Below are 285597 nucleotides of genomic sequence, written 5' to 3'. Positions count from 1 at the left end.
CGATTTCCAGCTGGAGATAAGGGAGACGGTGACCACAGGTACAAAAGACCTTTGTGTTTCCCTCTGACCCCTGAACCATTACAGGAACCCCCCACATGTTAACAGAAGATCTCAGTATCTCCTCTGCTCCAGTGGCCGTGCGAGTCACTGAACCAGATGTGCTTCAGTGAAGTGAGCTCTGAGTGCATCACATGGTTTTCCAGGGAACGTCACCAGGCTCCTTTTTGCCTTCTGTGTGGTGATCGATGGTGTGCAGTACAGGACTGGCATGGGGGAGACCAAAAAAGAAGCTCGTCTCCAGGCAGCTGAGCTTGCGCTGCTGGACTTGATTCCCATGTGGGAAAACATGGTCACTGTGACGACTGCTTCCTCAGGTCAGTGACCGGATGGGACAAGCCAACACACACAACTATCGATAAAGATGTGTGTTGCACTGTGAGAGTCAGTTGCAGATTCGGAAAGCAACGTCACATGGATTGTTATTGTTGAGTGTTTTATCAGTTGAACTGTACATTCTACAACAACTATTCCAGAAGAACTCATTGAACAATCTTGTCTATCTCAGAGGTTCAGACACCTCAGCTGGCCACAGTGGAGACTCCGGTTCCAGAGATCCCGGCACAGAGGCCAGGTAACTCTTTTGTCCTACTTATTTAGATTCTATTCTTACATTTTTGACTATTGTGGGGAACAGTTTTTCATATGGGTTGTTAGTGAGACTAGTCGCCAGAGTTAGCAGGGTGAAATCTTAGCATGTCAGGAGCCGCTGCACTCAAGGTCAAGGAGCTTCTCTGATCTCTGGTCCTGGACCTGACCTTTGATGTTAGAATCTGTCTGTCATCTCCCTCTGGAGCTGCTGTCCTTCATGTGGAGACATGTTGGATGAATCATGGTGTGAACTCCACCAACATATGGACTAAGGAGGAGAGAACATCTCGGTCGTGTTTCCAGATCACCAGCTGAAGCATCTGAGACTCTTGACTCAGATTCGTTTGAGCTGTCCTGAATGATGATTGATATTAAGGCTCAGTTGAAACCAAAACAGAGTCGTAGCCACTGAGCCCCATTTTTGTTGTTCTTATCTCCTTTATGTTTCAGCAGTCATTTTAGCTCGATAAAACGTCTCTGAGTGTGTGAGATTAAGAATAGAATGAGTATCCGATAAGTATCCGTTTGTCGTTTTCATCAGAGTTGGACTTCAAGTGGTCCAAAAGGCCCACGAGGATGAGTTCCGTAAATTCAGGGGTCTTCTTCACCCCCGGGTGGACTTCTCTGATTATAATGTGGAAGCCTGAGATAGAAATATTCCATCTTCACTCTGAAATTGTGGTCTTCCCTTGGCTGGTGAAGAGAGAAGTGTGGAGATGATTACATTATTTTCTTGTCAGAGAGAAAAAGCGGTTCAAACTTGAAGATTCCAAACGCAGTCCAGGATCACCTGAACACGCTGTTGAGCAGCTACCCGGCTCAGTCCGCTGGTGCTGGCACCGCTGCAGCCTTCATCATCCAGACGGGTGAGCTGCTGTGTGGCACGGAGCCTCACTCAAACGTTCAAACAGAGAAGTGAAGCAAGTTGTGCTCTGGTTTGTTCTGCCATACGGCCCCTCTCTGCTCAGCGGCTGGATGTAATGTCGTCGCCCTGGGCAGCGGGAATTTCAACACCAACAAGCTGGCGACGTCGTGCGGACGTCTCATTCACGACTCTCACGGCGTGGTCTCGGCGAGGCGCTCGCTGATGAGGTCGGTTGTGGCGTCTTGTTGTTTTTAAACTTCCAAAGCACTTTTAAATTCACATTACGACTCTGTCAGGTTCCTCTACCGCCACCTGCAGATGTTCTACAGTAAAACGGCCAATCTGAGCGAGAGGTCCGTGTTCCAGCAGAGCGGCAGCAGTGGCCTCCTCACCCTGAAGAGCGGCATCACTCTGCACCTCTATATGAACCAGCTGCCCAAGGGAACTGCCCGCATCCCCTCCAGACTGTGAGTGACAGCTATCAGTTGACACACAGCAAAATCATGTAATTACACAAGTAAACTGCAAAGCATGTACTTTGAACCTGGGTTTTGGGGCCTTGTGCGTTTGTTCCCTCCTCAGACGTTTGAACCCTCTGTCCATCAATGCGTGGCAGGTCAACAATGAGATGAGCCTGCACCTGGCAGTGGAGGGAAAGGTGCGGGACCCATGTATCTGAATGCGTCTCATCTTCAGCGGCTGTCTGATCCTTGTCCTCCTTCCAGGTGTTCTCGGTTTTCTCCTCTACTTCAGGGCAGTCGGCCGACAAGGTCATCAGCATGTCGGCCACTGACAAGCTCATGCAGTGGCAGGTGCTGGGCTACCAGGGCGCTCTGCTCAGCCACTTCATCGAGCCCATCTACGTGGAGAGCATCCTGGTCGGTAGGTGCTAAGGTAGATGAGAGAACAATGATGAGGTGGCCCTGGCTGACTGTGCTGCTGCTGGAGTTAGGCAGGCTCCTCCCCCTTGGTTGGCTGCCTGTTAGATTGACAGGCTACTTGTTGTTTTCAGACACAAAGCAGAGGAAAGGTGAAATCTGCCCAGGACCATTTGTCTAAAACTTTAACCTTTTGACCTGTTGAACTTTCCCATGCCCAAACTTTTCCATGCCATTCAGGATCTCAGTTTTCCAAATCTTCCAGGTGACGAAGGCGTTTGTGATATCCGGGGGATGGAGATATCGGTGTGCCAGCGAGTGGAAGGCATCACTCCTCTGCTCCCCACTGACTATTGCATGATGAGGCCTCACATCAGCCTGGTGCCTCCAGTTGTCTCCTGCAGTGAACACCAGGTCACTCACGCCTTCAACTGGAGCGAAGGAGATGGCCCCCTGGAGGTAGTGGATGGCCTGATGGGAAAGACCATTGAAGAGTGAGCATGATTGGCGTCTGTTGTCTCCGTGTGTGTGTCGCTCATGTGTACGCTTCCTCCAGCTCTCCTTTCAGGAGTGGCCCCGCGATGGCCAGCCGCCTCTGCAAGGCTGCCATGCTGTATCGATTCAAGCTGCTGGCCAAAGAAGCTGGGAGGACGGACCTGCTGGACCTACGTTCTTACCGGCAGGCGAAGGTATTGCAGCCGCTGCTCCCGATTCTCACAGGGTTAAATTGATACAGCAGACGTCTGTCTGCTGTATCAGCTGGAGAGTGTGGCACGCCGTTGCGGTCTCGTCATGTTCACGTGTGCAAGTCTAATGCAGCAAGTGTGTCATGTGTTTATGAAATTTATCGTGAGATGCTGAATTGTCATTGTGGAGATTGTGCTTGGCGGTATATCGTGTACGATAAATTATCACCCATCCCTACTGCATGCATCACATTGCAACACAATTCCAGTTCAAGCTTCTCGTACTGTCATATAAACATAAACAGCTAACCATAAACAATCTTAAACATAGCTTTTAATGTGCGCTAGTGCTGCTTATTTAATGAAATAAAAATGGCTATCTAATCTTTAAAATATCATTATGATATAAGTTACTGTTTGTCAAATAATAAAACTATAATTTCTTCACATAACTTTCTAAACAGGAAGTTGCATGGTTGCAGTTGCTACTGCATGAATCCATAGAACACATTTGTTCAGATTTCTTACTGGTCTATAAGATATGCTCTACGCTGTAGAAAGGTCAGTGATCTCCATGCACCAGCTTGTAATTTAATGTTGTGACAGGGCTCTATCCTGGCGACATAAAGCTTGTTCGCCGTAATGCCACAGTAGATCGCTTTATCTTTACCTGTATTTTCCCCCGACAATTTCTTCGATTCAAAATATTGACATACAGTACAAACAAATACAATCCTAAAACATTTTCTTCTGCCTGGAGTGGAGCACACTTCACTTGGATCCTCAGAATCTACTGGAGAAGAAGCCAAACTTTTATCCCCTGCAACGATGGCACACCTACTGACTAAGGAAGCTGGAGTCCTCCCCTGGAACGTCTTGTTGCTTGTTGAGTCTGAGGTGCTGCATGTGGCTGACCCTGCTCTCTCTGTCTGCAGAGGATGGCTAAGCCGTACCAGGAGGCCAAGAGCGTGCTGAGGGCGTACCTGTCGCAGCAGGGCTTCGGCTGCTGGCTGGCCAAGCTTCCGGTCAGTGACAATTTCAACATGTGAGCACCACTGGTCACAGTGGGACCGTAGAAGCAGTTCATGTGCAACTATCGTTGACTGTTTCAGTTTGACTCCGTTTGAAGTGCTTCCACTTAAGACTTAAGTGTCCATGTTAAAAGAAAGGGCTATGTTGAGAACACCAACATGCACACCTTTGTTCCTCATGTTTGATCTTGCCACTTTTGAGTTGTGTTGCATTAAACACATTAAAGAGCAGAGCATTAAACTGTGTGGTCTGACACTGGTCGTGGAAGATTGTGGTAGCTGTCTTAACAGAACATTATGACCATCTGTGGAACACTGCTCAGAGCAGCCGTCAGTGTTCTAGTGAGAGAGCATTAGTGGTAGACGCCCCGCAGCTGTAATGAAAGGACCAAAGCATGTTGAAAATTTTGAATTAAAAGGGTCCCCTTTAATAGCACGGGATTGAAAGATGAATTGTGGCTTGTGATGGAAGTTGCAGCGTACTGCTTTCCACTTGTCTGATCTTTTTCCGGTGTCTATAGGAGAAAAGTCAGCCTCCTACAGAAAGCTGATTTCCTCTCTCCCACATGCACAGCAACACTTTATTAGGGGTATTTGCCGACTTTCCATCACCACACAGACGTCAGCTCTTGCATTAATCGATTTATTAATTTAAGGAAGCAAAGCACTTACAAATCACATACAAAATAAATAAAATAAATATTCATTCAGTGCTTGACGTGGGTCCTCGCAGGACTTGAGAACTTGATGTATCATTGAAACAGTTCATCAGAAGAAATAATTTAAACAGAATCCGACGCAATTAAATACATTCACTCCGGCTCAGTGTTTCTTGTTGTAGCGTCAGCCAAGGTGTGCCTGAGGTCATCAACGACGGCTGGGGTTGGCAGCGTTGTCCTGCTGGATCAGTGATTCCAGCTTGTTGAGGAAGTCTTTGAAGTTGGTCTTGGGCCATTTGTTGCAGGGGCACTGGGTGGAGTTGGTCTTGGGCTGCTGTGGGAAAAGAAACCGACAGACTTGGTTCGCATGGGTGTTGAACTGTTGTGGTACTGCTGCTGGATAGTGTTCTCAGATGTCAGATCAGTTAAGTCTCAAGACGCACTTTGCTCTGAGCGGCGCACAGATGGTGTCGTCACGTGGAGCAGGAAGGACTGCTGCTGGCTAGTACGGCGTGTTCCAGTGTTTGGGTGAGGAGCAATCGCTTAAGGCGAGCTTCGAACTGAAGTATGATGTGGCACATGAACTGAAACCAGGAGGCCAGTGGTTGCTGTTTTAGAAGTTCATTGAAATAAGATCTGCTCTGATCTGACCATTTCAAACCAACTCCGAGGTAAAGTCTGTGATGTTGTCACTGCAGCAGTCGTTCCTAAAGCTGGCTCTCAGTTACATTGTGCACATCATGTTTGAAAAACCAACTTGTTGCACTAGATCCGCCGTGGCTGCGATTCGCCAACCTGCCTGTCACTAAGTGACTGCTCAAATGTTGGAAACTAGAACCCCACACTTACCTCTGGCCGGCGCGACAGTGTGTAGTTGATGAAGTCTGCTGAGTCCACTATGAAGCCTTTCGGATCGGCGCACTCTTTGCTAGCCACCAACAGTTCCTTCTCGGCGCACTCCAGCGCCGCAATGATGCATTCATTCTGTTGAGCAGCAGAATGAAAAATGTCTTGAGTGTCTTCCAGCTGCTGTCAAGCGTCAACACCACAACAAAGAAAAGCCATTGTAGATGTGTGCAACACCTGCAGGCTACACTTCCTTTCTGAGAAAGTCACACTGCGGTTTAGAGAGGTTCGGTCTTATGTGGCGAACCAGACGTGACCTGCATACGCTTGGTGTACATACAGAGCAGCAGCGTATTCTTACCTTCACGTTTTCTGGAGCTCCAAAAGTTAATGATGACTGCTGGACACAAAAGAGAAGTTTAAGAGCGGTGCATTTTAAAGTGATAGGAATCTAGCTGTCGTGCAACTTACACAGTTCACATCTTGTCTCATTTCCTCGATCAAGTAGTCATCGATGGGGTAGGAGTTTGCATAGAGGAAAACGCAGAGTGAGACGAAGCAAAATGCCGTGTTGAAGATGCTGGCCATCGTTGCTTGCTGAGCAGGTTCAGTGGTCTTGAGAGGGTGGAGGTCTGCTGCTGTATACCTGGACCTCCATGAGCTCACTTTATATAGCTGAGTGGTGGAAAAGAGTGGGCTGAGTTTGTCATGTACCACCTAATACTTATACAGTTTTTCCTTTTGACATTGGGATTTTTCGACTCAACCAAAAAATAAAAAACCCAAGCTGTTTCTGTAACTTTCTAACCGTGCCTTTTGAAACTGACTTTCTAGGTTGTGGTTTTTGGGACCGCTTCTGCCCACAGTAAATATTTACTCATTTAATGTCTCATCAGTTGGGAAATACTACGATGTTGTTGAGCAGTGTCCAACAAGATTCAGCTTTCTACTGAATGCACATTGATCCCCAGAGAAGGTGTGAAGTTGCGTCAGGTTCACACACATGGAGCCACAACACGTTAAGATTGATGTATCCATGTCACTCGTGGAGGGAACGATGGCGGTGAAAGAGAGGGATGTTTAACCCTTTTGTCCCAACTGCTTTAATTCACCACGTCCTCCAAAGTTTATCCTGTCGATTAGGACTGCAACTAACGATTATTTTGGTTGTTGACTAGTCACAACAGGTGTATTGGTTGACCAACATGCCTACATGTCCGATTCTAGTGTTGAAAATACAGTAGAATATAAATAAAAAAATGTATTTACAATGAGGTAAAATCTTCAGCAGTGTTAAATTTCAGTTTTAGCTGCTCAAAATGTGTTGTGAAAGTCATGTGTCCTTTGATGTGTCCTTCGTGAAGTGGTCCCATACGTTTAACGGTCGTCGTAGTTCCAGAGCTTCAGGAATTTCTCCTTTCATGGGGGATTGTGCTAAAAGAACAATGGCATCACAACTAGTCAAGTAATGTAACCTGTCAGCAACTAATTTAAGTCGCCCTCATCGATGGATAGTTGAGCAATATTTGTTTGGAATTACAGAGATTTGTTGTGATGACTTGTTGAACGATTCTTGTTTCCGGTTCCTGATGAGTTTTGGGGCAGGATCGGATATGTTGAGCAGCTCTCTCACCAAGTGTTTTGTTCTCCATGAATTTCATCAGTACTTTCGTTAGAAAGTAGACCCTAACCATCCAAAACCCATGGCCAACCTTAACCAGGAACCAATCTGATGACCCGGTTAGTTTGACGTTTTCATCGTCAAATTGAATCTTAACATTGTGGGTTCCAGCAAAAGGGCCCCACAAAGGCTTAAGGAGGCATGTTTCGTGGCATGGTCATTATAGTTGACACAACAACACTATAGTGAAATGCTCCCTGGTCTTGGACTGCAGCGGACAAAGAAAACACCTGCTGGAAACAAGTGTCCTGTTGTACCTGTTTGGTGGTGAAGTGGGAATAAATTGTATCATTGTTCTCCAGATGAAGGTCTGTCTGAGCTGGTGGGTGAAGCAGATCCAGAAGAGAAAGTGTTGCTGCATGTGTTGCTTGGCGCTGGCTGATTCATGTTGTTACATTTGGTTGAATGTGTTGTTTCATGTGAAAATGTGGAGGTAAGATGGAGCGCAGATGACAAGTTTGACCTGTCAAGGTGGACGGATGGAAATTTCTGGTTTGAGTGGAGTTTTGAAGGAACTGCACATGACCACACTTGTGAGAAGTCATGGCTTGGGGGGCTTTTTGGGACCCTCTCACGTCATGACATCACTGTGATGTCTCACCTCTTGACATCGCAGCAGTGATGGTGAAGTGTCTCATCTTTGCCAGTTGGTTGAAGGGTTTTTGAGGTTTTCTGCACTTGTGTCTTGTAGAACTTATAGAACTGTGAAGTCCTGTTGTTGCGATTCTTGGTCGCGCCACTAGATGTCGCATGATGCTCGTCCTCTTCACCCTCTAGAAGGGGTCACTTCAGGACACCTCGGTGTCAGAGATGATTGTGGCCAAACCTTGTGCTGAAATCCCCTTGGTGGTGTGGACACTGAGTGTGGTTGTGCTGCCCTTCCCTGGTGGGGGACAAGTGTCTCATTGTGAGAGCTGTCGGGGTTTCCTGTTTTTTTTTTATTGTTTTCAATTGTAAGCTCGGGACTTCGGTACGAGAGAAAAGTACAAAAACGCACTGTACTGCCATCTAGTGGTGATGCAGAGGTCCTACGTGATGTTGGTGTGTTGTTCTTGGCGAAGGTGAAATATGATGTATCAGACAGAACGTGTGTGTTGTGTCAAGGGAGGGATCTCTGACTGTGTGTGTGTGTGTGTGTGTGTGTGTGTGTGTGTGTGTGTGTGTGTGTGTGTGTGTGTGTGTGTGTGTGTGTGTGTGTGTGTGTGTGTGTGTGTGTGTGTGTGTGTGTGTGTGTGTGTGTGTGTGTGTGTGTGTGTGTGTGTGTGTGTGTGTGTGTGTGTGTGTGTGTGCTGTTCTGAGCTCAGCGTCAGACACGACACTCGTTTCGCTGCTGTCGCTGAACCCCCGGAAATTGAGGGGATCTCCGTCAAAGTTTGCCACATTTTCTGGGACAAAATTTCTTCAGACTTTCCACACGCAGAGGAAGAATCCTCCTGTGGTGATGTCATCGCCTCACAGTTCTCCTGCATGTTTTTACTTGGTCGGAAGAACCTGTCCTGTCCTGGGCGAGTACGAGAGGATGAGTCGGTGGTTTTACTCAAATCATGACTCGACGTTTCACTGATTTACTCATCGCAGTTTCCAAGTGCCGCTCGACCTTTGATCTGTCGGAGTCATCTGAGGTAAGAAGCCTGCTGTCAGCATTCGCGTTCGAGTCCTCCAACTCTCACACGAGTCTGACTGAAATGTGTTGCTCTATAACCAGCAATGCATTAACACAAGGAGATATTTCTATATATTTCTAAAATAATTTCTCGATATATTTTCTGTCTCTATATTTTGAAAAATGCAGTTGCTCATTCTTTCTGATGAATCGGTCAATGTCTTATTAGTTATTTAGATGTTAAGTTAAATCAATTCCATGATTCTGTGCTGCATACCAGATTTTCATGCGTCATGCTAGGCCACCCCAAAATAAGGTTTTCCACCCCATAAAAGTCATGCAGCTGAAGATCTATAGCAATTTATTTTCATTGCAGCATTTTGTTTTCTGCCTCCAAATGTTCTGTTTTACAAGAAATTATTTAAAAAATAAATGCTTAAATCCTTGTCAAGATATTTCCACATGTAACCGGTGTTTTCATGCTGATTATTTTATTTGAATGGTATTACTTTTGAAAAACAAAGAATAACCGTTAAAAGAAACATGATCAACACACTGTAGCGCATCACGGTCAACCCTTGAACTAAAACAGGTGCGTAAATGCTGCAGGTTGTGGCACATTTGCATTTTTTCTTTGGAGAGTTGATGTCTCTTAAATGACAAACTCAGTACATGTAAGACTAAAATAATATCACGCAATTCATTAGTACTTAAATGCATTTTTGCTTTTGGGAAATATTGGGATGCAACACATAGTTCAACAGGACTAGAAAACAGTTTATTTCATCAGTCAAAAGCTTAGTGTCTGTACAGTGAAACAGTTCAGTTAAGAAAGGTTAGAGAAGCCAAGCAGGAGGTCAGTAGAGGTTGGTCTTCTTCATGATCCTGAAGAACTCTTGCTCGTCCACCTCTCCGTCTCCATCCCGGTCGGCCTCGTCGATCATCTCCTGCAGGACAGGAACACAAGAACGTCAAACGGAGGAGAAAGTTGGTGTGGGAGTGACGACAAATGGATCTCTGACAGCATTTAGGTGAGATGACATTTTTGTGCTTCAGAATTCAATTGTCATGTGAAAGCTGACATTTAAAACGGTTGTTTTTCATGTTAAATGTCCTGTAACTTGTGACATTTGATGAGTTGAAGAAAACGGCATGAAATTTTCGATGAGTCAATTCAGTTTTGATTTGTCATATTCAACTTAAAGCTGAGTCCACTTAATATTTTCTTTCTTGAATATCTAAACTTTATTTTTCTTTTCATTTAATTGCTATAATTAAATGCTATTATATTAAATTTAATGCAGATCTTTGAAATCAACAGGTTCTAGAATTTTTATTTTATTTTTATGTTAAAAATGTTTTCCATTCTTTTTATTGTTTCAGTATTTTTTTTTCTTTTATCATAAATTAACAAACACCTTTTTTATCGAATGGTGGTGTCACTTATGAAATTATGAATCAACTTTTTAATTCAAGTTTTTGTTGTTTTCAGATCTGTGGCACATTTTATGACTCTTTGTTTCTTAATTTTCTGTGCTCTAATCTTCTCAGATAATTTTACATCATTGACTCGTTTTCTTTCATGTATGAATTGCATTTGGCTTGAATTCACTCTGCTACATCAACAAATACTTCAAACATATAAACACACGTCAGAACGCAGCAAAGTGTGAGGTGTTTGCTCCAAGTGATATGTGCAACACATCTTCCTGTCGGCGAATGACCTGCAGCTCCTCGTCAGTCAGGTTCTCGCCCAGCTCTTTGGCAACACGCTTCAGGTTTTTGAAGGAGATTTTTCCTGTTCTGTCGTCATCGAAGAGCCGGAAGGCTTTCAGGATTTCCTCTTTGGAATCTTTTTCACTCTGCAAAACAAGCCATTCAGCTCATCCCTGCGTGTTCATGACTGAGGTTGCCAGTTTGGAAAACAATATTTTACAATAAAGGACCTGGTGAAAGGGAGGCAGGGGGGAGAGCAGGGGTCGTGATGACCAAACCTGGGGTCAATCATCCAGGGAAGACCAGAGGTGAAGACAGGGCGGATGTCTGTGTTCCAGCTCACCATTTTCACAGTCATCATGCTGAGAAAGTCGCTGAAGTCGATGGAGCCGGAACCTTCTTTGTCAATATCTGCAATCATCTTCTTGATTTCTTCTTTCTTGGGTTCGAAGCCCAGCGCTCGCATAGCAACCTGGAGAACCAATAATGTGACTTAGAAAAGTGAAGGGCGTCTGGCTGATCATCGAACACCTTCAGCTCCTTCACGTCGATGCTGCCTGTCCCGTCGGTGTCGAACAGGTCAAACGCTTCTTTGATTTCTTGCTTTTGCTCCTCCGTTAGTTCGATCTTAGGTCCAGGCTTTTTCCGCTGGCTGGTCGCAGGAGTCGATTTTCGGAAACCTGACGCCTTTTGAAAACAAAACACGTGTTGTTTTATACTTGACGAATTCGAAAAGTAGAATAGAAAGTTAATAATCTTGACTCAACAACCTTTAACGGGCTAGTAAAGTTAGCTCACACCACATATTTTAACACCGATGGCGCTGAACTTAGAAGTAAACATTCTGTAGATTACCATTTCACAGTTGAACTGGGAAGCTCGCGCAGCGTGTTCCAGACCGGATGTCAACAGAGCAAACGCCAACAGCAAACGTCGTCGGCTTGAGTGACAAGAGCAGCAACCAATAGAGAAAGAAAAAAGAGTTTGTCAACTGCGTGACAACCAATCGTTAATCGAATTGGGTGGGCCTAAACTGAGCCCGCCAATTACCGAGAACCTGCGTTGTCGCTTAGCAACTAAGAAACAACGCATGCGCATCGATGCCCACAGAGTCCTGAGCAGATGGATGACTTATATAGCGAGGTAGCTTCATTGAGATCATGTTTGCACGCCTTTTCTGCACGTATTTGTTTTTATACAACACTGTAAATGGTTTTCATTAGCACTCACGTTGTTGTTAAGATAGAAAAATGCGTTTGTTGTCTAATTTTACCATCTTAGCTATCGTTAGCTTCACGAGTGCCAACCTTTTCATGCGGAAACTGTTAATTCAAACGTTAAGTTTAGTCGCGTGTTCCACTAAACCTGCGTACATAACCCGTAGCTTTGAAGGTGAACTCCACATTCGCTATTGTTTTACGCTTCAAAGATGCGAGTCGCTACGCCCACAGTCTGAAGCATCTTGGTTTCACATTTTAACCAGAACCTATCAACAGGTTACATTGAGAACGAAATAGAGTTCATGATTTTAATTGGAATTGGTGTCCTTGTTCTTCATGTAACAAATAAGGACAAATGTTGTTCTTAGTCTTACTTAACGACATTAATCTTCATCTACAGCTCATCATCACGCCGAACTATGAAATCCTGTTTGATCCTGAAAGTAGTTGACTACGATACTAACCACTAAATATCGTTGGCATCAAAATTTGCTTTTTAAATATATATATATATATATATATATATATATATATATATATATATATATATATATATATATATATATATATATATATATATATATATATATCGCGTTTAATCATGTCATAATATTGCAATCATAAAATTATTTTCTCATCTCTATTTGCATGAACCTGTTGACTCCTAGTGTGAAGTTGTGTAGAATGCAAGTCCCTATTTTGTACTTTTTGTCTTTATTGTTTGGTTGTTTGGCTGATACTTAATCCAATGATCCTCAGAATGCAAGGCTGTACCATCATCAACCAGCGGCGGCACGTTGGCCTGCAGAAACTGGCTGCCCTGTCGCAGATTGCCAGTTCGTCTCTGGGCCCTCATAAGTCCTACAAGTTTGTGCAGGACGACTCCAGCGGTGAGTCGGCTCTCGTGACCTCATGCGTGCGCGTTCTGGACAACCTGGAGTTGACATGTGCCGTGGGTCAGTTGGTGCACGAGACCGTTCAAACCCATCACAAGGTTTACCACACAGGCTCCGGAAGCCTGTTGTTTCTGGCGGGAGCGTGGAGTTGTGCTGCTCTGGAGTGTCTGCAGAGGGGGGTTTTGGTGTCCCACATTGTGTCGGGTATGTCGGAGGCCCTGGAAGTCTGCTCGGATGTGTGCAGGAGAAACAGAATCCTACTTGACAGCCTAGATCGGAGCTGCTTGCCTCATCATCTCAGGTCCACTCAGAACGTCACCACCAGCAGGCAACTGAACTTGAAGCTGAGTCGACATTTTTGTGGGACACGGTCTGCAAATGTGCCTGTAGATGTCGCTCACGTTGCTGAAGGACTGAGTCACGGCTGCCCTGAAGGTATGAAGTTAGTCATGGAAGCCAGCCGCACTCAGAAGAAGCATGACCAAGAGAAGGTGTTTGATGTGTCCAAAGTTTTGACTTGTGTCCTCTCTGCTTCACCTGAGGAACAGTCTTGCGTCACACCTGGATGTGTGGTTCCTTTACACCCCGATCTGACCGCTCTGGCTCATTGTCTGAGGGGAAGAAGGTTAAAAGTTGCACTTATTGATGGAGATTTATCTCACAATTATCGCCACCTAGGATTTCACCAATTAAAAGGAGTTGAACGTGTGTGTGACAAGTCTGCGATGCTCAGTGAGGAGGAGCAGTGGATGGAGAGGCTGGTGAAACGTCTGCTGGAGCTGGGGGTGGGCGTGGTGCTGGTCAGCGGGATGGTCAGTGATGCTGTGGTCCAGCACCTGAGCCGACATCAAATCCTGGCTGTTGGAAAAGTCAAAGTTTTGGAGGAATTTGGCAGCGCCACTGGAGCGGTTGCCGTGTCTTACATCCGCCAGCTGAGTCAGAGGTGTGTTGGGGATGGAGTTCAACTGGACCTGTGGAGGGACGTGAGGAGCGACGAGAGGACACTTGTGAACATCTACACCTGCAGAAGGACGGCGCTTGTCTCTGTGGTCATCACGGGCCTCCTGCCTGGGAAGCTGCAGAGTTTAGAGGACCGCTTCTGGGCATGTGGGTATCGTCTTCATCACGCTCTGATGGATGCAGCTGTCCTCCCCGGCGCCGGCGTCCCTGAGCTGCTTTGTGTTCATGAGCTGCACCAGCTGGCGGACCAACACAACAAAGCCAACATGGCAAACAATCCCTACAGAGGAGTCGTGTTTCACTGCACAGCTGACGCTCTGCTGGACTACACCTCTACAGTGATGCAGAACGCCGGAGGAGTCTCTAAAGTCCTCGCCAGAACGACGCTCAACCAAAAGCTGCTGGACTATCAGAGGAGTCTGGATGTGTCGCTGCTTTCTGTTGATCTTGGTGATAAGAATCCTCCCACGAAGGTCTATGATAATCTGAGCGTGAAGCTGGAGGTCTGGAGGAGAGCGTTGGACCTGGTTCTACTGGTCCTCCAGACGGACACTGAGATCATCACATGTGTGGAGCAGAGTGCTGTCAAAGACCTGATCATTCTCTGACGTGCTTCCTACTACATGTGTGTGAAACAGCTGAATAAACGCTACTTGATATGTGGTTTTCTCTAAGTATTTGTTCACTGTCAAAGTGTATGGGAATACCCTCTAATATCCATGCCTTAATTTGTACATTTATTTACCGGTAAAAATCCTGGCGGATTTTTTCGGCTTAATTTATTTACTTCCACGCGATAAGAGCACTAACAGCATTGCTGATGTCGGTAATAATTCGCCACCAGAGGGAGACAAAACATGTGTTTTCTCGTGTATATATATATATATATATATATAAAAAACTAGAAGCAATCTGATCCAATGATTTAATAAAAAAATAGCAATGAAAGTTATGAAATGTACGTCCTAAAATAAAAACAAAACCTGCTGTATTTATATGTTTAATTTAATATGAATTTATGTTATAAGTAAAATGTGAACTGAAGTTTTGAAATAAGACCATTCATAGTACATTGAAGTATTTATTTTTTATTATAAATATTACTGCATGGAAATAGAAATAAACATAATAGGATTTCTTCTGTCTGTGGTGAGACACTGACCTGACACGACTCCCTGTGTTCCTCCATCTGTTTGGGGCGTGTGACACTCGTTTTCAGACACTTCCTCCACTTGAGTGTGGGCTTGGGATCATTCTCCATCTGAAACAGTTTCATGGAACCCACTCTTCTCTGGCCTCAGTTGGAGGTTTGCTGGGCAGGTTCTGACCAGGCGGTGACCGATGACGGGATCATGGCTGGTTGGAGCTCAGTGACTGTGAGGATCAAAGGCTGACTTGTGTGGGCAGGTCCAGATCGCTGAAGCACTGTTTTTTCCTTCTTTGGTCACTTTCAATGATGACCTCTGCAGTGCAGGGTCTGGGTTAGTTTTGCGAAAGTTACATTTGTCCTGTCCTTTCCATCCTAACCTAGCTGTCTGGTTTCCCTGCACACATGAATCCAAGCCCCTCTCTCACGGGGCACAAAAGGAATTCCAGTGTCCTCCCTTCGAGGCTCTGGACGTACTGTGTGTCCAGCTGACATTGTTGCTCATGAGCAGTGTTTCCTTGGCAGCCAGGCATGTTTCATTAGTGGCAGAGCGTCAGTGGGAGTGAAGGAGGCCAGTGCTGGTCATTTTGTGAGAGCAATTACTTTGGAGATAACAAGTGACCATGTCAGGAACCATCTATAGTCCTCTTGAATGTTCCTGCAACCCTCAGTAGTAGTCAATCCTACATCAAACATACAACTCTGTAATCAATCAATGCGGTTTTCAATTCGAAATCTCCAGCAAACTTTGCACCTTCTGCCCGGACCAACGTGAACCCTTCAGTGCTGCCATTGTTGTTTCAACAACACGGTGGAGTAGAGAACAAGCCATGACCCCCTCCCTGTAGGAAGCAAACCAGTGCTGCCTATGATGCAACAAAATTCACTTTAGATCATTACACTTATGTGAACAATAAATCTACATCTGCACTGTCCGGAATATTTTCCTGAAGTTTGTGGTGTCGGGTTAAAGAGAAGACTCAACTGGTGCTGTCGATACCAGCGTGCTATTTTTAGCAGCACTTGGTGAAAGTAAAAGTCGAGGGCATCAAACCATAAATCTGTGTTAATATTCCAGGCAGCTCTTATCCCGACTCCAGGATCAACCTGTTTTCTACTGCTTAGCGAGTCATGACTGACTTGTCATGACTGTTGCCCGGTTGAAGAGTTTGTCATCGGTCATCGGGTCAGACTTTACGGCTGTTTCCTTCTCCATATAAGTGGTTCCTCGTCCAGGCCATAAACATTCACTGGGCAGCAAAGTCTGTAAAGCTTCCTCTGAGCATGTGTCCTGCTTCTGTTGAAACATTGGTGTGGGTTGGTTCATGTAGGAGTCACCTTTTATTTGGCTTTCGGTCTTCAACATACGCAACTACTAGGTCAAATACCGTGATGTGTCAAGTGTTTGGAAAATTACGAGCGGAAGCCCCCTTCCAACGTTCTCCATTGCTTGAGAAACCTCAGCTGTCGTGCCCTATTCCTTCAAGATTAGTCATCCCTGTGGTGATGGCAGGAGACCACTTATAAGAGCCCAAGTTTTAACTGAAGAGTTTGAGGATGAAGGGTGGGGCACGGTGTCTCCCTCTTTTTGCCTCTCAAGATACATCTCAGGAGTGTTAGTGTGATGACAAGGTTAGTTTGCCGCAGTGCAAAAAGGCATCTGCTTTCATGTTATGCCTCAAGAGTGCTCGGCCATTGGGTGTCTCCATACCCTGTGGCAGGCTGAATGGATGGTGTTTAGAAGGGGGCGAGGCCATTTGTCTTGCTGGCACAGAGGGCACTTTTGTGGGCATAGCGTTGTGCTTGAGAGTCAAGGCTTTCCCAAGTAAGAATGTTCTGCATCAACTCAGAGTCAAACTAGAATCCTTCGCTGTGTAGTCTCTGCTTTTTTTTTGCCTTCAGTCGACACTTAGATTAGTGCAGGACAGTGATGTGAAGATTCTGTCTCCTGAGTTGGAAGGTTTTTCTCTCTCTCAGCGTTGAAACTGAAGTTGACCTTTTTGTTGGAGGACTTTTTGATTGCTTGCTACAGGGTTTGCACAAACTTTCTTGTGGCGCATTCTACTTTTCTCTTGCTCGAGTTGGCTCTGTGACCTTCAGTCGGAGTCCTAGCCCGCCAATTTGTCCATCACTACTCGAGCCTTTCATGTGGTGGGTGTCTTCCCTGTCACTCAGACGGTCTGCCTCAATAACACTCAGTTCTGGTTCTTCCATGTCCGGCTGGTGCACAGCGAGTTTCAGATGTGGTTTTGTTTCCTCACAGGCTGGGGCCAGAGAAGTCGCCAACAATTGTTGTGAGGCGAACTAAGGACATTAGGGTCAATCATGGAAGAATGACAGCCTTGATCTGGTGGATTTGTGGGCTGAAACAGTTGATTGCATTATTTAATTTGACATTTCTCTTACTCACTGAGCGGCGAGTGAGTCATCAATCAGAACCTGGCTGCAGTTTGGGGCCTTCTCTTGCTGTGCGGTGAATGAAAACCTTGTTCATGTGACTCCTTCTGGTCCTGCCCGTCCCCTTCCCTTGCTCTGCTCTCCTTGACGTCTGCTCGGTCGGTTGGCCCAACAGAGGAACATTTGTGGGCGTGTCGCTGCTCAAGAGGGCGCATGCGAACTGAGGCCCGAAGGGGAAGACTTCCACACAGATCTAAGCCAGCTGCCTCGATTCAAACACTTCAGTGCAGGAGGAGAGCAGCACGGGGACGACACACACACATGCATCTACCACCGACGCTTGCTGGCAGAGCCATGCCACTTCCACAAACAAACCTGTAGAAAGGCACCATTTTGGCACCGGCTGCTCATTGGGAGTTGAACTTCCAGACCTGTGGCGCTGAAAGAAGACCGTTCTCACACACTGACCTCTGAGGTTAAGCAGTTTGTGTGGAGGAGGGGAGGAGAATCGTGGGAGGCCGCGGCGGGGCCCCTACACTTCTCAAGAAGAGTCTCAGCAGTTGCTGGGAAGCCAGCCGAACAGGAGGACATGGCTACCGGAGAAATCACTACTCTTCCCGCAACACCTGAGGACGGCGGCAGCGGCGGTTTCCCCCCCGGATCCTTCAAGGATCCGAAGAGACTGTACTGTAAAAACGGAGGCTTCTTCCTGAGGATCCGGTCGGACGGTGGAGTGGATGGAATCCGAGAGAAGAGCGACCCTCACAGTGAGTACTAATGTTTTCTACTCCTGAATATGCTTCTGGATGAGAAGATACAAAACTAATACCAACGGAATGATGCAAGTTTTCCAACATGTCTGGAAATATCCAGCGAGTAGCTGTATTTACTTATTTTTTTGGTCAATAGTATTTGGAGGACCGTGACTTCGGGGGGAGTATTTAAAGGTATGCTGCGTTTGTGTGGTGTCATGGTTAGAACTCACACACGTCTATCATTATCAACGTGGAACACTTTCAGTCTTGTGTTGTGTCGTCCGGACAACTGCTCCTGTGTATCAGCGGTGTGTGTCTGTGGTTACATCAGTAAATACGCAGGGAGGAGGTCAGCTGAGGCGCAAGTCATGAATAAATGGAAAAGTCTGTCCCAAGATCCGCTCTGACATTTCCAAGTCGGTACAACCAAACATCCGAGTCGGAGGGAAGCTATTTTGAGGAGACTCGAGTTGGCTGTCCGTCTCTTCAGCTGGGATGCACTTTTCTCTCCACACTTGAGATGGCGTCATTTGTGAACGCCGTCATTGTTCCGCAGGGTTGAGGTCACTTCATGCATGTCGTGTTCCCTCCACCATGGCAGGTGTCTACCCACCGTGATGACCTCTGATGGTTCATCATGCTGGTGGTCACTCACTGGCGCTTCAGGTCCTCCACATCTGTCCATCATCTTGTCCATCAACCTGAATAAGGGAATTGCACCTCAAACTGACCTTGTTGACGTCTGTGGCCCCAAATAGGTTTAAGACAAGCTTCATATTCTTGTTTCAAAACGACTGATGTTGTGTGGTATTATGATACGGTCTACACACAATTTCAAGCTGTTATAGTAGAATTTGCCCCTTATAGCATTCTTATTCCACAAACATAAGATCCTGTTTTTTGTTTATTTCTTATTAGATCACCTTTATAAAATTGGGTTTCACAAACAATGGACAAAACGGTGCATTTACAACCTTGGAACAACATTCAAGTTGAAACCACTTTGAGGCCGAAGTCTTGGTTTGCTCTTTAAGACTGAACTCCACTCAACTTGTGAAGGATGACTTGTTGAAACACTCACCTAGGTGTTAAATTGTGTCTGCACTCCGTGGAGCCCTCGGGTCAGAGATTCTTTGGGGTTCTGAGCCGCATCCCAAAGTTTAACTCCACACTGCGCCTCAGTCATCCAAAGGGGTTGTGAGGCATGAGGAGCACTGCAGTGTAATTCAGCTTTCTCGATAGATATGGAGCTTTCAAGAGTCTCTGACTTTCCTCTTCTCTTTGCTGTTCGTGAGCACTGAGTGAACCGCTGTTGACAGTAGCTGCATGGATAATGATGCTCCTGTGCCCCTCCTGTGCACTGTGTTCCGGAGAAAGTCAACAGCGACGGTCATTTCCCACCAGGGCTTTCCAAAGCAAGTCCTTCTGTCCCGATCGTGCTCCTTCATTGGTTGTCCCACCTCTCTTTCCTGGTGTCACCTTCACTGACATTTCAGCACCATTTGTCCGGTAAGTCCTTCCTTCCCTCAGAGTCTTACACAACTGCTACCAAAGAACAGGAGGGGGAGAAGGAGCAGAGGAAGTCTGGAGTCAGAATGAATGTGTCGAGTTGAACCTTTTCCTGCGAGAGACTGGCCTCCTGCATGCACAGTCTCATCAGTGGTCTCCGCCCCTGTGAGGACCCTTCAGGTTTGATGGAACTCCGAGGCTGCGTGATCTGACCGCTGCCTCATCAATGGTCCTTTTGTTTCAGGCCACAACAGACCTGCCAACTCGGCGGTCGTACCTGCCAGTTCGGTGCAGGCGCCGTAACCCGATACAATCAAGGCCTGGCTAAGACTCACGTCATCATAAATGACTCTCAATTGGAGTGAAGAGCTCTGCAGAACGCTCTTTACACATGCTGTTGGTTCACATCTTCTCCAGAATCCACCTCTTTTGATGGGGCACTTGCAGGCTGGCCTTAACTACCTACAGATGTCTCAATCTAAAGTCTAATTTTGGAGGGATTCCCACTCTAGCTGTGGGGCTTCTGATCTGCTGTGGATTTGCTGCTCATTTGTTTGTGTTTAAGATCAGTGTGTCTGAATACTGACTCAACCTTTAGGATTTGACTGAATCTGGACTAGAAAAGTGGGAGACAGTTGGATGAAATTGAAATGAGATCGTACGTGCGCTCTCCAGTCTCCGTGGTATCTCCTCATCAGGTGTGGAATGTCCACCACCCACTGACTGTGGTGAATTCTGCCTCTTGGTTAGGCCGTGGGATGTCTGAGGAAACCCTGGAAAATATTTGAAGCTGTCTGTGAGGGCGAGGTCTGAATTCCCATGGGACAAACACAACGTGAGATAGTCCAAACCCCCCTGGCCTAGCTTGATCCTCACCCTTGAACTGGAGGAAACACAGGAGCTGCTCGGTCTATCTGAAGACCCCGATGATGCCAAATGTGGTGAAAGCTAGGGTGTTAGCGACTGGCTAAGGTTTAAGATGGAGGCCTCCCGATGCTTCACAAGAACAATAATAGAAGGATGAACCTAATCCTGAGGTTGTGGATTTCCTCCCACTGTCCTCCACCTCTCACGCAGCGCAGACTCTTGTTTGTCTCTGTGTGTGGTCTGAGGCTGGCACCGACACCAGGCAAACCTCAGGACTGCCGCAGCACAATTAAAGCTTTCCCAGCTTCTTTACTAAACAGTTGAGGAAAATAATACAACTCCAACCTGGTGACAAACATCCGATCACTGCACACAACTGTTTAATCGTGTCACGCTGTTGGACTGAATCAGACGAACCACCACTAACACCTTGGAGGAGGGTTCAGTTGAGTTGGAGACCTGAGCTGTTGAATGCAACACACCTACATCTGGCTCCACAAGATCCACAAGCTTGTAAGTTGAAGCTGCTTCTAAGACAAAAGAAGTTCCAGACTTCCTTATCAGAAACAATTCTGAGGTGCTCCAGGGCAACAGAGAGCTCCTCCGAGTTGAACACCTCACTTTTCCAGGAGACATCTTGACTCTCCTACTGGAGGAGTGGAGGTTCTCCACTGACCCTCTTATGGATGGCCTTCTCTCAATTGAGAGCTTTGCCTTCTGGCTCAGCTCTTTCTTCACCAGAGTTCTGAGGACTGAAGACTGATCTTGCTTGAACCTATGTCAACTCCCTAAAATATCATTGAAACACTGAAGAGGATTGAGTCCGGCAGCTGGACTCGGGTTTGGATCTTGGTAACACTCTCATGTTGGGTGGAGCAGAAGTGCTCTGATGGATCAGTCCTCTCAGTGAGAACAAGAGGTGTAGTGTTGAGTCATGGGTCGGACCATAAATAGACCTCTCAGTTCACTGAAGAGTTGAGAAGGTGCCTTCAGCCATGGAGTCAACAGCCTGTTCACCATCACATGTAAACAAGTTACGTTTCTTTACACACTTGTTCTGTTTTTCCACAGTAAAGCTGCAGCTCCAGGCCACATCGGTGGGAGAGGTCGTCATCAAGGGCATCTGTGCCAACCGCTACCTGGCCATGAACCGAGACGGCCGGCTGTTTGGCGCGGTGAGTCAGCAAGTCTTTCTCTCAGCTAATTATTACTGTCATGAAAAGGTCCAAAAGTCCAGTGGCACGAGGAGGCAAGACTGTCCGGACGGGCCAACTAGGACGGAGGTCGACACGTCGAATACAAAAAATCTTCCATCACTTAAAGATATTTATGATATTGGAGTCAAGAAATGGACTTTCACTAAAAAATTGATGACAAAGTCAGAATTAAACATCATTATTGCAACAGGAAACTGTGGAAATCCATAATGATCCGAGTCAGAAATAGATTTGATGCTTGATAACCATTTTAATCTCCAGTTTTATTCCATTTATTTTTCTGCATGTATTCCTGCTTTTGTTACTGAGAAAGACCAAAATATGCAGTAAAACTGAAGCGTTTCACAGGGGATATCAGGTCCCCTAAGGTCAACAAGAGAAGCCTGAGAGGCTCAGCAGGTGGTCATAATGTTAGCGTGCTGGCTGAGGTCGACAGACACGCCCTGACCCTCTCAAACACGAGTCGAGCTGTCTTCCAGTGCTGATGTGACAAGTCGTCCTCTCATGAGGTTTAGTGGCGTTCAACTCTTAGGACTTGGAGCTGCAGCTTGTCCACAAGTCAGGCCGACACTCAGAGGCTCTTCTCTGTGGTGTCTCGTGTCCCCGGCTGCAGTCGCAGAAAGAGGTTCTTTAATCAGTCCAAATGGCTGCCTTAGTCTCAGGGACTGGAGACGTGGGACAGATGCAGTCCTGCTGTGACCTGTGTATGTGAAGCAGCCTGGGTGACTCGCTTCCTTGTTTCCTCCAGAGGCGAGCGACGGACGAGTGCTACTTCCTGGAGCGGCTGGAGAGCAACAACTACAACACCTACTCCTCCAGGAAGTACCCCAACATGTACGTGGCACTGAAGCGGACCGGCCAGTACAAGTCGGGCAGCAAAACCGGGCCAGGCCAGAAGGCCATTCTCTTCCTGCCCATGTCTGCCAAGTACTGACAGACCGACGGCGGGACTCGGCGGTGGTGCCTTGCTCAGGAGTGAACAGACCAGGTTGGCGTGTCGGTTTATTTTGGGCTCCGACTCACATGAGTGGCTCCAGGTTGGACCTGAAGGGGCGAAGGTGAAACTCGACTCTGACAACAGACCTGCTGAGTATCTGCGAATGGCACTGACTTGAATGACTCGGTGACATGGAACGACGCGCTTCTGTGGGGAAGACAAACAATAACCAGTATTCGTGACCAAGAGAGAAACTCAACTTCAAATATAGTTTAATAACACTGGCTCGCTCAGTGCCAGACAATGGTCAAGTTTTACTCTTCAGATTTTAATCCATCTGATCATTCAGGTGATCAGATTTTTCCTGTTGACTCATTGGCTTGTTTCGTTCAATCATACATCACTATACAGAATCTATAACTTAATCTCTCAACAAGAGAGGCCAGATGCTAGCTGTTTGCATGGCTAGCAATGTAACAGTAAAAATCTCACACTGGAGGTTGAACACCAAAGACAAAAGTCCGTCTTGTAAAAGGCTCACCATAGTCTGGAATATGAAACCTGTTTTGCTCCGATGTGACGGAGGTTCTTCCTCGTTCCTTCATCATAAACACACTGCAATACCATTGGTTAGCCGCGGACCTAGCTATGGCGAGGTGACCGTCCGGTGGTACAGCTGGTAGAACATCCCCGAGTAGACAGCAGGAAGCTCCTCCATGCCCAGGTCCACGTGGTGGAAGCCGTGCTCCAGCCCGTGCAGCAGGACCCGGGCCACGCGGGAGGTGATGGGCGTGGTGTGCTGGGTCCGGGCCAACTCGGCCAGGTCCAGCCACTCGCAGCGCAGACACTCCTGCGTGCAGAAGTCGATGTGGTAGCTGAGCGGATGCAGCCGACAAATGATGTACATGTCCGACATGCCGAAGGCCCCGGGGTGGTTGTGCTGCTGCCGGAGGCTGAGGAGGGAGCGGAACTCTGAGCGGACGCCGGTTTCCTCCAAGACCTCACGCACTGCCGTGTCGCCTGGAAGCACCAGAGTTGTGAGATGAAGGATGTCAAGGGTTTTTGTTTTTCTCTTGCTGCTTTTGTTGTCGAGTGAGGATGATGATGAAGCTGCTGTTGATCGTACCGATGCTGCTTTTCCTGTCTTTGTTAGTGGATGTAAATGTTCAATAAAACAGATGTCTTACAGTCTCATTTCAGAGTCATGACTGAGTGCGCTTCAGTACCGAAGAGAGTTTTCTGTGCGGAGGTGTAGGACTCCACTGAAACTCACCAATATTTTCTCCTGGATCCGACAGACCTCCCGGAAACTTCCACGCATTTTTCGTCTGAAACAAAAGAGAGAGTCAAACCTTCAATCTGACGCCTCCATGATAGAGTGGACAAATCTCAGAGTGTGACCAAGTATAAGTGACCTGATCAAGTGACTCATTTTTGGACCCCGATTCTCTGATTCCACTCATCACTGTGATTCAGGACAGAGTGATGTGAGTCACTTAGGGAGCTGTCGAGGCTTGACCTCCACAGTTAAGGTCAGTCTGAGTCTGACCCCCGATCTTTAACACTTCTTCTGAGTCACAGCAACAGGAAGTGACAGACGTGTGAGATTATTTGAGTTATGACTCATGGGTTAATGCACTGATACGCCTCTGTTCACATGACAACTTGCCTTGTTCCTGTCTTGCACGACCAGAACTTTACCGTTGCACTCGTCCACAACTGCACCTGTGGACAAACATGGTCAGAACGTCCTCCACCCTTGGAGGAGCAACTGTCATACCAGACGTCACGTGGAGCTCTGACAGGCTGAGGTCAGGTCGACCTCGGAGTCTTACTCAGTCTCGTTTAAAAGCCCCCTTTGGTTTCATTGTCTTCTGACTTTTACAACAACTCTTCCTCTCATGCTGTTAAATCAAAACTCTGCGTTTCTCTTAACAGAGCAGAAGTCCAGGTTCGTGACTGACCCAGGCCAGCAGACCACTGTACCTCTTTGGCTCTCTGAACCTGCTCGGTGGTCCGGCAACGATGGACCGACGCTGTCAGAGGCAGCTGGTCATAATGTTTTGGCTTGTCTTCATTGGTTTGTACGATATAAACCCAAACACATCTCTGGGGGATGACTGGATCTCACGGAAATTCCGAAGTTCAATTACTGCGGCTGCTAGTTTCTGATGACAATCAGAGCTGCACTGACGTTTGTCTGGGGGTCACCAGATTTTTTCTGGACCGGAGTCAGAGGAGAAACGTTCAGACATGTTCTGAAGCCAGTGAGAGCAGTGCAGCTCATACTCTGCCCCCTGCTGGGCGGTCAGAACAGTCACAGACTTCTCTGTCTTCTTCCTTTCTCTGGAGTAGACCTGGACGTTTAACGTGTATAATCCAACATATGTATCTGTCATTTTATCTGGCACGGATTCATTTAAGGGAAGCATAAACAGGTTATTATTTTTGAAATGTTTCCCGTCTCATTGAATGCAGAAAAGACTTTAGTGTGTGAGTACCTGCCACACCGATCTGGTGCGTGGCGAACCTCGGCAGCCGACTGTCGCCGTCTCCCATCCACAGACACATGACTGCGTGGTCGTCTCTGGCGTGGTGGAAGGTGAAGCCGTGAGTGAAGGCGGCAGCAGCGAAGCGACTCAGGGCGACAGGAACATGAAGCCACACAGCGATGCGACCTTCTGACTTCCACCGGGCCAGAGAGTCTGGAGGTCACACATAGCACCGCCTCATTAGAAGTACTGTCTTCAACTGAACTAAATACCACATTGACATATAGTTAATATATACTGTGTAAATATACACATTATGGCTGGAACCCTATAAGCAAAATACCAAATAAGTAGTAATTTATATATATCTCCTATTATTGCTAAAAAAAAAAAAAACATAAGAAAATGCAATATATATGTAATGTATTGAATATAAATGTATATATATATATATAGATATAGATATTCTTATATATTTTTTTATATTTTATTATTTATATTTATTTAAATAAACATTGCAGAAATAATATAGAATATATATTATTACATTTATATAAATTAATTCAACAACTAATTTAAATGAATACATTTTTAATGGTGTTTGTTTACATGGTTTAAGCAAAATAAAACAATGTGAAAAAATCCCATAAAAAATTGTTTTGTTTGCTGATATATTGGAATAACTGTCATAAAAATAAGCAATAGCAATAATTATTATTATTACAATAATAAGGGCCGTTTATAAACCAAATAAAATCTCAAGTGAAATACACTAAAATGTTAACATTGTGTCAGCATTTATCATTTAAATAGTGGCAGCATTTATATTAAAACACATAAATCTATTGCCATATATGAATATGAGAAGTGATCTCAAATACTTTTGTCACCGTGAGAGTTTCGCTTCTGAAAGGGTCTTCTGTACACTGAACTATTGATCATAACATTGACGAGAACACACGTGAGCGCCGTCATGAACCCGTCAATTCTGACAACCGAGCCGGCCGGTTCGGACGGGACTGTACCGCCGTTCCGGTCCACGAACCTTTCAATAGCCCACTGAAGGCACTTTCGCACAGGTCAGCTGTGAAGCCGGTCTCAGCCAAGTTAACGGTCACTCCCCCGAACCGGTCCACTTTCCCCGTCAGCCCGGCGACCCCTTCAGCCCCGGGGAGCTGGAGCCGACCCGCGGTGCCGCAGAAGCTCCGAACCGCCGCGAGCCCGGGACACGTCTTGCACAGCCTCCCGCTCATCGCCGACACGAGTTTGGAAACGACGCTCGCTGCCGCCATGCTGAACCGTTATGAGGCGGCTGACACAGGCTCGGTTCCGCCCGGCGTGGACCCGCTCCGCAGTTGTGTAAACGACCTCCCTCTGAGTTGCGTAATTACCGTAACACAACAGCTCGCGAGCACGACGCGTCACCAGACTTCGTTTACAAATCCCACCGTTACCGAGTCATAGAGATTATTTGCTCTTTGAAACTCTTGCATTTGGCAAGATTCGGCATTTTAGAATCAATAATATTAAAGCATAAATTCGGCTAGTGATTGACTGATATGTTTTAAATTTGAAAGCATTTCTACCGTTACACGATTATGCTAGTCTAGCTAGATGCTAATATTTTTTGTTATTATAATGACTGTCATATGATTTTGTATATTATAAATTAGCTCGGAATGTTTAACAATTTTAAACTTCAGCTTCTTATGCAATTCAGCGACAATTAGCCAAACAGCATATATCTTTCTGTGATAGACTTTACAGATTGACATACCAATAAGTATATTGAATTGTCTCAGCCAATAATTAATATAATTTAAGTATTACATACTACATTGAACATAACTCATGGACTCCATGCTTTGTTGATTAAGAGCGAGATTTATTGTTATATCTCATTTTTGATGAGGCTTTGCTCTGCGCACGTCCCTCAGCAGTTACGGTAAAATAGGCGTGTCTTCGACGTCAACCCGGAACTACTCTGCAGCCCGTGTTTACACATGTCGCTGTTTTCACGTGGAGTCAAAGTTCGTGATTTTAAATGTCTTCAAAGAAAAATAAGAACAAGTCCAAACGCGGGAGCGAGGAAGACGGCCCGGTCGACCCCAATGAAGCTTGTAACGATTCCGGTAATCTGCAGACTTCTGCTCAGGACGGAACCAGCAGAAGAAGCAGTAACTCGTTTACTGTCATCGACTTCATTGAGAAAGGTGCAGAATATATCCAAGAAAACTGCGCTGCACTACATGAATGACGCGTGAATGACCATCATTTATTCAATAATTAATTTCGCTGTCCATGTTCTCTCCGCAGCGGAGGACAAAACTCCTAAAAGTTGCAGATCAACGTTGTGTCAGCTGAGTCTCAACTCCATGAAGTTGGCCAATGTTTCTATCGGAAGGCCGGTTTTGTTGACGAGCCAGTCCGGAAGACAGGAGGTCTGGATCCGTTCCTCCTAAGCATCTCTCTATCTTCTGGTTTTAGCTTCATACTAAGCTTCCTCAGCGAATCCTTATTCCTCTCCTTCCAATCATTTATTTGTCGTTTTCTCCTTCAACTTGTCCACTTCCATAATCTTTCAGTTAACTTCCTTCCTTTGTTCCTGCTTTCCTTAATTTGTGCTATTTGGTTCCCCCCCTTCTTTCTTCCCTTCTATCTCCGCTGTATGATGTCCCTCTTTTATTTTTTTTTCTTACTCTCAATCTCCATACTCATTCCTTTTCCTTCTCTCAATTTTTCTGCATTCTGCCATTTGACATCTAGTTATTTTTGTCTTCCTTTCCTGTTATGTCGTAAACACGAAGACGAACATTCAACTAGCCACTTGAGTCTGTTCTATCAAGTTTTCTGAGATTTTACCAGGAAGAACAAGAGTAGCCACATGTCTGTAGGAAGCATGAGTCTCTGCTTCAGTCGCCCACTGACTGTCTCCGCCTCAGGTGTGCTCAGGATGGCCCGCTGCCCAGTTTCCGGGCGGAAAAGTTGGACTCCCGAGAAGCATCCAAACAACTCTGAAAGTGAAGACAGGAGATGAAGTGACTCTGCAGCCGCTGACGGGCCCGCTGCTGCAGGCTGCGGAGGTGGTTCTGACCGGCAGGTGAGTTGCCTTCACCGTCTTCCTCAGCACCTTTAAAATGCTTCGTTGCTTCTTTGTTGTGTTTTTTGTTTATTGAAATGCCCCCATCTGCTGGTGAGTGTGTGTAACTGCAGAAAGCTGGTGAACTTGATAAAATTGTAAATGAAATCAGTGAAGAGTGTTTCTACTCCGAGTGCAGGTCCAGTGAAGAGGCGTTGGACACACCAGAGTTCAAGAACTTCCTGCTCCGATCTCTCGGTGAGTGGACGGATCTGAAGGCACTGAGAGGAGTCACTGTGCTCAAACTCACCTCCCCCTCTTCTCCCTGTTCTCTCTGCAGACGGCCACGTGGTCCTGCCGGGAAGCCTGCTCTCGCTGTCGTACTTCGGCCGTTCCTGCAGTCTCCGCGTGGAGTCGGTGACCGGCCAGGACGACGTCTTCGTCCAGGGGCCGGCCCTTCCAGACGTCCAGGACTCATCTGTGTTGGACAGCATCTCCGCTGACCTCTTCCTGCAGCTGAGCCACCTGACGGTGGAAGATGACTGCGTCCCCCTGACCCCAGGGATCCTCTCACCTGCCGCCAGCACCCCCTGCAGACCCACCTCGCTGCCCTCCCCTGCCTCCTCTCCTGCTGTCAGTCTGGAGAGCTCAGTCACCTCGCAGCCGCTCCCTGCAGCCGTCCGTGGAGCCTGTCTGAGCTCCGATCCCTTCTACTTCCTCTCCTGCCTCACCAAGGTCACCTTCAGGGGGGGGGACCGCCCAAAAGACTGTGATGCTGAACCACAGAGGGTCACCTACAGTATGATCGGAGGACTCGGCAGTCAGCTGGACGTCATCAGAGAGACGATTGAGCTGCCTCTCAAACACCCCGAACTCTTCTCCAACTACGGTGAGTCACTCACTGAGATGATCTGGGTCTGTTTGTGATGTTAATGTGTGACTCCTAGAGCTGCTGGGTTCATTATGTTCATGATGAGGTTTTGTAAATGTGGTGGGGTAGGTGTCCAGCAGAGGACTCCCTGGTGCACAAAGTGGTTTACCTTCAAGTCTACTCCCCCTCTTGGGGTCACTCTCCTCTTTGGTCTTCCTCTCCATCATCTGCCTGGCAGTTCCAACCTCACCATCTTCCTAGCAATGTACTGGCTACCTCTCCTCTGTACACGTCCAAACCATCTCAATCTAACCTCTCTGACTTTGTCTCCTAAACACCTCAGCACATGTGCTGTCCCTCTGATCTACTGCTTCCTGATCCTATCCATCCTGCTCACTCCCAGAGAGAAGCTCAGCATCTTCATCTCTGCTACCTCCAGCTCTGCCTCCTGTCTTTCCCTGAATGCCACTGTTTCCAGACCATAAAACATTGCTGGCCTCACCACCCATTTGTACACCTTCCCTTTCATCCTTGCTGACACCCTTTTGTCACACATCACACCAGACACTTTTCTCCAATGGTTCCATCCTGCCTGCACCTGCTTCTTCACCTCTTTCTCACACTCTCCATCGCCCTGGACAGTTAAGCCTAAGTACTTAAAATCCACCACCTTCTTTATCTCTCCATCCTGTAACTTCACCTGTCCATTTGGCTCCCTCTCATTCACACACATGTATTCTGGCTAACCTTCATTCCTCTCCTTTCTAAGGAAAACCTCCACCTCTCTAGCTTATCTTCCACTTGCTCCCTGCTCTCACCACAGATCACAATGTCATCTGCAAACATCATCGTCCAAGGGGCTTCTTGTCTAAGCTCATCTGTCAACCTGTCCATCACCATGGCAAAGAGAAAGCTGCTGAGCTGAGCCTTGGTGCAGTCCCACATCCACCTTGAAGTCCTCTGTTACACTGTAACAGAGGACTGTTCACTTCACGGTGTCCACTCTCACACCTGAAAATTCTATGTCATTTGCAACAGGAATCCCGCCCCCTAGAGGTGTCTTGCTGTACGGCCCACCTGGGACAGGGAAGACCATGATCGCACGGGCCATCGCCACGGAGGTGGGAGCTCACATGACGGTGATCAACGGGCCGGAGGTCATGAGCAAGTGGGTGGTGTTCTGGTGTTGAGTTGGTGACGTCAGGGAGCCAGCTGTTGAGACCTTTGGTTTTTAGGTTCTATGGTGAAACGGAGGAGAGACTGAGGCGCATCTTCACTGAAGCTGCTCAGAGGTATGCACCCTGCTGAAACCCTCCCGCGAGCGCCCCCTAGAGGTCAGCCAGTCGGCTTGCTAACTAGCTAGGAAAAATCAAAGAATGTGTTTGAAAATAAAACAGTACAGCTTGATATATTTGTTCAAATGTTGCAGTAAATGGTACATAAAATTGAAAAGCAATAATAATAAGAAGAATAAAACAAATTAACTAAATTATTATACATTAATCACTGAAGATAATTTGAAATAAACTGAGAACCTATTTTATATATTATAAACAAAAAACTGTTTCCGTGTGTATTCAAATATATAAGCAACCTTTGAGTTTAAAATGGTGACATTTAATTCAGAGTTAATGATGATGGAAAAAAACAGCGAAGCTCACCGTGTGGTCACGCGAGAGGTTAAAAATGTGACCTCTTCATAGGGCGAGAAACTCCTGTGCGGAAGCAGCATGCGGCCATCTGCTGGCCTAAACTAAGTACTGCACTTTACTGTCGCCAGCGGGCGGATCTAACTTACTCTTTATTTCCTCAGGACACCTGCGATCATTTTCATCGACGAGCTGGACGCCTTGTGTCCGAAGCGCGAGGGTGCCCAGAACGAGGTGGAGAAACGGGTTGTGGCGTCGCTGCTGACCCTGATGGATGGGATGGGATCGGTACGGCTGCTTTTGACAGCTCTCCTCACACACTGATACAAAGTGGTTCTATGTTTTCTAGTGTGGTGGTTCTGCACCACAGTGAGTCTCTGTGGAACCAATTGGTTCTGAAAGATGCTGCTTAGTGTCTCCACTCTTCTTAATAACGTTAGGAAATTAGTAAGACTATTTAATTATTTACATTAAGTATTTAATTAATCTTTTAGTCTGTTTAGTTTTTATTAAAAATAAATAAATACTAGTGGACGTGGAAAGCTAAGTGAAAGATGTTATTTGAAACACTTATTGATCTGGAGCTGAGGTGTCAGTGGAGCAGCAGTGAGCATCCACAAAGCCAAGGAAGGTCTTTCTGTTGAAGCACAGAAGTCCCATTTGTCCACAAATACTGGTGAAGAGAAGCTTCCTCAGCGTCAGTCTCACTCTGCTTCGGCACTCTCAGCCCGACATGAGTGTGAAACGTTTACTGTAATGTGCAGACTCTCACTTCAGTTTCTGCTGGTGTTCCTCTCCAGGAGGGTCACTCGGGTCAGCTGCTGGTTCTGGGGGCCACGAACAGACCTCACGCTCTGGACCCGGCCCTTCGGCGCCCCGGGAGGTTCGACAAGGAGCTGGAGGTTTGTCAACACTCACACAGAATTTTTAGGCGAAGTTCAGCAGTTCCGACTGCGGGAGGCGCTGTGGGAGAGACCTGCTGCTTTTGGCAGGAGGACTGAGGGTCTGAAATTAAACTTCATCAAAATGTGGAGTGCCTGACGGCTCCTCAGAGTTAGAGCTGTTGCTGAAGAGCTAGGGCAAGGGTGGGCAATCCAGTCCTCAAAGGGCCGTGGTGGTGCAGGTTTTTCTTCCAACCAAACAAGCTCACACAGTTTGACCAATGAAGTGGAGGTGACTGACTGAGTGATTGTACCCCCAAGACACCTGCTGGTGAAAAAGTGTCCTCTTGATTGGTTGGAACAAAAACCTGCACCCACTGCGGCCCTTTGTGGAACAGTTTGCCCACCCCTGAGCTAGGGTCTCCTCAGACATCCAGGCTGGTCCCATCGTTCAGGGACAGTCAGTAGCAGTACCTTCTGTAATGCCCACGGAAGTCCTTTTATTTTTGGTTATTTTGCTCTGGTCTCTATGTGTCCATTTTGAGTACATTAGTGACCTTGTGTCCTGGGTCTGTTCCGGGTCTTCCTCACAGCTCAACACCTCAATAGTCTAGATCCTAGATTCCTCTCCGAGTCTCTTCTGAATGACTGAGGTTCTCTCTCTCAGTCAGTCCGGGCAGAGAAGCTGTTGTTCTCTGGATCACTCCTAAGCTGGAGACCACAGGTGAGAGGAGAAACCCAGCAGTCAGTGGAGAGCTCTGTCTCCTGGCTCAGCTCTTTCTCCCCCTGTGAACATACCTCCTCCTAGAGAAGAGATCTTCTCCTGCCCAGACAGTTCTCTCGTCTGATGGAGCCCCTTAGTCTTGTCCTGGAGGAGCAGTGTGTGGAGGCTGTTGGATCAAGGGGGGGCTGACTCTCTGTGTCCAAAGGTTGGGGTACCTGGAGCTGCTGAGCGTGCTGACATTTTGAAGAAGCAGTTGAAGTCAGTTCCGTGCAGCGCCTCAGCAGAGGAAGTGACGCAATTGGCCGACCTCGCTCACGGATACGTGGGAGCCGACCTCGCCGCCGTCTGTAAGGAAGCAGGTGAGTTCTCCTCAACGTGGGGCTGCGTGGGCACCCAAGCCCTGAGGGGGGCGCTAGACTGAGACCTGAATGACGAGTGTTTCCCAGCCAGTCGGGACTTCCTGCCGACGTGCAACCTCACTAATTAACTGGCCTCCGATTCAGGGGTGCCCTCTAATTGAGTACTTGGCAAACAGGAAGTGTGTGGGGGGCACTGGTGAGACCCCAAAACCACAGGAGCATGTTGAAGCTCTGACTCCAAACAGCCTACCAGCGCGTGTGAAGCCGGTATGTGTGTGTGTGAGCGAGACCCCTGCTTGCCTCCTGGGTGGTCCACGATGGTGTTTCCAGCTGAGGCTCGGCGGAAGCTCTCAGGAGGAGTGAGATTTACTGCTGGACTGGAGTCCAAACCACAGCCGACTCTGATCTGTGACACCGACGTGTGAACACGCTGCTCTGGGACGGAAGCTTCCGGAGGTGGTTGGAGACTTGGAGCGTCCTTGGCTGACTGGACTCCAGTTGAGCTCTGACCTTTGACCTCTCAGGGCGAATCGCGGTGTCTGTACACCTCAACATTCTTCTTCTTCCTCTCCAGCTCGCTCTGCTCGTTTTTATCCTCTGTCTCTCATTCTCTCCACTCATCTATTCCTTTCACTCATTCTTACTCAGCTTGCTGTTCTACTCAGAGAACTCATTCTCTCCCATAATGTTCCTTTTTTCACTTTTTCTTCCTCATCTCTCCTCATCTTCCCCCTTTCATTGTCATCATTTCGACTTTTCTTGTGCCTCTTTCTGTCTCCTATTCTCATTCCCTCGTCTCCTCTCCCTCACCTTTCTTCATCTTTTCCCCCTCCTCAGGTGTTTCTCTTTTCCTTCCTTATTTTTCTTCTCTTTTTCTTCTTCTCGTCCTCCTTCAACTCTCCTTTTCTTTCTCCACTTAAATCTTTTTATCCTCCTTTTATTCTTACCGTCTTCCCCTCATTGTCCTCCTCTTCCTCCTTGTCATCGTTTCTTCATTCTTGATCTAGTTTTTCTTCCCTCTCACTGTCAGACATGTTGGACTGGTTCTGTTGGAAGCCGCTCCCAACACGATCACGTGGGTTCCCGACTTCTTGATTTGGGATTGTACCTGACCCCCGTGGGTCCTGATGAATGCGTAGTTCACATCGGTAGCTCCAGAAAAATGACTCCCACAGTGGCTTCCTTTGCCGTCCAGGTGAGACTGCCGACAGGCGAGCGCTCAGACGCTGCTTCCTACTGACTGGACCAACATGTCACCGCTCCGCAGCCGCACTGCAGTCTGTCCTATTTTGGGGTCACTGCCTGCCTGGACACAATACCACCATGTTGTGGAAGGTCAGGCTGCTGTGGAAAGTGTTTGGTTGTCCAGTAAAGTCTCTACAACAGATGTCTCGTCTCATCACGCCTCCATCCGTGGGACAGCTCCGACATCAAGGCCGGATCTGAGCCCCCCGTTATTAGCCACCACAGAGCCGCTGATTATCCCACCATCGTGCCGTGCAATGAGGAGCCTTAAATGAAAGGGAGGATTTGTGGCAGCCGGGGAGAATTAGTGCCGTTAAATGCTCTAGCATCACGAGAGGTTGTTGTGTGCTTGTTTGTTCTTAGATGGAAACACTGAGTCATGAACTCATGTGGAGAAAACAGTTGGCAGCTCAGTTTTGTTGAACCAATCTGCTGTAGAAGCCTCCACAGAACCAGACTAGGGTTGTGTAAATCATCTTCATTTTCCATTTGTGTTGTCGAGTTATGTCCTGGTAACTGGATAAACAGACTTTGCTGTCGAACTAAGAGGTCAGTGGAGAAGTCTGTCTCCTGGCTCAGTTCTTTCCTCACCACAGATACAGGTCAGACATGATACACGTGTTAATCCAGGTTGAGGTATTTTTTGCGCAGTTGCTTCTGTGAGTGAGTTCGACTCCCGTGGCCAGTACCCCGTCACCTCCAGGTTTTGGATCCGTCCTGACAACGCGGTGCCTCTCTGTCATCCTGCTGTCGTCCCTCGTCTCCTGTCGCCCACACTGACTCACTTCCCCAGTCTAAACAACTCAAGTGTTTGTTTGCCTCGCGACACATCCGGCGACGGGAAGCCCCCGCTGGAACAAAGCACCGCGCTTTGATCGATTAGTGGCCAAAACAAACAGAGGCTTGTCATCTGTCAGGTTGAGGTCAAACTCTGTGTCGGACTTTACCTCTTGAAAGATTGACTGAGGTGGTCAGACGGTTGGTTCAAATCCCCCAAAAGCCCTAAGGTTGATCTTCCTGGCAGCTGCAGGAAGTTGAAGGGGAAGAAAAGCCCCCAAATACAAGTCTTGTTTGTTTGACATGAATTCTGCAGTCGGGGACTCGCTGTCCTAACATGCCGGTGTTTACAGAGACACTTCCTTATAAAGACATCGTCTGAACCAAGTCCTTTTAGAGACTCGCATGAACCCAAAACATGAGCAGAGGACGTCACGATTGAACTGCCTGCTTGTGTTTGTGTTCCATATGTCTTTTATCAGTGTGTATTCCTAGTGACGTGTGTTTCAGTCTGTTTTGTTGAGAGTTATTCAAGTGCATCCAGTGCTGTCATCAGCCAATCATGCAGGGTTCTCCAAGACCGAATCCGGTGTAGCTCAGGATGATGGCTCTGGACTGAACGCGGACAGTACCCTACTGGACCGGGCCAGGCCGACATTGATTCAGCCCATCGGCCCTGAGCGGAGACTCGTCCTCCATGACCAACTCTTGCTGGATGACTCGAGGACAAAGCTCCATCTGACCCCTTGGACCTCACCCTGGGAGGTCACATGTTCACAACTGCCCCACCGGATGTGCTATGAGGTGACCTCTGGAACATGTATGGCAACAGGGCACACAAGTCATGGTTGGTGGCGCCAGAAGTTCTGATGTCAAGTGAAGCCTGTTTCAATACCCCAGAGAAGGTCCTGAGAGGACTCTTTCTGAAACAAGTCCAAGTTTGGGTGCAAAGAACTCCTAGGGTGGAGGTGTTCCGATTCTGGGGGCAAATCCACTGAATCATTTATTTGTTTTGTGCTTCACATTGGTTTCTTTGCGCTCTGTCCTCTGGGCAGTTTTCAGGCTGAAGGGGTTGGTCCACGGTTCAAGTTGTCGAAGGTGGTTTGTCCTGGCCACACCAGAGTAGAACACAACCTTCTACTTTGGCAGCAACTCTTCCTCTGCTTAGTTTGCAACATGTTTGCGAACCTGCATTCTTCCACCTCTCGCCGGCCTCTGCCTCCTCGCTCCCACTAGATCTCTTGCATTCTGGAAATGAGGAGCACATAAGGTTCAGATTAAGGAGTGTTGTGTTGCCGCTCCCCCCTCTTTCCCCTCTTCCCGTCGGATGTTTTCATAACTAAACTAAATCTGTGCTGGAGTGAGCCAAGAGCGGTCGGAGAGAGAGAGAGAGAATCCCTGAAGCCCCTGAGTTTCAGAGTCACATTGTTGAGACGGGCTTCCGCTGCCCTCCAGGCGGCTGCTTATGAAACCTGCCCCTCGATGCTGGCCTTCACCCATCAGGCCTGCCCCCAGTTGTTTTGACTCTTAGATATCATGTGTGCAGAGCAGGTTCAGGTTCTGAAGTTATTCAGATTAAAATCAACTTTCAGTCATTCTTCTCCATTGTTGTTCTCCTTCATGTCAGGGAGGTGTTGACTTCTGACTCCTCCTACCAGATATACCATTGTCATAGGGTTGTAGGATGACTGGGAACAGATGGTCCACCTGGGGTCCTTGAAGCCCTGACTAGCTTCTATTGTCGCTTTTAGGAATCCAGTAGATCTCACGCCTCGGCCCCTTCCCCGTGACCAGCTCAGCTCAGAGAACATCTCGGGTCTGGATTGTGTCTCTGGTTGTAGTTTAAGTGAAGGAATCAATCTGCCTCCATGTGTCCAATGTGTTGGTTCTGGATGGTCATCCACAGAGGATCGAAACGATGTAGAACATTGAGGCATTTTGTGGGGCGTTTTTGGCTCCCGAACTTGTCCAGACGCTTGAAATCCTTTTGAATCCTCTCAGTAGGAAAACCTCAGGCTATAAGCCACTTTTTCATTCACTTACATTTTTTTTGGTTCAGCCTTTACATGAAGAGGAAGCCTGTGTCCAGGACCTCCACAGGTTAGACCGCTTGGCCATGGAACTGTGCGGGACAATGAGGTGAAACTGTCGCATGATGCTCTCCAGAAATATCTGTTTACAAGTCCTTGATGTTCAGTGATGCTGTGAAGGCGCCTGGAAAAGTGAATCCAGATGTGGGAACACTTTGTTGCACTGAACCTCCAGAGTGAAAGAAACTGAGGGTCGCTCGAGGGACCGAATCGGAGTGTCACACTTCTATCAGTTCGCGGTGGGCGGTGGCCTCCTCCGTCACATGGTTTGGGGTTTAGGCATCTGGTCTTGTGGCCGGTCTCCACATCTCCTCACTCACCCCGACTTCCTTCCACATCCTGTCCTGCCTCGCTGGGTCGCCTCGACTGGCTCCAGATGTTTTTGTGCAGTTTCAGCAGCTGCATTAACGCAGATGAAGAGCTCAAGTGTCAGCCGGGTTTGAATGGTGGTCCGTCTGGTCCTCTGAGGGTCCGTCAGGGTGGGAGGACTTGGACGGCGAGGAGAAGAGCTGGGGAACACATTGACCCGCAGAAGACAAAGCTGTGCTCAGTCATTGTGTGCATTTCACGCCCCTCAGGTGGGCCTGAGGCTTATAAACAGGATGTCTCGACCCCCCCCCCGTCCCGGTCAGCCCCATCTCCTCTCTGCCGAGGACGCTAGCTGGTGCGTTTTCTCTCCTTCATTGTTGACGTGGAAACATGGTTCCGGTCCGCTTGTGTGGCTAGCATTCATTACCCAGCAGCTCAAACCGTCCCCCGCCACCTGTAGCCCCCACATCTGCTGTCGTCCCCCACTTTTATTCCTTCCTCGCACGTTCTTCTCCGCTGAGCGGTTTTGTAAACACGTCCACCTGCTCGCGCTCAGACGCCCGATCGCAGGAAATTACAAGCAGCAGAAGTAATGAGACTTCCTGTGTACAGTACTTGGCGTGGCGCAGCATCTGTGCAGATGTTTGCGAGCGCTCTGCCACCGAGCCACCCCCTCCCCCGCTGGACCCTCACACCAGGAGCATCGACACATCTGCGGCTCACCCTAGTCGCTCACGCTTGGAGTCAATATCTCGCTCAGGATTCCACGTCTAATAAATCACATCAACTTTCATGATCTCATTACGTTTTCAATGCTGAAGAACGTCCACCATGTAAAACTAAAATTGATCCCAACAAATACATAAACTGTCTCTTAACAAAGAAAATGTGGATCTTTAAAAGTGAGAAATGGTCAATAATATGTTTTTAAATAGTAATGGATTCATCTGAAACAGAATGAAATGGGAAGAATGAAGAATATTTCCAGACTGTTCTCCCACGTGTTCTGCAGAACCAAACTGTTTTTCTTTTTTTACGCTCCTCTGCTTCGTCCTTCATGTTCTGGAGTGCAAGCCAGCGCCAGGGAGTCGACCCTCGCCTCGTCCACAAACCTCCATCGTGGTGCTTCATCACTCAGCAGACCTGCCGGTCATGTGATCGCGTGTCGTTCTTCTATTAATCAACAGCAGCGCAACACTTTCGCTCGTGTGGATGCGTGACGTGAGCGACAGGTTGCTCTTTGTGCTCCCCTGCTGAAGCACAAACATTCGTGTCAACAAAAACAGCCTTCAATGCTCCATCAGCGCCGACTTTTCTCCTCACCGGCGCTTTTCTTCGTCCCCAAATCTCCATCCATCCTCTTTCTCCGGGCGAACAAAGAGGAGGTTTTTGATTCTGTCACGTCCGTGTGAGTGTGCGCTCGTCTTTTTGTTCCGTCGCCGCGGTCGGGAGAGTCGAGGGCTTTCAGGCTCTTAAGCGCTTCAATTACACTTCCCTCGCCCTCGGCCTCGTCGCTCCTCGCACCGGTAATGCCGGCCTAATTATTTTAGCTGTGAAAAGAGGAATTAGTGTTCAGTTGGTTCGGTTCTGTGTGAAAGAACTTGGGCGACGTGTTCAGACCTGATTGTTGTGAGCCTGGAAAACACCAGTGTGGATTCTGGCACAACAAACTTCACTTTGTGGTGAAACGGAGGAGCAAAATGATCCTCCTGGTTTTATCTTGTCTTCTGTAGAGCTTTTGCTGCAGTGTCTTGACCTCAACAAACCACCGTGATGAACCCACCGTCCAGACAACACCCATCCTTACATTCCATCCCGAGCATACCTGACCAACGTGCCACACTTCACTCATGCCTCGTCTTCTCTGAGCCTCGCTGCCCTTATCTCAGTCTACTAGGCCGAACCAACATTCTTCTCTGTACTGTACACCGCCTTTTCTCCGTACTTTGCTGTTCACACTGAGGCCAAGCTTCCTCTCACACCCCTGCTCTCCATACCGGACCTTTGTGTCCCAGCATCGCAACACGCCCTTTAAAGCAGCGCTGTTGAACTCATCCGCTGGGCCGTAGTAGGTGCAGGTTTTTAATCCAACCGAAGAAGCACACACTGGTTAACCAGTCAGGTGAACCAGCTGAAACAAACAACACCAGGGCGGGGACTTCCCCAGTGTGATGGAGCCCCTATGCCACCATGGTAGCCCCTCACCATGCTGAGGTCTAGAACAAGGGTTCCGAACCTTTCTGATCCTGGGCCCCACCATTCCCAAAACAAATGGGCCCGGAGCCCATTCGAGTAATAGAACTGATTCATTCCTCTTGATTTCATTTGCGTTCAATAACCATATTAAACTACTTACATGTAAACAAACCAAAAACTTATGAAATGACGTGAAACAATGGGTGATCATTGCAAATATATTTGTCATTGAAAAGTCCAACCAGCAGCAGAAGCAGGTGCAAGTCATGTTCATCGCATTTACTAAAGAAAAAAATACACTTGATGCAAACTGTTGAGAAAATTGGAAAAACTGAATAAAATAAATATAATAAAATCTGGTCTAAATATCATCAAATAAAAGTAGTATATTTTATTTAAACTCCAAAGAATATATAAATGAAGTTATATATCATTAATGTAATAGCCACCACGTGTGGCTTATGTATTAAAACTGAGCATCTAGTGGCCCTCTCATGGGTCCCGTCCTATGGTTAAGAACCACTGGTCTAGAATACACTCACAAAATACATAAAACACAGTTATTAATTGCAAACAATCCATTGCATAATTAAGTGTAGTTTGTCGGAAACGGAGCAGATAAGTTCGGTTACCAAACGGGCACAGTCACGAACCTCAGCACCTTGTTTCTGAATCTTTCCCCACCACCCTCACCATTGTTTCTGTCTTTAGAGCTAGCTTGCTTCATGCAACTAATGTTAGAATACTGCTACAATGTACTTTATTCTTCATTATAATAACACATACGTGATATGGTGAGAGTATCTCGCTTCTGCTGGCTGTTTAATAGCCTCACTGCCTGGGGGTGGAAGCTAGAGGTTCTCTCCTGGAGGACAGCAGGTGTAAGAGGGCAGTCGGTGGTGCTGATCTCTGCCAGACTGGTTCCGATGACACTGCCCTCTGCTTGTCTTTGGTGCCACTTGAGAACCACACCTGGAGGGCACACATCCAGTCCAGTGGCACAGTGGTAGAAGTTGAGCATGAGCTGCAGAGAGATTCGAGAACTCCTGAGTTTCCTCTAGTAGAGGAGGGACTGCTGGCCATTTCCTACCGCGGCAGTGATGTTAGTGCTCCAGGTCAGGTCCTCTGACAGTCACACTCAGGAGCCTGAACTGTCTGAGTCTCTCCACAAACTCATTCAGCATGGATGGTTCGACAGGACCTAAGAAAATCAAGTCATCTCTCTTCTTGATGTCAGGGCCAAGTTGTAGTTCTGTCACTGCACTGTCACTCAACAAGCCTTGCACCTCCTTGCAGCCCTGCACGCGCTCAAGCGAGTTCTGAGTTCAACCCACCAGCCGTCGGACCTACGACTCCAAGGAGAGGTGACGGTCACCCTGCTGGACCTGCAGTGGGCCATGACCATGGTGAAGCCCAGTGCCATGAGGGAGGTGGCGATAGACGTGCCCAAGGTAAACCCTCCTTCTAGCCTCCAAATATTTTAATTTAAATTTTTCTTTGTTTTGAAAGACTTATGTTGCATATTTATTCATGATTTACTTTTATAATCTGCATGTTTTTCCTCATTCACCTGCACTTCATTATTAGTCTACTCAGATTTTAATCCTTTTAATTTTTGAAATGTTTGCAGAGAGTTTAAATGATGGAATATTTGGTTTCACTTGACTGAAAGGTCTCATCTGTTGTGTGTCATTTATTCATTAGTTTTTATTGAACCAATGTGGCCGATTTCAGAACGTTTCATTTTTATCATCGAGACTTCTGGCTCTTCTGGCTATCTTCTGGCTCAGCTCTTTAAATGAAAGGTATTTCTCCTCTCGATGACGACAAGGTCAATAAAGTGTAGAGCAACAGGGCCGGTGGGGGGAGGAGGGGCAAGGATGAGGATGTTTTGGAGTTTGCATGTGTAAGACATAACGGGCAGGAAGACGGCTAACATCATCCTCCGCCGGTAATTGAAAGCAGACCGCTGATGCTGCTGCCAGAAAGAGAAGAACGCTCCCCCTCCCCACTGAAGTCTCCACTGAGTGCGCTCAGAAACCCTTGGTCCTTGTGGCGGGTTCCTGGAAGAGAGTTTTTTTTTTTCCTTCCTTCCTGGGCTCAGCGGCCGCAGAGCTCCGGCCCTGATTGCATCCACATGACTGCAGACATTTGGTTCCAATCCCGTTCGTATCGGCCCAGCCGGATGGAAACACGAGTCCAGATCTTTGACTCATGATGTTCCCCCTGTGCTTTAGTTCCCTTGGTCCTGTGACGAGACTCCATCATGTCTTCACTCTTTTGTCGACCGAGCCGCATCAGCGTGACTGCATCAGTCCAGTGTCTGACTCTGAAATGAGTCATGCCGGGTTTCCACTCTGGCACAGTGGAGTAGGTTAAACCCGGGAAACGTTCTGAGTGACTCAGGTCCGTTTCACACAGAGGGGGCTCCGGTTCAATGTTCCACTGCCTGAATTCTAACTTTCCTTTCATGATGCCTCGGTATCTAGTCACTTATTTTGCCTGCTCAGGTTTCATATTTTATTATTGAGATTTTTTTGTCGTGGTTAACTTCCATCCAACATCCAGCAGATGCATGTGATTGGACCTCGACCAGCCGAGTTTTACGCTCAACAGAAGGATGGTGGAGACGTTGGACAAACAAGTAGACAGGACCATGACATCACTATTGTGCTCTTCATTTCCTGTTGTCCCCCCTTCCGGCCCCATCAAAGTGCCCTCCCCCCTCAGGGGCCCCTCGTAAACCCCAGAAACTATCATAAAAGATAATAGCTGGAAGAAAGAGAGTGGAGAGGAAGGAGCGAGTCCTGAACTTCCTGGTTTCCCCCCATCCCCGACTCTGACTCCTGACTCTATAAACATCCATCATGACCTCTACTGTTCTGTAAAGCTGTGACTCACAATCGTCCCCATCCTGATGCACTCTCCTCTTCGCCTCCCTCACCTGTGTCAATTACATTTGTTTTCTTTCATATTGCACCTAATTTATAGATTTCTTTCATCCATTCATGGACATTTATTTGAATTTCAGTATTTGACATTTTTACACCATAAAAAGAAATGTATCTTCTAAATTAAATTGTCTGTCAAAGTTTAAGTCACTTAACTGTCTTCTACAAGTCGTGAATGTTGATTGACCCTGAAGTTTTCATCTCACTGTTTTTGCATCTCTGGACACATGATTCTGTCAAATAACAACTTATGATTCACGACCCTGATGTCCCAGGTCAGTGCAACAGCAAGCAGACGGCCATAATGTTTTGGCTGCTTGACTGGTGATGGACTTCTTTTCACGGTTTCATCCCTGTATTTTGGTTTGTCTCGTCGACCGTTCCTGCAGCTGCTCGGCTGCTCCTCTCTCACTGACTCCTCCATAAATTTCCGGGTATTTACAGTTGGTGGCCCGGCGCCAGGTTTCCATTAGGTGCTTGATTCCCCGGAGACGGCGCCGGTGGCCTGGGATGTGTTAACACGGGAGAGGGTGGGGGGGCAGGAAGGAGGGGAACAGCAGTAATTAAGGAGGAGGTGGAGAGATGGACTGATAGTGAGAGCTGACTTGTGCACGTCAAGTGTGTCAGACTCGTTCAGACTCTCCGTCCAGAGTCGGCTCTGTGTGTCAACTTGTGATGTGGTCATAATGTTATTGTTCGCACGGCTGCCTTCAGGTCATGCTGGTTTCGGGAGCTGTGAGTTCTGGATCAGGAAGTGGGTCTTGGCCGGGCGTCTAGGAGTCTTTTGAGAGACTGACTCCAATACTGGATTCTGCACCCAATCCAGGACTCTGAGACTCTGAGGTGACCGCTGGATCTGAAACTCCTGCCCGATGTGATGTCTCATCCCAGACTCAGTTGGGAGTTTTTTGTGATCAGGTGTTTACCGAAGTTCGCCTCTCTCAGCGGTTGAGGGTTACGGATAGTTTGATCTGCCCAAAAGCAAGTTTCCCCATCTGTTTTTTGGGGTGTGTTTGTTCAGAACCTTCGCCCTCAGTCAGAAAACTACTTCTGGTAGCTCAAGCTTTGGTTCTGGGTGTTTAGGAGGTGTCGGTGGAGTCTAGGTCAGAATGAAGTCTCGAGGCCGTCAGAAAGTGTGGGTCCACATCCTAGCGTTGTTGTGTCGGGAATGTTCTGCAGGGGTGTCTCCTATTCTGTTCCAGTGGACTCCTCTTGAGTTTTGAGGACAGTCTTGATGTTCTTGTGTTTGGCCCCAAGAACTGAACATTGTTGAATGATCTGGGGCCTGGCCTCCCTGGTGTGGCGTGGGTTCAGCAGCTCGGAGGCCTGTGGCCAATGAAGGGTCATTCCTGCCCTCTGATGGCTGGGACTTCACATCATGGTCCAGCTCGGTGGCCCCCCACTGTCCTGGCCTGGTCCCTCAAAGCCTCGTACTCCCCCTGGCTCGTAGCCAAAAGGAATCAAGAGTTATGTGGAAGAACCTGCTGACTCAGGAGGCCTGGGTCAGCTCAGATCAAATCACTTCTGATGTGCTTCATCTGCTGGACTCTTTAGCGCCTCCATCTGTGCGGCAGATATGGTCCGCTCGCTGGTCTCAGGCCTCCAGAGTTCCTTGCTCCTCCGGCTCCAGTGGCCGACTCCCGTCTCCACTCTGGATGAACTCTGGCTGGAAGTTTCTCGACGGCTTTTATTTCCGAGCAACACGAGAAGGTTGGACGTCGGCACCTGCAATCAGTCTGCGCTTTCGCTGCTGGCGCGGCGCTCGCCCTCAGCTGCTACAGATTTCAGTCTGGAGCTTCAAACGCCGCCATCATTTATTCGACCGCTTCAGCTCGCCTGCGTCCAGCGCCCGAACCTTTGATGCGCCTGAGTTTCTGGACGTCAGGAGTTCAATCACTCCGCACGCAGAGATCTTTTCACCACTTGTGTTGCTACCAAGCCGAGCTTCATATCCGCAGCGTCCAAGTCTTGATGAGGCGTCACCGGGGCGTCTCGTTCATCTGAGCCCCCACGTCTGCAATCAGGGGATCTGATCATGGGACGCCCCAAAGAATCACCAGTGACCCGTTCATGCCCGGCTGAGAGCTCCGGGTCTTGATGCATTGTGAGGCGTTTATCGACACCACTGCCTCAACCAAAGAAGAGTGCTGCTGTGACCGATGTATGCTGAGGTGCACGGTGTGTGTCAAGGCGCCCTGGTGTCAAGAGCTCAGGACCAGAGAAGGTCCTAGTTTCTCATTTGTGGTCGTGAAGGTTTAAAGGATCATGAGTGACACAGTCACTCTTCTCGACAACAGGATCATGATCATGTGTGTGTCGACCTTGAACCTGCAATGTGACCTGTGTCCAGGTTCGCTGGTCGGACGTGGGCGGGATGGAGGAGGTGAAGCTGAAGCTGAAGCAGGCCGTGGAGTGGCCCCTGAGGCACCCTGAGGCCTTCACCCGCATGGGGATCCAGCCCCCAAAAGGAGTCCTGCTGTACGGCCCGCCGGGCTGCTCCAAGACCATGATCGCCAAAGCTCTGGCCAACGAGAGCGGACTCAACTTCCTGTCTGTCAAAGTGAGTTTGTGCAGATGTTTCCCAGAGTGTGTGTGTGGACAGCAGGTTCTCGGCGCCGCTGCGGCGCAGGTGTTTCTTCACCTGGCACTTTTATCACACCAGACACATCAGACATGATGGTCCAGTCAGACCTGACTCATCCCGTGCCATCCGGCCCGTGATTGATGAGTCGGCGTCTGTTCAGAACCGCCATTCTGAAGTGGATTCATATGAGCAACATTTTTAGTTCTCGGTCCGAACACGTCTGCGTGCAAGAAGGCACAGAAGAGTGGAGAGTGTTGTTCAGATCAAAGGGGATCTGACTCAATTATTAAGACTCCTCAAGGTCCAGAGAGACGTTTGTCGTCCGGTTCTGAGTGGTATTCTCACTGAGTTACAGCCACTGACGGTCATCATTGTTCTTGAAAAATGTATTTAATAACCAGATATGAGGTGGTAAAAACAAATTTCCCAGTATAACAGTAAATGGAACGTGGGTGTGAATGTTATTAATGAATATTTACATTTAAAGTGTGATGACAAGTAAATGGAAAATATGAGAAGTCAATGTTTTGATAGACATGAAATGATGTCAAAAAAAACTTTTAGTGTAGTTTAGAAACATAATTTCTGAAAAATATGTGAGCATTCAGTTGTCAAACTTATTAATTGATTAAAATCAAGTAAAAAATACAAGAATGAGAAATGGTTAATGACAATGTGGGAACAAATACGACTGAAATGGAAATATTGTTCATGTTAATGAATCTTATGTTTTTCAAGAAAAGTGTAGATGGAAAGCTGAGTTCACATGAATGGAGACAGGGCGGATTAAAAAATGGAAACCTTGTCAAACAAAGATATATGAAATATGAAAAAACAAAGCACAACAGCTGTAGATATGAAATGTTGAGCCGAGCCGTGACCCGGTCCTGACCCACCAGCGCCGGTCTCATGTCCCGCTCTAATAGTGGAAGTGTTCCCAGTGACCCCGGGGCGGTCTTCCTGCCCCACTTCCTCTGCAAAGAGCTTCCTCATTTGACCTCTGACCCCACCAGTGTCCCTTCTCATCCATCAGCCCCCCAGGCGGTGATGGATGAAGCGACCCGGTTATTGAAGTCCTCGGCCCAACTTCTCCGTATTGAACATCCGTTTTCACTTTGACTGTTGAATTTTCGTCCATCAATCATGGGGCCGCTCATCTGTCATTTCCCTGTGTTTGATAATGGATCGTCTTCTGTCAATGAGCTGAGCCAGGAGACACAGCTCTCCACTGAGTGCGGGGTTTCTCCTGTCTCACCTGTGGTCAACAGCTCTGGAGTGACCCTCAGAACAAGAGTTCCTCTGTCTGGACTCTCTGAATGAGAGAGAGAGAAGCTCAGAGATCCTCTGCAGCTGCAGGAGGAGGCCCCGGGGCCGACCATGGACCAGAGATGATCACTTTGTGTATCTATTTATTATGATCATTCCTTTTTCTTTCTATATTTTCCCTATTCATTTAGTTTCCTTTATTCATTTCTTTAGTTTTAAATCCAAGAGAAATGAATATTGTTTTTGTTTCGTCCAAAACTATATTATATTATTTTGCTTCTTTTCTTTACATTTATATTCAGCTATGTTTTTTAGGCGCATTTAATGCACACTTTATTTATAATAGGTAATTTTTTTAATGTTTAATGTTCATGGCTTGATCATGTGACACCCCACTGGCCCCTTCCATCTTGTGATCATCCTGTGTGACATCATCGATCAGAACGTTTCGTCTGTTGTGATAGGCTTTGACTGACGCACTGGCAGACTGATTGGTGGACGTCAGTAGCAGCTCCGTCTCCGAGTAGCCATCAGCTGTGACTCGGATAAGAGAGCCAGATTTAAACATTGCAGCTTTGAAGAGGGTTTCCTGTTTGTGGAGGGAGACCTGTTATCATGGTGTCAGCCTGTTTCCTGGAGGTTGCATCTCTCACACACATACACACACACAGACTTCACTCGACTCGACGAGTGAAGGGCCGTGTCCTGCGTCGCTCAGATCTGCTGAAAGAGTCGACTGCCAAGGAGGAGGTTGTTTATCTGCTGCTGAGTTGGGGGGTCACAAAGGTCAATGATAAAGAGAGCCTTCAGTGATGGAGTCGGGTTTTACCGTCTGAGTTGGTGTCTGTCTCCTTGATGTTGCTGATAAAAGCATCAGGTCTCACGCGTCGTCATCTGTGACTGAGTGAGTCACTGCTGTAAGGCTTTCTGGTTGCCGGTTCAGTGAGTTAACCCATGAGCCATGCACTTCAAATTTGGATGTGTGACAATATGTGTCCTCCACAGAGCGTCACGTAAACTCAATAACAAACACGATGTGTGAAGCCGTGAGTCTGACTCATGAGTCGACTTTAGAAACCAGAGAAACGCGGGTGTTTTGTCTATGATCGGGTGATCGTGTAGCATATATGCTAACATCAGCGAGAGATGACCAGAACTGATGGCTTTAACCGAATGCCAGTGAGTCTTTGTGTGGTTTGAATGCAGTGCCTTCCTTTCTCTTTCTCTGTAGACATCGTGTGCTGGCACTCTGTTTTCCTCCAACAGAAGCGTCCAGTAGTCTCTCTGTGACCTCCTGCCCCAGGTAGCTGGGACAGACTGCTGAATCTGGATGCCATGTTCACTCTTTCCATTCTCTTCAGGGTCCAGAGCTGTTGAGCAAGTTTGTGGGTGAGTCGGAGCGGGCCGTCAGAGAGGTGCGTTTAGTCGCTCAGTCGGTCCACTCTCGTGTCGCTGGTCCTCATGTCTTCTCCTCCACAGGTGTTTCGGAAGGCGAGAGCCGTGGCACCATCCATCGTCTTCTTCGACGAGATTGACGCACTGGCCTCAGAGAGAGGAAGGTGAGGGCGAGGTGGAGGCCCAGGCCGTGGCCCTAGTCTCGCTGTAGCCATAGATCAATTCAGCTACAGCACTCACGGCACTCCTCCAGCTCCTCAGGTTCGGGCGGTGTGGGCGACCGTGTGCTGGCGCAGCTGCTGACAGAGATGGACGGCGTGGAGCGGCTCGGGAACGTGACGGTGCTCGCCGCCACCAACAGACCCGACATGATGGATCAGGTGAGTTGCCGCCACTCTGTGTCGTCTCTCCTCCGAGGCCGGTGACGGACGAGGGCAAAGGTCACACGCTCCTTTCTTTCCTCCACTCTCTCTTCAGAAGCTGTCATCTCACTGATGAAAGTGTAATTCTGTTGTCATGTTGTCCAACAAGCGATAAACAATTAATTAAACAAACACTTATTTACTTTTAATCTGTTTCTGGTGGGTCCTGCCTGGTTTGTTTCCGACCGTGAGTCATTTTGGGTTTTTTTCATCCTATTTATGGTGTTTCTTTTCACACCATATGGCAGGAATATTTTTGCTTTCATTGAATTCGTTCTGACTGTAAACACTATACATGTTTTCCAGAATTATTCAAGTTATTAATAGACAACTTTATTGATCATTTCCGAGGTTGGAGTGAGAACTGAAAAACTGGATCAAACTAGAAAACCTGGGCTATGAAACTAAGCTCAATAAGTCTCAGATAGTTTTCATTTTATTAAGTTAATTTGATCAAAAATTATCTTTCAGAAATGACAGCAAAAATCCCTTTTTAGCCCGCATTATGTAAAGACCTGCTGAACATGACATCAAAAGAGCCAGTCCTTATTTAGGCGAACACGATTTGATTCATTTTCATGCTTATTTTATTGTTTAGCATTTATTTATCCAAGTTTATTTACGAGTGTTTGACTTCTGTGACGTCACGGATCCATGTGGATCTCCTGGTGTGTGAGACTGACTGACTCCTCCAAAGTGGGTCAGTCCAGTGTTCTGCTCCGTGACACGTCGGTAAACAAACACCGCCTCCACAAACTCCACCACTTCCTCTTTGCTTTGTGTGGTGCCGATCCCCAGAGCCGACCTCTGACCTCCAGAGAAGCAGCTGCTGATTGATTGGTGACTCTGGGAAGATTGATCCGTCCGTTTGTGTCACTCGTGTAAACAAGCCGCCGTCTTCAGCCGGCCTGAGACTCGGCACGGGTCCGAGCCGTCCGGTGATGAAAAGCTTGCTGTAATCAGATGGAAACAGGAAGCTGAGTGAGTCTAGACCTGATCTGGTGCGAGGTCTCATCAGGAGGCACTGAGTCCAGATCCTCTTGTGGGTAGAATCCAGTCCGGAGCTTGCAGGAGACCGCCTTCTCCTGGCGACTCTCTGAAGCCTCAAGCATCTCCAGAACATGTCAGTTGGTTCTGATCCAGCTTCACACCAGCCCACTGTCACTGCAGGTGGAGATAAAGTTGTACCACATGGTATAATATGTATATGTCCTAAATTCTGCCACTTCTGATACTTCTATTGATATTACTGTCACATCATCTGCTACTATGACTAGAAGCCTGGTGATACTGCCAAGACACTGCTGCTACTTATACTTTCGATACTAGTTTTACTCCGTAACTATTGCACTACTGCTTCCAGTACAACTGCTAATGTTGATTCTTCACTACTGCTTGTGTTACTCCAAGTATTAATACTACTAGTACATCAGCTACTGCCATCACATTAAGCGCTACATTCTCTTTGAACGACAGTAAAATTATTTATCGAAGTATTACAGCCTAGTTTACTGGAATATTGTGGAGCTATCACTGGTGTTGTTGCTTAAAGTGTACACGTTTACCGCCACATGATAATTTAAGCAGAACTACTTTGACTTCTTGTAGTGCGGTGGCATTAAATCTCCAGCAACACAATTGCTGTCAGTACAACTGTACACTGACAATAGTACTAGTACAAACAATGTACTGCAAAGACATGTTAACATGTAAAACCTAATGTAGAATGAGGCTTTTTTGAGTAGTCGTTTTTCTCATCGTCATGTGAAGTTTTAGTTTTTTCTTTTTTGCTTTTACATCTTTATTCAGGATTTGTAGTTCGTTGTAGTGTGGCATCCGACCAGCAGATGGCGCCAAACATGGCTCTGTTCTCAGTTGAAATCTGGTAGCAAACGTCTCACGTGCTGCCTATTTCTTCAGATGCGTGGAAGAGTGCAGGTATGACTAGGGGTGAGTCTTGGGGGGCCGAGTCACAGTTGCGTGTTTGGGTGCGGTTGAGTCACAGTTCAGGCTCGAGAGCAGCGGTCGGTGCTGCGTCATGATGTACGAGCCTGAAACACGAGACTGAAGCCTGAGGTCTTGTGAGAACTTTTTATGGGCCTTCATGGTCTTGTGGTCTGGTGTCCCCACGCATATTTCTCCCAACACAAACCGGCCTTGTAATTGAGCAACACTTCACAGTCACTGCGTCTAATTTTAGCTGGTGTTTTTCCTCACCGTCCTTCAGCATCAATTCAGCAGAATTCCTCAATTTACTACTCCTAAGTGAGCCTTTTCCTTTCTCCATAAATCTGCAGCACGCGGCTGGGCCGCATCTGGACCTGTGCAGGCTTTCAAACCTGCGCGCCGCTGTTGTTACTGCCGCTGCATTCATTCCTGAAGGCCGGCGGAGGCCTACTGGGCTTCAGCGGGAGTCGGTGTAAATGCAGACTTCAGAGCCGCCGGAACATCTGCCAGCGCTTTCCCAGCCAGTCTGGACCCTGCTAATTGTAATCACAGTCGAATTCCAGCAGACTGTAATTAGTGGGCCACTTGGTAAATATTCGGGCATTAGTTAAGTGTAGCTTTGATTCTGCCCTCCCCCCCGCACCCCTCTGTTTCCCTTCTGGAAGTGGTGCCAGCGTTTGTGCCTCTGTGTGTGTGTACGGCTTCAGTGCTGCAGGCCTACTACGCTAGTCTTTCACCCTCACTTTGGAAGTAAACTCTGTGCCCTGGACAAGTATGGAGGTCAGCGGGGGAATCTAGCAGCTACGGCTCTGCGACTCTCACACTGACCGTCCGGTGTCGCCCCCATGGCCGAGTGTGTTGTCCATTCATCGTGGTTCCAGATGAGTTGCGGATCCATGTACTTTTACTAGTCTGCCCGTAGCAGCGTGTCAAGCAGCACCCCTTTTCAGTGGTCCTGTTGGTACACTTCACTAGCGTCTTAAGAGGTCCATCAAAGGACAAGCAGGCTCGTCGTCCAGCTGTGACGCTCAGGTCTCTTTGGAGGTCCCTGGTGTGGAAAAGCTCTTCCCCAAGAGGGCTTATGAGATCAGCAATAAACCGCCAAAGGTTGGTCCACGGTATCCTTAGAAACCAGCGTAATTTATAGTTTGGTTCATAGCTTTACCCTTAAGAAATGCACAACTCTATTGCCCCCTGTCCCTCTCAGTCATTGGTGATTAAAATGCTACCATTTTTACATAAAAAAAAAGGTCACTAAATCGACATCTGGAGAAGGAAGGTACTTGCAAAGTGGTGCCAACGACCCAGGTTGGCCGTCGATGTTGACCCTCGTCCACATCCTCCTGGTTACTGTTGATTCCTCGGCAGGTTCATTGCTGAATCTTGTTCGCTGCTGTGTCTGTGTGACACAGAACTGTGACACAGTGGAGTCTTCAGCCTGCATGAGAATGTTGACTTAGTTGGTGGTTGGCTGTGGGTGAGCTTGTGTGGTCGTCACTTGGTTAAGGCTTCACTATTCCTGACTTTAGTTCGCCTCAGCAAACTCAGTTCTGTAGGTGACTGGGAATCTTGATGGGAGGTTTTACGCCAAAGTTAACTCCGTCTACCCGATACGTCTTCTTACACTGACCTTCAAGGGGCCTCGTTCTGCGGCTGGTCGGCTCCAGGCCTTTTGTTTGGCAGCGGCCCTGCACCTGAGCCGCCCTCCCCAGGAAACAACCTTTGGCTCCCAGAGCGGCTGTCAGCCCGCCAGTCCAAACAAGCAGCGTTTTATTTTGTGTTGTGCTGACGTTATCACCTCCCAAGTTCCGCTCTCGTGACGAGCCAAGCATGATGGAATTTCTATTGGTGCTGTCTCAAAGGATTAGAGCGGGCTCACTTTCTTTTCTCTGACTGCTCAGTTCTGAATGGAGTGGTGGGCCAGCAGAGGTTCCAAGTTTGAGAGTGTCCTCTGTAGGTTCGGGAAACCTGGTTGGTGTGGTCGGCTGGTGGTGAGGTGGTGCGTGCCGGACTCACTGCTGTGAGACCCTGGTTTGGTCCTGAGTGGAGGGTTTGTCTCCAGCTGATGAGGATGGGATTATTGGATCTTGTGGGCCATGTGCTTGCAAACTGGACCTGCAGCTCAGACACAACCTATGTTGTGATAATGCCTCTTGTGCTTTGGCTCTCAAGAGTTTCTGTTTTGAGAGTATTCAAACCATTTCCTGCCTCGCTTGTGTTCTGAGATGCAGTAATGAGAAGGCAGAGCGAGGGCTGCGGCTTGTGGCCCAGTTCGGCTGCAGTGGCGGGAGAAAACAAAGTGTGTGCGCGCGCGAGCCAGTTTATGTGGGTGTGTGTTTGCATGGGAGCGTGTGTGTGTGTGTTTGCGGGGAAGTAACGGGACACCAGTCGGGATGGATGAGCTCTGGGAAGCTGCATGTATGTTTGCGAGCTTTTGGGGGGAAGCAGGATCCCCAGGCTAGTATCAGACTTCAAGGGCTGTATTAGGATCGCCTTACACATGTGCGTCCAAGAATACCACCACAAACCCAGCCGGACTCTGCAACCAGGCTCACTACAGTCGCTACAGTTGTTTTCCAGTAAAGGATGCGTCACAAGTATCAGAGAAACGTCTCGACAGTGGACTCGATGGACGTGTGCGATTCATTGTCTGTTTGATTTATGACTGACTGTTGTCGTTTTAAAGTTTAAATGACACAATTCTCATCGCAGCCTGCTGTCGAGTCCCATGACTTGCACTCAGTCTGGACTTGGTCATTCTTGAAAACGTTCCCTAAATGCACGTCTTGTCACTGGACGAGTCACAAGTCATGAAGACACTAGATACAGGGCACACTTGGGTCATGGGTTCCATTGGCTTCAACAGGAAGACTGATGTGTGTGATGTCATATCCTGTAGCTCAGCTCAACGCTAGCTTGATGCCTCGTCCCCTGGAGTGCTGTAGTTTTCTGTCTCAGTTTAGCTTGGACCGTCTTGGCTGCTACCTCAAGATATCCCGTCGGCTTCACCATGAGTGCAACAAAAAGCAGTGTGCGACACCAGCAGTTATGTCTTTATTGAGATTCCATTGTAGGAAAGACAATTTCCATCGTGTTGATTCGTGATCCCTCAGCTACTCTCCATTTCTATATCGCCATCATGGTCGTCTTCTTTGATCTAATTCTCCTGACCGCAGGCATCTCGAGTAGGAAGAGTGAGCTAACAAAAGAAGCGGCGAGCAATAAGGACAGCGGGGAATATTCCAGTGCCCCGGCAGCTGGGGGGTTCAGAGAAGCATTTATGAGAATAAACGAGATTTCCTGAGCGGCGAGCATTCCAAGGGCGCCGGTGGTCTCAGCCTGCCAAGAGGCAAGACGACACATGCTGGAGATGTCTGCCAGGTAGCTGAGCACAAAGAGCCCTCATTTCCTCCCTAAACCTCCCTCCACACGCACCCCCTCCCCCCGCCGCCCTTACACACCTTCCCCACGCGAGTTTTCCTCGGGTTCAGGCTGACAAGTGCAGAGCAACTTGAGAGTTCTGCACAACTCTTCCTCCCACAGAATATTAGGTCTGCGTGTTTTAGCGTTGCATGTTTCACTCGATTATCACCAATGGGACGTCTCTACTGTAGCGCTCATCTCTGCTGCCTACATTCGTGATGACATTTAACGCTGCCAGTTAGCATTCTAGCTAATATTGGCGGTTAAAGTCGACTCAGGTGGTGGCCACCCCAAGAGATGTTAGGATTGCTGAGGCTTTAAAAGTCTTTGGACGTCCATTGTGTTTTTAGCTAGCTACAGAGTCTCATTGACCAAAAGTGGGAGCGTAAACCCATGAAATGCTAACATACATTATATGCTGCTGTGTTTCACTTGTCCACTTCAGGATTTATTTTCCAACTTCAGGTGATTGAGTCACTGTCAAATACAACAAAAACACGAAACAACGATGTTGCTAACTGACTGACCCAGCCAAGATTTGGTTTGCACCGACTCTAAAGGCGAGTACACTCGGTTTCTGAGGTCCAAAAGACCCCGGGCCCCAGAAATGAAGCCCAGAACTCCAGTGATGTGAAGCACAATTTGACGCAGAGTTATTGTTGTGTGCTGAAAGTGTCGACCAAGTTTCAACCGCTCAGCACCGGACCTTCACCGCGCAGAGCAGGCAGAACTATTACTACTACTAATCGAGCTAGCTAGAACGCTAGCTAGTGCAGAATCATCACAACAGGCCTACAAGCGAACAGCTCCTGCTAGGAAGCCAGCTGGAGACCTGGACCCTGGAAGACGGACTTCAGTCGGCGCCAACATTTTATTTTAACTAAATCATCCTGTCTCTTAATCTGGGCTCTCGCTTCCTTGTCCTTTTGTTTCCATGGTGGGACACAGTAAAACACAGTCACTGTCAAACACTACCAACCACCAGAACACTGTATCTCCCCCTCCTGTAGTCTTTATTAGGAAGGTCGAGTGCAGCTACCTTTTTCTGGTCAAATCAATTTTAAGAGTATAAATAGGCCAATGCGGTTCAACCCTCGAAATGATCATTGCTTCCTGGTTCCGCCCCACACTCTGATGTCTTTTGGTGTCAAAGCCTCGTCCTAAATCCCTGAGACCCTGAAGAATGCCGGGGCTGGCCTGGACCACCGGACTCCAGAGCTAATCTCTTTCATCTCCTCCTGTTGCTGGTGGCCGCAGTGGTGAGATGCTGAGAAGCCACTTCCCTCCCCCTCTCGTGTTGAGCTCATCCCCTGGGGGAGCAGTGGCGTCTTCTCTATCACCGCCCCCCTCCCCCTCATCGGGCCTCTGAGCTCTTCGCCTTCCCATTTTGGCTTTCCCTTCTTCCTTCCTCTGCTAATAGCTCCCTTGTTCCTGACTAGCCGGGGCTGCCAGTAGAGCGGTCATTCGTGGAAGATTCATTCGCAGCACGGTAATTGTAAACAGGCCGGTGGAGGAAGAATCGAGGGGGGAGGCGGAGCAGGACCAGTGCAGGATCGGACAGAAAGCAGAGCACTCTTTTTCTGAATCTTTCTCTTCATCATCTTTACGACTGATTCGGCTGCTCTCCCTCCTCACTCTTCAACTTTCTCCGCCATCGTACACTCCACTCTCTGCACTTCCTGCCTCAGATAGTCCTCAGCCTTTCTGGGAGTCATGGAGCGTTGAGAGAGTGAGAATATTCTTCTGTCCTGGCTCAGTGATTCACAAGGCTCCACAAGTGACAGCGGGTCATTGTCACTGTTCTGATGCTCCTTTGACCGACAGACTGACCCCTTACAGTAAGAGTTCTGACTCAAGGGTGTTTCAGGTTTCTTTTGGTGAGGTTGGAGAGAATCACAGGGACTCGACCTTTTAAGACTGATGTGTCTGTGGGGAAACTGCTTCCTGTAGAGCCATTTGAGTCACGAGCATTTATGAGTCTGTAACTCCCTACACACATTCAGGGAAGTTCCTAGCTCTTCCCTGCACCTGGGAGCCCTCTAGTGGACGCTAACGTCGCTGCCCGCACCAGACTGTATAACGCCATGTCACCACACTTGAGTCAAACTGGTTCATGACTTAAGGGGTCTGAGTGAGGGAGTCTTTTGTTACCACCGTCTGCCATTATAGACCTCGCCTCGGATTTGTTTTGTGAGAGTCCTCGATTAGATGTGCGGGTCTGTCAAGACTCCCCCCGACTCGCTTTTTCCCGGCCAGTTCAGATTCTCTCAAAGGAGACAGGAAGCTCTCTACTGGACACCAAGATGAACACGCCAGTCCTACTGCTGTAGGAAATAAGAGTCACTGAAGAAGAAAATTCACGTCCAGTCTTGATCCCGCACCTCTGGAGATGCCGTGGTTTTTCCTAAAGTTGTCAAAAAGCCTCGGGCGACTCCACCTGGCTGCATGACAATCGATCAGAAGCCGAGGGCCGTCACAGTCCGCGTCCCTGTTCCCGGTCGACTGGGAACCGTCACCGGTGTTAATCCCACCACACAAGAGATGCAGCCATTTGCTTGAAAACATGAATTTTGCGCCTTTATTGCAGAGCTTGGTTTCGCTCAAGACAAACGGGGCTCTCTTAAAACGCTGCATGGTCAATTGGTCCAATCCTGAAGCAAAGCAGGGAGGTAAACCAATTAGCAGACGGAAGCCACTAATTAAAAGCCGCACGCTCGACAGATTGCATCAATTTTATTTTCTCTGGAGGCAGCCGGGGCCGTAATTTCCGTGCTGGTTGGCCGGCGCACATTCCTCTTAGCATTCGCAGGGCGCACAGAGGCACCACTGTTGGCCCGTTTGGAATGAGCAAAACAAAAAAGGCACAAACAGGGAAATTTGGAAAATCCAGCCGACTGGACCCGGTTCAGAACAGAAGAGGAACCATTCATTAGACGGCTTCAACAGGAGTCTGTTTCAGGATCCCTCCACCTCCTCCGGGATGGTGGAGGGCTGCCAGCACGGTTTGCGTGGAGCGGATGGGAGATTGCATTCTGCTGGAGTGGTTTGTGGTGGTTAAGCCGGCCTGGGACCATGGCTGGGAGGCGGCGAGCACCTGAGGCTGAAGAGCACAAGAGAGGTCACCTCGGGATGGTCTTTTATTTTGGTGACTCCTCCACAGCCAGCAGCGTCAGGGTGGCGCTGTGGTGGTGGTCTCGATCTGCAGTCGGTCTGGCCCACAGGCAGAAGCTGTTTGTGACGACATCTGTCGTGTTTTGGTTGGTTTCAACGATGACTTTCCAGTCCTGTGGGGTGCATCACCAGAGTGGCTCGAGATTGAGTCACTTTGAGTGCTGGTCATTTGCTGCTTTGTCAGTAGGAAGGTGTGTGAGGTATCAGCTGATGCTGCTCCACTAGTTCAGATCAATGTGGGTCGGACAAACCCTTTTGTTGACCTCTGAGTCACAGGTGGCATAAAAAGCTCCAACCAAGCCACACTGAGTCGGGAGAACCCCCGAGTCACGAATGTTCATTGTTTCACTGGTGAATATAAACGAACCAAGACAGTCATTGTGCTTGTTGTTACGATGATACAGACAGACTTGTGTCACCCCACGACCCCTGACTCGTCGCCTCTCTTGCGTAGCCAGATCTGACGTCCTCCCGTTGTCAGAAGCTATTTGGGTTCAGAGTTTTCTGAGGTCAAGACTGACACACCACGTTTGAACCACAGTTTTCCTCCCACTCAGAGGAGACCCGAGACTCTTTCCTCAGCAGCATGGTGCGTTGGTGTTTCCAGACCTCCGGCGCCCGCCGGTGACCTTTACCTCGCAGCGCCACTTTCTGTATCACCTTGACTCTCAGGAAATGGTCAAAACAGGAAAGTCCTACCCGACGATTTCTCAGCAAACTTTTCCAAGGGAATAACACCCGAGAGAACGGCGAGATTTGTTTGTGAATGTTTACGCTCTGATGACTGATTAATTTCGGAATGTAGGTGGACTCTTTTTCCCGACTCACGCTTGTCCAGCATCCACTGTGAGGAGAGACCAAGTCTTGTAAAGTGTACCAGCTGAAAGTGAAACCATTTTCTGCTCACTCGTTCTCATTTCTCAGGATCCGTTGCAATATATCTCTCCAACTCACACAAAATCACACAAGTCAGTGCGTGACTCGTGTTGGAGTCTTAACATTCTCGAGTTTGAATTTCACTCGATTTGTAGTGTACTGAAGTTCACTTCCTGCTTGAGTATTAGTATAGTGGATATAAATGGAGAAATCAAACATTCTCGCTCTCAGAGAATGATTTTTCATCTCAAGGACTCGTACTTGTTGAACAAACGCTTCCTGTTGGGTGGTCGAAGGACACTTCCTTACCACGTACATGATATTTCTTGGGTACTTGTGTCCCATGAACTTCCTTTGGCACATCAGTGTGTGAATCCTCTCAGCGTCCTCTGTTGTTAAGCACTTCCTCAGTTGTGTGTGCTGCTTCGGAAGCCTAGCGATTGTCTGAGTGATCGTAGTCTGCTTTACTCGAGTGAGTCACAGGGACTAGCTAAGATGTGAACAATGTAGTGACTCCATGAGTCCCACTAGCATGTGTTAACCTTTTTGTTGCAGTGACTCACTCGGATGTGGACCTCTAGTGAGTCAAGCTCACTTCCTGACGGAGAGCCTAAGAGACATCTGGAATATCTGAGTCACTCGCAGTAATTCCGCCTCGAGTCAGAGCTTCTGCAGCAACTTCCTGCTCCGACCCTGAACACAGGTTTTTCTTCGGGTGTATATTTAGTCGCTGCACCTGCCTCCAGACGCAGTGTTTGCTTTTCCCGATGTTTTCCGTCTCCACAATCAAGGAGAGAATTATCTGTCTTCCGGAAAGAGAGAGGCAGCCACTAATTTTAGCCGGACTTGATTGAGCCTGCGGGCCAGCCAGATCAGGCCCACATCCGCCGACGCCCGCGGATGCTAATTCTAACCAAAACACGGCCGACATGTGTTTTTTCCCTCCGCCCCAGCAGAGGTCCACTCCGTCCTGCGGCATGTGTTGTGGGTCTTGGCCCACCGGCTGTATATTTTTGGAGGCCGGGTCACGACACGCGCACATTGGCTGCTTGTTCGCTCCCAGTGTTTGTCTAAGCTGAGTGTCGACATGCGTGTTGACGTTTTTGCAGTAATTCATTTTGGGGTGTTGAAGCAGACAGTTGTTTTACTGAATTAAAAAGTGCACTGTCGAGTGTTTGACAAGGAACCTGCTCCCTCCTGTCTGGAGCTCACCGCTGCCCCATTCCAGCTGGGGAGGCGTGGGACTCAGTGGTGCTTCTCATGTGACTCAAGTGAGTGAGTCCGTCCTTTGAGCCAGTGTGATTACGATGGCGCATGAATTTCGTTGACTCGACTCAGTTCTTCACGGGTTTGACTGACCCCAGTAGCATTTTACAACATAAGACACAAGAAGATTCTTGTGTCATTTCTGCCGCATGTTTGGAGGATGTAAAACCTGGTCCTATCTCTGCAAGACTCGGGCCTGCTTTGTACTAGAGCAGTGACTTCCGCACGTATGTGGACACTTTGATCCCTTTCGTGAGTCAATCCTTGGAGTCTATGACAAATGCTGGAACACTGGAACTGTGTCGTCCAGACTCATGATTCACTGGTTTGTGAAAAGATCTTGTTTATATCTAGTGGAAGGGACTCACTCAGACGTCTCCCACACATCCATGACTCCTCCTCCTTTCCTGTGGAGTTCAGTGACTCCAGGTGTGAGAAGGACTTGCTGAATCATTTAGCTTCCCTGAGTCACAGATAGAAATGATCAGCTCCAGAGGGTGAGACTTTAAGGGAATCACTCTCTGGAGTTTATGGTTCTGACTGTCTAATTCTCTTTCTGTGAGACGACGCTGCCCATACAAACACAGGTCACGAGGAAGCGCTTGTTTCCATATGGAAGCTGAGTCCCGTCGTCCAAACTTGCCCCGTGTCCGAATCCATCCGTCACGCACCCGAAATCATCACGGGCCGTTTGTCGCCAGGAGCAGCAGCGGACTTCCCCAAAAGTGAGATAATGAGCGTAACAAATGGTCCAAGTCCAGATTTGGCGTCTTCAAAAGAAAGATAATGACACGGCTGCTGGCGCTTCGGCCCTCGGGGTCTGAAGTTTGGAACCGCAGTGAGGAGACTTCAGACGCCGGCGGAACGAATCGCCTCTTGCACCTGAAACCTCTGTAAATCCTGGTCCTCAAGCCTCTGACAGAGCCATGAATAGGACCCGGAGTAGACAAAGGAGACAAGACAAGCGGGCGTTTCACCCTCTGGAGGCGCCTGTTCTTTATTATTTGCTGAAGCTCCATGAAACAATGCTTGTTTGTGGATTGGCAGTCTGAGCGAGTCCTCTCTGGGAAGCACACACTGCAGAGTCACTTCATTAGTCTTCTGGAGCCCTATGAGAGGGATTTAGCACAATCATATCAAGGGAAGTGAACGCGCTCCCTGGCGACTCGGCCATCCATCATCCGCCCGACATTGTTGCCAAGTCAAGGAAACCTCGGCTGCCGTCGTCCTCCCTTCAAGTCATCGGGGATGCACTTGCCCTCGCAGGCCTTGGGTGAATGTTGAGGGTCGACAAAAAAGGACTACGAATCAACCACATGTCAAAATGTCTAAAAAAAATAGTTGAGCCTAGAAAAGGCTCCCAGGCCACCCCCAAATTCAGAAAGAAAGCTGACTGTAGAAAAAGAAAATGTTTTTTTTAAGTATACAAAAGTTCTGAATATCAAATGCAGAAAGTATACCATTCAGTTTTATTTGAATAAATCTGTCAAAAAACACTAAAAAAAACAGAACATTTAATTGAGAGATAAAAAAGACATTCAGAAAAATGAGATTATTTCAAGATGATAATAGACCTCCACATTAAAACACAGAAATCAACTGCAGAAAAACACGTCACAAGAAGTCCAGATGACAAAAGTACTTCATCTTAGGAAAACGACAGAAACACCTTCCAAAAGCAAGACATGGGAGTCACAAAGACCAGCGCGAGTGTCCTGACTGGTCCAGCTGCAGAGGGTTACTCTCCATTGGAAAATAAGTGGCTGGGATAGTATCAACTAAGAGGAAAGAAACTAGTCAAAACTAGACCATCACATTTATGCACTGTGAATGCATTATGAAAAACAAAATGATTTACAAAAAAATTTTAAACCCTAAATAATCCACGTGCCAAAGGTCATGTCTCTGAGACTTGACTGCCACAGTACCGCTGACTTGACCAAAGCTGGGAAAAGCACTCCAGCTAATCCTCTCACGCTGAAGCGTTACTGTCCATCCAGGAGACAAGATGGTCGCCAGGTGTCTTCAAAGTGTCCCCCCTCCCATGCGCCCGGCTCGAACGTCCCTCTTGGTTTCTGTCACCCAGCTGCACTTCCTGCTGGGTTTATGTTCCGTTCGGGCCCAAGTGGAACCACTTTGGCGGAAAAAAGAGTGTACCATCTTAATGACACCGCCGTTTGAACTGTGGGTGGCACTGAAGGCGAGGATCTGTGAGCTAGGAGGGCTGCAAACGTTCACCCCATGGTCCACAGTGACGTAGGTGCCGTTGTTCCCGTCTGTCACACTTTCAAAGGTGTATTTATCTTTATCTTTCATGAACCTTCGCTAATGGCAGCTCAAAGTGTGTGTGTGGGGGGCGCGCAGCTGCAGGGGGAGTGGGGAAAGTACTTGCAGACCACTGTAGAAGTGAGTGAGCTGTGATTCGTATCTAACTAGTGCCAGGTGTTGACGACCTGCCCTCACCTTCAGGTGATAAACAGGAAGTTGTTATGGCGATGACCAAATGGTAATGATGCCGCTTTGAACTCTGATGTCGTCTGAAGTCTCCATCCCTGTCGTGTGTGAGTGTCTCAGCTGACGATTCTCCTGTGGGTTCAGCTGCACAGGGTGGGACGGTGATGGATCTGTGGAGCACTGGCTATATCACCCTTTACTTATATCGACTTGGTTTGTCACCTGATGGGTTCAAATGATGTCCCTCAAACTTTACTTGATAGGATCTCCTGAACATCAAGACTTTCAGGACCCAACCTGCGGTGCTGTTGCCCCTGATGGTTGTGAGGTCTTGGTGTCTTCACCATGTTTCATGCACAACCCAACTATCTAGCCATTGAGGCTGAGCTTTGGCTTCACCAATCTCTGTGCAGATTCTTCAGGAGTAACTTGAAGAATGAATTCTCATGCAGAATGGAAATCCAGCTCTCCTTTGACCTGTCCCTGAACCAGAACCTTTTACACCTGAATTGCCCGAGTGGACTGTGCCCTGTCACACCTAGGTGGTAGTGGAGCTGGTAAGACATTGTGCTGAGAATCACCTTCAGGACGACCTGTAGTGGGCAAACTAGTATGTCCCCTATAGGATTGTTCTTAGGTCGACTAGTTTTCAGTTCGGTCGTTCATCGTCCTGGACTCTTGTGTACCTAAGGGTCCAATCCTTGTAGCTGGGGGGTGGTTCCCTGTTGACCCTGACATGGCTCCTCAAGTCCAGCTCAGGTATTGTTTTTCTCTTCAGCATGTCCTCGCTGCAACGCATGTCTGGTTTATGTTTCTTTTTATTTTGGAAAGTCGGAGTTAATTTGGTGTCTTGGCCTCCGCGGCCCGTTTTCATAAACGGCGCTAACATGCACTCCCGATGCCCCCGCTGACGCACAACTCAGTGAGAAGGGAACAGAGCTCTTTCCTCTGGAAGAGCACCAGGGGGACTATATCTGTACTTTCAGATTGTTAAGGAGAAGATTGGCTTGAGGAAGAGGAAGGGGCGGGGGCGAGGGCTCGAGGTGTTCAGTGGAGAGCTGCAGACTGTTTCATGTGCCAGATCTGTAATGTGTTCCTTGGGGCTGGGAGCTGGCTGAACTCTGTGCTGTGGCGCTCCGGGAGAGGAAGTTCCAAAACTGGGAGTCTCAAACATCCTGTTTTCAAGTGGCAGTGGACGCGCCGCCGCTGGCTACCTGTGGAAGATAACACAGTTGGTCACCTCCCTCAGTAAATGACCTGAGCCTGACCCCTACTCCCCCTCCAATCCACACGCACATCCCTGTCGCTTTAATAGCTCCTCTATCAGACCGGGGTTTCTGTTTTTCTTCGCAGAACTGATATCATTTCTCAGGAATGTGGCGTAGAAATGGGCCGGAATCAGGCCTTAAAAAGAGCTCGAGTAGCTGCCACCACAGATTACGTCCTTGTTGTGATTCCACCTCAAGGCTTCATGTCTGGGGAACAGTGGTGAGTCGGGTGTCTCCTGAACATGCGTGCTGTCTGAGCACCTCCCACCACCTGCCCACGGGTCCATCCCGGGTCTCCCGGAAGGCTCTTCTTGATCTGCTCTGGGAGAAGCTTCGAGATAACTTATCTCAGATTTTGAAGACGGAGTGAAGTGTTATCCTTCCTGTTTATCATGAAAGTGGCCCCAGCTTCGTCTCGTCACCCACAATCTTTGATCCACCTCAAGTACCTGCCCGTCAGGTTTTCCTTCTTTGCCTGATAGCAACCAGACCACAGGGAAAAGGTCAGATGGTGGACAGTGAGGACTGGATTGCGGTCTGAATACGCAGAAGAGAGCCTCATTAGTGGGCGGTGGGAGAGACTCCAGAACAAGGCATCAAGGGTCAGCAACGCGGCTGTCACTGGAGCTTCTGTGGTGCTGGCCCTGGTCACCCATTCAAACCTCGGTGCTTGATGACCCAGATAACTGAGCTTTCTCACAAACATTCTGACTGGAATTTAAAGCGTTAATATGATGCCCAGTGTCCTGGGTCTCCTTGTCTCTCAGTGAGTCCAGACAGACAAACTTTTGGTCCGCCAATGCTGGTGACCTTGTAGTTACTGTGCAATGTGTTGTCATTTCAGTGGCATTAAAGGCCTGACAGCAGAGATGAAATTGGCCTGTTTCAGTCACCTTCCAAGCGTTGTTGCTTCATCCCAGAGTTTCAGGGATCCTCATCTGGTAACCCTTAGCTGCCCTGCGGAGCTGTAAATGCTGTGGGGCTCAACTTGTAACCCCAGGAAAACACCAATAGACCCTGTAGGCTCACTTCAAAGGGCCCCACTTCAAACGGGACCCGTTGCATAGATGGTCAGCTGGGATAAAGAAACAACCCTCCCGGTACCGTCGCAGACTGATGCACACGTTCCGACGATAACAGCACGTTCCTTCCGGAGCTGCCGGGACACTCGAGGGTCTTGTGCTGTTATGTCATAGACAGGGAGAGATTAATGCACACATCTGTCTGCGTGCTTTTGTCTGATGTGTCTCCCCCTCCGCACCCCCATCAGCGCCCCCCTCTAACCCTGACGCTAGCTTGTCTGAGTGGCCTTTTGCCATGCATTCCTCGCTTCCCTGTTTGGCCTCTGTCTCAGGAAGTGGCCCAATTAGTGGATAAACACCACGGAGGGGGAAGGTGGGGAGTGGGCTGCAGGAGGGGGGCTCCAATTAGATATGAGCTCCGAGACCCCGCTCTGCTGCAGTCGTACAGTAAATCACGGTCCGTCGTCCAGAGACACAACAGCAGTACTTTGTGCTGTCGTGAGGCGCAGTGGTGAGATTACGGCTCAAGAACGGAGACTTGACAGAAGAACTCTGTGGCTCCAGGGTATGCGCAAGCATGGCGTGTACGCTTAGCTTGATAACGTTGTCATACGAATGGATACATTTAAGAAACCTGTTTCTTTCTGATTCACATTTCTCTGATCATAACATACATGCAGATGTTTAGGTGCGGTGAGCGGATGATTTCTCTGGTGTCAGTGTGGATTTAGCCCGCTGCAGGGTTAGCATCCTCAGTGAGCCAGTTGCACTGACGGTACTCTCTTTAACAAACCATCTCGCCTGGCAGCTGGGATACTCAAACATCTTTCCATTGAATACGATTTTTTGTGAAGGCTGTGACTGCTATTTTTCTTCATTTAGATCAACATACTCTTCCTTCCTAAAAATGTGCCTGCTATTTGAAAAAAAAAAAAAATAGTGCAAAGCCAAATCCGTTCCTGTGAGTGCTGTTGTGGTTTGACAGCGTTGTCTTCACCTGGGTGGCGTGATTGACTGCAGCCGACCGTCACTGCCGACGCCTCGGGACAAGAAATCAAGATCGCACACAAAACTTAATTAGTTTACGAACAATTCCAGCACATATTTGTCGCTTAATTTCCTCCCGACATTTGTGCGGACGCTTTTAACAACATAATCACAGAGTTTTACGAAGCGAGTCACACGTCTATTTTTGTCTGCTGTGATTGATGCTGCGAGAACATTCTTTGTTCTGGTGTGTGCAAATCTGGTTTGTCGTGTTTGTGGAGCGCGGCGGGAGAGGCCGCGAGCATCTCCTGGTTTGCTTCAGCTGCTCCTCCCTCGGATTGAGCTGGAATGTGTGCTGGCGTTTGGTGAGGAGTGATTTACAGGTGACATCGGCTCGGCGTGCGAGCGCGGCCAACTCGGGGAGCTCTTAGCTTGACGTGCAGCGCCACATGACTCCTGTGAACTCGCATGTGAGCAACAGCAGAGTCAGAAGTTTATGAGCAGAAGAAACATGAGACGGGAACTGGTACGAGCTTGAAGAGCTGAAATGAGAGGAAAACTTCTTGAACTCTTCACACACACTACAAGTCCTCTTGACTCGTCTGACCCGCCACAGTTAAACCTGGTCTGCATTCAGAGCAACCTAGAGCGGTCACTGAAGAGTCCAACTGATTCCATCGGAGTTATGTTTTGCCTCTTTGAGTCGGCAACAGGAACATTGGTCGCCCCAGAATCGGTGTTGGATGTGGTCTGCACCCTGAGGGCCTGAATCCCCCAGATCTGTGGCTCGTGGGTCTCTTCTCCCTTGCTGGAGTCAAACTTTCCTTCCATCTCTAATCTTCCCCAAAACCAAACTTCTCTCATTTGCGTGCCGCAGTTTCCCTCCGAGGCGACATTCCATCCATTTTTTGGAGCCGTCTGTTCTTCCGCTTCGACGGGGTCATTTTGATCGAGTCCCCCCCCCCAACCCCCCCAACGTAGTATTACAGTCATTTCAGCTGGCGGATCAGTTCTGCAGCTCCTGGAACACTGATTCCCTGAAACCGTCACCGTGAGGTGAAATTACCGACCTGGAGCGCCCGAACACGCCGCCGACCGTTGGATAAACAAGTTACTCGATAGCTACAAATTAGAGACGCTCGGGCCAAGTACAGTTAGAGAGGAAGTTGATTTGATTAGGACTCAGAAAAAAGTGGTGCAGAAAGAGGCCCCCGTGACGCCCCCCTCCCGTCCCGGAGCAGAGCAGTATTCCATATGGCTGTCGGCTGGATGACTTACCGCCAGCGGTTCCTCTGAGAAGCAGCAAGATGCGAACGATAACTGGAAAAGTAGTTGCTCCAGTTTGACCGCCGCGCATCACAGACCAGAAGTCATTTGTTACCTCGCTCTGGGAAATTGGGAGGAAAACCTCAAATCTGCTACTTAGATATCTGGAAGAGGAGGTTCAACAGGCAGCCGGGTGGTGGGTCGGTTCTGACCTGCCTGTGGATGTTTGTTGGGAAATAAGATCCTGGTCTGCTTCACCCACTGACCCCGACCCAACCTGACCCTGACTTCACCCCTCACCTCACATGCAGTGACCTGAAGCCTTGAATAGGTCGAAAGTAATCTGTATTGACTGATATTTAAAACAAGTGAAAACAATATTTATTTCACTCTTGTCTTAACACACTGCTTCTCACTACTTCCACTTTGAGTCTCTCCTGGAAGCCTGGGCTTCTAATTTCAGCCTCATGTGTCTGTGACCTTGGGGAGTTTGAGGTTGCAGTGATATTGTTGTGGTCATGTGGCTGCGACGAGCGTGCGGCCGCCATGCTAGCCGCTTAGCCCTCACTGACACCATGCAGCTGCAGGATCCAGCCGTGCCAGCGTTATATTATCTGAATTGCAGCGACACGCGGCTTGAAACCAGATCACCCAAATTACACATTGTGGTGTTTGCTACATAAATAGTCATTTCCTCGGCAAAAACTAGCCAAAGAGTCGCGAGCTGTGAAACTGCGGCTATTTATGGCATGTGCCACTTTTCTCCTTGGACGTTAGCGAGCCACCTCCAGCCCAACCGCCAGCCCAGATTAAGTTTGACAGGCAAATAGCTGCTCTTAAGACTCATCTGTTGTCATAGTCGGACACACACCCGCACACACACACACACTCGCTCTCTGAGAGATTTACTGGAGCTAAAATATTGCAGAGCTACAGCGCAGAGGGGCCCAGGAGAAGAGCTGTGACTCGGGTTTGGGGCTCTAAAAAAGGTTGTAGGTTATAAATACTTGACTGCGCAGTAAAACTGTCACACTCTTCCTGTAACACACTCAAACACACACACACACACACATCCCATCTTCAGGGCGTCGTGTGTTTGCCTACCTTTTTTTTCCCCAAGTGGCCGTTTGCTTCCTGTGTAAACAGGAAGTTTTTGGCACAGAGGATCTCTTGCCGGCTGGAATTGTCCCAACTTTTACTACATTTGCTGTGTGTGTGTGTGTGGGCATGTTTTGCCATACTTGTGAGTACCATGTCTTGACAAACCTCCTTCTTATGGGGACATTTTGGCCTGTCCTCTCAAGGTTAAGAGGGTTTAAACCTCAGTGAAAGTAGTTTCAGTTTGCTTCCGTGTCCTGGTTGAAGTTAGCCATGTGTTTTGGATGTGAGTGAGAGAGAGAGAGAGAGAGGGATTTGTATTGTGGTATCATGTTTCTGCATCCTGAAAGACTCAAAAATGAACCCGGGAAATCTTGTGCATGCGATCATGACTCTGTTCGGTCTGTAGGACTGAAGTCGGGGCAGATCCAGCCGGGCCGCTCGTGAGTAGTTTGACGAGGAGATCTTCTCATCGAAGGTGGTGAGTGAGAAGTTGAGACCTACATACTTGTGTAGCGGCGCGGCTAAAGCTCAGCTAAGCTCCGGGTTTGTCGTGGAGGCTGTTACACGTCTGCAGATGCCTCGCGGGTCATCAGTGTGACGGATTCCAACACATGTCTCCCGAAATGTGTTCATGGACGTTATGTTCCACAGACGTTTGTGCACGGACCCGCGCTCTCTGTTCATGAACCTGTGAGTCACAGATGCTTGTCTCCTCACTCAATTGGATTTCGAGTCCCACAGCTGCAGTGGAGTCATATATTTATGGGCTGTTTTATAAGCCTGAATGATGCAGTCCAAGAGTCTCACGGTTGGAAATGAGTCCTTGTGAGAGTCTTGCTGAGACACACTTTTGAAGCAGCCTCAGAATGCCACTGTCCTTCAACTCCAGCTCAGACCAAGAGTGCGTGAGACACGACTTGTTTCAAGAGCGGGTCGGGAAATCAGAGTGCAGTGAAGTCGTCGTGTTGTCGTTCCCGAGTCTGCGGCTGACAGAACATGTACATGCAGCTCCTGCTCTCAATAGAACTTCCTGGCGTGTGAAAGGCGAGCGGGGGGAGGGAGGGGACTGGATGAAGGCGCACCTCCTCCTCTTCCTCCCTCTCAAAAGCTTGTTTGCCATTCTTGCTGGCTGCGCTCTGAAAGAAGGGGGGGGCGGAGGGGGGCCTGTGACAATGAGACGAGCGAGCACATCCGTGTTTGCCAGGTGTTCTTTTGTGCTGCTCACCTTGCGCTCGGGCACGACCAGCCGAAAACACGGGCGGGCAGGAAGATGTGTGGCGGGGGCGAGGCGGGACACGCCGGGGTGGGAGACAAAGGTTCGATTGATCTCTCTCTCTCCGCTGAGTTCCTCACGCTGGTTCGGGCAGAGACGCAGAAACTGTTGTGCAGACGTGACCCGTGAGTTCGTACGGCAGCTCCACCTCCTGCCAAACCCGGGTCACAGGACGTGAATGCAGATGAGATGAGTACACTAGAGTGGAGACCCTCATCTGAGAGTTCGACCCGGCTCAGCCGTGTCTGGAATCACAAGGAACGAAGCTGGCGCTCCAGTGTTTGGCCTCCATCCATGTTGACTTGTTCGAACCTTCATGTTGTCTCCTTCTGGTTATCAAACACTATCGTCATCATCTTCATTTTCCTCATGCTCATCTTCCTCCCTGTCCTCAATATAACCCTCATCTTCATCCTCCTCATCATCATAGTTGTCGCAGTGTTGCCGTCAACACCATCAACGTCGCCTTTGTCAGTGTTGTGTCTGACGTGGTTGTCGCACAGTCGTCACCACTGATGTCATAGTTGTCAGCCTCCCTTTGAGCTTCGTGTCACCAGTTGGTTCACCTCCAAGTCAGTGTTGGGTTTGTCAGGTCCTGCTATTGTCACTTACAGAGGTGCTGCCAGTCAACCAAGTCTGTGACTCGACCAGTTTTTCTATCTTTAGACTCGGAGGTTTCCGTGCCAGAGGGAATCACCTGCGCTGAGTCATCGCGGCACTCCAGGCGTTCCCTCCAACCTTAGCCACTGCACCCTCGGCTTTCCTCCGTTTTCATGTTTGATGTTGTGCATTTTGAGTTGCTCCTCTGTCCCTCATGGTGTGTGTGAGGTCAGGTGGTCATTTGCTGTAAAAGGGTTTTTGAGGAAAGCCACTTTAGAAAATATAATTGATCGTAAGATGCACATTAAGGTTACATTTTTAGATTCATATTTCTCACAGAAAACAAAGTTATTGTGGACAGAAATCAACGATAAGTGATTTCAGTAATGGACATCAGATTACAGATGTCACAATGTGAAACTGGAAAATAAAAATGAGTTTCCCTCCCCCACACGCTTCCACTCCCAGCTTCATTAACCGACATGTTTTCTGGCCCGCTTCGATTCCTGGCTGCTTCCTGTCAGACAAACACAGAAATAGACGAGTGGGCGGTTTCGTGTTTCACGTTGTGTACTCAAGGTCACTGACTGTAAAGTAATCCTCCCCGCCCGTGAAGTCAGGACGGATGTCCCGGCTGGCAGGGCGTTGCTGACTGGACTGAAAAAGAGAGCCAGCGACACTTCAGAGATCCACTTCCTGAAACTCATCCGTCTTCATCTGCAGCGTCCTCTGAGTGACTCGCTCGAGTGACTCTGGCTCGTCGGACACAGAGCAACCCAGAGCGGTCACTGAAGAGTCCAACCAGGTCAGGGACGATCAGCTTCATCATTGTTATCTATCAAGCACTTGTTCCTGTTTTTTGGAATAAGAGTGCATCAAGTATGTTTTGATCTTTTGCCATCATAAGAGGCTTTTATTGTGGCGAGCTGCTGCTGTGTGTGGACGAGGTTAAAGCTAGGACTCGGTCTGACTTGGTACTGGGCCTTCGCCCATGTGAGGGATGTGAATCCTGTCAGTCGGGCTCTATTAAGTCGTCGGTTCCAAGGTGGAGTGGAGTCTCAGGGACTCACTTCCTGTCAGGTCGGATGTGGCCACCATTATGACCAGGAGAGATGTGACCTTTGGCCCCTGGGATGGGATCTCCACGCCAAGGCGGCGCTTCAGTCCAGTGGCCTTGCGACCGCTGCCTGTCGTACGGCTGGCGGTGCTGACCCGTCAGTCCAGATCCATTTCTAACATCCAATCTCGCCCCGCCACTTCCCCCCCCTCAGGCCGTCGCCATAGAGACAGCCAGTCTGACCCAGAATGTTGCTGTTCAGCACTTTTGAGGGTTTCACTGCTCATTCGGAAGAGCCGGGAAGTATCAATTAAGCCCCCCCACACCCTCCCCGTCTCCCTCCCCCTCTGGTCAGAATCTGGAGAGGACACCAATTTGACTGGATTCCACTTTCTCAAATTGCAGGAAAACACTTAACTGATGGGCCCCTCCCGCCTTAAGAAGGGCCATTGTTGCACCTTGAACTCCCCTGTTCCCCCCCTCACCTTCCTGTGGCGCGTCTCCCCTCCGTGTCGCATAACAAGCCAAGTGCACACCTTTCTCCTGCGACAGCGGGTCTTTGACGGGCGCCGGGGCCTCTGTGGGCGCCTCCTGAGTCAGGGGCCACGGGGGGCCGGGTGATGGGGGGTGTGGGGAGCATGCACATGATACCGGATGGCATGTTAAAGGATCAGACAAAAAGCTGCCAGCACTGCCGGCCCAGAACCACTTCAGGGCCCGTCACTGTTCATTTCATTTGTTTGCTTTAGTTGTATTTGCTTCATGCATAGTTATTCATTATCCAATATATTTTATTGTTCTTTAAAAGAAAAAGAAATATCTTCAATTGGAGTTCAGATACCTAAAGAAAGATAATACTCTGGAAGAATTTTGCTATAAATATTTATTAATAATTTCTGCCATTACTCTCACCACGTCTGTACTTTTGTTGTTTTAATGTATCTGTGCTTCTTTTATTCTAACATTCAAATCATTTTTGATTTTTTTTCACTGTATAATAAGAAATATGTACCATTTATTTATTATTTTACAGATTTTGTACTGAATATTTTCATTATTGTAGTTATTCGGGGATACTTAGTTTTTTCATATTTTCACAGTTTTTATGGTGGCTCTCCCAGTTGTTGTTTTTTTTGTTTCCCACTGATATAATCTTATTTTACTGGGACTCTGAATGTCAGCTGCTGCCCCCTCAACCCGACCAGATGACATAGGCTATTTGTTGCAGAAAATGGGAGTTATTTTTCGGTGTTACCGTGCAAAAAGTGCCGTGATCTCCTGAGAGTCTGGACCTGTTTGAGCGACAGGAGAAGCCAAACACATCCTGGAGTCATCCTTTCATGTGTTTGTTGTCGGCCGCCGCCGCTGCCATGTCAACTTCCACACTTCTTTATCTATTTTCGACAAACTTTGAACAGCTGAACCCCGCAATTACTTGCTCCCGTCTGCGTGTATTTACCTGAGCGGGTCGCTGTGAGTTGGTGCCAGCGGTGTTTGAGGTGTGCCGTTACAAGATCACTCTGGTTTCCTATCTCCGCATTGTTGCCCGGAGGCGTTCCTCAACACGCCGAGGAGGAAGTGCAGGTTGTAATTTGTGCCGTCTGAGGGAATCGCTCAGAAGTTTCTAAAAGGAGATCAGTGGTTCGGTCCGAGGAGGTCGGTGAGGACTGCATGAACTTCCCGGCTGCAGATGTGACTTGGACACACCGTATTCCAACAACCCTCTCGGTCTCTCGGCAGGCCTCCCTCGTCCTCTGTCTCAACACATCCCTCTCTCCACTTCCTTCCTGCCCCACCCTTAGAATTTTAATACCTGCCTGTCATGCCCCCCACACCTCCACACACACACACACACCCATCCCTCCCCCTCCACAGACCCTCGCTGCGTATCTAGTAATTACCCCACTCCTGAGAAAACCCTTTCATTTGAGGATCAGCAATTATCTCGGTGGAACACAATAAAGCAGCTTCCCCTCCTGAGGAAGTCGGAGCAGCGGTTAGTCGCCGCCTGTCACGCCGGACGCTGCGGTGGACGTCCGGGTTCGTCGACCGGGTCAGTTGTTCTCTGGGCAGATGTCCCTCCCAACCCAGTCAGGAACCGGGATTCAGCGCCATGATTACAGCAGAAGGATCATCTGTTAGCATCAGCTGCAGCCAAGGCTCTCAGGAAGTGTGGGGGCGGAGCTAGTTGCAGGATTTACGGCGAGCGTTAATGCGTTGTGAAGTGCGTACGAATTATAGAGGCTCCGCCAGCAAAGGCGCCACAGGACAACCTCCGTTCCACCAGCTGAGAGGGAGTGAGGCTCACCTGGCTGGGTGCATTGAATGGAAAAGGTGAAGTTGGAGTTGAAGTCAGGAGGTCACAGTGGATGTCGCAGACGCAAGTCAGTGGGAAGTCTAGTTGTCGGTCTGTAGAGTGTGTGTGATGGGTTCTGGTCCCTACAGAGGCCTCTTCAAGGATCGCTACCTGGTCGACTGTACCTGAGGAACCGGTGAGCATAAAACCAGGTGTAACCCAGGACCTGAAGACCTGACGCTGAGATAATCTTCCTGCTCTGGTTCAGGAACATCATAGACTTCAGTGCTGGAAGCTGCACGAGAACTTGACCAGAGTGCTACAACTTGTGGTTGAAATGAGAAGCTCGTGATGTCCGAACAAGTGCTGGTGGAGTCACAGCGCAGTCTTCCTGATGTCCACCATAGAACTAGGTGTAGGTCTTTAGGTTGCTGCGTCCAAAACAGACTTTTTTGGTTCCCAAAATCTTCCCTGAAGTGGCCCTTTACAGAACAGAAAGTGCCCCCATAAGGTCATGGCTCATGAGGCGCGCATGTTAATTGGAGCTGGCGGTTGCCGCGCTGGAGGCCACGAGGTAACGAGCGAGCTCTTGATAAAGAGGTGGTGACTCAGGCAGTTGTCGACAGAACCGTGGGCTCAACCTGGCAGACGTAGCGGCTGGCACTCAGTGCTGCAGCGGGAACACGTCCAACACCCTCCCCAGTCCACTCGTGCCCAGATATCTCACAACCAAGGCCGACTTTGGCAAAGTTTGGCGGCTTTAACGAGCAGATTTGTTCCCTCCTGTTGTTAAGTCGCCACTTTTAAAGCGTAATTGAAAAAGTGGCAGCTGTGATTTAGAGCGCCGGCCTCCCGTTCACCTCTCAGGGAATCTATAAAGTTGTTCGGGACGTTGTAAATAAGACTTTATGGTTCTGCGGGGAGAGTTTGATCCTCACACCTCATGGAGCACGCCGTCGTGCTCAAACCTTTGTTTTTAGAGCGCGAGAGAGAGAACCCGTGGCCGACAGGAAAGTTGCTGCTGGAGGCTGTGGAAGTGTCTGAGTCAGTGACGACCTGGAGTCGCAACAGTAGCAGACTGCTTAGTCGCCCGCCAGGAAGTCCTCAAGGTTCTGACCCGTTCAACTGGTTTCTTCAGAATTCAAACAAAACCGTCCTGGCCACAGCAGCATCTGCGTCATGATGGATTTGGTCCCACTACTAAGGGACCCGGTGTTGGTCTTGGTCCTGATTCAGCATTACCCACCGGCTGCTGTTCCCCCACTAAATTGACTTTTTCTGGAGGGCCACTTGGCTCATTGAGGTTCTGAACTTGGTTTTTCGTTCCTGTTGTTCTACCTCGTCCACTGAGATGGTCGTTTAAATGAAGCTGAATTTGCATCACTAGGCGTGTCCTAATCTGGATTACTGTGCTCACGATTCCAGTTTCTTGAATTGTTTTGCTGCAAGACAGAGAAAGGCAGGGAACCGGTACCTGATCCCTGAGGGACACCCCACACTGACTGTGCCAATAGAAGACGTGGCTGTCTTTCTTAAGGAAGGACGGCTCCTAACACGCCCCACCCCACTTGCCCTCTCTCACACTCGTCTCCATGGTAACACAAAGGTTGCAGATGGAGATACTGGTGGAAGAGTGTGGTCTCTCCCTCTGCATCGCCTCTCGGCCCCACCTGTTGCTCCCCCATGCGGAGGGATGCAAGGTTTGGCGGAACAGCTGGTTGTCCGGGCTACACTTTGTGCCAGCGCGGCAGATTGGAACAGGAACTGGCCTATTCATGTCAATCTGCGGGCGGGATCTGGGCCGAGCCTTGTGTTAACAGACGATCTAATTCCCATTCAGGCGGCTCAGGTGTCGGCCCCGCTCCTCCGCCGCCCTGTCCAGCCCTCTGTCTGAATGCCCCCAGAGCCGTCCTTGCTTCTCCCGTTTCCTGTCTAAATTACTCACCCCTTTGTGCTGTTGTTGTTTGTCTCCCTCCTCCTCTTTTCTCCTCCCCCCTCACCTGTTTTCATGTGAAGAGATGATGATCACGGTTTTCAAGTCCCTTTCGAGGAGCGTCCTTGACCCCCCCCCAGGTCCCGCCTCCCCTTCCGTCGTCCCTCCACCTGAAAGGCAACACCGTGTTTTCGATGCATAAAAGGATCGCTGCTGTCAACGGGACGACCCGCCAGAGCCCAGGCTACAGTTACTCTGAGGGGGAGGCAGGAGGGAAGGGGTGAGTGAGGGAGGCAGCTGGAAGGGATTACTGTGCTGTTTGGTAGGGAGCACAATCACTAACATGCCAAGTGTAAACTTGGCTCGGCAGCACAACAACAGAGATGGAGATTTGGCTGGGAAATTTGGAAATCCCTTTTTCTGTTGTGCTTGGAGAAGTGTGAGAGAGAGACCGAGAGATGCACATATGTGTGTGTGTCTCCTCATTTTCAATACCAAAATCAGCGCTTGTGAAATCCCTTCCTCCTTCTGAGCAGATAATTGGACACTTCTGAACAGGAAGTCGTCATCTGGCACTTCCTCTTCCTCTAGTTGTGCAGAACAGAGCGGGTGTTTGTCCCGCCGAGGCTCCTGAGGGGCCCGGATGATGTAGACTCACAACACATTTCCAACTGAGATGGTCGTCTGCTGTGACAGCTGAGGCTGCGGGAGAGGAAGGGTAACTTGTCAGTAGTTTTGTCTTTGTCACCTAACCTGGAAGTCATGGAGTCCTTTTCCAGCTCCATATTTTCAAATATGTCCGACCTCTGTGCTAGAATTCCTGAGCAAAGATGCTTCTCACGCGTCCTCACAGTCGTGTGTTGCAGAGTTCACACAAACGAGTGTTTTTAAAATAGAACCCGTTGCCCCAGGAGGCGGTGGGATTGAGAGTTTAACCCAGATGAGACTCTTCGGATCGAGTTTTCGGACACACAATGGCGTTGTAAACCTAGCGAGCCTCTGCTGTGACAGAAAACAGGTTTTGTCGCCGTGCCGGATTCAGATCCGGTTACAGGGCCCGGGCTTTGAGGCGAGACCGAGAGAGCGCCGACCTTGTCTGTGGCGACACCTGACACCGCGTGCTGGGTGGGGAGTTTTCTCTCCTGCCATCTCCTCCCTGCGTGGCTACCTGCCGCGCTTGCTGGCTAATTGCTGCGTGTTGTAGATTACATCGGGAGAGAGCTGGTATCGTTTGGGGAGATCTGCGAGCTGATAAGTGGATTCCAGGAGTGTTGAAGGAAACACTTTACTTAATCGACTCAGGAGACGTTTTCCACTCAAACCAGACTTGTGACTGTGGCGTCTCCAAAGGTTCGGTCGAAACCTTTTTGTTTGTCAGAGAGATGATTTTTCCTGCAGACGGTCAGACAGCAGGAGGATGTGTCGGCATTCGTGCACTTCACTGTTTGACCAGAGGGGCAGCGCTGAGCCAAACGCCACAAACACCCAGTCTGTTCTATTAGATGTAACTGGGCCTCCTAGACTGCAGAAGTTGGAGGGAAGTGTGACCCAAAATAGATTGTTTGTCTCCAGCCCCACGTCCTCTAAAAATGGTTGACGTCCCCCAAACCTTTTGTCCTGAAAATTGACCAACCAAATATGAAGTAAAACTTTGAGACACAGATGTCAAAGAGGAACCTTAGAACAAACATTGCCAAGTAGATTTGCATAAATTTACATGAAGTTGGGTTTGGAAAAAAATCCTCAAAATCTGAGCTTCTGCTTGGACGAGAATACCTGATAGAAGCCTGATAGAAAACTAGAAACAGTCTGCAGAGGAGAACGAAAGTGTTTAACCAGCGAGAATGAGCTAAGTACAAACGCAGGTGCAGACACAGCTGCATGGTGATCGGACCATAATTTGACCCAGTGACTCTGGAAAAGAAAAAGGTGGACGACTTTCCTGTCTTTTTTAACATCCTGACTCAAGTGCTCTTAAAGGAGGCCAGAAAGAAAAGGGAAAAAAATCCCCAAAAACAGTGACGAAAGCGAGTGTCACCAAATATCGCTGTCACATCCTGTCAAGCAGAATCGGGTCGGCGCCCGCTCTCCTCCAGTCCACCCCGACACCACGACCAGAGTGCTCTGTGGAACAAAGCCCTCTGGGTTGCGTGTTTGTAGCCGCCTGAATGGCACCGGGCCTAACGAGAGCCCGGCGGGGACCCCGAGGTGGACCTGGCACCTGCAGTCTGTCTCTGGGAGGAAGTGGAGAGGGGGGGGGGTGTGTCTGTCTGTCTGTGTGTGTGTGTGTGTGTGTGTGTGTGTGTGTGTGTGTGTGTGTGTGTGTGTGTGTGTGTGTTCCACTCCCAACTGATGGCGTAGTCAGCACATGCCGCCGCCCTCCGACCGGCTTCTCGGGCGCCTGTGAGTGAACGGAACCATTCAATCATGCGGCCGATTGAAAGGACGCATTGAAGCGCTGAGCTATTAAAATGAATCAAACGCCGAGCAATTAGCGAGCGGATGCACACGCCAAGAAGATGTCGTCAAACACAGATAATGAGCCATCTGTGGCCGAAAACAAACACTGCGTTGTGTCGCCGGAGACTGGAGAGCGATCCAGACTGGAATGCGTTCATTTGGTTGTGGCCTCAGCGTCACGGTGCTGTCATGCTAGCCGCTAGCAGCATGGTCGGCTGCTCCACGACTGCTGGGGCTGGTGAGTGGAGGCCTCAGTGGTAGTTTCAAACAACTCCTCACCACAGCTGTCTTCTCCTGCTCTCACCCCTTCATACATCATGTCAGTTGAACCGTAGGTGTGCTCCTCCTTCCTTCTGAATCAGAACCTGATCTCCGTGTGACCTTGACCACCCTACACACGACTAGTTGTGCTTAGGAAATCAATCCGTCCCTGTTTCTTTCCTCTCCTCTCTTGTTCTCCAGTCGTGCTGTGTTCCCAGACCAGGTCCAGGTCTCGGGCAGCAGGGGGTTAACTGCAGCAGAGCTGGGCTGCTTGGACACGGTGGCCTCGTCTGCCGGATGTGAGTTTGACTCCGGGGCAGAATCCAGAGTGAAAGCCTCTCATGTTTTTGTCCCGTTGCCAACTTACCCCTCCCCCTGGGCCCCACTGATCCATTCCCACATCAAGACCCAGCCTGACAGGAAGCAGGTCCGGTGTCATCCACAGCTCCAGCTCGCAGCAGCGAGGTGCAGTTGCACGTTTAAATCTGCGACGGTTACATGCGTGGGAGTCAGAGAGGTGACGTGAGGTGATGGACCGCTCCAGTCATAATCCATGGTCAGATAGCTGCTAGGTCCGGGTTTTCCTGGGTCAAGTAGTGAGCCAACATACACTGGTCAGGTTTGAAAAAGCTGCTAGTGTTTTAAAGGCCGGTGGTGTTGGAAAAGGTGACACTTATTTTACTGACGTTAAAACTTTATTACTCTTTTAAGCATAACTTTATTCTTAAAGACATGTAGAATATAATTGACATGGGAAGGAACACAATTTTTTTAAAGACATTTTTGTTATTTTTATTTGTATCATGCTTTTTTATATGTATACAAAAATGTTTGTATGAAATTGGATTCAAAATCAAATATTTATGTATTATTATTATTATTATTATATAGAAAACAATGTTTTTTATTTGAATATTTACTACTTTATTTAAGTAAAAGTTAACACAATGCTACTTTTGATTTCTTCATTTTTCCGGCATGGAATGGTCGACGCTAGCTTCGTGCAGTAGGCGCCTCTCATCAGTGCGTACCTGGAATACCTTGTAGCTGAAAAATGTAAAGACTTGAAGCTAGCTTAGTTTGCTATGCAGCTGCAGCGAGGACTCGGGTTTCCCACAGCCCGAGCTGCAAACCTGTTGTGTAGTTCCTGTCGAGGTGCTGTGTGTTGCGTGCGATTGCATAAGTCCAGGATGTCCCGTCTTCCGAGTGACTCACCGAGGCCTCCGCGGATTGTGGGCCGACCGGTTGGGAAAACACACGGCAGCGAACGCCTTCGGGCGGGGAACCGACTCTGCCGTGTCTCCGACAGCGAGAGTGACGCGAGTGTCGTCTAAATATACGAGAAGAGTGTGACAGAGGTTTACACAAAGCCAGACGGCCGTGGCTCCAGTGTCCTGGACCAAGTCTCACTCACCAGGTCACATGGTACAACGCATGTCTGGACCCAAACAGATGAAACTTGGGAATGAATCTGACCTGGAGAACACGTCGCTTGCTTGTGACATCACTCTCTGGTTCAGTCAGCAGTGTGGCCACTCGTGCAGTCACCGTAAAGTCATGGTCCGCCTGCTCCTAGCAAGAGTAGGAGAGTCGGGTTGTTTGGTCCTGTTCTGATGTCACCACGGAGACAGAATAGGGGCAGATTCAGCACCGGTGAAGGTCTGAAGTGGCCCGTTCTGGACATTGGTTCTGTTCATGTGTTACTTCAGTGGAACGTCTGGGCCAACAGATGCCCTAAACAACAAGTCTTGAGAGCAGCGGTGAGGTCTTTCCCACCCTGCTCTGAGGACGTCTGAGGCTGCAGGTGGTGTTTCCTGGCCTTCTAAGAATATCACTCGGAGAGCCGCGTGGGCGTCCGACTGTAAACACAGCAGGTCAGAGTGAAGGTGCCCTGGAATGCTGAGAGATTCCCGGCGTTCCTGAGAGTGCAGGGAGGTGGCGGCCTCGCGGAGAGGAAGTGGTCTGTCATGAGGGGGAGATGGCTGCTGCAGCCGGGCTGGAATGATGAGTGTTGTTATCGCCACGGAGAGGAAGAGTTTTTTTTATCTCCCTGTTTTGATCTGCCCGACTGACTAGGGCCTTCTTCTTCTCACAGTTTTCTGTCCCTCGGATCACGTTTTCCAGAGTTCTGGGTTTCTGTAAAGGACTGTCTAAATGTCCTTCTCAGCAGTTTCTTCCTGCAGCTGAGGGCTAGCTGTTAGCATCACTAGCATCAATGTGCAAGGTCTGACGACTGAATGTGGAGAGTGAAGTTCCACCTAGTGCAGAAAAAACGTTGACGAAAAAAAAATACGCCAAAAATATTTTTCTTGAAAAAGAAAACATTTTTATATATAATTATTATTTATAATAATAAAGAATAGCATGTGCCAAACAGCTGAATGCAAAATTATAAGTTTTGTAGTGAGGTAATGTGCATGTAAAAATGATCCTATTAAAATGTATTTTTTATTATTATTACATTTCTATTTTTACTTATGATGTTCATTATGTTTGTGTTTTTGTAGTGAAAATACCAAGATAAACAACAGTAATTAAAGTTGTGTGTTCACTTATCTATTGATCTGTTTCTGCTATGTATTATTAAAAATGAGGAAAACTATTTTGACATTCATTTCTCTTCAGTTACTTAAATTACTTTCTATTTACGGCAAACAAAATTTGTTTTTCTTGTTTTAAATACAGTATTTTACGTTTTCTAGAACAAAACTGTTTCTTTCTGTTCGAATGGTTTGAGTTCTTCTTCTGTGATTTATTTTTGCGCCAACAAAACAAAAACTTTTATTCTTCAGTTCTTCAAAAACCAAATGAGCTCTGTTTTGTTCCCCCAGGCTCTGATGCGTCCGGGTCGCCTTGACCGTATCGTCTACGTTCCACTTCCCGACCCTCCGACTCGACGCGAAATCTTCTGTCTCCAGTTCCGGAAGATGCCTGTGGCCTGTGACGTGTCGGTGGACGACCTGGTGACTCGGACTGAGAAATATTCGGGAGCTGAGGTGAGAAAGCTCTCGATGTTGTAGGAACGAACCTCCCGTTAGGCTGCGAGTGACTGGACAGTGGAGAGGACGGATGGTGAAAGAGAAGGATGGGTGGAGGAGTTTAGAAACAGTGGGAGCATGAATGACTCCAGATGGTGATGATGGATGGGCGAGCCGTCATAGTCACGGTCTGATGGTGGAACTGTGGACGGACGGTGGTTGAACTCGTACAGATGGAGCAAGGAGGAGTGGTGGAAGAACTGATGCTCTCTCTCTCTCTGTTTCTTTCTGTCTCACTCGTAAACCATGTGCGAGTTTTAACACGATTGTTGTTGGATTGTTCTGCCTTTGACACTCAGCTGAAGTCACACTCTTGTATTTGACTTGGCGAGCCGACCGGCAACAGAGTTTGGCTGAGCCAAGGGCTGGATGGGGGGCACCTAAACAGTGACCTCGGGTACTGAGCTCACTCAGCGTCAGTTTCATGTCAGGTTTTATGAGTCCAAGTGAAAGGTCAGAAATGTATATTGGAGTCCTGGCTCTGCTGTTGTTTGACATCTGGAATCAGGCTGCATATACGGCGACATCACTTCCCGTCCCCTGGCCTTGTGTGGTCTGTGTTATTTCACCCGAGCAACACTTGCTGCTTGTATCACAAGGACTCATTTAGATGTGTGGGACTCCAAGATTTGAGTCCATGAGTCGTCTGGCATGTTGGACTCGTCATCTTGCAAAGACTCAAGGCTTTACTGAGCTGCTCCACACCAATCTAAAACTTTAGAAGTTAGCTGTTCACACACACACATTGTCTATCCTTGTGAGGACCTCTCATTGCCATCACCCTTTCCCCAGCCTCTCCCTCTAAACCCAACCACCCAAAACACATGGCTCACCTGAACCAGGACTCTGAACCACACTGAAGCCGAAGTTATATTGAAGTTTGAATCCTCAAAAACATATGAGAACCAGCTGAAATGTCCGCACCAGAATATTACTACTCATGCACACACACACGCCACCTCACTGCACCGTCAAACAACAGGCGTGTTCTCAAAACAAAGTGGTCCCTGAGAAGACAAATGTGGTGGTCCATCGCCGCCTCACTTCCTCTCTGCGCGCTGACGCAGATTTACGAGCAGATTATTTGTTGTTGCTCCGTTTTATCACCCTGAGAAATGCAGCGACAGATGTTCACCCGCTCGACAGCGCTCCTCCGACCTGAGTGTGTGTGTGTGAGCAAGCGAGTTCACGAGTGTGCGCTTTTATGTGTTATGAAAGGCGTCTGAAGAGAAAAAAGAACATTTCAGTGAAGCACATCACGCAGGTGGAGTTTAACCTACCTTGACATGAACACACACCAACAGTCTATCGCACGCACACACACTGTGAAGTCTCCAGGTCACTCTGGCGTGGGTGTGTTTGGTAAATATGCCATCCCTGAATTCCCTGCTCCGAAGAGAATGTGGAGCTTTCATTCGTCTGATTAAGGGGCGAGGACAAATATGCCCTCAGAGGCGAGGCCCAGAGAGAGACCTGCACTCACACACACACAGCCTCAACATTGTGTAGCCCTCAACACAGGTGCGATCCCACATGCTTCTTTCCAAAACATCATCTGAGGCCGTCTCCAGAGTAGTTGTCGCGCAGTTGCACTCCGCTTTGTTCTCACACTCCCGACTGCCGACCCAGTCGCGACTCCACAGGTGAGGAAGGTGCTAAGAAGCTATCGGTAGCATCGCTAGCTTCGGCTTTGTTGCGGAATGTGCTCTGAAATTGTGAGTTAAAAAAGAAACTTCAGCATCACAGAACTCTCACTGGAGAAGCTAATGGCTAACAGTTAGCATTTGAGCCAGTAACTGAAGAGGGTCTTTAGTGAGGAACCTCATAATGAAGCCAGTATTGAATTTATTTCGGCTCCTATCTAGTGCCATCTTTGCAGCTGTTGACAGAACAACAACACAGCAGACCCAAATATTTGAGCAGAACTAAAAGAGAGAGAGCAGAAAACACCTCTTCAAATCCATTTTCAGGGATTCACTAGCCTCTCTTTACGACTAGAAACCCAGAAATAGCTGAACTTTCATCATGGGCAGCTTTCTGAGATCTGAATTCCTCCGCTTGCGCACACGCGCTTCTTCTGATCATGTGCCATGTTTCCGCTCCCCCCTCGAGGCCACGTGACCCCACCACCCTCTCCCCCTCCAGACCTCAGCTCGCTCTCTTCGCCTGTGATCTGAAATAGACTTCACATGGACTTGTGGTCTGGACTTGTTTCTCTTGGCAGGGACTCGCCGCTGCGGAAGCTTCCTCCCGACTGGAGCGCTGAACCCACCGCCACTCTCTCGCTCAGATACTGGTTCATTTCCTCTCGCCGGAGCGCAGGCCGCGTGTTTTCGTCCAGCGGTTGTCGCGGTACTTCCAAACCAGATGATTTTCAAATGTTGTTGCTCGGTCTGATACAGAAGCGGGGCGGCACCGATGGACGGGTGCGCAGGTGTAACCTCGCCTGCTCGCCTCCTCAGCAAAGAAAGGTGCCGTCGTGTTCGGCGACTCCAGTTTCAACACAGTGAAGTGAAGTTGTACTTGGCTTAATCAACGCTCACCTGGGTCACATGAATTTGACTCTTTGTTTTCAACTTTCACTGGGCATGTTGCGCGTCGACTATTCTTCAACGCTCCCAACTTATGTCTGCTGTAGCTTTTACCGTTAAAACATCTCCTAACCACGAAGGAAATTGCGCGACTTTGTCCAGCATCGTAAATTTACCGCACAATTGGCGTCAGCCCCGACACAAAGCTGATCATGTTCCGAACAACGCTGCTCTGTAAACTTTGGCCCAAGTTACACCTGAATTCTGTCCACTGAGATTATATTAGCGGCCATGTTCCAAGCTTTGTCGTTCCAAGTTGTGGTCAGTCCGTCTCCGAGACAGGAAGTGATGCGGCCTGGTCGTATGTCGGTGTCGGACTGGACATGAATCCAACAAATGTTCATGAAAAAGATGTCAGTGATAGAGATTCAAGGATCTGAGTCTTTTAAAGGAGCCAAAAGTTCAATCACTGAGAGAATCAAGATGGTGGGGAAAAATAATCGTTGAGTCTGAATGAATCCTTACAGCTTCCTGAGATACAGGAAGCATGGATCCTGAGTCCCCCACATCTGAGAGAGTCCTGCAGTTGTTCAAAGCTGACATGAGTGTGTCTCCTGAGGTGAATCAGATGGTGTGATTATTTGGACTAAAGGAAGCGTTGAATCCCACATTTCTACTTGAAATAGATTTTCCAAACACTAGTCAAAACTGAATTCATGTGCGCCGCTAGCAGAGCTAAAACCACGCGTGGTCTGCTCGCAGGATATTTCGGACTCTTGGACTTCCAGAAACCCTACCTGGTGTGTGCGGCCACAGCGGCTCTCTAAAATTAGCCTTCCTGGTGTTGAGTCTGAGCGGACGACCGCGAAGCCGCTGGAAAAGAAAACAGAGCAACTGGATGGAGCGGCGCTCAGCGGCAGGTGTGTGCGGTCGCCGCGGGTCCCGGCTCTCCGGACGCTGCAGCAGATGTCACGCTGAAACCGCCACGGCGTCCCAGAGATCTGCAGCCATGTGGGGAGACTTTATGAGCGGCAGGGAGGGAGGAGCTCTGCGTCCCCCCTGGGTCGTCCCCCCGCGTCCTGTAAATGTGGCCGATTGTGTGTGTGTGTGAGTAGGGGGAGGCAGGACGCGGACACAAGGCTGAATTGATGCCGACGGCACACTCGGCCTCTGGTGGATCTGTGGCGCTAACAAGCGCTTCATTAAGCGCCCGGGCCGCCGCACTGAGCGCCTTTGTGGACGCGGGAAGCGACGCACAACAGGCGGCTTCACCCCGCGATGTTGCACCGCTCCAGGTTTATTTCTCTCGAGTCGATTCACCTTCACACTGACTCGCTTGTTTTGAGTCACAAATGCAGAAGAAATCTTCAAAGTTTATTTGCTTGGACTCATCTTGAAATACAAGCAACTTGAAATAGTTGCCTCGAAATGAGCCCGACTCTCTGTTGGCATTGAGTCACTGTGACTCAGTTTGATTGCGAGGCTTTTGGCCTGACTCGTGAGCTTGCCTCAGCATGACTCGAGTTGTAACGGCCGCCTGTTTTCAAGTGAATCCTTGTAATCCTGCTTGAACTCATTCGGCTCTGATTGGCCCCACCAGTCCGAGTGCTTGCTGTCAGGTGAGTGGAAGTCACACGCTATTTTACTGACTCGAGTCACACATGCTGGGGACCATAGAGACTCCCGGACGTGTCACTAGAGCAGCAGAATATTGTTGTTTCTTCAGTATTTTTCCACAGGCTTCTCATCTTCTAAGTCCAAATCACTGGACACTGGTCTTGACTCCTTCGTCAGTCCATTTTTTGGTGAATTGAATCTGGTTTAAGCTCATTTCGACTGTGTGTCGCACCAACCACCGGAGGCAGGTGGTGGAATATCATTTTTATCCTTATTTCTCATTCAATTCCTGTTTCACATGTGAAGATAAAATAGCAGTTATTCAAGCCTTATTGTATTTCAATAAGATCAAACTTTTGCATTATGATTTCATTTTTCATCAGCTTTTAATGTCACAACTATGAGAACGATTTATTTGATGATTCAGTATCGGATATTTTTATTATCCTCTGGTTTGGTTATAACTTGACGTGCTCATGTTCCTCACTCGTGGAGCTCGAGGCAAAGCACTTTCATGTGCGACAGACAGACACTCCTCTAGGGCAGGAACCTTGGGAGAACTGGACTCGTGTCCGGCAGAGGAACCTTCTGGTGGCAACGCTGCACTTGGGTTCTGACTTGTCGAGTCAAGCCTCAGTCGTGTCAGCAGAGTCTTGCTAGCTTGGCGCCAATTGTTGTAAAGCTTTCCAAGTGTGAAGTTTATTTTGTGACTCATGGGTTAATTGAGTTACTGAGTTTCTCAACCGAGGAGCCGCTCAGTGGGTTTGAGTTTACAATCCAGTCTGTCGATCAGCCAAACCGTGAACCAGGTCTCTCATCCACCTTCGAATCCCACAAAGTCCAAAGAGCAGTCCGAAGGAAAGAGCTGACAGAGCACATCGCAGACTCAGCAATAATAAATTCTCCAGCTTTATTGCGATGCAGCCTCCGTTTCTCATTCCCGTCATGAATCACGTCGCTGATCGGCCGATGTATGGGAGCGTGAGCCGCCTCTGAGTCCAGCTCCAGGAACCTGATCTGGGGTCCACTGTGTTCCACCTGCTGGAGAACCTAACTCACATCACAGGGAGTGGTTTCAAAATGAAAGACACGTGGCTGGTGTGGAGGGGGAAGGAGAGAGGTGGGGGGTTTCGGTCCGGTGAGCAATTCCACTGGTCGATACGGTCACATGACCACTGTCCCACTGACCTCACGCACTGTCAGGCGACATCAGCAGAAAGAACCGAATGACCCAGGTCTCCCCCCAACACATACATCACATAGTTTTTTTTGTTTTGTTTTTTTTACATTTGAGAGTTTCAGAGTTTATCTTTTTTTTATTTAAATATAGTGTGGTTTCCTGAATATTTTTTCCCCTCTGATGACCTTTCCGGGTCAGATCCACTTGGTGCTGCTTGTTCTGGGGGTTCAGGAGGTTCTGTTCTATGTGCCTTTGGTTTTTCTGTCCGAGTTCAAAATCGTTTGGATGAAATGTCCAGGAACTATGGGACATGAAACAAGAGGCATCACTGTCTGGATCCCGGAGAAGCAAGGAGCTCCTTCAGTTATTCTTCAGTTTGAACACCAGCTGAGGCAAAGCTGGAACAAACAGGTCAGATTTGTGTCCAGGTCCTCCTCCCCTGCCACCCTGTGTAGCTGGGACAGACTCCTGTGACGGTTTCTCCTACAGAGAACGAATGGTTTGGTTGGTCCAGTAGCACTAATGGGTCCTTCTCAAGTCGGGTCGGCGAGCATCATGTTGAGTCGCTCCATGTGTGCCGCCACAGATGACGAATGCTAACCGTTAGCCTCTCTAGCATGCTGGATCGTCTCTCGAATCGGTCTGGTCTCATGACTACAGCTGAGTTTCTGCTCTGTTTCCTAGGTAACGGCGGTCTGCAGAGAAGCCGCTCTGCTGGCCCTGCAGGAGGACATCAAAGCGCAGGAGGTCCAGACCCGCCACCTGGAGGCCGCCCTGGTTCTGGTGAAGCCCCGAATCCCAGAGTCCCTGATCCAGTTGTACCGGGACTACCAGCAGCAGCACGGCGGGCCCAAAGTCTTCTGACCCGGGAACATCCGTGTGGACAGATGAACCCGCTCCAGTCCAGCCAGACCCAGTCTCCCATCCTCACAACTCACCAAGAGTTACGCTGCTTGACCGGCTTCTCACAACCTTCTGACTCGGACCTGTGACGTGTCCCAGGCATAGGCCCTCCACACAGAGGCTTGACCTGTGACACCTCAGTGCCACTCCTGTCCAGTCACTTCTGAATGAATAACACCTCAAGTCACTGAAGATGGTACATTACTGATCATGGATGATCAATGAGGAGCACGACTGACTGACTGAGAGTTCCACCTTCAGAAACCCTCTGAAGTCATAAGGAATGGACCAACACAGTCAAAAAGATTCATGATTCACTCCCATGTTAAAGTTTACTCACAGGAATCAAGATAAGAGACACTTCAGCCAGTCCAGGAAGAGAAAATACCCTTCTTCTCTCTGCTCCTTTTCAACCTTCGGCTCAAGTTGATGATGAAAGAGGTGCCGTTGTCTATGTGATGTGGGATTGAAATAAACATGTCTTCAATTCATGCCGTTTCCGTTCAGAACCCAGTTTTTCCTCTCCTCATTGGCTGGACTCGTCCGGGATTTCTTTTACTATATTTTCATACCTTTCATGATTTACATCCGCTTTTTCTACATGTAATTGTATATAGTTTTGTTCGCCTTTTACATGTGAATTGTTTAACCCATAGCTTTTCTCACTTTTTTAGATGAACTTGATGAAATATATAGAGATATATGTTCGATATATGTTGTTTTTGTAGTTGTTTTCCCTCCTCTTTCGTTGTAGTTGAAATGATTTCCTCCTGTTTCGCCACCGTTTTTTTTTTTTTTTGCTTCACTTCAACAGATTGTTGCGCGTGTCCCGCGCTCTTGGGTCGAGTGAGATCCACTGGCCACCAGCTGCGGACGTGTTCGTCAGTCTCCAGACTTCGGTGTGTTCGGGTTTGAAGCCGAGCTCTGACTTGTGTCGAGCTGCTCAGGCTGATTCCACTTCTCACCCTCCACCGTGGGAGTTGCTTTCCGCGCGGCTGACACCTCGTCCATGGATGTTTCCATCTGAAAGAGATGAATTGACTTTGTATTGAACTTCCTTTTCTCATGGATCCGGATGTGGCGCATCCGCGACACCAATCAAACCAGACAGTCAGGAAGAGTGGAGGAGGGGGGCAGGGGGAGACGGGCCGCGCTCTTCTTAAGGTGGTCCGGCCTCGATCCCACCAGCGAGAGTGTGTGTTACACTGGCGGGGCGACACAGATTCACGCGCTCAGATACGTGTCAGCGACCAACGCCACATTCACGAGAGCTCGAGTCATTATAGAAGCTCAGTTACCCACGAGTTTCGTCTCCTATATATATATATATATATATATATATATATATATATATATATATATATATATATATATATATATATATATATATATATATATATCTCACATAAAACTCCCAGCTGCTTCATTTAACTGCTGAACATATGATGCCGTCAAAAATAAAAACTTGACACTAATATATAATATCAGAAACCAATCTATATCATGACACAATGAAGTAAATAACAATAGCAGTTGAGCTATTGCCATTGTCGTTATGTGTGTGTAGAGCGCAGTGGAACACGGCAGCAGTGCTGTGTACTGGACTGTGGTACTTTCATCCTACTAAGTCTGTTTCCTGCAGTAGAGTGGTACAGTATGGGATCGCAGTTCTGAGTGGGGGAGTGCTGCATTGTTTATGAGGTGGTACTGTTCACTGTTGTGTGGCGGGACAGTGCGAGTCCGAAGTCCAAACGAACCTGGAACCGAGCGCGCGCGCACGTCCACGCCATGTTCTTTTTCCGCTCGCGCTGCCAAAACAAAGCGACGCGAAGCATGAATGAGTGATTCATGCGTTGCGTCACGTGCGTGGCTGTTCTCAGACCGCAGGAGCGGAAGTTGTTTTTGTCCCGTCCCGTCTCCGCCGTTCCACCTTAACTCGCGCTCGCCCCGTCCCAAACATCTGCCCAATGAATCAGGAGCGGATGCGCTGTATCCTTTTCCAGCGGGCTCGTGAATGGCCAGTGGGAGTGGGCTCGTGCAGCCAACAGCGCAGCTCCAGCGTCTCATTCATTCAGTGCGCAGCAGACGTGGAGCGGAGCGCGAGGCCTGCGTGGATTTCTCCCTCTCTCTCTCTCTCTCTCTCTCTCGCTCGCTCGCTCTCCCCCCTCGCCACCTCCTTCCCTCCTCCAGATTCCACGCGAGAACTTTCCACCCGCTGCGTCGACGACCGGACTGGATTTACGGCGATTTTTCACTTGTGATTTCTGGACTTTCCTCGGGCCGCGAGCGCGCGGTGGATTAATGTGCGTGCGGGAATAACCGGGAAGCGCCGCTCGTGGATTACCGGACTGCGAATGTTGTGACTGGATCTCCCGGGTTCGGATGGAGTTTCCCCTCTGCCTGGTGGATCCGAGGCTATGGACGCTCGCATAGAGGTGCGTATCCCCGCGTGCACGCGTCCTTCCCTGGGTCCGCTGGAACAAACACCCCTCCCCCTCCGCGGCGGTTGTTTTCATTCATAACTTTTATTAATCATTCACGTCACTCGAACCCGCAGCCCCAGAGAATGGATCGAAATCTGGGTTGACTCTCGCTTCAGACTGAAGTCGGAGCGATCCGCTCTCGCGTCGCCTCTTGGCTGCGTGACGCGCGGAGTGGCGAGAAAACCTGCTGGAAGAATCCACCGAAGCGGCTTCGGCTCGCGCGTAAACAGAGCTGTCTTCCGAACCGGTCCCCCGGAACCGGTCCTCCATCGTCCGTGGGGCTCTGGGACGCGCAGAATAGCGAGGTTATCTTCCTCTTCATCGTCCCTCTCCTGTCAGGCGAAGCGACTTTGAAAGTGGAAGGAAGTGGGTTTTATTGGCGCACGCGTGTCGCATTTCTAGACCAAGTGCGATCGGAACCTCGAGGATAACGAACCCATTAAGCCACGAGTAAAAACAGCGCAATCTGGTGAGAAAAGTTTGCGTGGAGTTGATGGAAATGCGCTTCATTTGCGCTTTTGTTCCACACATTATTGGGAGGCAGATTATTGAGATTATCAACCCACATCGTCCAGTACCTCATCAAAGACAGGGTTCCGTCTGGACCAGAACCAGGCTCCAGCAAACAAAAAAAAAGAAGAAAAGAAAGATTTCCTGGGCTGGATGTCAGTAGTGTTTATATTCACACTCTGCCAGAAACCAAACCAATGTAATCCGTAATCTCGCTGGAGGAAATCATTCAGGGTCAGAAATCAACTCGGGAGTCCAGAGGAAACTCGCATCTGGCTTTATTGGCGTGACGTGTACACAATGCCGATGGTTTTATTAGAAGAATATCGATATTAATCCATAATTTTACTGAGGAATTTGAAGTGAGTGGAAGTCAGTGGGGCTTGTTCACACAACACTGCGTCTGAAGATCAAAAGTCAAAACAACCTGGATAACCTTCACTTGTAAATATCATAATCTGAGTCCTGAAATGAAACAGGGCAGATTATTGATGCACAGGATGGGTTGTGCTGAAACATGAGTCTAGTGAGCGACATTTGCCTCTGAAGTAGAGTCAGATGAGGAGCAGCTTGTGGAGAAGCTCCTCTGACCTGCTCAGTCTTCAAATACATCCCACCTCCACATAGAGTTCACTGAATCCAGGTTTAGGATGTTTAATTCGGACCGACTTGATCGAGTCTTGATCGAGTCACAGCCAGAATGATTCCCAGAAGCTGTTTCTTAAATCGAGATCTGAAATAATCTGGATTAGTTGTGGAAACCCTGTCAGAAAAAGTCTGATGATGTGGGAGAACCCTGCTTTGGGTTCAGTCGACTCTGATCTGCATCTGAAGTTTTACCCTCAGAGATCTATGTAACTTTAGTGAATTTTGAAGCTTCAAACTTGTAACAGAGTCAGTGGCAATAACAAAATCCTGGCTTGGATTCCCGTCCTGGAGGCTGAGGTTTGACCTTTCCAAACCACGGTGAAGAGCAGGGACGTCACTGAAGAGCAGTTGTCTGCCTCAGTCGCACCATGAACCCCCTTCAGAATAAACCCCAGGGTCGGCGTCGGAAGCGTCTTCCTGAACCAGGACTGGATTTATCATGACAAGTTTTCACTCTCCAAACTTCGAGATGAAATGGCTCACAGCAGCTCCAGGATTCTGTTTTCAGTTCAGAAAACCTGCTTTAGATTTCAGTTCTGTCAGGTCAGTTTGGCGTCTGTGACGTTCCGAGGGGAAGAAACGCGACGGCGGCTTTAGATGTTTGGGATTTTGGCTGAAAACATTGGGCTCTGCACGTTTGTTTTTGTGCTCCAGGAACTTTGTCTGACCCTTCATTTGGCTAATCTGCTCCACTTTTGTCCCTCCTGGCGTCTTGGTGGGGTTCAGAGTGAGGCGGCTCATTTACTTCTCTGGATCGTGTCCTCGTTTCGTCGCCGCGCTGCATTTAAATGTTAACTAGTCATAGAGATGTAAATGAGGAAGGGAAGTGTTCGCGGAGGCTCTCCAGTCGGAGTGTAGTGGAGCAGGAAGGGGCGGAAGTGAAGGCAGCGGGTGGTGGGACGGGGGACGGCTTGTCGGTGGGGTCAGTGGAGCCCATCCACTGGAGGTCCGGTGTAACACTCTGACGATGACCCCCTCTGTGCTTCAGGTGCTCCCATGCATGCCAGGTCCACGGTGAACGTCGGAAGCGGTGATCCCCCCAGATGGAGCACCAAAGTCAGCATGGCCCCGGCGGTTCATTGGTGGTGATCCAGCAGCCGTCGCTGGAGAGCCGGCAGAGGGCCGACTACGAGCGGGAGCTCCAGCACGCCGCCATCCTCTCCTTGGACCAGATCAAGGCCATACGCTCCTGCAATGAGTACACGGAGGGCCCCTCGGTGGTGCGGAGGCCCCCTGCGCCCCGCATGCCCCCCAGACCGCACGAGAAGCAGGAAAGGACTCATGAGGTCATCCTGGTCAATGTGAACAACAATTACGAGCACCGGCCGGCGGGGCACCATCACAGCGGCACGGTGGTGGTGGGTCTGGCCGGGTCCCGGGCGCCGGGCCTCAGCCGCTCCACCAGCACGGGCAGCGCCGCCAGCTCGGGGAGCAACAGCAGCGCCTCCTCCGAGCAGGGACTTCTAGTGCGCTCGCCGCCTTGCAGGCCCGGCATCCACCCGCACCACAGAGCTGAGCGGCCCGTTCGGACTCAACCCAAACCGCCTCCGCTAGAGCCGCCACTGAAGCCCTCTGCAAAAGGGAAATCGGACTTTTCGGGCTCGGGTGTCGCTGGGCATCAGTTCATCTGCGAATGCTGCGGCAAGTGCAAGTGCGCTGACTGCACAGCGCCGCGGAGCCTGCCGTCGTGCCTGGCGTGCAACGGCCAGTGCCTGTGCTCGGCCGAGAGCGCCCTGGAGCACGGGACCTGCATGTGCCTGGTCAAGGGCATCTTCTACCACTGCTCCAACGACGACGAGGGGGACTCGTGCGCGGACCACCCCTGCTCGCTCTCGCACTCCCACTGCTGCTCGCGCTTCCTGTGCATGGGATTAATGTCGGTACTCTTCCCCTGTCTGCTCTGCTACCTGCCCGTCAAGGGCTGCCTGAAGGCGGGCCAGCGTTGCTACGACCGGGTCACCAGGCCTGGCTGTCGCTGCAAGAACTCCAACACAGTCTACTGCAAACTGGAGAGCTGGGCGCCGCAGAGTCCGGACAAGCCCTCCTGATCCGCCGCCTTCCCCGCTCAAAGGAGTAAAAACCACTTTCTCTTCTACAGACCAGTGTTTGCCTCCTCTGTCCGTCTGTCACTTTGATCCTCTGACGGGTCCCCGCGACCCCAATTCGCCAAATCTGTGAAGGACCACCGACTTTCTGGGCAATGATGTAGCGGTTCCGAGCGCGCAGGTTAGCTCTGGCGTGGTAGTGTTTCTCTCTCCACTCTCATTTCTTCCTCTGTTTTTTCTGTAAATTGTCCACGAGAGGATTTGTTCGCAAAGAAAAAGGAACTTTTGTTGTAAAAAATATTTATTATGTGAAGCTCTATTATTTTATGATATTTATTGCAAGAGACAGTCTTAAGAAATTTACTCATGACTCTGAATATAACGAAATATCAAATACTTACTGAGAATTAAAGGGTGGCACAAAGAAAACTATGTTAACTTTAATGCAGAAAATATATTAATTAATGAAATGACTGGTGTGTGCTGTCTTGATTGTTCATGTGGTGTCTCCTGAATCTCGCTCCTCACTCCTGGTAACCCAACGTATTATCTGGCCTGCAAGTCTCAGTGAACGGGTTGAGAGCCCAGAAGTACCGTCGCGACCTTCAAACCTTGGTGTCTGTGGGTTGACGCCAGGCTAAGCTAAGTAGCATCTGTTGACATTGATTTATTAGCATCGCAGGCTATTGAACGGCTCCTCCGTACTGCGACTTAAGTTAGCATAAGAGCTAGTGAGACACTGACTAGCTGAGCTGACAGTGACGGGGGTCTCATCGCAGGATTTGTCCGCGGGGCAACAGCTCTTATTGCGCTGAGCTAGCTTTACTTGCTCACCAGTGATGTCCCTCCCTACGGTGTCTGTCCTCAACCTCTGCCCCAAGTATGTCCTTGTTGAGGCTAACACCTTACAGATCTTTTCATCGTGTGCTCCCTGTTCCTAGCGCTGCTGTTTGAAGTAGCCTCTGATTCTAGCGAAGGTAACTAGCTAGCATCTTTCAGGAACACACGTTAGCCGGAACACTTCCCTGTTTAAATCGCACTCTCTGGTTTCCACTGCATTTGTTGTTGCAGGAGTCAACTGTGAGCGATGTTTTCCATCCAAGGTTTTCAGTTTGTGTTTCTAGGTATGAATATGTTTCCTGTTGTGATTAGCTAGTTGTGCGTAGCAGCAAATGGTTGGTATCTTAGATGACATTGTCAGCAGTTGCATGTTCCGTATTTGGCTAGTTAGCTTGTCCTGTTAGCAATAAAGCGCTAGGATCCTCATGAAGTTGTATCTTGCGGTAGCTAGGTATTTCGACAGTCCAGTTGTTAGCATTGCAGGTTCGTCGATCTAAAGTGAGCATATTTGCTAACTCCATGGCTAATGGTGCTAGCGCAGTGCTCATCTTTGAAAGTCAATCATTTTGGGCGACTGGGCTCATGTGGTTCCTGTCGAGGATAATCTGGATTTAAATGATAAGATTATAGCGTTCACTTAAATCACTCCAGATAGCGCGCAGCTAACTGTTCGGAGCAGATAGCCTATTTGAAGGTTCTGTCTCTGTAGAGCTGTGAGCCATGTCATGTCACCTGACTGGATGATGTGTATCTCATGGCAGGGTCAGTTTTCAGCAGCAGATCGCTCATCTCATCCGACTGTAGAAAATAATCCCTGGCTTCAGCAGAATTCCCAGTTTTCCCAAAAGAGCCGAAGCAGCTGGAATCTCTGCGATGTCCCTGTTTACATTCCTGAGTTCTCGCGGCGAACCCTGAAAGCTAAACAATCCAGGTCATTGACACGATGAGCCCTGAAGCTAAGAGCGTCAACAGAGCCGCGGTGTTTCCACGCTCACAGGAAGTGACCCCCCCGCACCCCACCCCACCAAGCAAACAAGTCAACTAGTCTCCGGCCTTCAGCAGTGCTCCCCAAATGGCCAGTTTGAGGGGCCACCTGTTCAAAGATCGTAAAGCGCTCGTCTATCGGCGCTCGGCTTTTATGGCTGCCCAGCTTCCTGCACTAAAACAGTGCCACCCCCCCGCATCTGAGCCAGCCTCCCCCATTTGGCTGCTTCTTTTTGTGTGTGGATTTATCACATGGGAAGTCCGCTGACCCCCCGTCACCCCCCCGCTCCACCTCCCAGCCCTCGGGCGATGAGGTCATCACTTTAAAGTCGGCTCCAAATACCAACAGTTGTGGAAACCCCAACCAGGAAGGAGGGGGGGTGGGGCGACCTATAGCTCAACAGTTGGTGCTGCAAATACTTTTAATAGTGATAAAAATGGATCACAACTATGGCGGGGAGCAGGTCGGTGTCATTGGTCGGAAGCCATTTTCTTTTTTTCCCCATCCAATGGTAGGATGTGGCTTTGACGACAGCAGAATATCGTTCCCTTGTAATGGTAACTCGGAAACGTCGTTCTCTAATGGGTTCTTCTGACGTTTGATCACTCCTGTAGGATAATGGTTACTGAATTCATCTTGGGGTAGAGTTGTTGAGCAAGTGACGCATGCTAGCGAGCTAACACGCATTTCCAAAAACGTTAGCTAGCTGGCAGATGAGAATGTTGCTTGTCCTCATAGAAGCTGCACAGGCTTTCTGGAGTTGAAGCCCCCTGCAGGTGAACCTAAGCACCTTCACAACAAGCCTTCACCGTCAGCAGCGCGTCAGTGCTAGCAGATACAGGTTAGCTTATTTTTCACATTTGTTTTTTCTCCAAGTGTTTCCTGAACTCCGTCCTTGTCTGGTCCCACACAGAGGTTCCACTCAGCCTCAGCTTGTTCACTGCTCCGTCCCTCCAAATGCTCCTTCTGTACTCCCGGCCCGTCCCACTCGTGTTTTCGGCGAGGGAGGGGGGGAGGAATGTACCTTTTGTTCCTGTGAATGGTAAAGAGTGGATTAGCGATTTGTCAATTTCCTGTTGCTTTTCAGAGCCGCAATTTGAGCCCCATTTGCTCCTGGCTGCTGGAAACAATAGGAGGCCGTGTTTGTGGCGTCCGCAGGTTCGACTCCGGCCCTTACTCTGGAGAGCAGCGGGAGGCGGAGGGAAGTGTTCGCGTGAAGTTTCCTGCCAAATTAGGACGCCGTCCACCAGGACTCTGAGGCCGCCAGCACTGGTCGACCTCCTGGGCTGGGACCAAATGTGAGAGAAATATAGTCACCTCAGATCCCAGCTTCCTAAAACCTGAGGCGTTCAGATGATATCTCGCGACGTCTGAAGAGCAAACATGAGCCCACATGATGAAACAAAAGCTTCCTTCACCTCCACGATAAATGACTGTAGAGGGAAGAAAATACCAGCCTTCACCGACACCTGCTGGCGTTTGCAAACCTGGAAAGCCTTTGATCAGGGAGAGAGAGAGAAAACAAGTCGGCTGGAGTTGGATTTATACATGTCGTTGACTGGAGTTACACTTCAAACAAACAAATCGAATTTTCAAAGTAAAATAACCTTCTATCATTTGTACTAGTTGGCAGTCTCTTCTTGAGTTGTGCAGTAAAAACCCTGACTGGGTTAAAAAAACGTTTTCATGAAAGAATATCTTCAAAAACTAAAGTTCAAATGAATAAACAAAAACTTCATGAAACAATATAAATGAGTTGTAGATCAACAGTTTTACAGAGATACTTTCAAGTGGAGGAGTTTTAATATCTTGTTCTCAAGTGAGGGGTCGACCCAGGAGCAAGGTATGGCCCCCACGCAGATGAGGATTCAGTTATTTATATATATATATATAAATTTCATTTTCCAAGTACAGCTGCAAAGAAATCCATTGACTTTGTCGTAAACTCCAATTTAAAAGACAGAGAAGGAGAAAAGCTGATCCAGAGGAAGAGCCTCCCACAGGTGGGCCGCGTCAGTGACAGCAACCTGCATCACGCTGGTTCCACATGTTTGGCTCTTCAGGTGGTGCCAGTGCTCATGAGTGGCGCGCGAGTCACGGCGGGCACTTCCTGCTCACTCGTGGCTCGACAAACATCCTCCTCTCCATCGTCCCCCACATCTGCTTCTCATTTCTTCTCTGCTCAGGAATGAAAGTGCGGGAGGTTTGATCAGAGCCGAGGAGTCCACACGGGCCCGGCACCTCCTTGGTTGCAGTATATTTGGGTGCAGATCTTAGTGAAGAAAGCTGAGCTTCTGTTGGACTGACAGCCAACGTTTGGTTTGGGGAGCGTAGCTACGCCACAGAAGAACACGTGACGCTCCAGAACCTAGAAACCAGACCACAGATGCAGGCACATGCTGCGAGAGGGGCGGATCCAGTTCTCAATCATGACAAGAACTGAGATCTTCAGGACCTCTGGGATCGCTCAGAAACATGACCTGCCCCACCTGAGGATCCAACTGAGGCTCCACTGACCACTGCAGGCATCACAGCGCCAGCCAGGTGCTCGTAATGGTTTAGGCTTCAAAACCGAAGTCATGGTTTCAGGACTGGGTCTGTGGTCCAGCGTTAAGGTCTGGGGTCCTACAGGGGTGGAGGTGTGAGGCTTTGGCTCTGTGTGTGTGAGTGTGCACTCCTCAATGGTCCCTGCGAGAAGGGGCTCCTCAGATCCCCCCTCTCTTCCCTCAGGATCGACAGGAAGCTGCTGATGGTCACATGACCTCCATCAAACGTCACGTGACCCTGAAACTTCTCCACTTCAGCTGGTGTGTTAGTTGTGTGTGTGTGTGAGGCTGTTGTGCAAGTCGGTGGCTCTGGGGTCGGAGATCAACCCTCCAAGTTTAGGGTTTGTGAGGTGCAGGTGTGTGAATCGTCATGAGGTCTGTGGTCCAGGTCTGGTTCCAGGCCCAGTCCCTCTGCTGCCTGAAGACCCCAGACCTTCTGTGTGTGTGTGTTTGCTGCATTCCTGATCCCCCATCCCACCCCACCCCACGGCCCAGCACCACTTTCCTTCTGCTCCTGTTTTTAATATCTAGGCTTCTGGAGCTGGATTGATCGTGCAATTGATCGATCGATAGATTCCAGAGGGCCCCCTCCCCTGCCTCCCTCCCACTCCGGGTGAGATTAGAGCGACAGACAGATGGTTCCCGTCTGCTGCCTTCTTTCAATTCACTTCCTCCCCTCACAGACGGCCCCTCCTCCTCCTCCCCCTCCTCCCCCCTCTAACGGCTCCTCTGTTATGTGGCTGGAAATAATCTTTTATTGCCCAGTTGTTCGGAAGTGACCTCCTGCCCTTGATTAGATAGGGCCAAGTCCTATCACACGACTGTCTTTGAGCCGGACCCCTGACCACCCCCCACCCCCCTCGCTGTCACACATATCAGCCCCCCACCCCACCCCGCGGCCTCAGAGGAGGGAGAACAATAGGCGGCTTTAGTCCTGTCCAGCTCTTCCAGGCTGGGGGGCAACTGTGGTCTGGGGGGTGAGGGTGGAAGGGTGGGTGGGGGTGGTTCTTTCTCTCAGAGGGGAAGTGCAGCCCCTGCCCCCTCCATGGCTCCCTGTGTGACGTTAACCTCCAAGTTGGATGTGACCCCCCCCCAACTGTTCCGAGTGACATCACGGTTTGTGACCTTCAGCTCGGCACTGTTCCTCGTCCTGCTGCTGTTGTTCCTCCTCTCACAGCTCACCTCCTCACTTCTGACCTCTAGTTCACCTTCCATCTGCTCCTCAGTCCTTTCATCCCTCCTGACTTTGATCTCCTCCTATGTCTTTAAACTTTTTAAACTCCATTTCTGATTCTCTTCTACCGGCATATCCTCTCTCATCTTTTGTTCTCACGCGTCCATCACTTTCACTTGTCTCACCGCCTCACACCACGGTCTTCATTTCAGAGTTTGTCTTGTCAACATTCATCTTCACGTTGCTGCTCATGGCCCAGAATCTCTCATCCCTCCGTTCATTTCTGACTGTCACCCGTGTGGCGACTGGTGGATCAGACTGTGAGACAGACTTCCCATCTTGTCTCATAGTTTCGTCATTTTACAGCAAAAAGTCTGACAGTGCTGTGGGTTCACTCATCTTGGGTGTTTTTCTCATCTTTCTGAGCTGTGGACGTCTCTCTGGGGTCTCCGGCCCCTGAATCCAGAGCAGGGGGGTCCGGCACAGGAAGCCTCCCTCCCCCTCTCCCCCGCCTCCCGGCGTCCCCCCAGATCAAAGAGCGGGACACAGAAAAGGCTTATCTGTTGTTGATTCTGGGCTCACGCTGGAGCGCCGGCTTCTGCTGGAATTACAGGATCGGATCATTGAATCTGGCCTTTTCATCTTTTTTTAATAAGTTTGTTCTCGCGGCTCTTTGAGGGTGCAGGCCGGAGGGGTGGGGTGGGTGGGCGGGGCTTGAGGGGCTCAGTCGCTGCTGGACTCATTTGATCGAGACTGAAAAAGATTGTGTTTCTCGCTGCTTTTTCTCTCTGAACTCATTCATTGCTTCTTCTTAGCCTTGATTTCCACATGTGAATGGCTCCACAATAGTCATTCTGGATTAGACATCATGAAGAAAAAGACTTAGTCATCTGACCTTTGACCTCACCAGGGCCACTGACCGCCGCTGCATTCAGCTGCTGCAGTACCTGCTGGTGGTCCCGGCCGGGTTTGCATCCCCTCAGCTGGACTCTCAGGGGTCGAGCCCACCTGTCAATCACAGCTGCCGCGGAGGGGGGAGGTGACTGACAGCTCGGCGGCCGCCACAGGATGTGAGGTGTTGATGCAGCAGCAGGATTCACCTCAGCCCTGCATGTCACTTGACGACTCGTGTGCAGGACTCATGTAGACACGAGTCTGTCTTGATCATGAACCCATGAATCTCCGTGGCGCTGCTGATACAGGAAGTGACTCCTCTGCAGACAAGCTCCGCCCAACAGAGACTTTCGTGATCTTATCGCACTCATCTGGCTACACAGCCGCACCAGCGAGTCTCTGTGGCACTGCTCAGCAGAACCTGAAATGAGTTCACTGACTCACATTCACCGCTTCTGAGCAGCTGCAGTAGGAGTCTGAGGTTTTATACGGGGCACTTGACTCGTGAGTCACAGGTGTGTGACTTTGTGTCTTAAGTTGACTCAAAGAAAGCACCAACAAGAGTTGAATCACAAGAACACACGGGTGAGTCACACACAGGAGCACAGAGACTCACCGGGGGAGTGAGTCTCTGTGGCAGTGGACTCGTGAGGCTTTGACTACTTGTGATGTGGCTTGCTTTAGAGGAAGTCGGTGCGACTCAGACGTGGGCTCAGCAACAGTCTCTGACCTGTCCACCTGTGCCCCCGGCGGGTCATGCTCGACGTCTCGTGGATCCGAACGGGGACCAACAATGTCGCACCCGCATGTGTTCCACCAGCTGTGAGGGAGGGGGCGACAGAGTGCGAGCGGTGGAGGTGGGGGGGGAGTGGAGGCGCTTCAGGAGACTTCAGCTGCTCCGACGGATCTGACCCGACAGTCAGGAGGTGAAAGTGAAACCAGCTGTCGGGTCCGTGTTTGGGTTCAATCAAACGCTCAATTTGTCTTTACAGGAACTTCAGGGGGGTCAGGTCTTGGTAGTGGGCTGGAGGGGGGTTCGGCTGCTCCTTTAAATCTATGTGAACTTTAGGGAGCGTCGACAACAAAGACGTCTAATTCTTTCCGTTCCTGAGGCGAAGCCGGGGGGGAGGTGCTGCACCCACATCAAGACACCCCCGCCCGCCCCCCCCACCCACTGGTACAGGTGCAACTTTAAAAGAGTCCGAACTTGAAAGTCTGGTTATACTCACACGTGCAGCCGATCTGATGAGGTCACTGCGACGCCCCGACACCTGGCCCAGAAGACCACCAACCCAAATGAAGACCTCCCAGTGGCGCCTCCTGCTGGGCGCTTCAGCCCCACAGCACTTTATTTTGAAAGGGCACAGCCAGACTTTTATTTTTTCGAGCCAGAAGGAAGCTATTTCTTGTTCAGCATTTCCAGAAATGTCATGCAAACATGTTGATTCCTGAACTTTCTGAATTGAATATTTCATGTGCAATAATTCAGGTTTTATTTGATAAGACGCTGACACTGGTGACTTTCACCTTATTTTATTTGAGGTACATTTAGTTTCATGACTTTGGTCTTCAAGATACTGTCGTGTTTTCCGTGCTATTTTGAAAGTAAGGATGAAAATTCTGCATCATTGAGTTTGTCAAAAAGGCAACACAAATACAAGTCTCTTTTCATGTGATATTGAGGCGTCACCGGGGCCCGGGGGCCACAGCATTTTGAAAGACTTCCTGACCCCAAACATGGAGAAGCCCTCTTCTCTCTCCAGCTCCTCTTTGCACTCTGATTTCTGCCCGTCTGTGACGGCCGAAGTTCGCTGCGCCCTGTGACGGAAGATAAGCAGCAGATAAGAAACATCCTCAGGAAGTCCAACCTCGTAAACGCGCTCAGCTTTACAACATTCACAACTCAAAGGTCGAGTCAAGTCGAGTCAGAATCATGTCATCACTCACATGTGACTTGAACGCAAGCTAGAAAAGTCAACTGATGTCAGAACCAGTTTCAGACACGAGAGAGGATCAAGTGCGTAAATGGGAAACCAGTTCACTGAAAAACACATGAATACATCACTGTACTTGGAGAAGGAAAAAGCATTTTCATGTATATTGAAATAACTTGTGTAATGTTGCCAAACTTTCATTTTAAATCGCAGCAATAATTCATAACATATGAATATATTCAATGTGGTTTGAGTGAAATGCAGGAACGTCACAGAAGCTGCAAAGGAATTACATAGAAAATAAGGAGAAAAATAAATCAGCCGGAAAAAAAGAGAATTACATCACCATGTTCTGAATGAAAATGACGGATCAGATTTGCCCAAAACCGACTGCAGGCTCTCCACGACTAATTAATCATTTTCAGAGTGGAAGTAGCCTTGAATGCGAATGAGCCGAGCTAATCAACACACGGCCATTCAGCCAAAGGTCGCGCCCCCTGCAGAGGAAGTGCAGCGCCACCATCAAGCTGCTCGCATGAGAAAGGGCCGGGGAGGTGGGAGGGGTGGGGTGAAAGTTTACTGCACCGTGGGCGCCAAACATTCACCCTGGGCAGCATCTGCATGTCAAAGACCACGATGAGTTCACATCCTCAGCGTCGTCCGTCATTTCTGCTGCCTCGGCACTCTCCTCACTTCCTGTCTCCAGAGTGCGTGTGTGTGTGTGTGTGGGGGGGGGGGACATCTCTCTCTCTCTCTCTCTCTCTCTACACACACACATATATATATATATATATATATATATATATGCCGATAATGATGACAATGAATTTGTAAATGGTGAGATCTTCAGGATGTGAATGGTGTTTTAATATACCCCTTCAAGAAGGCAAAAAATAGAACACTTGCAGAATGCAGCTATTCTGTCAAAAGGACAGCTGAAAAACATTCAATCTGATGTGAGACGTCACAGTGTGCTGAGTATCTTGAGACTTTGCTACATGTCCATGAAATATTCACATACTGGCCTCTTGTAGCGGACTCCCAGACAGAGAGCACTGCATTTATGAAAGTTTCCACTCCGGACGTTTTCACAACAGTGAGGGACCCACTCATTTCCGTATAAACGGCACCAGATAAAAAGGCTGCTCATCCAGCTGGGTGAAATGAATGATTATTTCTTGGGCAATTAGCTTAGCGTTCACGATCACAGTTTTTTTTTCATAAAAAAATGTAATTCAAAAATATATATTGTTATTCACATTTTTAGAAAAACCTAATCTAGACTTCCTGTAGGAGCAGGAAACGCATCACAAACAGGAAGTGGCATTGGGGCTGAGGAATGGAAAACCATCTGTTTCTCTTGGTGAGTGCTCATGAACAAAGAACTGACTCGACTGACCGTGTTCTTTCTGCTGTCACATTACAGCCACCGGTTGGACGGGTCAGTCTCGGGAGGTGATCCACTCCGTGACTCGTTTAGACTCAGTGCTGCTGTTGGGACTTCCTAGTCGGCAAGGCTTATTGAGTCAATATTTAGATTATTATTTCTCATGACTTGTTTAATTGAGTGATTTGATCTTTACTGACGATTCAGTCGACTGAGTCAAAGCGATATCTTTACCGAGACAGTGGTTCAGTAACAATGATCTGGTCACTGATCAGAGTCATGACTCTGTTGTCCAAGCTGTCGAGTCAATGGTGCGATAAGTGCAAGTGAATGACCTGCTCAACAGCTGGTGATCCATGGAGTGACGCCTGGAAAGGTAAGCGGCTCACTAGCGCCCCCCGCAAGAGTCAGTCAGAGCTGTCGAACATCCGTCCTGCTTCAGACCACAGGATTGAGAGCTCTGCACTGTGGGTGCTGGCTCTCAGTTCGAAGCTCCGTCTTCTCAGTTTCAGTTGCCTCCTTTGGCCTGGTTCATGAAGGCGGTCCAGTTTCCACCCACCATTCACAAGCCTCGCCCATAAGTCGGACCACTCCAGAGTTTGCCGTAAAGAATAAGGTCAACAGGCAGAGACCCAGCGGGCTCTGGGTCTGCGAAGACCCTTCAGGGACCGCAGTTCCGAGTGCTGCACCTGACAGACCCAGATCTGGTGGTTCAGGTTCAACATGTAGACCAGCTGTTCTAGGGACCTTCAAGGCTGCTGGGTGAAGACACGAGCCGTTGGGTCGCGTTGTTTGGTTCCTCCATATCTCCATCCTTCTCTGACTCGTGACCCTTGAACTGTACAAAAGTCCTGTACAAGAGATACTTGACTCACTCGAGAGGTGACCGCACTAAACAAGTCGTTACAGTCGCTAGACTGTGATCCAAACCTCGAAAGCAGAACCGCACGAGTCGTCTCCCTGTCCTGTGTGTAGCAGTGTGAACAAAGACTCTCCTAAACTGACAAGAATGAGCGAGTCACATGCAGGAATGACTCGTCCTGCATGTCACTCAGTCTGACTCGTTTGAGAACTCCACGTCGTAAAGCTAAGTGGAAGAAGAGTTCTTGTCCCTGACCCTGACTGTGCCCTTGAGCAAGACTCTGAGCCCTGAAAATAAGAGCTTGCCCTTCCTCCATCTTCCTCCCTCTGGCCACACATGAAACCTTATTTTTGAGTCTGACCCGGCCTCAAAACAACAAGTCTGCCTTTAAATGTTGGACCCCCTCCCACCCCCCCGCTCCAAACAGCCCGGCAGTGTTTGTTTCCCCTCTGGTCCTTCCTGATTACACGACCGGGCGAATTCCCGGCCGCTCTAATCTACGCAGCCACCGAATTAGCCAGAGCAGCCATTAGCTCCACATGCTTCCACTTTTCTGTTGCTTTCCTCCTCCCTGACGTCGGCACGACTCCCACAATTTGGCCTTCATTAGCGGCTGCTGCGGGGCACAGGTAACAGCCCCCTTACCCCCCGCGGATCATGCGACCCGGCCTGGGTTGCTCGGAAGTGGAAGAGCCAAGTCGGAAGAGTCATTACCGCCGCGACTTCCCTCCACTGGAGTGGAGAATGAGCCGCTGTTGCCAGGGGCGACCAGGACGGGGCCACGATGCCGTCTGTCCCGGGGTTGGATCCAGAGTGGCGTGAGAGTTGGGGACCTGGACGCTGCTACTGTGCTTTGGATCGTGGACTGTGACCGACGCGCCCGAAACCTCGCGGCTCATTTGCTTCAAATGACTCGAGAGTTTCGTTAACAAGCAACGGGTGATTGGGCGTAATTGTTCGCAGAAGCTTTTCGGGTGTTAACAGAGCGCGACGCTAAATTATCGGCTCGTTACGAGTTTGTTTACGAGCTGTTTGTTCGTCAGCTGTTAATGTTGCGTTCAAGTGCAACCAGACAAAAGGATGTTGTTCTTGCTGTTGTGGAGGAGTCGGACAGGATCAAGCCTGTGATTGGTCGACAAGTCAGTCAAGCCGCCGACTCCCTGAGAACCAAGTGAACGATCGAGTCACCCGTCAGTCAACATGCAAACCCGTTAGTCACCAACCAACTCGCACATCCGGCTACCAAACACACCAAGTCATTGTCAACACAAACCAACTAACCGACCCACAGCATGTCTTCTGACCTACATATCAACCGAGCGACCAACCACATGTGCAGTCGACTGTCCAGCTCCAGCGGTGCCTTGCTCAACAGCAGGGCCCAGTGGGAACTTGAGCCTTGCACTCAGAACTTTGAGGGCAGGATAGGAAACACGTGGAGGCTTGTTGGGGCAACTACAGGACTCGATCCTATCTGCTGCAAGTCTTTTTATGGGGACCCCCATCACCCCTCCCCTCCAAGAGCAGGGGCCCGCTAGGCACTCTGCCAGGGGCCCGAGTTCAGCTTGCTTCCCATCATCGGACCTCAGCTCCTTCCTTGAGATGGTGTCCCACGCTGCTGACGGTCCCTGCACAGCTGCGTGGCTTCCTGGGAGTGGAACCGGCCCAGCTCTCGCTCTGGTCTCCCCGCCACAAACCTGGTGCTCAGTATCAGAGTGCCGCTCTGGTTTTGGGCCGTGCTTGAAAGAGAGTCTGCGCTCCAAGAAAAACAGGCTAACATTCTGGCGTGGCGCTGTGGCCGGCGAGGACTGACAGTTCTGACCCAGAATCAAACTTTGATCAAGCCTGCGCGTCATCGCCGGCCAAACGCACCAGCCAGGAGACCACCGAGACGCCACCTGGTGGTGGGAAGTACTGCAGCAGGAACAACTTCTTTTTATTGCCTTTTTCCCTTGTTTTTTTAGCCCATTTATTTAATTCTCAGATGCGTTTGAGACGTGATTTCATTTTTTACTTCTCCGCGATCATCGTTTTTTTTTTGGTCATTTTTCTGAATTTGATGGTACAAAAGCGGGCATTGTTTTGCCCGACGGTCCTCTGTTGCCGCCACCATGTTTCCCCAGGACAGTATTAAGTTTTCCTTCTGCTGTGCTGAAAACTGGCTTTGACAAAGCACCTTTTATTGGGCGACCTGATCAGGCTCTGGATCAGATTCTGGATCTTTTATTTGAGTTGCTAGCAACAATATGAAGAACACAACTCCTCAACAAAGCGTCGTCGGGTCACAAGCATCGATGTGCCTCTGATCCGTGGACCTCACATGGCCCGGTTTGACTCATGAATGCTGAAAGAAGGTGATGGGCTCAGAGCCAGAAGCTGCTGCAGCATCATCTTCATCGTCTTCCCCGTCACACACCTCCAGCTCTTTGACGCTGCAGGAGACGTGGCCATTCAGGGAGGCTTTGTCCCCGGAGAAAAGAGGGGGAGGAGGGAGGCACGGGGGCGAGGGAGGGTTCCACTCCAATCGCCTTCAATGAGACTCACAGAGCCCTCGGAAGGGGCGGAGTCGAGGGCAGCGAGGCAGTGTGAAGTTAGGAAGAGAGAAAATCTAAAGAAAAGCCACCCTCTCCCTCCCCCCTCCACCTCCACTATCCGCCTCCTTTCAGGTCCGGTGGGTGCCAGCGTGCCCCCGGCCCCTCTCTTTCCCACAGAGGAGAAGAAAACACTCCTCCTCGCAGCCCCCTCCTCTGTTTCTCCACGTTCCAGTGACTGAGTTTGACTTTGGTTCGCTCCCACTTGTCTGTCCTGCTGAACTTCCGGTCCTTCGGCTTCTGTTAACCAGTGAGAAAACAGTTTAGTGCCGAGTCAAGAGGTCCGGACCTGAAATCGGAGGAAGCATGGAACTGACTCGGAAAGACTCCCGTTCTACTTGCCTCCTCACCTTTGACCTCAGTGGCTCCAAGGTCCACTGTGCGTCATCATGAACAGGCAGGGCTGATGGAGATGCAACGGAGGTGTTTGAGACTCAGAGTCAGTCTAGTCGTGAGAAACTGGGTGACTGGACGACAAAAACTCAACTGTAGTGAAGCATGCAGCCGACATACACCGCGGCTGCTGTGAAGGCAGACATCTGGTTTCAAATGAGGTTGAGAGGAAGTCACATGACCGCCACTCCGCCCAGCTGGCAGGGGACACGGCGAGCGGCCAGAAAGTGTGTCACCTGAGGAAACAGGTCGGTGCAGTGCGGCACAAAGGACGGTGATGAATGACGGACTTGGGTTGCACCACAGCACGGTGTTCTGCTGGAGCCGTCGCACTGTCACGTCTGTGTTGTAGTGTGGCGAGCGTGAGGGTCAGAGGTCGCAGTGGATGTGTGCTGGACTCTCTTCCTCTGCGGCCTTCAGTGCCGGCAAAGTGGAAACACCTTTCGTCGTCTTTCAGCCGGGACAATAGCAGCACGAACCCAAGCATTCCTGCTCGTCCTCCTCTTTTGTCCGCGGCATTAGTGCGACTTCCAGCTATCACACACACACACCCTGCACTCACAAGTCAGTGCTGCAGTGCTCTGGCCAAGCTGGGGATTTAAGACTTCCTCTGGGTTGGGGAGTCTCTTCACAGCTCTCTCTGACTCCGACTCAGAGAATGCCATATTCCAGAGAAGGGCCAGGAATAAAAGTGCAAACCCCTCTATTAGGGCGACGTGCCTGAACTTGAGCTGCAGGAATGTTCTGGATCCGTCCTGAGAGACGCAGTGTTTTCAGAGAGATGCACGGTCTGTTCCAGGTCGGAGCTCCTCACCCTCAGAGACGTTTGTTTGGAGTCATCTGAGGCCCGAGTCCAGTGTCCTGGTGCTCATATATCTCCTCTGTCTCAGTGGTTTGGGGCAAGAAGTGGGGACACCCTGGTCAGGTCTCCAGTCCGTCACCTGGAAACCGACTCATGCTCGCAACTCCTCTCTACGTGTTGTAGGACTCAGAGTGTCTCTGACCGACAGAAAGCTCATGACTCAAACTGACTCAAGACTTGATTTGGTGCTGTAGCTCTGGTCCTGCAGCCTCACCGGAGAAAGCCTCTGACTGGAGTTCCGGCTGCATCCCTGACTGTGTTCCTGCAGACCTTTGTTCCGCCTGTGTGGAAAAACACACAGCGTCGTCACGCAGCGAGGAGAGCTAATATTTACCAGACTCGGCCTCCGATGCTTTAATATGCTGCGACTGGACTTCTCACCAGATCACCAGGAGCTTCTGACAGACTCGAGTCTTTCACTTGCATCACTCCGGTGAGTCACTGGGACTTCCTTGACAGGCATTCAACTCACTTCCTGTTTTATTCTTACATGTTGTGTTGAGACTCATCATTGAGTATGACTCACTCCGGTCTTGACGAGTTTACCCGAAAAGATTCGCTTGAGTCAGCGGAGGTCAGATTTGTGACTCGTGACGGGACCCTTGGGCTGCAGAGGTCAGTTCCCATTGATAGAAGGTGAAACAACGCTGCAGGTTTTCGGCCTCTCTCCGTCTCAGTCGGGACACGATCCTTCGCTTCCAATAAATGATCTCGACATATTTCTCTCCTGATTCCGGATCGGGCAGGGACTCAAACAGGAAATGATTCCCGCGACATTTCAATCTCGAGGCTTCACCGCCAGCTTCAGGAAAGAGCTGAGGATAAATTCCGGATCTGGAACTGGACTCGAGTCATGACCTCACTCAGCCGATGGCCAGGTGGTGCCACGACACTCTCAATGTAGCGTCGGAGTGGAAACCTGCATCTGGTATCCGTCCTGTTCCTGCGTTCCTCCGCACCGAGTCTTCCGCCACGGCACACCTGCTGCGGACGGACAGCTGCGGCCGGCACCATTAGCGCGGCTGAAAGAGCCGGAGTGGGCGTCCGCTCTTCTGTTTACAGTCGCTGAGGGTTCAAATCTGGGGCACCGTTCGAGGCGACTGAGAGGTGCTGTACCCCCACAATCCTGACCTGAATGTGTAACTCAACCCGGCGGTGCCAAAAGAACGTTTGTGTAGCTTTGAAAGTCCGGCTTGACAGAAGACTCTTGAGTCTGAGACTCGGCCGTGAGATTTTGACTTGTGACATGAGTCACTGTGATGTGTTGGAGTCAGTCACCAGCTTCCTCGCGAACCTTTCAATTCCTCGATTCGCCACACATCCCACCACACATCCTCACTCTGACCTAAAGGAGATGGTGATCCCACGACTCCTACCCACTTCCTGTCTGCCTCACAGACCCACAGGAAGTCACACATCTCCTGTGGTAGTCTGTGTTTCCATGATTAGGACTCATCCTTGACTCGTTTTTCGGAGTGACATCCGAGCTGACCTGTGATGCGCCTGAGTCACTCAGATGAGTCAAACTCTTCAATGACAAGATTCAAATACAATTCCTTTTAAGCAACTGGAGTCACAAGGTGGGGGATCTTTGATCTTCCCACGCCAGCGAGGCTTCAGATGTGACTTGCATTAACCCAGAGCTGCGAGTCACTCGAGGGTTACACGAGTCGGCCTCGTTGTGTGTTTGTGTTCACAGAACTTCGTCACGTGTGAGCAGCCGCTCTGACTCCTGGGTTCGGCACCTGGCTTGACATGAACGCTCCGATAGATGACACGATGTCGGCGTTGGACCTGTGGAGTGAAGTGAGGTCGCCAGGTTGAAACAGTTGCGTTGTCCTCAAAAGTTAATGGGTTCACTCATTAATGTTCAAACCAGAGCAGCGACTCGGATCGGTCCGCAACTGATCTGAGGATTCTCCGAGGAGTTCACATCGTACAAACGGAAACAGGTATCAGGGCCACGGTGCGGTCTGAAGAGAAGGGGCCAGCAGGACCCACGTCAGGTCAATCTGGCTCACACCTCAAGACAAACGTCAATCAAGACTTTTGTTGGAGCTTGACCAGAAGAGGGCGCTGTACAGTGCTATAGATGGAAATAAAACTTGTATTATGACCAGGAAGAGGACGTGGAGCCGCTCTGGATACCAGGAAGGAGATGGACTGGTTCATGAGTGCGACGTTTGCTGGAGAAGTCTTGTCATGACCCCCCCACCCCCCACGTGTGACATCATCCGACTCTTCTCCAGCAGAGTCCATTCTTCTCCTGCTCCTCAGATAAGTCCAGATCAGATCGGAGCTTCGGGGTTAAGAGAGACTTCAGACGAGCCGATTACCTCTTGCAGAGAAAATCAATCCCTCAGCAGGCGTACAGGAAGGAAGCGGGGGCGGAGGGGGGGGGGAGAGATACGCCGCTTAATGACATGTCTGTGTGCGCCCGGACCAGAGGGGGAAGTAACCGGATATTTAAACAGAGATAAGAGTGTGTGCCAAAGCCCAGCGCAGCCCCATGGCAACCGTTCGCAGCTACCCGAGCTGGAAAGGTAAATAGTAACGCGGTCGCAGCATGTCTCAGCGCCGTAAATTAAAAGCTCATGTAACACTCATGCCAGCCAGACGTATGGAGGCCGCGCTGCCAAGAGCTGAGCAGTGATTTCCTCCGCAGCGCTCGCTCCTCCTCCTCCTCGCTTCAGGCTCATCTGCGTCGGTAACCAGATCCGCCGCTATTCTTGGGATTCCAGGCCGCGAAGGTTGATGAAGGAGAGGCGCTAGATTAGAGACACTGGCTCCGGTCCGGGCCTGTGGCGCGGCTCACCTGTTGGACCCACCTGCCTGACCTCTGTGGGGCCAACAGAACACCCAGCGCTCCACCTTCTTCACCTGAATGTCAAAAAGTGACCCTCAAACGTGTCATGCGGCAGCTAGGGAGGAGGATGAGGGTCAGAGTGCAGATGGCAATACAGCTGGGCTGCAGTGCTGGGTCTGCCCCAGGGCTTCCATCAAAGAAGCATCCCAGAACAGGCTCTTCTCTGAGTGTCTCCAGGATGATGGGAAACATCCGTCCAGTCAGGGACAAGCGTCTGGTAACCAGGGTGGGCGGGGTTTATTTCTCAATGAATATGAAGAATCTGACTCCGAAATATTCTTATTGCATTTAAAGGCTTCACTCAGTGTCTTGATCTTAATATTTTGATTCGATGGTTGAGTTTATTGTTCTTCTGTGTAACTACGAAAGATTTTGTTGCTCTTTTGACAGTTTAATTGACTCATTCAGTCATGACTGTATTTATCACTTTCATTGTGTTAGTTTTGTAAATTGAATGATCCAGAACATGGTGGCGCAGTGGTGCTATGGTTGCCTCTCAGCTGGAAGGTTCAGGGTTTTTTTCCCAGATACTCCGGTTTCCTCCCACACCTCAAATGTATGATCCTGAACCTGTGGAAACGTCTTTGTATTTCCTGCAGTTCTTTTGTTTTCCTTTTCAACAGCCTGACATGTGGTTGTGGCCCGAGTCTCTCCTGGAGGTTCCCCTCCGAGTCTCTCCTGGAGGTTTCCCTCCGAGTCTCTCCTGGAGGTTCTCCTCGGAGTTTCTCCTGGAGGTTCTCCTCGGAGTTTCTCCTGGATGACAGAGCTTCTCTTGCTCTCTGAGAGTTCAGACTCCAAAGCTGGAGACCACAGGTGAGAGGAGACACTCAGAAAGAGCTTTGCCTTCTGGCTCAGCTCTTTCTTTGACCCATGTTCCTTCGTTGTCCTGCAGCAGCTAATGTTCTTACACATGACACACCCTTCTTCAGTCTAAATGTCCAGCTAAGCTGGTTTAGACACAACAGTGGTTACAACCTTGCATTCAGTTCCTTCACTGGACATAATCATGTCTCACAGGAAGTTCATCTGAGGACTGTCTTCCTCGGAGGTCGGGATCAAGTGACCTCTGTGGAACGGTGAGAACCTGAAAGACAGACTCCTGATCATTGGCTAACCAAGGGACCAGACCTCCACAGGATCCAGGGGGATCCAGGAGTCCTGAAGAGCAAAGTTGCCCAAGGTAGAGGTCGGCAGTCTGTTTTCCACTTTGAGGACGATTTTATTTTCGTTATCGCCTTCTTTCCTGAAGTGGAAACAACTTCAGTTTCTGGAAAACACAGAGACTCTTTTCAAGTTTTATGGACGAACAGGAAGTCTGAGGAGCCGAACAGATTGAGGAAGCAGATGTGGAGCGAGGGAATGTTTCTGTTCACCAAATATTTGTCCGACAGATGGTTTTCTGAGCGCTGCAGACTGTCCCTCTCTTCCACACACACACACACACACACACACACACACACACACACACACACACACACACACACACACACACATACAGGTTTCTCTCACAATCTTTGTGAGGACCTCTCATGGCCATAGCCTCTCCCTGTAAACCTAACCATCCAAAAGACATGGCTAACCTGAACCAGGACCCTGAACCCAAGTGAAACCCAGTTCCCAAGAATTGGTCCCCACAAGCATATCTAAACCAGGTACACACACAATCACTGCCTGCCTGCTACTCTAACCTCTGCTGGCCCAGGATCAGGTGATGTTCCCCCAAAAGGATTAACAGCAATCGGATCTGTTTGGCGTTGGCACAGGAATTTTCATGACAATGATCCGGGTGTGGTGCGTCAGGAATGTATCCTGAGAGGATGGAGGTGAGGAGGAGGAGCCAGGCTCGTCATCACCATCCGTCCTTGTGAGGTCCGCCGGAGCTGCTCCACAGCGAGTCTCTGACAGCAGACGTGGCTCTCTGCCCACACTGTCACCCTCTGTTGGCCAACATAAACTCCACATCCACTGGAGTTTGACGTCACACGTGAGCGTAGCGTGTTGGACGTGACACTGCTCTGAAGCTTCCTCCTGGCTTCTCTGGTCCTCTGTCCTAACTTGTGCCGACTGAGGACATGAACCGTCGCCGACCACCATTAAGGTCTTGCCAGTTGCAGGTCATGTTGGGGCCGGGCGACAAAGAGCCTCTGTCCAGCCGGGAGAAACACTATCTGCTCTCGGACTGGCCCGACAGCAGGGCTTCTCTGCAGCACTGCGACGACCCGCAGCTCCTCTGACAGTTGTTGCAATTACAGTCTTCGAGTTACATCCACAGCAGACTTGGTTCCAGGTTGCTATGCATTTGCCCTCTGACAAGGGAGCACTGCGGCTCGACTGTGACTCATCAGCCAATGGTCTAGTTGATGGACAAGAGTCCGGGTCAGGATGTAGACCAGGTTTAGCTTTGCAGGTTACATGTTGACTTGTGCTCCCCACTGAGCCCGGGAACCAATGACTCTCAGAAGCGACGACTCGAGAGTAGAACTTGATGAATCCTGTGTCTGGATCAGTGTGTACTTCAGAGTGACTGACCTGATGACAATCCGAGACTCGAAGGTCAACCTATGTGACCTGATCTAGCCATTTCTCTGACAGGAGGGATTTTAGCAAAGCAGTGATGAGATGGACAGAGACTAGAGAAATGAAGGAGTCATTCGATCATGAGGGACTTGAAGAACAAATGACTCTAACAGGCTTGAGAAGTGACCTGGCTCCACACTGTGAATCGTCACACACACTCACCAATGACTCAAGGCCCAGGAGGTGAGCTGAATGAGTCGTTTCAGTTTCCACCCGGTGAATGAGTGAACGAGTCTTCTCCTTCTCTGTCCATGTGAACTCAAGCGACTCGGCTCTGGTGCTTCGAGTCAGCAGCCTGTTGACACAGCAGAAGAGAGATGAGCCCAGCTGAGTGAACTTTACCACAAAAACAACAACAAAAACCCTCCCCGGGTTCCCCTCACCCACCTCACCCCTCCTCCCCCTCCCTCCTGAGCCCAACATCATGGAGGTTTGGAGCCAACTTTCCCAGCTGTCACACATTTTCAGCAGATTCCTGCAGCTCTGGAGAAACATTCCTGCGCCGTGACACATCAGCTCGCAGGAATCACTGTTAGCATCTGAGATTGTGGAAGTGGGAAATTTGCCAGCCGACCTTGGTCGGGGCTCTCCGGAACTGGGGGTCATGGATTTATTGTCTTAGATGGCCCTCGGAGGTCAGCCCCCCCCCCGCCCTCATGTTCCCACCGAGGCCCCCACAGCCTCAAGTGTGCGAGTCATTACGACCGCCGCACACTGCTGTGTTTGTGACAGGGGGTGGGCAGGGGAGGGGGGGACACATGTTGCTGCTGCCCTCCTCTCCGGGTGTTTGTCATTGGAACGGCATGTCTCGTCAGGGGCCATTCCCAGCTGCTCGGGGGCCCGACCCCCCTGGAGCTGCGCCGGACACATAAACAGGACGCCTGCGTTCCACAGTTGCGCAAGTGTCGGAGACGAGTCCCAGAGCAAATATTGGGGTCCCACACACTGACCCCCTCCACACGCGCTCTCACACATGGAACGTGTGAACGGACGACACCGAGTCAGTGCAGCACATCCTCTGACAAGAAAAAGACTTGTCTTGGAAAAATGCCAAAAGGCGGCAAGCAATGGAAAGACATGGACCGACAGGAAGTCAGCCTGACTCGTTCAGTTTTCCTCCACCACAACAATGTTCATATCATTAGCCAAGTTAGCAACGGATTTACGGATTGACTTTGTAATATTCACTGTGAAAAACTGAACTACATGCTGGTGAACCGTCTTAAAATGGTGTCGATACAAGATGATTCACCTTGAAACGGTCAGAATATTCTCAGAAGGTCTCTATATTTACGGTTCATGTGTCTAAATAAGGCACACTACAAAAACATAACGGAGGGTGAACTACATCCAGATGTTTCCACGCTTCGACGTCAGCGCCTCCTTTTCACTGTTTCCATGACTGAGCGCCGTGACGGCTCTGGACTTCCAGGAAGTAGCAGAAAGTATGCTGCAGCCTGCGTCACTCCGTGAGTCAACTAAACAGTCCGGAGGAACGCCGCTGAGGGAATCCAGACGCCGGGGCTTGTGTGGCGCTCACTTCCTCTCACAGGGACTCGTGTTCTCAAGCTCTCTGCTCTCTTCTTGAACCCAATCATGACGCTCCGCATGGCTGTGACCAAGAGGATCCAAACAAAAGAGCTGGAAATGAGTCCGGTCCACGTCCCGTAACAACCCTTGAGTTGAGAGTCCTTCCTGAACTGGACGTGTGTCAACTCAGATCTGTGAGTCCGTGATTCAGAGATCAAATCAGATCAGCTCTTTGGAGTTGAAACAGATTATGTGTTGTTGTTTTTTTGAAGGTTTGTACATGTGGTAAGGTAGTCAGTGATTCACGTATCCCAGTGAATCTTGTTACGGCAGCTGTATGTTAGATGAGAATATTTGGTAAATGAGTGCAATTGCAGGCTAAAAAATCTAATCACAACACTGTCCAGTTTATACTTGCAAAGCACCGATGTCTGCGGTGAGTCCTGCTGAAGGAAGCGTGTTGATGGTGACAGCGTTGTGCCATGAAGACTCTCTTAGACTCCTGACATCTCTTAGCATCTACTGAAATATTCTGAAAAATCTTGACCTGAACTCTTCCAGAGAGTGCGAGTCTCTGTGACTCGATTTTTTTGTAGATTTAGTGGTCACTCACAGGTTTGACTTCACCAGTACAAAGTTGGAACACCACAATCTTAAAACTAGTGGTTCCCTGGGACCCGAGTTGGTTTAGAAGAAGTGACTCGGTCTTACTTCATCAAGTGCGAGTGAGTTGTTGAAGTCAGGCGCAGGACTCCTGAAATAATCAGGTCACACGCATCATATCATACCAGTGGCTCGCCAGCAGGAAGTGAGTCAGACTCAGAAGACAAGGCTGATGCGAGCGAGTCAGTGTAGCTCAGTAAATAATAAGAATGACGCCGCGAGTCCATGTCTTTTTGTCAAATACACGACAGTTTTGATTCAGATCTGAATCATTCTACTGGAGTGTGACTCTGTTGAGAGCTGCCCTGTTTGCGAGTTCTTTGAGAGCACGATGAGTGCAATGCCCAGCTAGGAGGAGGCCCCGGGGCAGACCCAGGCGAGTGTCTGGGGGTCGGGGGGGAGGAAAGACAGGGCAGAATAAATTTCCTGTGAGAGGAATGTGGCTCCTCCTCATCACAGCTGGAATCTGAACTGTAAATATTTAACATTTAATTTCCTCGCTGTAAAGTACACTGGACACAGCACAGCCGCTCTTTATTGCAGAGGTGTGTGTGTGTGTATGTGTGCGTGAGTCAGAGACACAAAGAGAGAGAGAGTGTTTCAGAAGCATGTTACATTTATTGAAGCCAAACAGGAGCACACACACTTTGCTCATCAGAGAGGTCAAAGGTCAGCAGTTGTTTACAAGCATCATGGCGGCTCAGACCGGAGCCTCTTCCTGCACGTCTGACTCTGGAGACAGCTGGGACATCTCCAGCTCCTCCACAGGTGCTGGGACCTGCTCTCTCCTCCTGCTCCTCCACACCTTCACCCCCACAGCAACACCCAGCATCATCAGCACCACAGCACTGAGCAGCACGGACCTCAGCAGATGGTGATCAACCTCTGGCTCCCCGAACATCACCAGAAACTCGGACCTGAACACACAGAGACGGCCTCTCCTGACCACACACCAGAACTGTCCACTGTCCTGCAGAGAGACGTTCCTGATCACCAGGCTGCTGCCAGAGAGATACATGTGGTCTGGGCGTTGATACTCAAGATAGAAGACTCGTCCTTTGGTTCTGTTGGACGTCATGAACCAGACAACCTTATCAGTCTGATGCCAGTCGCCACAGTGGAGAGTGAGATCCTCCCCCCCAGTGAAGAGCTCGACAGCAGGAGGCCCAGGCTCAGGACACACATACAGGGAATAATCATTAGGACCAGAAAGACCGGAGTCACAGGTGTAACTACCTGTGTGGTTCAACGTCAGTGATGGAAACATCAGAGTGGAGTTCAGACTCTCGCTATAGAGCCACAGTGAATTAGTCATCTTCCACCTGTGGGTTTGGTTTGGGCCGCTGTCAGAACAGTTCAGCTCCAGACTCTCTCCCACCGAGCGGAAGATAACCTCTGGCAGTAGTGCAACGTAGAAACCACTGTGAAGCTCACACCTGAGCTGCTGCTTCTCCAGACAGAAGTAGGGCTTGGGAACAAAACCTTTGGCTGCAGTGATCAGGAGGGAAACTTTGTTCTCCACCAGCTGGTGGTGATGTGGAGATGTTCCACCTTCTATTAGAACTAACCCTCGTAATCCTGAGATGCCATAGGCCCACTGAACACTCTGGTTTGGTCCTACTCCATCACAGCTCAGCTCCACTGTCTCCCCAGCATTCAGGACCATAAGCTCATGATCTACCATCTTCTGGTCATCACAGACGAGGAGGGTGGAGTTCCTGTCCAGGGTCAGGTGACCCTGAGTCCAGCACTGCTCCTGGTACTGACCCGAGTGGGAAACAGCCACAGGGTGTAGCCGATAATCAGAACCTGAAGAGTTCCACAGGAGCTGCTTCCCCTCACTGGTCCATCTGGAGACGGAGCAGAAGTCAGCGGTGTCGTCCAGGTCAAACAGATGATGGGACCCTGCTGCCAGGATGAACTCTGCGTGGATGTTGGAGATGAGCAGCAGCAGCAGCAGCAGCAGCACCTGTGCAGCCATGGTGTCGTCTGTGAGGGACTGAAGTCTGACGGCTGCTTCATCATCTCTATCTCAACACCATCAGCAGGAACTTCCTGAGAGCTTTATCAGGTGTGAAGAGTGGAGGAGCGGAAATGAACATCGGCGACCACAAGTTCTTCCAGCCAACAAGTGTCTGTGAGTTTAGCTTAACTTGTCATGAAGATATTTTTCTTGAACTCCCAGCATCCTCAGCAGGGAGTGAGGAGTGGATCAGGAGGAGGCTGCATGCTTCTTCCTGTCAGCTTCATCAGGCGTGAAGAGCAGAGGAATGAACATCATCTAGAGGACCCGCACGCACAACAGTAGGTTCAGGGTGTTTTTGCCCCGATTTTGTCTCTGACCAGACCAACAATGGAAAATGCCCAATTATCTGAACTCTCTCTGAAGCTCATCACATCAGAGGATCCTCGAGTAAGAGGAGGTTGAAACAAACTGGTTCACCTGCCCGAAAGCTGCTCTTGCCTTGGACCCCAGTCTTTGGCCTCAAGGTCGAACATGTCATGGCGTCCTCAGCCCGCTTGTCACCGCGCCCCGATTTTAAGATCAGCTTAACTGGCTCCCTCAAGGGGAGGGGGGGCTTCTTACTAGTTCTTTCTCTTGTTGAAGGGCGCGGAGGGGGTGGGTCCCCCTTATCAGCCGTCTTCAGACACCTCCAGTGGCTATTAATCAATCAGAGCCAGTGAAGGACCCTGAGAGGGGGTCGAGGGGGGGGCGGCGTCCTGGAGCCTCACTGACACCCTCAGACTCGCCTTCCTCTCCAGTCCTTCCTCACTTTAATTGATTTAGGGTCCCCTCCGGCCGGGTCCATCAATTTGGGTCCATGTGACAGGTTTACGTCGCCCCCTCGCTGCCCTGCTGTCAGAGGGTGTTACTGCAGTCGAGGAGGTTCAGCAGCAGACGGAAAGTCAACATCACAAAGGCTCCAAAAATATGCCTGAAAATAAAGTTCCCTGCAGGAGAGCAGCGGCGAAAGAACCATCAATATCAAATAGATCAAGTTCACTCCAGTAAAGTTTATCAAAACATCCAAAACGAACAAAAAAAAAATAAATAAATAAATAAATAAATATATATATATATATATATATATATATATGGTTTGTTTACATGTTGGACCTGAAACTTTCTTAAGCACCCAAAAAAAAAAAATCTCACACCTCAGAAGTCTCTTCCGTCACATGAGAAAATGTGAGTTAAAAATAAAACCAGAAAAAAAGGTGTGAAAAATTTACGACAAATGAAAGTCGAAAAGTAAATGTCAACCTGGAGAAATAAAATGAAATGACTGTTAAATATTAAAAATAATAACTTTGCAAATAATAATAACAGTAATAACACATATGAGGGAAATCTCTCCTCAGTGTTTCAGCTCTGTATTTATTGTTTTGAAGTGGCAGCTGTCTGAGTGCTCCCACATTGCCGGTTCTCCCGGAGGTCCATGTGCTCCGGCCAAGTGAAAACAGGTTGCGGTGTTGGGTCTTGATACGTGCTAATAGCCCCTGGCGCGGCGGCTACAAACGCCTCGGTCGCCAGGTTACGAGCGAGTGAGATGAAGTTTGTAAATGAAAAGCTTCTGCCACTACAAAGCAACACGTGAAGATATGGAGACGCTTTCAAGTCCTCCGCTCCGTGGCACTATAAAGGGAGAGGAACGGCGAGAACGCCGGCGTTTGTTGTGGTCGACTTCACACGCAGCCATTAGCCGCGATCCGCGGTGATAAATGAGGCTGCGACGGTTTACAGGCTGCTGAGCTCAGCGTGTGCTGCGCTCCAGAGGCGGAGCTACCAGTGAGGCTGGTGAGGGCGACGTACTCTTGGCCTGACGCCCGCCATCTTCAATAAGTCAGATATTTGGTCTGTGCTGAGGTTTAGACCCAGGAGATCCTGGATCCTGGGCCGGTTTTTAACCACCAGCTCTTCTTCACGTGGTGTTAAAAGTGGGATGACCTACAAATTTACCCGACCCCAATCGAGCCCCGACTGGAACATCACCTGCTGGCCAGACCAGGTTTAATGGGGACCTCCAGATGATACCTGTGAGAAAGAAAATGACCTCAGCCTCCGCGAGGCCACTGAAGATCTGAACACCCTAGACCAAGAACCAACACACTCTTCTGAAACAGAAACTTAGGGTTCATGTTCGGTAGTGCTTGCTAACAATAATGGCTGCTGTCGCAACTCGATTTGGGGTTAAAACAGACAGGGAGAAGGCTTCAGGTCCTGGAGCTGGGTGGGTCAAGTCCTGGTTCCTGGACTCATCTGTCCTGTTGGTTTTGACGGCGATGAGTCAGCAGAACGGCGAACTCGCTCTGAAAATAAACTCTTTTTCACGCGTAGACGTCCAGTCACGCTCGCTGACTCGCTGGAGCTTCCCTCTGCTCTGCTGTTAGCAGCTCGTGTTATCGAGTCACGGCTCCTGTCTGTGACTCGATGGGAAACATCCGTTGGGTCAGAGTGGTGTCAGTGTCTTGGATGTTTTTTTACTGTATTTTTCAACTCTTAAGATTTTGATTCAGTGGTTGAGTTTATTGTTCTCTCTAACTACGGAGGATTTTGTTGCTCTTTTGACAGTGGAATTGACTCATTAGTTCAGTTTTGTAAATTGAATGATCCAGAACCTGGTGGCACAGTGGTGCAATGGCTAGCACTGCTGCCTCTCAGCAAGAAGGTTCAGGGTTTTTCTCCAGATACTCCGGTTTCATCCCACACCTCAAATGTATGATCCTGAACCTGTGAAAAAGTATTTTTATATCCTGCCGTTCTTTTGTTTTCCTTTTCAACAGCTTGACATGTGGTTGTGGCCCGAGTCTCCCCTGGAGGTTCTCCTCCGAGTCTCTCCTGGATGACTGAGCTTCTCTCTCCCAGAGAGTCCAGACAGAGAAACTCTTGTTGAACGCTGGAGGTGAGAGGTGGAGAGCTCTGTCTCCTGGCTCAGCTCTTCCAGGGTACTGAGGACCTCTCCATCCTTCCCTCACTCGTGAAAAGTTATTGAGGTACGCCAGCCCACCTCAGCTCTACTTCACTCAGCGTCCTGTGTGCTGACTCGCCGCGTCAATGTTTGACCAGCGCCGCAGAGTCGGGAAGATCCGGTTGTTCATTAAACGCTCCAAATTGATGATTTCCTTCCCGTTGTTTGCTGGTCACACAGCTTCACTTCCGAAGGCGAGCTGGCACAATGACCTTATCGAGCCAGCGGCCGATTGTGTAACCGCCGCCCTACGGTTATCGCTGAACCTTGATACCTGCTTTTGTGGCTCCCAGGAATCGCTGGCTGCAGCCTCTGTCAGGGTTTTTGGAAATGGGCTGTTGACTCAAAGGTGAGAGGAGGCACCTGAGCGAGCGGGCGGCGTGCTCGGGCTTGACTCAGGAGCCCACTTGGAAGCAGTGGCGTGTTGTCAACAGTGGGCTCGCTGAAGTGACGTTCGCCTGCACCCCTCTAGAGGGCGCCCCAAGAGGCAGGGGAGCTTCAATAGGAGGAAAACAACCCACACACCCTCCCCTCTAAACCTAACGCTCCAACACACATGGCTCAGCTTCACCAGGACTCTGAACCAAACTGAAACCCAGTTATAAAGTCCCATTTAGTTTGAAGTCTTTATCCTCGAACTGAAACTTGAAGCTAAACCAAGTACTCACACATACTTGGATCCTTATGAGGACCTTGCCATAACCCTTTCCCCAGCCTCTCACCCTCTAAACCTAACTCTCCAACACACATGGCTCAGCTTCACCAGGACTCTGAACCAAACCCAGTTATGACAACCCAGATATTTTGACATTTTCACCCTCAAAACTCTATATGGACCAACCAAAATATTTTGCACAAAGCAAGATGTCCTCATAAGATCAGTGTCTTGTCAAATATTGGTCCACACACTGAGGAGCAGCTGGCTGCGTTGACACTAGAACTGTGCAACATTTCCACTCTACTGTACATGCAACATAAAAATGTGCATTTACTTTTTAATATGCGTCTGGTTGAGTGGCTTGTTTTTCTGCTGCGTCCGTGTTATCGTTGTTTATTCTGATGTGGTTTTGCAGTTGTGCAACTGGCGTGTTTGTGCAGCAGAACACACCTGAACGTGTCGCTGAACTTAATTCATGGCTGTGGAAGCGGCGCTGACAGGCCCTGGTGATTGATGGACGTCGAAAAGTTGACGCGCAGGAAAAGTGAATTACGGCAGCGCTTCCTGGAACGAGAGGAATGCCATCAATCCACGTCTGGGAGTCTGCAAGGTGAAGTGGAGGCGTGGAGCGAGGCTCGTTCGGACTGCAGGTGTGAGAGTTGGACTCTGCAGCGCAGGCTCCTCAGAACTGCTCGCTGCGATTCAAAGTGTCTCCAGGTGAGGACTTCAGTCACCTGAGAAGGGCCCTGGGCAGACCAGCTCTCCAGGTCTGCATGGGCCGCTTCATTTCAGCCGCCGCCATGACAAGAACATGAGTTGTCTTCCATCGGTTTTGTAACCCTTCATTATATATGGATTTAAAAAATGAAGAGGAAAAATCTGGGAATTTGAAAACACAAGAAGAGTTGACTCAGGGAGTCTTTCTGTCCTCGAGTCACAGCTGGTGACTCAGGTGGATTCAGCTAGTCACTCAGACGTGTGAGTCGGTCCATGACGCTTCACAGACACAGAGCTTGAGTTTGTTAGGAATCAGAGGAGCAAGAGACTCATGGGTTCATAGAGTGAGTCTGACTCAGACGCGTCCCCCCACTCCACTCCCTCCCGTCTGAAATACACCTCGAAACCCTGGATCATTTGAAGTCGGGCACAGGCAGCCTCATTACTGCCGGCCTCACTCAAGGGGTTCGAGCTCAGACGCACTTTAATGGCCGTAAAAAGGAAAAGACTGGAAGGTTACGAGACACAGAGCGGAGACGACTCGGTCTCCCGGTGCCATGAGTCCCACGTCACTGGAGCCAGCGGAGTCATAAAGGGCTGCTAACAGAGACAGTAAACCGATATAAAAAGACTGTTTCCTTTGTGTGTGTGTGTGTGTGTGTGGAGGGGGAGGAGGAGTGTGAGTTGAACCACTTGAGTCGTCTTCATTTGTCGCCGCAGACTTGTCACCGAAGCCTCGTAAAATCCTCAGACGGATGTTCGCAACAGAAGCCAATAATAAGTGATGGAAGCTAAACGCTAGCGACAGAAGCTAAATGCACTTTGGTGAAACCACCAATGAGACTAGTGACCTGTCACACGAGTTCAGAGACGAACGAGTTAACTCAGAGTTTGTAGAGATGATCCGAGTGTCAGTTCAATTCATTCTCAAATCAAGTCATTTGATCATCACTGAGAATTGAAATCTGTTACTTTTCAGTTACTTACTACTTACTCTGTAATTCTGTTTTGTTTCTGGTTATTATTTATGATTCTACATCTCATGTATTTGTTTCATTTTAAAAAAGAAACATGATTCAAATGAATTTCTTCTTTTTTTCCACTTCATTTATTTTTCATTACAATGAAAACAGATATTTCACTTCCGACGTTGTTTTTATGCCTCAATATAATTTTGTATGCAGAATTTTCAAACTGTATTTTATTTTGTTTTCTCCATCGACATTTCGACTGGTATTTTTGCCGGGCTCCCGGCGACGTCTCGCACGACCGTGTTTTCCCCTGGAGCAGCAGCTCCGGTGCCTCTGTCGTCATTCTCCCACGACATCCATCTCAAACTCATATCACTCCAGGGTGACCTCGAACCCCTCCTGTGAACTTTCCCTGCACTCGCACCTCTCCGGGCCCCTCGCATTATTTCAGGGGCCCGGAGCACTCTGACCCCCGGGAGGGCTCATGCTTGACGGGGAAACCCGACTCCAAGAATTCCTCAATAAAAATTGGAAGAGCTGGAGCCGCCTCACACACCTGTAATCAGGGCTCGATGTAATCTGCTCACACACCTGGAGAGCAGGAAGCGGCGTGTGACGGATGGCGTCTCGCAGCTCGTATTTTACCGCTTTACGGCCCAGAGTGACAGTGTAGGTCCTGGTTCCCCTCCCGGCTCATTGTTGTGAAGCCTCTGGAGAAGAGCTGGATTTCTGTTTCCGCCTCAGTGTCCTGCCTCACCAGTCTGTGGCTCCTGAAAACAGCAAAACCGTAGAGCAGATAAAAAACACTGTCTGAGCTCTGCCAACGCAATGACTCAGATGACTCACTAACAGAGCACTGACTCACTCAGAAAGACTCAAACAAGTCACTAACATAGCAGCACGTCACCTGCATCACATAGCTTCGCTAAGGTCTTAGCATACACTTGTGTAGCTACAGTAGATGCTAGTCAGTCTTGCAGTGGTGAAGACGATCTGTGACTCACAGGTTAATGAGGAGATTCAACCCTGAAGACGAGTTTGCAAAAGGGTGTTGCTCATGAATCGAGAACGAGACCAGAGTGAGTTCTCCAGACGAGACTCTCTCAGGCTGCTGACCAGGTTTAACATCTGCCCCACCCACACACACAGCAGGAGCCGGAAGTGATGTCACTTTTATTCAGCTTCATGCTAGTCGTGTGTGTCCATGCTATTACGCCTGTAGTTTCATGTATGGAAGTTGGAGTTGTGCACCGCTCCACTCTCCGATGGAGGAGTTTACAATTGATTCAGAAGAGATGCAGGTGAGGTGAGGAGGAAGTGGCTGTCTGAAGGAAGGGAAGGACAATGGACTTACATTCTGTTGTTCACCTTCATGACGCATTTGTTTAAGTGAGAAAAGATTGATGGGTATTTTATATTTATTTATATTTTTAGCAATTCACAATTGAGGTATTTACTTTTTTAGTACGTGCCTTTTGTTCATCCCTTTATCATCCAAAACATGATGGCCTTTGAACTTTTGAGAAGCAAACTGTTGTTTACATCAGTTCTTTCCTCCGAGTCACCACTGCTGGACGTGTCCCCGAGGTGAACTGGTCGTTGGTGAGAGATTCCAAGGTTGCTCCTGCTGGTCGTGGCTCAGCGGCGCTCCTCCCTGGAGGTCTGCAGAAGTGGTGGCCAGGGCTCAGTTGAGGCCTGACAGGAAGTCAGGGAGCTAACACCGGCTGTGGCTCCGCTGGGAGGAGCTCCCGGAGCAGAGACAGGACTCTACAGAGGCAGTGTCTCTCAGGTGACCCGGACTCATTCTCCACTGGCTGCTTTTGTCCATATGACTTGTGGTTGGGGTCGCAGCTACATGTAACCAGAGAGCCGTTCCAGCTGCACACGCTGCGGCAGGTGGAGCCTTGACCCCACTTCACTTCCACCCCAGCAGCTCTCGCTCCAGTCTCTTTTTTCCACTCGTCCAGCTCCAACAGTACGTGCCGCACGACTCAGCCGCTGATTAGAGATTTGGGAGGGCGAGGAGGAAGCGGGGAGGCATGGAGCGGAGCAGGAAGGAGGACGTTGGAATCCGCAGCTGCGGGTCGGCATTTCGTCGGGATCTGTCAGCTCCACTGTGATTGGCCTGACACGGCTAATCCCTCCAGATGTTGGACATTAAGTGACGAGTGCGTGACTGTGCTGAGCGGGACCCCAGCGAGGAGGGGGTCTGCGGCTGGAAATGGCCGGCGGGTAAACAGGGGGCCTCTCAGGGACTGCTGTCCGTGGGATTTGGGGAGATTTGGAGGACAGGATGAGCCGACATCCGGGAATTAGACGGCACAGAGAGAAGATTGTGTCAACAGTTTGACTTCCACATTCCCTCCACTCGGTTTGTTGACTGAAGTGTTGGACAGGAAGTTGGACGCAGCACTTTTGGAAATAGTACTGTTCACATCCTGTTTGCTGCTAAAAAAAGGCCACATTTAGTGGTGTAAAATCACTTCCTGTTTGACTTGATACATTCCTTTATCTTAAACAGCATTTTATTTGATGTTGTGCTGCCATTAGGATTCACCAGGGGGCGCCCAATTCAACGGCCAAAGTCTTTGAGGTGAGAATTTATTTGAGTGCTTTTTCAGACTTGGTTTAGACTCATCCACGAACGGAACAGGAAGTGACTCCTCTGAGCTTTCCGTGAGCCGTGGGACTCACTTCTGGGCAGCCTCAGTTCGGTTCCCACGGATCTACGACTCAACAGCGGTGCCAAGAATTGTGGTGAGGAGGGAGTCATGAGTTTGAATTGTACCTACACTGTTTGGCTTTCAACCCTCGACTCTTTTGCTTTGGTATCTTTTTGTAGTATTTTGCTTTGGGTTGAGGAAGGAACTGCTCGCTTACATGTGCGCGAGGCTTCTGAGGTTTGTAGCTTGGCTTGCTTTCATCTCCAGGGTGCCCTCTAGTGGACACTGACACATTACATGGACCTTCCTATATTGATCCAGTTTTAGTTTTAAGAGACTCTGAGTCAGACATGTCCAGAAGGCCAACCCAGGACCAGGGTGAGGGTCCAGGTCCATGTGGCATCCGTTGCTACTTTGAGTGCTAACACACTTAAACACTGTCTGTTTTGACTTTTGACAGACTCGGGAGCCGCGTGTCTTCATGTGACGCTCATTCACAGCGCGCTCCAACAGAGAAGTGGTCATGGTCTTTGTCCCGCTCACCTCCGGGACCTGAGCTTGTTTTCCTCGCGGCTCCCACGACGCACCGATCGGCTTTTCTTCCTCCAAAACAGAGGAGCAGAATGGAAGCAGCTGCGCCCGGGCCCCTCTGGGATCTGTGCCGAAATGAAACTATCAAATGCCTCTGGACCGAGGACAGATTTCTTAATGTGTGAAAGCTGCGCTGCGTTCACAGACGTGTTTTGTCTGCGCCCTTGTTCATACAAAGCCTTTCTTCTCTCCTTGGTATCGCTGCTGGCGAATTAAGTGCCGGGGCGCTGGTGGGGCTCCATCTGGTTGGAAATCAACTTGTTAAAATAACTATGAGTTTTTTTGGCATCGGACGCGTTGGCCTCGCTTCTGCAGTCCCTGAAAGAGCCAGAGCTTCCGGCCTCCGTTTAAAATCGCTACACAAAAGTGCTATTAGCATTCTGGGCCGTGCCTCCGTTTGTCTTCATTCAGCCGACCTAGCGCCACAGAAAAGAGCCACATGAGCCCGTCACAGCGCCTTTGTGCGGGGCGTCCTCAGCCTTTGACTCTGGGCGCGGACGGGGAGCCAGTAGAAGTCTTCTCCAGAGTCGTGTTCCACGCTGGCGCCGCCGCTATGGTCGCATTTTCTCTGCTGGAGTGTCGCCACCTGTCCCTTCTGGGACCGATGAATCCAACCAAGTCACCTCGCCACGGTCACCTGTGGGAGCCTGCAGCGAAGCTCGGAGCGCGAAACCCAACACCAGACACTGGTTATTTTGGGGTAGTAGCAGTGGGCGAGACGGGGCCTGCCCACAGGCCCAAGCAGGTTCCTCTGGATCAATCATCACGAGTCATAAAAACTCATTCCTGCAGAGACTCCTCACTTGGACTTGTTTATCTAGCTCCGTTCCTGACCGGTCCTCTGAAGACATGAGGACAAAACCCTCACAAGTGAGTCATTTCAGTGACTCAGGTGAGGACAGACTCGAGTTTGAATCCTGATGTCGGCTTTACATTTGCTGACACAGCAGTTTTTTTACGTGATTGGGTGACTCAAATATCAACAACAGGACTGTCTCAACAGAGCGTGATCCGAGTTAGCAGCAGTGAAACACAAACAGCTCTCAGATTCAAAGACTCGACAGTCAAGTCCAACTTGTTGACACGTCCCTGTTGCCTGCAATCGGATCTTTGCAGCTCAAGTTCATTTCAGCAGCAACATGTTCTGTTCCACAACATCTCTGGATCTACGTCATGACAAGGCAGCAGGTCTCAGAGGCCATGACTCGTGAGCTGACTTTAACTAGTCATCTCTGTTTCACGGTTACACCGCCCTGAGTTTTCACTTTTAACTTCCCAACTGACTCATTTTACTGACTCAAATCTTTGACTCACAAACATAACCAAGCAGTTCTGTAGATTTCATCAGCAGCATGTTGGTTCCAAATCTCTTGTGACACGAGAGACCGGCTGTCGACTCGAGAGCCGACGTGAACAGATCAGTTCTTGGACCGCGCAGGCTTCCTCTCAGACTGATGCGCTCTGACTCAGGAACGTCTGGATGAGCTGGGAACTGACGTGTTCCTGTCCCGGGCGAGTGTCCTCAGGCCGACCTGAGACAGGTCACCCGTCGCAGCCCCTCGGTGACTTCTGCGCTCAGCGTCATTAAACCGGAGCCAGACAGAGTTGAAAAGTTGAACTGGAATTGAGCAACCTCCACAACACGCTATTTCATTAATGTGACAAGTTGATAAAGTGCCAGGGGTGTCAGGGCTTGGCTGGAATTCCCAACGCCTCATTTCACCCCGCGACAGCAACCGCTCGCCGAGCACAGCGGCGTGGCGAGGCACCATCAACACCCCGTGCTAGAGAGGTAAATAACATGGCTGCCGTGGCGGCGGCAGGGCCCGACACGCCGCTCTTGGACGCCGTTCAGTCACGGAGAAAAGCAGCCGCCAGCCTCTTGGTCCGCTTCATGTCTTCGCTCCACACTTCAGTTCAAGGGTCTCATGAGGAAACTGCCATCCCTGGGCCCGGCTGACAGGAGCTGCCCCGGAGCGACGGGACAATTGCAGCGAAGGAAGCGGCGGCCTCAGTCTGACGCCCGCCAAGATGCCTGACTGACGGCTGTTTGGAGAAGACCCTGTGAGCAGGGGGCGTGTCAGAGGGCCGCGGCAGGCCCCGCCCACTGTGGAGCATCTCGTGTTTCCCAGCTCCACAGCTCCATCCACACAAAACTAGGTCTTCAGAGCAACCATTCAAGAGCCGCGACGACCTCTCCTGGAGGCGCCAAGCGCTAACAACATGCTAGCTTCTGAGTGTCTCCACTCTCCACCATCTTTCTCTGTGGCGTTCTGCAGCAGCGCCTGCTAACCAGGTGGTTTTTGATTGAACAGCTGTGAGGTCCGTCATCAGTGTGGTGGATGGAGGAGGAAGGAGAAGATCAGAGTCTATCAGAGGGACATGAGTTTGAAGCACAGATGTTTGGACATGTGGAGAGGAGAGACAGAGGTGGACCAGAGATGTCAAATGTGATGAGATTTGGGCAACCAAGCTGCAGCACGGTGGTGTTTACATGATGATGATGATGATGATGATGATAAAGAGTGGCCTCACTAACTAGCAGCTGGCGACAGGTGACAGAGCTCCGTCAGCACCTGCTGCGCAGCTAAGCTAACAGGGAGGTGGAGGGAGCAGAACATGAAGCATGTTTCAGCTGCATGAGAAAGATGGTCTGTCAGAGGAGGCTGTCGGTCGCCCAGCACTCACCACGCTGATGACACGACCAGCTCCTCCATGCTCGGTCTGACCCGGACTCTGCTCCCCTCCCCCACGGAACCAGATGGGGTCTTCCCGCTATCTCTGCATCCACCCCTATTGCCATTAAGATAGAGGATCAGACAGGAAGTGTGTGAGTGCCGTGGCCTCAGACGACTTCACCCACTTCCTCTTTATCTGCTCTCGGGCAGATAAGAGCACGACCCTCATGTCGTGCCCTCCAGCCTTCAGACTTATCTCCTCCAGAGTGATGCGGGAGGCGAAGCCATCAGATCGCTTGTTAGCATCTGTTGTTTAAAGCACTGCAGGCGGTGCATTATGACCACACGGTTAATACTCTTGGCCTATATATATATATATGTATATATGTATATATATATATATATATATATATATATATATATATATATATATATATATATATATATATATATATATATATATATATCATATAAATAAAATGTATATAATAGCAACGTATATAATAACAATAACAATGATAAAAAATAGTAATAAGACTTATTGCCAATGTCAGTGAGGATCCCATCAACAAGGAAAGTGCTTTGGCATGTCGTACAATAATGAAAATAAAATAAAATAAAACAAAATAAAATGCAAAATTTTAAATTATAAATTAAAATTGGTTTGATTCAACTGCCTTTTAATGATAATAATAAACACTTCCGAAAAGTTTGGCAATTTTGTGACATTTTCTTCAGATTATAATAGATGGATACGATATAAATGATTGGGATGATATTGTCATGAGATACAAAACGCTTTGTTATTCATTATGATTATGATTTGCATTATAATATATATCAACTATATATATTTTTCTTTTAACGTTTTAAATCCAGAAATCCAAACCAGTATCCATGTATTTTTGAAAACCTGACACTAGTTTGAGTAAAAAAAAAAGAAAGATAGTATCCCTCACTGACCACTAGGAGGCGACACACTTTCAAATCGCCATGAATCACTGCTCACATTAGTTGCAGCGTGTAACTTCTCAGTGCCCTGGGACTAACTGACCCCAGCGAGGGGAGACGCCTGCGAGGTTTCACCGTGGACTGATCAATCCAGGATTCCAGAAATCAAAGAGCAGTGAGCGTAAAGCGCAGCGGGACACAAAGGCTGGTGGGTGATCAAAGGGGGAATTAAGCCTGACTTCTTCCACAGAGCCTTTGTGTGGTATCACTCCTGGTGGAGGAGGAGAGGGAGGGAGTGAGGGTGAGGAAGGGGAGGGGAGGGAGCTGGGAGAGACGAAGGTGGTGGACGAGGTGGAGAGAGAGAAGATGAAGGTTTTCCACTCTGAAAGATCCTCTCATCACTTCGCCACACAGTTGCTGAGTCGGCAGGAGAAGGTGTGAGCAGAAGGTGGCGCTGCAGGTGTGTCTGCTCTCTCATGTGTTTATACCCACCAGCATAATGGCCCCTCACCCCTCGCTGTCCTTTCAAGTCCTTGTTTAAGTCGGGCTTTGATCCAACAGCCTTGTTCCCGAGCACCTTCCCAGAATTCCTCCCAACATTCCAGGATCCTTCATGTATTCAAGGCACCAAAACTGCATATGGATGGAGTGGATTAACCCATGAGTCATAGACCTGCCTCCCCACCGTCTCAGGGTTAGTCAGCTATTTGGCTGTCATAATGTTGGTGTCCACTAGGGGGCTCAAGGGCACAATGGACTCAGGAAAACTCAAGTTTGTTATGAAGCTGTGACCTCGGGGTGTTATTGGCCACTAGAAGGCGCCCTGCTGCGAGGCTTTATTGAGTCATGAAGGTCATTCTTACTTCAGAGATGCGAGACTTGTCACACTTCTCTGAAACTCTGTCTCACTCAGAGAAACCTTCCTGTCACGGCTGTAAAAACAAGCCGAGCCTGTGGTGGTTGCCGGGACGACCAGCACAAACAGACAATCCGGGGTTATCTCCCACAAGTGCGGGAACACAAACAAGCTCTTCCTGCGTCCCAACCTTGGAAAGAGCCAGAGACGTCCTGAGGAAACGCTGCTTCCTCCTCCCTCGCCTGGGAATTGACTCGCCACGGACGAGTGCAACAGGTTCGAACCAGAAGACGTTTACCCTGCTGTCACGAAGGAGTCGACTCATTGAGTCTCAACATGAACCCATGAGTCAAAGAGAAACATGAGTCATCAAACATCTCTTCCGTTGCAGAGTTAGTGCTGGGATTAGCTCGGAACACGTCCACTCCTTCACACCTGAGAACCACATGAGCCGACAGGAAGAGGTTCTCACTCATCCAAGTGAGTCACAGAAAAGCCCCGGCTGCATCAATAAGTTAGTCATAATAAGTTAGGAAGACAAACGTGTCTGTGTCACTTTTCTCCCACCACAACACTAAATGTGCTCCAGTTTTTCGGATGTCCAACCGAGTTTGAGGCCTTACCTGGCCATGAAATTGTTCCGGCAGAATGAGGAGTCACACTGGGCTGCTGAGACTCACTGACTGAGCGGGCGGCTCCACCGCGGACCCCAGACTGACCCCAGACTCTGGCAGGCAAGTTACCCCACGCTGCTGTGGGGACAGCTACGATGGAGCCAGCCAGAACACACACACACACAGTAAACACGCCAGATCAACTAATGACTCGAGGGGCCCAGGAGCCAGACTGGGACCGGCCCCCCTGCCGGGCAAGAGGCAGGAAGTGACCACAGAATGTGACCTGACCTTCTCTCCCCAGAGAAGTGGCCCTCTGTGAGTGACACGGAGACTGAACTGTCCTTCGTCACAGGTGAGCGATTCAAGGTCTGGTTTGGCTGAGCAAGTTGTAAAAGTCAGTGGTTTGCTCTTCAGTGACTCGAACGTCTGCTGAATTGTCTCACTGTCGTGTCATTGTTCAGTTGACGGAAACAAGCCAGTGTCTTGAGTTGTGTGATGGTGACGTGTCGTTACAGACGGTGAGTCCAAAGGACGAGTCTCGGAGGTGACTCATTCGACGTGTTATTATTATTATTATTATTATTTTTTATCATAAACGCCAATGTATACATAAACGCCATGAGCGAACTCTAACTTGTGAAAGTAGTAACGGAAACTTCCTGACACTAGATGGCGGTGTCGACCTTCAAGTTTACGGTTACTTGCTCAACATCAATTCGTTTCATAATTATTTGACCAAAACGCTTTTAAAAAACATTAATAAAAACCTAAAAAATGGAGGGGAAAAACTCGCATCGATAATCACGGTTCATGTATTTAAAACGACATGCTGTATTATTCTTAAAGCTCAATCTATTGAGGCCAAGAAATCGCTCGATGATCTGTTCGATTTGAAGAAGTCCATGACAACAATACATTTTTTTTAAATCACAAAAATAACGTTTGGTGTGTCCCACATGAACGAGAAATATAGGATTTTCAATAACTTCAGTATTTTTGAGACAAGATCCAGATTTGAATGTTCAGGCATGAGGCCCAAAACACGTTCTAATCGCACAAAACGTCCAAAAAAAGACAACTGTATACATGTAAAATAGTTAAGAGATTAAGTAACACAATGTTTTGAATTCCCATATTCTTCCGCGTCCTTGAAGTAACGTCACTGGTCAGAAAATGTTGCCGCTCTTTTGGTTTTAAAGTTAACAATACTGCTGACGCTTTAAAAAAATACATTATGGGGAGCTTCAACAGACAAGGACAAGTGTGGAGGTGGGGTGGGCAGAGTTTTCTCCCCGGTTACAGCAGCTTGTTCTACGGAGCGAGCTTCTGTCAGTGTTGCGTTCAGGTGTTAACTGTCTTCCCACTCACTAACAGCAGAGGGCAGCAGAGTCCCGCTGCGAGCGGAGTGAGGAGCGCCAGTTCTGCCCAGTTCGAGTCCATTAGTGAAAATGGAGCTGAGTCACGGTGCCACTGCAGCCTCCGCGCATCTGAGTGAGGACGAATGGCTTCAGTGTGGGGGTCACCACCGTCCTGCAGCGCCCCCAGGTGATGGTGCCCGCGCCTGTCAGAAGCACCCCAGGTGTTTCAGAAATGAGGGTTAGGAGTGAGAAACGTTGGGTCAGAGCTCGTGGTCAAAAACGATGACAATGAAAATGAGGAGAGAGGAGGCTGAACTGTCACCTAAGAGTTTTAGAAAAAATAATTCAACCAAAAAAAAGAAACACAAAAATTCTTTCAAAAAAGGAATTTAAGGAAATAAAAAAAACCCCATTAAAATTGATCTCTGGAATATAAAAAATAGGTTAGAAAAAATATACGATGAATATATTTCTATGATAAAAACATTGAGCATTAAAATGACGGGAGGTTAACTGGGAAAATGACCACATGAAAGGGCTCAGAGCAAATGTTCTCTGTGTTCTATGTTCTCTGTTCTGTGAAGGTGATGTCTGAGGTGGTGCTGAGGTCAAAGGGCTCCTGGTGGAGCATCCTGGTTCAGAAGAGCACGAGCTCCAGCACTCGTGCGCTCATGTTTGCTGTGCTGCCACGGAAACAAACACGCAGCGTAGCTGTCAGTCGCAGACTCTCCCGCAGCCCCGCCCTCCCACGTGCACCAGACCAGATGAAGACTCGCCAGAATCAAACAGAGTTGTGCACCTGTGCTGTCGTGGTCACGGTCTGGAGGTGAGTCCGACCGGACCTTTCACCGAGAGGCCACAGAGAGCAGAGACACGGAGGGGTTCAGGTTCGGGGGGCAGTGGGAGAATTGCCCTGGGTCTGCCCTGGGGCCTCCTCCCTGCTGAACTAGTCCAGGACACTCTCCTTTGAGTCTCTCCTGGATGACTGAGCTTCTCCCTCTAAGATGACATGAGACAAACTTGTCATATGGTTATCATGCTTGAGTGTCACAGTGTTTCCTCCCACAGTCCAGAACATGAGTGGTATGGTCTGACCAGGGTGTCCAGACTCCGCCCCTTGTGACACCATAACAGGAGTAATGAATGGGCTCTGAGTCATGAGTCTGGAGAGACAGTGATGTTGTCTTGGATCGTCTTCGCATGAGTTGACTGGAGTTGGAAATTCCTTCGGCCTCCGTAGGCTTCGAGCCTGGAAACAGGAAGTGAGTTGAATGACTGCGAGCGGACGAGATGGCAGCGTCAGGTGCACTCAGGCGGCGGCAGAAGGAAGAGGGCGGTGTCACGCAGGGTTTAATGGAGCCGCCTTCAGCATTTCTGTGGAACCAAACTAGAGAGAAGTAGGAAGTGCGACGAGACCCACGGAGAAATGTGTCCAACAGGTCGCGAGCTTTCACACTCAGCCAGGGGCGCGACGACAGGCTGCTTCCTCCGAAGGTGTGAGCCCAGCCGGCAGAACCAACGGCATGACTGAGTCAAGACACCGGATGTTGGAGCGTGGGCTCTGTGGCTGCTGGTTACCATGGGGCAGGTGATGGTGTCACGAGGGAGAGGGACTCGTGGATGAGACTCGGCTGCCACTGTGTGCTGCTTGTAATGGCCTCTTATCTCCGAATGGTTGTTGTGTGACCTGCGACTTGGACACTGACGTCGTGGTGATGACAAATAGTCGTTTACTCAAGTGCATTTTCTACTTGTGGGACTCTGCAATGACAAGACTCCTTTCCTATCTACTATAGCCATGTAGATTTGTTGTGCCTCACTGTGATGTATACGAGTCAGCCGTCCCATGAGTCACTGAATTTCCTTCCTACAGTCGCGGACCGACACAGGTGTGTTCGAGTTAGTGACTCATAGGAGCCACTTCCTGTCATGCAGCTTAGTGGGACTCACTCGGATAAGAATTGTCCCTTGTTCTGACTTGCTGTTGTGACACACAGAGGTTTCATGAGTCTGACTCACTTCCTCTCACCCTCCTCCTACATCTGAGTCACAGAGACTCCTGTGAATTTGTGGGATTCATCGACTGTAATGGGTTCATCTCATGTCCTGTCCAGCAGCTCTCTCACCGGGACTCGTTCTCATGTGTGAGTCAGCTCCATGAAAGAAAAGCCAGCTCGTCAGTTGGAGCTGAGATCCAGAGTAAAGCGAGTCAGTTTCGACTCTCCAGCTGGGATGAAAGCACCTTCGTCTGCAGCCTCTTTTGTTTGCAATCGAACCAGATTCAAGAGAAGCTCCAGGTGTTTCCTCTTGATCTCCGGTCGCGATCAGTCAAGTCTCTCTTTGATATCTGCCGTGTTCACAGAGCAGCAGCTTGTCATTCTTCAGCTTCGCAGGTCGCCTGAGGGTCGAGTCACTCTGTGGGACGCCAGTGCTCAAGAACGATGGATTTCTGATCAAAGCGAGGCCGTCTCTGACTCCACCTGCTGTCCTTTCATCACCCCAAGGACGAGCGGCGGCCCTGAGAGTCAAACACAACATGGCCCGGCTGAAGGGCCCAGGACTGGCTCCCAACTCAGCCGTGTTCCATGATGGCTGCACGATATAGTGCGACTCATTACAGCGAGTGCTCTGGAGAGGCTAGTGGCTAAAGCTTGGTCGCGCTAACAGTGTAAACAACAGACTGTCCACATGGAGAAAATGAGTCATAGCCCAGATCAATACATTCACCGCGAGTCACAAATCATTGTGATTCAATTTGATTCCAGTCAGAAAACGAGCTGACGTGAGTGATCAGTCTCAGTCAAACATTATGACCACCTGACTTCCATCGTGACGGTCCACCTTGATGACGGATGACTTGAGTAGCGCGTACCGTGAACGTCGTGAGCTCATTGTGGTGGACCTGTAACCACTCGCCACCTGAAGGAGACCAGTGATTTCCCAAGAGAAGCGAGGTTGACATTCATATGTCGTGGACCCGCTCGTTCATCCTGGCTTCGTGACGGGAAACAATAAGTCACAGCTTCGGCCGCAGTCGGCAACTCGAACCCTCCACCGCGTCGTCGTGTTTTCGATGACGGATGCAGTTGAGTTGTGATCGTGACTCCACCCAGAGCAGGAGGTGGGTAATGAGGGAGTGTGTGGCCCCTGTGTGGTGGGACCCATAGCCACCGAGTCACATGAGGATCCGTCTGTTACTGTACGCTGTTGCATAGAAAACCCTCAAACCAGAAGAATAAATCTTTTCCTATAACTTTTATTTGTTTATAGTTGAAGGAAGTCCACTGTAGAAAGTCAAAATAAATGTTAAAATAATGTGTGTTTCCTGGTCTGTAGAATCAAACAAAAGTGCTGACGTCATCGCTCTTCTCGTGGCCTTGAGAACCCGAGTTACACAAGTCGAGTCGCCGACTTGGCCACTTCAAATCGGTCAATGTTCTGGAACTAATTTTAGACATTTCTGCGTCAAACAGTGACTCGTTTGTGGATTATTCCGACTCAGCGAAGACGGCAGGAATCTTGCTGAGTCATGTCTTGAATTATGAAGCAGGTTCCTAAAACCCTCCCTTCTGAGGCAGAAATGCCTCGCTGTGGTTCACTTCCTGTGGAGGAGCCGCGCTGGACTGAGGAGGTCTTTGACGGCCTCGTCTGAGCCGGGGCATTATGAGCAGCCGATGACAGGTCCAGTGGTCAGGGAGGACTGGAGCTCTGACCAACTCTGCTGGAGACCTTCTGCTGACTCATGATCTAGGGTGTGAGCGTGAGGCGACCGACGGTGGCTGGGAAAGCTCACAGCAAATGCAAATTGACACTGACTTGATGACCGACGGTACATAGCAATATCATTTAAGTCTTTGCATTCATTTTTATTCCACATCTTTAAATAATGTGAACATGTGTCGTAATGTGAAAAACGTGAAAACGATGTGAATGAGGATGCTGGTGGACTCTTTGTTTTTTCTAAAAATTAATTTGAATTAGAATGCAACAAGACAAGTGGAAAATCTGAGACAAACTGGGTAAAGAAATAAATACATTATTCTCCGGTAGAAGATCAAACTGGTCCCACGTGACAGTTTCCCTTGCAGCTGCCCCCTAGATCCACTAAGACATTGACAAGGAGCCGTGAGATCAGATTGTTTCAGCAGTTGCATCCTCTTGACAGATGCGCTTATAAACACAGTTCGGCGAGTTGTTGTCGAGTCGACACGTCACGTTATTGTCTCAAAGCCATACGCGCACCGACACGGGGATTGCTGTGTCACGGGACCCATCATGAGAAGTTATCATTCTCCTGGCTGCACTCACACTGGTGTGTCCATGTTGGATTATAAGCCTGTCGCTGAACACGTCTAGAAACGCTGAAGAATTTTTACAACACCAGAAGTGAGTGAGATGAGCTTCCTCTAGATTCAAAGATGCTCACGTGATCACCTCCTGGGTTCTGTGCCAGGTCAGAGACTCGTGACTAGGAGAACAGTCGACAGGTTTCAGGTCCTGCCAGAGACGCTCCTTCATCTTCTCTCAATAATTTCATTAGTCGCGTTCAATTTAGTCCATTTACCATCGGCCAGAGTCGAAGCAGGACCATGAATGAATACACACTCGCACAGTTATGTGTCTATGTTTTGTGTGGACCTCTCATGGCCATCCCCCTAAACTAACCATCCAAAACACAAGGCTAGCCTTAACCAGGACTCTGAACCAAACTGGTTATTTTGAACATTGAGGCTTAACCTCGTGGGGTCCAGCAAAGGGGCCCCGCAAATAGCCTGAAGTAGCAATAGGTCCCCACAAGGAGGTGTATTTCTAAGAATTGGTGCACACAAGTGCAGCTACAGAAGTTCGCTCTCTCTGTCTCTCTCACACACACAAACACACACAGAAAAGGTCCAGAGCAACAGCTGCTCCATTTATTTATTTTCTCTCTCTCCACTTCCTGTTCCCATGAAACTCTTCAGAAGGACTTGGCAGAGGACAGTTGCAGGCCCCTGTACCTCACTCCTCATTAACACACACACACACATCAACAGCTGCATCTGTTCACATTCACACCACACTGAGACGGAGCCTGAGTATAAACACTGAGGTCCAGTCGGGATGCACACCTGCGCACGAAGCAGTTGAAGAAGGATGTGGCGACCGGATGCTCCTGCGAGCGATGAGTCCGGGCCAGAGTCGCTCGGACTCCAGACCGGGTTTGACTTCCTCTGTTTGTGCTCCCTAATGAGGTCACACTTCGCCAAGTCTCTGGTGAGTTCAGGGTCAGAGGTCGTGGGTCAGTTGACTCACAGCTCAGCAGATGTGGGAGGATTTGTCAGGGCTGCAACAGAAACTAGTGAAGGTTCTGCACTTGTGGAGCGGTCATGCGCCTGCTGCCGAAACAGGAAGTGATGTCAGCGTGCGTGGAAGTGGCCAAAGATGTGTTGAACAGTCCTCCCTGAAGCAGGTCAGAGAGCCAGCCTGACTTCAGAGGGAGGCTGTGGAGGAGCCCACGTGGTGAAGGTTGAGAGGACACTTTGATGATGGAGACTCAGTCTCATGCTTTTAAAAGAGGTTCGTGGCCCCAAATGAAAATCTGCTGCCAGATGAAGAGGCTTGCAGACACCACCGCATGACTTCAGAGGTTTATTGGAAAACAGCTGGCCCTTCCTTTCGCTATCAGTGGCTGTTGTCATGGTAACTACTGCTCTCCAAAACACACAAATCTCTTGTCTTCTATATGGAATAGAAGAAAGAGTGATGGGATGAAAACTGTGTCAGAGTTTAAAGTTGAAACGGAAAAGTCGTGTTGATGAATCTGATGGAGGGATGAAGGGTGAGGGTGGACGGGTGAATGTGGGAGTACGAGAAGGTTTGGGCTGAAGGTAGAGTGGCAGATGGATGAGGTGAGATGTGAATGAATGGATGAATAGCACGTATATAGAAGCATACTTCATGATGGATGGATGAATTAAAGGAGGCTTAAAGGATGGATGGATGACAGCTAGATGAATTATTCATGTAAAGGCAGTGGTCTGATGGATGGTTGGGGAAGTGGAGGAACCGATGATGAATGGATGGTCTGTGGAATGGTGGAGAGAAGAGAAGGGACGGATCTGTGTGTGAAACGTGGTCAGGGATGGAAGGATGTTGGAGCAGGGGATGAAGGGATGAGGATGACGGAAACCATCTGATCGGTGAGTCACGAAGGGAGTCCCACAGCTGGAGGGGAGCCCCACCCCCACCGTGACACCCCAGTCTGGGGCTGGAGGAAGCGCCCCGAGGGAAGGAGTGGAGGGGGAGGTATGAAATATGTATTAACACAGTCTCTGATGATTGAACACCATTAAGTGGGCCGCACCTGGTCCCCTCCCCCTCCCCCACCCTGACCCAGATCCTGACCCCCGATGGTCCAGACCAGACAGAAGCGGCACGCCCCGACTCACTGACCGTCGCCTGTCACATGACCCCCGCCCAAGCAAGAGGGTTCCTCTGAATCTGCCAGTCTCAGCAAAAAAAAAAAAAAAAAAAAATCGATGATCAGCCAAGCGAGCAGCGGGTCGGCACCACTCAGCCGGACTCTTCAGTCCGGAGGGGAATTCAATTAGCACGGTCAGTGGGCAGAGTGGTGACCAACAAGGCCAGCAGCTGACTCCAGTCGCCTTTGTGTCCTGAGAGGAGCGCTCGCTTATAGTCCAGCCTCTTTTCTTGTTGTGCGTCAGTCCCTCTCGCCCAGCGACACCACCACCGCTCGCACACAAAGGACTGGATGGAGGTCAGCGAGGTGGAAGATCTGCCGAGTCACTGAGGCCGTGAGGCTCCTTGCAACAACCCACCCAAATCCTCTGCTCCTTGTCAGGATGGACTCATGAGGGGCAGAACCGCGTCTCTGTGAAAGGCCTCCCAGCGTTGCTTCTGAGCTGACTGAGGAGGTTCTTGAATATTTGTACAGGGACGCCATGCTCTCCTCCAAGCTACTGTCAGATGAGCTGGCTTGCTCATGCTGCTCCTCTGACTTCTGCAAGAGACTCAGAGTAGAGCAGCCGCTGAAGCTTTGTGAAGCCATAACAACAATCACTCAGTCGTTTCTCTGTATGCTCCTTGAATGGAGGGAGGAAACCAGAGTGCTCGGAGGAAACAGGCACAAGTACAGTGGAGCTAAATTCACGACTCAGCAGACTCGAGAAAAACCGGTCGATCCTCTTTGTGCTGGTCATCTGTCCGCCAAGTCGGCTGTGGCGAGTGTGGTTACCGTGGTAACCTGGGTTTGGAAGGCTATCGATGGCTTCAGAGGTGATCAGGAGGCAGCGCTGTTGGTGTTTGTGCAGCTATTGCTGTGGCTCTTGGGCTTCAGATAGAAATGGCACCTACGATGACCTCAGCTTTTCTCATCTACAGAGGATGGAGGACGACTCGAGAGCAAAGGACAACACCATCATGAACCAAGTGTGTGTGTGTGTGTGTGTGTGCGTGCTGAGTGATCACACCAGGAACATCTGCTCACTCGACACTTGGCACAAGACACTTATTAACAAGTGAGTGACTTGGAGACCTGAGGGATTCAGCTAGTGGACTTGATTCACTCTGACTCTTGATGGGGTTTAAACCCGGGTGAAGCACAAGGCTGTCTTTCGCTCAAGTTTCAGTTGTGACAACACTGACTCGGCCACTAGCTCTGGTCTGGTCTTCAGGTGCGGCACACCTGAGCAGACCACAGCAGACTTGGACCAGGATGCGGGAGATGAACCGTCGAAGCTCGAGCGTCGTGTTCTCAGGTGAGCAGTCCTGTGGTTCCACCTCAGTCTCAGTCTCTGCTGAGTCACTGTAGGAACGTGATGACTCACCAACCCAGAGCCATGTCATTGTGACCACTCTGTTGTCGCTAACTTCACAAAAGACAAAGGAGTCACGACTGACCTGCCTCATGCTCTCCACACACGAGTCGGCCCACTCTCTCGCACCACTTTCTGAAGCTCAGACGCAGATCTTCTGCAGAAAATAGCCCGTTGAGCGACCCGCCAATTATGTCGCGCCATTTACGACGTCTGACGTCCGAGACACTGGTTTACAAAGGCTGGACTCGGAGGAACACTTTGTTCCTGCAGTTAACAAGTGTTTGCAAACACGACAATCCTGACTCTGGTGGCAGGAGGTTCAGCGTGACAGCCAGGACTCGGGTGCTCCGGTGGTGTCCTGCTGGCCCTGTTCCGCCGACCCTGGAAGCCGGACCGCTCCCGGGCCGCAGTAGTCATCGATCATCCATGAGGGTCTGGCAGCAGGTCTGCTTCCCGCAGGCCCGGTGCTGCTGAGTCCGGTCAGAGTCTGACTTGTTCCTGGAGAACTTCCCGAGTCCAGTGATGCTCCCACAGAAGTGCAACTAATAAGGTTGCACCCGTGTGTGTGTGTGTCATAGGTGCTGACCTGGTCTTGGGTTCACACTAATGAGGCTCCAGGGTCAGCAGGTCGCCTCATTCACAGTCCAGGCTCGACACGTCACGCACTAGTTGTGCTGAATAGTTGGGCGTCACAAACAACAGCTGAACCTTTCACGCTGGTGACGTCACTGCTGAACATCACGAGGATCCAAACCCAAAGCTTTTATTTGCCTTTCCTGAAGGCTGAAGCTCATCTGTGATGTCTGAAGGAGTCGCTCCTGGACTGGAGTTCAGCTGAGGACAGGACCGGCTCTGAGTGGGAGAGCACGGGACAGATGGAGCGCCGGGCTGAAGACTGAGACGAAGCGTGATATTGCTGCTGCAGTCCTTCACCGGTCTGATGCGCCTCCTCGCACACCGGAGACAAAGTCGGCACTCACTTCCTGGCTCCGCTCCGACGGCAGTTGGTCCGTCCTCTGTCTGCCAGCTGTCGGACTTGTGAGAGATCCGAACCGCGGTGGCAGATGTTGAGTCGTGACTCCAGCTTCAGGAGAAGAAAATGTTTACTAGAAGCCATAGTGTGAGAGAATGAGGCGGGAGTCTCAAGGTCAACTGAGTCGGGTGGCTTTAACTCATGAATCTGGTTTCTGAAGACTCAGAGTGCGTGTGAGTGTCTGTACTGCATGTAAGACAAAAACAGACTGGTCTCCACAGCAACAGCAGCCGGACAGGAAGTGGAAGAGTGCAGCTGCTGGAGAGGCTTCAGCTCCAGATGTTTCCGTCGTCAGCTCACAAACACGTCCAGCAGAGCGACAGCAGGACCGGCTCTGACTTCACACCCCGTTTATAAGCTCGCCATCTTTAGTTCCACGTGTGGACGGACGCATGTAGTGGTGATAAACTCAGCACTTTCAGGACCCAGGTTGGACTTCAGTTCCGACCAACACGGCGGATCAAGTTTCAGTCCGGGTCGGCAGAAAAGCAAATATGTTTATTGAGCACTTTAATATACATGAGAAAGTTCCTCTTGGTACATGGCGCAGGAATTCTGTCGTGAACGGACGTCGCTGCTATTTACAAAACCAACAGAAGACGTTTGAGACCCGATCCTTCAGAGACGTTTGTGCATGCGAGTTTGAAGAGCTAGCCATTAGCATGAAGGATGACTGTGTCGCGAGTCTTGAGTCTCCACAGCGACACGACTTGGCTTGCTGCTGAATGACTTAGGATGCCACCCACGCTGCCTGTTCCCATAACATTATGACCACATGCTAACTTCAGGTGCAGAGGAAGCCAATTCTTACTTTGTTAGCCTTGAACATGTATCTTCTGGTTCTTGTTCCCAGTGATAGCTGAAGTTGTCGAACCCGCCCAAACTTTTCAGCAGTGGGAGCAAAGTAATCCTTCAATTGCTAGCGTGACGTGATACAGCACCACCACACTAAGAACAAGAAGCTAATAAATTTGGTGAAACAAATCAGACTGTCCTCTTCAGCTAAAATGGAAACTTTTGCAAAACCTGACATTGGCTGTAGGCTGCTCTAGACCCCTTGACAGGCTGGTGGTCATAATGTTATAGATGATGAACACTTGAAAACACAAAAGCTTCCGTCTGTACAGCAATAGCATGTAGATCCCTTTGGCTGCTAGCGGTGGAGCTTGTCGCTCAAGAGCTCACAAGGGTGGAGCGGAACTGATTTGAACTTCGGGAACTGAACCTTGATGTACCGGAGCTTCTCTATTGACGCAGAATTCAACGCTCCCCAAGTTGACTGAGAACTTCTGGACGCACCCCTCATTAGCACCAACCCGAACTTTGACTCAGGAAACATTGCAAACTGAAAGGTTGGGCATTGCCTCGCGTTAGCACCACACATCTGCTATTCCCGAGTTTTTTTTTAAATATCTTTTCGGCACACAAAACAAACACAAAAATCCCATAGGGACGAAAATCAACATTCCCACTTAGCTTCCAACAAACCTCCGGCTTCCATCTAGTTTTTGTTGCACACAGTAAAAAAAAAAACAAAACTGTTGGGAGTTAACATAAACAGCAACTTCTGAATGTTGTAACATCAAAAAAGGCGGTAAAACAAAAGTGGCTTTTTTTCCATAACAAAAATAAATACACTGGTTAACACACGGAAGGTCACATGACAGGTTGCGACAGTGACTCAGAGGTGCACTGCTGTCTTGAGAACATAACAAACGTTGTGGATGAAGATGGCGAACTGACAAGCGTCTCTTCAAAGTGCACGCGCTGCTCATCATTAAATATCTTAAATAAACGTCCGGTGAGGCGGATGGAGGCATGTCCGCGCTCCGTCGCCGTCTCTTTAGCGTGGATGACACTTTGGCACGGTGCCCTCTGGCGTCGCAGCCACGGAGATTCTGAGATCTGAAACAATAAAGCAACACTTGTGAATGCAACTTCATTTTTTTCATTGCGGTTGCCTGTCACACCGGCTAGCTGGGTCAGCAGGACCCTGATGATCGGCTAGCAACAACAAAGTATCTCCATCACCACCACAATGACTCCACTGCTAACATCACTAATACAGCTACTACCACACCAACCATCCACATAGACGACAACAACGAGAACAACCATCCAACTCCTGCTACTCCCACAACCACACAACAAATGTGTCCACCGTGCTACTACCACAACTGTTACAATGATCGCGACCAACATCACAACATCTGCAGTATGAACGCCACATGGACCATCAACAGTTCGCCCAGTTGCCACTGCTACCATCAGTAGGTCTACACTGCTCCTAGTATAACCACTACGCTACTACTGCCTTTCACTCCTGAAACTACAACAATGACACACACTATCACCGTCACTTCCTGTGACTAACTACTGACTGCGTGGGAGAGCTTCTCTTACCAGCTACAATGGAGTCTCCTTCTTGTAGTTGAATGCTGCGTCCGATCCTTCGAGTTGCAGTTTCAGGGCTTGTTTAAGGCTTAGCTCCGTTTCCCCGATGGGATAGTTCTCCAGAACATCTTGGTGACCTCTGCTCTGCACAGTCCGAGGAACCGAGACCCTTCCCAGGAAGACCTGATTGCCCTGGAGGTGATAGTTGGGGTTGGTCATGATGCCATTCCGCTTCTTCTCCGCTAAGCTCTGCTGCTGGATGAAGAACTGCTCCTGGTTCTGTCCCGGCTGGATCATGATTTTACAGTGCGGGTCCTTGACTGCGATGTTGGCAACAGACTTGTTGAGGGCAATTCTTTTGTCGAACTGAGTCATCTCGTACTCCAGAACCTGACCTGCGTTGTTCTTCACTTTTTTCTTGTCCACCGGTGCCCCCTTACCATTGGTAGTGCCACTGCCAGTCTTGGTTGCTTTTGTCGACTTGAGACCAGATTTCAACAGGGACCAGTCAAAGTCACTGGATGGAGACGGCGGCTGCTGACTGATTGACTTGGTGGTGGACGACGGGGACACGATCGACTGCCGACTTCGGCTACGAGGCAGCGAGTGCTGCTGGATCTGTTCTGTAAATGTCAGACCGTGGAAGCTGTCGATGGGGACGGTCTGAGCCGTGGCGGTGGACGAGGTGGTTCTCAGGGACGAGTTCTTGGAGCTCTTGAGAGAATTATTTGACAGGGAGGATTTCTGACGATCGACTGTGGAATCTGGCGACTCGGACGGGGAACTGAAGGCATGCACGGGTCCGTTAGTTAATCCGCGGCCGGTCGACTGCATGTCACCCACCCCCGTGCTGCCTGAACTACTTGACTTGATGGTGAGGGACTGCATTTTGCCAGAGACGGCCAGCGGAGTCCTTTCTTCCATCGTGTGCACTGGTGATGGATTGCAGCCATTCAGAGTCGTGGCCCCGTACTTCTCCAGAAGCTTGATGATCATTGAATGGCCTCCTTTGGCAGCAACTCTGATTGCCGTACGTCCAAACTGGTCGGCGTGATTAGGGTCTGCGCCGTTTTCGAGAAGGATCTGCACAACATCGATGTGACCTTCCTGTGCAGCGATGCCGAGCGCAGTCGCTCCCTGGTTGCACGTGTGATCCACGTGGGTGCCATTGTCTATCAAGAACTGCACTACCTTGGTGTGGCCTTGCCACGCGGCGGACTGGAGGGCCGATCGCTTTTCGTTGTCACAGGCGTTGACATCAGCGTGATAGTTGATCAGCAGTCGGACCATTTCTACATGTCCTTGCCAGCAGGACACGTGAAGGGCCGTTCTGCCCTCCATGTCGCTGGCTTCAACGTTAGCTCCGTTTTCCAGGAAATATTCTGTCATGGCCAGCTGGTTTTCAAGTGCCAGGATGTACAGAGTGGGTCGTCCATCCGCGTCTTTGTAATCGATGTCAGCGCCGTGGCTCAGCAACAGTTCCACAATGTCCCTATGGCCTTCCAGGGCAGCCACCCTGAGAGCATTCCTGCCGTCATAGCCCCTCTGGTCAATGCATGACTTGTTCTCCAGAAGAATTTGCACGCAGTCGTAATGTCCCTCTTGTGCTGCTAGTATCAGCTGTATTCTTCCGTCGTTATCTACCTCTGTACAACGAGCGCCTTGCTCAATGAGGGCATCGCACACCTGCCGATGCCCCTCAAAAGAAGCCATGTGTAGGGGGGTCCAGCCAGCGTCGTCCCTGTGATTCTCATCTAAACCTCTGTCCAGCAGAGTTCTGACCACCTCCACGTTGCCCTGCGCAGATGCAATGCTCAGCACAGTCCTCCCCTCGCTGTCAATGCTGTCTACAGCTGCACCCCAAAATAATAAAGTGTTCACAACAGAGGCATGTCCCATTGAGGCTGCGGCAAGTAGAGGGGTCCGGCCATTGTTGTCTGTGTGATCCACATCTGCCCCTCCTTCCAAGAGCAGATCCACCACATCCACATGTCCTTCATAGCCAGCCACAAGGAGAGGAGTCATGCAGTCCTTGTCGCAATGGTCCACCTCCGCTCCCCTCTCAATGAGAAGGCTCACCACTGACGCATGACCTTTACTGGCGGGAACACAGAGAGCAGCCACTGAGAGAGCCGTTCGGCCGTCCACGTCTTCGTGATTGACCTCGGCACCGTGGTCCAACAGGTGCTCAACAATCTCTCTGTGTCCCATGTAGGCGGCAGCAATGAGAGCTGTCCGTCCTTCGTTGTCTGCCTTGTTGACCTCGGCGCCATGCTGAAGGAGGTTCAACACAATGTCTTCATGTCCTCCCCACGCTGCAGCTCTCAGCGCTGTTCGACCATCTGCATCGGCGCAGTCCACTTTGGCGCCAGCGTAGAGCAGAGCAGACACCACCTCAGAGTGACCACCCCAGGCTGCCGACCGCAGCGCAGTCCAGCCATCGTGATCTGTGTGGTTGATGTTTGACTCGCAGCCAATCAGACAGTTCACCACTTTGGTATGGCCTTGCCGGCCAGCGAGAGTAAGTGCAGTTTGCCCGTGGTTGTCCTCCAACTCCATGTTGGCTCCTCGAGATATCAGTAAGTTGACCACATCCAAGTTTCCACTGTAAGCTGCGTTGGCCAGCAAAGTCCTCCCACTGGAGTCGCACTGGTTCACAGATGCTCCGTTGTCGAGCAGAGTCCTGATGGAATCCTCCCGCTCGAGGGCCTGCTGAACAATGCACGATGCGTGGTCGTCCTCATTGTTGACGTGCGCTCCAGCTTTGACCAGGAGCTGTAGAACTTCTTGTTCTTTGGGAATGGAGGTGGACAGAGAGTCTTTCGCTGGAGTTCCATTCCAGACCATCCACAGAGCCAGATTGAAGGGCTCGATCTGTAGATTGGAATTGACGAGGTGCAGGGCGAATTCCTGCACTTCAAGTGGTTTCAGTTGTTTGGCACGACAGGTGTAACTCATGGCCAACATTCGGTGTCCCTCTGCTGCGTTGCACAGGTACTTCTGCGTGCAGTGCTTCACGTCCAGAAGCCACTCAGCGAAACTATAATGAAACAGGATTTTCGTACTTCCGAGACCATTCACTAAGAGCTTGGAGAGAATGTCCATCTTCTTTTGAAACTCTTCCATTGTCAGCGTCATGTTCTTGGTCCAGACGGCGTGGTACAGTTCCTTGACCGTCAGCGGTCTGCAGGTGGCCAGGATCACATTCAGGATGGGCTGTACTTTGGCAAACTGTTTCCTGACAAAGAGCCTCTGGCACAGCCACAGATAGAGGCCGTTCAGCGTCCCGGGGATCTCCCGGATCTCGCGGAGCATGATGAAGCTCTCCACCACGCCGTCCAGCACTTTCTCCAGGTAGAGGAAGCAACCGCTGCTCTTGATGTGGAGTTGGTTGAGCATCTCAGCTGTCTCCTTGGTGAGGTGCTGTCGCAGGGCCTCCTCCTGGTCCAGCCGGTGCAGGATGTACTGCTGCACGTCCTTGACGATGTAGGCCTTCCTCAGATCGTCCAGGCTGATCTTTCGGAATCCTGAAAGAGAAGGTGAGTTTGATGAGGCAATCAAGATCAACGCCACTGTTCCACAACAGAACAAGGAGACATGCTACTGACTAGTTTGTCACACAGATGTGAGAACAAGTCATGCCTCGTGAGCGAGACTATTTAAATGGGAGTGAAGAGCATGACACAGAGCAGCGCGGTGGTCATAATGTTACAGCTTGTGCTTTGATTATAGTTTTTGATGGAGAACAATCAGCGAGGTCCTGGCGCTGAATCACCAGCTGGTCACATGATCACTGAGGTTGCAGAGGAACGTGGGGAGGCATCTTGTAACAGGTCGTGCAATGGCCACCGAGTTTCCTCATGTTGAAACAATCTGCTTGTGATCCGTGTCACCTACAGTCTCAGGGCGAGGGAAGCGTTTTGTTTAGAGTTCCCAGGGTTCCCCGGGCGACTGGGACAGGAAGTGCAGCAGAAGAGCAGCTGTTTGCAGCCTCTCGGGACACAACAGTATTTAGCTCCATTGAACTTTTAAACTTCTGATCGGAGTCGGAACCATCACCAAGAGGTCCAGACTTTCTTCTCATAAGAAACCTTGAGACCGTCTACTTTAATGTTCATGTTCTTCCAGTTACACACCAACAACTGGTTTCTCTATTTGAGCTCAGGATCTGCTCCAGTGGTGCAGTGTTTTTGTGAGTGTCATCACAAAACCACCCAAGAACCCGACATAAATCCAACATGTGGCAGACTTGGCCCTGAACAAGGACACCACGCACCGGTGTTGTTGACCCTCAGAGAGATAACAGGAAGTTGGAGGTCGAGCAGGCAGATTAATGTGAGCGCTTGTTAGTGGAGTCTTATCTCAGACAAACTCAGAAGCGGAGCGATAACACCTGCCCCCTTCTGTCGGACACCTGAGGTTTTACTCTCATGCACCACAACAGGACACACAAATCCATTGGACTTGTTCTCTGACAGAGAAAGTCCTGCTGGAAGTGACCAAAGCTTCCAAAAACACTACCAACCTCAGTTTGTTTTCTTTCAGATTCAATATCAAGTGTTCACCAGGAGTCACGGCACAAAGTCACAACTCACTCATAACACTTCTTGACTATGCCCCTAAAGAGCTTTGACTCACAACTCGATCGGTTGCATCCTTCCCTCACTCGTGAACAAAATACTTCCCACCAGTGTGAGGAAAAAGTACACCGTGTTAACAACTTTGATTTCTAAAAAATCCCAATAATAAAAGAAAAAACATGATGAAAACCTTTCCATGTTTTCATGCTCTACCATCATAATAATAAAGTGGACTGAGGATGGACCCTTGAGGGACCCCACAGCTAATTGCTAGATGACGACTGAGTCACGAACAGGTGCTCCGACTCATGGCACTGTCGTCCTTCAACGCCTCACGAGGGCCCGTCAGTCAGCGCTCGCACTCAAAAGCATTTTGCCAACTCTGAGATGCAGCTGTGTTGACAGTGAACCGCCCCCTCCCTCCTTCACCTGACCCCTCCTCCCCCCCACCTGCAGCTGCAGCACGACTGGTCAAACTGGAAAGTCTCAACGTTCTGTGTGAGGCAGAGCCGCAGGCGTGACCGAGCTTCAGTGTGGAGACTTGTTTCCCAACTGTAGCGCTTCAGTCACGATGAGTTCTCTACCATTTCATGTTTCTAGTGTTTCATCTGCAAGTGACAGCCTCATTGAATATGAACGGATCTGAATGTCAGTACACAAAAACAACAACAAAGGGGAGGAGCAGAACAATGTGTGAGTAAAAGGCAGCTGATCATCCGACACTGTTGCAAAAAGAGAAACGCGTACTTGTCAACACTGATTCTCAACCTTCAAAAGAAGCTATTAAAAAAATATCAAAGAAGTAAGTGAACCTGTGTGTGACAACAAACTGGTCTCAAAAATGTTTTTAATTTAAAAATTAGAAAAGAAAAAGATTGATTCAATGTTTAAAAAGTTGTAAGTCACTTTAAAAAACTACTACTACCGATGAGTGTAGAGAAAACAATCCTGGAATGTGGTAAATATTTTTGTCAATGTTCTGAGGTAGAAAGGAGTCCAACACCAGCAGAGTCGACATTAGAGAACTTTTCTGACGGTCACAAAAGAGGAGGGTTGAGCAGGGAAATGAAAAATCAACATGAAGCAGTGAAACTTTTGGGAACCACCGTGGACAACGACTCTTATGACGGTTAGGCTCTTCATAAGCGCTCACTGACAGACGTGACGGACCAGCGGCACCAACAGAGGGAGGTTTGTCACCCATTTGATTTGGTCCGAGCCATTTGTGCATTTGAAAAACTCAAGCAGCAGCGACGGTTGAGTTGTGCGTTTCTGGCGGGTTCACAGCAGGAATGTTGTTTGCAGATGCTTGGACTGGACCCACCGCCACATATTTGGGTTTTTAGGAGTTTGGCTGTGACGGCTGCAGCTGTCGAGCAGACGTCAGTGGAGCTGGCTTGTGCCGAAGCAGGAGCGGTCGTGTTTTGCGTGAGACCCGCTGCCTCGCCGTGGCCCTGGTGAAGATCGGCAAGCATCTCCAGCACCCCATAACCTCCTGGATATTTCCAGTACACCGCCTCATTTGTCATCTGAAAAATGGATCTCGAAGGCAAACAGTCGCTCTTTTGTCCGTGGCATGTCTCTGGTGGCCGGAGTCCAGTTCTGTAACAAGCAGCAGCTGGCCGAGAGACTCCTGCGTCGCATCGCTCACAAAGATGAATGTGTCATTTGTTGCTTGTTTAGCAGTGGCTATTGTCCCTCCACGGCTCGGGGACATGAATACCCAGCGAAGCTGCGGCGCAGTTGGCGTGTGACGGAGCACGACGCGGCTGACGCGTCATGCGAACACAGCCCCTGTTTTCTGGGTGGAATGCTGCCGATGATCCTCCAGTGAGGGTTGATGATGTCAACGGGAGTTTCAGCAGCAGCTTCCAACAGCCCAAGGACCCCTCCCTATCCCTGATGATCCCATGGTGCCATGAACCTTCTGCACAGAACAAGGAAGCTCTCAGGGGCTGATGACGTTTGGAAAGATTTACCTCAAATATTCGCTATTGAGCAGACGACTCCAGTTCTCTTTGTTAGAAACATAGAGGAAGAACACAGTGCTGGGCTCAGTGGGGCTGCTGTAGTCCTGAAACTGAAAAGACCTCGACGATAAACTTGGACAACTTGAGTCACAGAAATGCTCCTGCCGTTGTGTTGGCACCAAAACAATGGCTCACAACACAGCAAGCCGCCACCGTGAACCGCACCTGAAAGCATCATCCCTGATCTCAGGTGGAAAGATGAGCTGAAGGGAGCACAGCAGTCTAGCTGGCATCAGTGAGAGCATGGGACGGCGGGCAGAGAGAGGTCACTAAAGGTCACCGTGGTCACTAAAGCTAGAGGACATAAAGCATGAGGGGATGGGCTGGTTAACTAGTAGTCATTGTTCAAGACCAGCTGTTGCAGCTGGTCTCATCACACTGCTCGCCAGCCTGTCCTGGACCTCGTTAGTCCAGAGCGCGGTATGTGACCAACCACCCGCACCAGAGCCGTCTCAGTTAAGCATGTCCAACTTTCACATCCCATCACCCCCACAAAACCATTATCTGCCACAGACTTCACAGGGAAATCCTGGCAGCCAGTCTGGCTGTTAAGTCGCTGGTGGTGGATTCAGGTGCTTGCTCAGTCATCCCTGGCATGCAGATCAGAAGCGGTGGAGCTATTCAGCCCCCAGAGGCAAGATCGGGCGAAAAAAGGCAAGAGGAATGTGTCTAATTCAGCGCCGGCCAAATTAAGACATCATTTAGAAAGACTTCAATTAGAGCGACAAGTCCGAGTCTGCAGCAGCGATACATGATGGGGCGAGGACTCGCTACGTACCGAAGGGCATCACCATCAGAGTGAAGAGGGCAGCGCTGCGGTCCGACTGCTCTCTGCAGAGCAGGACTGAAGGTGTCACAGAAGCAGACGTGCCAGACCTGCAATTTGCCGACTGTCAGACTGCTCGCTGGGTAAATGACTGTGTTCACGGGGGATTATGGTCTTCAGCTCATCCAAACTGAGGCTCAACGTGCAGCCGCGCAGACGACACCTCGCGCATGGATGCGGACACAAATCAGCTTGTCGGTTTAAGCCAATTTCAGGATAATTAAATCCACTGGTTTCCACGGTGCCGCCGCAAACGGTGAGAAGATTTTATATGTGAAAGTACGGTTGGAGCAAATTCAAACACACACTGTTCAATTTATCCTGTCGTCTGCCACAAACACGGTGAATGTGGCAACACATCAGCTTGTGACCGCTTGCACCCAAGTCACCAGCAAAGGAGTCGGAACTGCACCAGACGAGCCGGCACACGTTTTCCAGCTCTGGTTCGGGATGAAGTTGCTCAATAACCAGTGAAACTGTCCAAATATCAACCGGCAGATATGATCTCCTTTATTGTCTTCTACATGTTCCGACATGCTTGAGCTAAAATGCTAACAGCATTGTAGCTACTCACCTACCCATTCTGTTTAAGACAGAAGCTTCAGGTCAAACACTTAAGCAAATTGACGAAACTTGAGTATTCTGGAGTCCAGTTTAAAAACCCTGACCTTTATCTCAAGCAACCCGGGACACAGTGCAGATCTGCGTCGGACAAGAGTCGGACAGTGAACTTAACTCCATTAGAAAACACAACATGTCTTTAGAAAGTTAGTTTGACCTCAGCGGTTCTTCGCGAGCGCCCGGCACATACAGACAATGTGCGCTCACAGAATTTGCTGCTCGTCTCCTTTGTGGCCGTCGGCGGTAAATCAGTGTTGTCCCCCGGCCCGCTCAGCCAAGAAGGCTCCATTCAGGGAGGCCACGGCGGGGTGGAAGATGTGATTCACTCTCCTCAAGTCTCCCAGAGCTCTTCCCCTGACACTGCAGGAATTCAGGATGACTTATCTGTAAACTATGGAGGTATGCGCCTCATTCATTTGGGGTTTCAGAGAAAAAAAAGTTCCAAATATTAGGAAAATGTGTCATGGTGGTGAGTTCATACTCCAACACTGACTCAGGAGCAGTTTCGGATGAGCAACATCTGCAATTAAGAGGAGAAAAGGGGCCTTATGTCTGATCTGTGGTGATTATTTTTTACTGCTTTGCTAATTTTCTCTCCGCCGCCGACAGTTAAAGTGTGATGGAGAGAAATCATTTCCCTCATGATGGGGTCCAGATGGCAACACCGATTGGCGACACTCCACTCCGTCAGTTTGTATTAAGGACGGAGAACGCAGCTGGAGCTAATCCAAGGAAGAATTTGTCTCAACTTTTGGTCAAAAGACAGGGCAGGAAGGACACACGCAGTAGTTGCTGTGGTCTTCAACCAAAGTGTGGACACATTTTCATCAACCTAATAAACACCTGCAAACCTGCTAATCTGTAAAACAACACTCACAGAAATACAAAAAAATGACCAACAAGACACTATGTCACTATGTTCACTTTCACTTTCCAGAGCTGCTTTCCTACACTGCTGGGAACATCTCCTGGGGAGTTGAGGCGCAACATAAGGTGTGCAAAGTTGTTGAATTATAGTGAACCTGCAATAACCTTTAAACAGGAAAATGGTGGAAATTGAACGAGATTAGTCATAAGCGGCGTGTTACCATTAGCAACAGACTGGTGTGTCTGACAAGTTCGGCTTGAGACTTGGAGCAGAGCCACATATAGTGGGTACGCCACTCTCCACTGTATACACTGTAATAAAAGCCTGGAAGGACCAGATGAAACTGTTGATAAATGTGACGTGCAGGGGGTCAACAAGGCTCTGTATTAAGACCCCTGCTAGGTCAATACTGTTGTGATGAATTAGGTGGACAACTGAACTCAAACTAGAGGCGACCCGTCTTTTATTCTCAAGTAAAACCAACTTAGAAATGGGTCAAAGAGTTTACAGGCGGCTCAAGTATCTTCCAAATACAACAGGGGATCAGCGTCGTCAGAGAAAAACATTCACAGTACTTTGCTGTCGTCTAAATATAATCAGTGGAATCTTCTCCAACTCTCGGCAACAACAATGCGCCCTGATTATCTCTCTGCCGTTTGTGACCGACACTGTCATTATGACCGCTCAGATCTAGACCTTCTTTTCCTTCCTCATCAAGCGGGCTTTGCGCTCCAAAACCCTAAGTGTAGCTTGCAGAAGATTTTGTTTTGAGTTTCCTTTAAAGTGCATATCATTGTCATCGAGCGCCTGCTGTTTTCCAGGATTAGTCTTCGGATAGCTCCCAGAGAGGAAAGCTCTGAGTCATATTTCAGCTACTACTATTAGATAGATGCGTGTTTGCACTTCAGCGGCAGGATGCATTCTTGGGGATTAAAAGAATGTTTTGGTGTCCGACGAAGAACCTGTGCTGAATAACGCGAGCAATAGCCTTTGTTTCAACAGAAGACTGACTTTCCTTTCAGAATTTGGATGCAGACGTCCATCCAGACATGCTGAGGTCCATTTCACAACAAACCATATGTCTTTAAATCGTCAACCAGATGAAGAAGTCAAACCTCCAACTTCTCCTTCAGCTGGAACAGCAGTACTGATCACCCAGTGAGTTCCTCCTCCACCACTGCAGCTTTAAGTTTACAGCCCCGCAGCCAGGATTAAAGAGATACTCGTCTCATGTCCACGGCAGTCTGCCAAGAGTAGGACTGGGTGGCTGAAGGAGATGAGGAGCATTCCAGGGAAAGGGAACAGCAAACCAGACAGTGTTGAGGACTCAAAGTAATTCAGGCGTGACAATTTAAGAAACACTTTACATCCGTCATTTGACGCTCAACCAAACACCTCTACACAGGACTGGTGGTTTGACAGAGTCATGTTTGCATCAGTCAATAACAATGTCCAGATTTTGCTCCAACAAAACTTTCCAACGATGCCACTGCCCTTACGGCGAAGACACCCTTAAGGGCGAGAAACAATCTTTCCAAGTCCTTAGAGGGGGGTCCCTACAGTAGAACAGGATCGCTTCATCCCTTCAGGGGTGACATTGACAGGATGTTACTCTTCCAACAGTCCTCAATATCTCCAGCATTGGCTGGCACCTCGCTAAACTGCAGCGCAGACATGGGCCGTCCATCTCTGAGGGTCATGGGACCAGCCTGGAAGACACTGTCACCTCATGTTCACTCCAGATCCCAGGATGGGCCCCGTGCAGTTTTGGGCTCAGAAGTGAAATGAATAAATGATGGACGTGTCGGAACATGACACACAAGTGCGATCAGAAAAGCAGACTAGCACCTAGTGTGGTGTGGTGCTGTCTAGTCCAGACCAGTCCTGTAATACAAAGTGAAAACCAGAGGATGAAGGTGTGGGCAGATGAAAATAAAACATACGTCTGAGTGGCTGTTTCTATTTCAAAGTGAGCCCTCCCTCCCCCATGCCGTCCTCTCTCCCCTATCTGCCGGAGGTCTTGTTAAATTGGCACACATCCCACGCCGCTCCTGACCAAAAAAGCGCCGCCTAAGTGTTTCCACTCCACTAGCCATATCATGGCCGTACAGTACCTCGGCACTGACGGGGGCGTGCTCATGGGTTTGCTGTCAGGCAGGATGTGAAGCGAATGGACTCTGGTGTCCACTGCACTTACGGGACGCATCTGCAGGCGAGTCGAACCAGAGTGATCGTGTAATTCGTCCAGAAGGAACATGCTGCAAATATGAGCACACTTTCACCAACAGACAGATCAGTCTTTGTCTGCCGGGCCTCGGCCGAACGGATGCTGCGAGGGGCAGCCTTCCTGAATCGGTCTCTGAGGTGTCGAAATTTCACCACTGCGCATTCCAGCGTGACACAGACGGGAGGAATAACAGTTGAGCAGTGGAGGAGGAATCCAGTCTTGATCCTGAAGAAACCATTTAGAGTATCATTTAGAGGAACTTTCAGGAGCTGATGAGTGATGGCGAACATTTAACCACAACCTCGTACACCCCGTAACAATCAAGAGAGCTTCTGTGAGGACCCACGACACGACCAGAGGCAGAGTGGAATCAAACTCTTCAACCTCTGTGGTTCAAACTGCTGTAACAGAGCTGAGCATTATGTTTGTGAGGTCAGGAATATTCAGGATGACGGAGTCAGCATGGCGTCATCTGACCGACCTGATCCAACAGTGCCCTCCCACTCTGCATTTAGTGTCACAATAAGAAACCTAAAACACCGACAAATCCAATACAGTGATGAATATGAAACATCAACCTGTTAGAGACCAGGGAATTTATCGTGCAACCAGTCTGTAGAGTCTAGATTTTTGCGAGTCGGTTCCCTTTCACTTTCCTCTTCTGCTTTCCTCCAAGCCTGTCCCAGACAAACTGGGACCCGTTTGTCGGTGAACTGAAGTCATGTGGCACTTGCTCCTGGGCAGCACGACAGGACTAAAAGGGTTAACAGGCGAAAACCTTCCCTCTGAGAAATAGGTCGCCTTTATATAAGCAAACATCAAGAGTCTTTTGGCAGCCCGCCGCCACCCCTGACTCCTGAACAATACTCCAGGTTATTTTTAGCGGCCTCAGCACTCTGATCTGGTCTAGCTTGGGTCCTGCATGAATGGAGAACTTGTTTTCACAAAAGGCCTCACAAGCTAATGGAGGTTAGTGGGTGAGTGTTTGCATGTCTGCCTTTGAGCAGGGAAACTGAAAGACTTTCCGGAGTGGGACGGAGAGAGTGAGAGCGGGCGAAACAAAAGGAACGTCGAAAGGAACAACGCTGCAACAAAAGCCTCAGGAAGGTAGTGAAAGCTGCAAGTTTGGCGGAATTAAAGAGTTCTTTTGATGGAACTCCAGCTCCTGAGGTACACAGGAAGAGACTCCGAAACCACAACGAGAGGTGTGCCAAGAGAAGCTCCTCACACAAAGACAACCCTTAGCTGCGCTAGCTCGCCTCAACCTCTAACGCAGGTACAGATTCAGAGTCTTCAAACATTTTTGGCATTTAGAATGCGAGTCGAGGCTGTTAGCATCAAATGAGCCGTAAAAACACATTCGAGCAATGGAGGAAGAAATGAAGCTCTCTCTGAGTCAGGATGGTTGGACCAGGAACAAACACAAGGAGGAGAGGCAGGTTACCGCCTCCACGGCTGGGAGATGAAAGGATCTTCCTAATCAAGTTTAAAGAGCTCTCAGATGGACTTCCTCATTCTAAACCCGTCTCTGATGTCAGGAAGTCGAGGTGGTGAAAGTGATCGCTTCGACATGGGCGCTGACAGAAAACCTTCGATACAGGAAAAGACCCTTTCAATTGGTAGCCTCCATTAGGGGGAGATGGTGACCTGAGAGTTCAAGAAAATAAAATTAAGCTCAATTACTGAAAGAATTCAAAATCCAAGTTCAAACAGTGACAAAAGTGGCTGCAACAGATTGGTAAAATTGAACCATCTGTATTGACACACTCGACTTGGTTGGACATCAATGGCATTTTTTCACACACATGACTTGAAGGGACCTAGCTGCTCATGCGGGACCCCTGTGTTCCTGCTGTTGACTTTATTGACTTTACAGTTTGACTTTGTAGTTTTCCATTTGCAGAGTGGGCATATGAGTCTCGGCTCACATTTCCGTTTTCAGACTTGCACTGATCTCTCTCTCATAATCCTGACAGCTAGTTTCTATACAGTCTGGGTGATGGCTACCACAGTCAAACTGACACTGAAGTAAACGCTGTGGCCAGAGTGTCCGGCGCTCTCAAGTTTGTTCCATTCCCTCATAAAAACAAGTCGTCCTAGTGTAGTAACAGAAGCATGACGCAGAATCTGTTGCACTCGTGTGTTCGGAAGACTCAACATCAGAGAGATTATGAAACGGATAGCTCGAATCACAATTTTTCAGTTTTGACACGTAAACAGGAGACGGCCAGAGTGTTCTGATCTAGTCCTATCTTCGAAGCAGCTGTCGGATCCCATCACACAGCGACACTTTCAGCCTCTTCAAAACCCACTTGGTACATTGTAGGATAACTCACTAGCTGTTTTCCTGACTGAACTGGGACGACATGAAGAGGTGGCAACACCACGTCAGACGTGCGTCTTCAGTAACACTTTCGCAGAAACCTTCAATTTCCCTTCTCTCACAGATAGCTGAATCTGTCACCTGCTCCTGCTCTCCTTCAACAACAGACTGCTCTTCACATTTTCCACCTCATTTACACAGCCATTTCCGCTCCTTCAGCCGCCGGTTGTTTCTGTGGCGTCCTTTTTTTCATCCTGTTTTCCCTTGATCAGGTTTATCCTTGCATCATTAAATGGCCAGGATTTTTCCTCATTGTTGTGACGGCTTTCTTTTAAGAAGATGACTTCAAGTGCTGTGTTCCATCGCACTTTTTTGGCAAGGAAGTCTTCATTCTTTTTGCAAAGCTAAAAACTCTGCCTGCAATACAACACGCAGCAGAAGCCTGACGGAACACTGCTTCACACTCAGGCAACATTTAAAGGCCCACTTCTTTCAAACATTTAAAGGCCCACTTCTTTCACAGCCCTCGGACTGAGGTGAGGTTGTGTAATGATTCAAAGGAAGGCGTGAGAAGATCCCACATTCGGTGTTTTTTGGAAGGACGGGAGCTGCTGGACTGAGCTGCAGAAAGACTGCAGAGGTGATTCCTCCCACGCAGCCGATGCTCTTTGTTGCACCGACTCGGCTCCTCGTGGGCCACCGTTCAATTGATTGATAATTCACAACTTGTCCTCACAATTTTGATGCCGTCCCTGTGACTCGGCTTCCTCATGCGACCCCTATGGAGAATGAGCTCCCCTCACCGGAGCGCGGCACCTTGTCGCCCTGACAATCAGATGATAACACTCTGAACTGTGGGTTGTCACAGAGAATTAGAGATGTGCCGGTTCCCTGCGGGTGTGTGGAGGTGTTGGAGAAGCGTCTGCATCTATTCAAACATCCTCCGCAGAGGAGGGCGCCGACGGCGGATGGTGCTTGTGAGGCTGTGTATTCACAGGTGAGAGGCAGGACCCACCAAGACTCTCCTCAGCTGCAGCTAACCCACACAACCACACTGTTAATGTTTCTCAACTGGACAACCCCGACCATACGTGCATACATCTTCAGTTAATCAACGCTTAGTCCTGTTCACTGTTGCAGGGAGTGCTGGAGACTATACCAGCGGTCACTGGGTGAGAGGCAGGAATACACCCTGGACGGGTCGCCAGTCCATAGTAGGGCGCACACACACACACACACACCTAGGGGCAATTTTAGAGTGTCCAATTAACCTAGTGAGCATGTCTTTGGGCTGTGGGAGGAAACCAGAGTACCTGGAAAAAACCCATGCAAGCACAGGGAGAACATGCAAACTCCACCCAGAGGGAGGTCCAGAGCTAGATTTGAACCTTCTTGGCGGAGGCAGCAGTGCTAACCATTGCCCCACTATGCAGCCCCAATCTCGACCAACAACCACCTTTCCTGAAGTCATCTTCGATACTATTCTTCATGAATTCGCATCTCCAGCACTGATCTTGAAAGTGAAGTACTAGTAGCAGTAGTTACCTGTGAACAACTTGGTGATAGCCTTGTTCTGTCGGCGGGCGGAGCAGATGAGCAGCAGCCACGGCGGCAGGAACTCGTGGTTGCTGGCCAAGAGCTCGGCGATGGTCCTGGGCTGGCCGGGGGAAGACCTCTGATCGCCCTCTCCAAGCTGGCAGCCCTCGTCGATGGAGTCCACCAGCAGGAAGAGAGCCTGCTGGGGTGGCGGGACGCTCAGGAGAGGCAGGAGGACACATCTGAGGAGCAGAGAGGCACAAGGGTTGGAACACAACTGGACCTGCAAATCATGTTGCTCAAGTGTGTCTGGGCCAGTCACACATTTATACAGTAATAACACCGGCAGATGAGGCCAGCGCCGACTCGCTTGCTGACAGCCGTGGGAACGGCTGGTGAGCCCCGACTGAGGGGAATGTTTGCATTCACCCCTCGATCATGGCCAACAGCACATATGGAGCAAATTAAGACGCACAGCACTGAAACAAGAAGGTCTGCACTGATCAACGTCCCACTGACCAGTGGGGATCTCCTTCATTAGGTGGGCCCAGCGATTCTTTAATGTGATACGATCTCTGCCTCCAAAAAGGGCCGCAATCAAACCTTATTCACCACTTTAGAAAGCAGCATTTGGAGACAGCAATCAGCCTAATGCAAAAGCTAAAGCCAGAAGCAGCTAACACCCTGGTAGGGGCCCACTGGTGAAAGACAGCTGAGCTGTACATGCAAGCACGCTTTGGTTTAAACCTGAAGACTTCTCAAAGCAATGCTTCATTTTGTGAAGATGTTTTTTGTTGTTGTCAGGAAATCCAAAAAAGCAGGAGCACTTAGTGATGTTGTTCTACAAACTGTCTAGTAGATTGTTCCACCTTAAATCTTGTTTTGTTCGACAGTATAAGATGAAAACTACCGAGTCAGTAATAGGGCTGCAATGATTATTTTTGTAGTCGACTTCTTTAATGATTAGTGGACTGATGTGCACGTGACAAGAACAGGTTGTATAGACTGTTGTAAAAGAATATATGTATATAAATATATAAGTGTTTTACATTGTTAAAGATGGTTTTGAAACTTCACATTTGAATTTTAATTGTGGTGAGGGCGGTGTGTGCCTCTTGTGAAATGGTCCCATGCTTTTGACCTTTCAGGTCCCAATGGTCACATAGCCTCAGCTCTTTCTCTGACTGCAGACTGTGCTAAAGAACGACAGCGAAGAGTCAAACTTTGACGCTATGTGCTGTTAAGAACGGAATCAGGCTTCTCCAAACTCATGCCAGAAATCTGTGCACCGCGACTACCAAGCCAAATACTTTATCACACAGGTGGCAGACATGTGTGCCGCTCCAGTGACCACAGCCAGTCCAAATCTTAACAGCAACCATGCTCCATTATTCCCCTAATGTCCACAAAAAGGAAAGCTGAACTTGTAGAATCAGTCAAAGCTGCGCGATGAGGGAGTGATTTCCGAGCCCCTTGCAGTTCATCAATCCAGCTTGGAACTGAAGCGTTGGCGTTTACATCCATTAGGCTGAATTGCATTGAGTCACAGCGGCGCAGAGCGCAGTTGAGGTCATCCAGTATGGAGCGTTTGTTTATGATTCTGATGGATGTTATTGCCTCCGTAGTCCGTCAGACTTCACATCGATGCTCAGGCGAGTGAAAAAAAATCTAACTGTTAAATGCAACATTACCCTTTCGTCAACACAAATCCGCAAGTCAGACGGAGGGGAGGAGGGAATGGGGGACTGATGCGGAACGCAACACATTCACTGGAGCTTTCAGCATTTCAGATTGCAGGAGTTTGACGCTGAAGGGAAGAAAGAGAAATGTCACTCTCTTCACCTGCATCTGAGAATGACATTTAAATCCAGGGCTCGGTTAATTACAGATCAGGTCGAACAAATCAATTAATCAGCGTGAAAGCTGGGGGGGGCGGGGAGGGGGTTCTTGCGACACCATCCAGCCTTCTCTTTAACAGCCTCTGTGCTGGTGAGACGGGGAAATAATGTTTTAATGAGGCGTCCCCGGGACGTTCTGCAGCGTGTCACTAACCCTGCGGCTCCAACGTGTCGTCCATTAAAGCTCGAGTTACACTGGGGCATTATCCTCAGTGACAAGGACAGAAGCTGCGGCTGGGTTTGTCAGCTGAGACTCCATGAAAGCCGTTTTACTGGGGATACGAATATGAGAGTCTAAAATATTTCTAAAGGATTTTAAAGTGTGTGAATTCTGTCTCCTCAGACATCAGGAGTAGAACCAAGCTTCACATGAAAATGGCTGAGGTAATGAGGCTTTGGGAAGCCTTGTCCAAGCCAGTCCAGTCTGAGGGCGCAGACAAGACCATCATCTATGAAGTCCAGAAACAAGGATGGTTCTTAAAGAAACAACAACGTGACTGTCCTCACAACTCAGCAGCTTTGCACATCACCCACTCCACTAAATCCTCTAACTAGTTTCTGTTCCACCTCTTCTCCGAGAGAACCTGCAGTGCCATCTGGGAGCACTGCCAGAAAGAATGTCCGTCGACGGGAGTGACTTGTGTCGCCCACTGAGACAATCAAATCCACAGTGACAGCAAGACAGCGGGACAAAGAGCCATTCTTCTCTCGCAAATGAGCGACCGTGGAACCGGCAAGGAGTTGAAAAGACAAGGAGGGCAGACAAAAGGAAGTGGAGAGCAGCCGAGAGAAGCAAGTTTGCATACAGCTCCTCATAGTTTTCCACATTTGCTCTTCAACTTAATGCCAAAAGAGTCCAATTTAAATTTGGAGCAACAAAGAAAAGTAGGTGTTCACATCTTGGTTTGCGAGGTCAAGTGAAGATGTCTCGCCAACTCTGGGCATCAGGCCAAGGACTCGCAAATTTACACCGCTTGTTTTATGGAGCAAGTCTGGAGACTGAAATCCGTGTCACATATCCAAACACATAAACGCCGACCGGGACGTGGTGTAGTATGCTAGTCATGTCCGGCCAGGACGCCACTCTATTCGCGGAGCGCTGGGCCAGCTCGTTTTGGAGATGGCGATTCTCCAGTTGCTCAGGAATGTCTTAGGGTGTCTCAAGCTTCTCACACAAAACATGACAGAACTTTCAGTGAACAGCACAAGATTCGTCACATTGTCAGGGCAACAGTTGGAACCGCACACCAGATGTCACCAGTGTTTTTACTTCCAGCTCGATGTTGCTGCAATAGTGCGCAACAACATGCTATTAACCATCCAGATTCATCTTCACCGCGGTCTGAGAACAAGATCCGTTAGCAGCTAGCCTTCAAAAAATACATCAGCACATGTATCAGCAGATGGGTTCAAGAGAGTTGGATCAGAGACGCACACGGAGAGCCTGACTATTCTGCTGCACTTGCAGCATTGGTTAGCTTAGCTTGTCATTTAGCGGCCACTTATTCTGCAGGTCACCATGGAGCATCGCTCACATCAGAGCGGCCAAAACGTGTGCTGTCGACGAGTTGCTCAGGTCAATCAAGTGAAATTGAGTAAAAAACACGTAAAACAGGAAAGAAAACAAACAATTTCATCAAACAACTCCACTCTGGCTCGTAGCCTGGAGTCGATCAGAAGACAGCCAGCTCAGCAACCTTCCGCACGGCCAGGAAAACCCAGCGGCCTCGCGCTGAGCGACAGCAGCTGACTCATGCGCCGGCTCATCCCAGTCTTCCGTCTGATTCGCTCTCGGCAACAACGAAGAGAAATCTAAGCGAGCGTTTCAATCAATCTCACTGATGAGGGCGGTGCTGCGCCGACACTTTGAACAAACTCCCACGGACTTGAGTGTTTTAGCCCGTCATTATCTCCAGTTAGCCTTATTTGACGAGCGAGCGAGTCCGGTTCCCTCATCGGAACATTTACAGGGAAGTCAAGCGCTTGTTATGCTGTAAACTTTTCCAGCTAGTTTTGTCCAAAGAGCCAGTGAACCCTCTCCGGACACCCGACAGGTTAATGAGTAACTGCGATACTGAATAAGCTTTTAGGGTCAGGGTCGAGCTCATTCAGCAAAGTGAGTGACTGACAGACCGGATGCGAACTTTACACACAACAGTCAGAGGCTAAGAGATGCAGACAAAAACAACAAAGCCTACAAAGAGCAACGTCAGCACTTCCAATGCTTCAGTTCCAGGTAGGTTTAGGTCAGAACCTAGAGCACTGGCATTACATGAGATGTTGTGGGGGACCGTGCGGGGCCAGGGAACCCTCCTTGAAGCCAGTCTGGACTGCAGCTCTTTTCAGTGAAGCAACAGAAGCATGACCTCGCCACCGACCCCAGTCTAGACCAGCTACGATGTAAAGCACCCCACAACAGTTGACAGATTTTACTCTTCTCAGTAAAAAAGGCTGTCTAACGCAGCCTTTTTTCGAGCTGAAACTTGAATCCCAAAACATCGGAGAAAAACTGCAATCGTGAGGTCAGAGTGGTCTGAAAGTGGCAAAAGACTGGACAAAGAGACAATTGGATCTGAGCTTAATGGATTCCAGCAATCAATCCTGCGCAGGATCACAAGCAGATAAACGCCGGCAGCTGTCTGAAGGACAATGTCCTCCAGTCCCACATGTTAGAAGCTGTTTGTCCCGGATTTTATAGTCGTAAAATATAAAAAAAAACAGCAGTCAGATGATCTTGTGAGGGTTTTCGGACTGCAGACGCGCATCATGTGGCTCATCGTCAGCAGACTGTTTGGTGCCGAGGACGGAGAAGTCTGTGTTTGGAGGGACACTTCCATGAGAAATGAGCGCTGACAGAATAACGGCTCTGTGGCTGAAAAGACAGCTGCTAACCTTTTCAGCACCTGGTCAGCACCCAATCATCATGCATGGAAGCAATGGGACCTAGATTTACTTCTTCTTCCTTGCAAAAAAATCCCACATCACCAGAAACATCTCCAGAATGGCTAATCATGGTCGTATGTTTAAAGATGTTCACAAGAAATCTGGAGAAGTAACTTTACCTGGGGTTGAAAATGTGAAATAAAACTACAGTTTTTCTCAGGGAAGACAATATACTTGTTTACTGCAACAGAGTTTTAAAAGATTTCACTCAGAGCACTCCATGATGGAGGAAATGGTTTAGAGGAAGAAAAACATATTCCTTTGTTCAGCTAAATTCCAAACAAACAAGTGTTCGAAGTCAGGACAATTCATCGTACAAACAAAAATGGTGCAGGGAACTCAAAGGAGTCCCACACGACCACAGCTACTTCCTCACAGGAGCATACTCCGGCGAGTATCCACATCTCGGGATGAACGCAAAACAAATGTATAAGAAGATCAAACGCCAAAGGCTACATGGTTCTACAGTAACAAAGAAGGACCACCTGGCCAACTGTTGACCATGTGTTGGCCAGAGTTATTCAAACAGGAAGTGCAGCCATCTTGGAAGGGGAAAACTCTCACTGCTTCACAGATGGACAGGAAAAAGGTCTCGTCAGTATTGAGGAATTAACATTGCCCCCAGCCCAGGCTTTGAAACAAGGTTCCCCACACGACTGAGGAGAAGATTGTTTTGTCGTCATTGAGGAAGATGGTTAGCTTTCTCTGCTAATGCTTCCAGAGAGAGCCGCAGTCATGCATGAGAAACAGCACAGATACCACAGCACAGTTTACAGTTTACTAATATCAGTCGATAAACTGAGAAACAAAAGACACAAGCATCAAATGTAAAGATGGTATTTAGCAGCAGAAAAATCTGACCAGGAGGTTAACAGCTCAACCATGGTAAGACAAAACTGAACCTTCCATCATCTCAGTTGTCTTAGTCTGAAGGTCCCTAAATAACTGTAAGACAAGCTTCTAAACTGCTGCATGCTTCTTTCTGTTGAGGGCAAATACTTGAGCTGGCTGTTTGGAATACCTTGGGTTCTCCTGCCAGACGAAGTGCACATTCCTGGCCTGGCACCAGAGCAGTCAAAGGAATCTGAAATTTCAGACCCAACTCCAGCCCCGCTGCTGCTGCTCCGGGACACACACATACGGCTCTCCCGCTGCCGTCCTCGCGCCCAACAACAACACGCTTCTGTCCGCCCCTGTGAAGCTCAACGTCGGTTAAACACCAGAGTTTCCCGCCAAAGCTGAATTGAGCTGACTCAGCAGATTACGCTGGATGAAAGACGGCAGTGTGAACTGCTTGGACAAAAACACACTGGTGCAGAAACACACTTTGTTTTCATGTGGAAGATGACTTCTCGATGATTGAGTGTTGTGATGTGTCGAGTCGCACAAGGAGTCATGTGGTTATGAATCTGACCTAAAAAAAAGTGTGACCAATAATGACATTGACTTCTGCGCAACCAGTGACCGAGTGACCACAACAAGAATACTGAGCACGACGTGAATCCAGAACTGGGTCAGAATCATCAATGTAGATAACTCTTCCAAGCAAGCAAGTCAGGGTGAAAGCAGGAGAAGGTTCATTGTCTCAGGCAAGCGACACCACACCACCATGGTCAGGTGTGAGCTCAAAACTGTCACTGTCTTGGATGTGCACTAGTTTCCTTGGTCTCTCTTTCCTCCGGTACATCAACTCTCTCTTGAAACTTCTAAAAGAGCTTCATCACCAAGCCCAGCCCCCTCACAGACTCGAAACCTCAGAATTCTTAACTGTCAGAGGACACCGAGCCGCTTCATCAGCACGACTGAGGTTTCAGATTCCTTCACAGCGCCGCCAACACGTGTGCAAGCTGACGCAAATGTGTTCGACATTCGAACACAAGTGTTGCTGGTTTAAGGATTACTCATCATAAGAAGCACGTCTTCCGTGGCTTGGAAAATGTTGCTCAGATTTTCAGTTCCAGATCTACTTCCTTCAGCAGGCAGGAGCTCTTGAATGAGCGCAAGCCCACGCAGCAGTGTGGGCGCAAATTACCCCTCCAAACACGAGCGCGGTGAGGAGAGTTACCAGCCGGCCTCTGATTGCTGAGCCATCGTCACAGCCGGTGCCGCCGTTTCCCTTCATCTGATCGAGTCATTACGCGTCACACTGGGAACCTTCTCTCTTCAGTAAATCGAGGAACCTTCGGCAAGCAACAACTCTCTTTTAGCCTCCCTCTGCTGGGCGACGTTTCAGACTGCCGTGCCGGGCGAAGCTTCACCACTTCCATTCAGACGAAACAAAGTGAGTGACTTACTGCAGCCTCACTGCTTTATGAGGCCTTTTCATGAAAGAGCTGACATGCTGGTTGAGAAGATGCCGATCGACACATTCACTCATCAAGTTTGAACTATTAATAGAGGGTAACTGCCGGTTAGGAATCCAACTAATGCCGCGTTTCTATTACACGTGTCACTCAGAGCACTCTGGTATAGACCCAACTCCGACAGGCAGGGTCAATTTTATCCCTTGACTGCATTGTGGGGGTAGGAGTGTACCCAAGCTACACAGGGCTAGAGGCGGGGGACACCCTGGACAGCTCTCCAGTCTGTTGCTGTAGCCAGACAACCACAAACAGTTTAGAGTCGATTAATCTTAAGTGTTTTGGAATGTGGGAGGAAACTGGAGTATCTGCAGGAACTCCACACAGAACCACACCAACTACCAACAAGCCAGGAACAAGCAACCAACTGAGTTTTTTTCGGTTTGAACTATACATCATCTGTAGAATCAAATCAAATGAGATGTGACAGTCAACATGTGTTATGTAGCCATTAGCACGTTGATGCTGAATCTAACAAGTGGGCTGAATCTCACACCGAACAAAGGGAGCTTCATGACGACAATGGTTTGGCAGAGCTGAGCTAGAAATCTACAGGTGTTAAAAGTCTGAACACCACCTGAGGTCAGCCGGTCAGAAACGCAGCACAACGCTGAAGAACCCAGCCACTGATACCAAACCACCACAAGCCCAGTGCCTTCTGGCATCCACTCAAACCAAGTTTCCGTTTGTGACATGTTATCGTGTTTTCCAGCAAAGTCAGAAGCCAGTTGCTAATAACATCATCAATCACTGCTCCGCCGCTGAGGAAACATGTTGTGACCCCAAAAATCAAATTAACATGGACTTTCAACAAATTGGGCTGCCCTGGTTTCTGGGCTGGGCCCGGGCTTCCCCTGATGGGACGCAAAGTTCCACATTAACCATAATCCCTATTGAATTACCAGCTAGCCGTGGCCTGGCACTCACTGCCAAAGCCGCGTCCTCACGAGCCGCCCCGTGTGATTGATGCCGAGCTCGGCCCACATAGCAACTCAAACAAAGTGTTTCTTTTTTTCTGCAGATGAATGTTTGATGTAGCTGGTGGGGAAGAACCCAAACTGCAACAGTGGAGGAATAAAACACTGCCAAGAAACTTCAGACGTTGAACACGAATTTAAGCAGCAGCCATTCGTCTTCCCTGACGTCGGTGCCCTTTCCACAGCGCCTCAGTCACGGCGGAGAAAATCACAGAAGCACTGCACAGCAGTTTTGTCACGTCAGCAGAGACAAAAAAGGGCTGCAATTGTTTTGACCCACATTTAGAAAGAGAGTCAATTCGGAGCATTCTGAAGTCGGATCTTTTGTTCTGAGGTCACATCTGAAATGAATCAGAGAAACTCACGGTGACCAAGTGTCTTAGACTGTCACACAGCGGTAACAACAGCAGATGATGAAATCATGAACAAACACACTGTCATAAATAGACTATTTTTAAAAAGAATCAGTGGGAAACATTTACATTAAAAAAAAGGAAAAAATACCATAATCAAAAAAATACAAATCAGCTGTTCTTTTCTTGTTTTTCCTATCTGTTTCTTCTCATCTGATATTTTCTTTTTGACTTTGATCCACATTGTTTTTGAATCTGTGTGTGTTTTTTTAGCGACAGGTTTAATGAATTAATGTAATAATAAAACAAGAAAATATTGGTGAGTTTAAAGTTCTGATGCTACAGAACAGCATTTATATACAACTCACATCAAGAAACTGCAAACAGGCCAACAAACTGCACAGACTCCATGCGGGACCAAACAGGAGCAACCAATGAGCTCCTTTTCACCATGTTACTACAGTCACTGCAATATTTGCGCTCCACTTCAGCTCATGGTGCCACTCCAGCTGCGACTGGATGTAAACTCGTGTCAGGACCGGACCGCGTCGTCACATGCGGACAGAGATTAGCGTCAACAAACAGACCGGCGAGGGAGTTTTGGCAGGCCCTCGCCGTGGAGTCACAGCTGGAGGAGGGGGGGCTCGCCTGAGTCACCATCCCACCCCCAGTCACAACACAAGTCAAACAGGACCCTAAATAAAACTTTTAGTGAGGGGAGTAAATGTGTTTTATGATCCCTGATGTAAATGAGAAACCCTAACGCTGCTCTGCTTGTAAAACATCTAGCTCTCCTTCCACTTTCTGGTTTCATGCCGCCAGATATGAACTTCGTCGCGGCCGGAGAACTCACTGAACAGACGACTAAAGAGAAGCCAGGTTTTCTATGACCCAAGATTATCCGGTAAGTTGGCTTGAACTGAAATATAAAATCAGAGCTCAACACCTCACCCTGTATAACCCCACATGAGGACCGAGTCTCCTCAACTCTTAACTGGCAACACCATAACATTCTTCCAGTGTTTCTCTCACACAACAGACCCACAAGAGCGCTCAAGAGACCAGGTAAACCGCAGGTCCATCAGACGACTGTCACCCTTGAGTGGTCATAATATTCTGGCTCGTTTGCAGGTTATTAAAGGGGGAGGGCAAACAGCAGTGTTGTTGAGTGCTGACAGAATATCAAACTTTCCAAAAGTCACTTCCCACAGAAGCAGAAGAGCGTGTTCTTACGCCGCGGCCGAAACCCGCCACTCACCGGCGGGTCACGCGGCGAGCAGAGGCCGTGTGATTACGAGCAGATGACAAGAGCGGAGCCCCGCTACCTTCAGAGGTGAGACCTGTGTTTAAAAATGATTTACCTCGCTGAACGTTTGACCTACTTTCTCCCCCCTCCACTACCACGGCCCTCCCCTTCCTCGCTACGATGCTGCAACCAGATGGCCAGACGAGAAACGTGAGTAGCACATTCCAGTTTGGGCTGCAGAGCCTGCGTGACCGACACTGTGTAGACGTACAGCACACACTCGCTCCTTTTCTGAGCCTCCGACTACAATAACACTCTGTCGATCGCGTTACAAGCCCAGGCAGGGCGCGGGGGCCGCGTTCCACTCCTACCTCTGCGCTCCCAACTTCTGCTGCAGCCTGGTTCGCCTTGTGATGATCTCGAGTTCACTACGGCTGCTGTGGCATATACTCAGCTGCCTTTCCAGGAAGTCCCAATGACTTTCAACCACTTGAAACTTCACCAATAACCAGGACGTCATGTGACGATCAACATTTCAAAAACACTTTCTCTGTGTGATTGCAGCATCGAATTTCTTTTCCCCTTGAGCTCACTTTCTTTCAGACTGTTAATCGCAATCTAAACAATTTGTTGCGACTAATGTTGACAACCAAGTAAACAAGTTAACAGGTAAGATTCGTGGGGTTTTGATGGCAGAAATCATTGCAGCTGCTGTTGGTCCAGGATTTTTTCTTTGAAAGATTACTCCTGCTTTTCCTAAACTTCAGGGTTTTTTTATTGGAGGTGCAAGTCTACTGTGGATCTGCTTTCCTGAAGTTGACTTCTTGCGGCGGCAGCTAAAAAAAACCTGACAGTACCTTGGTTTAATTATGACTCTTTCCATCTGTGGTTGACTCTTTTGTGACACCATGATTTTTTATGGTGAAGCTTTGAGGAATATGTTTCAAAGAATCAAGAATCTTCTGAGCAGGTAGATTTTTTCCCTGATGTCTCGAGAGCTAACCTTCACGTTTTACACTATCCCTTTAACCTGCAATAGTTTTTTTATGTCACACATTCGTTTGACCACAACGTTTTGTGATGATCAGGTTTGCTGGTCTCTTTCCTCCTTGTTGTTAGAGCTATCATGCAGGACGTGACTCAGACTCTGTGATAGCACTCCTAGGGTCTAAAGACCACAGTACACAAACCAAAAGTATTTTTACTGAACAATCTAGAAAACCAAATGTGTGCATGTTACAGGATGTGATAATGTTGGAGGTATTTTACACAACTGAGCACCGGTCAGGATGTTTGGCCATCAACAAAACTGGACCAACATCAGAACTTCAGATGATAATAACACTGGAGCAGGAATTGCCAGGAATTAAAACATGTTCCACACACTCATTAGTGACTACAGGGTCAAAGGTGGTCTCCCCCACACCACCCCACTCCTCCATCTGTACCCCAGTAAGCTAACTGTCAAAGAAGAAACACAGCTGACTGCTAATGTCGCGCTCGTCCCTTGATCAAGTGTGTCCACCTGCGGCTTAAAAATAACGGACCCACTGGTGGAGCGGCAGCAGCAGCGGCCGTCCCACCCAGCCTGCCACTCGGGGGGTGGGGGGGGGGAACCAACACACATCAATGAGCAGAGAGGCGGCAGTTAAACCCACGGGGGAGGGGCTGCACAGGGTCAGACGGGAGGTGGGTTCAAATGTTTGCATTTTCAGAATTTTCAAAAATCCTATTTCCTGGATTTCCAGTGTTACTTGGAATCCCAGGCAGAAATGGGTCAGGACTTTAGCCAAAATACGGACATATTAGTGAGGAGTTCATCTGCTGATGATGATGATGATGATGGGGTTTAGCTCTAAACCTTGAGCCTGGCTATTCACAGTAGAATTGATTTAGAACCAATGAAACAATTCGTTTCGGCTTGAACACTGCTGCCTCAGAGGGCTCGCTCCACAGTCCGAGGTTCAACAGTTCTGGTCCAATCACACAACTCCATCCATCTGATGTGACTAAGGTTAATGAGTCACTCAAAATAATCATTGTTTGCATTGATCAACAAATGATTCATTGAGTCCATGCTACTCTTGTCGCTAGCTTGCTAGCATGAGGCTACAAAAAACACTTCCTGATTCTGCAGGTGGACTGCATCCCAAGCATTAAACAGGACGTACAGGTTTTTCATCCCTTTGGAAGCAGGGCTTACATTTAGCTCTAGTTGCCATGGTGGGAGATCCAGCTAAACCCGGGCAACAGGCTCACACCAACGTCAACATCACAAGGGTATTGACGCCAGTCACAGATCGCGTCATGAGTGAGGCCTGCTTCCATGACTTGCTCCTCTAGAATCTATGACTGAGACTCGTCCACAAGACAAGGCGCCCCTAGTGCAAAAGCAATGTTGGATTTGCTAGGCTGTTCAAGGAGTCAAAATCCATGACTCACGCTTCAGTTTAGTGCTCACAGATAGTCACGTCATTTGAAACAAAAATGTGTTGTGTGCACTCACCTTTTGAAAGCCTCCGTCGGGTTCCTCTCGCACTCCCCAGGCTGCAGCGCACTCTGCACTGCCGGGTCGCGAACCTTCTCCTCGTATCCTGGCACGAGCCCGCCCCGGCAGATCTGAGCCACCAGACTTCGGACGAAGCCGCCGATACACAGCGTGTCCGAGTCATCCGCCCGACAGAAGTGGAATGCCAGGCTCTGCTGGTCCAGCCCTCTCTGGACCCCCTGGCCGGACGTCGGCCACAGCAACTCCGTGCATAACGCAGTCTTCCCGCTTCCCGGACCCCCCACGAGCAGCACACCCCAGGAGCCCCCAGCTTTGGAGGAGCCTGCTGTCAGACTGACGGGGTTTGTCGGGCCCCCATTGGGTGCCAGCGAGGGCTGTTTGCTGGGCGTGTGGCTCACACCATTGAGGATGTTGGTCTTCTCCTGGAGGCAGTGCTGGATCTTGTGAAAGACCCACTCTCGGCAGTAAAAGCGCTTCCCCTGCAGCAGACTGGTTTGGGCCATGTTGACGGGCGGTTCCTGCTCCTCATAAGGGTCCGGTCACATTTTTAAACTCCAATCAAGTCCGGCTGTAAACACCAACATCCATCATAAGGCCCTTCAAGAACGCAGGGTGGGAGTTTTCCAAGAATGGAATCAAGAGCAGCTCCAGATGGAAGGAGCAGCTGAGAATATCTAGGTCAGAACCAAAAAAAAAGGGAGAAAATCAAACGTGTAGATTTTCCGCCAGCTTTTTCCACACTCGTCCCTGGGCCTGGGCTGAGCGCTGCTTGTGCTTGGTGGCGTGTTGTTCTAGCATGGCGCGGGGCACGGCAGGGCACCAGGGTGCTGAGCGCGTCCGCGGACAAACTCCGGCCAACGCCTGACAGAATCAGCCATGGGTGCCGTCCAAGGATCTGCACGAGGGGAGCAGGTTTCCATCACAGGACCGGATCACCGGTGCCGTCGCTCTAGATGAGAGAGGGAGAGAGAGAGAGGGAGGAAAATAAAACACCTAAAAATATGAAAGTGGGTCAGTATTGATCTGCCTGGTGCCAGAAACCACATGCTACTTGCAAATGAGTGTTTATCTGGATACGCAGGATTATGTTTCCAGCATGTCGAGAGGCCGCGTCCTTGCATGACTCGTCTCTGCTGGATCGTTTATGTCAAACAACGCTGTGGTGATTCGATTCATCAAGCTCAATCATCGGCAGTGAAAGCAGCTGCTTGGTGCCACGAGGTCCAACTGTGTGGCGCTGACCCGCACCATGAGTTACTTCGCCTCCTTTTGGAGACATTCAAGGACAATAATAGGAAGCTTTATTTGAACTGAAGACCAGTGTTTCAGATGATTCAGGCATTCCTCAGGCACGAAGCTGAGGAGCGACCCTCACTGCTCTGCAGGTTTAAATCAGATGCTCTCACTGCATCTCTATTCATCGTCATTTTTTAAAAAGGTTCATAGAATTGTTTTACTCATCTATATTTTGAAAACCTTACTTTTTATTTACATGCTTTGTTTGTTTTTGTTTATTTTTTCCCCTCTTTTAAGTAACATTTTTCTCTCGTGTTCAACAGCGACGTGTGAAAAGATAAAGTGACACGTCTCACCTGCACTTTGATAAAAGTCATCCCGAAATATAAAAACAAAATGGTCGCCCAAGCCCATGTAAACAAAGGATTTAATCAAATAATAAATTAATTATATCAATCAAAAACAAAAGCAACAACTAGCTACAAAGCACCGTTAGCATGTCACCACACACATGCAGGTGTTTCCACAAGAAGACCTGTCAATTTAGGTCATTGTTGGGAGCTTTGTTTGCGTCAACCGATCTGATGATTCCACTCTAAAAGCACCTGTAATCACGGGACAAATACAGACTGACATGCCACAATCCATTCAGTCACCTTGTCCTATAATAGCAAAGCTAGTGTAAATGTTGCCCATGTATCTTTAGTGAAAGTGTTGACAGACTATAAAGACAGCATCCAAGCAAATGGATAATGAAGCAAATATGACCATTCACCATATTTGCATTCGGAAGATACAGAAACAAAAAATTCAATTCATATTTTTTAATTCACCAGAGCATGCAGAATATGGTTCTGCTTGTGGTGGACAAAAATATTTGTACACAAATAATGCACCAGCATCGTGTAAATACCAGCATCACTACAAACAAGATATTTTGTACTAGCTACAAAAGAAACGATGTCAAACTGTGTACTGAATGGAACTGATGCTGTATTTGCAGCAGCATGAGCATTTTAGAATTTTGAAAAGACAAACATTGTTCCACATGTCATTACTGTAAACATGAAAGAAGTGGAACTCAATAAGCAAATGAGTTACACTATTTTATTGTATTCTATTGATCTCAAACTCACCAGCTGTGTTTGAATAGTGACCAACGGCAAATCTAACATGAATGAGATGTTTCATGAAGGAGACTAACTTGCCAAGTGATCCATCTGAGCACTCAGTGCGTGATGTCACAGCAGCATGAGGCAGCACTCTTGCTCGGTTTCTCATATCGGAGGATGAACCGGTACAGTGCACCGGTTCATCCTCGGGTTTCAACCGTCCCGGCTCACCTGTTAGAGGCACTGCGGCGAGCCAGTCCTGGGCGCCCTTCCTTCCTCCCTGGCTTTAAAGCCCAAACAGCTCACATCCGAACCGAACCACAGGAAACGGGGAGACAGTGGACCCCCCCCCCTTTCTGGGTGTTTGCTCGTCAATCTCCCACAGAGTTGACGGAAATACAGTAAAGTTGGTTGTGTTCGCTGAAAAAAATGACGCAACTTCACCACCATCAGTGTTTAGATTAAGGTCAACATCTCCCGAACCGTCGCCTACGAGATTCGACCGCTTGATAACGAGAGACGTCGCTGTATTTTGGGGAGCTCGAGTGCTAAAAGCAAAGCAGCGGCTCCTGAAGGCAGCGCAAGTCTTTTGTATTGGCCGCACAAACCTCACCCACTCCAACCGAGAGGCAGCGTTCACCCCGCGGTGCGGTTTTCAACCACCATACAGACCAGCGGAGCTAGAAAATGTGCGCGTAATTCAAGATAGTCGAGAGAAACGACGCTGTTAAAGTTCAATAGAAGCGTTGGTGGAGCGGTGCGCTATTTTCCGACAGTTTCCAACGCCTCCCAAACGCCTCACTCTCACCTCCAGCCTTCGGTCTCGGGTTTTCGTCCGCTTCACTCAGAAAATAAAGACATCCGCGGCAACATATCCTCTGGTTTCCTGCACAGCAGCGCTTCGTGCAGCAGAGCGACGTCCGAGGCTTTCTTTGAATCGCGTTAGTCGCTGGCCGTCGGCTCCTCCTGCTGCCTCCACAGCGACTGACTCTCGTTGAGTCCCGCCCACAAACACAGCGCACGCCACAGGCTCGCGCGAGGTCTTCTGGGAGTTGGAGTCCGGAGTCTGTGTCGCCCTGCCCGCCTCTTTAATCATTAAAACCCAACGAAAACACACGAAATAAAACATATAACAGGGAGAAAACAATTGATGACTTGATGACGCATTTTGACTGAAACAAATAATTGAATATATTGATTAAAATGACGTCAAATCTCTGAATAACACTTGGATAAAATGGGTGGAAATTAAGGCAATAAAAATGTTTTTTTTTTCATAGAGTTAAAGATTCATTTAAGCAAAGGAAATCAGATTATTCCAAGGTAGAATATGCAAAGGGAATGTAATCAATCACATGTGTTGTTGAGACAAAACTACACGTAATTGAACTACAATTTGCTGAAACTTGCTAATTAAACAACATTCAAATTTTGTGCTGCATAGTAACTTAAATACTTTCAACTTTCCTACATATTTGGAGCATTTACATTTCTCAGACATCGAGAAAAAGACAAACAAAAATAACTTAACATTAAACAATACATTTGTAACTCAATAAGGCAAAAGCACGAATTAATAATAGTCACTCCAATATTGTAATTGATATAGTGCTATTTGTTCTACAGTATTCCATGAAATCTATTAGTCTTTTACGATTTTCAGACAAATGGTCGACCCACAAACAACAGAGGACATTTTAGAACTTTGAAATTATAAAAATAAAAAGAAGTTTAAAATACTGTATGTAAAATATAGTAACAGGTAATTTTTCATTTTAATGTAATGTAATGAAAGACTAAAATAGTACAAACACGGATACAGTGGCACGTCCCGGACTTCGAACAAATCGGAGTTCAAACAAAAAATTCTAGATTTTTTTTGCTTTGGATTTCGAACAAAAATCCAGAACTCGAATGCCCCCGGAAAAGCCAGGAAAAACATAACATGCGCGGACCGATCAGCTGACCCACAACACGCTTTGTTATTGTGTATAACGCAGCCTCCGTGTGCAGACGTGTCCCGTTAGCTACATTTACTGACTGTTTTTTCTTCATATTGAGGTGTAAAACCTTTCCTGTCTCCACACTGGACTGTGGTGGAGCGTCACAGAGGAGGTGCTCGCTCTCCACACCTCCGAGGCTGGAGCGCTCACTCCAGGGTTTGATGTCCTGTTGCGGGCTGGAGCTCAGACAGGGATGAGGCGAATCTGGGACAGAGCTAAGTTACTTGGTTTATGACTTTGTCACAGCCAAACTGCACAGAAGCGCACATTCAGAGCTGGACACGCACCGGGCACCTCTTCACTTCTGGAGAGACGTCACTCACTCAGCAACCCCTCCCACATGCAGCGGCCACACACATAGAGGAACAGCCACCTGCAGCAGACACTCTACATTCACTCCTACAAAAGACTATTTTAAGGCTTGGAACGCATCATGTCTTTTTCCATTCATTGTAATGGGAAAAACCGATTCAGATTTCGAACAAATCACTTCTCGAACGGCTGTCTGGAACGGATTGTGGTTGAGTACGGAGGTACTGCTTTCATTAAGCAGCTGCAGGTCACATTACAGGCACTAGGTGCTATAATGTGCTACATGGTGAGGTGAACTTGTGCCCACCAGTTGTGAAGTAACTGGTACCTCAGAAGCAGCCACCCACATGACTGATGTCAGCGTGAGGAGACACAGAGGGTGCTCCACCCAACCTCAGTCAGAATCTCTGACGTGGCCGCGGCTGTGATACGAGTCCAACTGAAAACAGAACCAGCGAGAATCAGGCCAAAGTCACAGCGGATTCCAAAAACAACACTCCTAACAGGGCCAGAAGATGCTGGAGTATTAGCTCGGAGACGTGTTTCCTGACATCCTGCTGCTTCTAGTTAGAGCAGCGAGGTTCTGCAGGTCCATGTGAGAGGGGATGAAGACACACAACATCACAACTCCGCAAGATATTCCTCAGTCAGAGTGATGTCTTAATAGCCCTGAGGCTCCAACATCCATCTGCCAGAGAAAAGAAGTCGCAGAATCACCTCGACTGGATCTCCTCCGAGTCCCCAGTAGACAACTGGGCGGAGGACTGGTCTCTGTGTTTGGTTGATACTGGGAACAACACTACTACTAATGAAGAGGTGACGGCTGCGCCGAGTCACACCAGCGCTCCACGCTCCACTGGCTGCGTGGTAACAGATAATGAACAATCTCGATTCTGACCGCACGACTCCCGCGACGGCACTCGAGTCAGAGTCAAAGCATGGAGTGTGATGGGCGATCACGGCCAGAGCTCATCTGTCATATGAGGATGTCACAGTGGAGGTCATGACCTGACGGCAGCAGGCGTGTGGGGCGTGTCACGCCGTCACATAAGTGGAGGAAGTGGAGATTCATCTTCTGCTGAACGGTGTCCAAGTCAGAGCCAAGTCATCAGTCAGGCGACCACAGATGGAGGCAGAACAGAGGCAGAGCCCCTCTCTGCAGTAGGTCAACCCAGGCCACTGCACTGGGAGGAGGAGCGTGTCGCTGCGACATTGCTGGATGTAGGTGTAGCGTTAGTGGAGGTCTTGGGGCACGTCCCAGTCCTTCACACTGACTCGACTCAACTGGCAGATGAACCTGTCACGACATTCAGAAGCTGAGCTGCCAAAAACAAAATGGAATGGAAAAGTGTCAACTATAATCTCCTGGCCAAAGCTGCCGCCGGGGTCACTTGTCAAGAGGCGGGAAACATGGCGGATTGGGACAGAAAATGGAACCATTTCTGTTGAGCTTCAAAAGCGGCGAGGTGGAACGTGACAGAAGTGTCGGCGGAGAGACTCACTTTGAACACAACTGCCGCACCAGAAGCGAAACTTCCTGCGGTGGAAGTGAGGGTTTCGCACCTGTGTTCCCCTCATTTTTCACTGAAAAGATCCAGTCGCTGTTTTCACACCAGACCTTCATGAAGGTCATGTGACCTTCTTCGTCTATTTTTAAAATCATAACACTGACTTTATTTAGTTGAGCTGATTTTTTTCTTTTGAATTGAACAAATAATTAATTTATGCTTTCATTTTGTTCCTGTTTATTTTCATTATCTAATTAGTTATGTTGTTTTTCTGTCTTTGTCCTGATGTGTTTCCTCAGTCACTTACAAGCTTTTGTGTGTTGCAAATACAGATTGTGTTTAGATTGGTGCGTGTGCTGTGTACAGAGTGTGTGTAGCTGTCCTGGCATCCTGGTCCCTCCAGAAGAGGAAGTGTGTGTCGTCGTCTGAGCCTCGTCGTGTCAGAAGAGTCGACACACAGTGAATGCGTCTCTTCCTGATTACATTTCCAGCCTGGTGTTTATTTGAGTTCCTCCCCGTTCAGGGAAGCTTAGTTCCAGCATGTGTGGTAAACATGACTTCCTGTGTCGACGGAGACTCTTCTCCCCAATACGCCACCGTCCTCACTACTGACCCGCCGTTTCTTCTACAAACTCCACTTACATGACGGCTGATGTTTGTCTTTTAAAAAGCGAAAAAAGCTCCTCAGTCCGAGTACGACATCAAACTACGAGGGCTCGACAGCGTGTAGCCATTACCTTGAGCCGCGCAGCGTTAGCCTCTTGGACGCGACAGATGTCACATGAGATTATTTACCATGGAACTGATCTTTTATTCAGCTCAAAATATTTTGATTTATCTTCTTTGAAGTCCATTGACACATTTGCCCAGCTGAGGAAAAGATGTTGGGAAACCGTCGTCCCCTGAAGTGGCTGTGGTCAAGGCTGCTGATAGCTCTGCGATGGGAGGGGCTCAGTGGAGGGGGGCGGGGGTTGCTCCGCTCTGACCTCGCTACAAATGGCTCAATTATCCAGAAACCAGCAGCTCCAGCATTCTTTGGTTAACCCCTCGCTGTCACATGCACACACACACACACACTCGCTCAAGTGTGGACCAGCTCAGGGGGTCAGAGGTCAGGCCTTTTTTTCCACTCCGACCGAGTCGCTGAACACAGGAAGCCGGAGCAGAGAAGAGCGTTCATGCTGTGGTGGACTCCACATAGTCTCCGGGAAACTGCTCCAATTCTGGTTGTTTTTACGGTCATTTCATGGTCATAATGAAATATGTTTCTCAGGGATGAACACACATTTGTCGTCATCATTGTACAGTTGTGATGAACTGTTTCATCTGACTCTACGGAGACCAGAGACAGTTTGGGTTCGCAGGAGAACATCGATGGCTCGTGCTAGTTTTCCCTGACGTGACTGGAGCTGTGACTTCATCCACACACACACACACACACGCAGCGGTCTGCTGTCACAACAAACAGCGCCGCGCTGCTCACCAGGCGCCTGGATCAGCTGTCTCTGTCCAAACAGACTGCTGCTGCTCCGACGGTCCACTGGATCCCAAACTGAGCCGACGGACGTCTCACACCTCACACAGAAGACGTGTCTCTGCAACCAGGCAGACTTAAGGAATGAAGAAAGTCACCTTGGTTTGGGAGACAACAGCAGAGCCTCTGCTCAGCTTCCGTCTGGTTCGTCCAGTTCCCAATATTTTCAGATCCACCCAGGCGATTAAAGTGGCCACCAGATGGCGTTCAACACTACAACTCCTCTTCGACTCCCTATTGTGTGCTGGTGAGTCACATCTGTGACTCATTCACTTGGAGCACTCGGTTGGTCAGTGGCTGACTGAAACTGACCAAAGGACTTGAGTCATTTGACAGGAGACTCAAGTACAGACTGAGTCACAGTGTGACTCAAAGCTGCTCGCCATCAGTCTTAAGGACAAAAGTGACTGAGGTTCTGAGTGAGTCCTGGTGTGGGTCGAAGACTGTCGACCCGTTTCACCTTGTGGGTCTGCGGTGTCAGACTCGCAACATGATTCAAAGAGACTCCAAGTCAGGTGAAGCAGGTGATTCAAGAAGGAAGAGAGCAGGAAAACAGCAGTGGAAACTGAAAGTGAGTGTCGTCACTGAGCTTCTGGACTCGCCCCAAAAACAGCTCTAAACCCCCTGAGGAGTCACACACCGAACAATAACCCAAACACTGTTTGTGTCGAACGCACTACATGTGATCTGACCTGCAGTTACAGCCTGTCCCACAGCGGCAGCTGAAGTGGGTCAACAGGAAGTTTCTGGGAGGATGTTTGGGACACACACACACACACACTGACAGGAGTCTGGTTTTGTCGTTGTGGCTGTGGAACATTGTGTCTGGCTGCCGTTTTCTGGGCCAGAGAACGGAGAGGAGGAATCAGTTATGTCGGCTCCGCTGCAGGAAACACGCTGCATCATCTCGCTGTCAAGACAGTGGGTCAAACAAGGATGTCACTTTGGCCAACACGCACTACACGTCTCACTGACTCAGCAATTCTGAGGCTGCAATATTCAAATGTGTCGATCGCCTTGGTGTGAGTTTCAGTCCCACCGTTCATCATGGCTGTATGAATCACTGCTCACACGAAACGTTACAATATTTTCCGCTGAAGTTCTCTTCAAGCTAACAGATCCTTGTAGCACAGCTAGCTAGTGAGGACAATTTACTAACTAGTTTGGTATCTTTACGGAGTTGTCTGCAGCCAAAATGAACTGAAACACATTTAATCTTTCAATAAAAAAATATGTGAATTATTTTATCTAAAGTTCCTTCCAGTTTGAACCTCTCATGTCCACAGACCTCCTCGTGCGCCACTTCTCCTCATGGCTCTACTCTGAGTCCCCCTGGATGACTGGGCAGTTGGAGCTGTCGCGTGGAACAGTTGTGTGTCTTGCCATCGCCAGAACATGTGGCGTTCTGCTTCACGACTGTGGTCACTCTGGCTGAAGGTTGCACTCTGGGGTTTAAGCTTTCGGCGACGACCACGGTGCCGACGATGTAAGCTCATGTTGAGAGGCATTTTCACGTCTGTGTGAAACCGCATCAGTCACTGAAGGCCTTTTCTGTCTCCCTCCCACATCTGGCTGAACAGCTGAGGTCAGAGCAGCACTCCGCGCTCTTTCATGTCTTTTTATGCCGGTGGAGCGCCGCCGTCTGTGATCCGTCCAGATGCCTATTTACGTTGGCTTTCTTGAGCCCCGGAGAGCGTGAGGAACCTTGTCTGAACCCCTGCTGCAGAGGCACAACAGGAATCTGTTGAATGCTGATGCAGAATCTGATGACACGCACGAGCGCAAGGAGCGAGTCCAACACCTCTGGAGGGAGACCGAGGAGCGCTCTTTGGTTGACAAGATCAATGTGTGCCACGTGACCTCACCAGTCCTCCTGTCATGATGCTTCCTGATGTGCCACCTTCAGGTCACTTCATCAAGCTAGAACGATTATAAGGAAAAGTTTCATGTTGAAATTGTTTCCTTATTTTTTTTTCACAAGAATTTAACTCTCAACTGCTGCAGTGCTTTATGGGACGTGGAGTATATGAGCTGTGAAGAGCGTTTCTGCATTTCTGATCCATGTAAACTTGAAGAGATGATGTTCCACATGTTTCAAACGCCCACCAGCAGGGGCAGTGTCTGAAGAAGAAGCGAGGAGACATGTGGGCTGCGGACACGCTCTGGAACACTGCTGATATCATCTCGCCTCAGGCGACGGCTGTTATGACTGCAGGCCGTCAGAGTTCCATGCCAAGGAGACTAAACTCTTTCCACGTGGTCTCACCTCGCGACCAAGCCTGGAGACGCTTCCAAAACAAGGACAGGAAACACAACAGCCGATCTGTCGGGTCCAGAACCTCAAGGACGGATTATGTGATACTGAAGACGAGCAGAAGAGAAAAAAAAGACTTCACACACTTTAACAGACAAGAACGACCTTTGACACAGTTTCCAAGCAGCAAATGATACACATCACAAGTTGCTAGTTGCTCTCTTTCCTCCCTCATTTTCACCTCAGAGGTCATGTTTACAACAGCGTTGCTTCAAATTAACACAGAAACCTATAGACGGTTTCGGATGAAAGTTTGGGACAAGGAACAAATGATTCAGTTCTGGGAGGGACCCGGCTCAGCGAGTGGATCCAGGCGTTTTCAGCAAGCATTTGGATTGTGTTGAAGAAGCTGCCTGGCAGAGGTCTGTGTTCTCTGAACGCTGAACTAGTTCTTCACTTTTAGTCACCACCACCACCACCACTTCAGCAGTAAATATTGCATGTTTTTGTTTGAAGACAATAATTTTCTTCTTTTCATTGGCCATTTTTAAGTGTTTTTCTTGTTCCTCAAAATACATTAAAGAGAGATTGAAAATATATTTTGAAATAAATTGCCTCTTTATCTTGAACGTCTGGTCCATAGTTAAGTTGATTTATATTCAAATTAAATGCATATAAAATGAAATATTTCATGAGGTTTCATGGCATATTTACACTTCTTAATATCATTACTTATATTTAATCCTTTCAGGTTCATTTTGTCCTTGTTACTCAAGTATATAGTTTGGATATTTTTCCATCATGTTTTGTAGTCATCGCTGACTTTCTTTCGATAATGGCCAGTTACAGTTACGGTTTCTAATGTGGCCCTTTATGAAATCAAATTGCCTTTAGAATAATAAAAATCTGATAAAATGCAATTGTTATACTGCAACTTGAGTTTATTATTTATTTTTGTCTTTTTCTCATGTGACACTTTCCATTTGGACTGTCCCTGGTGTCTCTTCACTGCCAAGTGGTTTCACTCTCTGAGGTCAAGGTTTGGGCATCTTTATTGGCTGTTTTCCTTTCTTTCTTGCTTTTAAATAAGTGGTTACTATATAAATTATTTTATGGTTGACTGAAGTTGTTCTTTGACGCCTGTTCCCCACTGTTTCATATTTTATTTTCTGCACAGACAAGGGTCAATGTATTTAGTTTTCCATCTGTTTCATCTCATCAGGTTGATGTTCTTTCTATATTCCCAATGATATTTTCATTCAACCACTGACTTTTTCATGATTTTCTTTTCTTCTAATGGTGGTTTAAATGGCGGTGATAATGACAAAGGTCCTGTCTTTCTCCTGTTGACTCTCTGTGGTGAGAGCAACAAGCTGCCACTTGTTTTTAAAAAGCAGTTCAGTAACAAGGGAGAGAGTGTCGTCTTCGCGTGAGGATTTCTGACTCCTGCTCATTAGACTCGGGGAGAGTTCTATAATGAGGGACGTGTCCTTGGGCAGGTTCTCTGGCGCCGTGACGCCTCAACTGCACACCCAGCGAGCGAAGAAGGGGTCAAAGGTCGATCAATTAACCCAGGCCACATGCAGCGCAGAGCGAGGTCACGTTGGACCAGTCATGGCACTGAGCTATCTCAAGAGTCTGCTGGCGCTTCCACACGGCTGGACCCCAGGTGGATCCCAAAAAGAGTCAGAGTCAGCGTGCTTCCAGCTGAAGTGATGTGTGGCACTATACGCCATGAAACAAGCTTCTGGCGAGTCTTGCCTGAGTGAACTTCAGCGAGGATGATGAGGAGGCTTGACTGCAGAAGAGGGCAGTGAAGATTATTGACTCACAATAGCCTGCTGCGTCCACGCGGTTCTCTGTGGAAAGCTTGTACAAGAAGAAAACTGAAACAAAAACCTCAAGACAATACTATACAACCGTTGCTCATATCCTCGATTGAATCCTCAGTTGATGTAAAAAAATGTAGCTACACTTGTCCTTCCTCCTAAAATGTCCTCAGTCATCTTCATATGCGGAAGTCACTCGCTTTGTGTTGTGGTTAAATTGGGGAGGGCGAGGAAGAGTGAGGATGAAGGGGTGAAGCCATACAATATCTTGGGGTCAGTCTACGAGAGTGAGCGTAGGAGCAAAAGGAGGTGATGAAGAGCGTGCAGGCAGGGTCAGAGATGAAGACCATGAGGTTGTCAGTGAGGGACTATAAAAGAGAAGATCAGAAGTGAGTCTATCAGAGGGATGTGGAGAAGTTTGGAGACAAAGGAGAGGAGAGACAGAGTTGGAGAAGAAGAAGAGGTTCGGGATGACGGAGGTGAGAATGGAGGAGGATGAAGGTGAAGGATGTGAGAGCCGGAGATCGGAGCTCTCACAGAAACCAGCACACTGATGTTTCACTTGGACTCACCAAGGAGGCGGATCCTCAGCCGTTCACGTCATCGTGTCCTCTTCCTCAGAGTGAAACCAGACAGCTCCTGCAACACACCACTCCACCCCTGACTGAACCCGACAGCTACTTAGGACTTGTGACATCCCGCCTCGTCCACAAACCTTGTCAGCCGACAGGGCCGCTCCGCCACAGATCAGCAGGCAGACTTCAGCCCGCCTGGCACTGATCCGGCCGGGCAGCTTTAATTGAGTTGTTTAGCGTCCTCAGATGGGAAGCTGCTGTCGCAGACTAGCAAGGACGGCGCGAGAGAACCGGAGAATGCAGGACCCGGCTGAGCGTTAATTATAAATGATTATCGTCCACGGGCTGGTGGGCCCCTGGAGGGCCCGCCATCCTGCTGGGTTCTGGAGGTGAATTTTAATTACAGTGTTACTGCAGACAGAAGCCGCAGGGACCTGTTTTATTAATGTTGGCCCAAATCTCAAGACGGAGCCAACGTTCCGGGCTTTTTTCTGAGCTACGGAGAAGAGACGCTTTTCCAGAGTCTGTGTCGGTGACGTAGGCAGAAACAAGACTCGCGATTACTGCGTCATCATGTCCCTGGTGTGCACTTCAGCCGCCTCCAGCACTCCTGAACCCCTGAGTCTAGTTTTCCGCCGACTCAGATTCACTGCCAATGAGTCATGGAGCCTCAGAGCAGACCAAGGTGGTTTGTTGTGAAGTTTCTGAAAAAGTGAGTCATACGTTCCTCTGATGGCAGGAAGTGGTTCTGACTCCTTAAACTAAGAGTCCAACAGCAATGTTGGACATCACACGACAGGAAAACTCCTCAAACTCCTCCACATCATCATCAGCGATAACTCCCCACAAGGACAGAAAGCATTCAATCCCAGAAACGTGTAAACAGGAAGTTCAGCAGAGTCATGGAATCACCTGGTCACCTGAAATCCACCCAAAGCAGGTCCGAGTCCTGTAAACACAAAACAGGGACGGACATTAAAATGCCAGCCGCCAAAACAGGAAGTGAAGGAAGCTAGTTTGTGGTGTGGTCACAACAAACAGTAGACTCAAGGATCATTGTGAGCCATTAACTCGAATCACTTTCAGTATTCACTCGGACGGACTCGGATCCTCTCTGGTTACAGGAGAGGAACACAACATTCAGGTGGTGGTCATAATGTTAAATGAAAGAGTGGTACGAAGCGACTTGAGAGAGAAGCTGCATGGCAGATTGAAAGGATTAAAACGACGGAAATACTTATACATCTGTTTCAGATAAACTGTTATCCCAGAGAGTCGCCCCCTGCTGGAGCAATTCCATCCCTGACTGACAGCTTTTACGTGGTTTGAACTATACTTTCCACGGCAAAGCCAGTAATTACAGCCGTGGCTGAGGACACGGTCGTAATGCACCGTCAGACAGCGGTGACGAGGACTCGGCAGCTCAGCAGTGATTTATGGAAGATGGACGAGGGGCGGAATATGGCTGTTTTCCATTTGCCTGATGCTCGACCTCTGGAGCTGAGCTCAGCTCTTTGCTAGCACAACATTTTCACATTTAAAGTCCATTAGCGGGAATTAGTTTTTCCCCGTGTTGGATGAAGGTGTGGCCGAGGTCGTGACCCGGTCACCAGTGAGCGGAAACCAGTTCCCAAGCACACGCTTTGACATACACATACAGAACACTTTGGAGATGGTCGTGAAGCGAGAAGTCATTGTTTGCGGGACTCAAACTCTGCTGGGCCTTGGATTTATAGAAGACCTTTAATTCTCAATGGAACGGGACTGAACTGAATGGGACGCAGCCGACATGAAGATCCGCTGCTCTCTTTCCAGATTGTGGTTCACAGTCAAGAGAGGGGTGGGATGTCCTGAGGGAAGAATCGGTGCAGTGCCGTCAGTGAGATGGCTTTGGAGTCAGAATCTGAAATCTTCGAGTCATTCAAAGTAAATCACTGACATGGCTTCAATCAGGAGGCAAAGAAAGAGCTGACCCAGAGAACAAGAGCTTCTCTGCCTGGACTCTCTGAGAGAGAGAAGCTCAGTCATCCAGGAGAGACTCAGAGGAGAACCTCTGCTGCTCCTGGAGAGGACAGTCACGGTGGCTCATCAAAACATCTCCAGGACTAGAGAGTGCTGAACTGGGAGGAGGTCCCGGGGTGGACCCAGGAGACCTCATGTTTGGCAGCCGCCAGGGTAAAGCACTGTCTCAGTCTGTGTTCTGTTAAAACGTGGCTGTCTTGACTTGGCAAGTGTTTCACTGCAGCAACAAGAGAAAGCAGTCATAATGTTTTGGCAGACTGGTAAATGTGTTTCCTCTCAGAGCAGAGCAGAGCAGAGAGAGACTCACACCTCGGAGAGGTCTAATTGGCCGGGCTGTCAGGTCGGCTCACCTTCCTCCGCCTGGCCAGCAGCTCAGGACTGGACGTATACGCCGCTGATGAATATGGACGAGGGGCCTTGGGGTTCACGCGGGAGCCCTGCCAAAATGATAACGGCCCCTCATCCGCTTCCTGCCCGGGGAGCCGCGCTCTCGTGCAGGGTTAGAGGAAAACAGCCGCAGCGGGGGAGGGGGGCACACGCCACTCTTCCTGCCTGCTAATGTGATTTATTAAAGAGGAGCCAAAGGTAATGTTCTGGAATCAGACTTGTTTATCTCGGTGTAAATACACTGGCATGCGCCCCCCGCGGGGCAGCTTCATTATTGAAGATGCAGCAATAAGGCGTGCGTGTCGTTCGGTCTGAAACCTACACCGCAACTCTCCCCCTCCCCCGACTAGCTATCAGACATGGATGGTGGATGGTTTGTGCTGTTGGGAGGCTTTCATGACTACGTGCTTGTGACCGGATCAAAACTAAAGACTTGATAAAACTACATGCCTTTCATGAACGTAGCATTTAGCGCTAATGCTATCGAGCTCCGCTCCAGCTGCTGCCTCTAGTTCTATTTCAGCTGTTAGCACTGAAACCATCCGACTCCAATGACTTCATACTCAACTATGACAGACATTTTTCCATCTTCCAGACCAGAGTGTGTCCTCACTAACCGCGAACGCTCCAAGACCGCGACCACATACTTTTTTTGGGGCCTGAAATCAGCACTGTGGTGGAGGAGGAGACTCCAGCCAATTAATGGCTCCTGCTAATAACGCCGGCGCTCAAAGCCACCATGCCACACCCGGGCGCAACCACAGATCCGCCTGGAGATTCAGGGCTTCAGCGGTGCGGGGCGGAGGGTCCACACTCCAGTGAACATGTTTGATGGCAGGAGATCCAGTCAGCAAGAGTCATTAAGTGGTGAATGGTTCATAAAAACAAATCCCAGGGATGATTCATTTGTTCCCCAGTGGCTTCACATCTCTACAAAACCTCAATCATTAACCCATGAGTCACAGAGCTGCGTATCCAAATACAGCTTCATATACTGTAGACTAATTTAGGTCCACTAGAGGGAGGTAGGAACTTGTTCCATTTGCGAGTCAGAGAGTCCTCTCATCCCGCGACTCGGCAAGAGTGATTTCATTCCAGATCAAGTGTTGTTGTCTAGTGCCTGATATGACGTGTTGAGTCAGAGAGAATATATCATTTAAATGTGTGTGTTTGTGTGTGTTGACTCGTGCACAAGGATGAGCAAACTCAGAAAAAGGGACTTAGGGGAGTCCATGTGCAAACTATTGAGCAAGAGAATCAGACTCAGTCCTGACTTGTAGAAACGCACGCATCTGAACGAGTCACTATGGACTCCAGGCAGACTCGCTCAGACTGATGAATGGGTTTAACTTTCACTTTCGCTGCAAAAATAAAAGAAATGACCCACTTTCCTTGAGGAACCACATGAGGCGTCAAAATACTGCAGATGCGTCTGCACGGGGGCTCCCCCCCAGTTCAACACCTCAATAGTCCGGGAACAACTGTCCAGCAGAAGAGGTTCTCCTCTGTGTCTCTCCTGAATGACTGAATGACTTTCAGACTGAGATCATCTTGTTCTGTGGGTCACTCCAAAGCTGGTGACCACAAGTGAGAAGAGAAACACAGCAGTGAGTGGAGAGCTCTGTCTTCTGGCTCAGCTCTTTCTTCACCAGTTGAAGACTCAACTGAGCTTCACTGACCCAAGTCACTTACTTTACCATAAAAAGATGAAGCCGTTTTCCTCCGTGGCTAATGTTGCTGACGTAAAGGTCCGGGAATGTGAGGCTCTGTCGTCTCACACTCGTATGAAAAACAGACGGTGCAGAGTTGATACCATTAATAAACTATTAGCGCAGCAGCTTCACACAAACATTTCCTCAGGACGTTTCGTGATGAGAGTCCTGCAATACTTAACATGCAAATGTGTTTGTGACGTTGTAGCCTTGTGAATTTTTAATTATTTGAGTGCTCAAAACTAAAGCTGGCAGAGGGTTTCGACTTCCAGACGTGAGATTACGACCACCAGAGGGGGCCCCTCATTTCTCACAGATCCAGAGTTGCTCGGCAAAACATCCGTCGTCGTTCCATTCTCCCCGACCTTCCGATGAGGAGCGTGTGATTTCTCCACAGTCCTGGTTCTGTTTCCAGTCGTTGGGCTGGCCGGGCTGCCAGAACCTGTCAGGACACACACATCATGCAGCAGAGTGGAGAATACAGAGGCCTCTTCACAGCTGATTTCCAAAGTTGTTTCCAGAACTGTAGAATCATAATTCCAAGCCACAGCAGCACCACAACAGCGGCAGTCATTGTTGCAGACCATTTTTTTGTCCCAGCTTCTGGTCATAATTTTATGTTAAGAAGATCCCAGCACAGCCGGAGAGGAGAAGGTCTTTGGGTTAGTGTTGTTTCACACTGCGGACTCTGTCTCAAGACAAAGACTTGATCCTGGCTGCAGAGCTGCACCTTGTCTCTGGAAACTCTCCACGGGGGGTGAGCTTCTCGCCTCAGGAGGCTCTGCGCAAGATGCCAGAAACTACGTGTACAGCGTGACTCTACTCAAACATGATAGATGCCGGGCAGTAAAAAGTCTGATCGCTGTCTTGGCGAACAACATGGTTCAAAAACAACTTCTCAAACTCCCAGAACACTGCAGGGAGCTGCAGTAAAATAGTGTTGGGGAACAGGAGCGTAGCGGTCCAGGACTCGTGATGTTTGCAGATGTTTGATAACTCACATGTTTTTGCCTTTATTAGGATGATCAACACCTGATTTTATTGACAGACAGATTTGCTTAAATGAATAAGGCTGCACAGAAACTGTCTCATCTCACTGTTGTCTGCATGTGGAAGACTGTGAAGAGAAAAGACGCTGATTTTCCCCAAGTTACTGAAGATCACCAGACAATTCAATGACCATTTCTGACGTCGGGATCTGGACTTCACTGACTAAAATCTTCTCCATCGTCAGTAATCTCTCTCACTATGTTCAACGTGTTGTAAGAGCAGCGTGGATCAGTCAAGACGCTTTGTATTATGCAGCTTGCTTCAGCTATATCCTTGTAAAATAAACATGACAACACTCTTCCATGTTTAGTTTTGGCTGTGAAATGCCACATTCTGTTACAGCCATGGCGGAGCTCCGTCATCAGTTCATATCTGAGGTGAGGACGAAGAATGGACAGAGATATAAGGAGGTTAAGCCGATGGTGTTAAACCACCTGAGGCGCAGAGGTGCGAGGCTGCACAGCAGGGGACGCATCGGACTCAGGCCACTCGAGACAGAACCCGCAGTGTGAAACCGTACTTACTGAGCTCAGAATCTCCACTCTGGATCTGTGCAGATGATGCTGTGCCACTGGCTCTCATGGAGGAGCAGCTCTTCTGAGTCTGAGACCATGGTTCTCAGTCCAGTAGAGCAGCGCCAGACTAACTCACTCTGTGGTGACTGGCGACCCGTCCACCCAAATCCAGGCTCCTTCTGCGGTGCTGTCAGTCAGGCCGATCCAGGAGTTCTGGGAGACGTCAAGCAGGGTGCTGACGAACATCTGAGGGGTCAAGAGGCAGATGAGACTCACTCAAACCAAATCAGCCGGTTTGAAAAGTGCCGTCGTTCTACAGTAAGTCGACATCATAGGTGTCAAAGAAGTGATTCAAAAAACCTCCCCTCAGCCACTATACCTCTGATGCATCTATTTCTAAGGGAGCTGATTCTTGGTTTCCTGTTGTGGTTCTTCTGACTTCAACTTCAAAATAACTTTAACTAGCTCACGTGGGTTTGCCGCGGGTGAAGCTGACGTATCGTGTGCCCTGCAGCAGAAACAAGATCCACAGCCTCCGCACAGAACAGAGAACTGTACTTTTGGGACACTTCTGATCTGCATGAGCCCAGAGACAAAATGTTTCTACGGCGACCATCAATGCCTCTGTTTCATTTGCCCGTCCACAGCTTTCTGGGTCAGTAAGAGTTCAAGGGTTCGGTGAGGTGGTGATGTGGGAGCATGGCTTCTTGCTAATTAGCAGATTCATTTAGCTACAGCAACTGAGTCAGTCTACGGAGAGCTCACTGAGCATCAGAGTCAGTGGAAAGGCATGGCTCATGGGTTCATCTCCAGTCAACCACCCACCTGCTCCTCCTCACTGTCAATCACCACCAAGTCCCCTCCCTTGGCCAGACAGTCTCTCCGACTCTCCGTCCAGTTTCTGCGGCTCATGGAAATAAAGTAGCAGCTGGTGTTGAACTTTCTCCATCCAGCCTGGCAGCGCATGCCTGTGAGACGTCCAGAGAACCAGCATCATCCACTCGGACATGTATCTCACAAGACACCGTCCTACCTTGTACTTTGATAGCCATCTTGTCCAACTCCTTCTGGAGGTGAGCTCTGTCCCTAAGGACGTGGTCGTAATCGAGCTTGAGACCTTGAATTTCCTCGCTGGTTTTCAGCTGCTCATTTGCCAACGGCCCGGTCAGATCCAGACTGGCTCTGCTGGCTAACTGGTCCTTCAGAGCAGAGCAGTTCCTCAGTAGCTGCTCATGTTCACGTCTCAGACTGCTGAAACTTGACTTGGAGCCGCTGAGCTGTGAGGTGAGGTTTCTGTTGCTGGTGAGAAGCTGCTCTCTCAGGTGATGCAGGGAATCGAACCCGCTCTGCAGCCGATCCTTTTCGCACCTCAGTGAAGAGTAATTGCTCTCCATCAGCACTCGGTCCTCCCTCAGTGTCTCCAGATGAGTTTGCAGCTCACTGTTGTGTCTCTGCAGGAGGCTGTGGTCGCTCACAAGCTGGTCCTTGCTCTCTGTCAGTGCCCTGTATCTGTCCAGCAGCTCTTCATATTCTCTATGAAGACTTGCGGACTCATGACACTTCGCCTCCTTCTGTTGAATCTCAGAGGTGGAATTGTGCTTCCTCAGAGCAGCTACAGTCTGCACATCTGTGAATCACAAAGCAAATGGTTGAGAAAGACATTAGGACCAGGAGCAAAAGGTGGACCTCGGGGCTATGAATGAATGAGAACCCAGAACAAATGGACCCGGGGCCCATTCAAGTAATAGAACTGGTCCATTACTCCTGACTTCATTTGTGATCAATAACCATATTTAACCTACTTACACGTAGACAAACCAAAGCCTTGTGAAATAGCATGAAACCATGTGATCATCACAAAGATATTTATTTGTCATTGAAAAGTCCAACCAGCAGCAGAACCGGGTGTAAGTCATATTCATCAAATTTACGAAAGAAAAAAAAAGAATAAAAAATACACTTGATATACTGTTGAGAAAATAAAAATAAAACAAAACTGAATACAATTCTGAATAAAATAAATATAATAAAGCCATGACTAAGTGGCATAACATAAAAATATGTATTGCATGATTTGATGTCAGTTTATTAATTATTTATATAAATTTATTTTATTGTTTTATAATAATAAACTAATGTATTTTATTTAAACTTCATAGAATATATAAGTGTAATTGAAAGTAACGCTATAAAATGTTCGAATTAATTTTCAAAACTGCTTCAACAGGTGCTTTCATGAACAGTTTTTAATGTTAGGGGCATCACTTTTTTTTTTTAATCATTTTTTTCCTTTTAAGAACTTCTCTATAGTTGGTAACTACCATAGATTTGCAGCTGTCAAGTCAATTCAGTGACACACTACTGCCACCATATGTGGCTTATGCATTAGAATTGAGCGTTTAGGGCCCCTATGTGTGAAACAAACAACTTTTAGCAGCCTTCAGGCGGCGCTCGCGGCCCAACTGCGGCCCCGGCACTGTGGTTAAGAATCACTGATTTAGGAGACGAAGGCTGAGAGACAGACGATGGTCTTGTGACACACTCCAGTGTCTCTAAACGGATTTTGTTAGGCACATCGTAGGTCACAGGATTGAAGTCTGAGGCGGCAGCAGTCTGACTATGACATCATCAAGGCGGCGCTGCATGTGTTAAAACTATTAAGACCGATTCAACATCAGGACGTGAAGTACTTACACAGGATCATGACACTAATGATTCCCACCAACAGGAGAAGACAGAGAAGAGCGAGACACCCCAGCAGACATCTGGAAGTCGTCCTCTTCCCTCCACTGTAGACTGAATTAAGTAAGGATCGCGTGTTAGGTAGAGCTGAGGGATCAGCGTGAGCTAGAAGGTTGAGGCGGCACCTTGTTTCAGCAGACGTATCTTCAGAAAGCTGTCACTGGGGTAAATGTTGTCTTCAACATCCAGAGAATCCATGGTGAGACAGCGCTGACTGACTCTGTGGAGCACCTGAACTTTGCTCTGGTTGGCGTCATGTTTACTTAGTCAGAGAAGACTGCCGGATGTTTTTATCACAACTATGAAACTTTGTGCTGAGATGAACGGACTTTCCTGAAATTGCCTGGTCGGAAGTTCGTCTCCCAAACACCGTCGGCAGCACAAATTCTATCAGAAGCTAATTTCCTGAGACCGTAATTAACAACACTGCTGTTATTGGAAAACAAATTGTTTGTTATTCAGTAGAACGGCATCGTCATGATCATGATCCATCACCTGGAGCTCCATTTTCTTTGTATTCACTTCGCTGGTTTGGTCCAGTCGCACAGACTCCTACTCACGACTGCAGACCTGGGGTTCTCTGTGGCCTGGGGGGATGGAGTGGGAAAACAAAGACGGATTTTCCTACCGCAGATTCCACAATAAACTTTCAAGGACAGTTAATAGAGTGTAACCAGAGCTGCTGCACCAGGGCCTGGCAGAGGATGAAGGATCAAACATGCTTCCCTGATAGTCACGTGTCAGACCATCGAGGCAGGCTGCAGAGACCAAGGGCCTCAAGGAACATGTTGGTGGCACGAGAGAACTTCTCTATGGCTCTGATTCTGAGGTGAAACAAGCGACCTGGACACCAACTGGAGACCAGTGATGACACCTGAACACATCGCACATCATTTCAATGGGCCTGACAGAAAAGCACCCAGAGGATTGGTGAGCGGAAATCAAGACAAAACTTCCTTCTTCCTCGTATGGGAGAGATGAGAGTGGGCTGTGTGGGTGCGGAGCTTTCAGAGCCGAGTGAGCTGCGGAGAAAGATCTGTCAGGCTCCATAAATGAAAGTGCTGGAGTGGAACCTGAGATGGAAGAAAGGTGCTGTGTGTGATGGCTGAACAATAGCTGGCGTGGCCTCGGGCGGGCGGACCTGGCGTGTGATTAGAACGCTGCCTCTGCTCTTCAACCGCAGGTGACACCTGCACTCCTGCCAGACCCTGAACGCCTCATTCATCCGTCACGTTGCTATTAAGATGCGACTGGTTCGGGACCTCTGGGAGCTCACGGCTTTTATTCACCAGGTTCAGCTGACAACCCTGACTGACGTGTGGCTGGTGAGTCACAGGGACAAGCCTGGTCTCAACCCTGCCGCCCACACTGACGGTGAGGGGGAGCATTTCACATCTTTTATAAAACAAATATTCGCTTTTTTGTTTGGACTGAACCCACTTTAGTGCGGTCTGTGGTCACCAACACTTCCTCTCTTACCTTCTAGACTTCAGCGGCCAGCTTCTTCTTCTTGATGACAGACTTCTTTTTCCATGGGAAGTTATAGATTCCATCACCACTGGGAAGGCTTTTAGCTCGGATTTTGAAACAGGACGTCCAAAACCCCGCCCCATAACCCCGCCCCCTCCCAACACACCATGTCAACGACTGACAACTAACAACTTGCATTGTAAAAAAACACAGCTGTAAACATCTATAACTATGTAATAACTTGATAAACAACAAACAAAAAAGCATCTGAGTCAAATAACAAATGTTAACAGACATGAACTCAGTAACTGTTGCCACAGTGACACTTTGAGATGCAGAGGTCCCTTGGGTCCTGATTGATAAAAAAAAAAAGATAATAAGAAGAACATTTTTTCTTTCCCTCACTACATGCCTTCCTGTGTACAGCCTTGAGTCTCCATCTTTTTTCATATGTTGATGCAAGATAAGCATGCGGTTATATCAGCTGTCATGGTTTTCTAAACTGTAACAAGCACAACATTCATTCATTCAAACAACTTCCTCCTGTCATCAACGTCAGACATCCCATCACTAGCAGCGCGTCCATGCAGCTAGTGTCGCGACTTACCGCGAGATTACGGCGGCAAACAAATATGGCGACCGTGATGGCCAAACTACAGTTACATATTCGGCGAAATTACCGGGCAGAAACACAATAAAATGTAAACAAGTGAGCTGGCACCAGGAGCGTCCTGCTGAGGAAACAGGGCATCCGGTTTTGAGTGCTGGAGGGCGTCCATTTTTACATGTCTTGCAGTTTAGGGCGTCCGCCAGACACCCAAGACACCCTCTAGCTAAAAGCCTGCCGCTGGGTCACGCTGCTTCCACTCCGTCCCAGAAGACGGTCAACTGTAACCAGCTAACAACAACAGTGATGTGGAGCCCATGATGTTTGTTTCTGAGGGCTTTGGTCCCATTGAAGGTCCATCTCGAGTGAAAGCGACTTCTAACATTACTGTGCAATGACAATGACCTCCTTTGGTTGATCTGCCACGAAGGTTTGACTCACAGAGAACTCTTGACTAAGGAACTTTGTGAGGCACCACGACAGACTGGCTTCCCTGCACGTGTGTGTTGCCCACACACGTGTAAGTCTCCCGCTCGCACAGGGACAAAGACTGGTATGAGTGGAATGTCGAATCAGCAGCATTTAGTCAACCCTCATCATCATGGGGGTTGTGGACGGTTTTGCAGGTGACCTGCCTTGGCGCACGGTCGGCTGATTCCGTGACACGTAGCGAAGCCCGGAGGCGACGCGGCACAAAGCCAGCGGCTCATGAAGGCGGCTGCTGCTCGGGTGGTGTTTTTGTGTCAACAGCCTGAAAGCTTCTCCTCTAATGATACATTAAAAAGAGGGAGATTACTGCGCTGACAGTGGCTTCAATGGAGCTGATTGTGACTCACTTCATGGCATCTGTGGTGAAAATGACCACGTTGGCTGGCAGCCCGTTGATCACAAACAACAGGCGTGGAAGCTGTGTCAATAAATGTTTCTGAAAACTACAGCAGGTCCTTGCAACACAACATTGATTGTTAAACCAAGTTAAATGACAAAGCTGAGCCAGAAGGCATGTTTTGACGTTTATGCTGAGGAGCTGTGGGTTGGTTGTGTGCACTTCACAAAAGTGCAGGTACAACTCTGGAACCTTCTGACAAATGGAGGCAGGATCGGGGGCTAAAAGGTGGGACACAGGGGACAGTATACACCACTATTCACCTTCTGAGCACAAGCACCAGCAAACCAATGCCAACCCCCGAAGCGGAAACACATTCAAAACTCATCTTCCAAAGGAGGTTTTGTGAGCGACGAACCTTGACTTCTCTGTAGCCGTGTACTCGGAGGAGGGAAGACAAGGCGTAAGAATCCTGACCTGTCTTCACCTCACCTTATCTCTCAGCTGTGATTTCTTTATTCATCATGAAGTGAGTCGTAACACGACAAGTGAAACGCGACTCGGATTTTACAAGTAAATTAAATCTCAACAATGTGTGTCTTGCGGGGCCTCCAGCGAACACAACGGGCCGTAAATCTTGTTTTTAATCGCCGCTGCATTCCGCAGGATGAATGTTCTCTTTTTGGAGCCGTATTAGGTACTGCTGCACAAACACAAGGCCGATGATATCGCCGCATCTCTGATCTGGGTCGAGAGCTCGCTTCGCTCCGAGCGTCTATCTCATCTCCTGGGAGGATAGAAGACGCAGCTGAGGCGGCGTTATCGTTTCCCTGTGTCTGCAGTTAGCAACAGTTGGAATAATGACTACTTGTTCGCTTCTGAGACCCAAGATTGTGCGTGAATACAGCTGGCTTTCTACAATTACTGGACGAGACGTGAAATATCTCTACCTGAAAGGCACTTTTCATGGAGATCATTATAGAAGCTCACAGACACCAGCATCTACCAATACATTGCTAGAAAGAAAAATAACTTTTCATTCCGCGTATTTCAAAAAAATCAATAGAACTTGGTTTCCATATACTGCCATAAAATACAGTGTGATTCAGGTCCTCATAAGTGGGTCTAATGCCAGCGCCATCCTGTGACGTCACTGGAGGTACCATAAGGGTGGATGAAGCAGCAATATCAGCCAATAATGAGGGGTTTGTCAATAGTTTTTCAGGAAGAAGAGCAGGTTAATGTTTATTTCAGCCATATTGTGGATGTGATGATTGACTATTGTGAGAGGATGAAGTGTCTGAACGGATCAGAGACGGACGGCTACACTGAACGCTAATGCAATTGTGCTGCAAAACTCTCTTCAGAAGGGTCAGCAGTACAAAGCAGTGGACCTGACTCTGTCTTTTACTGGCTGGTACTGAGGCCTCCTCACCCAGGTTTTTGATAGCTTCTCTGCTGTTTTGATAGCTTGCACTTGTGGCTTGCAGTGTTGTTTACAGTGGAAAACTCTAGACATCTGCAGTAGTTTCAAAACTCATTTGAGGTAAACTGGTTTCCACTCGTCCCTCATTCTTCACCTATTTCTGATGATGCTCTTCATCTTTTGGTGAGAAGAACTGGCTTCCATGCTCTCTGGCACCATTAGAACATGCTGGCATCACTTCACCATTTCTCTGCTCATACAGAAGCAGTAGAGCTTTTTTTCTTTAACCAAAAAGCTTGGTTTCGGTTCTCAGGTCATCACAACTGTTCTGCAGACAGGAATGATTCTCTGGAGTCAAAGGTCAAAGGTAAGGGCTTGACTTGACTCCATGTCTTTGAAGGCTACAACAAATGGATTGGTTGTTTATTGCAGACGTCAAAACACACACTGAAGCTGTTACTGAGTCACTCGAGTTGTTTAAACTATTAAAAGCAAATGCATCCAAGTTATGGAGCGGAACGTCCTCCACAAACCACTCCATCCTGCTAATCTCAACAAGCATCTCTGTGAGCTCCGTTGCCGGGGAGATAACGGTCGCAACAGAAAAAGGAAGCCAGCGTCTGTTTGCCCCGACTACTGCCGTGGCGTCGGCTGTTTCTCATGCACTCTGGGTTTGTGTTGTCAACCCGGCAAATGATCTGTGACGGAGTGCTGGGGGGGGGGGTCAATGTCAGGGGGTGAGTCCAGGCATTTATCCCGACGACCCTCAGGTGCAGATGGTTAAATGTTCCGTTCAGGCAGGTGTGTGAGGATTCACCAGCGCAGTGTTCTGCCTCTCCAGTCTGAGCTAACATTGTCTGAGGAGGAGGTAAAAGCTTGATCTCATGCCTGAGTTGCCCCGGCTGGCTCAGGAGGGAGTTGCTCTCCGAGGAGGCTTTTTATGACCCATAACGTGTCTCTTTGTGATGGCATATTTAATTACAGACGTGACGAGGGAGTTCAAATGCAAGAGAAACCCTCCTCCCGCCGCCTGCTCTGGATCCAGCCCTCCAGGGAGAGCTCGCTCCCACCACACAGCATGCGGCACAGATTAGCTTGGGGTCGGAAATTACAGAACATCTCAAACCCGGCGGAGCAGGCTGCAGCACACCGCCAACTCCAGAGACCCGTTTCTTCTGTTGGGTCTAACGCAGTGAACTACCCCTGGGTTTAAGAATAGCTTATTTCAAAGTGGTTTGGTGGGGTGCGGACCACACAGTCAAATATCTCAGCAACTTGTTGGTTGGAGAAACTTTCCTGTCCGAGAGATATCCTCACAGCAGCTACCTGACTGTCTCCTCTGGAGGAGCAGAGTCTTAACTGGATGACTGAGCTTCTCTCCGGCAGGGAAAACTGGTTCTTTGGGTCACTACAGAGCTGACCATAAAAAGACCCACAGGTTTTCTAGCAAACACAAGAGAGCATTTTACCACCCTGACTGATCCACGTGGAAAGCAGAAACATCAAGAACGTGTGGGTAATGATGGAAAACAAGACTCAGCTCTGAACTATCCATCGATTAGAATCGTCACTATTAAACACTGTTGTAGTCAAGACCACACCAACCGAGACCAAGACATTTTTTTTTTTTTTTTGAGTATAAAGACCAAAACCATGCACCCACTGTGGCCCTCTGGTGTATAAACATCAAAGGAAAAAAAGGCTAGAAAAAGAAAAGCCAGAATCCTTCTTTTGCTAACTGTGCTTTCCAGTTATGACAGTTAAATAGAAATGCCGGGTCTGCCCAGTCCAAGACCGAGACAAGACGGAGTGAAAATGCATCCAATTCCCAGACCAGCATCGAGACCAAGACCAATCTCGAGTACAACACGACTATTAAAGACATTTTGTGCCTCTAACTGAGTGCAAGAGTTTAGTTTTAAATATAGAAAACAACCAGCTAGAACTTTGTCGACTCAGTTGCGTTCCTCAGAACTCTTCTAACATTTCTGCTGGTCTGAGTCAACAAACCTCCGAAAAACACGACCTCAGAAGAGGCCCTTTCAGGAACTATATTTATATGTTATTAATGTTTCAAGGGAGCTCCACGTGGGAGGAAGAGAAGACATTTTTGGGATTCATATCCTCTTTCTAGTGCCATTTCTCAGGCAGCTTTCAATGCATCCTTGAAGAAGAGTGTCCCGAGGCTCTTCACAGACAGCAGAGCATTTGATACGGTGTAACTCAAGGAAGGCTTCTGGTGTCGAGCGTTACTTAATGTGCCGCCTCAGGGATCGGTCCGCCGCTCGTCGCAGCAAGGACGGCGGTGATATGTGATCGCAGAATCAAAGGACACAAATCTGTGGATGCTCTCTCTCTGATCGAAGGAGGGTGTCAGGGCTGCCGCAGTCAGCACATTTCACTTGAGGAGAACCCGACTCGCTCACATTCCTCCAGGATGACGGTGACATTTCTGCTGCTATTACTGAACCGCCTTGAACATGAAACGTGTCCCACAGTAACAATAGTGCAACAGGAGTCGGCTAAAGCGTAGAGTGAAATGCTTTACACACTTTCAGACAGCTCCAGAGTTTTACCTGCCACACAATACACGTCGAGCCCACGGCCCACGGGGAAGCTTGGTTCCACTGCGCAGGAGTCATTCGAAGATTACTGAGTCTATGTCAGCGATGGATGGAGCAACTAGCACAGCCTTCTCTTATGTCAATGTACCCGAGGTACCAGGACAGACTCCATACATGCAACGACTTTAAAGATCGGTTCACGCCGCCAGCTACTGGAGAAATGGACGCCCAGAAGACAGAACAGATCCACCAGTCTTTTGGCTCAGCTCTTTCTTCACTATGACAGACTGATACAGTCCTCATAACAGAAGACATGGAGCCATCTTCATCCTCGCTCATGAACAAGACCATAACAAACTTCTCCACAGGAAGGAGTGGTCCAGACTGACCCGTGTAGAAAGAATCCCTGATAACCCCAGTGACGTCACACGGTTCGACAGGTATAAGGACTCATTGTTACACATCTTAGCGTGTACCAGAGACTCAGAATGATAAGTCCCGACACTCAAAGCCTTCGATAATATTGAGTTGTACTGGAACTCGAGGGTGAAGCTAAGAACACCCCACACAATTGTTCCTCAGGAAACACAAAGACAGGAGCAGTGATTCGTCACCAGCCCACACCTGAGATGAACCACATGGTCCGACTCAACAATGGGGCCGGAGGCGAGCGAATCACATCTGAACACAACTAATACTTAAGCCGAGCCGCCATCAGTCTGATGACAGAGCTGGCGTGAAGCCGGGCTCTGCTATTAGCCAGCGTCATTAAACCAACATCATAAACGCTCCTAAGTACAGTTTCCCTGCCACAGAGTTGTTTTCAAAAATAGTTCCTTCGCTGCCACATAATACCTTCATTCCAGCTTTTGCCAAGTCATTAGTTTTATTCGAGACGAGGGAAGTGCTTGATGGCTCGGCGGGCATCTTTAGAAACTCATATTGTTTGGACAAGAACATTTCGAAAAGGTTGCTTCAAGGTGCAGCATGATGAGACGAACAATGTGGCAGGCGAAAACCAAAGACGCCACCAGGAAATCAGAGGTTTGAATTTTGGATCCTGGAGAGGAAGGACGTCACTTAGAGACGCAGAATAGAACTACATGGTTTTGTGCTACTGGCTCAGAGAGCCTTGACAAAGAGAGCAGAAGGTCGGTGAGGGTCTTTCTCCAAACAGTGGCCCTCAACAACAGCAACAAAAACTATAGCTTCAATGAGATTCCAGTGCCTTGTTAGTCATCTTGTTACCAGAGTTGCTCTGATCCTGACTCGGCGAGTGCCACCACATAAATGAGCAGCTTCCCACCCCCGCCGCCACCACCACCGCCGCCATTCCTCTCTGTCCTCTCTCCCCCGCAGCCTCCACCAGCATTCTCATTTTCCTTCTAAATGAATCGGCGGATCAACTGCCGGAGCGCAGCAATTTACTCTCTGCAGTCTATAAAAGGTCAAACTGTGATTGAATCGACTTCCATCTCTGCAGACTTTGATACATGTCCCCCGCAGCAGACAGAAGTTGCGGACAGTCCCGACAATTAAGAAAGTCCTTGGGCAATGTCAGACTTCTGTCGTGAGTCGATACGAGTGCTGATGAGTTTCAGGATCGGCCACTTCACAGCGTCACCACAACTTCACCATGCAAGTGTGATGCAGCAAAAACTTAAACCAGAGCAATGAGTGGAGGCTTTCCGTTTAGTGCTCTGTAGGGGGCGCTGTGGGCTGGAGGACAGGGGTCAGCACGGATGTCGCCTGCTCTTTCACTGACACGTAAATAAAGGGCGTGACGTTTCGGATGCTGACCACACTGAATTGCTTTGGATATGACTTGCAGCCTCCGTCTTTCTTTTAAGGATATGCCACGGAGGGTGGGACATGTTCGTCAATCCATCCATCCATCGTCGCCCGCTTATCTGTTGCCGGGTCGTGGGGGCAGCAGCTTCAGGAGGTCACGCCAAATGCCCTTCTCCCGAGCGACATCCACCAGCTCCGACTGGGGGATCCCAAGACGCTCCCAGGCCAGCGTAGAGATATAATCTCTCCACCTGATCCCTGGTCGACCCCTCGGTCTCCTCCCAGCTGGACGTGTCTGGAACACCTCCAAAGGGAGGCGTCCAGTGGGCATCTTGATGAGATGCCCGAACCACCTCAGCTGACTCCTCTCAATGTGGAGAAGCAGCGGCTCTACTCCGAGCCTCTCCCAAGTGACAGAACTTCTCACCCTATCTCTAAGGGAGACGCCTGCCACCCTTCGGAGAAAACCCATTTCAGCCGCCTGTATCCGGGACCTTGCTTTCTTGGCCATGACCCAAAGCTCATGACCGTAGGTGAGGGTCGGGACGAAGATTGATCGGTATATAGAGAGCTTTGCCTTCTGGCTCAGCTCTCTCTTATGGACAACAGTGCGGCAAAGGGATTGCAATACCGCCCCTGCTGCCCGAATTCGCCGACCAATCTCCAAATCCCTAATCCCCTCACATGAGAACAACACCCCGAGATACTTAAGCTTCTCCACTTGAGGCAAGATCTCAGTCCCTACCCGGAGAGAGCAATCCATCCGTTTCCGGTTGAGAACCATGGTCTCTGACTTAGAGGTGCTGATCCTCATCCCAGCCGCTTCACACTCAGATGCAAACCGATCCAGCGTGAGCTGTAGGTCACGCGATGATGAAGCCATCAGAACCAAATCATCTGCAAAGAGTAGAGACTGGATCTTCAGGCCACCAAACCGCAAACCCTCCTCACCAGAGCTACCTCGAAATCCTGTCCATGTAGACCAAGAACAGGATTGGGGACAAAGCACAACCCTGACGGAAACCAACCCTCACTGGGAATACATCTGACTTGCATCCAAGTATACGACATGACACAGAGAAACATGTTCGTCAATTGAAAACCTAATAGGTCCACATGCAGTGCTTCAGGCTGCCTTTGCAGAAGTCCATTTTCCCAACGTCAACATATCACACCATGGCTGCTACACTCATGAAGATTTGAGCGTCGAGTTGGCCCACCCAAAAAATTAACAACATGGGACAAATACGTATTCAGTTCAGAAAATTAAGCTTAAACTTTCTTTTGGCAGACAAACCACATTTAGTGTACAAACCGCAAAATCACTGCAGTGATTCCTGTGTAGTCTGTTCCAAATATTTACTCAAAAATATCAGCGGCACCACTGAACCTGAAGACTGCAGTGTTTTCACCTGACAAAGGCAGAGGTCACAGTGTCTCGGCAGGTGGTGTGTACAGTACACAGTGAAGATGCAGGAGCGACGGATGCTAAATCTGCAGCAGCAGCAAACATCGTCAAATATTTAGGATGGACTGAAGTGAAGAGTTCCATCAACGCTGAAATATTCATGACGTCTTTACTCTAGTAGTCTTTGAGGTAATAAAAGAGAAAGCAGAGTAAAAATGACGGGTAACGTGTATCATATTTCAGTTCTTTAAGTAAACAGTACAGCTGAATTTAAACAGTTTGTTTAAATTCAGCTCTCTTAGCGACTCGCACATTTTTGTGGCTAAAACTCTCTGGAATTAGTGTTGACACAGTTTAAGTACGTTCCATAAAGAATTCAGCCCCATCAACAATGAACTGCATCGATTCAAATTTAAATATGAAATTGAATATCTACTTACACGAGTGAATTCAACTTTATTTATCCGAGTCACGTCATCACGAAGATTCCCAATAAGGTAGGCGTCTTTCTTTTTCTACGCTTGTCAACTGGCGTCAGCGTTTACAACAGTCTCCACACGCCATCTTTAGGCTGAACTGAGAACTACAAGATAATTCCGTTCAGTAAAAGTATTTTTTAGGTTATTTTCTTCGACCTAAATGAATGTGTCATGACTGTGTAGACGTTCAGCTCATTGTTGTGCAACACATTTAGCATATGCAAAGATACAAACGTGACACAGAAAAATACACACACGAACTTAAATACCAACATGCATAACTCATATAACACGCCAACACTCACACAGGGAAACACACACTTCACACACACTCGTGCAACCTATTTTACGTAAAAATTAATTTGACGTCATCAAACGTTTCAAGAGCGTGGCCTAGTTTCAGTCGTTAGATGGCGCCATTCGCACATAATTCGAGCGTCTTGGTGACGTCATCAACTGGCCACAGTCAGAAATGCAATATCATCAATTTACCCTCGCGCAATGTACATTAATTTTCGAGTGTGTTCCGTTTTATGGTTTTAGAATCTCTGTTTACTATGAATCAAATAATTCCAAAATACAAAATAAACGTTAAGACACACACACATATATATAATATTTCCACTGTAAAACACAATTACAATCACATTAAATAATAAAAACTACATTACACAAAATGTTCCTTATTGAATTGAAAAAAGAATCATTGTGAGAAAATGTAACAGTCAAGTGTTTCTATATGGGTGGCATTGATAAATAAAGAGTGCTATATGGGTGGCATTGAGAAATAAAGAGTGCTTGTAAAATATTTATACTGACTCATAATAAAATAATATTCAAAACAAAGAAACCAAAGCATTTGAAATTAAATATTAAGGACAACAATTTGCGTTTTCAGAACATTACTAAATGAAAAATGAAAATAAAAAAAAACCATAATTGGAAAATAATATATATATTTTTTTAATTACTTGGACAATAGTGAATAATGATATTTGAAATTTAAAAACAGATGAGCGAGAAATATGAACATATGAACTTCATACAAAGTTTCTCATTGAGGTCTTGACACGAACTGACTCGTTTGATCCGAGAGTTTCCAACACTTGTCAAAAGTCCCAGCTTCCCAGTCAAACCAACCGCTGTGAGTCTAGTCTGTTTAAAAAATTCGCTTCATTTACAAGCTCACGGAGACGCGTCTTTAACGTTTGTGATGGTAATGCGGAGCTTCTTCACCTGTCTTGCAGTGATGGACGGGAGCGCGCACAATGGGAGCGAGAGGGGGGAGAGGCGGGAGGGAGGAGCGACTATCCAATGGGATCGATGATGGGAGGGAGTCTGAGGAGCTCCACTTCGCCTCCAAGTTGCTGTGAACACAATATGCCTGCTGCACCGTTCCTCCAGGACGGAGAGGACCCCGCGCTGCGCACCGACTCGGGAGACTTTTACGCGCCTGTGGAAACTTTGTCTGTTGGATGAAAGCAGCTGCGCGGAGTTGTGCGCTCACGCATGTGTGGAGAGAGGAGGACAAGTTTGTGCGGAGTCTAAGAGAAGTTTGCAGCGCAGAGAAGCCAGGTTTTCCTGCTGGATGACGATGCTGGAGTGAACTTTTGGATGCGTCCCGGAGCATGGACTGTGTCTGAGAGTCAGCCGGAGCGGGTAGAGTGACCATGGCGCTCGCGTGCCGCTGCTTGGCTCGCTTTCATTTGGTGCTGCTCCTGCTGTGGACCCTGTCGCGGTACACAGCATCCAGCCAAGTGCGTCAAGAGTTTCGGGTCCTGGAGGAGCAGCCCGTGGGCACCTACGTGGGCACCATCGAGACCCGGCCCAGCTTCACGTACCGCTTCAGCGAGAACCACAAACTTTTTTCGATCAACGGCACCACGGGAGTCATTTACACCTCGTCCGTGATCGACAGGGAGCTCCTGCAGAGTGATGTCATCAACGTGGTGGTGCTGTCCAGCCAGCCCACCTACCCCACTGAGGTCAGAATCCTGGTTTTGGATATGAACGACAACTCTCCCGTGTTTCCAGACGCTTCCATCGTGGTGTCTTTCAAAGAGGACGCCAGCAGCGGCCGCCAGGTCATCCTGGACACCGCCACCGACTCTGACATCGGATCTAACGGAGTGGACCACACCACCTACAGAATAGTGAAGGGAAACGACCAGAGGAAGTTCCGCTTGGATATCACTGTCAATCCCAGTGGAGAGGGCGCTTTCCTGCACCTGGTGTCCACGGGCGGGTTGGACAGAGAGGTTACCCCCATCTACCAGCTTCTCATCGAGGTGGAGGACAAGGGAGAACCCAAAAAGTTTGGCTACCTTCAAGTTAATGTCACCATCCAGGACATCAACGACAACCCCCCTGTGTTTGAGCAGGACCAGTATCAGAGCAGTGTGTTTGAGGATGCGGCCGTGGGCTCCAGCATCCTGCAGATCACAGCCTCAGACCAGGACGAGGGCGCCAACGCTGAGGTCAGGTACTATCTAGATGAAGGGACGCCCTTCCAAATTGACCCCAAAGCAGGGACCGTGGTCATTAAAGAGGGTCTGGACTTTGAAAGTAAGCGTGAGTACTCACTGACCATCCACGCGGTGGACAACGGTGTCCCCGCGCTGTCGGGCCGGACAGAAGCAACGATCAAGCTGTTGGATATCAACGACAACGACCCGGTGGTCAAGTTCCGCTACTTCCCCACGACTTCTAAATTCGCCTCAGTTGATGAAAACGCGCAAATTGGCACCGTGGTGGCCTTGCTGACCGTGTCGGACGCCGACTCCCCGTCAGCTAACGGGAACATATCGGTGGCGATCTTGGGAGGCAATGAGCAGAGACACTTTGAAGTGCACAAGTCCCCGGTGCCCAATTTGAGCCTGATCAAAGTGGCCAGTGTGTTAGACCGCGAGAGAATTTCCTCCTACAATCTGACCGTGTCGGTGTCTGACAACGGGAAGCCGACAGCCAGATTCTCCTTTGCCAGTCTGGTCATTTTCGTGAACGACATCAATGATCACCCGCCGATATTCCAGGAAGCAGTGTACAGAGTAGATATCAGTGAAGACATTCCCAAAGGCAGCTACATAAAAGGGGTCTCTGCAACAGATGGCGACTCTGGGCAGAATGCCAACCTGCGCTACTCCCTGGTGTCTGGAAACACTTTGGGCTGGTTCGCCATCAGCGAGAACAGCGGTCTGGTTACCAGCGCTGCGCTGCTGGATAGGGAAATAGCATCTGAGATCGTTCTCAACATCAGTGCCAAAGACCAGGGGCTGCAGCCCAAGATCTCCTACACACGGCTGGTCGTCAACATCACGGATGTCAACGACCAGGTGCCCACTTTCACGCACGACACCTACCACGTCTCCTTGGTGGAGCACGCGCCCGCTGGCACCGAGTTGCTGCTTCTCTCTGCTTCCGATGACGACCTCGGTCTCAATGGAACGGTCCGGTTCTCATTTGACGCGGAGACACCGGCAGATGTTCGGGAGCTGTTCCGCCTAGATGCCGCGTCCGGGCGCTTGAGCACGGCTGTGGAGCTAGACAGAGAGGACCAGGCTGCGTACTTGCTGCACATCCGGGCGACGGACGCCGGAAGTCCGCCGCTACATTCACTCGGGAAAGTTAGCATCAATCTGATAGATCTCAACGACAACCGTCCAGTATTCTATCCCGTCCAATATTTTGCCAACGTTAAAGAGAACGAACCCACTGGCTCGTATGCAACCATCGTGTCTGCCACAGACCCAGACTTGGGTCGTAACGGTACGGTTAAATATGTAATCACCGCTGGAGATTCAAATAAGTTCCGCATCAACAGCAACACGGGCAAAATTACCACGCTGCTACCGTTAGATCGTGAGGAGAAGACCGCGTACCAGCTGCAGGTGACAGCGATGGACGGTGGTGGGCTGCGCTCCGAAATCCCTGCCATCGTGACGGTGACCGTGATCGACACTCAGGACAACCCGCCGGTGTTTAGCCAGAAACAATACAGCTTTGTCATGTTCGAGAACGTGGGTGTGGGGACCGCGATAGGAACCATCTCTGCCACCACTGTGGACTTGAACAGTAATATCTCGTACCTGATCACAGCAGGAGACCACAGGGGGGTTTTCATGGTGGACAGCAATGGTCAGATCACAGCATCCAGCTCCATAGACAGGGAGGAGCAGGCCTTTTACCACCTGAAAGTCGTGGCCAGAGCCGGTGAGATCACCGGGGAGACTTTTGTCAACATCACAGTGAAGGATTTGAACGACAACGCGCCCCGTTTCATCCACTCTGTGGAGCATGTGAGTGCCGTGGAGAACTGGGGCACTGGTCACGTCATCTTCCAGGCTAAAGCCTCGGACCCTGACGAGGGCACCAACGGTGCGGTGGTCTACAGCCTCAAACAAAATCCCAAAGGCCTGTTTCACATCCACGAGAAGCACGGACTCATCACCCTGACCGGGCCGCTCGAGGTCACCACCAGTTCTTATGAGATTGAGGTATTGGCTTCAGACATGGGGGTCCCAAAACACACCTCCAGTCTAGTCCTCATTGTCAGTGTGTATGACGTCAACGACAACTCGCCTGTGTTCGACCAGCTGTCGTATGAGGTTCTCATCTTGGAGTCAGAGCCGGTCAACAGTCGCTTCTTTAAAGTGGCGGCCACCGATAAAGACTCAGGGCTGAACGGCGAGATCATGTATGACATCATTGACGGGAACACCGGTGACATTTTTGGCATCTTCCCTGATGGACAGTTGTACATAAAAGCGGAGCTGGATCGGGAGATTCAGGACCGGTACAACTTGCTGGTTGTGGCCACGGACAAAGCGGTGGAGCCTCTAAGCGCGACTGTTAACGTCAGTGTGGTTCTGGATGACGTCAACGACAACCGGCCGCTCTTCAACAGCACCAACTATGTTTTCCACTTCGCAGAGGAGCAGAAGAGAGGCTCGCTAGTCGGAAGGGTTTTCGCCGTGGACAAAGACTTTGGTCCGAACTCTGAGATCAGATACGCTTTTGAGACTCCTCAGCCCAACTTTGAGCTGGATGCCATCACGGGGGAGCTGACCAGCACTCTGAAGTTGGACCGCGAGTCACTCATGAGACAGAGAGGTGCTGCTGTCTTTAGCTTTGTGGTGGTCTCTTCTGACCAGGGTCTCCCCAAACCCCTCAGAGACCAGGCCAAAGTGCAGGTCTACATTCAGGACATCAATGACAATGCCCCCAAGTTCACCAAAGACATTTACCAGGCCTCTATCTCGGAGTCCGCTCAAAACATGACCCAGCTGCTCAGAGTCTCAGCTTCAGATGTGGACGAGAACAAAAACGGGCTTGTTCATTATCGAGTCCTCGAGGGCAACGAAGAGGGGCAGTTCATCATCGACAGCAGCTCTGGCCAGGTCACTCTCGTTGGGAAGCTGGACTATGAAACCACATCCTTCTATTCCCTGAAAATCATAGCTGTGGACTCTGGCTCCGTCCCCTTGTCTTCATCGTGTCTGCTTAGCATTAGCGTCATGGACGAGAACGACAACTCCCCCACCTTTCCCAAGTCCTCCCTCTCAGTCGACGTCCTGGAGAACATGAGGATCGGGGAGCTGGTGGCTTCTGTGACGGCCACCGATGCAGATTCAGGTCCGAATGCGGATATCACATACAGCATCACAGCCACGAACAACCACGGGACGTTTAGCATCAGCCCCAACACCGGCAGCATATTCTTGTTTAAAAAGCTGGACTATGAAACTCAGTCATTTTACAAGCTCAACATCACTGCGCGAGACAACGGAAGACCACCACGTTCCTCATCCATCCCGGTGGCCATTCACGTTCGCGACTTCAATGACAATCCTCCTGTCTTCATGCCCGGAGACATTTTCAAGTCCATCCCGGAGAATCTGCCCATTTCTGCCTCGGTGATGACCATAACGGCGCATGACACTGACGCGGACATCAATGGGCAGCTGGAGTACTCCATAGTCCAGCAGATCCCGAGGGGAGGCCACTTCAGGATCGACCCCAGCTCTGGTCTCATCTACACTGACAAAGAAATCGACCGGGAGTTTTCTAATCTGTTTGAGCTCACCATCAAAGCCATGGACCAGGCAGTGCCGGTGGAATTCCGACGCTTTGCTTTGAAGAATGTCACAATATGGGTTACGGATGTCAACGACAACATCCCCAAGTTCGTGTCCCAGAACGCTCTGGTTGCTGAACCCAACATCGTCATCGGCTCCATCCTGACCACGGTGGTGGCCTTTGACCCGGACGAAGGCGAGAATGGCGAGGTGGAGTTCGAGCTGGTGGACGGGGACTCGGACACGTTCATCATGGACCGGTACAGCGGAGATATTCGTCTGGCCTCGCAGCTCCTTCCGTCTCGTCTCATGTACACGCTCGCCGTGTCTGCCACTGACCACGGGAGTGAGAGGAAAAGCTCTCGGACGGAGCTGACCATCATCCTGCAGGGCCTGGACGGCCCCGTCTTCACCCAGCCCAAGTACATCACCATCCTCAAGGAGGGACAGCCGCCGGGCACCAACGTCATCTCGCTGGACGCCGCCAGCCCTCGCGGTTCCGCCACCAAAGTGGAGTATTTCATTGTTGCGGTGCGCAGTGGAGGGAAAGCCGTGGGACGCCTGTTCACCATCGGACGCCACACTGGAGTCATACAGACGGCGGCGGAGCTGGACCGAGAGAAGGGCTCCGACTTGTACCTGGTGGACGTGTACGCCATCGAGACGGACGCCAGCCAGCCACGGACGCAGCGTGCAGAGGTGAGTGCACTTCACTTGGCTTCAGCTGGTGGTTGATGATGTCATGTGTCGGCGCCGACCGAGCTGTGAGGATGTTAGCGTGGGAATCGACTCTTCATTTGTCATGGTGTGAACCTGCCTGGTGAGCGGTCACGCCAAACCTTTCTGTGAGAATCAAACCTTCATGTCTTGGTTCAGTGAAACTTCAGATGAAAATTCTTTTAACCAGAATCTGCTGCACTTTTCTTTCTCTGTGTTTATTGAACTTTTTTATGAAGGGCCAGTTGGTGTTGGTATCGACATATTCTGAGGTTGTGAAGAAGGAATCCTGACGTCACTTAAGACTCCTCTTCGCTCTCTTTCTCCCGGAATCATCAGTCACACAAACTTTTTTAATTTAGCCGCAGAAGTGAAAAGATGGATAATCTCCTCCAGTGCCGTTCATCAGCCGCCCGGGGCCGGGGGGGAGGATGTTTGGACTTGGGGGTGGTCCAGAGGTTCTATTGATACCAGCGCGGCTGCTCCACAGGCAATAAGTGAGCGTTAAAATGGGGCGACCTCTTAATCCGCCGGGGGGCAGACGTATATGAAGATTTTTCATTTCTGCAGAACCAAACCACAACCAAATGTGCTCGGGGGGTTCGCTGTGTTGTTGCAGGACTCACATGCAGCAGGGGGGTCGAGTGGTTCCTGTTAATGCGTCTCCTGGTGATGGAGGAGGACGGGATCACCCTGTTATTGAGTCTGGGGACGGAGCAGGGTGGTGGGGTGTGTGGGGGAGCTGAGGAGGGGGGTGACATGTTGACCTCTGGAGTCTGATGTTGCCTCCAAGAATCCAGCAAGTGTGTTGGGGATTTTAACCATAGACAGACTATTGAAGGGTATTATCTATGTGGGCTCTTTACTGCCCCTCAGGTGATGATGTGAATTACAGCTGGAAGGGAGCTGATGGAAACTGCGGCTGCAGAGGCAGGTGGTGAGTTTAGGTTCAAATCATCAACAGGTCACAGACTTGAGGGCATCAAAATGTAAATAAAGCCTGCGCGCTTCAGATTAAAGTTTATTAAACATTGCCATTTTAGCAACTATAGAATAAACAGTCAATAGTGGTGCGAATAATATTAAATACAACTTTAAATTATGAGCGAATATTAGAAAACAGGCAATGGAAAAATATAATTCAAGAAAGTGCTACTAGAGATAATTATATATAAAACATGAATGTTAAAATATAAAAAAAAACAAAACATGAATGTTAAAATATTTTTTGTATTTAAATATATATATTATTATTAAAAATGAAAGAATGAAAGAATGAAAAAAAGTCAATATCCCCTCCAAATAATTTACACACATTTTTTTTATATTTTTCTTGGGAACAAAAAATGTATTCATATGTTTTCAATTTAGCAACAACGTCATTGGCAGGGCTGCATGTTAACACCCCCAGTTTTGGTGGGTGGTGCAGTATTTTTTATTTAGTTTGGGGATCTTCAGACCTTTTCTGGGTCATGTAACAGTTTTTGAGCCGTTGAAGGTCAGACTCACTTTGGTCATCTGGACAAACAGACTGGTCAGCGGGAGCCCGAGTGTAGGACCTGGAGGAGCGTGTGGACCAGCAGAGGAGCACAAATGTTGTCCCAGTCCAGTGTTGACGCGCCAGACTCCCGGCGGCTCGGGTTCCTCCCTTGGGAAACGACCCTTCTGTTTCTTCCATTTCCCCCACAACTCGAACCATCGGAGAACGTTCCCTGGCTCCCCGGGTTCCCTTATCAACAGCCGGGGTCTGGAACATCCCAGTCCTGACAAGAGACCGAGACTGCTGTCTGGAAGAGCTGGTTTTTAAAAGCCAAAAAACATTGTAAAGTGATGTAGCGGCTGAGATGGCGAAAGTGCTGAAGCCACAATGACACTTGCTGCAGAGCCTGGTCCAGTCTTTGCTGACATGATGCTTTGTTCTTTCATGATGCTACTGTTGCTAACAGTTAGCCGTTAGCTCAGGCGCTGCTTCATCCTCCAAATTGTCACGTATAGTTTTCCCAACTAGAGATGCGATCCGAGAAAATTTGGGTACGGAGTCAGTTCCAAACTGCAGAAACTGAAACGCGAGCAGCATTAGCAACATGGCTAACCAAAGCGAAGCTAAAGCGGAGGATGGTTTGTTTCGTCAGGATAAATTATAGAACTGACGGAGGACAGAAAGCAAACATGTCCGGCTCGCTCTCCCCCTCCGCTCCCCCTCCCTCTCTGTTTTCTTAAACTCTCACTGAATCAAACTGGAGTGCTTTTCTTGGAGCGGCCCTCCAGTGCCACATCAGTTCTCTCCGGGTCATTGTTCCTCCCCGAAAGTCAACAGTCGCACTCTTCCTCTGTTTTGCCGTGCAGATAAAGTGTTGCTGCGACACACACACACACAGTTTGGCAGAGTCAGGGCCGAGGAGGACGGCCAGGTCGGGCTCAGCGGGTGAGACTTCAGAGTCTGAGGACGATCCTGAGAACTTGACAGTCGAGGTATTTCCTTTTTTAACAAAACAATCCACCAAAAAGAACAACAAAATAACTAGTCTAAATAAATGATGAAATTAGTTAGAAAAAAAAAAAATCTTTCTCCCTGGTCCATAACAATATCTTCATAAGATAACCAGGGAATTGAATCCATGACCACAGCTGGCACTTCAATGCTGTTGGAGCTCTGGAACCAGTGACCTTCCAGGAGTCCCTCAACAACAAGACGTGGTTTCACACCGGTTTAAAGTGGAGGTCTGGCGTTCCTTCTAAGTCACTGATCCCTGAGGGTCGGGAGGCTGGGGTCAGCTGAGAGGGCAGGTCACATGACTGCAGCGCCACGTTCCGCAGAGTCCGGCCAAGTCTGAAGTGAGAGAATCGAAAGTTGATCTTGGCAACGACGCTCACATTCCGACATCTGACCCGGAATCAGCCCGGTTCCGACGTCTTCGCAGTCCAACGGAAATGTTTGGTTTCTGTCTATACGCTTGTTGTAGTCTGGGATTTCCTGCTCCTCCAACGGTACTTGAATGCATCGTCCAGAGTGACAGACAAAGAGAAACGTATGAGGCGATCAGCTACAGTAGTGACGTCAGAGAGGTTAAAAAAACACCGGAATTTAACCAATAGTCATAACAACAACGAAGAAAAGAGAATTAAATAAACCCTGTTTAATGCATTGGCAAACAAAACCAACAATCCAGTCAGCAGCAGCTCGCGGGTGACACTCGTCCGCAGGGTGCATCCTCCCAGAGAAGCTGCTGAGCTCTGCTCATGTCAGTGTTTATGATGTGGGAAAGCCAATTGTGCTGCTGCGGCCGCCGCCCCTCCAAACACACTCGCTGCTCCGCCGATTTATTTTTACGCTGCTGTGGAAGAATGTTTGCGAGAAGAGCGTCTGTCGCCGTCGTCGCTTTCTGCTCGTTTTTACATCGAACTCGGGCTGCAACAACAAACAGTGGAGGCCGCAGACGTCAACAACTTTATTTTCAACATTCTATTCTGCTTCAGCTCGTCTGTCTTCGCTCGGGACGTTCAAATAAATCATGTCGGCGAGAGCGCAACCGTCCGTCCTCACATGTTCGGGCTTTATTCTCCGCTTTCGGAGTTCTAGCTGTAATTTATTACTTCTTCTACTTTGATTTTTTTCTTCCACGTTCTTTTTTTCCACAATATTTTCAGTCACTTATTTTGTTATTTAAAAAATATTTGGAAAATCAGACTTAAAGTTTATTTTAATTTTAATTGTTTTAATATAAATAAAATACATTATTTGTTCAGTTTTTAATCACATTTTTTACTTTTAAAATTTCCAACATTTTTATCCTCTATTACCGTATTTGTTTTTCAATATCACAAATCATATCGACCCCTGTTCTTGTTTCCCCTCTGACTTCATGTTCCATGACCGCTGTCCCCGGTGTGTGTCGTGACCTCAGTGTGGAGGTCAGAGCTGCACTTGTATGATGCTGTTGCAGCTTCAGATCTGATCCCGAGAATGTTTCTAATGTGGACAGTGCACGGTGATTGTTGTTCAGGCTCAGGAGATTTCATCGCTACAATCAGTCCGAAGTTTGCAGCCGCTGAAGCGTGGCGAGCTGATCTGGAGTTGAAAAGGATTTGATTTGTGGCGCCTTCAGACAGGAACCCCAGATAAAAGTCTGAGGGGCTGTGAGGAGGAGAACCTGTCGGGGGGGTTAAAGACCGTTCGGTCGTTCGCACTGAAGTCTGAGGTGGAGACGACTTCATCACGTCAGCTGTGTCGCAGCACTCACACTGTGTTGGAAAATGTTGGGGACCATGATGTTTGCTGATGATACGGTGATGTAGTGGGAGCTGGAGGAGGAGGAAAACTTGGACTGAGGTGATGAGAGAGTGCAGGCAGGATGGAGCAGGTGGAGACGACTGTGACCCCTCCCCCTTCACGGGAGATGGAGGGCAGGAGGGAGGGAGGTGCAGTCTGACGGGCAGATAGAGAGGCTCCAGCAGAGGAGTGGAGTTGTCCAGGTCTTACAGCTTGTTCTATAGGCTTTGGAGGAGAGTCATGACTCAGACCTTCTAGAACAGTTTCCTCTTTGTTCATTCATCATCTTCACCATTGTCATTATCATCATCATCATCGTCGTCACTCAGTACCATCCAGCCACATGAGCGAATCCACACTGACTCACTCTGATGTGCTGAAGTCAACTGGAGTCACCAGGACTTAAGCAGATGGGACACAGAGTGACAGGAAGTTGCAGTGACCCCCGGACAGAGTTGTTCAGTGACGTTGACGCATTTTAGGCTCAAGACTCAAATGGGTGTGTGTGACTCCAGGAGTGCAACTTGCTGTGGTAAAGTAGTTCCACTCAGAAGGAGCCAACATGTGGTGGACACTTCTGACTGAGTCACCAAGAAGAGCTTCATGAGTTAGTAGCAACTGACTCTGATGTGTGAATCCGACTCGCTTCTTGTCGAGTCCTGGTGACTTGTCAACTATGTGCAGACATACTTCACTCGGGGGGAGTAGCCACGTACCTAAAACTAAGCAACCGCACCGTGTCTGATGCTGACGGGTCGCTGAGCGAGCGAGTCCCTGACTGACTCGCTCTCACTCCACTCGGGACTCCAAACTTGTGGTATGCAGCGGTTTGTTGTGAAACTCACAGAGGATTTGTGTGGTGGTTTTCAGCTCCAGCATCGTATCATTTCTGCTTTAAAATGTCACTGTCGATGAGATCGGAACCGTCCAGCGTTCCGGTGCCGGTTCTGGACCTGCGGCGTGTTGACGTTGGCGGCCGCCGGAGAAACCAACGCAAGCTTTCATGAGAAATTTTCACAGACGGTGGGCCAAAACCTCGGAGAGTATCGCCGTCAAACTGGGACTGATGCGGCGGCGCGAGGACGGAGTGGACGCTGTCAGGTTCTGTGGGTTCCTCTGATGGAAGGAAAATAAATGAAACATCATCTCATGCGGTTTTTGGTCGAGGTATCTGTACATTTAAGGTTTTGTAGTCTGTTGTTTTCCAATTTTGTGATCTGTGGAGGTCTCGTGCGGGCAGGGGACCAGCGCTCCTCCCAAACCCAGCCTTTCAACTTGGACTCACTGGGCTGTGCAGGACACAGCAACTCTCCTGGGTGGGTGGGACTTGTGAAGTCAGTCCTGTGTGGTTTGTATTGAACAAGTCTGGCCTGTCAGTCGTAGGGTGCTGGGACTCACTTGGATATGTGGGAGTCAGGGGTTCCGTAAGTGTGACTCACTTCCAAATGAGACTCATTGTGGCTCAGTTTTGTGTGTGGTCCTTAATGACTCCATGACTCGACTCTTTTCCCTTTGACGTGTGTGACTCGGTGAGTCTGAGCCACTTCCTGCGACCTGGTTGGCAGATGATCAAATGAACTGAAGTGACTCAACAAAACGGTGCTCAGACTGAGACAGAATGGAAGTGAGTTGGACTCCCCAGTCACCAAACTCAGAACTGCTGGATGAGGCTTTGCACGGTGGTGTGGAGCGTGGGGGTGTGTGTGACCTCTTGCTCGCAGCACAGCAGTGAAAGTTCCGTCTGATTATAAAATCAGGTGACAATGTAGAACCGTCTTAAACTCTGCTTCAAGAAAGTGAGAAAAACTGTGAAACTCGGGGCGAACAGTGTCGACTCGGAACAGAACGAGTCATTAAATCACAACAGTTTAAGATTCCTGAGCCACTATTTATGTTTCTGTTGCTCGGTGAGGTGCTTTTATCGAGTGTTTCCATGCAACTTGCTCCTCAGACAAGCTGTCTTTTATTAAATTCTGTTTTTATTCTCTGCCTTTAACGGGCCAATCGCATCGTCCTCCCGGGGGTTGTTTTGCTGAAAGTCTGCGGTCGCTCGAGCACGTAGCTCGGTGGAACGTCTCTCGAACAAATGAGACAATAACAGCCGAGCGCGAGCCGATTATTATCTCACTGGAGGAGATTCCTGGTGCCGATAGCGTCCACGTTCACGCTGCTAATCTGTGTTTGGAGATGGCTAATCCCGCCGTGTTGCGCCACGCTTGTATCTCCTCCGCTCGGTTACCAGATCCTCTCCAACAGCAAACAATATTTCATACAAATTTGGAACAAATGAGCTCAAAAGTGAGGCTGCCATTTTGGTGAATGCTGCCTTTCTCTTCTTTCCAGTAATTGAAAGCAGCTGTTGGAGGCTTTGGGCAGCAGTATCAGCTCTCCCAAACAAGTGAGGTACCTGAGACGTTCTGCCAGCACTCCAGCTTTGATTCAGCGCGCGTGAATGTCTGAGGGATCCAGCGCTCTGCGGGGACGATGACCTGTCAAACGTTGCGCAAAGTCCGTCCGATGCCACCGACGCGATTAAGTAGCAATCAAAGTGATTTTAAGAGAGAAATGGCAGAAAAATGTTCCATGGATTTAACAAGAAGCAGAACATGCGACCGCAAGAATGAAGTGTTGTAGCAGCTTTATTTGTAACATCAAGGCGGAGTGATGAAGGAAAGATGGCGCTGTCGTTGTGTTCCTGTTGACCCCACTGACCCCGGAGGTCGACACAAACCTGCGGCTTTTTCTTCCAGGGAAGCAGGGAACATGTCACATTTAGTAATGTGGAAGCTAATAAGCTATAGTTTTTAGCGACCGCTAACATCTAAGTGTCTTTGGAAGCTTGTTTTAAGAAGACGTCTGCTGTTTCGCTAAATGAAACAGCGCTAGTTTTTTCATGTCCCATCTGGTTAGCATTGCCAAGTATGCTGACGGCCTGGTGATGCTAAGTTCCTAGCACCCATGCTAAACCATCTATTAGCGCTAATGCACTAAGCATATCTCCAAACTGTCTCAGGCTAAGTTGCTAGCGCTGTGAACTGCTAAGATGCCGGTGCAAGTGATGATGAGGAGGTTTCAGGATGGATCGCACCATTTGTGTGAGCTTGTTGATGAATCAGACTTGTCAAGTTATCCAGTCCAACTGTGAGGCGTTCAAGGACAGCTCCAAACTTCCAGCTTCCTTAAATAGCCTGCACTGGCAGAGAGTCTTTCAGGGAATTGAACGAAGCTGGAGAACATTTCAGCTGCTTGAAGCTGACTTAGTCACGTGTTGGAAGCTGGTTTTGCTCGGGAGACGAGAGTCTCACCAGAAAACTTGAGCTTGACTTGCTGAGACTGTAAACTTGGCTGACTCAACTCCGACCCTGGAAGCATATCAGACAGGCATGGCTCCTGCAGGGGGCGTCTGCGAGCGAGGTGACGTCTGCGCTCCTTCTGTGCAGCCTGGCTTTGTTTTCAAACATCTGTACCGACTCCCTGATGACGAATTGAGTCTAGTCTTATCTTTAAACTGCATGTTCATCTCACACACACACGTTTGTTTTCCTGTATTAGTGGTGACCTCTCATTGCCATAACCCTTTCCCCAGCCTCTCCCTCTAAACTTAACCATCCAAAACACATGGCTCACCTGAACCAGGACCAAACTGAAACCAGTTAGAACGACCCAGTTATTTTGAAGCTTTTCACCTTGTGGGGTCTACACGGTACACACACACACACACACACACACTTGGAATCACAAAGCATTGAAGTTGTCATCACGTCACCGGACCTGATCAGAACCAAGATCCAAACATTTGTAACGTTTTTTAAACTGCTGATGTCAGCGTTTCCAACCCGCTGCATCATCACTTTTCTAAAACGCACTTGTGCAGACTCACAGCCGTGTTGTCAGGGTCTCGGCAGACCGGCGGTCTATAAAGGACCTTCGGGTCCACCAATCAGAGCCCAGGGAGTTTTACAGCCGCAGCGAGGCATGATGGGAAGCAATAACCACATCATTACCGACACCGCCGCCGCGTCAGACGTCAGGAGAATAGAAGAAACACGCAGAGTTCACGGCCACGGCGCTCTGGCCAGGGCATTTATCGCCCTGATGAAACACAATCACACGTCTAAAAACACGTCTGAGAGCTGAGCTTCCGCTCCGGTGCTGCCCAGTCAGGGGTCAGCGGTCACACAATCCACGGGTAACGGAGACTGGCGGGGTGTTGGGTCACTCGCTCATTATCAAATGACTGCATCGAATGACACAACGCCTCCGCGGGATCATGCAGGAGTCGGGGAGTGGGGGGATTAACACTGAGGCAGCTGAAGACTCACACACACACAGGTCAAGCCTCCTGGCTGGGCCACTTTGAGACAAACAGATATACTCTGGACTTTTGCTCTTGGTTTGCTAACAGATGGTATGTTTTAAGTACGCGCTAACGCAGCTAACGTCAGGCGCGCAGGCTCCGTGTGTCCCTAATCCCTGGGGAGATGCCTCGCAGTAGGAGGCGCTGCATTTGTTGTGTTGCCGAGGTGCTTGCACACTTAGCTTTAGCCAGCCTGGTTGCTGAGATGTGTGTAGCGCTAGGTAGCTGGATGTGGGTTGCCATGAAAAGGTTGTGGTTGTTTCCGATAGACAGAGGTTTGTCTCCTCCAGTGGTGTGGTGCTACCTTCAGTAGATACCTGGTGTTTTCACTCTGACAGCCGATGCTTAAGAGGTCGGTGGGTGAGGTGGCAGGAAACAAAGTCGCTCACACCTGCAATGTCTATAAGCGGACTGTTTCCACATCTTCGGTGGTTCCTTCAGCAAGATGGATCTCTGACGCCGGTGCGCTGGTCTTCAGCGACGGCGGGGGAATCCAAGTTTACATTTTTGTCAAATGGCTAACAAGAGTGCGTGTTGAACGCACGGTGATCGATCGCTGCACTCTGTCGGACATCTGCTGGAGCCATTTCTTTCAAAGTTATTGGAGTGACTGTTGAGAAACGTGGAGTCTCTCAGCAGGCAGGAGTAAACAACACAATCCCGAGGACACATTTACATATGAGTGATTCTTATTCTGACCCAAAACAGATGTGGAGTCGGTGCCAGGCAAGGAAAGCTTATATGTCAGATCCACTTCATATTTCAACAGTTGCCCTCTGCATCATTCGAACCTCATGGGGACACGCCAGGGAGGGGAGGGATGGGGGGGAGAAACACAACCCCAGGTTTTCGCGCGCCACCACAAGATAGCTGAGGTGGACCCTCCGAGGGGACGCCCGGGGCAACCGTTCCACACTGGGACCCAAACTGGTTCCAGATGACCAAAGCTGGCGTTACTGAGCACCGGAGTAACGGTGCCAATTCACTGGGGGGAGGAGGCAGAGGAGCGGGGGGGGGGGAGGTCACAGGAATTTCACGAATAAATATACTGTTTCAAAGACGATTCTAAATTCGATAGTGCTGATCCCCGAAGGGCTGATCCTCCTGAGCTGAGTTCCCAACTCTAGTGACGACATCTTTTCAATTTAGACTGTCACGGTGAGCCTTGTGAGGAGTGGTGCACTTTTAGGGGCTATTGATCTTGCCTGAGGTCGTGGGGGCAGCAACTGAAGCAAGACGGTCCTGACCACCATCTCACCAGGGAGGTGACATCGTCACGACAACCGCCTCACCTGGCTTCTCGTGAGGGAGCAGAGGTTCTGCTCTCTCAAGTCTTAACTGATGTCAGTTTGAGAAGGTACAGTAAGAGACACTGCTGGAGACAGACGATGTTGAGCTTGAGCATCAAACAGAAGAGCTGATTCCGGTTCCGGACATCATTGCTGCTTCCTCTTCTTTTGTGAAGTTCTGATCGCTGATGCTGCTCTCAGAGTTGCCGTCCACGACTTCAGTTCCACTCACAATAGGTGAAAACTATATCAAGCAGTTAGCTTCTCGTGTCTGCCTTGACCCTTGTGTGAAACTTTGTTTGTTGCACATGAAGACTTCCAAGGCACATTCCTGCTTCCTGTACGTACAAGTTACTAGTGTTGCTGTTCACCAACATATCCACCAGGGGGGGCAGCCCAGAGTCAAAAGTTCATGACAGCGACAAACTCCAAAACCAACATGGCGACTGTGGAGTCAGTATTGATCCTGCAGCTCTTGCACAGAAGAGGAAACGGAGGCGGTGGTCAGTGAGGCTGCTAAATATATCGCGACTGAAGGAGGGAGAATTTCTGCCATTGTTATGTCTTCATCGTGTCTCATTAGAGCTATGTACTAGGTAGTAACAGCAACACTGCCCCCTATGGTTTGCGGTGGTACTGCTCCGTTTGGCCCGCATCCACAAGCTTTGTGGAAACTGTATAAATACAGAGGAAATAAATAAATGGACCTTAAAGCTGATGTGACGCTCGGTCTTAACCTTCTGTTGGACGCCCAACTCCATCCGCCTTCTGCTGCATCAGCAGAATATGGATCGATCCACGTGGCTTCATTATTCCGACTCTTCCGCGGGAGCGCTAATTGATTTCCTTCATCTCCGTCGTTTAAGAACTCGGCATCTCGAAAACAAACGTCTCCACATCTCACACAGTCCAACTGAAGTTGACACAAATCCCATCCTGAGCGCATTGTTGATGTTTGTTGTTTTCCTGCTGCCCACATTTACATAGTAATTTGGCTTTCATTAATTCCCGGCGCCAGATTTAGATCACAGAAGTCCCGGGACGATTTAATTAGGGTGTATATGATTAGCAGCGGCCAGGAAGATCAGAGACTCTTTCATTCTTTAGCTTCAGTGTTAATTCAGCGACAAGCATCCCCCCACGCCGTATGACCCGCCCCACCCCCCCTTTTTTTTGCTTTATTTATCTGGTCCATGTGACAGTGAAATGAGGCTGGAAGAGCTGGGGAGAGGATGGAGACCCCAGCGAGGGTCTCTGTCCAGCCAACATCACATGGCTGGTTGGTGGCCGACACAGATCCGGGCTCGCCATTGTTCGGAGGGATTATTCTCGGGGTTGTTATCCCATTACGCTGTAATAGTTGCAATTTTCTGCTCAGGAATTTGGCGTCTCCTTGAGGAAACACATGCCAGAGTGTGTTTGAGTCAGGGGCTCGTACGGCTGTTGAATGGCTGGCAGCGCTGCAGGTGAAATTGATCTATCGACGCCATTAGCGATATGGAAGAATGGCGCTCGGATCGTCGCTGCGGTTCCATCACTGATGTTTTCTTGGAATATTCTGGATCCAGGAATCATAACAAATGTAATTGTGCGGTAACGTTATGACCGCACTGTTTCAGATGAGCAGCGCCGATAAGAGAATTTGATGCTTGTGAGTGCAAGTTCCAAAGTACTTGTTATGAGTCGCACCACATATTTCCCACTGCACAAGACTCAGTCGAACTCATGAGTCGCAAATATCTCCGACTTCATCGACCACCGGAGCCTGCTCAGGACCAGAGAGCGGCTAACAGTGATGGCTTCTGCTCTGTACTCATGAATCCCACACACCTGAGTGAGTCCCTGAGGCCTGAGGGTGATTGACATTTCAACAGATGGTAGGGAAGGTTTGGGCTTGGAAGAGGGATGGACAGACGGACAGACCCGAGAGGCCACCACTTGCAACGGCTGGGTTTCTCCATGCAACAGATTGACAAAAGTGAAAATGAAAGTAAACCTTATTGATTGTGCCACTAGCCAACGAAAGTCGAAAGAATCCGTTTTAGTTGGATGCAATTTTTTTAAATGCTAGCGTCTGCTAACTCAAGCTAACGCCTTGATTGTTTTTTTATGGAGCCCCTGAGGGCACATGACAACACTTTTGCAAGATCTCGCAATACTGTGATGTTCTGGGTTCATGCTATTGTTCCTTTAAGAGTTCAATGGTGACGAGTGAGTGAAGGGTGGAGCGAGATGCTGCGCTGGGGGTGAGAGAGACTTCTGTTTTTTGGGAGTTGTTGAGGAGAGCGAGGAGCTGCAATTGTTTCTGTTTTCTGGAGACCACTACACAGTGTTTGAGTGAAATAAAAGAAGAAACTAAACTACGGAACGGCTGTTTTCATCTACTATCAGCAGACACTACAATACTTTTGCAAGGTCTCACGCTGTTCAAATGTATTGATCTGCTGCGAGAAGTAGAGTCACGGAGGATGACCTGACACTGATTTCAAAACCATGTTTGCGACGAAGCACGGACAGTACGTCCTCATATTTTAGTCCAATTTCGAAATAAAATTCAATGAAACCATCGCCATCATTATGGTTGTTTGATTTGGAAGTAGTTACGACGTCGCTTGTATTGCGAGATCTCGCAATACTTTTGCAAAACTTCTCTCTTTTTTGGTCATGTCCCCTTAGGGCCTCCGTAGTTTTTAAAGGTATGAAGCCCATCAGAAAAATGTCGTCCATCTGTCTTCAAACGGAACGAGTCCCACATTGCTGTTGAATTCCTGGAATATTTGCGGCATTAATTTCAGGCTGCCCGACGTGAGCTACGGTGTGTTCCCTCGCCGGACGAGGCTTTTCTAACTAATGCTCTTAACAGGTCATTAAGCTTTTCTCTCTTTTATTTCTCTCTAAAACCTTGTGTCTTTCACGTCTGATTAGTGACACTTTAATAAAGTCGTTTAAAGTTCAGCGGACTGAATTTTCCACCTTTCCTAGTGTTTCTATGGTCACAGGGAAACGACCCGCATTCAGTCCCCGGCCCGATCTTTTAAATGCAAATCCTTTTAAAGTAACTGTGTAATTCCGTCTCTGCCGACTTGGCTGCCAAAGATATAAGGCTGTTTTCTTTCTGTCTTCTTGATCTGACAGCGATTGACTAAGCCAGTCCTTAAGGCGTGACAAAAGCTTGGCAGAATCTTTACATCCCCCCTGGCTCTTCCTCTGGGATGGCCCGGCACAGACAAAGCCCGTCTTCCCTTCCACTTGATTGGGTCAGAAGGCTGAAGTTAAATGTTTGCCACCAAATTGTCCTAGCATGTTGTGCTACTCTGGGATGGCGAATCGCCCACAATCGAGTCATTTACGGTGAGCGCAGCGCGGAGGGGTGTACGGTGAGTCGGGGGCCCGGTTATTACCGTCATCTTTGATTTTCCTGGGAAGCGTGATTGGGCTATTCACGGCCTGATAGGTGCGGTATTGACAGTCCTGAGCGCGAAGGGAGGGGAGCACGCCGCCTCCATTGTGTGCCGAGGTTCGCGGAGGAAAAACAAGAGAGCGGCCGGGAGACAAAGCCGTGAATGGGAACAGTAGCCCCTGTGTCCCTGTGCTGCTGGGAGGCTTGTGTCTTCCATTGGAACCCTCAAGTGCTGTTCCCACCCTCTCTCAGACGCCCTGCCAACCCCGGTACCCCGGCTCCTTTCTCATTCTGTCAAGTGGTTGCAGAGGTGTCGTGGTTTCTTTCTCCGGCCCCCTGACACCCTCCTCCAGAGTCCCATCACCTCGGGGTGCAGAGGTTGTTTGTCAACTCGGTTTGCTCAAGAGCCCTCAAATCTATCACAGACGCCACACTTGCTCCTGTTTCTGCCGTCGCGCCGGGGTGGATGCTGTGGTTGGCTGACGGACGCAGCAGACGTTGGAACAGTCTCTCGCCACATCATGCATGGAGACAAACAAAAATCCCTTTGACATTTTAAAAATCAATAAGTAAATATAAGGATAGCGACAACAAAAAAAAGGACAAACAAAAAGGATACATTGACACTGCAGAAGGAAACGTAAAAAATTTTTTTAAGTGCCATTGTTCAAAAATAACCCATGGAAAAAAGCTTCATAAAAAGTCAAAAACAGTAACACATAACACAATAAATCAATAGATAGAGAAATAAATAAAAAATATGAAACAGGTCTTTTAGTTAAAAATAGGCTTTGCAATAATGAAAATTAATAATACAAAACAGTTTCTGAAAAAGAAAAAAAAAGTTTGGAGAGTAATAATATAGAGATCAATTGACTGTAGCTAGAGATTACTGGAAGAAAAATGATACTGATGTGTCTTTTAAAAAAATGGATGGAAAGAAAAATAGTCCACAAAAGAAATGTGAACAGCAGAGGAAGATTACAATAGATTTCTCTGGAACAAACAATCTAGCGTTTATGAAAATTTCTTCAAAAAGAAAGTCACTTTCACTGCAAAGCAAACCTCAGAGTCAAAGCTGTTTGGTCACAGAGTGATGGAGGAGCTGTGTAAACACGGAGGGAACAAACAAACCCCAGAAGTACACAGGTTGATCAGAACTGGAGCTGGTCCTCGCAGACTAAACTTCATGTCCACAACAGAAACCTCACTGGCAGCACAAAGAAAGTGTTTATCTCTTCTTGTTCTCATCCAAGTTTACAAGTCAGTCACAAAAGACTCCTCCCCAGTCGGGTCAAGAAGTTATCGAGGTCCGTGGCTCCCCTGAGGAGCCCAGAAACACCGTGTTTTGGTACTGAGCTGGGCTCATCCTAATCTCACTCACAAGCTGAATGAAAGTGCGCTCAGATTAGCGGCGCTGGCGTGAGCTAGCTGCATGACTTTTGAGCTTGAGTAGAAAGAGACTGAACTTTGACCCCGCTGACTTGCCTGCCAACAATTTAGAGCTGTTTCTGACCTGTGAACTCCGGCTTCGTGGTGAACACAGCAAATTATGCGACTCCCCCGCTGGCCCCGCCTACCACCTTTGTGAAGGCAACTGGAGCGACAACACAAGTCAGAAGGTAAACGCACAAGTGGGACTGATGGTTCTTCACCAGTCATAATCTATGCTTTACTGAAGTCTCTTTCCTTGGCGCCATGCTGGTGACCACGCTAAAGTTGGTGAAGCTCGAATGTTAGTCCAAAAAAGAGGTTCATTTTCCGATTCCACTTTCTTGCTCTGTTCACATTTGCAATCCGGTGAAACTGGAGTGGATGTTTGAGGCGTTACGATCCGTCCAGCTGAGGGTCAGCCAGGGTCGTCAGATCTCAAATGAGAGTGAGCGACGCCACAAAGGTGTGAGTGAAGTCTGAAATCAATCGAGTGGACTTCTTTGAGCTCGTGGCCGGTCAACTTCTTCAAGGTATCCCCTGCAATACTCCCTGAAAGTTTCCTCATCCTCTCCAAGTGGGACGAGATATTTCCTCCGCTTTACGTGTGACCCATTTCACCCGCGTCCACGCTCTTCAAATGTTCCCCCTGGCCATTCATCTCCCTCTCCGGGTTTAACCTTGGGTCACCAGTGACTTCTTAGCCCAGCACATGACCGTTCCTCCAATCCCCGCATACCAGGAGGGAAGCACTCCCTGATACAGTAAATTACGATAAAGAGCTCACCAGCCCAAATCGAGGGAGCGTTCCCCGGACTGAAAGCCGGCGCTGATACATCAATAGACAGATTTGGCTGCGAGGGGGAGGAGGGGGGCGGCCGCCGAGCACTTCTCCAGAAATCCACACTTCAAAAGAAGCCTTGGATTGAGCTGGCGGGGGGACGGGGGTGTCGGGGATGGAGTCCTGCTCCAAAGTCTGCCGTGCCGATCGGCTGTGGTCACCCGGCGAGGGAGAGGTTTGTTCAGAGATGTTAATGTGTGTGTTCTCCAGATTCTTTGAAGGTCGCAGTTTCATAAGAGGGTAATGGTTGCCAGTCCACTTATCGCCGCCGCGCATCTGCGTTTTATCCGGCCATTTAAAATGGAGGATCGTTTCTAAAATGAAATTGGGCTCTGGGAGTTTTTAAATCTGAAGCTGGAAGCCTCCTCTCGCTAAAGTCACGCCGCCCGAAAAACCTCTGCTTCTTGATGAGTGGAAAGTTGTGTGATGGGAGACATGAACAGGTCTCAGTTCTGCTCGGTTGGAGACAGTTTCACATGAATCCCGGCGAACATCGACTTGTTTTAATCTCCCAGCAATGTCATGTTCCGACTATCTCCTAACGTCTTCTATGCTGCTCCCCTCCATCACCATCCTTGTTTGGGGTCTCCTCGCTCAAGTTTAGGAGCTACGATGTGTCCCCTAATGATGACGTCACTGATGTGTAACAGGTCAGTGCACTTGTGCTACATCGCCTAGCGATGACATCACATGCGCCTCAGGGTGTTGACGTAGCACTACCCTCAAGTTTCGCTGTCGAGCTGTGTTTTTCATTTTGGGATCAAGGTCAGAAGGCCTCACCAGCCTGTGTTCGCAATCCAAGATGGCTTCCCCAAACGTGAACAGGACAAAGAAGTTTGGAATAAATTAAATAATTTCCTCTGTCTTGTAACCCATATTTGTCAAGAAGCTGCTTACATTCGGATAATACTTGCTAGAGGATGGCTTTCGTGGACGTCGCCACCTTTTATTCCGACCTTGATAACTGGAACGTGCTGAATTCAACTGACTTCTTTCCCTACTCTTCCAACTTCTGAGGTCAGTGGACCAGTGGAGCATTTGCTTGTGTTTCATCTCTTAGCTTAGCTGGCATTACATCTGCTAACTTTCTATTCCCCTCCTCACTGTTGTGTGGTTAAAGACTGCGTTGTGTGTCCTAGCAGTGAGGTCCGTCTTCTTCTGTCTGCGACTCAGCTTTCATCTCCTAGCATCTTCTATTGAAGACCTGCATCATTTAGTCTCCTAGCTAAGGTGTCGCTAACATTAGGTTTCCCTCGTGCCAGTGACTTAGCTCACTCACAGCAGTCGTCCAGAATCTTGTGTAGAAACTGAATGCAGTCTGGTCAGGTGCGAGGCGTTCAGGGTCAGAACTGTTGGCCATGTTAGCATCAGTGTGTGGGAGGACCAAATCAGAGCGGTGGTTTGTTGCTGCTGCGCTTCACAGTGATGAATCTAAAGAGTGATCCAACTGCAGCTTGTGCGAAAATACTCTCCTCTTATCACCCGATATCAATCAGGGAGCCTGTTTTTGTAGCTGCTTCGTCTCGGCCTGGTCGGTGACAGCTTCACCCTTCGCTCGGTGCCGCCGCGTAACTCATGGTTTCCTCTCCCGTTTTGGACCGTAGCAGAGGTTCGCTCAGTCCCCAGCACCGGCTTCAAAGAGTTTCCACTCTCAGTTATCTCAGTCTTGACACAGTCCAGGGCAGATGTGAGGACCGACTCATGAGCTGCCAAACTTTCACGACTTTTTCCGTTCAACCAAGCGACTGTGCAAACACCCAGACGTCCCGGCAGCGATGAATTGATGAGGAGAAGTTCAGAGTGACGAAGCAGCTGACTGCTGCGACATGTCACATTGGCTTCTTATTCGAGGGCGGATCGGAAACTCGCCAGTGCCAAAACTGGTGGCGATTTCTCGGCTGGAGTGGTGTGACGGAATCTTTATCGGACCTGAACAATCTTCCCCACAAAAGCCTCCAAGTCTCGGTGCTCGTGGGAAAACACGTCACTCAGTGAGGTCGGAGTGAGCAGCGCGACATTCAGGAGTCGCTTTTGTAGATGCTTTTAATGGAGGTGAGGGAGGCGCCTCCACAGCTCCCGGGGGCTTCTTTCCTCCTCATTGTTATTATTGTTATTAGTTTTTTTTTGTATATATTTTTAAATTATTCTTTCCAGCATTAGTTAAACAAGAAAGAATAGATATTTTTAAATTTGTATATAGAAGGATAATAATGAGTCATAACAGTTTATTTGTTCATACAGAATAAAAATAGAAATTTGACTTTTTTCTTGTTTTTTAGCTATAATAATTCTGATTTCTGACATATAAGTTCCACATTTTCTTTTACTTCATTTATTGTATTATATTTTATGCTTACCAACATTATGTATTTATATTTTGTTTTATTCTATTTTTTATGTATTTTACCCAGTTCTTTCAACAACTTTATTTTCCAGAGTAATTTAATGCCAGTGATTCTTTTCGTCTGCAGAGTGTGTTCATATTTGGAAAAAAAATTCCTCGTATATTTGCGGTTTCTAGCCGACTCAGCAGGAAGTGTTTAAAAACAGACGGAGAGAAGACTGGTGCTGTCGGTGCTGTGGAAACGCTTGGCCTTGTAGTTTACTCAGCGAGCGGACCAGTGTTTCATCTCTGCAGAAGATAAACATCACCTGTGCGATGAGTTGTGTTTGTCTGACAGGATGTTTCCAGAGTCTGTCCGGAGCTAAACAATCTTGGTCTGAGGAATGTTGTTGATGCTGTTGGAGGAAGAGACTCGTCTCAATGACAAGACTCTGACTCTCTTCCTGCCTACCGTGACAGGACTCTGACCCACTTCCTGTGAGTCATCCAAGTTTGTTCACTTGAGTGACAAGGATAGTTCTTCAACATTTCACAACCAAGCGCTTGAGAGCAACGATTCCCAGAGAAGAAGATTCATGACTCGAGTTAGGAAGATGAGTGAGTCAGTCACAGCACAGTAACAGCAGTGTGCTTTTCGTGTCGCTTCCTAATTGTCGCGGCACAACTCTGGCCTCTGCTCCCCACGTCGCCGTCGTCTCTTCACACAGAATTAGCTGGGGCCCCAGCGACCATGATAAAGCCTCATACAGCTCTGAATCATTGCTCTTTGGAGGATTTCCACCCTGAGAGGCAGCTGCGATAATTCGGGGGACAATCCTACCCCGGTGGTCTCAGACGCCGTCGCCCCGTAACGACTATATTAGCGGCCAAGTCGCCGTGCACAGCTGCCTCGGTCCTGGTGGATGCAGAGGCAGGTTTAATGGACTGCGAGGCGACGGCGCTCAGCCGCTCTCACCGTCCGCTGCAGATAATGTCGCTCGGTCAAATGGCGGCGTGTTTATTTTCAGCCGTCGATCCCTCAGCAGTTGCGCGGATAATAAACGAGCAGTTTGTTGAACAGCTGAAGGCAACTGGAGTTTTGAGGTTGAGGTTACAGATATGGGAATTTAGCTCTGTTTTCAGCACCCCCGGACCGGGTGAGTGATGTGAGGCCACAGGACCCGGCGGCGAGGGCCGTGCTCTCTCACACGCTGCGGGCGATTCCATGGAAGCCAGGTCACTGTGCCGACTCGAGGGTGGACCTGAAACTAGATCAGAGTCAGCATCAGGTGAATCGTGAAAGTGATTCACTATGTGGTTGAATCATTTGAAACAAGAGTCAACTCGCTTGGAGTCGCTTGCTGACACTGATCTGTGTTTTAACCTGTGAGTCATGAATCTGCCCCATGTTTACTGATTCGAGTCTGCCACATCACTCTGGTTGTTTGAGTCTTTAAATTAATCATTTTATTTAAGTTTATTGAGTTGTGCTGTGTGAGTGTGGAGGAGGTTATAGTTCCACACTCTGAGAGACTCGCATCTGACTTGGTAGCGAGGCCGGGTTCACTCTTGAGTCACAGTCCTGTCAGGTACTGGACTCATGCCCGCTCTGGTCTGGAGTCCTGGAACAGTGGCTTCCTGCTGAGTTCAGGAGTCCACCGGAGGGAACCCCAGGGCCACCTGAGAGAGCAGGTGACAGTAACCACGGGGCAGAAGTGAGTGTGGATTTAGATGAACTCCGCCGTGACAGAGGAACAAAGTGATTCCTTCTGATGTGCAGCCCCCCCGCACCCCTCCCAAAGCTCCACCAGGGAGATGCGTGAGATCCGCCCCGGCTCCCGGAGGCGTCCGCCCTCGGAGGGACGTGTATGGCCGGCACAAACCAGGGATGACAAATAAAGGCTGAACTCTTGAATGGCAAGGTTCTGCTTCCCGTGGCTCTGTTTGCAGCGCGGACCCCAGAGGCCACAGCCCCTCCGCCCGGGGGGTTGTCAGTTACTGATGGCGCCGTTGTTGGTTCCAGTGTGAAGGGGCTGAAGAAGGCCCACCACAATCCCGCTTGTTAAATAGCATGAATTAATGAAGTGGCGGAGCTGGGAACTTCCTCGCTCAGAGCGACTTGAGAGGAAAAAAAAGAAGAGATGGGCACTTCCTTAGAATTTCTGTGGGCCCCCAACTTCTTTTCATCCTGTCGGCACCCCCCACCCCGCCAACCTCCGCCCTGGAGATGTCGTTTTTAAACTGCTTTAATCCTCCTGCTGCGGCGAGAACACGCTGCCATGCAAACCTGCCTTTTAACAAGATGCTCGTGGTCCTGCAGCTAAAACACTCAGTTAAGTTTGAGTCTTCAGGAGCTATGGAGACAGTGCTGGTCCACATCAGCCCAGACTCACTCCCAACAGACTCACAGAGAAGGAGTGTTTTGTCCACCTCCAGAATGGCTCGGCTAGACGGACCTTCATGGTGTGGAGACCATTAGTCTTCTTTACGTGAAAGGTGCACAACCTTCTTACTAACCCGTGAGTCGTGAGTCTGCTTTGTCATGATCAATTTCGGCGGAAAGTTTTAGACGTGTGATGTCAAAGTGACTCAAACATCAAGCGAATCCTGATGGATGGTTCATTAACTGTCATGAATCTGCCGAGAAACTCACAGGATGTGACTCACTTGACTCACTGACTCAAGCAAAGTCAATGGAGAAAGAACTTGACGTCACACTCTGGACATCTCTGTCCATATCTCGCTGGTATAGTGGAAGGAATTGTGCTTTGGAGAAGTTATGATGGTCCACTTTCACTTTCCACCGCTGCTTCCCGATGGTTCTCATCTGAATGAGTTTGCCTCCTCAGTTTTAACTTTAACCATTCTTTTCCTCTTGAGGTTGAATTGTGGGGGCAGCAGCATCAGTGAAGAGGTCCACATTTTTCTATCTAATCTTCATCAGATCTTTTTGGCGATGACTAAAATGTTCCAGGTCACCTGAGAAACGTCATGTCAGTGGAGTGCCCTGAGTCAGCCCCCTGCTCCATGCCACACTAGTCATGGAGACGACTCTCCTGGAGGACACCTGAGAAGAGGTTCTCCTCTGAGTCTCTCCTGGATGACGGAGCTCCTCTCTCTAACAGACAGAGAAGCTCTTGTTCTGTGGGTCACTCCAAAGCTGGTGACCACAGTTAGTTGTCAGGAGAAGCCCAGGAGTCAGTGGAGAGCTGTCTTCTGGCTCAGCTCTTTCTTCAGCATGACTGAAGATGCCTTTGAGCTGAACTTACTTAAATGTATTGAACATGTCATATCTCCTTCCTGACTTAGATCCATGACTGGGAATTGAACCCTCACCCAGACATCAATCAAAGCTTGTACAGCTCTGTAAGAAGTGATCAGTGGAGAACAAACCTTTCCACAGATCCCTCTGGAAAGCAGGTTGATGTGATTGTGTGCCTCTGCTCCCGGCTGCCGTCCCTCCAGGTGGCCGGCGTGAGAAGCTTCACCAACACACTGACCCTCCCTGTCCCAGTAATCCACGTGAAAAAGTCAGTTTTACAGAGACAGACTGACCTTTAGCCAGCTAAACCTGGATCTCCTCAGCGGTCCCTCGGCAGCCGTGAATCACCGGGCCACTTTGCAGATAACGCAGAACCCTTTGAGGTAAACGCTGGTCGCCCGCCAGTTTCCTAATGGGAGCGTGTTTATACTGGGCTTTATCTTATGCGAACGGCCCTCCGCCGAATTCCTCTTGTAAAAAAGGTCTGATAGAGCAAAATCTCCAAACGGAATAAATGAAACTCGCGATCGCCAGCGTCGACCGTAGCATGCTAAAAATGCTGATCTTATCTGGCTTTTCCGATGCAGTATAAACACGGCTCACTTTCAAGGTTCCCATATAACTGATGGCGAGCATTGATACCAGCTTTTCCTCCGATACCTGGAACAGTCGGCTCCTGTGTAACTGATGCAGACTTGTAATGTTGGAACCACCAACATTCTCGCTCACACTGGTGGACCTGGAGCCTTGTGACTCTGACGTCTGTGTCACTTCCATCCACCCAAGCGTGACGCGTGCTAGCATGCTAACACCAGCCCCAGTGTGTGATGGTTGTCAAACTTGCACATGATGAATCAGAACCTGTGACCTTCACGGTTGAGCAAATCTGATTCCTGAAAACATTTGGAACCTTAGAGAAAGGAAAGGTTCAGAATAAGGAGTCCAGGTGATAATGTGCTGTTCTCGTCTGGTGTGTGAGTTCCGTCACTGTCTTTACACGAGCTTTGTTCCTGTGTGTAGGTCGTGTTTGCAGGCTTGGTCTGGATCTCGTCATTAACCCTCGAGTCATAGATGAACTAAAGGTTCATTTTAAAGGTTGTGTCGCTTGTGTCCACAGGAATTGTTTTTCACCCTTGTCTTTGTCGAAGTCAAACAGGTCCACAGGTTTGAGTTGCTCAGACTGCTGACCAGGTTTAACCCCATCAGAGGCAGGCGTCAACCACAGAAACACTCGACAAGTTGAGTCGACGAAAGTGAGAGTGACTCATTTAACCCGCGTCACTCTAACAACGCAGAGGTTCATCTTCTGATTTCCTCCCACGCCCTGTGATCAGCAGCGACTGGCTTCAGGCTCAGTCTGGCCCCGGCCCATTATCGGCCTCCTCGTGAACGGACCCCTGTGGTCCCCGTCTGACTCCCACCGCCCCCGATTGTCCACGCTGAGCCGCAGGTATTGACGCCGCGAGACGCCCACGTCCGCCGACCTTTCAGGAGTTTATGAAATTAAGCAATTAGGAGCGGCTGTGACGTGAGACAGAGCGAGGGAAGAAAGACCCTCCTCTGTTGCCGTTCACACACGTCGCCCACTCGCCGAGGACTAATCAGGTCTGTCTGGCCGCATGAATGCTGGTTCACATCCCAGACTTTACAATCAGCACAATAAAAGCCAGGCTGAGGCGTCTGCAGGTCCGACCTGCTCGGATCTCACCGCGCTGGAAATGCACTCCAACACCGCAGCGTCTGTTCAGGAGCTCTGTGTGGATGATGAAGGTGCAGGGTCCAGGAAGGTCCTTACAACTTGGATGAAATATTTTAATAGAATAACTCAGTTTCCCAAAAGGCGTATGAAAGTTGTGCTAACATTATGAGAGAAGAATATATGTCCAGGAAATCTGAAAACAATTTTATAGAATACATTAAATTAAACAATAGAATAAAATATGTCAAACAGTATGTAAAACAAACAGGGAATAGATAATAACTGTTTAGATCTTTAGCAACATTAAAAAGTTTAGATCTGATGAAATAAAAATAAATGTAAAGCTTCAAATAAATAAAAATGTAGGTATGAATTGGTGCAAAATTACATGAATAATAGAAAACAAGTGGCGTAACTAACTGCGATTGGATGTTTGTGGTTTTTGATTGACTCGTGATCTGCCCCGGTAGCGTTGAATGGAACGTGTTTCTCGTCCTGAGGTAGGAAATGCTGCCGCTCAGGTCAACAACCCTGTGATAAGAACTCCCTCGAGGGTCCAGTCTTACTACTCAACAAATAACAGGAAGTGGTGCCGGCCTGGCTGCCAAGGCTCACAACACTCCCCGCCCTTGTGCTCCTTCCCTCCTCTGGCTTGGTTTAACTTTCTGACCTCCATCAGCCTCGGGTCGGGCTCAAGTGCCCCAGCATGGACGACAGCCTCGATGCCGGGGCTCTTCAGCCCGAGCCCAGAGTTGGCAAGCTTCACCAGCTCAGAATCCAGGAGGACGAAGCCTCTCGCCGCTCCGGGTGGATGAACGCTGCCATCTTAGATTTCCCTTCATTAAGTTTTCCAGACGCTCGTCTGTGAAAGCGCTCCCTTCTGACTCTGTGTTGTTGCGTCTGCCCTTTCCGAGGAACTTTGAACCTGACGAGTCCTGACAGCTTGATAAAACTGGCTCACCAGAGTCAGGTCTGGACAGCGTCCAGAGCTGCCCTCTTCATATCTGCAGGGAGGACGGCGAGGGCGTGAGAAAGGGCCGCGGTCACATGACTAGAGAGGCGGACTGTTTCACTGCGGTCTGACTCGAGAGGTGACCTGGATCAGAACGAGTGGCGTTTTTCAGAGCTGAAGAACCGAACCGTGTCTGGACTGTGTTCTGGTAGACGTCCTCCGCAGCTCAACTCAGGGTCTCTCACAGATGCTCTAGAAAAGTGGGTGGGGTGAAGGAAGCTCAACTGTCTGACGCACTTGTCAGTGAGCTAGCTAGAAGAGGACCCGGGGCTGTGAACGTCATGTGACCACAGTTGAAAAAGCTTGAGTTTTTTGCGAACTGTATCTGGACAGCGTGCGCCACGTTCTCCACACACAGTTTCCAGCGGTGTCCCGACGTCGGTCAGGAGGTGGTAATTCCCACATGCGAGTTGTAAAAGTGATTTACAGACGGCCACGCTCACTCACAGTTAAATCTGGCCCGGTTCTGTTTGTCTTCTGACTCTGGGTCCAACGTTTAATTAGCGTCAACAGCGGTTTAATCGTCCCATTTGTTTTGGTGTCGCAGGTTAAGGCCAGCGCGCCGCCGAGTGCAAACTGTGAGAGGAATGTGTGGAAAATCACAGAGATATACGCGGCCTGCACCATAAATCCCGATGACACACTTGGAGCCGCTTCATGCTAACATGAAGCAGACCCGCTTCTTCATCATAATAAAAGAGGGAAGAACCCCAAATCTGGTGCTTCATCACCGTCGCGGGATAGAAATAAACAGTCTGGTGAGGAAGTTTGGAGAACTGATTGCAGACCTTCAATTTAAATCCGCAGAAAAAAAAAGTTTACGCCGTCGAGAATAGACCCGGAACGAGGCTCGCATCACTCGCTCAGCGCTGCCAATGACAACAGCGAAGAGGAGTCGCCGCGATGGATTACGACCTCGCGCTGAACTCGGCCTTAAAACCTTATCTGCGAGTCCCAGTGCCCGGTTTTGGGGTATTTATGTGAGCGGGTGAAGAGAGTGAAGGTGAAGCGACACAGTCCTCCTGGTCCTGATGGGCCGGAGAACCGGCTGAATGATTTACTGTGAGTGCTTCAGATAAGACGGACGGTTCTCAGGCTCCCACGCTCCGACTGCTTCCCTCATCACGTCCCGCACTTTACATCATACCTGCTGCAGTTGACAGGTTGACTGCCCGGACCGTGGAGGGTCATCTGTGCACTCTCACTGCCTCAGACAAGGAGGGAACATCCGGTCCAGACTGGGGGTCCTTCCTGGGGTGCAGGGGCTTTTGTGTCCCGGGGTGCTGGTCAGGAGTGAGGCGAGGAAAGCCGGAAGACAAAGCTTTGCCGTGGTTTTTATATCGATGGACGTCCTAAATTTCCATACGCTAGTGCTGGTATGGTGTCCCAGTCGTATTGTTGCATTACACACACAGACACATACTTGTGGCTCTGTCTTTATGAGGACCTCTCATGACCATAACCCTTTCCCCAGCCTCCACACAAAAATATGAATACTAGTGGTGGGACTTTTTAGGAGTGTGACTGTGTTTTTCTCTCACAAAAAAGCACAAAAATAATGAATAATTTTAATCATTTAAATAATTGCAATCGTTTTATTTTAATTTAATTTAACTGAACAGTTTTCTCTCCAGATAACAGGGAACCTTAGTCAGTGCAGGAGTTCCTGGTCCACTGATCACACTGATGCACAAGACACGTGGCAGCTAGGATGATAACAACGACAACAAACATGGAGGAATCCGAAGAGAAAATGCTACTTGGACTTATGGGGGGCAAGTTTCATTTTAAGAAACTGCCTGATGGAAGCCTTGATAACAATGTGGTTTTGTGCGAACTGTGCAAAAAGGAATTTACAAACCACCAGGCACATCAAGCCTACGATACCACCTGCTTGCTATGAATCTGCTCCACCAAATATGAACGTCATAAAAAGTCCTGTTGTTTCGCTCAAGTCTGTTGAGTTGTTGCTGTGCATCTGGTTTGTTTGAAGCTTGTTCTTCAGTGGGATGTGTGTCCAGCTTGTGGACGGTGTTTGAGCTGCAGTTTGTTGTGTGTTTGGATTGTTCTGTTGAGCTGAGCGACGGCCGTGGTTCAGATTCACGGGTGGTTGCTGAGCTAAGAGCAGTGAGGCTATTAGCCAGCGACGACGGGCCAGAACCGAGCCGACAGCAGACTGGTGTGTGACGCCTTGAGGAGCCTGACCCCGGGGATCTCTGCTTCAGAGTTGTTCATCTGCTGCCATCTCAATAAAGCGGAGGTGGGAGGAGCCGTCACAGCCAGACCTTCCCTCCTTCCTTACGTCTTCTTTAAACACTGAGATGAAGCAAACACTGTCTAATGCTCTCTCCAGCTGCTGCTCCACTAATTGCCCGAGGCCTTCGAGGTCCGTCTTCTGGACCCTGATGGATCTGTGGGAACAGTTGTGGAAGAGATGATGTGGTCTGGGTCGAGCGAGCGACCGAGCGAGAGAGAGATCGCCACCGTATTTGACGAATGACTTCATTTCCTAAACACAGCTGCTTTTCTGTTCGACTCTGCTGCGCTGGTCCATTAAGTCCATGACAGTCCGGACAAATGTCCACTCCTGTCTTCACTGCTGCTCCCAGGTCTGTCCTGGGGCCTCCTCCATCTCTCTGTGTCGTCACCTGACGTCTGCTCTGCTCTGAGTCTCTGATGCTGGAGCTCCACTCACCGCCTGGTTCAGCTGGTCATGTGACGTCCCAGCAGGTTGTGCTGGGTTTTTGAGTGAGTTTTTTGAGTTTTCAGTGGTGAAGAAAGGTGTATGTGTGTGTGTGTGTGGGGGCCAAACTTAGACTGTTAATGCAGATTTACCTGGCGCCCCCCTCCCCCTCCCCCGTCGCTCTTTGTTTGCAGGACTGTGTGGCATTGTTGGGCGGATTAATCGAAGCTTGTCACAAGACATTCCTGTGAAGCCATAAAGAGTCAGAGCGAGACAAGTGGAACGTGACGCGGGGAGGTTGTTGGCGATCGCTCAGTTACAGAGAGCAGAATGCTGGTGACAATATTTTACCTGGATACAATCTAGATCTTTATTTTGTATTTGCCCATTTTAATTCAACTTTGTTTTTGAGACTTAAACTTAAATCAGTTTATTTATTTTTCAGTTAATCGCTCCTTGATTTACTTGATATTTTTTTTCCATTAGAAATGTTATTTTTCAGGCAAATATCGATGAGAAATGAAAAGCCAGACAGAAAAGCTGACTCTGCCTGCAGCTCTGTGATCTTTGACTGGAGTGGAGTGGTTCACATCACCACCTCAGATCTGCCGTCTCCCCGCCCTCCTCTCATCTCTGTCGCTGCAGACCAGGCCCTCTCTCTGTCTCCTGTCACTTCTTTTGCCTCCACCTCCAAATGTTCTTAAACAGTCTTGTCTTTTTTAAACCTTCTCCTCCACGCAGACTGAAAAACTCCAGCAGAGTTTAAGCAGCTGGCAAAACAAGTCTGCCTCCTAAATAAATAACATTTAGGTTTCCTTGAAAGCCTCATAACCACTCAAATGAGACTCAAGTGTCCAAACAAAACTGGGCCGCTCCAGAACTCAGCACTTTCAGGTGTAACTGTGATCCCCAGTGTTTGCTCAGCAGAAATCGGAGAATTCAAATTAAAGAAATGAAGTCACGGAAAGTGGAGCCGCTGGACGGCGGCACAGGTGCGGCGCTCTAAACTGGGATCAGGCAGGTAGCGGCAGCAACTGCAGTGAAACAGGAGCCGACGGCGCGGGGGGAAATAGCCGCAGGAATTAGGCGGCCAGACGAGGGGGGCGCACGTGCGGCGCGGGTGCGAGGATCTGGCGAACCGGAGGGGGCGGACCTTTGTTTGCCTGATATTGTTTCTGGTATTTTTGTGTCGCCAAAGGTTTCCAACCGCTGACACTTGTCGTCCATTCGCAAACCGCAGTCTATTCAGGGCTGTAGCCAGGACTTAACTGGGGACCGGAGGATCCAGGCTCTTCAAGGGCGACGCCGGCAACTGTTTGTTCTGTTCGCTGGAGCAGCTTGGCTCAGCGGGAACAACTCAAATGAAGAAATTGAAAAATAGAGCATAAAGAACGAGGCTTAAAAACATCAAAACAGAAACATCAAATGTGTATTAAATAATTTAAGTAGAATGCTAAATGACTTTGATGATGACAAGAAACACGTGGAAAAAATGGGAATATTACAAGTCCACATCAGCATTTTTTTTTGTAGTGTTTTATTTTCCAGTTTTCAAAAATGCAAGACAGAACCTACATATCCCACCAAACTCCCCTTAAGAAAAAAAAGTGCACTCCATACAAAAAATGAGATAAAACATGATCCTCTCAAGCATTCGTAAATTATATTGCAGAAAGAACATTAAAGTCCAGAGGTGTCTAGACTCGTCATTGCGGTGTAATATACATTATAAATGGCTGCCACATCCGATTAAACTTTTCAGTTCTACCCATTACAGCATAGCGAATATTCTCCATGTATAGCCATATATCAGAGCGAGGTGGAACTTCTTTATTCCAGTACTGTCTTTTTTGCAAGAACCATGCCATATGAAATTGCCATTCTTTCATAATTATCTAAATCTTCCATTTGTTGTGAGCTAACTTAAGTGGCTTTTCGGGGATTAGAAGATAAATCACATAACACTTAATTATTTTATTTGAATATTGACATCTATTTTTGTCAGGGGTGGGTGGTAGAACTGCAGAAAATAATAATTTATTTATCTCTATGTTTTTAACGAATAAAAATACTTAAAAACAAAATGAGACAAACACATTAGTCAACTTTTATAAATAAATAAATAAATACTGGGGGTAATAAAAAAAAAGAACATTTGACTTAATGTTTAAACTACAAAAAATGCAGCAAATAGAAAAAAACTCGCAAAATGAAACACAGCTCCAAACAAACCACCCAACGTGGAAAACCCGTTTGATCTGAGGTCACCATGTTTCAGTGCGAGGATCAAACTCCGGCTGACCTCACGATCTACACCTGTGCGGATATGACTTCCTGTATGTGAGCCACTTCCTGTCTTGGGAGGAAGTGCATGCAGGAAGCAGCACAATGAGGATTTGGGAAAATAAAGTGAACGACTGACACTTTCTGAGGACAACAGCCTCTCTGGATTTCAACCTGCAACCTCTGGAGGAAGCTCATGATTCAAGATCACAGGCGTCCACCAGCGAGTCGTCTTTATTCATGAGGCTTGAAGTGAATCAAAATGACACATCTGAGGAATGTTTTTCGGAGCTCTGCGACCGCCTCTCAGTGCGACTCCACGCTGTCTCGGAATGCTTCTCCATAGCACGGTAGCCCGACTCCCTGGTCAGCCAAAGAAACCAGTCGGTTTGGCCCCGGCAGCCCAAACCTCCATTCCCACGCAGCGCTTCTTTTCATTTCCTTCGCCGTCCAGCTCCACTCCCCGCTGCACCGCCACCATTCTGCGTGATGTTTAACTGGACCTGCTAATCCCAGGAAAGAAAACCTGCTAATCCAGATTAGGGTCAGGCAGACGGAGAATGGACTTGGGAAAAGAAAAGAGCCCTCCCTCTTTGCTCAGCTTTCAAAGAGCCAGCTCATTACCAGAAAACCAAACAAGCTCACGTGAAGCAAACAGAGGACGGACTTTGTCTCGCCGTGAGAAGGTTTTGACATAATCGCCTCATGTGCAGCTCCCGAATGAAACCCACAGTGAGGACAGGTGGCGGAGCGGGAACCCTTCCGTGGAAGAGATGTTGGCGGGGCAGAACTTTCACCCGTGTGGTTGTCATCCTCATTGCATCTTTCAATTTAGCGACTCGAATGTGTCACAGTTGATATCCGACCAATGCAAAACATTTTTCCGTGACTCCTGCGGGACAGCTGTGAGGCAGAATGTGTGAAGGGGGGAAGTGGGGGGAAGCTGAAAAGAGAGCAAAAGAGGCCCACGGCCGACTTCACTTGTCTTCTTTCTCACTTGCTGCCCTCGTTCCCCTTTTCCACTCTCTTAACCTCCTTTCTGTTGTGAGCGCCAAGTGGCCGGTTTGAAGAGGGGAGGGGGGGTCGGAGCGGGGTGGTGACTGCTGCTGTCTGCGACTAGATCGAGTGCGATCACTGCAAGCCTTTTTACCTCCTCAGCGCACCGTCGTTCAGGGGTGGTAACTGGAGACGGTGCTGATGCTCTCGCGGGGGCAGCAGCTGTGCCACAGAGGCCCAGACTTCCCTCTCTACTGCTGCTACTTTAGGTTTTTGGTACTTTCTCCTGCATGGCTTCTATCTATCTGAGCGGTCATGCGAGGGCGGAGTTGACTGGTGAAATGACGACCAATCAGGATTCAGGAGGTGAAACCAAGGCCATTTGCTTCCTCAAAAACTGTCTTTGGACTGCAAGTATGAGCAGTGGCTGCTTTGAATATGATGTCAGGGGCCATGAAAAACTGTCCGGGGCCCCCACTTGGCTCACAGGCCCCAAGTTTGAGATGAATGAATTGAGCAATTGGGAACTTCGGTTGCATATTTAATGCAGTAGGCTGAAAATGTTCCCACTTCTGGGTGAATAAATGGAGTGTGAAAGATGGGTTTTCCCGTCAGAGCTTTTTGAGGTTAAGACTTTGGAAAAGTGCGTGGGCCGAAATGTCCCGCTCCTCTTCCCAAACAGGCCTTGGTCCCCGCCCCCTTTGCCCGTAATTCTCTTTCCACAAAAAGCGTGTCAGATCAGCAGGAAAGGTCGACTAACAAATGGCACCCTCGCTCTGACCCGAGGTTTCCACCCCGACGTGGCTCCCAGGAATCATGGTCACCTTTTCACCTCCTGAACCGACCCCACGGACCCCGGAGGAAACCTCGAGGTGTTGGAGATGACGATGAGCTGCTGGAGGAGGAGAAGAAAACAACTGCTTCCTCTCTCAGGGGGCTTCTGTGGGGGCTTTATGAGTCGACAATTAATAGTCTCTGTAGGTTCCCTGAATGGGGAATTGAGATGAATTGTCTCTGGGCTATTGGGCTCCGCTCAAGCGTGCGGCAGACAAAAAGAGGGGGAAGAAGCGGTGGCTGTGAAGGCGACTTAGCCATAAGGCTGTTTTTGAAACATTTCCTTTTTGTTGTGGTGACACGGGTCCAGCGGGAAGACCCCCACTCTGGCCCAGGAGCGGCTCACGGACCTCGAGCGCCTCAAAAGAGCGCTCCGTGTGGAGGAATGCGAGGGGAAACGCCAAGGATGGGAATCGGCGTGAACACTGGCAGATAATGAAATGTGCCGGCAACACGGGGAGGCCATTGAAGCCTTTGTGGTTTTAATCCGCTAATGATGTCTTGGAGACCCAGATTTGGGCCCAAGGGTGGGGGGTTTGCTTCCCATGCTATTTTGTCTCGCGGTTGAAGAGCATACAAATGGACGCTTAATTAAGACGGATGGTGGTTGGAGAAGACACATCTTCATGATAAAGCCATGTGAGCGCTTGTGGGGACGTTTTGCTCGCACATGTTTGAATGAGACTCACACGGACCACCGTGGGATGAAGTCGCTCAACATCTGAGGTTCGGGTTTCATCTCGCTGCCGCCACACGGGAGGGGTGTGTCCGCCTCGTCCGAGCAACAGGTCGGCCGAACTGTCGCCGGAGAGTCACCTTCATCTTAACGTGTCTTGGGTTTGTTCGACTCGCCGACTCGTTCGACTCGTTCGAGTCCCCAACTGTTCAGGTCGCTACCCTTGGCAGTACTCAACAACTTTCACCCGTGAGTTGCTCCGATTCAGACGAAACATTGTGTTTGCATTGGGTTGTTTCGTTGTTGAGACGCCAACGAGTCTTGAGTAACTGGGTCATATTAGCAGCACGAGTTACACAGTCTGACGGCGGGATTTGACTCTCCAGAACAGTGTGTTCCTTTAACTCAAATATATTTTTAAGTCATTACGCCGTGATTCAGTGAGTCATATAGTCAGATGACTGGTTGGCTTGCTTTTTTTATATGAACCCAAGAAGTGAGTCAGACTCGTAGAGTATGAAGCAGTAGGGTTCACTGTGACTCATTGCAGCCAGGACTCACTCAAACTGTGGATCGGGTTTAACTTCCCTACTGCAGCATTGCCACACCACATGCTGTGACTCACCTGCGGGGAGTCAAAGGCTGAGGACACGGTTGTGGGAGCAGCTGGAGACTCTGCATCTGTCTAAAGTTCGTCTACTTGACATGAGCCTTTCAAATGTTCGTGTCACGACTGCTCTCTTTCATGTCCTCCACATGAGTCCTACTGAGCAAACATTGCGGTCGTAAAGGTGCCTTGTTGACTCGTACGTTATGGTGAGTCTCTGGACTCGGATGACTCAACTGGTAGTAGCTAAGTTGACAGTTGATCTGAATCTGATCTAAGTCTCAGTGAGTCATTACCATGGGCCTGAGTCTCTCCGACGGCAGACCAGGTTTCACTCCCGACACTCAGCGTGTAACTCTCCACAATGAAGTACCACTGGTATTCTGAAGTGCAGAGGAAGAGGAAGTGATGTCACAGAGCTACATGTGTACGTCCTGGAGCTTTGAGTTCCACTTCTCCTGCAGCTCCGTGAGGGAACCTCCCCGGGCCTCCGCTCAGCCAAACCTCCCTCCTCTTTTTCCTCTTTTAAACCGCCTCATGTTAAATTCATCAACTTTGTTCCCCTCAGAATGTCTTCACCTCGGTCTGCGCTGCCGAGCCGTTTCCTGCCGAGGCCCAAACGACGCCTGCAGATGTACGCCGCACTAAAATAGCGCCGCGGCAATTATGCAAAAACCAAGAACAGGCTCTTTCTCCATTTAATAGTTCATTAGATCTCCAGCGTCTACCTCCAACTTCATTAAGGAGGAGGAAATGGAGCAGAGCAGAAGTGGATTGGTCTGACGTGGGGTTGGTGCTCGCATCAGCTAATGTGCCCGCAGTTAAAGCTAAATACCTGTTTGGTGTTTTACTGCCGCCGAGCTGAATCACTCGCTCCGTTTGTGAACGAGCAATAAAGCGGGAACGTGTTGCTCCTTGTTTTCTAATTCAACTTAATATCCCCAATGAACCCGCTTTCTCTGGAGATCCTGAAAGAAGTCCTCACTTCAGCGCTGACACTTGCTGCGGGAGGTTTCAGAGACACGACCAGGTTCTTATAGTACTGGAGTGCGGTCCAGGACCGGACCCTGCTGAGCTCAACCCCCCCGCACGACCCTTGAACCCTTAGGATAAAGGTTGAGCTGACTTGGACTTTCCCACTGAAGAAATCCTGACTCATCTACTACTCCTGCCTCGGCATTCAACCGTCAACCATACTGGTTCTTTTGTGACCCGCAACACCAGAAAGGAGCAGTTAGCGACCTTGATGGTTACGGTGGGTTAGCGCCGCACAGCTGGAGCCGAGCTCTGAAGACATTCAAGATCTCCCGAAACACTGACCCATATTAAGACTATCTCAGGTGGCCATACCCCCCCATCACTGCCCCAGAAGGTCCAACCACCTGGGCTCACGTGGGGCAAACACTGCAGGAGCTGAAAAGCTGTCTGGCTGTGGCTTGTCCCTTTACACCTGCTGCTGAACCATACGGAGCTGACCTGAGAGCCAGAAACAGGTTTCGGTCGCCACTTTAAAACACCAAGGTTGAGGAAGCTGAGTCGAGTCCGAGTCAAGCTGTTTATCCCCTCTATCCCCTCTATCCCCCCTCTCCCCGCCGTACTAATGAGCGCGCTCAGGCTCGTTTTAATCCGAAGAGCAACCACTTTTGAAAGAGGGGCCGGCGGAGCCTCCAGGAGGAGATCGGCGCTAAGGACCCCTGGACAATGGAAGTTGCCCGGCAACCGGAGTCCAGGAGCTGGAAGAGAAATTCCCTGGATGAACATCCAAGTCGGGTACTCTAGAACCTTGGTCATTAAGGGAGAGGAAATGAGTCCAGTCATTTTTTTGCTTGAAATAATGAAACAATAAATGTGAAATAAGTGAATATAATGAACATTATAATAAATATACGTTTAATAAAACACACTAAGACAATCGGATTAATCTTGAGCAAAAAAAGCACATTTGTATTTATCATTTAAAAAGTGCAGAAATTAAGTGTTTATTTTTTCACAATTATAGATGTATATTTTTTTGAATCGACATTGAAAGCAGTCAGAGTTTCCCCGACCGGTTCCCCCGCCGTCCTGTGACCTGCTGATTAGATCAGCGTTCTTCACAGTAGCCGACTCCACTGGACTTAAAAAGGCATTTCTTGGGCGGCTCACTTTCCCTGGACGCTGAGCGCGGTGCGGCGACACAACAGAGATCTTGTTGTTGTAAATAGAGTCACTTTTCATCCTCTAAATCTCTGGCATCCATCACCGCTGACAGAAACACCACGAAGGACTTACGCTGGCTTCTTCCTGGAAAGGGCCACGTCAGAGACTCGGCAGACTCGGAGGCGAGCGGCCTCGGCAAAACTCAGACTCCCGTTTTGTCTCGTGTTTCCGAGTGCAGGACCTTGAGGTCTGTCAGGTTTACTGTAGCAACTGAAGTGTGCAGGAGCAGAGGTTCTCCTGAGTCTCTCCTGGATGGCTGAGCTCCTCTGTATAACAGAGTCCAGACTGAGAAGCGCGAGAGAGGAAACCCAGCGGTTGCTTTGCCTTCTGGCTCAGCTCGTTCCTCACCACTGATGTCCTCATGTGTTTCAGTTTGACGGCATTATTTACGGAGTAGGGTGACCAGGGACACCTCCTTGTCTGGACCACTTTATCTGAGCTGCTTGAGTGCGTGTTCCCCTAGCACTCTGGTTTCCTCCCACCATCAGGAAACAGACAGAGGTGACTAGTCTGTGGGTGTTGTCCTTCTCCATGTGATCTGTGATGGACTGGAGGTCTTTCCAGGGTGTCCCCTCTTCTCTCCCTGACTGGCTGTGGCAGACTCCGCCCCCAGTAATACTGAGACTGACGTCAGCTGTCGGTGTCAGAGGAGGTTCCAGGTGATTGATTCATGTTTGCGCCCCGGAACATTCTCTGCTGTCATATTTATATAACAAATGTATTTTAGGGAACCTCGCGCCAAAAAAGCGCGGATGAGCTTATCGCGTGTTCGTCTGTGATGTCGCGGCCAAGAGAAGCAGATCCCACGTGTGGAGGACGTGTTTGTGAGAGTCGCTTGGTTCCTCAGGAGCGGCGCGATGGCCGCCTCCATTCTTCACAAATAAAAATAAATCTTCAAAGCCAGCTCATTATTTTGTTTTTTAGCTTTCATCCCTCTTCTGTTTCAAGAACTCTTGTTTTGATGTTGTAACCTTTTAATCCAAGGATGCAGAGCGCCGGGCGTTTATGAGGCCGCGGCAATTTGGGAATGATGGCTTTGAATTCCGGCTCTGAGGAGCGTCTTCTTCGCCTCCATTAACGGCGCCGTGATCACGAGTGCAGGAGGTCTAATTACCTTCCGAGTCTCGAGTCGCCGCTGACGTCCAAACAGGGGTCACTTCAGGTCATTGTCAGGTGGGAAGTGTCTCGGACCCACACACAATTTGATCCTTTTATTTTGGTGCAAAACACAATAAATACATACATTTACCGCAATATTTATATTATGTAAAGGATAAACAAAAGTGTAATTAATGTTTAAAAATACTTTAAATGAAATGTATGTAATAAAATATTAAATTATATTAAAAACTAATAGTTTATATAAATTATTATTGTTATTATTTTCCAAATATTTTTGAAATAAAATATGTTGAGGTGAGACTTGGAAAAAAAAAAAATTGGAAAATGGAGGAAACAAGGCATAAAATTCAATGATGATTAAAGAATGACAAACAACAGTAGAAGATGCATATTAAAAAAATATAAATAAAACTTAAAATGCAATTCCTGCAAAAAAAAATGCAGTAATACGGCTAATAAAGAATCATAAAAAAAACTAAACCTAAGCTAAAGACTAAAGAGGCAGACTGATAAGAAGATATTTTTAAAAATAAGAGGAAGACAGTAGCAGGAATGACCCAAGAGAAACGGGCAGGCGCCGCTTGTGGCCCACGAGCCACACTTTTGAGAGCTCTGTAGAACATCTCCTGAACATCTGGGCTGCATCCAGCGGCTGGGCTCTGCTCGTGGGCGGATATGAGCCCAATAAAAGCTGCACTTCATCAGGACGCAGCGGCGGACTGAGCTGCCGCGTCGGACCCGCTGGAGGAGGACTCCGCTGGCTGGAGCCTGCAGCGCACCAGCGGGTGAAGTGCTCCTCCGAGAGCACGGTGATCCCCCTTTATTAGAACCACTTGTCGGACGTGCCCCCCCCCTCTGGGTTACATAAGGGCCGAGGTGCTCTGTGATCACTTCCAGCCTCCTTTGTTTCGTCTCTCGGTGGTTCTGCGAAAGATTTTGAGAGCGCTGGGGAATCTGATCGCCTCCTGACTTCTGCGCCGAGGTCTGGCCCCGCTCCAGCTTTGTCTGCTTTTTCCTCTCCGCATTCCCATCTCCGGCACGCTCAGATTCCTGCCGACGACTGCGGTCAGGGGATGAATAACTCTGCAGGCATTTGTGAGTGCACACGTGGTGGACTTCAGCTTGGTGGAGGGAGTCTGCAGACCGGCCTTCTTGTTGCTTGATGACAAAATGGACAGCGGAGGAAGCTCCGGCGCCTCAGACAGTCCAACTCAAGTTGAACCAAACTGTCTGAGGGTTTCCAACCAGATCAGCTCTCCATAGTTCTCCTTCTGTTGATGAGATCTTAGAAGGTCGTATCTGACGTTTGCTCTCTTGTTCTTCAATGTTCTTCTTGTGTAATTTAACAAAACTGTATCAAAGTTTCAAATGTTACATGTGTTGGAAGAGTTATTCTCTCCATTCCACTCCCCTCTTCTTCCCTCAAAATCTTCTGGTTCACCTTCTCTTATTCTATTTCATGATGAAAAAGCATTATTGTTGTTATTATTATTTACCAGATACATTTTCATTTGAAACTAGCTTGACTTGACATATCGGCTGACATGACAAGGAATAAATTAGTCTAAAAATAATGACTGAAGAGAGAAAATCATCAAAACACCAAGCGCATGATGGTAGTTTTGAATGTTGTTTTTCCATAATTCATATTATTCTCAGTTCTAGTGAAACTAGCTGAAGCTAAACGTAGACCACCAGGGGGCGCGGCCCTCTGGGCCCGACTTGCTGCCGGTGGTCGGAACAGAGCGTAAGCCGAGTCGTGGACTTGTGCTTCTGTTGGAACGCTCAGAAATCAGCACCGTCTGTTGCAACTTCGACTCTTCTCCGTCCCACTCGGAGAAACCCGAGAGCTCTCATGAGGAAACAGTTGTGTGGACGGTAGACGCTCGATCCTGGCTGGAGGTGGGAGAGTGACACCCGAAACATGGTGAGGCGAGTGAGCCGCTGCAGCGACAGAGAGACTGGAGATGCGGGAAGGTCACAGTGACACTGGGGTGAAATCAGCCTGGACTGGTGGGCCGGCCCTCCCATCAGCTCGACTAAACAGATGTGTTTGTGCTCAGCTTTCCTCTCAGATGTTCACTGAGTTCTGGTGTGGCTCTGAGCCGGAGAGCATCAATAATAAACTGACGGCTCGCCAGCAGCCGAAACTCGACGCCTGTGAAACTGGATCTTGCGGCCGAAGCTGTGGCGTCTCACCTGCCGCCTGTTCCTGCTCGCTGACCCGGCTTCCTTCCCTCCGTCGCGCTCCAGAGCTAATTATTCCTCCGACCGCTTTCTCCCTCATTAGCTTCTCCTCACAAGTGGGCGCTGCATTATTTACACATCAAGGGGGCAGAGGGGGGGACACACCATCAATATTCATGCTTTGTTGACTGGCTTCCTCGGCTCCTGTCGTCAGCGGGTCGGGACGACTGGGTTTCGCCAGTGGAGCGGTCAGATGGTGGGTGTCGTCGCCCGACTGACAGCTCTTATTCAGCAGGTGGTGTGAGGCTCTGGAACGCTCCACATTTGGAGGTTTCCTGCCACTGCTGGGATCCGTCGGCTTCCTGTCCGTCCAGAATAGATTGTGACCCGGAGAGCCGCGACTCAGCGGCACTCGGTCTATTGTCTTATTGGGAAACACAACTGCAGCTCTGGTTTGTGTTGCTCTGCTGGTGTGTCGTGGGCTCACCACCTGAACAACTCAACGTGTCGGGTTGTTGTGGCTATTATTAGCCACCACAAACAAACTGCTCAGACGCATATCAAGGACTCTGGTTGTTAACCCATGAGTCATGACTTGACTGTCAGTAGTGGACGCTACAGTAAACATCAAAGACATATTCACGTCAGATCAGGTCTCCTCGTGTTTGCTCGATTAATCCACCAAGTTAGCAGGATGCTAACAGCGCTAACGTTGTGTGTGTTCCCTCCAGGTGGAGATCACGCTGCAGGACGTCAACGACAACCCGCCCGTCTTTCCCAACGACATCCTGGACGTCACCATCGAGGAGAACGTCGGCGACGGCTTCAAGATCATGCAGCTGACGGCCACGGACGCCGACGAGGTAACGCTCCCGCCGGTCCCAGCTGGGCTATGCATTGCTGCGACCTGCGTCTTTAACGCCCCCTGCTTTTGAAAGCATTTCTATACGCATATTTTTATTGATTTCTTTTTTCCCTCTTGGATGAATTTGTTCTTTATTTATCAGACTTAAAAAAAAATATATATATATATTCAGAAACAAAAAAAGCAAAAGAAAACTCTAGTTTGAAATGTTGACATTTTTGTGTATATTATTACTGATTTTGTTTGTTCCATGTTGAATTTTACTTAAACTTTTTTTTCAACAAGAACACATTTATTCCTTCATTTCCCTCCAATATTTTGTGTAAAAAACATTGGTCCAGTTATGAATTGAAAGAGGCTGCGCCATCCACACCAATGTTTTTTCCTGTAGATAGTTCCAGTCCGAGTCACTCGGGTTGAGTCCCGAGTCAAACACTGAAGACTCCAGTAAGAGAATTAGAGCTGCTGCCAAAAACAGAACGATATAAAACTTGTTTCCCGCGCAGATTGCTGACTCATTAAATCTGCCTATTCTGTGAATTAACCCATGAGTCATGAGCCTGCTGATGAACCCTGACAGCCAAATTGCAGACGACAACAGAAGAGTCATTTAGAGTCGGGCGGTGGCTCAGAGCCCGGCACTGCTCTGGACGGAGGTCCTCATGACATCAGCCACTTCGGCCTCCATCAATCTGACGCTGAGTTTTCATCCGGATATGAGCGTTAATCCCGACGCCAGCGAGCGCCAGGGTCTCCCTCGCCGCGGCCAGAGGTGGAAAAAGCTGGCGGGTGGAGGGGAAAGAGATTAGACGGAGGGAGGGAGGGAGAGGCCACTGTGAATTTACGAGGCCACACATCTTTTATTGAGCATCTGCTGCTGGAGTGAAGGAAAGTCCAGGAGGAAATCGGAGCGTCACGTGGAGACGCTTCACCAAGGCTGTCAGTAGTCAGGAGCCCAAGTCTGAAACACGAGTAGCTGAGAGTCGACACTCAGGCTTCATCAAACCAACACCATTCTGGCGGGGCTCGTAGGAGATTTGAATTTTGTTTTCCCAGTCATTGAACTTTCCACGTATATTTTGTAATGTTCTTTTTTTATTTGATAAATAGATTTTATGTTTAAACGTTCTTTAACAGACCGTTTTTAGAGTTCAGATTTTGTTATTTCTCTACGATTTCTTGTTTTTGGTCAGTTATTATTATTATTTTTGTCATTATTGGGGATTTGAAAAAGTCAACATTAACAATAGGTAGGAATATATATATATATATATATGTGTGATATATATATGTGTGTGTGTGTGGTATTACTTTTTTTCACAGCTTCTTCTTCTGAATTATTTATTCATTTCTTCCAACTTTTGATGTCTGGCCTTCTTTCATGCTCTTGTGTCTGCCGTGTGGTGTCCCCTCCCGGCCCCGGTGCTGGTCTTTGGTCCATCCAAGTGAACTTCAGACGTCCAGGATCCCACCGGCGCCCTGGTCCTCGCACCTCTCGCTCCTGCGCTGAGCGAGTTTCCTTCTGCTGCTCCAGGAAGGCTGCAGTTAAATTGGCAGCCCCCGCTCCCCTCCCCCCTCCCCAGCAACTCTGAGTCTGGAGAGCCGTAAAGCGCTCGACCCTCTTGTGGGGGTCAAGAGTCGGACTTTGTTGCTGTGTTTGTGAGATCCAGCTCACTTGAGATGAGATTAGCGGGACGAGCCGATGATTTCATTGACGCACATCTCATAATAGTGAGTGTGTGTGTGTGTGTGTGTTCTGGCTTTGAGCTCTATTAGGAAATTAATTGGGGAACCATGGGTGTCTGGTTCCGGGCTGCGGCCCAGGTGGCTGATGGGATTGCCAGAGCTGCACTGGCTGATGGATGACAGCAGGATCCTTGTCCACCACAAAGACGGGCTGTGTCCTTCGGGTCTCTCCGAGCTGTTCGCCGGGCCTGGATCTCCGGCTCGGAAAGGTCACGCACACACAGCCGTTACGAACAGGGGGTCGACCCGCGTGAGTCGTCTCTGGGTTATTGACTCGCTGAGTGGATCAGTAGAGTCAATGCTGGGACCTGAGGGTCTGAGTGACGGGCTGGGCCTGGGAGTCCGGGCAACACTGGCAAGATGTGTGTGTTGTCAGTCGGTCGTTTCTTCTTTGGCGTCCAACACTTCTGACTGCAAAATCACTTCTTTCTTTCTCCTTCCTTCTTTCTTTCATTCCTTCCTTCCTCTACCCTACGCTCCCTTCTTTTTTCTTCCTTTCTTTCTTTCCTTCCTTTCTCCCTTCCTCTATCCTTCCCTCCCTTCTTTCTTTCTTTCCTTCCTTCCATTCTTCTGTCCTATTTCATTCCTTCTTCCCTTCGTCCTATCTTTCTTTCCTCCTTCCTCTATTCCTCCCTCCCTTCGTTCTTTCTTTCATTCTATCTATTTTTCTTTCATTCCTTCCTCCCTTCCCTCCTTCCTACATCCCTTCTTTCTTTCATTCTTTCCTCCCATCTTTCTTCCTTTCTTTCCTCTCTTCCTTCTCTCGTTCTTTCCTCCCTCCCTTCTTTCATACTTCTTTGACGAAGCAGCCAGCTCTTCTGGAGCTGGACTGTTAGCTTCATGTTAAATGGAAAACGGAGGAATAGAAAGGCGAACGCTGGTGTATCGAGAATCCCAGCGGCTCCGCGTGTTCTTTGTCCACATCAAAAAGCAGCTCCAGCGTCCGTCAACTCCACGTCTGTAACTGAATCTCTGTGGCCTGAAAGGCCGCGGCTTTTTGATGCCGCGCTTCAGACGGACGTCAGCGATCCACTTTTGTTTTGTCAGTCAGCGCCGTCATTCAGATCTGGTCTCACGCTAGAGCCGCGGACGAATCACAGCTTCATCATCAGTGTTGTGGCTCCGCTGTGACCCCCCAGAGAAGAGGGGTCGTCCACGTTCCTTTCTTCCATGGTGAATCACGGCTTTTTTAGGCTACAATAGGAGACTTTTTAATGGGATTTGATTACTTTGTTTTTATGTCCACTATACTTCCATCTTGTTTGGTCCGTCAGTCAGTCATATTTTAATCCATATTTTTCCCCTAATGTCCCAGACTATTTACTTATTCATGATACTGTACATAATTGTTTTTGTCATCCTTTATTATTGAGCATTTTCTGATATGGGTTTGTTTTTTTATTTATTTGACTTTAGTTTGTAGTTCAGTTTCTTTTTCATCTTATTTCATACATTTGTTTGTGCTTATTTCTAACTGTCTAACTGTCATTTGTTTCCGGCCATATATTTATTTTACGATTTTCTGATATGACTGAGAGGAGACAAGCAGCAGGTGTTGTTTTGAGCGCTGTGAAAGTTGTCATTCATGTTCCGGGGTTCTGACATCGGCCAGCTAACGTGTGGCCAGGATCCGATTCTTTGGTGCCTTGGCTGATTTCACTCTGTCCGTCTACCGCAGGGTCCGAATGCTCTGGTGACCTACACTATCATCAGTGGCGCAGACGACAGCTTCCGCATCGACCCAGAGTCTGGCGACCTCATGGCCACCAAGAAACTGGACCGGGAACGCCGCTCCAAATACTCCCTGCTGGTCCGCGCCGACGACGGGAAGCAGTCCTCCGACATGCGGCTGAACATCACGGTCAAGGACGTCAACGACCACACGCCCAAGTTCTCACGCTCGTCCTACTCCTTCGACATCCAGGAGGACACCACGCCAGGTACTGCAACTGTCCACCACATCACTCTGCAGCGCCCTCTGCGGCTTTGAAGGGATTGATAAAAAAACGTGTCACAAAAATCCTACCAGGTTCCATCGTGGCGGCGATCCTCGCCAGCGACTCGGACTCCGGCGTGAATGGCGAGGTCACCTACTCGCTGGATGACAATGACGATGACGAGACCTTCCGGTTGAACCCCGTAACGGGAGTGTTTAATGTGACCCGCCCACTGGACTACGAGACTCAGCAGTACTTCATCGTGACAGCGAGGGCGCGGGATGGTGGCGGTCAGGCCAGCACGGTGAGGGTCTACTTCAACATCCTGGACGTCAACGACAACCCGCCAGTCTTCAACAACTCAGCGTACAGCGCCTCAGTGTCGGAGAGTCTCCCGCCCGGGTCCAGCATCGTCGCGGTCGGGGCCACGGACCTCGACGACGGTGAGTCCTTCTCCGCTGACCTACATCCTCCCTCAGATACTCTCCATCTGTTTGTCTGTGAACATGCAGCGGCTGCATTGTTAGCGCTTCCTATGCCGCGACCTCCGACCCCCCCGGCGGCCTTTGTCCGCGGCCCTGAGCGGGATGGATTCTGATAAGCTTGTGTACTGTAAATACACGCCAGAGTGTGGGAAGGTGCTGCTGCTTCCACATGAATAACCGCTGAGTTGAATTACAGACGCTCGATTAAATATCGCTGCAGCGGAGGATTATGCTGGGCCCCGTGCAGGAGGGGCCACGCTCGGGGCCCCGGCTTTCTCTGCCATCAGTTATGTTGTCAGCGTTCTTCAATGCCATTTCTTAATATCAGTTAAAATCAGTAACTTTTTATTTATTTTATACTTTGAATAATAATAATCATAATATTCTTGCTTTTTGGCATTTTATCCACTTGAATCATATTAATAATGGGTGTATTTACACTCAAATGGAAAATAATTGATCATTGAATTGATAATTTCCTCCCCTTCATTTTATATTCAGGAAAAATGTAACATTTTGTTAATAAATGTGTCGCTGTATAATACATATCCTTGAAAACATCCGCAAGTGAAAAACAAGTAATGTTCAGTCAATTACCGATTTTATTTTCTTATTATGTATTTATTTTTCTGTCAGGTCGTATCTTTAACGGACTTTTGTGATTGTGTGTTTTGTGTTCTACACTTTTTCGTCACAGTGGATATTGACGGGGACTTTTGTGGGGACATATCTGCACAATAAGTGGAAGCTGTAATTGATAAGGAAACCTTGGTCACATGGTCAGAACAATAGAACGCTGACCTCCACTCTTGTTCCTATCTCTGGTCTGGACTCATGTCAGTCACCTCAGCCATTGTGTTTGACGGTGGCTGGGGACGACACAGCAGCCACATCCATCTCGTCTCGAGTCGTCGAGTGCGTGAAGGTGCAGCGGCTCGGCTCTGCTCAAGGGCCCGTGTCACGTCCAGTCATTCAATTGACTCAATCCAATTCTGCTAATGTGGTTTCTTCGTTAACCTGCGACGGAAACGACTTGTCTTTGATGACCAGAGTTTGAATGGAGTGAATCACTTGGCTCTTTTGAGTCGTCTTGGTGAGGATACTCATTAGCAGGAGTGGCAAGCGAGTCCTGCCCAGCCACTAAAGTTACAGGGACTCCTTTGCCACAGCTGGGAGTCAGATCAACTTCCTGGCCCATCATAGCTGAGTCGCAGTCAGTCACTAAGATGTGGAGAGTCAAATCCAAATCTGATTAGATTTGTGGGATTCTTCATCAGTCAGACTCACTTCCTGCTGACCACAGAGAGTCGCAGGGTTTGAGTCACAAAGAGCCATGTAAGATGTGTGGCACTCTGTGCTTCTTGAGTCAGAGAGTACACTTCTGCATATGTAGCTCAGTCTACGGAGTCAGGACTGTTTCCTGTCTAGTGTTTAATACTACATTGTGACTCTGTTACTTGGACTCATATCTGAACAGCTGAAAAACAAGGCAGGTGAATGAGTTAGTCCCACTTCCTGTTGAGAGACTTGAGTTTATTGAGTTGAGTCATTATGACTAGCAAGTCATCTGAGGATTCATGCAACTCCTCATGCACCTCATGCAACCACCTGGTCTGATTGTCCTCTCTTGACTTGGCTCAGGTCCGAACGCTCAGCTGCTCTACACGATCTCGTCTGGAGACCCGCTGCACCACTTTGCCATCACCAAAGACGGCGTCCTGGAGAGCACCAAGGCCCTGGACAGAGAAACACAGTCCTTCTACAACCTGGTGATCACGGTCAATGACATGGCGCCACCTCCCATGGCCCGGTTCACCAGCACTGCTCAGGTGTCCATCATCCTCCTGGACGTCAATGATTGTCCGCCGACGTTCATCTCCCAGAAGGTGGCCTACATCCAGGAGAACACACCCGTGGACACTGTGGTGTTCACCGCCCAGGCCACGGACGCCGATAGTGGCCCCAACAGCTACGTGGAGTACTCGCTGAAGGGGCCGTTTGGGAATAAGTTCAGCATTGGGACCATCGACGGAGACGTCCGGCTGGTGGGGGAACTGGACCGCGAAGAGCTGGGGAACTACACCCTCACGGTCGTGGCTACGGATAAAGGAGAACCTCCGCTGTCTTCCAACATGGACGTGACCATGCTGGTTCTGGATGTCAACGACAACACACCTAGCTTCTCGCAGAACATTTATGACATTGAGATCGAGGAGAGCACGTTGACCGGGACGGACATCATCCAGGTGTTCGCCACAGACGCAGACGAAGGCACCAACGGTCAGATCCGCTTCTCCATCTCAGGAGGGAACGCCGACTTCAGGATCGACTCGGTCACCGGAGCCATATCGGTGGCAAAGCAGCTGGACCGGGAGACGCAGTCCTCGTATTCCCTGGTGGTCCAAGCCGCCGACCGGGGCAGCCCCTCCAGAGTGGACCGGGCCACGGTGAACATCGTGCTGCTGGACATCAACGATTGCTCGCCAGTGTTCGAGCTGTCACCTTACACCGTCCACGTTCAGGAGAACCAGGAGAACCTCCCAAAAAACATCCTGCAGGTCAGTGTCTAGATCAAACCAGCGGACATTGTGAACTCGTAAATCAATCAAGATGCGATGTTTTGAATGTCTTGAGACCGAGCTAATGCCTTAAACGGATTTGTTGGGATGCTAACTCAATAAACGCTGGTATGTGAGCGCCCCAGACTGCTAGCTTCACTTGCATCCATGAGAAGTGCGTGATAGACAAGAGGTAGATGTTCGGGAACAGACCCGTCGGCGTAGCAACAACAGGATTAAACCCCACAGAAGAGCACTGGAAATAATGCTAACGTAATGGTGGTGGTAATGACGTCTGTATGCTAGCCTGTTATCAATTCTTCTGTTAGCAATGTTCTGAACATCAGAACAGCTGCTACTAGCATTGACACATACATGTTAGCATTGTTTTGTGCAGCTTAGTTAGAAAACGATTGTGCTCCAGCAGTTAGGACAGTGGACGATGCTCGTAGCTTCTTTAGCTTCTTAGGTAAACAGGACGACATGGTTCTCCAACACGTGTTCATTTAACTCTCACTCAGCTTCTGCCAGTGAACGTCCGATGGACCGATGTTTTTCAAACCCTGTCAGTCTCAATCTCCTGTCTCATTTTCCTGTCTGTCAGGTTGTAGCCAGGGACGACGACCAGGGCGCTAACGGGCTGCTCAGCTACATGCTCAGCGGCGGAAATGACGAAGGAGCGTTCAGCCTGTCGTCCAGCGGCCAGCTGAGCCTCATCCAGACCGTCGACCGTGAAGTCCGGGACAAGTACACCCTGCTGGTGACGGCGACTGACTCAGGTACCAAACGCTGATTGGCGGTGGATAGCTCGTGGCTGGGTTTGAACTATGATCACACAAGTCTTGACAAATGCTTCAGATGATGCTAGCTGATGGTTTTTCCCGTCGCTGGGCCATTTGTAAGGGAAAAACCTGGAGCAGACTGAGACTGGCTGTGTGTTGCTACTATGACATAGACAGTGATATCAACTTGCTATCTGTGTACGTTAGCTTCATTGAAACAGCAGCTAGAATGAATTGTTTGACCCACTATTATCTGATTTAATGCTTAATGATATAAAAATATACATATTTTTGGTTCATTTAAAAGTGAAGTGCATTTAGTTAGCTAGCACAGTCGCTGATTGAGAACCACGGCATGGTTGAACTTGAATTTTTGAGCGTGCGACTATGTTTCTGACAGTCGACTCATTTGAGTGGCTCCTGCTAATGTTTAGAACTTCAAAGCAACAACATAATAGAGCTCAAATCCTCTCTATGCCTGCTGATATTTCTGAAACGTGTTGCTAGCAGCATTTGCTCCAGACTTTAGTCAAGTCAGAGGCGAGGAATGAACTTTGGATGGAACAGTTTTGTGTTTGTGTTGCAAAGAACAGCCCATCAAGCCAGCGAGTCTTGTCATTTGTCAGTGGAAAAGAAAATGTCCTGCCGAGTCAACAAACAGCGTTTTGATTTCAGTCATCGTTCTCCTGTGGCCGAACTTTCTAAACACACGCGGGAGTTTTTAGCTCCTTCTTTCCTCTCGGCGTTGAATGGCGTCCTGTGTTTATTTGGACGGAGCGCTGGAGCTTGTTATAGCCAGATAAAAGGTTAACTTGTTATTGCATGGAGGCCAGTTAATGTGCAGTTGAAGCGGTACATGCGTATCCCCGTCGCAGCCAAATCACATGCTTCCCACTTAAGTATAGGTTGGCAGGAGCTGCTGGCATGGCCGCGCTGGTCTGAGGTGGTTCTCTTTCATTCCTGGGCCGACCGTGTGACTCTTCATGATGCCGGGTATTTTTGTCCGGCTCCGCAGTTTGTGAGAAAGTGCCCTGGTGCAGCAGCGCGACACCTAGACTGCATTGTTACGCTCCCAGTGTGTCCGAGTGGGGACCGGTTTGTCTGCGCATCAGAGGCGACTCGCGTCATCGCCTCTCCGATCAAAGTTCACTCGTCAAAACTGTGTTTTCTCTGTGACAGGACACAAACCGACATTAAAGAAATGAGATGCTACAAGAATGCTACTTTCGGTTTGGAGTCTCCTCGCGGGTTTAGGACGTTTCTGGGTCATTGCTGGTCACAGTAGACTCGGTCCGATGTCTCCCTGGCTCAGATGATTGTGTTTTCTCTGCCTCTGCAGCTTCTGAGCTCAACAGTTGTGGCTGGATTCATGTCAGGAAAAAAGTTGAGGCCTTTTACTCTCACACAAGTGGGTGACACAAAACTTTACTTACAGTACGTCAAGTTTGTTTCTAGCCCTAGATTCCCAACATCACTGTTCCTCATTGGCTGGTTGACACGTTCAACATCTGAGAGCCCAGATTCTTGTTCTACCGCCACCGTAGCTGGGAGCTTCTTAGCTCGGCGGAGACAAGTGGTCATTAGAAATCAGAAGAAGACTTGAACTCTGAACCTTGACTTTGCTAGGTACGTGCACGTAGGAACTCCCAGCAACGCTGTCCAGGATTGGTCGTTGGGTTTATCAGAAAATAGAGTGGTATTTGAAGAATGGCTTTCTCAGTCACGTTATGTTCGGATTAAAATGCTAGCTAGTTTCAGCTAGCTAGTTTCATGGTATGCTCTGTGTCGCTCCAGTTGTCAACCACCCTGACCTGTGACTGGTTGTGGGATTTTTGTAGCTGTGGACACAAGCACGCCTGGTAGACCACAGATTTCAGATGACAACGCTGACTCAGCAGGTCTTTCTCAGTTGTTTATACCCTGAAATTCAGCTCATCTGAAGACTGGGAGGAAATATGGCACTAAAAATCCCAGTTGTGATGAAACTAACGCGTCATCTACAGAAAGGCGCTCGTGGCTTGTCCAGTGCTCAACATTCCAACATGTCTCCAGGAGGAAAAACATTCCGATCGACGTTTATAAAAGCTAATGCGAGAAAAATGTCCTCTTCATCCTGAGGTCTCTTGCTGGCAGCGCTAACTCTGACTGCATTTGAAACCTCAGTGAGAGCAGAGAAGCTATTCCAGGCTTGGATTTCAGCATTCACGCACCATGACCAAAGAAGCGTCCGCTCGTGCTCGCGGCCGCCCCGCTGAGGCCACGTGGGCCAAATCCCAAAACCAGGCCAGCGGGTGGAAAGAAGCTAAAAGTGCGTGTTTCCACGAGCCATTAGCGCCCACAGACATCCATCCTCACTCGTCAATTTTATCTGCCGGCTCGGCTGGAGATGACGGATCGGCTTCTGACACAGCAGCAGCCAGGCTTGGCTGTGATCGCGGAGGAATCCAGTGAAGACTCTGGACACAGAAGTTTGGCTGTGTATCTGTCCGGTTAGCATCTGCAGCAGTCGTCCAAACAGAAGAAACGACTGGATTACTGAAGCTCTTTACAAAGAAGACTCTCACCAGGCATCGACTGCGTGCTGCCTTCACTGACCCTGGTTTTATGAAGACACTCTCACTCATGGTCTCATGGTCAAGCGCTTCCCAAATAAGAACCCAGAGCTCTTGATTGGTCGACTAAGACCTGCCACATGAATGAAAAATATCAAAGCGTCTGATTAAAAACTTGTTCAATAGAATTATAGTTTTATGTTTGAGTTTAAAATTAAGAGAAATTGTTGATAAAATGTTTTTATTTTTAACTTAGAATGGAAATGTTCAGTGTAAATTATATAATAGAATTAGATGTAAAGAAAATATATTTGTTTTGAAAGAAAGGACTGAAAGTATGGGGAACATTTTTCTGGATTAGAATTTTGTTTTGTGACAAAACGTCTAAAATTAGAGTCCATTTTTTATGGCCTTAAAAAAAACAAAGCCTTTAAAGAACATCAATAATAATAAAAATAATAAGGAAAGTTCTGCTTGCAGCGCAGCTCCAGACATAAAGACGATGTTTGTTTCCCGATTCTTCCTTTTGTTTTTGCTGAAGTGAACCTGGGGTTCCTGGAGTGAGTGACCTGAACAGCCGCTCTCTGCTGAACTTTGGTTTTGTCTGCTAATCAGCAGTTTTTCTGTGGCTCTGCCGACCGCTGCTTCTGCTTGAATAAATCGTCCTTTAAGAAAGTGCTGCTGCGACGACACTAATGATGTTTGCCTGCCGCAGCTCCGTGGAAGCTGCGATGCTCACTTCAGGTGAAGCCACACCAAAGCGACTCCACTTTATCGGTGGAGTTACGTCCCACTGTTTTCCTCTCAGTTCTGATCTGTGGCTGCAGCCCGTCTGCCAGACCCCAAAGCTGCGCAGAGTGTTTAACAGCACGTGAATAAAGCAGGAGTGGGGAAACTTCCTGCTGCCATCGGAACCAGAATCATCCGGAGCTGAGTCCAGTGACTGTGCTGCAGCTCTGGCTCCCAGGAGGCTCCTGAGCTCTGACAGACATCATCATATAATGGTCGAAACCCAGTTGCTTTTCTTGTGGCTGAAGCATGAGTTGAGAAGAGAAAGAAAACTGTTTAACTAGAAATCAAAAAAGGGATCAGTTTCAATAAGAAAATGGAAACGATAGAGACAAAGGGCAAGCCGTTTAGTTAATATGGAAATAAACCATAAATAAATGAAACAATAAACAAACCAGACAATTGCAAATGTTGCAATTGTCTCATATCTGGAGCTTGGACCCTTCCTCAGACACGACCTGTCTCTGGTCCCTGCTCCTGCCCCTGGTCTGCATCAGTCCCTGGTCCCTGCTCCTGACCCGTCCTCAGACTCGACCTGTCCCCAGCCCCGCGCGGTGCTGTCCGGGGACGAGGGAAGGCAGCGGTCGACTGTGAGAACCGTGTGTTTGCCGAGCCTGGCAGCGTGCGCCTCTTTCAAGGCCGGCACATTAAAAGAAGCTTTGTCGCAAAGCAACCGGATCTGGTCGCAGAAAAATCCCAATTTCACTTGTTTGCCGGCCAAATGGACCTCTGTTCGCCGCGAGTAATGATGTGTGTGATTCATGCCACTCAAGTCTATAAACCCTGATGGAGCGCTTGGCCTCTCTTCTCCTGTGAACCTGCAGAGATGGGAACCTGGAACACCTGTGTGATCCCAGGTCAGGGGTGCTCTGACCTCCTTCTTCCTTCTAGAATGAGAGTTTCTTCCTTCCTGTTCAACCGTTGACGAATTTCCCACGTCGACTTGTTGTTTTCCCGTGGAAATTCATGCATTTTTCACGCAGTGGGCGACATTTTTGTCAGAATTTGACCGGTAATTTTGTGGTGATGACATTATTTTTTGTGACTTAATTCCACTTTTAGCCAGTTTTCCTTCATGGTGATATTGACCTTCTCTTCATATTTTAAATCACTATGCTTTCATTGTCATTTTTTTCCAAAACTTTTTCCCACCTCGTTCCCTTGTCATTTGCTGTGACGTAGTTTTTTCCTACTTTTCCCTGTTTTTTTTCCTGTAGTTTTTCATTCTTTCTTTCCTTTGATGAATATTTTTTGTATTTTTTTAGTATTTTTCCACCCAGTTTAAACTTGTTGATGCTCCACCTTTTTATTCCACTAACTTTTTAACACTTGCAATGTCAGTGTGTGGAGTGTTTCCCATCCAGGTCTAACCGTAAGGGGCCAGTCAGTCCCTCCCTCTGGTCCAGGTCCAGCCTGTTTTGAGTGTGTTTGTGAGTCAAACTGACCAAACGTGCGTCTTAGTGCAGCTTAGTGGGCTTCTGCTCCCAGGAGGTGCAGCAGATGAACCCCCCGCCTCGACGCCTGCCTCACCGCGGGCAGTGGCAGGTAGCTTAGCGTCCATTAACGCAGCACTCTGTCCCCCCTGCTGGTCGGAAACATGGCGGCGCCACCTTGCTGGAGGTTAATGTGATGCGTCCGCTGGTAATGGACACTAATAAGGTTCTCAGCCTGTTGACATATGCCGCCGGCCAGCAGCTTAGGCCGTCCAGGACAGATGGCCTGACGGGTCTGGGCCGGACCCTCACTGCTCACGTGTTCACGGGTTCTGCAGGAGGGGTTGAGATGTAGCAACAGCAAATCCATTGTTGCTGATCTTTAAAATAATAACAAATCATGAAATTATGGAATTAAAAAAAAGCTATAACCGCACTCAATAACACATTTATGTTTAAAATCATTTAAAAACAGATCATAAATGATGAAGAACATTGTAGAAAAGTATTAAAATAAAACAGTAATAGTTGAATAAGTCACAATAAATAAATAAAAACCTAAAAAAACGAGAAAAAAAACGTTAAAAAAAGTGCACAACGAAAATATATTTTACAGAATTTTGTTTATGTATCTTATATATATCCCTGAGTCGCTCTTCTGCTGTGACTCAAGTTGATTGATTGAGTCCAGCACACTGGAAGTGAATCGCACACATTGGACATCACCCTGTCTGTGACTCCAAACCTGTGCAGGAAGCAGCAAGACCGAGTCACACACATGATGCCGACAGACAGGCTGGAAACGAGCCAGACTCATGGACTCATGTGAGACTGAGTGAAGTCTGATCTGCTGCTGGAGTACAATGAATCACTGACTCAACCGTTGGATGTGTGTGATTCAGTGACTCCATGAGTCAGAGTCATCCTCCTGTGAGTCCAGTGTGAAGTGAATCCTACTTACTTCTGTCACACAGCCTCCAGTGAGTCACTGAATCGCACCTGTATGAAAGAAGACTTGTGTGTGTTGGATGACACTGACGCACACGCTGTCTTTGACTCATCATTTTATCTTGAAAGACTCAGTCCAGTGTCTCAGTGACTCAAAACTATGTTGGTCTAAGTTTTCAACGGAGCGAAGCTCTGGTCGAGTGGCGGAGGCGGGTCGCAGCGTGACCTGTGTCGCAGCGTGACCTGTGCTTAACCCTTAAATGAGCTTACGTCACAGACTCCACACTCCTTCAGGTTTTCAGCGTGTCAGTTGGGGAGAGACGAAAATGAAGCCCTCAAGTTTGTGTTTGCTGACTCCCCCCTGCTCCCCCACAGGCGACTCGTCTGCTTCCCTGACCTCTGCTCAGTGTTGTGGAGCACGCGCCGGTCGTCTTCGGCGCTCCGACAGAATTCCAGCCGCCTGAGTCACTGACTCTGAAAATAGCTGAGAGAGCTGGAAGAGCTTTTCTGGAAATTATTGACGAGTGTGTTGCTGACGAGTCGCTGTGCTGGAATGAAGCGATCGCCATGACGACTCGAGGAGGCCAGGGGCACGTAGGAAACTCAGGACCATGTGGAGACTGTCACGTCACCACAGAAGAAAACATGGGATCAGATATTTGCTTATCTCAGCACATTTTTTAAGTTTTTTAAGTTCAAATTCAAATTTGAATTCGCTCGATCGCACTCGAAAGTTCGCCTGAGCGTCGCCGTCAGCTGTCGTCACGTCAAGCCCCAGAATGCCTCGGTGGGACCTTCGCTCCTGGTGTAACGTCAACCATGAAACTGGATCCTGCCTGAGTGCTGCACGAGAACAGCTGCCGCGGTCATGTGATAACAGCAGGCCGCAGGAGCGGCGTGACGCTGCGAGCGTGAAGTCGTGCTGGTCAGACTGCCGGGTCACAGCAGGGTCAGAGGTCAAGGAAGGTGCAGGAGAGCTTGGAGGAACTCCCTTAGTCAGCATCAGACTGGACAGGTCCAAGGTCATGAGAGGTAGCAGAGGTGTGTCGACCTGTGGCGGTTAGCCAGCTGTGACATCACTTCCTGTCTGGAAGCACGTCTGCTGGCAAGCCAAAGTTTTATTATGTTGCTGGCTTTTTTCCACTTCTCTCTAGTGATTTTTAGAATGGCACCTTTTGTTCTGGCCAAGTCCTTATGATAGTTTACAACACTAGAGACTGTAGATGCATTTTCAGTGTTGCCGGGTTGTCTCCTCCTCTTGGACTCCAGCAGCTGCTGTGAGGTCACTTTGCTGCAACAAGCGTCTTAAGCTCCTCACAGACACTACTGAATTAAGAGGATCAGCTGAAGAGGGACAGCGAGCGCTTCATCTGTTGCCGTGCCAACCAAGTTCAATCCCTCAGAGTTTGGTTCGGCTGATCTGAAAGGTCTCTCAAACTCTGACTTGACTATTATTATTAAATTTCCTGATTTTTTTATTGACTCTCTTGATAATATCGATTAGTATCATGGTTTATGTTTAGAACGTCTCCATTCTATCCAAAACGTTTCCCAACTCCGGACCACAGCGATGGATCGATCCTTCCTCGCTCCGCTGCTTCACTCTGTTAGCCATGTTTTGTTTCCTGCTGGAGAGGAGCAATGACATCTGAGACAGGCGAACTAATCGAGCGACGATCATCATTATAACACGATGTATGCCACTCAGAAGGCCAGCAAGCCGAGCACAGATCGATGTCTTAGGATGGCAGGAATGTTGATCGATATGTTGATGGACTAGATGAATTGTTATACTCAGTTCAGTCCAGATTCTCTTTTACTTGGACCTTTTGTTTGGTTCTGTCTTCTAAAGTCTGCGATCACATTGATACACACACGATGGAAGTTCTCCCCTGCTTTTGTTATTCATGAGCACCTCTCTCTCTCTGTTGGATGCGTCTGAGGACTTCTGTCTGCTCGGCTCCGGTCCAGCCTTGTTCTCAGCGACTCCAGAGTTTGGCGTCGTGATTCCGCCGTAAATAAATCATCAGGATTTCTAACATCTAAGGAGCCTCCGTCCCTGACCCGGTTCCTGACCCAGAATCCTCTCCGTCAGGGAACTAATCCGACTTCCAAATGAGATGCAGAAGTTTGCAGAAAATAAAGTCTAGTCTGCACAAACTGAGCGCAGAGTCCTCCGGGTTCTCCTGCGACCCGGTTCCGCCGGATCCTTGGTTTGTCCCGGCGCGCTGCTCCGGTGATGGTTTTTATTATCGCTCAATAATCTGGGAGAAGGAGCGTCGGCCAGCTGAACACACACGCCGGGATAGTTGCTGCTTTTGTTTGTGAGTCGGAGCGATAACACAAGTCCCCGCAGAGACCCGCGGGAGGCAAAGCTTCACTCACGGGCGGGAGCGCGTTCTGGGAACCGCCGCGACCTCAGGTGCACTCAGGAATGATGTAAACAACACTCGCTTGTCCCCAAATCCCAACCTGTGAGTCAGCACTCGCGCCTCCACTCCATTTAAGGGAGGATTTCAGGAAAGCTGCAGGTTGTCTGATGCAGGCCCGGCGGGCTCGTGCTCCTCGCTGTGGGTCGGGGGGGGGGGGAGAAAATACACTTCCTGCCTGTTGGAATTCCACCTGGCTTACATGCTCAAAAATAGATTCCTCGCTGTGGAAATCAAATCTCAAGCGTCCGGGACCCCAGGAAGGGCGCCGGGAAGATTTGGTTTCAGAAACACTGAGCCCTTCTGATGGTTCTGGAACTGCAGAGTAGACACTTTTCTACGTCTCCTCCGATGTCGCCTGACGCGACTCTTCTGTCGTCCACAGGTATGCCGTCGCTGAGCGGGACGGGCACGGTGACGGTGCTGGTGAAGGACGTGAACGACAACGTCCCGGTCTTCTCCTCCTCGAACTTCCACACCACCATCATGGAGGACGCGCCAACGGGGACGGACGTGCTGATGGTCAACAGCTCGGACGCCGACGTGGGAGCCAACGGTGTGGTCAGGTCAGTCTTCCCTGGAGTTCAGACGGGTCGGGTCATGAACTGTAGGTCACTGTGAGTCACAGCTGGAACATTCTTTGTTATGAAGTTTAGTTGTGTTTGTGCTATTGTTGTCCACTAGGGGACTAAGTGGTGCAGAAAAAAAAAGTGAAAAAAAGTTTCAATGCAGTGATTTACACATGTTCTCAAACAGCCGAGTCAGCAAAAGTGATCGACAAAGCTATGCAAATACTGCTTACAGGCTAGCATGTTAGCGAGGTTGCTGGCTTTTCTTTGGGATGGTCGCATGATCATTTTTCCACATACTCTGTGTTTTTGATTCTCTGTTCGATGTTTTTCTGATGTCAGTTTTAGATCCTGATATTTGATTTTTCAAGAGAAATTTATTGTTACGAGTCAAGACGCAAGTCAAGTGGGAGCAAAGTGCAGTGATGAAAGTCACAGGAGGCAGGAGCGAGTCAAATACAATAGTTTAATCATTAACATCAATAAAACCAGAACATTAACCGTCACCAGACCGGGAGAAACAAGGCGAAATCAGAGGGTCACCAAACCAGCAGAAGTCCATAAACATGAATAAGAGTCCAACAGAAAGCGTCACCGAACTGGGAGGATTAAAAACGAACTTTAATCTGTCAACAGAGAGACAAAAACACAATGAGCAGAGATAGTAAAATCACCGAATAAACCAGGAAACACGTGGAAACAGAGGAAGGAACGTAACCACTAACTCAGGCACCAGGGTTTCAGACAGAGTAATCAAGTCAAGCAAACAAGCGCACAGAAAGAGAGACCAAACGAGGAGAGCCAATTTACCACGGGAACAAGAGGAGACGATCTGGCACACGCTGCTGGAGTCAAGGTGTGCTTATACTCAGGTGATCAGGGGTTGATTGGATCCAGCCGTGTGCCACAGGAACAGGAAGAACGGAGGGAGAAAGCATAACAGGACTCAAGGGACAAAATAAGAGCAGAATCATGACAGTTATTCTGAAAATCTTTCTTTTTTTCCCTCTAGATATTTTTTCAAGGTCAGGAATCTATTGTTTGTTGCCAGAAAAGCAGAGAGAAATTTCCTAAAATGGCTTTGCGACAGCTGTGGGGAGTCAAAGCCTCTTAGACTCTTAAAAATGAACTGGATTGACTCAGTAACCTGTGATCCATGCCTTCACATTGAGTCACTGGTGTCAAGTCACAGGTCTTTTGTTCAGTCTCTTCAAAGCAGACTCTTCCTCTTCCTGCAAACACACTTGTTATTTGGGGACTGGTCTTCCAAGACGACGTCCAAACTCCTTCCAGGCAGATCCAGGGTAGTGAGGAGTGCTGACTCCACAGTTCTGGCAATAACCGGGTCAGTTGGACTCCACCTCACCACTCTCTGCAGCCGCTGACAGCAGGAGCGGAGCAGAGCCTGAGGACGGCCGTCGACACTCCCAGTTATTGTTGGGCTTCTGATTCACCGCCGTGTTTTCACACCCGCACATCCCTCCACGGGGGATCCTGCTGGAGCTTCTGAACGGCCCCTCGCCTGCTCGCCCCTCTTGTCTCTGGCTCACCCCACAGGGTAGACGTCGGGGGGTACCGAGCGAGATCTGGTTCCCAAAACACCGTAATGAGGACGTTAATCGCCAGTGACAGTGCGAGTTGAGCCCATCGGGGGCTTCGCCGTTGGCATTGTGGACCCCGCTGCTGTCGGTTACAACTTTCATTCTCACTGGAGAAGGTTCCAGCGACATGCTCACGCTGGCGTTTCACCCGCGCAGTGATGGTCACGTGAAGATCTTAGAGAGAGAGAGAGAAGAAGCCCTGTGGTGCTGAATGCTTTAGAGGAAAAAAGTGTCGGCTGTTTTCTGTCACAAAGGTCTCATTCGGAGTGCAGAAGTTATTGCAGGAAAACAATGCTTTGTTGTGTCATGGTAAACAACAAAAACTGAACCTTTAAATAACAAAAGCAAACAAACAGATTTGTTTAATTAATGGGGATTTTTTTTTTCAGAATTAAAAAAAACAAACACAGCTTTCCAATGCAGTGAAGCCTATTATGAGTATTGACTGAGGTCAAAATGAAGTTTACAAAATATTTATTAAAATATTTTTATTAAAAAAACTGTAAAACGAAAACGTTTTATGAGTCAATAAGAAATTTGTCATGACTCCTATGCTTTATATTACTGTATTTTTCAGAACAAAATTTTATCTTAAGAATAGAATTAATTCTAAAGAAGTTATTTAAATTCCAGAACTCTGTTTTGTCAGTTTTGTTAGTTGGAGTTTTTAAATATCTTTTTTGAGGGACATTTATTTTCACTTGCACAAATGTAAAACATTTTTTTCTGTGGAAACAAAAACAGAAAAAAATGGTTAAAAGTTCAATGAATACATTACTCTCAATAAATCTAAACTGATATTTTATATATCAATAAAATCGCTAGCTTCTGTCATTATGTGGGGACAGCGCCCTCTATGTGCCTGTGAGGACCACATGGAAATTAGTCATTCAAATTCTCAGTGAAAACAACCGACCTTGCATCACAAAGCGTGCAATGGCTTCTCACTCTATGTGCTCGGGTGACCTTGGCCTTGTCCTTCACTGCTCAACTCTCCGCCTCTCCCTGCAGTTACAGTTTGACTGGAGGACACGGCCAGTTCTCCATCAACCCCGCCACGGGACAGATCATCACCAGCTCCCTGCTGGACCGCGAGGAGCGAGCCAATTACCAGCTGCTGGTGGTGGCGACAGACGGCGGTCAGCCGCAGGGCCTGTCCAGCTCCGCCACGGTGTCCGTGACAGTCGCTGACATCAACGACAACCCGCCACGTTTCCATCACCATCCCTACGTCACGCACATACCTGCGTCCACGGCAGCTGGTGAGGACACGACCTTCACAAGTTATTGTACTGTGGTTCTGAAAGGATCTCTGAGTTTGGCTCGAAGAGTCGGGTCAAGTTTTACCTCTTCTACTGAGCCGTTGTTGTAGCTAACCAGTCATCCTAGCTGACTAGTTACCCTGCCTGGACAAGTCGTCGGAATTAGCCTGCCATTGCCGCTGGACTGATCATCATTGCTATCACAGTAATCGGAATAAACTAAAGCACCCCGAAAATAACTTGCAACATTTCAGTTTGCGCTCACCGTTAATCGTGTTTTGTTCCTTCAGGTTCTCTGGTGTTTGCTGTGACAGTCACGGACGAGGACTCGGGCTCCAACTCTCAGCTCCACTACTCTCTGATGGGCCGCAACTCTGAGAAGTTCAAGATCGACCCAGTCCGAGGCGCCATCACTGCGAACGAGAAGCTTACAGGCAGCTCGGAGGTCACCCTCACTGTCCGAGTGAAGGACGGCGGCGCCAGCCCTAAAATGGACACGACGACTGTGACAGTGCGCTTTGTCACCGGCGGGAACTTTCCAGTCATCAAGCTGAAGCAACACACGTTCACGTTCCCCGAGAGTCAGCCCACCAACCATGTGGTCACCACAGTGACCGGGTCCTCCAAGCGGGGCGGACCTCTGTCCTACTACATCGCCAGCGGAAACCTGGACTACGCCTTTCACATCGACCAGCTCTCGGGAGAACTGTCCATCCGACACCCGCTGGATTATGAGCAAATTCAGAAATACGTTCTCTGGATCGAGGCGCGGGATCAAGGGTTCCCACCGTACTCCACTTACGAGAAGCTGGAGGTCATCGTGCTGGACGTGAACGACAATCATCCCGTGTTCGACAAGGACCCGTTTCACGCCAAAATTCTGGAGAACCTGTCACCGCAGGGTGTTGTCACCGTGTCTGCTGTGGACCTGGATAATGGACCTAACGGAGAGCTGGAATATGTGATCGTGGACGGCAACGTGGACAACAGCTTCAACATCAACCGGGCCACCGGTGAGATCCGCACCACCAGGCCTCTGGACAGGGAGAAGGTGGCACAATATAGGCTGAAGGTCAAGGCAACAGATCGAGGCTCGCCCCCTAAAACCTCTGCAGTTAAAGTTGAGATCAATGTTCTGGACGTGAACGACAATGCCCCACGGTTCTCGAAAATCTTCAGCGCTACTGTGGCAGAGAACGCACCTGTGGGTTACACGGTCACCAGGGTCACCACCACGGACGAGGACGCCGGCTCAAACGCCATCAGCCGTTACTCCATTACAGACACCAGCCTGCCTTTCAATATCAACCCAAGTACTGGCGACATCACGATCAGCAGACCTCTCAACCGCGAAGATACTGACCACTACATCGTCAAAGTCTCGGCTCACGACTCCGGCTGGACGGTCAGCACCGATGTAACAATCTTCATCACCGATGTCAACGACAACGCGCCCAGATTCAGTCGGCCGTCGTACTACCTGGACTATCCTGAACTGACGGAGGTGGGCTCTCTGGTCACGCGGGTGTCCGCCACAGATCCGGACGAAGGGCTCAATGGCAAAATATTTTACTTCATCCGCTCGCAGTCAGAGTATTTCAGGATCAACTCGAGTTCTGGAGAGATTTTTGTAAAGCAGCAACTGAAGTACCTCAACTCCACTGGAGCTGGAAGTTTGAATATCAACCGGCACAGCTTCATCCTCACTGCTTCAGATCGAGGAGTGAAGCCTCTGATGAGTGAGACCACGGTCATCGTGAACGTCGTAGACAGTAACGACAATCCACCCGAGTTTGAATTCACCGACTACTTCACGCCCGTCACCAAGAGCGTGAAGGTTGGCACCAAGTTGATCAAGATGGTAGCTCATGACAAGAAAGACTTTGGGCTGAACTCCGAGGTTCAGTACGAAATCACGGGAGGAAACAGCTCCAGTAAATTCAAACTGGATAAGACCAGCGGATGGATTACTGTCGCCTCCTCGCTCACGTCCGACGTGAACAAAGTTTTCCTTGTTGGAATCACAGCCAGGGATAAAGGAAACCCTCCGTTGTCGACACAAACGTCACTTCGGGTCATCGTGACGGAGGAGAACCATCACACGCCCGAGTTCTCTCAAAGCCAAATCTCAGCCACAGTGCCGGAAAGCCTCGCCGTGGGGACGGCAGTAAGGACGCTGTCTGCCCGCGACAAAGACAAAGAAATGAATGGCCTGATCAGATACAACATCACGTCAGGCAACGACCATGGCCTGTTCTCACTCAACAGCAAAACTGGAGTTCTGGCTTTGGCTCTCCCTCTGGACTTCGAACAAGCACAGCTGCATCAGCTTCGAGTTTCTGCCACAGATGGCGGATGGATCGCCAAAAGTAGCTATGTTACCGTCAACATTCAGGTCACCGACGTGAACGACAACCCTCCCATGTTTTCGCCCGACGAGTACTTCCCTGTTGTGCAGGAGAACGTTCCCAGTGGCACCACGGTGGTGAAAATGAACGCCACAGATCGGGATTCCGGCCCCAACGCCGTGATGGCGTATGTGATACAGTCGTCAGACAGCGACCTCTTTGTCATCGACCCCAACACAGGGACCATCACCACGCAGGGCTTCTTGGATTATGAAGCAAAGCAGGTTTACCATCTGACTGTGAAGGCCTTCAATGTCCCGGAGGAGGAGCAGTGCAGCTTCGCCAACGTCAACATTCAGCTGAAGGGAGCCAACGAATACGTTCCCCGCTTTGTCTCCAAACAGTACTACTTTGAGGTCTCTGAAGCCGCTCCAAAAGGCACGGTGGTGGGGGAAGTGTTCGCCAGTGACCGGGACCAGGGGGAAGATGGAGTGGTCTACTACCTCATTTTTGGAAGAAGCAGGAAAAGGGGCTTTGGCATCAACAAGACCAGCGGCCAGATTTATGTCACGGGTCCTCTGGACCGCGAGAAGGAGGAGAAGATTTCTCTCAAAGTGCTCGCCAAAAATGCAGGAGCCATCCGCGGGGCCGACATTGACGAGGTAGTGGTGAACATAACAATCTTGGACGCCAACGATCCCCCAGTTTTCACCCAAGAACTGTACGACGTACAGATCAGCGAAGGCCTGGCCATCGGCGGTCTGGTTACTTTTGTTCGAGCCGAAGATTCCGACTCCGTCCCGAGTTGGAGCCGATTTTCATACTCCATCGCCCCGGAGTCTGATAAGAATGTTTTCACTATCAATCAAAGAAGCGGCCAAGTTTCTGTTGCAGCCGAGCTGGACCGAGAAACGACTCCTGTGTACAACCTAACTGTTCTCGCTGTGGATTCTGGCTCACCTCCCGCCACTGGAAGCTCCACTCTCATCGTCAATCTGGAAGATATTAATGACAACGGTCCAACTTTGACAACTACGTACGCTGAGACCATGGAGAACCAGCGGCCTGGCACCTCAGTCACCACTCTGACTGCGTCCGACCCAGATCTACCCCCCAACCAAGGCCCATTCCTGTACAGCCTTCTCAGCGCTGGCTCCGCTAAAAGCTACTTCACCTTGAGCCAGACCGGAGTTCTGAGCACGAGTCGAGAGATTGACAGAGAGCAGATCAGCGACTTCTACCTCTCGGTTCTGATCAAAGACTCTGGCGTTCCTCAAATGTCTTCCACGGGAACCATTCATGTCAGAATCAATGACCAGAACGACAACCCCTCCGAGCCAAGGTCCGTGGAAATCTTTGTCCACTACTTCGGGAGCATGTTTCAAGGTGGTTCCTTAGGAGACATCAAACCTCAGGATCCGGACGTCCAGGACCGGTTCCACTGCTCCCTCATCCCGCCGTCCTCTGCCCTGTTCAGTATTCCAACTGGAACATGTAACCTGAACTCTAAAGCGCGCTCGACAGATGGGGCATTTGAACTGACCGTCCGCAGCAGCGACGGCGTCCACGGTGCCGTCAGCAACACAGCCAAAGTTCTTTTCACGGGCTTCACAAACGCCACTGTGGACAACAGCATTCTAATCCGACTCCATTCTCAGGGAGTCAAAGACTTCCTTACCAATCACTACCTCAGCTTCTTACGCATCGCCAACTCTCAGCTGGCGGGACTGGGCACAGGAGTTCTACTCTACAGCATGTTTGAACTCAACAACCAGACTTTCGTGATGGCAGCTGTAAAACGGGGTCATGGACAATATGTCAACCCCAGCGGGGTGGCCACATTCTTCCAGAGTATCAAAGACATTTTATATAGACAAAGCGGGGTGCAAATAGACGCGGTGGACCATGATCCATGCACACACAACCCGTGCCAGAATGGTGGCAGCTGCAAGAGGCGTCTCAGTGTCGGGCCTGATATGAAGACAGAGGAAAGTGTCCCAGTGATCCTGGTGTCCAACCACCCCCTGCAGCCCTACGCTTGCAGCTGCAGGCCCGGCTACACGGGCGCGCTGTGCGAGACCGACATCGACGAGTGCCTGCCCTCGCCGTGTCACAACGGGGGCACTTGCCACAACCTGGTGGGAGGCTTCTCCTGCACCTGCCCCGATGGCTTCACTGGCATGGCCTGCGAGAGGGACGTCAACGAGTGCCTGTCCAATCCCTGCAAGAACGGAGCGCTGTGCCAGAACTTCCCCGGCGGCTTCAACTGCCTCTGCAACTCCGGCTTCACAGGTATGACTCCATCACAAACACAATGACACGCAGCCAGTCTTACCTTTAGAACGGTGTATCTAGTGATACATGACCGGGATCAGAACTAGATGGAAAGCTTGGTGACTTATTCATTTATTTATTCATTTATATATTTTCTTTCCTGTTTGGCCAACCTCATTTTTTTTTCCTAACGTAAAACTGATTTTTTCCTTCCTTTTTTCCTAATAAGCAGATTTGCATTTATTTTATTTTATTTTCCAGGAAAGTTTTTTGAGACTCATAGTGTACTTTATGAAACCAATTAAAATGTTAAAATAAAATATTCAGTTCAACTTGAATATTAAATATCTTAAGTTATTGCTTATTATTTGTTTATTTTGATTACACCTATAGTTTCAATGATTTTGTTCGAGTTATAATCTAATAATCACAATTGTATTTGTTATTAGTCGTCTACTTTCCATATTCTATCTATACACACATATAGTTTACATGTGTTATATACATGTAAACTATATGTGTGTATATATATATATATATATATATATATATATATATTTAATTGTTTATTGAAGTTCTTATTCCATTTAGGATTTTGTTATTTTCATTTTTTTTTTATTCGGACCCATCTATCGTATACTTAGGTTTCAATTTATGGTTAAATTAAAAACTCAACAGTCAGTGTTCTTTAACTAGATCAAGTTAGCATCTTGCTAGCTGACTCAGCATTACTTTTTCATGTAAAAACTCTTAAACTGAAGTTGCATTGCTCGGAGTCCGAGTGGAACTTGGTGAACCTGAAAAGCCGCTGGTTTATTTTGGAATGCTGGTCCAGGGAGAAGAGCACCAGCCAGACATGTTTGCTTTCATGAAATAGATGAAGCTCGCGCCACACACGTATCGTATTTCAGCACATACACACACGCACTTCCTCTCGTGTCCAGAACCTAATCTTTACGAGACAAATGATCAGATTTCTGAAAGATCTAATCGCAGCCGTACCACGGCTTTAAGGCGCTCTATTAGCCCACATCAGTTTATTTGAAGTGGAATTAGCCAAACAGCCGAGCGGCAGCAGCAGCTGAGAGTCGTTCAGCAGCCAGCCCACTCATTACTGTCCCCTTTTATTATGACGCGAAAGAAAACCATCATGAAGACGAACGACTCGGCTGAGGAATTGCACCTACGGTAGTTCCCCCGGCCTCACGCTGAACTTCCTGTTTTCTCCGCCTGGTTCTCCTAATCCGTCTCCATTAGCCCGCTGTTCCCAGCGTCCAGAGCTTCCGCATGCTTCCGCATGCTTCCACATGCTTCCACGTCTTCAGAGCAGGATCATATCTTGTTTCACCCTCTCATCTTCATCACTGAGCTCACGAAAGTATCTTCACTGGTCCGTCTACATGTCGCCACTGACAGCACTCAGCACACACACACACACGTCGATCCATTATTACATGTTTCATTCTCAAATTATCGGCCCACTTCAGTTCAGACGCTCCCTCATCACACACACTTCCACCTCCCTAACCCCCTGCCCCCTCCGAGCTCCTGGTGTTTTGGGGTGCTGTCTACAGTTAGGTTTGGGAACGTAAACGTAACCACACACACCCAATACACACACGACCATTTGTCTTCTTCATTTCATGTTACAAAAAAGAGTCTGAGGATAAGGAAGATGAGACTTGACATGCTGATTGTTACAAAAAGACAGACGTGAGGGACGTGAAGCAGAGAGTGCAGTAGGTGGCGCTGACTGCGACATGGAGGTGAAGCTCGGCTAGACAGTAGTGGCCACCGCCATGATGTTCAGAGGCTGAGGAGTCGGAGATGAAGATACAGAGGTTGTCAGTGAGAATGACTAGGGAGGAGGACCGGGTCAGACATGAATCTAACAGTGGGAGAGGTTTGGAGACCATGAAAATCTTCCTGAATTCAACTTGTTTTCTTTCTCAGTCGTAAGTAAACAGCAAAAACCTCACCAGTGATTCCATGTTTTTCATGCATTCTCCAACTGTCCATACGATGGCGATGGAGGGGACTCCCCCTGCTCCACCCATTGTTTTTCCTGTGTCATCCACCACCTCATCCATTTTGATTTGTGTTGTTCTGTGAACCAGGCAAGACGTGTGAGTCCATCATCAATCACTGTGAGTGTAACCCGTGCTTTAATGGCGGGTCCTGTCAGAACCGGGTGGACGGATATAACTGTCATTGTCCGTTTGGTGAGTAATGGTGGAGAGTGCTTCATAACAAACCTGTCTCTAGTTAGCTGTGAAGTAAAGTCTGTGATTTGTTTGTAAATATGCAAAAGTTCTCACTGAAGTCACCTTGGTTTGGACCACAAAAGTCCAAATGGTCCAATGATAGCGCCACAGAAAGAGAGAGTTGGGTCGTAACCTGACCCGACTTCATCGGTCCAGTAACCTCAGCCCGATGGTCAGTCAGTAGATGACCACCAGGTGGGCTGTGTGACCGCTGTCATCAGTCAGGGTCGGCCATTGCTTGGACTTTAAAGTTACAGTCCAGATTCAATCTCTGTAAGGAGACACGCCATATCAATAAGTAGCTCGGCTGCTCTCTGTGAGGCCACGGACACCATCAAGTCATACTTCTGGGGAACCGATACACCAGAATGAAAACCTCTGACGCTTAGAGTCGGAAATTTGGCCTCAAAGATGACGTCACAAGGCATCAATTTCTGTTGGGGATTTTGACCCGTGAATGAAGACGCCTCTATCCACACCATGAGTAGCTGTTTAGTTTGTGATACACCGCAAAGCTTCACTAGTGGGTGGACATTGTCTACACACTTTTAAAGCAGTTAGCAGTGTTTTTCGACTCACTTTCGAAGCGTTCATTCCCCCAGTTTCTCTTCTATAGTAGTGAGGACTAAAATATTTCCCACCAAATCCACTTTACTTCACTAGTTCATGCTGTCATGTGTTTCACATTCACATTTATCTAACAGAATGAGCTAGTTAGCGTAGCGAGGAAAGGCCTTCGGTCTGATTCCTCTGACGCTCTGCTATTGTCCTTCAGGGGTGTTCGGAAAACACTGCGAGCTCAATAGCTACGGCTTCGAGGAGCTCTCCTACATGGAGTTTCCATCTCTGGATCCAAACAACAACTACATTTACATCAAGTTCGCCACCTTGAAGAGCAACGCCTTGCTCATGTACAACCACGACAACCAGACCGGGGACAAGGCGGAGTTCCTGGCCCTGGAGGTCTTCGAGGGTCGGATGCGCTTCTCCTTCAACCTGGGCAGTGGGACGTACAAGTTGATGACCATGATAAAAGTGTCGGACGGGCAGTTTCACACCGTCATCGCCAGGAGAGCCGGCATGGTGAGTAGAGACGAAATCCCTTGTCTATCCTTGTCTCCAGAAACCTCCTGCTCCTGGGTCTGACCAAGGCATCCCCCAGAGAGAAGACTCACTCGTCCAGGAGACAGCTGTCTGAGTCTCTCCTGGATGACTGAGCTTCTCTCTCTCAGACAGAGAAACTCTTCTTCTCTGGGTCACTCCAAAGCTGGGGCCCACACACCAGTGGAGAGCTATGTCTTCTGGCTCAGCTCTTTCTTCACCACAGTCCTCAAGAGTGAAGATCCTTCTCTCACTCATGAACTTCTCCACAGTGAGAGGCCCTGATCATCTACCGGGACATGCATTTCTGCCTGAGAACCGTGGTTTCAGACCTGGAGGAGCTGATCCTCCTCTTGGCTGCTTCACATTCAATCCTAAGATTTGATCACTAACAAATGTCGTGGCGACTCCGACTGTATCTTCAGATGAATGATCTCACACTTTCCTGACCATGGCTTCCTTCCTGAATTCTCCGCTTTATTTAATTTGGGGTCCGATGCTGGAGCGTCTCTGACAGTTGAACTCTGAGTGAGTGGGTCATCTGTGCCAGCGATCTCGTGGCCAGGAAAAAGGGGAAGTTATCCAGGCCATCTCAGAGCTTCGACCAGGAAACTCTCCGGCCGATCTGTCATTCAGTGGCGAGCACTGGGAGTTCGGTAGGAAGCTGGTGAAATCGTTACTTCGTAGGGACGGAAAAGAGTCCAGTGTTGCGCCGAAGTGGGCCGTGAGACCAGCGGGAGGGTGTGAGATCGTGTCGGGGGGAATTTCCATCCCCCTCTATTCTGGCTTCAACTAACTTCAACTAAAACTTCCTCCAGGCGGCGTCTCTGACGGTGGATCTCTGCGGCGAGGACCAAGAGCCGGGATACTGCGCCGTCAGCAACGTCGCCGTCCACACTGACTGGTGAGAGTTTTTCTACCCGACAGCCAAGGCTTCTTCTGACCCTCTCCTGTGTCCATGCAGGATCCTGGACGTGCAGCCCAACAGACTCCTGGTCGGCGGCGTCCGCTCCATCGAGCCCCTCCTTCACCGCCGCGGCCAAGTGGCCACCCACGACTTCGTCGGCTGCATCATGGAGTTCGCCGTCAACGGTCGCCCCCTGGAGCCCAGTCAGGCGCTGGCGTCGCGCGGCATTCTTGACAGGTTGGTACCAAGACTCCGCCTCTTTTGCCAGTCTTCTGTCGCCGCGGGACGCCTCCTTTTCAGATCGCTGGACTCAATTAGAAGATATTTGAGGAGTTTTTCTCCCCAGCTCCTGAAAAGCGAAGAGTCTTTTAATATGCAAATCTCCAGAGAGTCTTTGAGGTCTGATGAATCACCACACAGCCGGGACAGATGACTCGTCAAACTGACGTCCGCCTGTCGTCTTTGTGTCCGCAGATGCCCGAGACTGGAGGGAGCCTGCACCGCCAGCCCCTGCCGACACGGCGGGACCTGCCTGGACCACTGGTCCTGGCAGCAGTGCCAGTGTGTGGACGGCTTCACCGGCAAGTTCTGCGAGAAATGTGAGTGTAGATCCTCCAGACATTCCCGCAGGCGGAAACTTTTATTTTCCTTCTTCCTTTCCGTATTCCGCCCTCCAATTGATTCTATTTCTGCAATGCTAGCTTTTAATGACGTTCACGTTTTTGTTTTTCCAAAACACGGCTTCGTCGTAACCAACACATACATGAAACTCGAGTCAGTCGTAAAAATAATGGACTGTAGAAAAGGTTGTTTAGCTCATTAACCGCCGCGGCAGATTTAGTTCTGCTGGTTTCCACTCGCGGATGTGCAAGCTACACGTGAGCGGCGGCGTTTTGCAAAATCTGGGCTTTTGTTTTGCAAGAAATGTGTGATGACATCAGAAGGGAGGTATTCCGATAAAGTTTTAATGGTGCTGAGGTCGACCTCCGTGTTCCGTTTATTAGACACAATCTTTAATGGCCTGCGGGAACTCAAAGAACAATTTGCGGTCGCCGTACTTGGCCACGAAAAATCGTTTGATGGTCCAACAGCTGCAGCGGGAAACAACTAATCCGACATGAGGCTGTAAAAGTACGGCGGCGTATCACCGAGGAACATTTGTTCTCTGGGTTTATTACTTTTATTTCTCCTCAACAAGTGTGTGTTTACTCTGAAGATGTTCAGTCGCTGCGGCACCTCTGCGTCCACCTGTGCCGCACCAAATTTGGTGCAAAAATTATGCAAAAAAAAAAAAAAAGACTGACTGACGGGGGAAAAGCTGTAATTAAAAGGGGAAAACCAAAAAGGGTCTCATGAAAAAAAGTGGAACAGCAGAGGGAAAAAAATACCAAAGAAAAAATGCTAACAAAAGGAGAGCAGCAGAAGAAAGGAATACAAGTGTTGTATCTGGAGCCGTGACTCCTCTGTTGCTCCTCCCCCTCAGATATGACGGCCGACACTGCTCTGTCCCTGGACGGCACCGGACGTCTGGACTACTCCATGAAACAAGGTCCAAAGCGTGACATACTGCTGAGGCAGTCCTTGCTGGGCCGGGCCTCGGACCCCGCCGGGCCCAGCAGCCTGGAGATCAAGTTCCGGACCCGCGGGAAGAGCGGGACGCTGCTGCATGTGCAGGAGAGCAGCAACTACACCACGGTGAAGGTGAGCTTCTGCTAGAGTCATCACGGCTCCACACAAACATCCTGCAGCGCGCGCTCCTCCAAGCTCTCCTCCGTAATGAAAGGCAGCAGCTCCGGTCGCGGTTTGACTGTAAAGTGGATCTGGACGGCTCCTGCCCAGAACAATAGAGCCAGAGGAAGTCTGGACTTTGGATCATCAGAACCGGGGGAGACTGGGACTGAGGCAGAGCTGGTAGCTCAGCAGTTATCGACGATCAGCGCTTCCACCTTGTAACAACCGTCGACTAATCCGTTAAAAGCATCTGATTTCATCCTCCAACGCTCTCCAGTTTCTTTGTGCGAGTCCAAGCTGTTCTTTCCCACAGTAGCCGAGTCAGAACGGACCAGGACCGGAGCCAGTGTGGTGGTCTTCCTTTGCTGCGTCCTGACCTGAGCCAACTTTAGCTTTGCCAACTTAGCTTTGCCATCATAGCGTTTCCAACTTAGCTTCACCACAACAGCTTATCCAAGTTAGCATCACTTTGTTTAAGCACCTCGGCTTTACCATCTTAGCTTGAGCAGTTTAGCGCATGACAAACCCAGCTTTACTGTCTTTGCTATCCAAACATAGCTTTATGTTATAGCATGCCCATCTGAGCTTGTCCACCCTAGCGTAGCTGCATTAGCTTAACCAACTTCGCTTCACCATCTTTGCCACCTGAGACAGAATCCACCGTGTGAAAAGCCCTCTGTTCGACTGGACGCACAACAATATGGCGAACAGATAAAGGCGTTGATGAATCCTCCACACGGATTGTTGCTCTTTACTTTGGCTCAGAGGACATTTCTGCTTTTCAAATCAATTCCTGAGCTTATCTGCTGATTTTGGAGGAAACTCTGACGTGTGCTGAAGACATTATTGATGTTGCTTGTTAGAAATCTGGAGCTGTTTCCCTTGATGTTGGTAACCCAAGAACATGATGAACTGCAGCTGACTCGACCTCTCAGTCAGGGCTCTAAACTCCTGCCACTCTTTCCTTCAGCTGAGAAACGGTAATGTCCACTACATCTCTGACGCCGGCGTGGGCGGGAAGGTGGAGCGGACCGTGGGCGACCTGGTCCTGTCGGACGGGCAGTGGCACACGCTGCAGCTGCAGAAGAACGCCTCGGCCACGCTCATCCGAGTGGACGGCCGCCACAGCAGGGTCATCCAGCACGCCACGCAGGACTTCGGGGGACTTGGCGTCTTGACCTTCTCCCTGGGAGGGATCCCATCCGGATCAGCTCAGCAGAAGACAGCAGCAGGTGAGGGCCATGTTGTCTTCTGGAAACTAAAATAAGTTTGACTTTGACTGTGGCGTAGGAAGGCGTGAGTTCAAATCCCAGTGAGGGACACATGCTAGTTAGCTATTGTGTGAGGCAAATTTGAATCCAGCTTGTTGACTCCTTGAGGGAGCCGTAGTCCTCTCCCTGTCGAGTCTTACTATGCTTGTTTCCACTGGTTACTCTCCCACAGAAACATTTTGAGACTAAATACAGACTGGTCCAAGGTGTACCGGGCCGGCCTGCCCTGTCTAGTCAAGACAAAACCCTCCCCCATCCTTTCTTACGCAGGTGATCCTCTAACAGGAGTCAGTAGCACAAACAAATGAATCAATCTTGCGCATCAACTCCTACATCACATTGTGTTGTAAAACCTGAGAAACCTGAGACCAGGTGCCTCTCAGATCTAGAAACCCCTTGGTGTGCCGGGATACCAGGGGAGGATTCTAGGGAGGAAGAAGTCTCTCTACCTCTATTGCTGCCCCCGTGACCTGACCTTGAACTGGATAGACCGTTTCAGAAACATGACAACTGTCTTATAGATTAGCATTAGTGCAGCATTTCAAGAGCATTTCATCCCTTTGCTCATCCACTGAAGTGTCTCCATGTACAGGAGTAGGCATTCACTGCCATCAGCAGCCAAAAATAAAAGTTACAGTCAAGAATCCTGGAAGGGGGAAGTGAGCAAGCTTGCGAAACAGAAAACTGGATGGGAAGAGGCTGAGTGTTGGTTTACAAGAAGCAGACGAGTCCGACACGACCGACATCAGCAGCATTAATCTTCACTAACATCCAAAATCAAGACTCCACGTCGAGGTCGTCCTCACCGTGTTCCGGCCTCGTTCATCTGCCCCCTGTCCAGATGAGAAGACCGGAACGGAGTTTGGACAAACCTTAATTTATATCCGCTTAAATTTGTCCAGCAGCGCCGAGGGGGGACGCGAAACAAAACTTGAGTGAACACAGAGACGTTCATCCAACCCAGATGTCCGTCTCTGTGACCCAGACGGTGGGTTCTCTGCTCAAGATAATAATTCTCATGTAAAATTGGAAAGTGATAGATTCGGGCCAGTCTGTTTTGTTTTCCTGCAAGGGGTTTTTCCCAGACGATCTTGAAACGATTATTCAGCCAAAACAAAATTCCGCTCATTTTGAGGTAGCCCTCCCGCCAGACACTACAGTCATAGTGAGAGGACATCTTCTCCCTGAGCAGTTGTTTTAGCTCTGACCTGTTGGTGTTTCCTGAACATGTGTCCTCGTCCTCAGGTTTCGACGGCTGCCTAGCTTATGTGAAGTACAACGGCGAGAATCTGCCGTTCACCGGAGAACACAGCCTGGTGACGCTAACAAAGACCAGCTCGTCCGTCAAGATCGGCTGTCGAGGCCCCAACTTGTGTGAGAGCAGCCCATGCTGGGACGGGCTGATGTGTGTCAACCAGTGGTACACGTACCAGTGCGTCCCTCCCGGCGACTGCTCCTCTAATCCATGCCAGAACCAAGGCAGCTGTGTGCCGGACCCACACTCAGGATTCACCTGCATGTGCTCGGAACTCTACACCGGACAAACATGTGAGACTCTCGTGGCCTGCCTCGGGGTCCAGTGTCCTCAAGGTACCATCTGTAAGACCGCCAACAACGGTGGGTTTGTCTGTAGTCCAAACCCAACGGCAGAGTCGATGGTCCTCCCAATTTGGGCCGTGCCAGCCATCGTCGGCAGCTGTGCTACCGTCCTCGCTCTGGTTGTGCTCAGCCTCATCCTGTGCAACCACTGCAGGGGACGAAACAAGACCAAAGTGCCAAAGGACACCAAGGAGAAGAAACCCAAGGAGAAAAAGAAAAAGAAGAAAAAGGGGAGCGAGAACGTTGCCTTCGATGACCCGGACAATATTCCGCCATATGGGGACGATATGACCGTCAGGAAACAGCCAGAAGGGAACCCCAAACCCGATATCATCGAGAGGGAGAACCCATACCTGATATACGATGAAACAGATATTCCCCACAATAACGAGACCGTCCCTAGCGCGCCCTGTGCCCCCTGTAACGGCCCAGAGGCCGACATTGAGCACTACGACATAGACAACGCCAGCAGCATCGCCCCTTCAGATGCTGACATAATTCAACATTACAAACAGTTCCGCAGCCACACCCCAAAATTCTCCATCCAGAGACACAGCCCACTTGGTTTTGCCCGGCAGTCCCCTCTCCCTCTGGGAGCAACAAGCTACACCTACCAGCCACAGTACACACAAGCCCTGCGGTCCACACCCCTCAGCCACTCTCACTCCGCCTGCCCGACTCCCAACCCTTTGTCACGACACTCTCCCGCCCCGTTCACAAAACCTTCCTCCTTCTACAGGAACACCCCGACCCGAGAGCTGAACCTGGCGCGCCGTGAGGGCAGCCCACTTGACCTGCACAATGACATGTGTCAGCCCCCGCCGATGTTCAACTATGCAACCAGGCTGGGGAGGCGCAGCAAGAGCCCACAGACCATGGCCAGTCATGGCCACACCTCCCGCCCAAGTAGCCGCCTGAAACAGCCAATTGAGCAGATCCCGTTGGAGACTGGGCCGCCAGTGGGGCTGTCCATTGAAGAAGTGGAGCGGCTGAACACGCCCCGCCCGCGGAACCCCAGCATCTGCAGCGCGGACCACGGGCGCTCCAGCTCGGAGGATGACTGCCGCAGGCCTCTTTCACGAGTCCGCAACCCTGCCGACGGCATTCCTGCCCCCGAGTCCTCCTCTGAAAGTGACTCGCACGACTCCTTCACCTGCTCAGAGATGGAGTACGACAGAGAGAAACCCGTGTCTTACAGCTCCAGGGTTCCCAAGCTCTCGCAAGTCAACGAGTCAGATGCAGACGATGACGACTATGGGGCGAGACTCAAGCCCAGGCGTTACCCCAGCAGGAGGGCAGAAGGGGGCCCAGGCATGGTCCAGATGCCCCCCACTGACCAACACTACACCTTACCGCACAAAATATCCCAACAAGGCGGGAGCTTCAACTGGGACAATCTGTTAAACTGGGGCCCAGGCTTCGGACATTATGTGGACGTGTTCAAGGACTTGGCCTTACTGCCTGAAAATGCAGCAGCTAAAGACATTGAAATGACCAGCGGCGATGGCTCGGTGACCATCCTGAATGAAGGAGAAGCGGAGCAATATGTATGAGACTATTTATTACCACGGTGTACAAATATGGCGATGTTCTCCGTCTGAAAAAAAGGAAGTGTACATTTTGAGAGAACATCGGACTCCTCGTGTTTTGTGACTGAAGACAACTTTCAATGCAGTAAGGCAGCAGAAGCACCTGTAACATGACGTATTGAATAGCTTAGTGGTGGAACTTTAACTGTACCTTCATGCCTCCTTGTGTTTTTGTTCTGACTTTTAATTTCTTCTTGTCAAACGTGTCTGCGCTTCGTCACCAGTTCTGCCTCCCCCTGCGAACCACTCGTCATGTTTACGCCGAGTCAGCCATGAGGAAGAATCTTTGCTCATCTGATACAGGCTAATGGATGCTAACAAAGATGTGTTTTATCCCAAGCCGGAATCATAGAGTGGTCTTGTGTACAGTCAGCCGTAGTGCACTGCGTCGCTATATTACGGCTAGCATCCAGATTCAAAGTTTTTTTTTTCCTTTTGTCTTACAAGTAAATTTGCTAGTGATATTACAACAGGAGAGCAGCAGACTCATGAACAGCAAGTCTCAATAGCGGCATAGTGAAACAAGTTAAGAATCTTTGTAGCATCTTAAGCTAACCTGTTAAACGTCACCTAAAAATAAAATACTGGGAAACACATTTTCTTTAGCGCTCTCAAATAGAAATGCACAGCCAGATGCAGCCAAGGAACCACGTAGCTCACAGTTTTTCCAAGTTAAAAAGATCAACAAGACATGTTTTTAAAAAACATCGTGACATCATGACCCTCACCTTTTGGATAAAGGTTGGGTATTTGAATGTTGTGCCAGTTCGACAATGACAAGGTCATTTGAACATTGTGTGTTCCTTTTCCCTGTGACAGCGCTGAAGAAATCATCTTGTCTGTCAAACATCAGTTGTCAAAGTCAAGGCCCCGGGTCCAAATCTGGCCCCCGCATAATTTCCTGTGGCCCTCAGAGTTGTTACTGAGGGTTTATGTGCTCTGACTCACACGTTACATCCTTCACGCTGAAATTATCCAAGTCTCACAGTAAATCAAAACTCAAACAAAAGTCCATCACATGACGCCTGAACTCCGTCGTACGAGAGAAAACCGCTGAGATTTTGAGGACTGATCAAACTCCTCGCAGAGAGGCTCGTTTAATTTGACTAAAAAGAAGCATGTTTTTATTCCGACTGCCCCTGAAGGCATCGTGTCTTGTGTTTTCTCTGTGAACGAACGTGTGTGTTTATTAAGTTCCCTGCCTTATAGATTCTGAGATTTGCAGTATGGGAAGTTTGTTTTCTCACCAGCCAACTTTGATCTTGTCAAACTAAAAAAAAGAAAAAAGAAACGTGTACATTTTTGAATTCATGGTGAAATCATGAAGTAAATTCATCCTCATGTTTGTTTTTGTACGTTTTATTAACTTAAATCACTTAAGCTGTGTTTTTATGGATATTTTCATACGCTGAAATGTATGTTCTTACTTTCGGGGAAAGTAAGATTGAAAGACTTATTTTTTACATTTGTTACATATGTAACATCAGTATTTTCCACTTTTGATAAAACTATAACATGATGTACGCTTTGTACCTGTAAAAAGCCAATAACAGAATAAAAAAATATTTATTTACGAGGTGCTTCACAAAGTGGTTTTGTTGAACATTTATTGATCATGAGGAGTTGCTCCTCTTAAGTTCAGGAGCGGGGATTGCAGGTGAAGGTGTGGAGGAGGGTGAGCGAGGGAAGCATTGAGACTTCGTCAGTCATGAGGTGGTGGAGAAAGAGCTGAGCCAGAAGACAGAGCTCTCCACTGACTGTTGGTTCCTCCTCTCACCTGTGCTCACCGGCTTTGGAATGACCCAGAGAGCTTCTCTGCCTGGACTCTGTGAGACAGAGAAGCTCAGTCATCCAGGAGAGGCAGTTGGTGGTAGGAGGTCAGACCCAGGACACTCTGGAGAGATGATGTCTGTCAGCTGAACACCGTGAACAGCTGGAGGTGGGTACTGAGATGAAAGTCTGGACTTGGAGTGAAGGTTGTTTTCCTTGAGTTCCCTGCGTACTTCTGGCTCATTTTTACTGAGCTTTATTCATGCAGCTCTGGAAAAATACCAAACTCATACTGTGGAAAAAAGTATTATTTTCTTAAACAAGAGTGATGTTGAGGAATCGAATGGAATTGCTGGCATCAAAACTTCCGCTGAAAAATGTAATTAAAGAGAGCAGATCAGGAGCAAATAGTCGGTCCCTAAACTGAAGAGGGGAGTGAACTGATCGGGTGTCAGAGTAGGTTCACGCTCAGGAGTCAGCAGCACCACTATAAAAGCTCAAAATAACTCCGGCATCAGAGCCGCGCAGCAGCTGGCAGTGGTGACTCCATCATTGTTGATAGTCGTGTAAATTCATCCAAGGGTGGTCATAATGATTCTCTGAGTGATTCGCCTGATTGAAGCTAAAACCTTCATGAAAGCTGCGTCAAACCTCCCACTGATCCAATACCAGATCGCTTCACCTGTGACTGGTCATAACGGTTTTTGTGGGAAAACTCCACTGAGGAAAAATAGACTCATTCAGCATCTTCAATTGTGACTCACACTTTGGTGGGCGACACGGCTGACCTCATGGCGGCAGGGTTCTGAGCCATGCACCCACAAACACTGGGTCCCAAATATTGCTCCGCGGGGACGAGGACTGGTCTTCGTGCCAGGGGGGGTCTCGACAGAGCGGTAGGGTTAGAGAACCTGGGAACACATCTCCTCTCAGACGTCCAGCCGTTGTCTGGAAAATCTCTAAAAACAGCAGTAGTAGTGAGAAAGGGGGGTCAAGGCCAGGCGGGGTTCACTCCCACTCAGTGGAAATCAGAAAGACAGATCCACGTCAGACCTGACCAATGTCTTGCATCCTTCAAAAGGACCAACAATGTTCCTCTTGTTCCTGGTGTTTGCTCAGTCCCCCGCGTCGGTTTCCTGTTCCCCGTCACTATCAGGGGTCCCCCGTTATCACCCGGACTGTTTTCCTGAGCTCGGCATCAGCGGGGGCGCCGTGACTCACCCACACTCACCCGTCACTCTTCGCCCGAGTTCACGGCTCCCTGCTTTCTCCCCCTCACTCCCGCCCGATGATGGAGAAGATAAGCTCGCTCGGCCCCCCTCCCCAAAAACGCTCAATAAAGCAGATGTAAATAATTGTTGAAAGCAATATGGAGCGCTGTGCCTCCGAGACTCCTTGATGTTTTACTTGGCTGTGAGACTTCTGTTTCGCTCAGGACTCCAAATAGCTTTTTAAGTCAGACCTTGCTGGAGAATCACAGCGGGTCCTTGAATGCATCGCCACACAGAGGGACGTGTAAGGGCGGCGGAAATCTCAGCTTGAATCTAAAGATCTTTTATCCAAACGCAGCTTGAGTGCAGCTAAAACTAGCTTTGCGTGCGCGCCGCAAGCCTGCGATAGCGTTTTTTTTCCCAGCTAGCTAAAAACGTCGAGCAGACAGGAATCCTGGGAAAGTTTGACGAGCAGACAGCAGAGACCAGAGATAGTTAGAGTTAAAAGAGGCTGAGAGAACCTCCGGTTCCTGCCAGGAATGGAGACGGAACCTTGTCCTTTTGTTACGCCCACGATAGAAGAAGCAAGAATGTTCCCTTCTTGAGTGAGGGATCATCAGCTGGTGAAAGGAGCGATGAAAGCAGAGGGAAGAAGCTAAAGGACTGACGTTGACTCCAAGAAGATCAGGAGGAGGCCCGGCAACCGTCTAGATCTGAGCGTCATGGATGGTAGATAACTCTTAAGGCCTTCAAGATAGATCAAGAGAGATAGAGAAGAAGAGCTGGTAGAAATGGAACGCCATGAAGTACAGTAGGCAGCAACGCGGCAGCGACAGAAATGGCTGAAAGTGGGCGGGGCCAATGGAACTGTTGGACTGCGATAATACCTTGGCAACCAGGTGCGGCATGAGAGAAGGAAACCAAGGAACATGAAGGCGGAGTCAAAGATCGGCCAGCGGAAGGCTGAGAGCACGAAACCTGGAGTAGATCCAGGATTCTGAGGTGAGTCATCAGAGAAGCAGGTGCCGAGATCGTACGGAACATGGAAATCCACTCCCTAGACTAGATTCTGGAGCTTGCAGACGGGGTCCAGAAGTTCAGCAGCAAAGCTGCTTCCGTTTAGAGCGAGACAAAGGCCTCTTCTGCTCCCAGACGAGAAAACAAAAGTTTGTGGTTCGTCTGCTCGAGAGACAAACAGGTCACGGCGGGTTCAGTTGGGCCCGCGGGACGGCGGCTGCGAGGTCCACGAGAGTCGACTCCTGTTACGACGCACTGCTTGTTCATGTTTTGGTGCAGCGACAGTGTTTTCCACTACAAACAAGCATCACTTTCACAACGTGTTTCTCCAGCTGTTTTCAGACTGGCTTCTCGGAGCTGGTCGGTTTCCCTCTACCTTTTTTGGCCCGTCCTCGTGCCCCGGAGGGGCTTGCGAGCGAAACAACATTAACGCTCTACGAATTAACGGCTGATCTTCGCGGGTTCTGCCGGTCCCACAGCTGCATCAAAGCTGCTGCGCTCGCCGTCCGTAAGTGCTCCTCCATGCCGTGTGTTCCCCCGCCAGGTCCTTTCAGCACACATGAAAGCGTCAGCCAGTTGAAGGGAAATGAAAGAGAACGAATGTTGTTTGGAGTCAAGCGTGGGGGGGAGGGGTGCAGGGTCCTACCTCCCGGTCGAGCTGGTGTCTGCCAGCCTGAGAACATTGGTGGAAGCGTCTGATGGATTCTAAACAGTCGTCGTCACGCCTCGACCTCTCGGCTCGGGTGTCAGAACATCGCATCACATCTGGTTCTCGTCCGCCGTATTCTGCTGCCTCAGCAATTTCCCCTGACTCTTGTTTGGTTTGCTAATTTGTGGAGATGCTGTTGACTTAAGTGATGTTTAACTCACTGCGCTTGGCAGCGCAGGCGGGATGATGCTCCGCGCTTGTTCCGTCAGATTAGCACCGACTGAAAGTCCACGTGGCTGCGAGTCTTTGGTTGGTGAAAGTGCCTGCAAACGAATGTCAAAGCTACTGTAACAGGCAAAGAGCCAGGAGGGTGTGTTGTGACCCTGGCTAGCTGCACGCTAACTGTAGGTCCCTCACTATATTACAGCAGAACATTTACATTTGAAGGATCCTTGACTTTGGAATTGTTTCTTCTCTTGGCAGTTCTTCATGTTGTTATTTTAGCCTCCATTAGCCGCCTATTGCACTTCACCTGCGTGAGGATATGCAGGCTCTCGACGACTCTCTGATGCTAACGCTCATAGCTGGAACTCTGTGGTACCTGCTGTAAAAGGTTCTTCCATCACATCACTCAAGCTTCTTTGAATCGATAGCGCTGACTCTGAACACAGCGTCGGAGCTTCTGTTGGAACATTAAGTGAAGCTGTTTAGCGCAGCACGACTAAGCTAACTCTCCATGCAGGCCACGCCCCCTATGACATCACCCACTCTTCTAAGGCTCCACTCTGGTGGTGTGAAGGAGGTGTGGCCCGAGTGACATCACTCACACACCTATCACTATATGTCCTTGTGTGGACCAATTCTTGCCAAACACTTCCTTGAGGGGACCATTTGCCGGACCCCATGAGGTTGAGCCTCAATTTGAGGATGAAGACTTGAAAATAACTGAGTTCCAGTTTGGTTCAGAGTCCTGGTTCAGGTGAGCCATTAAGGTTAGAGCCTGGGGAAAGGGTTATGGTCCTCACAAAAATAGTGAAACCAACGTGTGTGTGTTGTACCTTTAAACATCACTTACGGTCAAAGCGTCACACCGTGTTTCTCAAAAGCTGTAACAGTAATGGCGGATGATTTTCAGACCTGTGGCGAGACAATCCAACTCCTGATTGAAGTGGCGCCGTGAAGAACCT

General features: G+C 49.0%; 9 protein-coding genes across 18 annotated transcripts in view; 5 read left to right on the top strand and 4 right to left on the bottom strand.

Annotated features, from left to right (window-relative positions):
* Positions 1-6404, top strand: part of adad1 (adenosine deaminase domain containing 1 (testis-specific)) — a 7923-nt gene extending 1519 nt beyond the window's left edge. The window contains exons 3-13 of the mRNA XM_053878627.1: positions 1-38; positions 204-374; positions 566-631; positions 1389-1514; positions 1617-1740; positions 1810-1980; positions 2096-2171; positions 2239-2395; positions 2657-2885; positions 2948-3080; positions 4013-6404. The exon at positions 1-38 is cut by the window's left edge and continues 107 nt beyond it. Coding sequence (XP_053734602.1) covers positions 1-38; positions 204-374; positions 566-631; positions 1389-1514; positions 1617-1740; positions 1810-1980; positions 2096-2171; positions 2239-2395; positions 2657-2885; positions 2948-3080; positions 4013-4126 — 1405 coding nt within the window. The 3' untranslated portion in view covers positions 4127-6404. The remainder of the gene's footprint in view (positions 39-203; positions 375-565; positions 632-1388; positions 1515-1616; positions 1741-1809; positions 1981-2095; positions 2172-2238; positions 2396-2656; positions 2886-2947; positions 3081-4012) is intronic.
* Positions 6405-9572: 3168 nt separating this feature from the next.
* On the bottom strand, positions 9573-11547 carry cetn4 (centrin 4). The gene is made up of 5 exons (XM_053878659.1): positions 11469-11547; positions 11145-11300; positions 10957-11085; positions 10622-10759; positions 9573-9844 (listed from the first exon to the last, which is right to left on the bottom strand). Exons 1-5 carry the CDS (start codon positions 11469-11471, stop codon positions 9755-9757), a joined length of 516 nt encoding a protein of 171 aa, XP_053734634.1. The 5' UTR covers positions 11472-11547; the 3' UTR covers positions 9573-9754.
* Positions 11548-11688: 141 nt separating this feature from the next.
* Positions 11689-25036, top strand: fgf2 (fibroblast growth factor 2). 2 transcript variants are annotated; one of them, XM_053878661.1, is made up of 4 exons: positions 11689-11756; positions 12593-12723; positions 21436-21539; positions 22330-25036. In XM_053878661.1, exons 1-4 carry the CDS (start codon positions 11704-11706, stop codon positions 22513-22515), a joined length of 474 nt encoding a protein of 157 aa, XP_053734636.1. In that variant the 5' UTR covers positions 11689-11703; the 3' UTR covers positions 22516-25036. The 2 variants fall into 2 exon arrangements, with proteins under 2 accessions (XP_053734636.1, XP_053734637.1); XM_053878662.1 differs by lacking the exons at positions 11689-11756; positions 12593-12723 and adding an exon at positions 15175-18000 and having other exon boundaries at positions 22330-24948.
* nudt6 (nudix (nucleoside diphosphate linked moiety X)-type motif 6) lies at positions 21831-26349 on the bottom strand. The gene is made up of 5 exons (XM_053878643.1): positions 26056-26349; positions 25020-25223; positions 24188-24243; positions 23792-23846; positions 21831-23538 (listed from the first exon to the last, which is right to left on the bottom strand). Exons 1-5 carry the CDS (start codon positions 26300-26302, stop codon positions 23165-23167), a joined length of 936 nt encoding a protein of 311 aa, XP_053734618.1. The 5' UTR covers positions 26303-26349; the 3' UTR covers positions 21831-23164.
* A 216-nt stretch (positions 26350-26565) lies between these two features.
* On the top strand, positions 26566-86450 carry spata5 (spermatogenesis associated 5). The gene is made up of 17 exons (XM_053878612.1): positions 26566-27223; positions 27327-27451; positions 27953-28110; positions 28289-28347; positions 28430-28978; positions 29999-30128; positions 30196-30252; positions 30774-30897; positions 31410-31511; positions 32420-32573; positions 40487-40641; positions 44492-44701; positions 47353-47406; positions 47471-47550; positions 47640-47766; positions 79301-79465; positions 85520-86450. The coding sequence occupies exons 1-17, from the start codon at positions 27055-27057 to the stop codon at positions 85697-85699; spliced, it is 2598 nt and encodes an 865-aa protein (XP_053734587.1). The 5' UTR covers positions 26566-27054; the 3' UTR covers positions 85700-86450.
* Positions 86451-87660: 1210 nt separating this feature from the next.
* spry1 (sprouty homolog 1, antagonist of FGF signaling (Drosophila)) lies at positions 87661-91897 on the top strand. Its single transcript, XM_053878642.1, has 2 exons — positions 87661-88173; positions 90368-91897. Exon 2 carries the CDS (start codon positions 90423-90425, stop codon positions 91425-91427), a length of 1005 nt encoding a protein of 334 aa, XP_053734617.1. The 5' UTR covers positions 87661-88173; positions 90368-90422; the 3' UTR covers positions 91428-91897.
* Positions 91898-139077: 47180 nt separating this feature from the next.
* On the bottom strand, positions 139078-172417 carry ankrd50 (ankyrin repeat domain 50). Its single transcript, XM_053878590.1, has 5 exons — positions 172256-172417; positions 169097-170048; positions 156823-157055; positions 141812-145329; positions 139078-141313 (listed from the first exon to the last, which is right to left on the bottom strand). The coding sequence occupies exons 2-4, from the start codon at positions 169600-169602 to the stop codon at positions 141815-141817; spliced, it is 4254 nt and encodes a 1417-aa protein (XP_053734565.1). The 5' UTR covers positions 169603-170048; positions 172256-172417; the 3' UTR covers positions 139078-141313; positions 141812-141814.
* A 3697-nt stretch (positions 172418-176114) lies between these two features.
* On the bottom strand, positions 176115-200622 carry LOC128766981 (CD209 antigen-like protein A). 8 transcript variants are annotated; one of them, XR_008416064.1, is made up of 9 exons: positions 200423-200620; positions 190016-190477; positions 189843-189944; positions 188182-188775; positions 187974-188116; positions 187285-187394; positions 179071-186025; positions 178606-178724; positions 176115-178524 (listed from the first exon to the last, which is right to left on the bottom strand). XR_008416064.1 is itself a non-coding variant. In XM_053878639.1 (8 exons), coding segments are annotated over exons 2-8 (1152 nt in total). In that variant the 5' UTR covers positions 190089-190477; positions 200423-200621; the 3' UTR covers positions 176115-182409. The 8 variants fall into 8 exon arrangements, 3 of the variants coding, with proteins under 3 accessions (XP_053734614.1, XP_053734613.1, XP_053734612.1); XR_008416062.1 differs by having other exon boundaries at positions 178606-186025; XR_008416063.1 differs by having other exon boundaries at positions 176115-178724.
* A 1219-nt stretch (positions 200623-201841) lies between these two features.
* LOC128766959 (protocadherin Fat 4) lies at positions 201842-281310 on the top strand. Of its 2 annotated transcripts, XM_053878572.1 has the most exons (17): positions 201842-207234; positions 245455-245586; positions 249013-249274; positions 249364-249714; positions 251398-252314; positions 252919-253093; positions 261633-261813; positions 264429-264679; positions 264970-269319; positions 271419-271523; positions 272341-272648; positions 273485-273570; positions 273631-273810; positions 274048-274172; positions 275057-275274; positions 276275-276536; positions 277821-281310. In XM_053878572.1, exons 1-17 carry the CDS (start codon positions 202132-202134, stop codon positions 279725-279727), a joined length of 14913 nt encoding a protein of 4970 aa, XP_053734547.1. In that variant the 5' UTR covers positions 201842-202131; the 3' UTR covers positions 279728-281310. The 2 variants fall into 2 exon arrangements, with proteins under 2 accessions (XP_053734547.1, XP_053734548.1); XM_053878573.1 differs by lacking the exon at positions 271419-271523.
* Positions 281311-285597: the final 4287 nt, after the last annotated feature.

The sequence above is a fragment of the Synchiropus splendidus genome, chromosome 11, assembly GCF_027744825.2.
Source record: "Synchiropus splendidus isolate RoL2022-P1 chromosome 11, RoL_Sspl_1.0, whole genome shotgun sequence".
NCBI classification, from domain to species: Eukaryota; Metazoa; Chordata; class Actinopteri; order Syngnathiformes; family Callionymidae; genus Synchiropus; species Synchiropus splendidus.
This window is presented reverse-complemented; position numbering and strand designations above follow the sequence as displayed.

Coding starts and splice junctions, on each gene's coding strand:
- cetn4 (XM_053878659.1), bottom strand. Junction 10,760..10,956: donor GCATGATGACTGTGAAAATG/GTGAGCTGGAAC, acceptor CTTGTTTTGCAG/AGTGAAAAAGATTCCAAAGA. Junction 9,845..10,621: donor TGACTGACGAGGAGCTGCAG/GTCATTCGCCGA, acceptor CCTGTCCTGCAG/GAGATGATCGACGAGGCCGA.
- fgf2 (XM_053878661.1), top strand. CDS start 11,704: ATGCGCATCGATGCCCACAGAGTCCTGAGCAGATGGATGACTTATATA. Junction 11,757..12,592: donor TGGATGACTTATATAGCGAG/GTAGCTTCATTG, acceptor AATGATCCTCAG/AATGCAAGGCTGTACCATCA. Junction 12,724..21,435: donor TGTGCAGGACGACTCCAGCG/GTGAGTCGGCTC, acceptor GTTTTTCCACAG/TAAAGCTGCAGCTCCAGGCC.
- nudt6 (XM_053878643.1), bottom strand. CDS start 26,302: ATGGCGGCAGCGAGCGTCGTTTCCAAACTCGTGTCGGCGATGAGCGGG. Junction 25,224..26,055: donor CTTCAGTGGGCTATTGAAAG/GTTCGTGGACCG, acceptor TGTGACCTCCAG/ACTCTCTGGCCCGGTGGAAG. Junction 24,244..25,019: donor GCACCAGATCGGTGTGGCAG/GTACTCACACAC, acceptor GTTTGTCCACAG/GTGCAGTTGTGGACGAGTGC.
- spata5 (XM_053878612.1), top strand. CDS start 27,055: ATGTCTTCAAAGAAAAATAAGAACAAGTCCAAACGCGGGAGCGAGGAA. Junction 28,979..29,998: donor CGAACTCTTCTCCAACTACG/GTGAGTCACTCA, acceptor CATTTGCAACAG/GAATCCCGCCCCCTAGAGGT. Junction 30,253..30,773: donor TTCACTGAAGCTGCTCAGAG/GTATGCACCCTG, acceptor TTATTTCCTCAG/GACACCTGCGATCATTTTCA.
- spry1 (XM_053878642.1), top strand. CDS start 90,423: ATGGAGCACCAAAGTCAGCATGGCCCCGGCGGTTCATTGGTGGTGATC.
- ankrd50 (XM_053878590.1), bottom strand. CDS start 169,602: ATGGCCCAAACCAGTCTGCTGCAGGGGAAGCGCTTTTACTGCCGAGAG. Junction 157,056..169,096: donor CCGACGGAGGCTTTCAAAAG/GTGAGTGCACAC, acceptor TCTGCTCCTCAG/ATGTGTCCTCCTGCCTCTCC. Junction 145,330..156,822: donor TATCACCAAGTTGTTCACAG/GTAACTACTGCT, acceptor CTTCTCTTTCAG/GATTCCGAAAGATCAGCCTG.
- LOC128766981 (XM_053878638.1), bottom strand. CDS start 190,088: ATGGATTCTCTGGATGTTGAAGACAACATTTACCCCAGTGACAGCTTT. Junction 188,117..188,181: donor GATGGCTATCAAAGTACAAG/GTAGGACGGTGT, acceptor GACGTCTCACAG/GCATGCGCTGCCAGGCTGGA. Junction 186,026..187,284: donor GGGTCGCCAGTCACCACAGA/GTGAGTTAGTCT, acceptor GTGTCCTGACAG/GTTCTGGCAGCCCGGCCAGC.
- LOC128766959 (XM_053878572.1), top strand. CDS start 202,132: ATGGCGCTCGCGTGCCGCTGCTTGGCTCGCTTTCATTTGGTGCTGCTC. Junction 272,649..273,484: donor TCGCCAGGAGAGCCGGCATG/GTGAGTAGAGAC, acceptor AACTTCCTCCAG/GCGGCGTCTCTGACGGTGGA. Junction 273,571..273,630: donor GTCGCCGTCCACACTGACTG/GTGAGAGTTTTT, acceptor GTGTCCATGCAG/GATCCTGGACGTGCAGCCCA.